Raw genomic sequence first — 288358 nt, forward strand, 5'->3', positions numbered from 1 at the left:
TAAAAGCTAAGCAAGGGCAGAATGCATGGGTTTATGCAACAGGAGGAGCACTTTTAGCCGGAAAACCAGATTGGGTCATATTCTGCACACACTTGAATTAACAGTATGAAGCATGGGCAACTGCAAAATATTGTGATGCTATTGCACCCCAAACTCTATCCTTTTAGTACATACGTGCAACATCCCATTGCATTTGTGACAAAACAGTCCAATGCTGCTTTTGTCATTCTGCTCTCCTTGCTCCCACCCCACCACGGCACTACTGGTGTGAGGCAGCTCTTTTGATTGGCCTAACCCTTCCATCATATTGTTTATTCCTGTCTCTATAGCTATAAAATATAGGGCTTAGAATTCAGTCTGAAGCTGCATTTTTTGGTTACCTTTCAGTCTGTGCAATCTGTTTCTCTGCAAACCCAGCAGAAAGAATTCAGTAGTTTTAAAGCATGTCTAAAACAAGATTTTTTTTTTTAACAAATTAAGAAATACTTTGTGCTTCAAGCCCTTTACTCTTCAATATTTTTATTAGTGATTTGGTTAAAGAACTAGAGGGAATATAGGTAGTCCTTGGTTAAGGACCACTCATTCAGTGACTGTTCGAAATTAATGATGGTGCTAAACGAGTGGAGGTTATGACTGGTCCTCGAAGTTCTGGCCATCCCAGCATCCCCACAGACACATGATTGCATCTGGATGCTTGGCAACCAGCTCACATTTACAACAGTTGCAGTGTCCCGCAGTCATATAATTGTGATTTGTGACCTTCCCTGCTGGCTTCCCACAAGCAAAGCCAGTGGAGAAGCCAGCAGTAAGTTGCAAGTTGCAGTCATGTGATGTCATGCTTAATGACCATGTTGCTTAGTGACAGAGTAGCCAGTCCCAACTCACACAGCATTGTGCAGCTTCCCCCACCTGGCAACAGCCTAACCCTAACCCTGCCACACTCATGCCTCTCCCCCACCACCTGTGCACCCCCTTGCTCGCAACCTGCCTGGGACTTCAACTTTCTGCCAGCTTCCTCATTGACTTTGGTTGTTGGAAGTCAGCAGGAAGTTGCAAGGAGGTGTTTGCTTAATGACCCACAATCCTCACTTAATGATGGCAGTGGGGACTGCAGGGATTGCCTTTGGTAAGTGATGTGGTCACGTGATGTCATGCTTTACGATTGTATCGCTTAGCGATGGAAATTCCGGTCCTAATTGCCGTCGTAACTCAAGGAGTACTTGTATTTATGAAATAAGAATATTACATCAAATTGGACAGGAATACCTAATAACATAAAATAATGAATATTTAAAACCATATTGATTGGTTAGAAAAACGAGCTGAAAATAACAAAATGAACTTAAGACAAATACCAAGTGTTTCATTTAGAAATCTGAAATCAAATGTGTAGGTAGAAGATTGCCTGGTCTGTTAATTGTGTTTGTAGTATAATAGCAGTTGATTACACTCTCAAGTGTACGTCAGCAATGTGATGAGGTTGCAAAAAAGAGAAACACATTTTTAGACTTCATCATTAGCAATTTTCTCATTTTTAAATCATGGGAAATAATAATAATTCTACAATATTCCATATTTATCAGACTCCCCCTTGAATACTGTGTCCAGTTCTGGGCACCCCATTTTAAGCTGGGTTGAAAGCAGTCTATACCAGGGTAAGAGAAAGGCAATAAGAATTATCAGGGGCACTGGGATGTGGGGCAATATTGGCTGCCAACAGGAAGTTTTTCCGTCCTATTCTGTGATCAAGGTGCTTTTTTTTTTTTTTAGTTCCTAGGCCAGTGTTTCTCAGACTTGGCAACTTGAAGATGTGTGAACTTCAACTCCCAGATTTCCCCAGCCAGCCTGGGGAATTCTGGGAATTGAAGTCCACACATCTTCAAGTCGCCAAGGTTGAGAAACACTGGCCTAGACATTCTAGTGAGGAGCTAAGCTAAGAAAGCATGGCTGGAGGGGGCTAGGAGCACTAGGCTGCTTTTTTCAACTTTAACATCCAGCGCAGAAGCTGGTTTGTAAGCTGACTGCCCCACATTGACTATAGTTGCGTTAAACCCTCCCCCCCTCCCCATTGCTGGCTGAAGAGATGAAAGCATCTGTGCAACACTACGAATTCCTCCAGATCTACAAACTGCATTTTTATAATGGATTTACAAACTGCTTACCCATGCTGGATTTACAAATCTTGGGAGCGCAACCAGAAAGAAACAGAACTAAAGAGAGAACCTAAAAGCAGCATGATCTTGTGAGATGAACTTTTATCAGTTTGGACTGCAGTAGAGAAAAACATTAGATTAGGAACATAAAACTTCCAGTCTGAAACAAGGACAGGGAGGTCAAGAATCACAAAGCTGAGAAATGGAAAGAACTTTAGATGCACTGGAATTCCAGCAAAGAAAACTAAATTAAAGATTTAGAGATATCCCTGAAAACCTTGGAAAGAAAGACTAAGAAGGAAGGTTTAAATATTTTATGCAAGATTATTTGAAAATAGATGGAGATTTTCCAGATATTGAGCACATCTTCAGGATAAACTCAAAATATACACAAAGAAGAAAAATGCCTCCAATATCTTAGGTTTTCTACACAAAAGAAAAAGAGATGCTATTCTAAAGCAGGATATGGGATACTTTTGATTATAGAAGGGAGGCAAATCCAAATATTTCAAGATGTATTCCCAAGAATGTTGAAAGAATTTGCATCTCTGACAGCTATTTTAAGAAATAAACAACTAAGTTCCAGATGAAGAAATCCATTTGTATTTAAAGTCTTTCTGGAAACAAAAAGGTAATTATGATGACAGCCTTAGAAGTTTTCCCTCTGTATAGAGAATTAACTGCTCAGGACCCCCTCAAGAAGGAACATCTCGCTACTGAACAGGATACTGTAGACAAATAAGAAAAATAAGGAATAATAGGCATAGCAGCAGCTCTGAACTAAACCCAAAATGAAGACAACACCGATGTCCCTGAATGTGATGGACTAAATTCACCAAATACAAGGGGGGGGGGTAACCCGTCTGTAAACTCAGAAAACTAAATGCTGATAATTCGCTTACAAGAAACACATTAAAAATTGACTATGTCAATCTGTTAAAACAGGAAAAAAATATTACAAGAATATTTAGCTGCAAAAAAGACTAAGAAAAATGACCTTAGTCTTACTAGTTATCGTTTTACAAATGATTTGGAGCAACGTAGTGTTCAGTTCGGTGTTTTCATTTTTCCTGGGCTATTCTTTGATAGAATAGCTCTTGCAGCCATGTGTTGGATAACTTCCAGGGAGTGGAAGTTTCTATGCCTTGTCTCCCTATGAGCTGAGCATGTGCTTTGATCATGACACACAGGCAGGAGAAACCAGTCAATCGGTCCCTGAACTGGGCTGTGCCCTTGCTATTTCTCCCTTTGTCTTTCACTTCCTGAACCAAAGGGAATCTGTATATCCCAACCTCCTGCAAGTTCCTTGTTTTCCTTAGCCCGTATCCTTGCTTTTATTCCCCAGAACCTGACTGACCCTTCTGAATCTTCCACTGCTTCCTGCACATTGTGTGGCATTTCCAGAAGACCTGCACGTTGCAGGGATGAAGTTCTTGGCAGTTCACCCCTCCATTCCACAGCAGCTTGCACAAAGTCAGCTAAGTGAGGGTGGGAGACTCTGGCATCAGATCAAGTATATCAGAGCCAAAAGAATTATTCATGGTGCCCACAACATCGCTGTTGCCTACTCTAGTCCAGAAAAACAAACCGAGGGTATTTGCTACCCCAGGAGTTAAGTTAGATATGATCCGTGACAGTCAATGCTTTACAGGGAAGGCTTAGAGTCTTTAGTTGTTCCTGTCAAGACAGCTCAGTACGAATATTCGAACCCCACAAATTACAAACCTTCAGGTTTATAATATTACACATGAGATTACTAATATTATCTGCTCTGTAAACCGCCCAGAGTTGCTGTTTAACGAGATGGGTGGTGACAAATTTGATAGGTAGGTAGGTAGGTAGGTAGGTAAGTAGGTAGGTAAGTAGATTAGATAGATAGATAGATAGATAGATAGATAGATAGATAGATAGATAGATAGATAGATAGATAGATAGATAGATAAGAGATCAGGCACAAAGAATAGTAGGAGTAAGATAACCAGCACAGAATCTGGGTCCCATTCTTTTTTTTTTTTGAGTTTACAACAAAACTGACCTGATCAGGGAAACATGTTCTCTATGTATTAAAATTAAGGTGTTCACTTTCTTATTTCTTGACTGGATTCTAAATGGAATTTCATGTCAGCAGACTTCCCAAAAGGATACTAGCTAAGGAGATTATATATTTGTTGTTATGAAGGTTCTTGTTTTAATTCAACTTCTGCTTAATTAATTGATTAATTTAATCATTTGAATCTTAGATGCATAAAGGGAATGAAGAAATACTTCATTTTCCTGTTCCAAGTCAAACTCTGTAGTCAGTATACCACAACAGATTGTCAGTCAGTGATCCCTTAAATCAATCTGTGCTCAGCAGCTGAATAATGAAATATGTGGAACTGCTTTATACTGACATAGATTATTGGTCAGTCTAATTTCATCAAACTCCTTTAACTTCATTTAACTCAATACTACTTCATTCTTAAATTAGTTCAGATTTTTTTTAAAGACCTTATTTGGGCCAAACATGCACTCTGTCACCAAAGTATGTTATTCTCTCATTATGTAGATGACATAGTAATTATCTTACACTGTTTTTCTGGGAGAACTACTAAAACAAAAAATGTAGTGGTTGCAGTATGATATGACAATAACAAATTTAACCCAAAATAAAATAACTTCATTACATTTTGAAACTTACTGAATTATCTGAAATAAATTATTTACATTACTCTTAAGATTTAACTGGTAAAAGCTCAGAAGTTGTTCATGCTCATTTTTGAATATTTAAGTACAATCCTCTCCAAACCATGGCTGTTCTTGTCTTATGATTACTGCGTTTTAACAGGAAGTATCAATAAAGCATTAAATTATCATTTGGAATTTTAAGGAGATTGATAGAATTACAGTTATTACTGAGTTTTCTTCCAGTGCTTTAATCATGATGATAGTTTTCAGATCAGAAACTCAGAATTAGTTGTCTTCATTTTCAGTGGCAGTATACCAGAGTAGGAAGCTTAAGCATTGTATGACTTCTAGCTCTATACAACATCTGAAGCACAGAATCTTCAAGTGAGACTGTAGAAACATTTTTAAGAAGCTTTCTTAAAACTATGTCTTCATTGTTTGAAAAAGCCTACTTGTTAAAGATTCCTCACAGGATGGTTAAAGATAAATGTGACCACAAGAGGGCACACATATAAAAAAAATTCACATGACTAACAGGCAAAAGACAATGTGTGATTATGTTCTCTGCTTTTTCATTCAATACAGTACACATTCAGAAGGCTTGTGGATCTATGTATTATAGATGGCATGAGCTCAGGATGCAGAGAAAAGGCTAGATGAAAAATTCTGATCATGTCAAAAATTGATCATTCCAACATTTGCATTTAGATGGTCTTACATGGAGTAGTTCTTACCCCTGCCACGGGTGGTAAATGTATTCACGTGACAGATGAATCCCCACATCCCTCCTTCTGACATTATACAGTACTGTAGTATTATTTGTATACTTTCTAAAGTATCAACAGTTTAATCATATTGTCCTCCATTTTCATGGACACAGCAACTTTTAATTGGATGGGTGTGCATGTATGAGTGTAAATAATATAAAATATAATATATTATAATATTGTAATATAAAATATATAATATTTCTAGGCTTATTTTTATTTAGTGCCAGTAAATTTATCAAGTACAATAAGAGAAACCAAGTTATTTTCTTTCTTAAGCATTATCACCTTCTACCGTATTTTATTCTATTAATTTTTTGGTGGGAGGGGATAATTGGTGGTGGTTCATCACAGTAGAAAGTAGGAATGCTAAAAGAACTCTATATCTACTGAAATATATCTCTATGCATAAAACTATTTTCTACTTATTTATTTTTTATTTATTTTTACAAAATACAGGTAGTCCTCACTTAACAACTGCAACTGGGACTGTCACTTCCATCACTAAGTGATGTGGTCATTAAGTGAAACATCACATGACAGTGCCTGTCTTATGATGTCAGTTCCACTGTGGTCATTAAGTGAATCACCCGTGGTCATTAAGTGTGATGTCACGTGACCGCGACTTGCGACTTCCTGCTGGCTTCCCCATTGACTTTGCTTGTCAGAAGCAGGCTGTAAAGATCTCAAATGGTGGTCACAGGACCGTGGGACACTGTGACCATCAAAATATGCACTGGTTGCAAAGTGCCAGAATTGTGATCACAGGACCGTGGGGCACTGCAACAGCTGCTAGTCTGAGGACCGGTCATCAATCTACTTAAGTTTGAATGGTCACTGAATGAAGCAGTCATTAGCCAAGGACTACCTGTAGTATTTTCCATAGACATTTATCCATATTAGGCTAAAAACCTACTGAAACCATATAAAATTACAAAAAACATAATTAGAGAACAACAGGAAAGAACCGAAATCCTTAGTTGCATGTGAATCTCTGTGAATTAACTGAGATGATTATTCAGATCATTAACTGAGTTGATTAATTTGAATTAACAGTATTTTTTAACATGTACATTACATCAAATTTTAGATTAAAAGAAAAACTTTCATTAGTTTCACACTAACAGTTCTACCTAGTTGTATATAGAAAATTATCTATTTCTTTCTCTGAAATACCATACATACTACAAATCTCTAGATTTAAATTGAATTTGATTTGTATTTACATTCTTGACCATTCTTGATGTTATGAACACAGTGGTGATAATCCAAAGAAATCCAGATAGCTCAAGTATTCTTGACATGTTATTTTCTTCTCCTACGCAGCAGCTACAAGCTACTTTTGGAACTTCGGTGTATTTAGACAGCTTATGCACTTGTGAGGCATGCACACAAATGCAAAAGGCTTATATTTTTAACATGCAGCCATGCCAAATGGGGTTCCTATTTCTTTGCAACCATTACGCAGTGAGGTTTCCATTCCTTTAATTGCATCAGATTCTTCTCTTTCTCCATTCCCATAGAAACAGAAAAACCCAAATGGGCACTTTTGTATCGTAGACCTTATGCCCTAGTGATTTCACTCATCTTCACTTTATTGTAAATATATTTCAAAAATCAGCCTACTTTTCAGTGAATCCATGAAAAACTTTCTAATTCGTTAATTAGAATGAATTTGGTTTGATGTTTAATGCTGACACCCTGAGCTTCAGTAATTACGAGATTCCCAATTCATCCTGGGCAGTGTTCTCATGCAGCTTGAAAATCCATTGTTTCTTAAAGTCTCATGATAAATTGCCTTTACCTTAAGTGTCTGTTTGAACTGATGGATGTGATTCATGGAAGCAGAAAAGTTCCATGTAAGCACCATCATCTTATTATAGGTAATAATACCAGTTTTAAAACATATTTGGTAGCCTTCCATTTGTAGTACTCTTACAGTTGCAGAACTAATGATACTAGCTTGATGTTTTTGCATAGTACACAGTCTTCTTTATACAGACACAGCTAAAAATACACCTGAAGACAATGCAATCATTATGGATTACCAATTTAACGGTGAATTTGCATATCCTTGAATGTTACTCAATCAGCCCTTGACTCTCATCTGAACTTGTGAATTGCCTCCATGAAAGCTTGCTGCTTGAGATAATGAGACATCATAGGATCATCAAACATTCACTGAAGAAAAACAAAAAGCAAATTGCACATATAGCAATTTTAATCCATTCCATTTTAAATACCACAATAAATTTAATTTTCACAATAAATTAAATAGCCATATTTAGTTTACAAAATAGAATTACTTAGTGTGAAACCACTATTTACAAACAATATACAATATGTACATCAAATTTTTGTCAACATACAAGCATAGAAGGGGAAAAAAAAGACTTCCTTTTTGACACATGATTGACATGCTCTAAGTGCCAAGATGATCCATATAATAAAAACAATAGTGCAAACTCACCACAGGAAATTTGAAACAATGTTGATTGCATGAGAAAATTTCTTTTCAACACTAGGAAAAGATTTTTCAAAAGAACTTAGCATCATATAGGGTATAATCCTATAGCAAACTTATATTGGCTTTTCATCCATTTAATGGGCATAATTGCCCCCTTCCCCAATTCATGGAAATTCTATTCAGTGAGAATTATTCATTAAGAAAATTTTATTAGCCCCTTCTTGTTACTGAAATAGAGCACATTGGGTTTCCTAGGGAGCACTGGTAAGCCAGTATAAGCCTGAAGCATAAATGTATTCATTTAAAAGGGCCAATATTCTTTTAGAAATATATTTCCATAATATTTCATTGCAGATTTTCCAAAATGAATTCTAATTGCAGTGAATTAGAATTGCAGTGAATTTTGAAGCAATATTCTGCCTCTCTCTAGACACGTTTAATATTAAATTTTATGGAGCAAGTAGAGTACTGACCCTTTGAACTGAGTAGCTGAGTTAATTTCTTTAAATGACATTTTCTCATTTAATTGTACAGCATAAAATGATGCAATTATGCAGAGAGTAAATTTTATGTTATGCACTGTTCTGTAGAAAAATTGATCCCATCTTATATTTGGTCACACACTGCATATGTACAAGTACACATGAAAAAAGATTACTTTGATAGCTGAGTGTATGAAAAGTGCATATTTTTTATACTCTAATAGAGATATGGTTGCATATCTCCAGGTGCAACACACAGTGTTGTAGGAAGTTTATTTTAGGGCCAGTTAAATGTCCTCCCTGTGATCTGGTAAAATTTCTGATTAAAAGGGTGAAAGAATTTGCGCAATTTGGTAATGACAGAGGAATCTACCTCTGGATGAATGCGTCCCTTGCTTCCCGCCAGGCACTTGTTAAAGACAATGTTAAATCGCAAGCAGTAAAACCCTCTGGTGGCATTGAAATACAGATTATATTGACTTATCCTTGGAGGAAGATTTAAGAACTTTTCTACCAGCTGGAGTTCTGGCAGTGGTTCTGTAATGAGACGATCACCATCAACAATATGAAACTGCTCTATGGGAAAATATTTTAACCATCTCTCCAGATGTTTTGTGTAGATGCTGGTTCTTACTGCCTTGTATTTAGTGTTCACCTCACAGGTATTAGGATCAATGGCCAACTTTTCAAATTTGTAGTAGGTTTTATTCTTCCTTTCCTTTCCCTCCAGCACCTGAGTGTAATCAGAAATAGCTCTTGTTGTGGGTTCCCTGACAATGATCAGTAATTTGATGGATGAGTTCATTTTATAAATCCTTTCAGGTACCTCCTCTGTGATAAAGTATGCAGGGCTTTTCTCAATTGTTATTTGATGAGGGTATGAAAATGGCATTTTTTTTCTATACCACTCAATGCCCTTGGCATAGTTCTCGTCATTGTCAAAGAAGTGTATTTCTTGAGAAGCTTTGACCACTGCCGGATGAAGATTTAGCATTTCGAGTAGTGCTCGGGTTCCTCCTTTCCTCACTCCAATTATTATGGCCTTGGGGATTTGCTGGACCAAACTGTGAAGTCGAATTTGCTCTTTGCTGGCATTACCCTTTCGGAATTCATGTAGCAACCCACGCTTAAACTGGAGAGCTCTGAGTGGGATTTCATCTTGCCCATGGAGTCCAAATCGGCCTTCAATAGGGCAAATGGGTTGCAGTCTGCAATTGAGGAAAAAAAAAAAGGAGAAATAATAGTTTACATTAATAACACTGAAATTTTATACTTGTCCAGTCAGAAGCTCAATAAAATTAATGCCATATGAGTAGGAATGGGCCACATAGCATTAAAGTGAGAGTGGACATAATATGTGCGTGTGTTCTATCTATCTATCAATCCACACTGGACCAGCATGGTAGATCATGGTCCATAACCTTCAACAAAGAGACCTTCATCCTGCTGTGGATAGATTTGGGGTGGTAATAATAATTAATGGTGTTAATAAATTATTAATTTATAAATGAATTTTGAAGTGGTTCGCATAGTCCTATTAACAAGGCAAGATGTTGATGTGCATTTTCATGGCAGGAATTGAATAGACAATATAAAATTTGTCTGCTCACTTATAAACTAGCATAGAAAATACTAGATTATGTACTTCATCTATTCTCAGAAAGTTCCATACTGATCCACTCTCTGTTTTCAGTTACATTTTGTAAGATGAACATGTGTTTGGTGCTCATATGGGTAACAACATTCTGAAATGTTGACTAAGTTATATGTTATGTATATATACCTTTATACCTATACTTTATAGGACGGGGGTGCATAGACTCGGATCTGGAAGCCTGCCTTGGATATCCCTGATTTAATTTGGAACAGTTCAGGGCCTGCATGCTTTCTGGACCTGGGTCTAAGCCTATCAAATTTCCCTAAAATTTCATAGAAATAGAGTTTTCAAGCAGTAACTTTTGTTTAAGTTTTGATTTTTTTCAGGATAAACTTTGATGAAATTTGTAGAAATAGAAGTATTTCAGTGGTGAATTACATATCATACTTCAGAGACACTGGCAAAAGTATTTTGTGAAAAGGGAAGAATGTTGTAAAGATAAATGATTCTCCTTCAGAAATCTGAATGCAGTAGGACTGATTTTGGGGGATGCTGGGATGGACATTTAAAAATTCGCTTGCTAGTTAAACTTCTAGTAAATTATTTGCTTACAAGGAACTGAATAAATTACCAAGTAATTAATAAAATTTTAGAAAGCAATCAGCTACTAACTAGAGTGCAGTAATATCCATTTACACTGAAGCAAATCATTATAAATGAATCAATATTTCACCCTCAAGGCACTATGATTTAGGTGGTTCTGGTGGCCTGATCACTTGGATAAAGAGCACTGCCTCTTTTAGTGGCAGATGAAGGTCAGGACTGGAACTTGGCTGAAGTTCTGAACTGGACCAGAGCCAATTCAAGGCAGTCCTGATTTTTGTCTGGTGATAGCCGATTCAGTCCAAATCATCTCACTTTTTCTCTGATTCAGGTTTAGTCAAATCTAATCCAAACTCCTACTTTGTAAAGGAAACTATACCTGCTAATTGTGTGAAGAATTGAAAATGCAGTGAATGTCATTGCTATGTCTATGTTGACAATGGACAGTCAGTCAGTGGAACAGAAACTTTTGGGAGAATAGATTGCTCTGTGTGTGTGTGTGTGTGTGTGTGGGTGGGTGGGTGTGTATCACATTTTATAAGCATTTTGAGTGGGAAATTATATTGCAAAATTCTGATATAAGGAAGTATGAGTTTGATATAAAAATTCAGGCCAAATAAATTGTTTGGCCACTCCTACATTAGTTTTTACTGTGTATATCCCAAAATGAATGAAATTTTATCATTTTATGGTCTATACAAGTTGAACGTGAAGATTGGTCATATTTGGGGTTTTTATCATTGCAACATAGTAAAATCAGAGGAGAAGATATATGTTTGTAAAAACATGTGTATTATGTATATACCTTGGAGCATGTCCTTAAAAACATAAATCTTCATCTCATACTTCACTATATTTATTTCTGTGTATAAAATGGAGCACTGTGGAGAAATTTTACTATATGCATCTGCATTTTTTACATATATCAGCATCTATTAGTGTGTATTACTATAAGCATATTTGCTATTTTTTAAAGAAATAAATAGTTCTTGACTATGATCTTTATTTTCACTTATTCTTGGAGAACTGCTTCATAATCAGCTGCTGTCCAACAAATATTAGCTAAAGACCAATCTATACATGTGTTTTAAATGATGTGCAAACTATTGAAATGATTAATAAAAAGAAACTGCAATCCAGGTTAAATTGTAGTGCAGGGATATAATAGATTTCACATTAACTCCTTGTGCTTTTTCTTATTGAAAATTGAAGCTGCTATCTACTATCCCGTTCCTTATAGAAAGTATGTATTTTTGCTGCTTGGGATGAGGGCATTTTCAAAGAAAAAAAGTTAATTATCCCTCTATATGTTTCATTCTTGGTAGGGATTTGGTCCAGAAATGCATCCATTCAGAAGAATTGTGTAACATCTTCCACCTGCTATTTTTAAAATGTGGAAAAGTGTATTGTGTAGCTTAATCCTAAAACAAATGCTTAATAACTTGAGAATAAACTTTATTATAAGGTGCAAGTTCTTCACAACTTAATTTCCTGGGGGAAAAGCAGTTCATTTTCTAGAATCTTAATGTCCTTTTGCCTTTTAAAATTATTGTTACTTTCCACACAGACTATATTCCCCTCCCCACCATCATATTTAGGATAAAACTAAAATAGAAAAAAAATGTTTAGAAGAGGCTACATGAGCTTGTTAACCAGGAAACATACACACATACACACATTGCTGAACAATGGAAATAAAAAGTTAATTTTTTACTTATTGCTCAACAATTAGGATCTAATCAAATATAAAAACCTTGACACTGTTAGTATTGTTTCATATTCTGTGCAGTAAGAAGATCATGCCCCAGTCTATAAATATACATATAGGGAGGAACTATGTCACACTTTGTATGATACACATGTTTTAAAATGTGTTCATCACATGCACTATATTCATATACTTTAAACATTAACATGTAAATCTAAAATGTATGTATTTTGTATGAAATGGTCAATATTTACTCAAGGCACTCCTTCTCTTTGTTGCTTTGGGACTAGGGGAGTCCAAACGTGCTGAGAGCTTGCTAATGCTGTGCTAAGTATTTAATGATTTTGTCCTACTCCTGGCTTTGAAGCATCTCCTCCACTTACCCCCAAACCCCCCAACACTTCAGGGACTACCTGGTGGAGCAGGAGCTAAGGAAAATGAAAAAAACATGACTTCCTCCCTCAGTCTGTCAATGGGAATCGTCTACTCCAAAGGTTTCTAGGACTAGAAAAAACCTTCTTTGCATAGGGAGCACATTCTGAATTCAGTACCAGCATTGTCTAATTAATGCATTCTCACAACAGAGAGTTTATATGGAAAGCATTTTATAAGTTTAGCTTAACAATATCATTAACCTGGGACCACAGATCTCATAGTCAGCCATGGGCATCCAAGGAGAAGCAAGGGAAGTAAGTGATGAAATGTGTGTCATGATATCATGGCACAAATACTGCAACTTTCTGTACACAACTACATAAAGGCGGCATTTGCATCATGACATTGCTGTGGCTGGCTGTAGATTCTGGTGTAATAAACCTGGTAGGCATATCTATTTAAATAGAGAAATATTGTTGATTCTCACCACTTGTATGTTTTCCTAATTGTATTTGGTCCCCTAACACACTTTCTGCAGAATTCTCACTTGAAATGTACTGGGACTAGGGGAAGAAATTAGTGCTAAAGAGCTACAGAACTTGGAGTACCTGCTTTATCCTAGTGAATCGGAATCCTACGTGATTTTTAAGGGGACATGAAATGTCAATTTGGGCCAGAAATAAAATGATGAAAACATGTGGATGAGCGATGCAGCTTCATGAAATGCAGCCCAGCATATGGCAAGTATGTCAAGAAAGCAACGGGACGTTCTATGCAATACACCGCAGAGCTGTGATTCAGAGCAGGGATGCTCAAGATTCTGGTGATTGAGGGCTGCCGTAAGCAGGGTGACAATAGCAGTTGGGTGGAGCTGGTTCATGCAATGCCAGGGCCAGATCTATCTATCTTTCTTTCTTTCTTTCTTTCTTTCTTTCTTTCTTTCTTTCTTTCTTTCTTTCTTTCTTTCTTTCTTTCTTTCTTTCTTTCTTTCTTTCTTTCTTTCTTTCTTTCTTTCTTTCTTTCTTTCTTTCTTTCTTTCTTTTCCTGATTTTGGGGAGCAGTTTGAGGGTTTTCTTTTTTCTTTTTCTAAAACCATGTTAAGCCTATTTGGAAATGTTTACTACAGTTTTTAGCCTTGAAATGGCAGAAAACGGTTCCACCCATTTTTGGCAAGCGTGGTAGAGAGGGGCTCTGAGAACCACAGAGAAATTTGGGAGCTCCCTGCCCATCTGATTTAGAGCTATCAGCCTCAGCAGTGAAGGATTATTAAATCCGGGCCTGATAAAGGACGGGGACTTACATAAGAGGGGGACTTAAATAGGAGGGAGAGGGAGATTTGGGTCTTCTTTGGCTTCAGTTCCTGGCTTTATTGTTCAATTCCTTTAACGCTCTAACATAGTTCTTAGCTCTCCTGTAGCTGCTGCCTTCTGTTGATTGATCAGTGCTCCTGCCACAACCGAAGCACTGAGTTATATACGTAGCTCCAGGAGGTGGGAAAGAGAAATAATGCCATTAATGTGCCCCAAGATCTATTTCTATGGGACTGAAAGAAATATTGCGGAGATAGGGTATCTAGATTTCTGGACCATCAGGATAGGATTCACAGATGAGTACAAATCCATCATGCACAATGAGAGAAAAAAAATCAACGCTTTTTCCCATTAGCAATATTATATATGGATCCTCTGGAAGTCACCATTGCAGGAGTTCAAGAGTCAAGTACTATGTCTGGATAATTTTATGGCCATTAATAACATTTGTAGCTAGGCAAGCTTAGATTGGGGAAAAGGTTAATTAAATTTCATGCCTCAGGTCATAGGCCAAATTCCAGCATGAGACAAGAAGGAATTTCTACCCACTATATGTAACTACATAATTGCCTAGGACCATTTCGTATATCTTCACAATGTGGGATTTTGATGGTAGATGATGGTAAGAAGCATGCTAGGCTAGGCACATCTTTCTTTTTTGAGTGAAATTAGGCAATGATTATTACAAATGAATGAACATGAAGAGTCAGAATACCTCTCACTGATGTGCAATTTAAGATTAATCTTTAGTGTTACCTAGTTGAGTATCTAGCTTAGTTTCACTCAGCTGTTGAAAAGCAAAGACCGTGAACAGCAAACAAACAAACAGAAAGGTCATAATTATATTAACAAAGCTGACAACTCACCTGGAAAACAGTGTGTTCTCAATTGTTCAAAACATCTCAATCTCTCCCAATCTCCCTCTCTTTCCTGGTTAGCAGGCTCATATAACCTCTTTTAAAAAATCAGTTTTATCCTAAATAGAGGGGAAAATACAGATGCCACAGAAACCAAAAGGGAATGTAATGTTATTGCCCAGGCAAAACACAGCCGAACATTTCCACATGATTTTTTACATGCACAAATATATGCAACCTAATTCATATATCAAGATAATTCACATAAAAACTGTGTTTTCCATGTGCAGCACATTTGGGGACAAACAGCAACTACTTATGCAAGGCTCTGGCAGGAACCATCATGAAAAGAAGAGGTTTCAACTTTGCATATCGCGGTTCATGCCTTTTCTGGAACAATACAACGACCAGTAATAAGCAAAAATGTGCTTCATGCAATTTTTTAAATTTAAATTTTGAGGCTGCCTGACTCCTCTATGACTCTGGGCAGCAGCTGATCAATAAAAAAGGAAAAATTACATATAAAAAGAAGAAGATGGTTGACCAAAATAACAAACACTAGATCTTAAACTAGACAAAACTGAGCTAGCTGGAAGGGGCTACATGACCACCTTAACCAATATGCCATTTGTCCTAATATTCATAAAGCGTTGGAGATACTGAAATGTCTTCTTTGTTTTGTTTTATAAACCTTGGACATGGTTTGCAAACTGCATGGGCTGTAGGGTGATGGACCTCATGTGCTGGGTCTCACAACATGATTTGGTGGCACAGGTATAATGACTTAGATAAAGTTAAGCAGCTCTTTGTGTACCCAGTGCCCAAATGGGAACCCATCTGGAACTCTTATATATGCTGACTTGCATTCCATGATGAAGAAATGTAAGTTCTAAATGTACTAAGTAAGTATGAATAGTTAATCAGCTTAAGCTTTGTTTTTGTTTTTTCAAGCAATGACTTGAATATTCATACAGCTCATGTGAATTGGGCATTAATGCAACTGGATCTAAGAAAGAACGCACCAACAACGGACCAAATAGATATAATGCTCATGTTTGTTCCTTTACCATGTAAATACAGGCTCAGCCTGGTATGCTGTCCTGAGTGGAGATTTTACAATATCATACATAATTTTAATTACCATTTTAGGATACTAATTGCCTGCAAATGGATTTCAGAAAACAACTTCAGTATATAAATCTTTCATCAAATAGATTTTTTTTTAAAATTACCATTTCTTAGGGCAACTAAGCTGTCATAAAATAGAAAAAAAGGATTTGGTAGTTGGGTCTTAGTTCCATAATATATATGAAATTGAAAATAATTGTCTCCTGTAATTCAAAGCCAACAGTTATGGGCAATAACAGGGATTGTTATAAACAAAAATGGGCCTAGTTTTATATCCACAATTGCCTCGTTACTTGAAAATAATTATTTCCAGCAAAATCTTTTCATTCACTACATCTAACTCAAGAAAAAAAATAAAATAGTAAAAAAAAAACCCCCCACCAAAATCTAATTAACAGAGTTTAAAAAATCCTCTATATCCTTCAGCAATCCTTCTAGTGCAATAGGATTCAAGGCTGACAAGCAAACTCTGCAGGCTTCTGCACAAGTTTAACTACCACTTTACCATATTAAATGCCCACTCATACATTTCAGAAAGGAAAATGTACAAATATTACTGTTTATTGAAAGTTGAGGTTAGCCTGTGATCACACACAAAAACTGAGCTACCATGGTGACATTTTTACTGTATGCCACGTTACTTTCCTTCCGAAAACAACTGCCAATGCACGTGGAATATAAATGGACAGGCACCAACGTATTGGGTTCAGCAAGCTAACGCTCTTTCAGTTTCCCTGTGCCTTCCCTGTCTTAAAACAGAAGGAAACTAACAATGAAAATCAATACTACAGCAGATTGTCTTTTTAGATGTTAGCAGCAAGACAAAGAGCTAGAAACCTATTCAATTATATTCAAAGCTTAAGAGGAAATTGGGGTGGGGGTGGGGAAAGCACCTACGGCCATTTATAATTATTGGTGTCACTGGTACATGCTAATTTAATGACTTACCTATCCAAGCTCCCAACTCTGGCAACTAGATATAGAAGGCTTCCAATAGCAAGGCTGCCTAGCACAAGGAGCTTCTGTCTCAGCAACGCCTGCTGTTTGAATAGCATGGCCCTCCATCAATCTTCAGGACTTCTTCAGTCTGCAGACACCAAAATATATAAACCACTCATGAGCAAGAGGCAATATACAGACCAAAGTTTATTAACAGGCAGTCAAACAGTTTCTGATTTTATGTAGTATCAAACTAAGAATTTACTAAATTCTATGAATTACTGTATGAATCCTGTAATTAATGGATAGTGCTGCTAGATTTTAGCACTACCAAATTCAGAAGGTTCTTGGATAAAGTCCTTGATAGGGGTTTCTGTAAGGTCAGTAGAAACATCAGTTTCACCTATTCTGTTAACACTTTTGAGAAAAAAAAAATCCAAATGCATGATTCTGATATTGGCAAGTAAGGGACACAGAAATATGTAAAAATTTCATTTTACAGCTTTTGTTTCAGTGCACACAAATTAAGTGTTTTGATGGCAAAATTACTTTATGTGGGTCAGGTCATATTATTACAATGTGGGATGTACTTGCGGAATGATTTAAAATCCAGTACGGATCAGCAAAAACTCCTGGATCACGGAGTTTTTACTTGTTGCTGCTTTATCCAAATACCCTTTTCCCCAGCAAGAGTTATTTCTGTTGCCAAAGCCTCATTTACCAGAGCTTGGTTTAACATTCCTCCAAACCATCCATGATGTCCTTTCCATTCTCTTTTGTCTCTTACCTACATACTAATTTACTAGTAAGTCACTTCTAATCGATGTGCCTGTCAATGTAACATCTGATTTGGTCCTTAGCTAGCCAACTATAACATACAAAGAGTCCTGCCAACTTAAAGAACGAGTTAATTTTACCACAGAGATATAACATAGGATAAAACAATGTTCAAAGGTTGGCAGAGACAGCTTGGCAAGATTCGGTATTATTTGAAATAACGTAGACATTACACACAAGCGTATTTGTACTTGGTGGACTAAGAGGTAGCACAAATATGCCTTAATTACTGGAATGAACAGTCATTCTGCACTGTGTAACTTGTGTTTGTACACCTGATTGTCCACATAGACTGAGGATAATGACTTCAGTAAGTGCTACCAATCATCCTAAAGATGGTAGATCATTATTTCAGGTATTTGGGTCACTCAGAATTTTAAATTCCTGCTTCTAATGAACACATGAACTAACTCCAAATAGAATGGTTGATTTAATTTTGTTACGACACTTTTAAACTGCAGAGCCACATTTCCAACCATTATTTTGATTTAAAATATTATAGTTTTCTTTTGTTTTCATGATCAGTTCTGACTCAGGAAAGGATTCCATTGTGATATAACAAAGGCTATCTTCAGAGATTCACAGATTAAAAAAATGTAGCTTAATTTTTTCTCCCAAATTAAGTGGAGATGAAAATCCAAGTGAAAAAGGTTTAGGGGATTTACAAACATATGTACAATATGCTTTAATCATAGCTAGGATCTGAACTTAAGTGTTCAAGTGCTCTAGGTCTGAGGATCAGCCATAACATAATCTTCCATTTTTATTTCAATTACTATACATTTTTCTTAAATTCAGTAGGTAGCTTTTTTAAATTGCAGAGTTTAAATAGTAAAGATATATTACAGCTGTGTTTTAAAAGTACCATATCTGGCACAAAAACCATTAAGAAAAAGAAATACACAAATCTGAAAGGTTATATGCTGATTTATTTTTTTATTAAGAAAGGGACAGGGGATTAAAATGGCAAAAAGAGAGAAATTTTCTTTTGGGGGTGACAAAGTACATTGGAGTATAAGGGGGTGGGAGGAGAAACACAGTCAGACTTCAAGATTCTGTTATTATAGCTTATCTCAATAGAGCTTAGTTCTAGTCTTCCTGTGGAGTCTGTTTCCTGATCTGGTCTACCTCAAGGGGCTGACAGTAATCTTGTAAGGGTCGTTTTAATTCTTCTCCTCTCCCTCTTATACCCCAGTGAGTCAGGGAGGAGCCTGAGTCTCTTCTTAATACTCCTCCCTTCCCAGGACTTCAGGATGCTTTTCTCCTCTTTGTTTATATAATGGTTTCTGAATATTTGCTTCAAAGCCATCTCCCTGACTCTCTAAAGAAAACAAAAGAGTATAACTGGCCCATCTATGGTAACACAATAGATCAAGTCCTTTAATTATCTAGGCATAAACTTTTGCAAATCTGGTAGGTGAGAGTTCCACTTAAAACTATCTGTTCCAAGTAGCTCAGAGAAGCCATTCTCTCTCTTTTTCAATTGCTAGGGTAGGAAGTACATCCTATCTCCCCCAAAACAATATGGGGCCAAAGAAATGGCATAACTACTTTATTGGATCCCTATATTAATGGCAGCCCAGGAACAGGGTGATTTTTAAGATTCATTCTGTAGGTTCCTGTCAGCTTTACAAGGTAGACCAAATCAGGAAACCTACTTCACAGGAAGACCACAACTTTATTGGGATAGGCTATAGTAACAGAATGTTGCAAGCTGTTGTGCTTTTCCTCCCTTCCCTCTTATACCCCAGTGAGTCAGGGAGTGGTCAGCCTAAGTCTCATTTAATACTACAGTGGTACCTTGGGTTACGAACTTAATTCATTCCGTGACTCTGGTCGCACCCCGAATTGGTCGCAACCCAAAGGAAATTTCCCCATAAGGTTCAATGTAATTACCGTTAATCCGTTCTGGCGTGGAGGACAGGGAGGCGGCTATTGCTTGGAGGGAGAGTCCCCCTCCCTACAGCCACGTGTCAGGGGCAGAAAATGGCCGCGGACCACGTGTCAGGGGCGGAAAAATGGCCACGGACCACGTGTCAGGGGGGGAAATGGCCACGGACCACGTGTCAGGGGCGGAAAAATGGCCGCGGACCACGTGTCAGGGGCAGAAAATGGCAGCGGACCACGTGTCAAGGGCGGAAAAATGGCCGCGGACCACATGTCAGGGGCGGAAAAATGGCCGCAGACCACGTGTCAGGGCGGAAAATGGCTGCAGACCACGTGTCAGGGGCGGAAAAATGGCCGTGGACCATGTGTCAGGGGTGGAAAAATGGCCACGGACCACGTGTCAGGGGTGGAAAAATGGCCGTGGACCACGTGTCAGGGGCGGAAAATGGCCGCGGACCATGTCACGGGAGGGAAAATGGCCGCGTATCCTGTTCGTACCCCGAGGCGGAGTTCGCAAACTGAAGCAAAATTTTGTGGCCGGAGCTGGTTGTAACCCGAAAAGTTCGTTAACAGAAGTGTTCGTAACCCGAAGTTCCACTGTATCTCCTTTCCCAGGGCTTAAGGAATGTTTGTCACCTTGTTGTTTCTGTAATGTCTTATGAGTATTCCCTTCAAGGTCATCTTCATGGCTCTCTACAGTTCCTAAATATGTTTCCAATAAGATTGGAACTTGGTGTTGCAAAGGTGGAAGCTCAGGTCTGGGTTGTTACTTCCAGGTACTGGGTGAAATTGATACATGGTCTAAGTGGGGCTAATAATGAGAGATAAATTTCACTCATCATGCAATCAAATATCAGGGATAAACTGCATCTATTGGCTTCACATGGGAAGCCCTGCAATCATTGGACTACAATGAAGCTAGCAAGACCACAAAAGAGAATCTTTGATACAAAGTGTCAAAGTGTCATTAACTGTGGCCCAAGGTGGCTCAAACTATGGAGGTTCTCCATTAGCCCTAATCTAGCCAACTCCTCCCAGTTTTTGATAAACTCTGCTCATCATAGAGCTTTATTCTCTGGCTAGACTAGAGGCCCTCCCTTTGCATGTTATTGAGAATGGATACTCCAAGATCCCTTAACTGGAACATTTCTGCCCCTGAGGCTTTTTGGCAATTGAGGACATGGGTCAAGACACTACTGGAAACACGTAAGAGTCTTTATTAGGACTTACTTTTAGTAATAAGAATGGTGAAACATTCTTATTTTTCTGTTCTTGTGTCCTCTCGGTGTATGCCACTGGGTCTGTTCAGGGCAATCTAATCCTTCCTGGATCAGGAAGGGCCTGGAGAGCATCTGCAGGGTTGGTGGGAGGAATATTCTCAACATCTGGTAGATAAAATTGCTTGGATTTGTTCTGATTGGACTCCAGTTGAGCAAGTCCATTGGAAATGACTGGGGCATGGTCTTGTAAAGTTATCTGGGAGGACTTTGAGCCAGTAGTCCTGAGGCTTCTCAGGCCTCAGTTGGTGTGTCCACTTGTGTTTTAGATCCATGCTTTTTGGTTGGTTAAAACTTCCAGGGAGGGACCATGTGGACAGACCCATATGGGGGTTGCTGCTTCCTTGAGAGAGGGGGTTGTTCTGTCAGCTCTTAAAGAGGCAGCGGCTGACCCCCCTCCTCAAGAAACCTTTGCTAGATCCTGTTGATCTGGACAGCTTCTGTCTAGTCCCCTGCCTTTCCTTTTTAGAGAAGTGGTTGAGAAGATAGTCACCCTGTAGCTCCAGAGGATCCTGAAAGGATCAGATCTCCTAAATTTATTTCAGTCAGATTTTAGTCTGGGTCATAGTACTGAATCAACTTCTCAGCAGCTTTTAGTATCATCAACCATGGTATCCTCTAGATCATTTAGGGAGTTAGGAGTGGGGGGCACTCTTTTTTGGTGGTTCTCTTTCTTCCTCCATGTCCAGTTCCAGTCAGTGTTGTAGAGAAACAGTCTGGCCCCATACCCCTGCTTTGTGGGGTGCCTCAAGGCTCTGCCTCTCCCCCCTCCTCTTTAACATCTACATGAAGCCCTGGGAGAAGTCATCTGTGGACATGGGGTGCAGTATTATCAGTATATATCAGTCTCTGCCCCCAGCCATCCTGGTGAAGTGGTTGTGGTTCTGTTCCAGTGCCTGGAGCCTGCATGGGGAAGAACAGGCTTCAGCTTATCCCTACCGTAACTGAGTGGCTAAGGCTTTAGGGTCCCTTGATCCTGGAATTGGAGTGTTTCCATCCTATAAGTGGGATAGCACTCCCCCACTCAGACTCAGCGTGCAATTTGGGACTCCTCCTTGACTCTCAGAACCTGCTTGAGATGCTTGAGCTGGGGAGCCTTTGCACAACTTCATCTTGTGCACCCCTTCCTGGATTGGGTGGCCCCACTGATGGTCACTCATGCCTTAGTTACCTTCCAATTGGCTTAGTGCAACTTGCTTTACACGGGACTACCCTTAAAGACCACCTGGAAACTGCAATTAGTCCTGAATGTAGTGGTGCCAGTAATTATGGGCACTTCTCGCTATGCCCACATGACACCACTATGCCACAAGCTGCACTGGCTCCCAGTTGGCTTCCAGGTGTAACTCAAGATGCTGGTTATCCCCTTTAGAGCCCTACATGGCACAGGACTGAGTTACTTGTGGGACCACCTTCTCCCTAGGGTATCTGGCTACCCCACATGCTCTGATACGGAGGGCACACTCTGGATCCCTACACTGAAACAATGCTATCTTGTGGGATCCAGAGGTGTTCTTTCTTGGTGGTGGCCCCATCTTAGGGAATGACCTTCCTCCTGAGATAGGGCTGGCCCTGACCCTGCCAACTTTAGAAAGGTTGATAAAAACTAGCTCTTTCCCTGGGCTTTTAGGCCACAATGTGTTGCATCCCTGATTGGATGATGGTGTCATTTTATTTAGGATCACCTTTTATTTTATTATAGCTTATTGGTTTATGTACTGTGATTTTGTATTCTTTCTGTTATGTTTTGGTGAACCTTCTACAAGCTGCCCGAAGTAATTTTGGTTGAATTGGCAGCCATACAAATGTTATAAATGACTGACTGACTGACTGACTGACTGACTGACTGACTGACTGACTGACTGACTGACTGAATAGATAGATAAATACTGGAACTTTTACAGGAACATATGAGCTAACCTAATCCTGCCTTTCTGAAAGTAGAAAAGATAAGTATACATCTCCCTTTTCCTCTCAGATTGCTGGACTAATATTATTTACTCAGTAACTAAATTTTGCCCTCCAGCTATGGAAATCTGATCTCAGCTCATATCTGATACATGGGGATGCCTCCCAAATCCATCGCAACCCCCTCCAATTCTGTTCAATCTGTAACATCAAAAATAAATGTATTCATTTTTGATTACACAAGTACTTCAAAGTGTGTCCTCAATTGTCAACATTTTTGTTTACTCTATTTTATGACAACTAACAACAATTTTATTTGATTTCAGGACTCAGCTAGATGACAGACTTTAAACATTTCCATGGCTCTCACACCTTCTATTTTGATTGTCTTTTTTTTTTCCCACTTAGTCTATGACTGAGTGTCTTGATTTTGCTATTATACTGACTGGCCATTAACCGTAATAAGCAATAAACTAACAATTAGCCATCCTAGGAAATGTCTTTCCACAGCGTTCTTTAAAGTGCTACTGACTGAAAGTGCAGTAGGAACACAGAACAGCGTTGACGTCTCAATAGCATATATTTCTACCCATAATTCTTTATCGTATATTTGTTCTCAAGGAGCACTAACTTAGAAATCTCCTTTTTTTAGGGCACTTGAACATGAAGGCTTCTGCACCAGCTCAAGTCCAGACCTTTGTGCTCCTATGACACTGACTTAGTTCAACCGCTGAGCATATTTGTTTTGGGCTCAGCTGCAAAAATGAACTCATTTTTTTGTAAGGTGAACCTCAGCAGAGATTGCGGGCAATCCATTTCCCCATTAGAGGGAACTCTTGCTCACCCTGCTCCAGAGAATCAGCTGGCTCAGCACCGCCTTAAAGTAGCAGAAATGAAATAGGTAAGAATTCTCTTTGTTTCCCTGGTCTTTTGCAAAAGGATTGGTGGGTTTTCATTTCCTTTTCCCACACTCCTTTTCTGTGGGGTGAGGAAGGAGAATTTCTATTATTCCAGCAAAGTGGATGTGTCCCAGCAGCTGCAAAAGTATGCATTTTCTTAAAACTTATCTCCCCTTCTTTCCCACTTCAGCCACAGCGGCAGCCTTGCCTGATTACAAAATTGATGATGCAATATCATGTTGTCACATCTCTCAGTTTTAATGCAGGAGGAATGATGGCTTGGGAGCCAGGCATCCGCACCCTGTTGAAATTGCAGATCTTTTGCACACTGCCAAATACACATAGTATGTGCTGAAAACAAGGGATGAGAGGATGAGGATGTGGTTCGCATTTATTTAATCTACTTTTTGATGTGAAGTAGAGATGGGGGGGATGTGTTGTTGTTCTGGGAGTAGATCACTTGGGTAAGGCCCAGAATGACTGGCTTATTTCCAGGCCCTCTTTGTCATCAGGAGGGAGACAAGCGGCTGGTGCATTGTGTGTTCTGAGATTGGCAAGTCTGCTTCATGCTGATTTGGGAGGACTGGGAGTAGAAACAATGTGTGTGGATGTACCCTTAGGGCGCCAGTCCTCAAAGCAAACTCCACTAGTGGTGTGACCATTTTTTTCTGGTATTCCCTAACATGTTTATCAGAAGTAAGTTTGAGGCCACTAAAAGTGTGGAAGAACCATTTCCCCCTGTACAGGATTTATAATGCAGAAGAATCCTATCACGGGAACATTGCCACACGAGTGCTAAGGCCCTGATTGGCATTAATTTATATAGTGCTTTTCTATCCCATTTTTCCTTTGGGAAGCTAGCAACAGTATACATTTATTTAATTGTTTGTTTGTTTAATCAATTTATATGATTGTCCAGCTCCCAAACCGCAGCCCTGGGCAGCTTTCAATTGGGCTAAAACACATACAGAAAAAATCCTCACAACAAAAATAAAGCAACAATAAGAAGATAATAACACATCTAAGGTAACAAAATCATTCTCTTAAACAATCACAAGACAGGCTCAGCTAACACCCTGGCCCAATGCTCAAGGGAAAAGCCAGATTTTCCCTGGTTTTGGTTCAACATTGTAGGAGCCCAACTATGGGATTTCTTGGCTTAATTAGAGTGATTTCATTCTCGGTTTAATTAAAACTTAACTCTTGCCTTAATTAGAGCTTAATTTAGTCCATTCACTCTGTGAATGGACTAAAGCACAGAGAATTCTGCTTCCCAATATGGAGGAGTTATTGGCTGAAATATACTCTGATTTAAAAAAACAACAACACAGCAGTGTTCTGTAGGCCACTTGAGTCTTTAAAGAGGGTGGGCAGATGGTGGTTTTCCAGGGACCCTACCCTTACTGGATGGTGCGTGTGTATGTTTTTTAAAGGGCCTATAGTTGTTTCTATACTGTTGAGGAATAGAGGTTGTTTTTGTGTAGGGAGGTCATCTTTAGAATCTGAGAGCGACTATATATCCTAAGGTCAGGTAGAATAGAAGGGCCATCTCTGACTGGGGTGACCTGTACCTGCAGTTCATTGAAACCCAAGTCTTCCTTAGAGTAATGCTGAGCCCTTGAGCCACTGGTTTGTACTATACCTGCTTTCTCTTTAAACCTGTTTGAAGAACATTTACTGTAAATAACTGGAATTTCACCTCCTCCCCAAAAACCCAAAAGGAAGATTCATGGACTTTGAACATACGTGTAGTCTAAGCTAATTACAAAAATCTCTCTGCTGTATTTCATTGGGGGTCCTTATCAACTATTTTAGAGGGGAGCATGATAGATTCAAAGATATTTAAAAACAAGAGTTACATGCAAGAGAAACATAAGAACTCTTTGCCTTTCTCTATCTCTCCTTAATTCTTCCTAGCTGCTACATTAATTAATACCATTGTGTCTTATAGTATTGGGAATGCCCCATTATGGCTATTAGAACTGGGCTGCAAGAAAACTGGATGAGTCCCACAGAGCAGCAAAAATATTCAGAAATCTTAACCTGTTTGCATCCTAGTGGTCATCCATATTTTTGCAGCCCAAGTCTGGTAGCCTGATACCCAGAAAAAAGATGATGTACTTTTTTGGTAAAGCTTTTATATTGGAGTGCCAATAGTCAGGCTGTCCAAAGTAAGTATGGGTACTTGCAGGCTGTCACATAGTCATGCACACAATTATATTTTAATTGCACTTAATATCACGTATATGTGACTCTTCTTTAAATTATTATGTAGCTTTGTCTCCTGTAGTAATAGATGGCTATGGTAGATGAAAGAACATTTGCAACACAGAAGATGGAAGATGTGTCAACATTTACATTCAAACTGGGCCAAGATATGTAATTTTGGCCCAATTTGAATGCAAATATTGACACATCTTCTATCCATCCTTCCTTTCTAAAAATTAACATGACTCATTAAATCAGGCAGTTAGATAGCTTCAGATTAATTAAAATCTGAGAGCCATTTCAATTCCAGTTTTCTTCTATACATTAGGAAAGTAGCATTAAAGAAAAACATGCATGCTGTGTTCTGTAAGTCTTGAATACTACAATGTATGTTAAAATCACTGAGGAGGAAGCTAACAATAAAATCGTTCATGCTGGAAATGTGTTTCAATATTACATTACAATTGCAGCAATAACGGTGCAGATTTCCTACTACTGTTTTGCCAGTACACATATAATACAAAGGAGGGGAAATAGTTCTAACTGTGCACATAACTTTGAAAAGGTTTTTTTTAAAGGATTAATAAACTCACTGCAGCCACTGAAATATAAATTATTCTCTGATAAGAGGAACATTACATGAAATAACTACTAACCCAGAAAAGCTGAATCCACAAACTGGAAGCCCACACAACAGATTCCACAATGATAAGAAAAACTGATCTTAAAACAAGTAGCTTATATTAAAGAAAAATCAGTGAGCACGCAGGAAGGGACTCTCAAAATATATGGTGGATTTCATCTTTGCAGATTCTTTCCTGATTTCACAGTGGACGATCTGTGAAGACTTGTTCAAGCATACTTAAACAGGGTGAGGGACACATATAAGCACCACAGAAGTATCCATGTCAATCCTGAAATGCCTGTCTCAGGTTTCTGTGTTGTACCTTGATGTATGTAGCTTAGAAGTAAAAGAAGATCAGAAAACAAGGAGGAAACTGAATTATAAGAGAGGTTAGAAGAGAATAGCAGATCCTGTAACTGCTCTGTCAAAATTTAGCTTAATGAAGTTGTTCTGTATATTATAACATTCCAAAATAATAATAATAATAACCATTCATTTTAGTTTACAGTAAAAAGCTCATTCCTATTTCCACCTGTGATTCAAAAACAAATAAATTAAACATTAAGGACTTAAAAATGACACAGCATAAATTTTACAGGATTTGCTGAGCCTTTGGTGTTATTATAGGCTTAGAAATCACAGACCCTGTATTGACATTGTTCTGTCAATGATGCTCACCATAGGGCTGCGAAGGGATCCCCTCACAAAATCTCTGAACAAGGGTAGCTTTCCCAATTGCTTGATAGAGACACCTGTCATAACTTCCAGGGAAGAAATGGTGAACTGAAGACAGCTCCATGAAAAGCAGAGATGATGACCACAGCAGAGTGAAGAGTCAGTGAGTAGACTGGCTCTTCGTAATTCCCTCCAGACTAGGAGAGGACTTGAGGTTGCCCACAAGTGCTCCAGACAGTTGTTCCTCGTGAGGAGTCTACAAGACAGTGGTCTCTGGCAGGTTTAGAGCTGGGAGACGAGAGAATGGCCATCTTCCTCAAACCGTGGTCAGCGCCTTTGAACGGACACTAAATTCACATACTTCCTTTTCTAATCAGTTTCAGCTTTTTGTTAATGGCTTTTCAGCTATTAGGAACCTTTGGATTGACAAGTTTTATAGTACCAGGTGAATTTCCTTCAATCCTTAACAAAAGAAGTTTTAACTATAAGTTTAAGGACTTAATTTTTTTTTCCTGGAATAAACAGCAAAAGAGTGATTAAAACTTGGATTTTAGAAAGTTACAAATGGACTAAGGGTCCAGATAAATTTGAAATAAGATTTTGGAATTAATTATGAAGAATCCTTCCCATGGGAAAATGCTTTTGTTCTGAATTCTTAAAAAAAAAAAAAAGATAAGACTTTAAAAATTGGACACTAGAGGGAACTAGAAAGAACTAAAGATTACAATTAAAGGAGAAGAACACTCAAACTCGACTTACTAATTTTATTTATTTATTTATTTATCATATTTATATGCAGAATGAAGCAAAATATTTTAACATTGGACATATTGAAAGATATTTTTGAACAATGGACACAGAAGTTAATTTTAATAGTGTCTGCCTCTATAGATAGACTGTGTCTAAAAGATGCTATGGAAGAGGAACAAGTCTACCTGACATGATTGAGACTGATTTGAAAGTGGATTTAAAATTGACAGGCTGCAAGAATGACATGGAAAAAGATGTTACACTGGACATACAAAAGAAACCAGTTGATGTCTTAATAATTAAAAGGGATACATAAATAACAAACAGAGAGTGACCTGGAAAATTTTCCTATATCAGATTTACAAAAGAAGCTTGTTAAAGCTCTGAAGAATTTTGTTAGAAGGGACAAAGAAAAAATGAAAAGAAATCAAGTTCTAGGACATTATTTAAAGGGACTAAAGATCAAGATTGTTAGAAGTAAAAGGAAGGAATGTAAAGTTGGTTTATTTGATCAAGGTTAAAACAGATATGTTGTTATCTCAGATAACCCTTAATGGACTTTTGCTGACATCAGGACTGAAAGACAAGGCTTTAAGAATTTGTTTATAGATAAGAGATGGGATATGGGAAGAAGAGATCATTTGTTCTATTTTAAGATAAGGTGACAAGTTACTAAAATTGTTTATATTTGTTGTGATGAAGGGGGAAGTCACTTATTTATATATTTCTTTTCTTTTTCTTTACTGTATTCTTTTTCTTTCTTTTCTATTTTTCTTTCAATTTTTTTCTTTCTTTTCTGTACCTTCTATTTTTTATTTTTATTTTTTTAGTTTGTATTAGTTTTATTATTGTAAATTGTAATCTTTAATAAAATTACAATAAAAATGATATAGACGCCTGTCATAAAATTAAGCAGAATGCATTTGTATGAGGCTCTATTGCTTCCCGACAATTTCATCTCTTGTAGTATGTATGAAAGACGTTTACATATCATTGCAGTCAAACCGCTCTGGGAAGTGAACAGAGAATCTCAGTTGGCAATCTCCCCCCAAATCAACAACAAAAAACATTATAAAATCAGATCTATCCTCAGTAAGTGTTAAAACAATTGAAAGCCTGCCTAAAAATAAGTCATCAGAAGCATTCTGAAGGCCGGGAGCACAGAAACCAAGTGTGTTCCAGGGAGTAAGGGTCTCAATAAGGAAGGCCTGCCTGCTGCCTTCTAATTCACAGTGTCCTACTTACCTCATGGGGGGTACCATCTTAAGAAGGCCCTCCCTGGACAATTTGCCAGGATGGGCAGAATCATTTTCAACCCTAAAGTAACTAGGAGCTGCTTTATAGTATTATGCAGTACCTTAAATTGGTCCTGGAAACCCACTGGTAGCCAGTAAAGTATACCTCATTGAGTTCTACATAGTATATAGATGTTATCTATATTACCTATGTTATCTATACATAACATATAGGTGTTCTATCAGTCTAGTAACAACATGTATACATTCAGAATAGTATTTTTTTTATGAAATGTAGCAAAATCTCATATTAGGAGGTGGGCACGTGATTGCTTGATAAAAAGTGAGAATCTTCAAAATGATCTATTTTTTACTTTTAGTTTGCCACCTGGCTGAAACTTATCCTGAAAGTTTAAAAGAAGTTTAAATAGCCAGTATTGAAAGTAAATGAGTTTTCCCTTCCTAAATTTGGTCACCAATAGGAATTCTTGGCCTCTATAATGTGCCATTTTTAAAATTGTCTAATCTCATCCAATTTCCACCAAACTTGACATATTTCTAGAGGTGACCCAGGGCTTACAATATGTGTATGAAGTTTCCTGCTCATATAACATCTTCCTTTGTGTGTGTGTGTGTGTGTCTGTATCTGTGTGGGTATAAAGTTCTACACAGGAGAAAGGAAAAATGGATGAAATTGTTGTTCGTACTATGGAATACCCAGGTTCAGCTAGGAGGTCTGCTGGAAAGGCCTGTTTATGTTTCCTTGAAAATGAGTAGAAGCAGTTACATAACTGGATAATCTATGCCTGGGTCTGATGCCATACCACAGAGACAATCTTTCCAGATAAATAGCAATAAAACATTTACTGAGGAAGGGTTTTACAAAAGGAAATATCTAATTCTAGAATTCATATGCTCGATGATCATTCTTATTATTTAAGAGAGCCTGCTTTAGCATCTACATTTTAATGGGTCTTCCCTCAAGCAAATGTCACCCATGCCTCAGAACAGAAGTGAGTCAGCTGTCTTCTTCTGCTTTGAACTCCTTTCTGTTTCATTAGTCTTCCAGGGAGGTTCTATTCTGGGGTCTCTTGGTTGAGTTCCTGTAGGTCAAACCTCTTTACTAGACTATTTCCAGAACTGTCCCATTCTTCAGAAAATACACCTCGGTCATTTATGTTGCACAGCCTTGTTGGTTTTGAGGCCATAAATCTAAATTGTACTGTCATACAATCATGTCACGCTTGCCACAGAAAGTTTAAGAAAGTTCCCTAGTTCTCAGGGGATGGCATATTTTACACATATGGCCATCAGTTCAATCTTCAACCTTCTCTAGGCAGATAGTAATGCTGAAAACATAACCACTTGAAGGCCCTAGAAAGTCACCCTCAGTCAAAGGAGACAAATGGTCAGATCCAATTTACTATATGGCAACATGATTAAACATTAGAATAAAGCTGTATCAGGATACCATAATCATAAAAGATGTTTCCCCAGAATTACAAACATATTTGTTTAAGCATCTTAAGTGCATGGAAGAAGACATAGAAGAAGAATGTTTATGGTAACTTTTCCAAATGGAGTATTGACTAATTATCTAAATTCAGATGAACCAAACTCCAATGTATTTATTTACTGGAATTTTAATTTTCCTTTAAGTCAGGGTTTTATGAGTGTTTTCAAAGTCTGTATTTCAAAGTTTGGAAGCCATCACACTTTCTCCCTAGAGAACCTGTGGAGTAAAATCTAAAAATTATATTGATTCCAATAGTACTAGGACTGATTTTTAGCAGCAAAGATAATGACTTTCATTTCATATATATGTTTTGAAATAGATAGGCGACTATGGTCTGTGGGTCACATCTGCACCACCTCAGCAACTTATTGTGTTCCTCCCAATACCATCAGAGTGCATTGCCAAAACACAGTAACAAAATAATCAAAGTTTGATGGCACAGTTTCTGGCCATTCTGGAGGATCTAAGAAACATTTAAGGGTGAGGACAAAAGTGATTTAACTTTCAGGGCCTCTTGCTCTCTTTATTATCCTAGAAGGTGTATAGTACCTCCCCACAGGGAGTGATGTTAAAACATCCTTTAACAGCCTCCTGTGGCCCACCCTGGCCTATACAAAAGTTTCTATATCAGATTTTTAGAGGTCCATGAGTCAAACTCTGTGCTATTTTCCTGCTATGTGATGGGACATTTGCTTTGAATCAGTCAGCTACTTGCTGAATAGGGTCCCTGTAGCCAATTGTGTTTTGTGATCAACATAAAATTTGTTTCATTTCTACAACTGTGTGCGTGTCTCTTGAATCCATCTAAAAAAATTGGGCTGGTATGAAGCAATAGCACAACACAATAATAGCAACAAAGGAGAAACAGCTCTTGTATTTCAGAATAAAGTTCCCTTGATAGAAGTGCTTTTTAAGATGATGATGATGATGATGATGATGATGATGATGATGATGATGATGATTTCAAATAAACCTATGACGCTGTTGGGTGCTTATTGACAGGAGCAGTTTAAGGGGAGAACTGCTAGCTTAGATAGTCATTTTTATTAGGCTGCCTTTATTTTGCCATGCTTTCTTTGTCTTTAAGAAAGTCCATTATTGATCTCTGGTACAGCAAATCAAAGCAAGTGTAGAGTAAAGGGCAGCATGAAATGTATTTGTTTGTCATTCATTTATGGCACTTACATACCACCTTTCAACAAATTGCACCAAAATCGTGTTCAATATTTCTTTAAAAACAAAAAAGGCAAGAAAACCCCTCACATTAGTACAAAATCCTGTTTACCAACAGTTTTTAAAGACAAGTGAAATGTCTTCAAAATGCCAGTAGAGGGGACCATGATTAACTGTGAAAGAAAAGCTCTTCACAGTTGAGGAGTGATATCAGAGAAACATAATCCTCTGGCATGAGGTAGGTTTGAAATGACTCCACAAAGATAGTACAAAGTTGCAAGAAATCTATTCCATGCTTGGCAAAGTAAACTATTAGGGCATTTCTCTTTTCAAGCAAGCGGGCTGCAGTCAGCTTTGTCCTTGTTAGTACTTTAAAATACAGAGCTTGGGTTACTTTTTTCTTACAATGCATTTTTGGAATGCAGGCTACAATAGGCAGAATGTATTGTTTTTATTGGAATTTTGTATTAATATTATGTAATTTTGTTCCTTTTCATAATGATTTTAGAACACTCCTGTTCAAAATACCTTATTTTTCCATGTATAAGACGATACTTTTTTCTAAAATCGTTACACTAAAAATTGAAGGTCGTCTTATACAAGGAAGTAAGCCGAGGAGAGAACCGCACGGTTGTGAAACTGCCCATACTTTGTCTCTGCAAACAGACTTCCTCCAATCACGACCCTTATGTAACTGACATCAGCTGATGCTGAACAAACCAATTGGAACACATCCCGTTGGAGGTGGAGAGCATGTAGGCAGTGCGCAGATGCGACAGGGACTGGTAATGTCAGAGCATTCTGAGCCCATAAAGGTGTCGTAAAAAAAAAAAAAGAGAGAATGTCTTACTCCACAAAATTCAAAGTGAATGTAATCAGTTATGCAAAAGAGCATGGAAATAGAGCTGCAGAGAGACAGTTTGGACCTCCTCCCACTGAGTGTATCATGTAAATGTTACCTAATTACTAAATAAAAATGTGTTCTAGTTTATCTTTAAAATATTGATTTCTTAATTTTGGGTTGGAAAAGTGGGGGTCGTCTTATACATGGGGGCATCTTATTCATGGAAAAATACGGTAATGTTTGCCTTATTTGTAAGCAGGCTGAAGACATCAGATAGGGAAGACTATTGTTTTTCAAGGTCTCACTATCTATAAGGATGGCAAGAAGAGACAGAGCACCAGCTGGAATTAAATATATTAGTGTGAGGGAGATAGAAGCACTGCCAGAGGGCCTCAAGATCTAGGAGGCAGGTTGGTTAGCAGTGTAGTCACCATCAGGCACTACAACAGCAACATTGCCTTGGGAAGAGCTAAGCCACAAATGAGTTCTCTGTACCCTGAGAAAAGAAGCAAATGCAAGAACTGTTCCCATTAGGCTGATGGAATGAACATTTTAAATATTTAGTTCCCTGGTTTGGAACTGCATACTCTGGCTTCACTGGATGGTAATTATCATCTTTTCAAATAAGTACCTCTAGGGACATTGATAGTTCTAGGCAGGTGACTAGAGAAGGATGAGATGTGAAATTAAAGCATAAAACAGAATGATCTGTAAAAAAAAGTGTTTTTGCAAATTTGGAAAATTAATCAAAATAAAGAGACCCCAACCAGAGATACGTTGCCTATAGCCTTTCACGTCTCCTGCCTTTGATACCTACACTGTACTCCTAATGGGCAAAGAACTCCGGCTTGGGTTATTAAAATGAATTTCAGCCTGACCAGCCACAGGCTCAGCTGCTATCAGACCACGGATTGCTAAAGAAAGTTCTAACTTCTTAGAAAAGATGTCTGTGTTCTTGCTCAGCAAATGTAGAACTACAAATAAACAACAGACGGGAATGATTATGTGCTGTGTGTTTGTGCTGTAGAAAAATGGACTGTAAATAGGAGTGTTCATAATATATGTGAATGTTTGGGAGCGGGAGATGACTGATTGGAAGGATATGGTCTGAATATGAGTAAGGGCAGTGCAGATATTGCAAATTAAACTTGCTATAACAATTTAAATCTAATTGCAGTTAAAAGTACAACTTTATATAATCTTATTAGGAATATGATTTTTTTTAAAAAATTATCCACTTCCTATTCTTTACCAAGGCTAAATATCCAATTTCAGTATATTAACTACTAGAATACAATTTAATCCAGAAGAATTATTTAAATAGTAGCATTGTACTAACAAGACAGTACTACTAACAACAAACTTAAAAGGGAAAATCAGTATTCTGTTCTGCCCATTTCTTGATTTTAAAGAGATAAGAAATCCCTGTAGGAATAAACTAGTTCAAGTGGAAAGAAATAATCTCATTCCATTTTATCAACTGGTTCCCAGAGTCTTCTGTTTCTTTCATATGTTTCCTTTTTTGCAATGAATAAAAAGAGTGCAAGTTTATACATTATACACAGCTATAGAGTTGATTACTGATATGTATTCATCCTCTTGAGAATCACTGTAGGAAATGCTGTGAATAAATTCCAGATTTTGAAATGGGGTCTTCATCTCTGTTTCTCACTCAGCTTCTGATGTTATGCATACATTATTTAGGATAGCACCCCATTCTTACATTAGTCTGTGCTCTCCTATGGTACCATGTTGGAAAAATAATGTCCATTTTGCATTTGCAATTACCAAACTTGACAGAAACCCAGTTAATCCTGCCTCTTTAAGCTCTCCTTTTTAAGATGTTAAATGATTGATGTAAGAACAGAACAATGTTGTGATGTAGAATTATAATGATTTTTTTTCAATCTAGCAATTTCAGTGGACTATGTAAGAGGAGGTTTATATAACGGGGGAAAAAAAGCCTTTTTTCTGTTAAAGGTAGAATAAAAGGTTCCTCTTCTCTCATGCACAGCATAAAATTGTCATTAGAGCACATTTGATTCATACTCTGTGCTACCATATTCTGAGTAGTCCCTGCTAACAGAAAACATTTTCCTTCAACTGCTCCATGTTGAGTATTCTGGCCCCAGCAGTATGGAAACAGACCTGTTTCAATGGCTTCACTTAACAGGTGTGAATAATTATCTAGGCATTTCTTTTCCAAGAAATATAATATACAGGGTATACCAAAAGTCAGGCCCCATAGACAATATAAATTAGGTTAAATGTTCAGATTGGTTGCCATTTTTTTTAAACACTTCTTCCTCATTGGACACCTGAAGATGTACATCAAACAAATGTGGAGTTACATTTTCTCTGAAAATTAATAAAATGTAAAATTATTAAAACATATAGTGATTGGTCTATAGGCCTGACTTTTGGTATATCCTGTAAACTTGGAAATAGAGGTGAATATGTGTAGCTCAGGGTTGAACTGTGGAGTCCTTGGGATTCTCTGAGCTTGGTTCTTTTCTTGCAAACGTTTCATTACCCAGCTAGGTAACATCTTCAGTGCTAGAATGGGATGGGGTTTGCTCTCTATATACTGTGGCCTGCCTTGCCAGTGCTGGCAAGGGTGTTTTTTGTTTTGTTTTGTTTTGCTCCTCTGGTAGTTCTTTGATTGGCATATGTTTGCTGCTTGATTGTGTGCCTGATGGTAACCTTTGCTTATCTGGGTGACGATTGCTGGTGAAGAGACAAAAGACCAGAAGATCGCCTCACCAGCAATCATCACCAGCAATCATCACCCAGATAAGCAAAGATTACCACCAGGCACACACTCAAGCAGCAAACATATGCCAGTCAAAGAACTACCAGAGGAGCAAAACAAAAAAAAAACCAAAACAAAAAACCACCCTTACCAGCACTGGCAAGGCAGGCCACAGCACATAAATAGAGAGCAAACCCATTTTAGCACTGAAGATGTTACCTAGCCGGGTAATGAAACGTTTGCAAGAAAAGAACCATGCTCAGAGAACCCCAAGGACTCCACAAACTTGGAAATCCTGCTTTTTTTTTTTCTTGTTGAAAAAAAAACTCTTTTGCCCTTCCTATATGCTTCCTTTTTCTTCTCCTACTCCTTGTCCTGCCATGTCACTGACACTGAATTAAGCACTAGCTACCAAAAAGCCTCTGAAGATCTATTCACCGCCCCCCACCCCCATACTAGCATTTGTATCAAGGGAGTTTTATTTCAGTTCACAGTTCACAACTGTACTAATTTTTGTTTTTCACTCCGCTCCAAAAGATAGCTACTGTATGATGCGTTAACTGCTTCTCTTATCTCCTGAAGGTCCTAATATAAGGCTCATTTCTAGGAGCTTGAAAGATGGCTTAGAATGTGAAGGATGGGATAATCTGTGGTTGATCTTGGTCTAAATATATCAAAAGCAGATCTTGGAACTGAATTGAGCATGAAATTGTCTAACACCAGGCCAAGTATTGACTGAACTGTTATTGATACTGATTTCAGGGTCTCTGGCAGAGATTTTTTCCTTTGCTTTAACATTAATATCAAGCCCTTCTAAGGTGGTTAAGAGTTTCCTGACTTCTGTAACAGTCAAGGGGTTGAGCCAATGTATTGCTGGCCAACTTGATAGTTTCTAACTATGGCAGAGCCTTATACTAATTTGTAGACAGCTGTAGCTTTTTTAGCTAGGGTTCTAGGTTTTATGGGAAGGCATGCCATTCACTAATCTAATAGTCTAATAGTTTATGCAGTTGGTAGACAAGTGGTGGGTTGGGGTATTATGCTGAGGCTCTCTTAGTGTTTTTGTCACATGCAGCCTCCTATATTTCCATACATTGGAGTAATTTAGTTCCAAGAAAAAAATAAGTTATAGTAATTCCAAATTTTAATTTTGCAATTTAAAAAAGCCTATAGACTTGCAGGAAACCTCTGCCTTTTATGAATTTCTAATACATATCTATCACACTATTCCCTCGACAGAAGAATTCCTTATACAAAATCCATAATTATGTTATATGGCAAGGGGATAAGGAAACATCCTTGCCTTACTTCTTGCTTAATGCTGAACCATTCCATTTATTCTCATACATTTTTATACCATCATGCAATCCTCTTATCGTATTCAGCAGCCAACCTTCAACTCTGCATTCATGAAAAACATTCTATAATTCAATTCCATCATATTGTATTTTAATTGATTTTATATCTGCTGTAAACCATCCAGAGCCATTTCAAGAGATGGGCAGTGACAAATTTGATAGATAGATAGATAGATAGATAGATAGATAGATAGATAGATAGATAGATAGAACAAAAATATGATCTGTGCACCCTTTTTCAGCCTAAAGCCATACTGAACTTAACAAATTTGCCTATTATCACGTCTTGAATCCTTTCCATCAGAACACTCCCCTGGGGACACTTAACAAACTAAGCTCCCCAGTAGTTTTGTAAAGGTGAACAAGAAAGAATTCTTCCAATCATCAGTGTGCAATCCTCATATATGTTAATCAAATTGCACAGCTACTCTGTAAAAGACTCCCCCCTCCCCATATCTTAACTTTTCAGCAGTTACACCATCTATACCTGCAGCCTTACCATTTTTCAACATTCTCTCAGCATTTATGATTTCTTTTCATCATTTTTTTCTTGGACACTGACATGTCTAGAATTTGTTTCAATTTCATTCTTTGAGATATTACTAACATTTCCCTTAAAAACTTTAAAATACCCTTTCCAACATTCCTTCACTTCAATTGCATCCCAAATCACTTCAGCACTTTTATGTTTAATTTCATTCACTTTTCTGGAAGTTCCTTTTTAGCCCTCTTCATCTACTTTCAAAACTTTGTTTTATTTCCATAAAAAATGCTGTGTATTTTCTCCTTCTTTTTAAATCTTAACTTTTTCTTGCTTTCTTTGATTACCTTCTTTGCAACTATGTTTTTTATCCTTTACATACATTATACAATATCTAACTTTCATCCTTAGCTTTTGCAGCAATCATTCTCTTATATGCATTTTTTTCTCATTTGCAGACTCTTTCATTTCATCATTCTACCAAGCATCCTATTTCATACTTCCCATTAGCATATGGTTGTAATTCATATGCTACATGATGCTAACATAATTCTTTTCACACTGTTCCAAGTAGCTTTCACATACTCTTTATGACAATTTTTCATTTGTGGGCCTCTGCAGCAACTGGAATTTTTGTCAGATTGTCAAAATGTGCATCATGACACAGCAACACAAGTAGAAAAAGGGAGGAGTTTGTTATGATGCTCCAGTATATGTACTGTCCCTCCCAAGATGCAATATTTCCATTCATTATGTTGAGAGACTAATGACTACTAATAATTTATCATACAAAATTCATGCTTTCACTTCCTGCATTCATACTGTCACTCTTGTTTCTTTCACTTCTCCTTTTATGTCATTTTTTTCTGCTTGAGATCAATTCTTGACACTACCAAAAAAATGGTCTGTCTCACCTTCAGAACTTCTCATCATCTTTGTATCCTTCACTAATCCTCTTAGTCCATCATGATCTTCCTTCCTTCCTTCCTTCCTTCCTTCCTTCCTTCCTTCCTTCCTTCCTTCCTTCCTTCCTTCCTTCCTTCCTTCCTTCCTTCCTTCCTTCCTTTTCCTTTTCCTTTTCCTTTTCCTTTTCCTTTTCCTTTTCCTTTTCCTTTTCCTTTTCCTTTTCCTTTTCCTTTTCCTTTGCCAAGCATCCATAAAAATAGATTTTTAGCATTAAACTATGCATTCAAAAAAATTTTTTTTTCCCTAAGAAGATACCAATTGTGATTGTCATTCATTCTTGGGTCTCCAAATGCTCCAATCACTTTTTAAATACTCTTTTCTCTTATTGCCACACACCCCTCCATTCATGTGATCATACAGAATATTTTACCATCACTCCCACCCCCCAACAGTATTTACTGGGAATGTTGCACATTTTTCCCCTTTTTCTTTCTTTTAGTTTCACAGACATATATCTGTTTGTCTTTCTTAATTTGTAAATCATACTCTTTATCACTTATTCCTCTTATGCCCCTCAGCTGCCCATAACAACTTTGGCCAGCTTAGGATTTCAGATAACTACTGATAGAAGGTGTACTAGCCTTAGTCATACCCATGCCTCATGCAGCATTCCCATTAATGCTTAAGGACAGCAACAATCAGTTTTGGCATATTTAGGCCAATGATCTACAAGTGCAACAAAAGCCCAGTTTTAATTTAAGCCTGCTTGCTCTAGCCTATGGAAGCTAGGACCACTATTCTAGATGCTGCCTACTATTACATGCACCCCATCACCTCAGAGTTAGAAATGGTACATTTTTCTTTTTTTAATTTCCTAGCATTTTCTCCATATGTGCAGAGTGTGTTTTTATTGGATGTCGTGACAGGAATTTACCAACCAGCTTGTCACCTGAGCCTGAGAGACTGTCCCCAAGTCTCTCACGTGGGCTGAGAGAGAGTGACTGGCCCAAAGTCACCTAGCCAACTTTCATGCTCAGGTAGGACTAAAACTCACAGTCTCCTGGTTTCTGGCCTGATGCCTTCACCACTAGACCATGTACATGTTCTTTTTAAAATGATTTCTCCTTATGTTGGAGTACAATGCAATATTTTCTGTGTTTGTACCATATCCTGGGACTGATCCTTTTAGTTCTGTGTTTGTTAGATATTTATACAAATGCTACTTTGCATGCATATATGAAAGAAGACTTGTGGTAACAGACAGAATATCATTCTAGTTTTAGGAGATTCTAAATTCCACTATGAGAGAGATGGAGAGAAAGTCAGGAAGGTGACCTTGACAGAGATATACTAGAGTGATCAGGTGTGAAAAATATTTTAAGTCTACAACAGACAGACACATACCTCCCTAATTCACTTAAATGTAAGAAGGGAAGGAGATATAGCACAATTATACTTGTAACATTCTGTTATTATACCCATTCTCAATAAAAGTAGTTTTAGCCATCCCATGGAGTTGATTTCTTGGTCTAGTCTACCTCGGGGAGGGGGGGGGGCTGAGAGATGGTAACCCCAGCCTCTTTTTTTAAGTAAAAGTTCTTAAAAAACTAAAAAGTTTGCTCACTATTTTGTGATATTATAGTTAGCTGTACCAAAGTGAATGCCTTTTTCCTTAGTAGACCAAGTATAGTTTTGGTCTACTAGTAGTATAGCTTGGCAATTTGTTTCACCACAATTTAAAATATAATTTACCAGTTCAAGTTGGAAAGTTCATCTTGGTTTAGCAATGAAGTCCCAGTTGAGAAAAGAATATCTTGGCTTTTCCACTTCTAGGGTCATTTGTGGGAGAGAGGCCAAAAAAGTCAATATGATGGTTGTGATTGTGCAATTGAAGCCCTGCCCTCCCTCTTTTTTACTTGCATTAAGGACACAACATCCAGAAGAAGGGCTTTGATTGTGTGCTCATAGCCACCATATTGACTTTTTTGCTCCTGTTCACAACTTGTGAGAATGCATGGAAGGAAAGGGCCCCATATTTTCCTGTAGCCCTCAAACCTTGAAAAGTCTTTATTTAGGAACCGGGGTTTCCTAAACAACATGAGATGAGGGAAAGCTGCTAGGGAAAGGGATTATCATCCAAAATTTAGTGGAGATAGACATGGACAATCTACTCTCTCAAACAGCATCCCACTAAGTTTTATTCAATTTAAGCCTTTTTTTTCTTTGTATCAGTTCCTAAGTGTTATTCCATATTCTTAGAAATGATCGCTCCAGCACATTTTGACCATGTCTTCAAACTTTTATGTTCAATGAATAGCATTTACTCCTGTGAATAATGTCATGTTACATGGAGCTACAAAAAATTAAATGATATTCATTTTGTGTTGAGAAATCTGATCCTTAGGGAATTGCTAATGATGTACAGAACCTTTCTAGGTTACCAGTCTGAATGATGTCCATTAATATTCAGGTCAAATAATGCACTGTCTCATACCCTTTCCCTGGCTTGAGTTATTAGTTTTCATTTTATACAGAATGTATGAGGGAGGGAGGGAGGGAGGGAGGGAGGGAGGAGAAAAGAAATCAATAATAATAATAATAATAATAATAATAATAATAATAATAATAATAACAACATTTGCTATATATAAAAGTAATTTTGTGTCTTTTAAGCACAGCGTCATAGCGGGGGAATCACTAATATATCTCAGTAGCATTTAAAACTAATTAAACTTCAGTGTTGCTATAAAAATCATGGATGCTTAACTGAAAAAGAATCAGATGTTGAGTGTTTTGATTATTAGGCCCCATCAGGCATATGAATTAATGTATTTAAGTTTGTGCAAAGTGCATTTCTCTCATCACAACCCATTGTCAAAGAGCTGAAAAATGACAAAATAGGAGATTCCCAAGAAAATATTAACATCTCATTATTGAAACTTGGTGCTAGATAGGAGGTTAATTCCATATCTGTGTAAGTTGGGCAAGTGACCAACAAGCTGAATATATATTAAAACAGATCATTATAGTTGTTTTGTTTAGAAACCACAGGACATACTGGCTTAAAATAATGAGTAATGTGAACAATATTTACTGAAATTATCCTTAACTGAAATGAAGCTTGTGCTTCTGAAAGATATGAAGGTTAAAGACCAAATTCTAAGCTCCTAAAGATCTCAAGTATACTAAGGGTTAGAGATATAGCTTCATCCATACACTTGTTTGTTTGTATGTTTCACTTCCTGGTAGCTGACGATGATATGCTTCCAATTAGCTTTGCTGGAGTGACATTTATCGACATTTATTTAACTCTCCTGATGCACTCTTATAGACAAGAGCTTTCCAGTTAAATGCAGTGTATAAATTCATTTCACAACAAAGGAAAAACTGAACCCAAAGCTGAATTCAACTTAATTCAGTTTTCATTATTATGAAATTAATGATATCAATGGCACATCAGTACTTATAGATCTTATTTTTTATTCCATTTAAATACATTTATTTGTCACATGGATGGGTTCAGTTTACTTTCTTTGGTGGAAACAGAATCTATTTTGGTGATGACTCTTAGCTCCTATAATTTTATACATTTTATATTGGATCCTCTGTGTTCTATGGTGTTTTGGAAAAAGTGGAAATAATTTTTTTTTTTTAAAAAAAACGGGCTACCAAAGAGGATATCATACCCCACTCTCACTGCCCATTGTCAGAATAATGCAATATCCAGGTCATCTAAAATAATCAGCTTTAAAACAACTGTAAAAGCTACTTATAAAATCAGTTCTGATTAAAAACAGCAGCAGCAAATGACATGAAAATTAATATATACAATGTGTATATTAAGCAAAACACCAAAAATATGTAATGAAACTGATGAAGTCTTTAATAATGAAAATTGTTATTAGTAATGAACAGCATTTTTTTTCTACATCTTTCTTCCCCCTTAAAGATGATAGTAACCATGATTAGAAGCTGCTCCAAGAGGATGCCTTGTTGCTTCTTAATTTTGAGTGAATATGGTCAAGATTTTAATGTGGAGTTGGGTGGGCTGGGTAGATGTGACCAGAAGGCATATATTACATATACTAACAAACTTTAAGAATTTTCAGCTGTCAGAGCAAGCATCTTGCTTTTTTTTTTCCAATTCTGTATTGGAAACTCCTGGGAGAAAATCTCATAGAAGGAAGGAAGGAAGGAAGGAAGGAAGGAAGGAAGGAAGGAAGGAAGGAAGGAAGGAAGGAAGGAAGGAAGGAAGGAAGGAAGGAAGGAAGGAAGGAAGGAAGATCTTTACAAAGCATTTTATTATTATTTTATTTTTGTAAAACATACATGATACATTGTATTATTTTGATACAGTGGTATTTGTACTGTATTGACTAAAGATTATTAAGACTCTAATGTTTAGGTAACTTAGACCATTGATGATAGAAAAAAAGAGAAATATTATATCAGTATTAACCATGATTTAAAATGTCAATGTTAATAAACATTAGATTATTTAGCTTTTTTGTTCAGAACTGAATATACCATTAAAAAAAAACACTGGAGATTGGATCAAAATATTTGCTGTACAATAAGGGCTTCTGTATTGGTATTAAGATCTCCACTGTATTGTTACTTCTTATTATTTCTGCATGTTGGGAAAAAAAGACTGACAAAGCAAATTTGACAACAATTGAAAAAGAAAAGAAAAAGAAAAAGGCTATTTGGTTTCTAACTTCCCCCTTTTTCTCCTGCTAATTTACAATATTTACAAACATTTGGGGCCCCTTAGGAGCCAAACAGTAAATGTTTATATTTTCCATGCTGTGTGATGTATTGTATATATGGGAACCATTCTTGCTTAAATCTGCTTAAACTTCTGTTGCGAATATATGCTGTTAATTTTGCCATTGCTGCATATTCTCCAAGTTTATGTTCCCAATCAGATATTGTTGGAATTGCATCTTTCTTTGAGTATTGGACAAAATTTATTTTCACTGCCATGAGCATGTATCTCATTAAATTGTGATGTTTCTTATTGATTTTTTCTGGGATTATACCTAATAAGAAAAATTGTGGTTTCAGGTATTTGGCTAAATACTATGGGTGTCATCACCCCTCTGTTGTCCATAAGTACTTAGTAACAAAATAGAATTGCCAGCCAATTACAGGTTTTGGTTGTTTCTCTGCTATTTCACACTAATTAAAGTAAACATGAAGCATTGTAAACTGAAGATATCAAATGGTTAAATTACTTAATTCACCATGCAGAAATACAGTACAAAAGGATTACCAAAAGAACCCCAACAAAAAGAAATTCTGTTTTACTGTTTGGTAGCTACTGTGATCTCAGTTTTAACAGCTATCCAGTTTTTGCTATATTAATTACTATACAATCCCATTATCTCCTGTTAAGGAAGTCCCATTGAGTTTAGTGGATTTATTTTCCTTATAGGTAAGTATATTATTGCACTCTTAACTATGGATAGGGTCATTGGCTGAGTCAGGAGACAAATACGAACCATTTATAATAATACTTCAGAACAATATCATTGTTAATTGAATAGGTCATTTTAATTGAATATTAATAAATACCCATTTAAAGTTTGTATTTTCTAACAATTAATGAACAATGATACAATTAATGAATTAAATAAAGCTTTTGACAAAATAAAGACAAGCATTCCATACTAATAAGCCTTTTCTGTTTTCAAAACATGTATCTAAAATGTTTTGCTCTACACACACAGACACGCTTGCAGTTTTATTCGTGTACCTCTTAGAATTATTGTCCTGTGTGGCTTTAAGAAAAAGGCCACTCATGTGAAATTATTAGGTTTTTTGTTTTTGTTTTGTGCAAAGAATTGGTTATAAAGTTACATAAGAAGAGCATCCTTTGAATAAAAAGAAGATCATGAAACTGAGTGGAGAAAAAGATCACTCCACGGGGAACTTTAACACTTTAGGCCTAAAATATGGACCAGTGAGCTTATTCAGTTCCAGTGTACAGATGATCTATTATTTGAATATGCATTCCTATAGATTTATACTCCTTCGGGCACACACTACCTAAATCAGTGTGAGGTTAAAAGAGAGAGAGAGAGAGAGAGAGAGACCCAGCTGGGCCTCTCTTGCTTATGATTTTTTGAATTATAGACTGCATATTCAGCTGGGCAGTTCAGAACTGTTCACTTGTAATTGCCTTTTACTCTTTAGGGATAAGACTGCCATCTCACTACAAGGAATTGATCACTTTTGCTGCTTTCTGCCAGCCAATGCTACTAACTGAACAATTGTTTTCAATGTATGAGGACAGATCCAGTGATTCACAAGAAGGAAACAGATGCTATCTGACTCTTTAACAATTGCTTTAGACTAGATTTTGATCCCCAATTACCTTAGCCTCCTTTGCCTCTACCTTTGCATGTGCCAAACCAGCCAGCTGAGCTATTTCAGGTAATAAGATAGAGAGATGATAGATCCTTCCCTCCCTCCCTCCTTCCCTTTCACGCTGAGAAATTGAACTGCTTGGTGGCTAATCACAAATAACTTATTTGTAACCAAATAACTTGTTCATAACCAAGCTATTCAGCGTTTGGATACTGAAATTAGAGGAATACCAATAGTTATACTTTGGCACCTGCTGGTTCAATTAAGTTGAATTCATTTCAATTTCTGTATCCTGAAGATGTGGACAGAATTCTTGGAGAAGTGAAGTCAAGGCCAACTACACATGTCTTTTTTTGTATGTGTGCCTTCGAATCAGTGTTGACTCCTGGCGACTGCCGGGACAGGTCCCTGCAGTTTCCTCAGCAAGGTTTTTTGGAAGTGGTTTGCCATTGCCTGCTTCCCAGGGCTGAGAGGAAGTGACGGGCCCAAGGTCAACCAACTGGCTTTGTGCCTAAGGCGGGACTAGCACTCACGGTCTCCCGGCTTCTAGCTTGATGCCTTAACCACTACACCAAACTGGCTCTCTAAGGAGAAATGCAAACTTGTTAAACAGCCATTTTAATATTTCTGTCCAGAACAACATTTGTGCATATGAAGGTAATCTACCAGGAAAGACATTATTAATACAGCCAATAACATAGCCAGATATGGGTTTATCCTTCTTTTTACTGTTTTTCACATCTGTTTGTTGTGGTGTTAATTTTTCTTTTAGACAGAGCAATTTTCTGTATTTTTAAAAAATTTCAAAAATGTAAACAGTGCTGGTACATTTTAGCATGTCCATAAGTTTTGATACAAGCTATTGCCAGGATGTCTATCTCTTATCTAGACAATGAAATCCACCATTCCTTGTAAAACAGTGAACCATTCCTTTGGCTACAATGGATTTTATCTGAGACTTTTTCAAGCAAAGCTATAGACTAGATCTTATCATGTCATCTTTGAGATATGATGTAGATATTTCCATTGTTTAGCTATGACTGATCGGTTGCTAGAAATAAAAAGTGTTCATGGCTTTTTTATTTTGCAATTTCTTATTCTGGCCATAAAATATGTGCAACAAACTTAGATTTGGAGAGAATTCAATATTTGGTTTAGCTGTATATGACATTTAACTAAACAAATTATTTCAAAAATCTGATACCATGTTCCATTCCCACCAAAGATGAAAGTTCCCTTTGATTTACAGCCACACTAGCATCTCACTTAATATTTAGACAATATATGTGATATTTTAATTGGGGTTTGATGCCACCAATGTAACTTTTTCTCTGGCTTCAATTGTATTAATCTATCTTCATTAACATTTGGATATATTATCAATGGAGTAAGAAGTGAGATGTCTGGAATGAGTTCTGAAAATCTCTTTCTCCATTTGTGTGAATTTATTACTGAATTCCTTTATTTTATAAAGATCTGTTGGAAAAGAAAAACAAATTCTTACTCCAAAACTGAATATTTTCCATCTCAACCTATTGTTTTATTGAATCTTCCATTTGAAAAAGAATAACTGGACTGCTTGATAATGTATTTTGAAGCAGAGTATATCCCATTGTTATTTTGCACCAAATAGTTTTTTTTTTAATTCGATTATATGTTGCAATTTTCCATACTTAGTGATCCAATGATAAATGTATTTTACTGAACTGCATTTTGTGGTAACAAACTTGGCAGTTAACGACAAGAATTGAATCAGTTCCTTATATTGCATACAAAAGATGAACAATAAATCAATAGCATGATTCTTTGTTAAAGATTGTTGGGAGATTTCCCCAGATTCTTCAAAAAATATTCAATTAAAAGAACTGAAAAACTGAGCTTTGTCATTAATAATGGTAATACATACCAATATGCTTATAACTCCCAAAAAGGGATACAATGTATGTAGTATAAATTTAATGGAGTTTAGTTCTCCTGTGAAATATTTTCATGATTAGTTCTCGATGTCTTGCTGAAATAGATTTCAAAGGAATTCTGTTCCACAAAACATTTTAGATTTTTCTGTATGTAATGGATTATTTAGACTGATTTCAATATAACTTTACATATGTTTTTGGAACTGACACAGCCTTACTTTTGGGCAAGGGCGTGCTCTTGCTGGTTTTGCTGGATCTGTCAGCAGCTTCTGACACTAAGTTGCAGAGATGAGACTTGGTGGTATGGCCCCAGGTTTTTTTGGAAGGCTAATTTCAGAAAATCTATCCTTTAGTAAGTATAAGTACTATACCTTAGTATATTTGTACTAAAGTATAAACTTTAGTATATTTAGTCATTAAAAAAAATCTCAAAAGCAGTCACCAAAGTGAACATTTCTTACCAGTGATTTTGGCTTCCTATAATACTAGAAGAAATAGTAAAAGATGCTGATTTCAATTCAAAGAAAATTAGTTCCATGCACAATGAAATAAATGGTCAGTTCTAATTACTGTTGATCTCTCTGATGGAGCAGTGATGACTGTATTCCATGTGGCATCCATGTCCAACATGAAAACTCAAATTATGCTGATATGCCACATACTTTACCATCTTCTCCCCACTGCTGTGACTCTGGCAGACCACAAGTAGCTGCTATTTAGGTTAATACCAGCTCTTAAATTGGGCCCAGGAGTATGTGCAGGGTAGGGGAAATGTGCAGCTATCTTCTGAAACCATGTATATCCTAGCTGCAGTGTTCCGCAATGATAGTAATCCCAGGGCATCTTCAAGTACAACTCCACATAGGGTGCATTATAATAACCCAGCATTTATTCAGTTATCATATGCATTTTCTAGATCAACAAATGTACAATAAGATTTCTCATATTCATACATTTTTCAATGACCTTTTCAAAAACAAAATCTGGTGTTTATGCCTTGCCTGCATAATGGACTGTGAGAATAACCTTGAGGAACAGGAAGAAGAGCTGCAATCAAGACAATGGTCAGATAAAAGAAATATGAGTCTGAAGCAGAAATGTAATTTAAGAAAACGTCTCAGGCTTGACCTTCCCTAATTCTCTTGTAGATAAATGCAAGGAAGAGGGAAGTGCTTTCACACTTGCAAGATTGTAACCCTATAATAAAAGTAGTTTTAATATTCATAACTTTGGTTTCCAAGTCTGGTCTACCTCAAAGGGCTGACAGCCTAGCACCAAGCCTTCTGGCACATCTCAAATTTTTCTCATTGTCACCCTTTCAACCAGAATTCTGCCAAACACCTTCTCAGGCACACTTAATCAACTGATCCCCCAGCAGTTTGTGCATTCAGTCTTCCTGCCTTTCCCCTTGTATAATGGAATAGGAACAGCATTCTTCAAATCCTTAGGCACAGATGCTGCAGCTACAAACAAATTAAACAAGTCACAACCAAACCATCACACCCATATTTAATATTTTTCCAGTTACACCATCTACATCTGCAGCCTGACCACTTTGTATCATTCTTACAATAATAATCCTGCTTAATTAGGAATTTTCTGTTGATTTTATGGGAATGGGCTTTTTAGGTTTTAGTAGTTCTGTTACTGTTTTTGCACACCACCCCAAGTGTCACAAGAGAATAAAAAATATTATTCAATAAATAGAGATAGCCTTTTCTTCAATTCATTCTTGGACACTATCATTTATAGAATTCTTTTCAAGTTCCTCTCATCAATACATCACTATCATTCCCATACAAATCTCTAAAATACTCCTTTCATTATGTTTAGTTTTGATTTCATGCACTTGCTCCTTGTTTAGTCTTCTTTTTTCTCTTCCAAAACAAAATCTCTCTGCATTTTCTCTGCTTCTGTTAATCTTACTCCAAGTTCTCTTTGGCTACCCTGTTTGCAATGATTTTTTTTTTTCTTTCTCTACACATTATGCAACACCTTTCTCTCTTATTTTTTGCAGCATTCTCTGATATGCATTTTTCTTCTCATCCCACATTTAAAAAAAATACTAAAGCCAAATTAGACTGTTAATTCCCTATTTAGAGGTTGAGATTATTTTTTGAGCAGTAAAAGCCAGAATTTTAAACAATATTCCTGAAATAAGAAACAACTTTTCACAAACAACCAAACTCAGAGAGCATCAAGGACTCCACAGTTAATTCAAAATATTACGTGGCAACTGAAGAAAACAACATATGCTTTTTCTAAATTATTAGCCTTTGTCTGCTTAATTACAATAAAGTTGTTATCATATACCTCAACTACTTCTCTCTCCAAGGATTCAGTGGTGTGTAACAATGGAGCAAGGTTACTCCAGTGTCCAATTAAGCTTTTCTTAGAGGATTAATATGGCATATCTCGTCAGTCCTGTTACACCCAGAAGTGTTAATCTTCACCTCATCACTGTAATCATAAAACATGATTCTGCAGATCAGAGTTGCTGAGTATTTGAATTAATTGCCCCATTAGAGCAATGCAGTCCAGTAAGAGGCTATTGTATTCCCCGGGTTACATTGTACACACCAACAGAGGAGAGAGTCAGTGCTACAGCTCTTTACAGAAATATACTAATTCTCAGCTCTACTTAATGTTCTTCTGCCTCTTTCTAACAGTCTAACCACCAAGCATCATATCACCTAGCTGACTTTAAAAGTAGGAGCTGTGTGCATGTGCGCAGAATAGATGGTTTTCAAAGAGTTAGTCAGATTAGTCTTTTGCAACAACCATAATGAATAGTCATATAGTATCTTAAACATTACAAAAAATAGAATTTTTCTATCCTCACCCTCAAAAACCTACAAAGATATAAAATATTCTTATTTCAGAATCATATTCCATATATCTTCCTTACTGGGGTTTCTTTTCCCCTTTTAAATTTTATTTAGTAAACAAAGGGACTTGACATATAACAGTTGCAACTTTTTAAACAACTATCCTTTAGAAGCAAATCTATTTTGATTAGGAATACAGCTCAGTAATGATTTCCTTATTTTTGAGACCTGTCTACATAATCTAGACAGCTTTATATATTATTACATTTTCAAGATCTCTTGGGCAGTTCAGCTGAAATAAAATGAGATAGAGTATTATCACATTCATGTTCAGCCTTTACTCTGAAATTCTATTAGCCATTATATAGCTCTAAATCACTTCTTATATACAAAGGCCAATTCTCAAAAGTTCTACTGGGGTTCCTAAAATACAGCCTATGCTCAAAGATGTCTTCCTGGCTACCTACAAGGCTTCTTCCTCCACTCTTCTTCAATTGCTAAAGTGAAGTTTTAAAGAATATATGTTGGTTATGTTGGTTATTTTAGTTTGAATATTTATTTATGGATTACTGCTAATTTTATTGCATTGATCTGTAGTTATTTTGTTTTTATTTTATTTTGGGAGGGGTTGTTATCATGCCTTGGCAAAGGCTTGTAAAATTATTATTATTATTATTATTAGTAGTAGTAGTAGTAGTAGTAGTAGTATTTCTGCAAGCTGTTAAATTGGAAATTCTGGATTACATTGCATTTAGGGAATGAAGTTTCACTGTGCATTTTATTGTTCTGTAATTGTTTATATTTTAGCTGCTGACTAAAATATGCTGACCATCACTGTTCATTTTGTATTATGGATATTTTACTGTGTTACCTGCATTGCCACTGTCATTTTTATTTATTATACCATGGTCATTTTATTGTATTGTTTATAGATATATTGTAAACTACCAAGAGTGTCCTAAATTGCAGTGAGCATAAATTATCAAATTTGCTGCAGGAGAGATCTCTTATTCCTCAAACAGATTCTTAGGGCACACTGGATGGGGGTGGGGTGAACTGTGGGCAACATGCATGTTTATAATCACTACATGTATGCATGCAGTTTAAATGAGCTAGTGATGGCAAAAGGTGAGGATTTACTTACTTCCATGGTCAGGGTTGACCAAATAACCATTCTTCATCTCCACAAGGGTGGAGGACTGACTTGGCTGATCCACCCAAAGATACTATTGCATCTGGTGGGACTCCTAGGAGCCTTACTGTGATTCTGTCAAGGTTCTGAGTTCAGTCCTGGAGTAAAGAGCTCATTAAGGCAATGGATAGATTTGGCTCCAAACCACTCTGAAATCAGCCTTGAGGCATTTAGAAGAACTCCAAAGCAGCAAGGAAGACGGTTAGAGGGTGGGTGGCAGAAGGCTCGTTTAACTTAGATAAGGCATAACATAGAACTAATTTGAATGCCTGTACTCTGCAGGTAAGTATAGAAAAGGATTATTTTCTGCAGAAATCTGCAGATTCTCATTCAGGAGTTTTGAGCTGTGATAGAAGTAGTATCTTTTCCTCAGCCTCTGAACTTGGGTCAGAACCTTCTGCAGACCACTGTGATCCTTTCCATAAGCTCCCTGCCAATAATTTCTCTCAAATTCAAACTGATCTCAATGATGGTTTAGACTGAGAGATGGAGGTATCGAGGCATTCCTCTTATGAAGTTAAACTGGATCAGTTTCAACTGTTTGGAGTGGCACAATTGATCATCTGTCCCCTTAATCAATCTTTCTTTCTTTCTTTCTTTTTTCCTTCTTTTCTCCTTTCCCTTTCTTTCTTTCTTTCTTTCTTTCTTTCTTTCTTTCTTTCTTATTTTATTTTTTTATTTTATTTTATTTTATTTTATTTTATTTTATTTTATTTTATTTATTGTATTTATATAGCTGCCCATCTCACACAAAATGACTCTGCAGCATGGTACAACCTTTATGCAACATGGCTTGTATCGTCTTGCCAGGAAGCTCTGGGAGCTGCCTGGGAAATGTCATTCCTTCCTCTCTGAGGGAAGGGAAGTTGTCTTTTGACCATTTCTTAGAAAGTCCTCCCTTGATCTCTCTGACATGGACAACTGCATGCCAGTTTCTAACCTTCCATGTTGGGCATGGCAATCAAGAGGGTGGTAGCTTCTTAGTTTCAGACAGATTAAATAGATTATTTGGATTCATCTCAAACTGGCTTTAGGACAAACTATGGAGTAAAGACTGCCTTGATCAGCCTCATGGATTATCTTCATTTGAAGAGAGAGAGGTGGAGTAGGACACAGTTCTCCTAAATCCCTCAGCAGCTTTTGATGCCAATTATGATGGGATTCTTCTGGATTGATTGGCAGTCTTGGGAAATGGGAACACTGCTTTGCATTGCTTCCACTCCTATCTATCAAAAGTTTCAGGATATTGTGAGTAGGGGACTACCACTCCAAAAAGAGGGAGCGATCTGTGAGATCTGTCAAGACTCCATTTTGTTCCCAATACTTTTTAACTTGTACATGAAACCATTAGAAGATGTCCTCAGGACATTTGGATCTAAGCATTCTCAATACACTGATGGCACTGAAGTCCACTTCTCTGTGGCACTGTCAACAGGCAATACAAAGTATCCTAGAGGCCATATTACACCAGTTGTGAAAGGCTGCCAGTTTGTTTCCAGATACTATAACAAGGTATTATTTATTATTTTAACACCTTAACTGCTTGGCCCAGGACATCTGAGAGAATGTCTCTTCTTGTAAAATTCCCGCTACCCACTAAGATAATTTGGAAAAGCTTGCCTCCAATGGCAGCTGGTTAGAAACCATCCATTGAGGGTATGAAATTAACCACACTGAACATCATTTGGAAACAAGTTATAAAAAAAATGTGTAAGGTTCTATTATTGTCTCATTTGATTTATAAATCAAATTTAATTATGAAAAGGAAATGGTATATTTATCTCTTCCCTAACCTTAATGAATCATTAGTTTTATTGTAGGGAGATGGCACAAATTCGCTTATCATTTTAGAGGGTCACAGTTCTGAAAAATTTGAGTTTCACACCTCAGTGGTTTCTGGTGCATGGTACTGTTTCGTGAACTTTCAGAGTCCTTTTGCATATGTGCAAAATGGCCAACAAGCTTTTCTGCATAAGTCAAGTATATTTTTTTCAAGGTCGCATTTCCCATGACTTCCTGATCTGTGGTCTATAGGCCAGAATGGGAATTCCAGTGAATAACAAGGGCCACCTGGGGTCAGTTGTTGGACGGCTTTGTTGTCCAGGCTGGATACCTCGGTCCCAAGTCCATTCTTTCTTTATGCCTCAAAAGTTTTTTTTTTTTTAATAACTTCTGGTAGCTCTGAAGCATCACAATTTTCTTTAAAACTAAACTGAAATTTAGTATACATTACAGGAAAGCATTCAGATTTTAAACCTCACTTTGCACTTTATGCCCTTCAGAAATTGATTCTCATGAAGAAGTCACTGACATCAGATGTGCTAGGCATTGTGTCCCTTTTACTACAGTAAAAGGAGGAAATGTGATGCCTGGACATGTGTAGCCTTGTGGAAAAAGGGTCTTATTTCACTTGCTGACAAGCACAGCAGTAGTCTGGCAGTATTTCCCAGGGGACAACCACGCTTTAAAAAAAATCAATATTGACTCTTGACACATTTTCATTTACATCAGCACATGACTTTCAGTGGGGCGCAGATCAATATCCAGCTTTTAACACTGTTCAAGTAGTTTGTTCTATGCAAAAGACTGATTTGGCTTGAGTGGCTTGTTTTTTTCCGTAGAGACACAGGCAGGTTACCCACCATTAACACGTTGTGATTCTTAGGAAGGAAGTTTCTTTGCCATTTGTTCTGTGAATGTTTGGAAGAATTTGAGTTATTGCATTAATCACATGAGGCTTACTTGGCCACTGCTTACAGTCAATTGATTTTATACTTAAGGACAATTCACACCATTACTAAGCACATGGTTAGAGCAGTAAAACAGCTTGAAAATGTGCTGACTTAGTAGCTGCAGTCAGGTGGGGGTGTGCCACTGCTAACCCTTGGACCAGCTGCCTCAGATGCACATGAAGAGAAAGAAGGGATTGCATGCAAAGAACCCTTGACAGCATGTTTGAATGGCTTTCCTGGCTATAGATTTTTTATGCATTTTAACACGTCAAAAATTCAGGATTCAAATGTCATGTGTAGCCAGCCTACTTGCTTGCTGCTTAACTCTGCCCGTCAACCAGCTGGAAAACCTCTGAGAATGACAGGGACTGTGCTTCAGTTCAGTGAAACTGATCCCATGCTTTTCTTCCACTGGTGAAGGGGAGACCAGCTTGAAAACGTTCATGCTCTGCTGACCCTTCCCCTTGGGACCTAATGGTGTCACAATTTTATCCAAATTGTAGATCTGGCTCAAAGCTACAAAGACCACAAAATCATTGTCAGGCCTAAACCTTGAGCAATTAATCTAACAACAGTCCTTGAATATCTTGGGAAAACATCAACAACAACAACAACAACAAGCTTGCCCAATGTCCAGGAATACAATATTTGAAAGGCTTACTTATGCCAAGTTCATGCACAGCCTGGCCACCATTAGCTTTCATATACTGAGCTATGGCCTTATTCATTTTTTTTTCATTCACTGTCCATTTCCTGAAGTCTCCAGCACCTCTCCGTGTTCTTTATCTTGTAAGCAAGCAAAGCTTTCCCAAGACTGCAAATTATTTATGCACAGGTCTTACAAGTCTGCTGTGTAAGCCCCACTTACACAGGTTTTGCTATAAGACTAGTATGTTGAGGGGGCTTCCTACTAGGATGCACTGGCAAACCTAAGGCTGCATTTTGTTCCATGATATGTCCTGCCTACCAAGCCAAAGCTTATCGTCCAGCAAAGGTGAGATTTCCAGAGTGACCTAGTCACATCTTTGTGAGGGCACTAAAATGCTATGGCTCCATATTCATGCTTCTTTACAATGTTTACCTGATGCTGCTTGGGCATAAAGAATTAATCAGTGGCATTTTTTAAAAATTATATTTTGGATTATATCTCACAATTGTGGAGTTTAACTATTTTTGGTTATATCAGGTATGGAGAACAGCCAAGACAATCCTACTGGGAAAGTATTAGAAATCCTGGAACAGTACTATTAACCCAGGTATCAAAGACTGGATTCAAAAAAGGTATAATTTATACATTTTTGAAAAGACAATTTTTCCTACTAATCAAAAAATGACCCAATTGTTTCCTTTTGTTACAGATTTTGTAAGATCTTAGAAGCATAGATAATTTTTATGTCTAAATTGATACATTGTTATTAAATGTTTAAATGAATACAGTATGTCTTATACTTAGATGATTTATATCAATTCAGTATGTTAATTTCAAGGGCCTTTTTCCTATTTGTTTATTTTATTCTTTTTATATTCTTTTTGTTTGTTTAAGCATTATACTGTCATAACTAATTAATTTGCTGGGTGTGTACCTACTATTGTTTTTCATTTATTTCTCTCAATTTCTGTTTCCTCTGGATTTCTTTCTAAAAATTGCAATAAAACTATGGTGGAGGCATGGCAAGCTAAACATGTTTCTGTGGAGAGTGGAAACGACAACTGCAGCAAAGACCAAAAAACCAGTGAGTAGACCGGTTCTTCGGAAGCTCTCCAGACAAGGAGAGAATGGGAGATCTCATATGCACTCTGGATGGCTGCTTCTCACAAGGAGACTGCAGGACAGGAGTTGCTGGTGGGCTTGAGTGCCAGGAGATGACAGGATCAGCCATCTTGCTGGCATCTGTAGCGGAGACTTTTAAAGGACACTAAGTTAGCAAACCTTACTTTCTAATCACGTTTGGAAATTGCTTATTTAAATATCTTAAGGCTATTAGAGATCTTCAGAATGACAAGCCTGAAAAGTCACCTGGTGAGTGTATCTTTGTTCCTGAATAAAAGAAGAATTACTGAAACTATAAGTTTAAGAACTTAAAGAATTTGAAATAAATGGCAAAAAGCTAAATAAGATTTTGAACTAAGAAAGTTATAAACAAATTAAAGGTCCAGACAAATTTGGAATATTGAAACTTTTACTATAAGATTTTGGAATTAACTATATAAAATAAACAGCTTTTTGTGAGAACCAAAATTATTTTGATTACCACAAGTCATAACAGAGATAAGAAAACTTATGATTTAAATTGGACACTAGAGGGGACTAAAGTCCAGGGAAAAAAAGGGAAAAAAAACTTGCCTTTATGATTGGGATTTACAAAATGATGCAATATACTATAACATTTGAAATATTAAGGGAGATCTTTGAAGAATGGGGCCAGAAATTAGTAGCCAGAGTATCAACAATATCAGTAGCGATGTCTGCTTCTGTGGATAGACTATGTCTAAAAGACGTTAATGAAGGAATGACAGATGTGAGACAAATTTTGCTTGATGCAGAAATAGTGGGATCCAAAATATTGGATAAAAAAAATGTGGATTACAAAGCAGACAAGGCTTTCAAACTGGAAATATGAATGTCAGGAAAAAGTGTGGATTACAAGAAGAGCCAAGAGAATGACCCTGATAAGTACTTTTTACTGGATACACAAAAGAAGGTGGTTAAGGCTTTGAAAATCAATGGGGAAATACAAAAGACAAACCAAGATAATGACCTGGATTTGACTTCCCAGTGAATTTACAAAGCTAAAGCCTCGAAGAAGTCTTTGTGATGGGAAAAAGAAAGACGACATCTGAATGAATTAAAGATCAAGATTGTTAGAAGTAAAAGAAAGGAATATAAAGTTGGTTTGGCTGATCAAGGTTAAAATAAGACATTTTTATAAAGTTCTTTATAGACGTTTTGCTGACACCAGAACTGAAAAGTTATTATTTATGGTTTTTCATATAGAAGGGATGGGTTATGGGAAGAAGAGACATTTGTTTGTAACTTTATAGGGGGTGATGAGTTATCAGATTTGTTTTTATTTGTGATGAAGACTGAAAGTCACTTCTTTACAAGTTTCTTTTCTTTTTCTTTATTCTACTTTTTTATTTTTATTTTTATTTCTTTCAACTTTTTATTCTTTCTATCTCTTTTTGTTTTTTCTGAGTTTAATTTGTATTTGATTTACTATTGTACTTGTAATATTTAACAAAGATTAAAATTTAAAAAGGTCATAAATTTGGAAAGGCACTTTTAAAAAGGCCTTTAAGCAAAAGCTTAATTGTTGATATTGTTGCTTCTGCAACAAGCATGGATTTTCAAGGGGTGGCCATATGTCTAGTGGTGGTGTGAAACAGCCCTCAGCAGAAAGTGCCTTAAGTGGCACTATGTAATATTTTGCATTTTCCCTTAATAACTGTCTTTATTACTTTAATAATATGAAGTATAGTATGTGTACATCAGCAGGCAACATAGTAGGGTTCACTATATTGATAAATTAAAAGGTATAAAAAGTATGCTATTATGCAAGTAATAATCGCAGCTTCATTGTCTGAGATGGGCCAGAATGAAAGTCTTTCACCTTGGCCTTTTATCTTTACAGCTGGTTTCATCACACAAAATCCACTTCCAAATTATTCATACTTCATAGAAAAAGTGAAACCAGCTGAGAAAATAGGAACCATTCTACAATGATAACAAAGCTTTCCTGTTATTTATCTGGCTTCCATATGTCTAAGGAAGCATCTGCTTGTGTTTCTTGAGAGAGGCTGGGGACGGAACTCAGACTTTCTACTGGCACTGAGTGTCCTCAACAGTGAGCCAGGGCTGCTGCTCGAAATAAAAAAAGAAATAAAGTAAGAACATTTCCACTGAGTTTATCAAAAACCCTGGGTGCATGTTCAAGTTTGTTAAAACACCCAGGAATGTCAATGCAAAATGAATGCAGCTGTGTAAAACATTAAAAGCTGCTTTGCAAAAATGTTTTATCATAAGCAAAGCACCAGTCACAAAAGCATTCCAGCAGCTGTGTGGTCTGGAAGACAGTCGTATTTATTTGTGTGACTTGGGTGGCTGCTCTGAAGCCTGTCCCTGGCTGTCTGCACTTGGATGTGCAGGACAGCTGCTTCCCTTAAATGGTGGTTCCAGTGGAAGTGTAGACAATCAGAGATAGCCTTGCAAGCTTTCTGGCAGACACAGCTGCTTTAAAGACTACCTGGGCTGTTCACATCATTAGAAATGCAATGGAAGGGTCATCTGTTTTCTACAAAATGCTCATGTGCTGACTCATGACAATCCTGATTATACTTCAAGTACTTGGAGTGATCCTGTTTCACTCAGCAAGCCATCAAAAAATTCAGCTTAAGATTTGACTAAATCTGATATGAAAATATTTCACTCCCCCCCCCCCCATATTTCCTTTTTCCCCATTAGCGGCTAGGGGAAAAGATTTATTATTTCCAATATTAATGTCTCAAACCCACTTCCCTCAGGTATTTTCAGCCTCTGCTCCTTTGATCACCATAGGGATCCCTGAGTTCCAAATGCCTAGGAGAGACCTTTAAATTTGGCATACATCAGTTGGCAATCTATTACTTTACAGGACCTGTGTGAAATCTGCACAATAATTTCTAAATAAGCAGGATTGGAATGAGACATTAGAGATACAGACTGTACATGTAAAGAAGTACATTTTGGCCTCAGTTACCAGCTAGGGTTGTTCTCCAGTATGTGGGACTAAAACTACCAGAATTGTCAGTCTGCATGAATATTGCCACTACTGGCTAGAATTTTTGGGAATTGTAATCCAACATACTTGGATGGCATTAAGTTGGAAAATCTGGATAACCAGGGCAAGAGAAAGACTAATCTGCACCAAGCTGTCAATATGAAGGAATCACTCCAGAAAAATAACTGCTGCTGTTGCCCTGAAATTGCAGAAGTGGGGGAAAAGATTCATATAGCTTTTGCCACTCCAAGGGCAGATCTGTGTTTTCTGCTTGGTCCATCAATAATACGGGCAACTCGCTGCTTCTTGAGTGTAGGAATGGATGACATCATCCTCTTCCCACTTCCAGTCCTTTGCAAATATACCGTGGCCATGTTTCCAGCTTCAGTTCAAAACTTGTTTTCTGAACTCAGCCATCTTACATTCTTCAGAATGGATGGTTTCCAGCACTTGGTTCTGTTCTAGTGGCAGACCCAGCTCTGATTGGCTGCAGTGTGTGGCTGGTCCCTGCCCCGAGTAGCCATTTTGTCTTAGGCTGCAGGGCTATGTTCTCTGCATTTTTTAAAATGATCCTGTGAAGACCCATTAGGTCAATGGGGTATCCACAACTGTAGAAGCTCATGCTCCATTCAACCCTTACATCTCCCTGTGGGCAACCTTTCGGTTTCTGTCCAGGCTGGGTAAAACATGCTCCTCTTGCTCCCACCCCCTGCCCCCAGTACTGCCAAGCTTCTCTTCCTTTTATTTTATTTTATTTTATTTTATTTTATTTTATTTTATTTTATTTTATTTTATTTTATTTTAAACATTTTAAGTTAGGGAACATTACTACTTTGTTTCCATGAAGCTGGACTATCAGTACTTCTTTGTTGCAAAATTTCAATTGAGCTACAGAGGAACCAGAAACCAAAGAACAGCCTGCTTCCCTGTTGCTTTGATTATTCTAGCATCAAAGCAACTGTGCTACAATAAAGGAAAAATAAAAAATAAAAAGAAAGGGTCCAAGTTAGTGGCAAAGCAGGTGATGTGGAAAATGGGGGGTAAAGTCATCCATGTGTGTGAATGCCTGCGAAAGCAAGGAGAGACACAGGGACCAGCAAGGAAGAAATGATCCCTAAAAGAAAATGACTGGCACTCACAGACCAGTCCATACAAGAACCAACAGCCAGTCTTGGATTCCCTGCATGGACTGGAAGGGTCAGAAGCAGAGGCATGATCAGTCAGAACTTGTAGGACTGAACACCAGCCCAGATCCATGGCCAACCCAGTGCAATCTGGACTGGTATTTTGCAGTTGGCTTAAGAAGCAGCTGGGAGCAGCCTGGGAAACAAGCAGATTAAGCTGCAGTACAGAACTGCCCCAAGACAGCCAAATAATAGTAGCTAAAGCTAAAGATTCCCTTGAGTTGGGCTTGACTTCTGGTGACTGTATGGACATGTCTCTGTAGTTTTCTTATCAACAACTGAGAAGTGATTTGCGATTGCCGCCTTCTCTCTAGTCTATATCCCTAAAGTTATGTATAATTGGGTCCTATCCTGCTTAGCATTGGGTATGTGCTGCCATCTGGTGCCTCATAAGCTACTTAAAGTAAATAAAGATTCCTTTGAGTAAAGATCAACTCTTAGTGACTTATGGACATGTCTCTGAAGGTTTCTTTGCCACAGTGTGGAAATGGTTTGTCTTTGCCTTAAGATGCTGTTTCAACTTCCTAGATCAGCCTATAATTCTGATCTTTTCTGGTGGTTTCTTATCCAAATGGTAGGCAGTTCTGATCCTGCTTAGCTTTCCGAAATAGCCAGAATGTTATCTTGTTTTCCTGATCATACTCTACAAACAAACTTCATGTCCAAAACCATGTCTCAGAACAGTTTGTAAACCCTGTCTCAACCTGATAAACATAGTACAGGGGAAAATAGTACATTTCTTAAAACTGATAGCCAGCATTCAAATGCATTTTTAAATCCTTCCCTTTGGTTTAGTGATGTTAACGAGAATAGTGTATTCTATGCAACAGTTCAGGGAAATGTCAGCCCACAGCTTGGAGGAAACAATCTTGCACAGGGAAAATAGAGCTGGAATACATAAATATGAAATTGTGACTACATATGGATACTTGTCGATCTGCCGCATCTCTGGGCTTCAGAGGGAAGCTTTGTCTCTAGAATTTTTTTTTTTTAATCATATTCTTGCCTATTCAACAACAGATTCACTAATCTTGTAAATTCTCTTGACTTGTTTTAGATTTAGAAGAACTTCTCAACTGGAGCTTCAGAGCTGCACAATATTCTTCTTTAGATGAGTATATCTGAAAACAATTCAGTGAACTGCACTCACTTCGGACTATTGGTCCAACTGATCTCCTTTTCTGGAGCTAATACTTATGACTTTACTTCAGCTGAGACAAAAGGAAAGCTCTTTAAAGCTTCACAGTGTGCCTATCTTTGGATTAAACATCTGCAGTCAACCTTCCATGTCTGGGCTTTAGACAGTTTGAAGATAGTATTTGAAGCACCTTCTTATAAGCAGTAATTTCTAATACCTTCATCTGTCATAGAATAAATTAAAGATAACATTACGATCTCCACCATAAAGGCTTATATTTTGATGGGAAAAAATCCTGCATATTACGCCCATTTATTTAGTAGAAAATGATAACCATCTCCTTCACATATCTGAAGGCAGGCCTTTTAAGTATGCAGTATGTGATGAATTGATTGCAACTGCACTAGGCTCATATGCATAGCATTGCAGCGGCATCTCTTATTCTAATATATCATCCCTGTTTACTAGTCCAGTATAATGAATAAAGACCAGAATAGAGGGAATAACTTATGACTGCCTTTTCAACTTTTGAAACATATTCTAAAAACTGCAGCTTTGAGGATTTCTTATCTAAATCGGGCCCAGAAGCCAGCTGGGATGCAGCTCCTACAGTAGAGGCCATTCTTCTATACAGCTTCCACCAGTCAGCAGGTGGTGAACTGCAACCTGTGCCATGTGTAGCTTCCAAGCCACCCTTCAAGGGCAGCCCCATGGAAAGTGAATTGCAGTAGTCTATCTGGAAGAGGAAAAGGTCATGAGTCAGCATGCCAAGAAAAGGTCACCAAAAGCTATTCTGGCTATGATGGGCTCCACCTGCTTCTGTAGTGGGAGCTGCAAGTTCAGCAGATTGTACAGCAGATGGTGCACTTGCTCTTTCAGTGGAAAGTGCCATTTAATTCAGAAATAAAGATGGAGCTTCCTTGGTACCAGAGGGGCTCTGCACAAATAGTAATTCCCTCTCACCAGGATTAAACCTGGGTCTCTTCCATCCCATACTAGAGGTCAAGATTCTGTTGCATTTCCTGCTTGGCCTGGGCGGTGATACATAGCTGGATATCATGAGCAAAATGATGATACCCCACACCAAATTTGAAATCAGCCCATCCTCTCATGAGAATCTGCCTACCCAGCTTCCAGATCTGAGTGGATAGAAGTGATTGGGCTTGCCAAAAAAGAAACAGGTAACCTTGAAGAAGGCCACCATGTAAATGTCCTCCATTTTCAGATCACATGCTAATTGAGCACATGCTAGATCAACAGTGTGGCCCTGAATGCACTGGGGCCTTGTTGGGACAAGGCCAACATTCTTCCTCCTCCTCCTCCTCCTGATTTAATATAGCCATGCACTCCAGTTTATTGTAGTCATGAACTCTCAAGCCATCTTAAACCCAGGGCATGGAGGCTGAACTCTCCCAGTGAAAGAAGCCTGGGAAAATCCACCACCAGGCAGGCAATGAGGCTGAGCAGCCGTGTGTGTGTGTGTGTGTGTGTGTGTGTGTGTGTGTACCCAGCAATACTCCTGGTTTGTCCCTGGCTCCCAACTTCACATACAGACAGCTTAATTAGAGATAAAAATTAAATACACGGGAAGCTAATAATATCTGAAAATATGTTAGACATAAGTTACTTAGAGCTTGATAACTTTACTGTGCTAATGATAAATAATAATAAAAAAAAACATGTAGGGTATATACAAGTATCTTTTTAAATTGGATTCCTTTATAAAGTGATCACAGCAGGCTTCTCATTTGCAATATGAAGCCAGTTAATGTTAAATCAAATGCAAATAGTTTTCCATTTCTCTTGTTTTTAATTTTTTTGTTGAACTTCCTGACATAACACATAATTCTGACTCGAGCAAATATGAATGTTCTTATGCTTGTAAAATTCTGATATGAAGCTGTCTACATGTAGAAACTAAGAAAAAGTACTTTTTAATAACACACTGAATCCTTATTATTTATCCTTTAAATATTATACAGAGAATAATATTTCCTTAAAAAATAAACCTAAACCATTTATTTATGAAAAAGTTAAATAAATGATTATCTCATTTTCATACCAAACTATGCACATGTTTTGATAATCCATGACATAATTATATAATGTCAACAGTGCTAAGGTATGGGTGCCAATGTTTGCATAATTTTTAATTTTTTCCTATGTTCCATTATATACGCAGAGCAATTATCTTTTTTTCTTTTCAAATGACTTACGATCTAATAAACATTCTGTTCCATTCTTACAACCACATGTAAGACTCCAATGGATAAAACTTTAATATCCCTCAAATGTTTCTGTATATTTTTCTGAGCTTCCATTAGTGAAGAAATCTGAAGGATTTATTGAGCTCCAGATGAAATGTAGCTGTCTTTGTTGTTTTTATTTTGTAGAGGATAACTACTGGGAAGCAAAAATATTTGGGTTAAACAGTCATGTGATAAGTTTTATTTCATGGTTACCCAGCAATCTGTATATGGTCTTAAATTGCAGCCATAGGAGCACAGAGGCTTTGGTATTGGATTTGGGCTAGAAAGGCCTGTGTTCAAGCTGCCATCTGATGATGAAGCTGCCTGGATACCTTTGGACTAGTAACTCTGTCAGCCCAACCTACATAAAATTTTGAAATTAAAATAAGAGAAGACCACTATGTGCCCCACTTTGAGCTTTCAATAGAGAGGAGCAAATGCAACCAACAATAATAGCAATGACAATTAGAAATGCTTGGCTGGCTGTAGGTCAGGAACGTTGCATGTTTTGATCTAGTTTTTATAGAAGTCTTCTAATGCAGATTTGATAATATTTCCTTAAATCAGCAAAATAATATATATGTAGAATTTTCCTTTACGTCACATTGTTTAACATAGTCCTATCCTAATTCCCTGAACAAAGAGTAGCCCATAGCTCTTTTAGCCCAACTTACAATCCTGATAATGAAACATAGACTCTGCTAATCATCTTTATTTCAATGGTCAAATAACTTCCATAGGTACATGCAGTTGTTGCAGAAAAATATTCCTAACATGTTTATATGTTAATTATACTTAAAAGTGGACCATTATTCAGTCACCAGCAGACACTATGAAGGGATAAGAGGAAATCCAGGTCACGTCTTCAAACAGGGCAGTGCTCTAAGAGAATGTGCAATCTGATCAGCTATACATTTTGAACCACCATTCCCATTTACTCAGAAATTATCAACTCTGCCTACTGCTTCCTAGAATCCAGTAAAGGTATAGTTTCTACCTGGGTTCATCCTTGCCTCTGCAAGAACTTGACAAAATGCCTGGAAGTGACAACATCCTTGCTAAGCAACTTAGCTGTGTCAACCACCACAAAATGGAACTTGCATCTGCTCTTGGTGGCCCACTGGGTCAAGTCAAGATCAATGAGTTTGTGTTATAGGAACACTTGTAATGCCTAAACGTTTGCAGCAGGGGCAGAGTGAACCCCTGAACCTAATAGTAGTAAATAGCAGTAAAAAGCAAAGAGCAGAGGGAATATCAGGCACGTGAAATTAATGTTGATCACTTATTTATAGGGAAAGTGCTTGATAACATGGACAAGGCCTGAACCAACACAAGGATGATACACAAATATATACACTGGTGGACTATTGATAAACTTTATATTAGATATTAGGCAGAAGCAAATGGAATGCTTAAGTGAGTTTAAAGGGGAACATCATAGGTCCATAGCTGAGCAGTAATGCCAGTCATTAAGAAATGTCTTTTCAGGTTTTGGTAGATTAAAGCACACTTTGCCCCAGGTGGAAAATGCCAGGATAATCTCTAAAGTTATAAAGCCTACAGGATAGGTGATCACTGAAAAGAGAAATGGTAATTTAGGATTTTTTAAAATACTTGTGATAAACAAGGCAGTATAGAGACTTTATCCCACTCCCACCACATAAAATGTGTGGGGATGTTTAGCAGCTAAGAGGATATTTTCTGTCTTGGAGAAAAAGGATGGATGGATAAAAATTGGTGGCAGGAACATTAACATGATGATACCACTCTACTAGAAGAAAATGAAATAAAACAATTTAAAAGTTTTATTTTTAAGTTAAGTGGAAAAGCTGGATTGCAGCTAATAATCAAGAATACTAAAGTAATGACAGCAACTTTAAATGGTGACATCAAGATAAAAATTGAATCAGTCTAGAAACTGATTTTCCTCAGTTCCAAAATCAACTGAACATGAGAGATTGGAGCCAAATTAAACACTGATTATTACTTGGCAGATTATGGTGACTAGCATGAAGAAGATCTGGAAAAGCAAGGTTGTCAGTCTTAATACCAAATACAGGCTAAGAAATGCTAATGTTTTTTTCTATAACTTCCTTTGGTTGTGAAAGTTGGGCAATTAAAAAAGCAGGTAGAAGTAAACTAGACTCCTTTGTATTACGGAGTTGGAGAGAGCTAGTGTGCATAAATTGGACAGCAAAAAATAAAGATTTTGAATTGCATCCAACCAAAAATATAACTGAAAGCTAAGATTACCAAGCTAAGGTTGTCTTATTTTGGTCAATCAAATTCATTAGAAAAATCTATTGAGTTAGGAATGGTTGGAGGTACTAGAAAATGAGGCCAACAAAGAACACACTGGATTGATATCATCAGTACCACTGATACTGGTTTAAAGCTAGAAATATTGGACAGGGTCCTATGACAGCGTATAGTGGACAGGGTCCTTATGACTGTGAGCCCAGCAACCTGCTCCTTAGATCCATGTCCCTCCTGGCTAGTTAAGACTGCCTGGGGGAGTGTCATGTAGTTCTAGTGGTGGTTAATTCATCCTTGAGAGAGGGGGTTGTTCTGGGTTGCCTTAAGGAGGCTTAGGTTCCCCCATCTCAAGAAGCTATTGCTGGATCCCACTGTACTGGACAATTTCTGTCCAGTATCTAACCTCCTGTTCTTAGGGAAGATTGTGGAGAAGGTAACCATGCAGCAGCTTCAGTGGGCCCTGGATGAAGTGGATTATTTGGACTTTTTTCAGTCAGTATTCAGGCCTGGGCATGGGGTGGAAGCGGCATTGGTCATGCTTTTGGATGATCTCTGGTGGGAGAGGGACAGGGATAGTGCATCTGTCCTTGCTCTTCTTGATCTCTCTGAGGCCTTTGATACCATCGACCATGGTATCCTTCTAGATCTGCTCTGTGGGTGGGGGATGGGTGGCACAGTATTGGACTGATTCTCTTCCTTCCTACAGGGCCAGTACCAGTCGATGTTGATTTGGGGTACTGCAGGGTTTAGTACTCTCTCCACCCCTATTTACAGTACATCTACATGAAGCCACTGGGTGAGATCATTCATCCCCATGGGGTGAGGTATCATTAGTATGCTGATGATACCCAATTATACATTTCCACCCCTGGTGAACTAAGCAAAGCTGTTGATGTCTTATCCCAGTGCTTGGAGGCTGTGGGGATGGGGAACAACAGGCTTCAACTGAACCCTGGCAAGACTGAGTGGCTCTGGGTTTTTGGACCTTCTGGATCTAGGACTTAACCATCTTTGGTATTGGATGGGGTAGCAGTACCCGTGACAGACCTTGGTGCACAATCTGAGGATCCTTTTAAACTCATGACTCCTGATTGAGGAGTAGGTGGCAGTCATGGCTAGGGGGGCCTTTGCACAGCTTCATCTTGTGCGCCAGTTGCACCTTTTTCTGGATCGCAAGGCTCTACTCACAGTCCCTCATGCCCTGGTCACCTCCAGAGTGGATTACCATAATGTGCTCTACATGTAGTTGAGTATCCAGAAGCTTCAGCTGGTGCAGAATGTGGCTATGTGGACAATTATGTGTGCCCCTAGGATGGCACACGTTACATCTCTGTGAGTTGCATTGGCTGCCAGTTTGCTTCCAGGTGAAATTCAAGATACTGTTTTTGACCTTTAAAGACCTATATGGAATGGGACCAGGCTGTTTGAGGGACCACCTCTTCCCAATCACATCTACCACTCCCATCAGGTCCAGCAGGAGAGGGAGGTTGCAGGTCCCATCTGCTGTGACTCCTGCCCTCTGGAACACTATAGGTGAGGTTAGCTGCACCCTTGTTAGCCTTTCAGAAGGCCCTGAAAATGTGGCTTTTCCAGCAGCCTTGGGGATTCCATGAGGGCCCTGCGCAATGGCCATATTGTGTTTAGATTTATGTTCTTCTCCTGCAGTCTTGCTTTTATTTATATTTTAAAGTATTTTTAAGAGTTATGATATTGTTTTAATTGTTGGTTGTATGCTGCCCAGAGCCACGTTTGGTGAGATGGGCGGCCAAATAAATAAATATAAATATAAACATATAAATACAAACAAACAAACAAATAAATAGAAGTTGTAAAACATTGGGAAAAGTGGGGAGAGCTAATCTATAAAGTCTTCAAAAGTCAGATGCAAATGAACAGATAAAAAAAACTATGAGCTCTATGTTTTTGTGAGTGTGTCAAGGGATACTACAGCCATGGTCACAAAACCTTTAGCAGAAGGCCAAAAGCTCCTTTCCTAGCCCCACTCTCCAGGGGTTTTTCTATGACCCCACCTTATCTTTGTATTCTTTCTGTGTGGAGGGGGGGAGGCATTTTCAAACTAATAACTGGATTGCAACCAATATCTATTTTTATTATTTGTGGGGCCTAGAAATATTTATAAATAAAGACACAAATGGAAGCTAGGTCTCTGGTTTATAACTTGTCAGCTTTAACTGATACAATAAAAATAAAATCAGATAGGGCAAAGAACTTGGTGGATGCCAAGAGAAACATTCTGAGGCATACTGATTTCCATCAGCAGCTCTTTCAACCCTACCTGTATGCTAAGAGAAGCAGCATCTCCTTTTTCTTCCTCCTGTTGTCTTTGTTTCTGTTTTTAGTGCTTTTTGTTTAGCTTTTGGGGTCTATGCAAATGGTGGATTGATGGTGATAGGATTCTGATAATGACAAGAACAGTTTCAAGTGCAGAAATCTGTTGGATCCCATGGAAGTCTATTTCTTAAACCACTGTCAGTTAAATAGTTTTTGATGATTGGCATTTCGCTCCTACCATTTCATATTACCATTTTACCTCTAAGATGACTTGTGCAGCAGGGGAAAAAAGTATTTTCAGCATCTTTTTTGGAAAGGAAAGTCTAGAAATATTGTAAAAATGGTCCTCATTATATAGAAAATGTACATAGTAAGCTAGGACCTTAATCCATGAAAGAAAAAACAGCATCAGGTTTAGAAACAAAAAAAGGAAGGAAGATAATTAGTGTAATTTCAACAGAATCTGTTTGTCCATCTCTCTCTCTCTAATTCTAATGATATTTTTCCTGATACTGCATATTTAAATAAAATTCTACAGTTTTATCTTGCTTTGAAATGAGTAGTTACCAGCACTGTGTCTTCTTCTAATTTTACATTAGAATTAATTAGCACTACACTTTTGTTTCCATGATGTATGGTGCTAAATAATGTTTTATGATGTAGGACAGGAATTTGAGTGAACATGTAACCTGGCCTAGTTACTTCCCAGCATTTTATTGAGGAAAGACTTATGCATGAATGTCATTTTCAGAATGTAGAAGCATAGTGGTTTGCAATTTTTCATTAAGATATAAATTTCTGAAAGCTAAACAGTGTGCTACAAAGCCACACCAAAACAAACGGAGAGAAGGTACTAGATGCACAGAGAAAGAGAGAGAGAGAAAAATGATCTGACAGATTTTTGCTAAGGTTACTTCTGTGGTTGAAGAATTTGCACAGCTTTGTGTGTGACTTCATTAATCACGACCAGTGTTTTGATTGAGCAAGGATTTTAATCAATCTGATTAATTCATTAATTAAGCAGTCTGGATTTACATCTATCTGCATTTTACCTTGTGTATGTTTGCTGCAATCACCACCTTAAAAAGTTGCAATATTTTTTTTAAGCCAATGGCTGGATGAAATTAGAAGCATGGATTCCTAAAATTTTGAGAGTTTCTCTACACCTTTTAACTAAAATCTGATACCAAGAGAGTCTGAATAGGGAGGTATAATGTAACCCAGGAGTATCTTATGGCAACATTATTATTCGGTTGGCACAGACAGTGCAATACACACTGCTTCCACAATTATGTCTGTGTGGTACAGGTTGAATTTTAGTCATGTAAAAATGTGATTTGAAAGAATTAACCATGCACCTGCTTCTTCCTCATTTAACCCCATATAGGAATGTATAAAAATAGAGAAAGAACTGGTACAGAAAGAGCTTATTATAATTCTGGACAAAAGGTTTCACTTTTATCTGAGAGGAGGATACAGTACCTAAAGCATGATTCATTATTCTCTACATAGGGCAGGAACAAACATAAATGCTTTTATTTGCTTTGACTCATTTTAGCTCTATAAACTACAAGATAATGCTCTTGGCAAATGTCTCCAGCTATTCTGGATAATGTCAAGTCTGTTCTCTAAACATAATGCTCCTTTCTTTATAGAAATAAATCTTACCGCTATACAAATTTTTCTGAACATCCCTGGAAGGAAAAGATCCAGGAGTCCGCTGGTGTGAAACATATATGGCCATAGTGAAGCTGACATGTTGCAAAGTAAACTGCCAGCTTCCAGCATCACTTTTATTTTAATAATAGCCCAGAACTCCCATAAGGGATCCCATAAGCTTGATGAGTGTCTGTAGCCCACTACTTTGCTTGTAACTATGCCCAGAACTGGAGCAGGAGCGATAGGAACATAGTTGCAAGTAACATGCTGTTAAATTTGTGCTTTGGGTCAGGTTATATCCTTCATGGATAAGGCCTCCCAAGAGACATGTTGCATGAGGCCTCATATATATATATATATATATATATATATATTCAAAATCTCAAATGTACCCATCAGTACAAAATGGCTGGAAGCCTTGATATATGGAGTCTGCAGGGAGACTACCATTAGAAATTGCCCTTTTGTTATTTTGTCTTCTTAACCAAGGACTGGATTCTGAATTACTTTTCAATGAATGGAAGGCCTCCAGGAGCAGAAGCTCCTACTGGTGAAAGGAGGACATTTTCACTAGTTGGGTGTTCACTGAAGGAAGGCAGAGGGAAGGCCATCTTTGATTTTGTCTTCTTAACCAAGGACTGGATTCTGAATTACTTTTCAATGAATGGAAGGCCTCCAGGAGCAGAAGCTCCTACTGGTGAAAGGAGGACATTTTCACTAGTTGGGTGTTCACTGAAGGAAGGCAGAGGGAAGGCCATCTTTGATTAATTCTTAGCCCAAATGGCAGATTGCATGATGCTTGGGAGTACCTTTCTAATGCATGTAGGAGGCTGAAAGGGGAAAGGAGGATAATTTTACTTCCTTTCATCTGCTTTAGTATGACATGAGGAGGGCCAATAAATTCTAACATTGGAAACCTACCTGCTTCATTATGATGCACTTCAATAAGGTACATCATATTTTTTTTCTTTCATTTTCTTAGACATGGCTGTTATAGAAGATCAGTGGGACATATACATTGTAGGCATATCATAACCACCCAGAGCCCCTGGGAGTCAGGTGGCATATACATTTAGTAAGTTGTGGTTGTTGTTATATCCGGAAATGCACCATATGTGCAAAAAAATATTGTGTGCCAATGTCACAAAAACATGTTTGTTTATAAATAAAATCCTATAATAATAAAAAGAGATGGGGCAAATAGAGCTGAAAGGAAAACCAAGGAGCAGAAGCAGAAGCAGGAATAGCAGTAGTAATGGTGAGAAATGTAGCTGCCATGGTGGAAAGGGAAGAAAAGAGAAAAGTGGATGAAGCTGAGGTGATGGGAAGAGATAAACAGATAGAGAAAGACAAGGAGGGAAAAAAAGAGAGAAACCTCCTCTTCAGGCATTTCAAGTCAAGGGTTAGAGTTTAGCAATTTGAACTGGCAATTAATTTTCAAAACTGTGTTTGTAGGGGGGCAAAACTTAGCAGTTGCTGGTGGGGCAGAGAAGGGTGGCACTCATTCCCATCCCTCTCTTGGCAATGCCTTTTCTAATGCCTGGCAGGGCTGGGCTGTTGACCTTCCATATATAGTGGGTGACTCTCGCGTCTGGCTCTCCATCTATGGACTCGACATGCCTTTTTCAATCATAGGCAGGCAGAAGCAGCACCTGGTCCTATAAATGGCAGATGCCTCAGTTCTCAGGAGATACCCCCACATCTTAAAGGGTGGAGGGATTATTGGGTGGGGAAGTCACTTTCTTTTTTGGTAAACAGGGTAGCATAAATAGGGATGCTGTTAAAAGGATCCTGCATTTTTTGGATTCATTCATAAATCAAGCAGTGAACAGAATCTACAGCAGAGTCATACATGTGATAGTGGTTATACATGTAAATAAGGCAAGTTGTGGACCTGTGATAAATAAGTCATGGTATGGGGGACACTTTGGATAATGCAAGTTAAGCTACTAGCTAAGAGAGAGGTTGGCATTACAAGGCTTTAACAGGTACATATTTGGTAAGATAAAGAAACAACCTCTTGAAGAAAGAAGAACACATTCAATCTGTGGGAAGGCTTATAATCCAGCTGGGTTTTTTTAACTGGCCAAATGGGAGATGAGGTGATATTTATTTCTTCCCTTCTGCCTTGGCAATCCATTGTATCTTTGGACTGTCCTAAAGAACTGGAAGAACCATCAAGAATATTGGAGTTCAGTAGGGTTAAATTCCTTCCATTTCAACTAACGTTAACCTTCTGAGAAGAATAAAACTTTATATCCATGGCACGATGTTGTATGTTTTAAGTTATGATGCTGATCTCTCAAGCTCTGAATTAAAATAATATACTCGCCCAACTCAGCACATAGAAATCAGAACCAAAAATCTGGAGGGCGATATGAACAAATTGGCATATTTTTGTAAACTGATGCTATCATGAGGGTTTAATGTACAGTAGGTGCAACGAGTAGACAATCAATGTGAAACACATGTATTGTAACATAAACCACATTCCATACCTCTCTCTCAAGGATGAATGTTATGCACACATCAGTTTTTATTGATTCTTTAAAAGGAAATGTGTTAAACAAAGATGGTAACAACTACTGTTGAGTGTAAAATGTTACTCATATACTTAGAAAATTGAATTTTGCACATTTCCTAACAAGTCATTGCCTATTATAATTCTCATCAGAATTTCAAACAGCTACAGTATGTAGTTCAAATAAAAGCAATACTTCTGAAATACAAATGAAGAGCCTGACTTTGTTTTCAGCAGTAGCAAAATATTTCATTAAAAAAAAAACCTCTTCCCTTTGAAGTTCTGTATCAAATCTTTCTTTTTATTTTTAATGTGGTATATTTTCTTATTGGAACCCTTTCAATCCTTAGAGGGGGAGGAGGAGGGGGAAGGAGAGAAGCTTGAAGCCACAAAAGACACATGAATTATTTGGAAATAAAATGTACTCTGGCAAATAGTTTCACAAAGTTTAAAGTTATCTTATTTTTAAATTGCTTTTTACTATTAAGAGGCTCTCAACCATTAATTCTGTAAAACTGCTTAATACTTTTCAAAAACCCAGCTTCTTTAATCCCACACTGTAACATAACACATATATTTATACGCAATGTCACATAACTGAAGTGGTAGATATCTTAACATTCTTGACTACTAGTCCTGTTGCTGTACTTCAGCAACATCTGTAGGGCTCCAGGCTACCCATTCCCACTTTAAAAGCAAAGGATATATAGATAATTACATCTGTAAATAAAATGAAAAGCAAGTAAAGAATAATTGTAAGTATTCTAGTCCAACATCTCTTGACATGCAGTTTATTTATTATAGGTGCAAGTCACCATGTAGAAATCCATTTGCTTCCAAGTTTAGAATTCTGATAATTCTTTGCTATATGCACTTAACCATTTCAGTAGTCATCAGAGCCCCCTGTGTTATGCCGTTTCTTGTGAAATTTTACATCAACTAGAAAAAAGACCTTTTTCCTGTTGTGGCATGTCTTCTTTAGAATACTCTCCCTCTAAAAATAAAGCATGCACTGACTTTTTGTTTTGTTTTTTACAATTTGGGCACACATTAAAAATATTTTGATTCACCTCCACATATGGCCTCTCCTGAAGCTACAGCTGAACTAATGGCTATTGTTATATTACTTTATGCTCTTTACTATAACTGAATTTGATTAAACTTTGTTTTTTAAATGGAACACTACATAGAGATGTCTTGTATGATGAGCAAGATGTAAATATTTTAATGAGTGACCATCATCATCTTTTCATGAACTTTCCCTTGGTTTCAGTGAAGTTGTTCCTGCTTTTGTATTTTCCACAGAATGGATCCAGACCAACAGGAAAATCTTTCCTGAACTCTCAGAGTGCCAACACAGAACTCTCAAAGAAGTCAAATCCCTGTTTCTGCAAACCTAGTAGGATCACAGAGATCTCTATTCACCCACTCTGTCCCTTACACACACCTGAATCAGAAGAGGAAAATTCTTTACATCAACTTCAGAGTTTAGGGGGGTATTAGATCCAGTGGATCCACACCCTTCCAGTGTTCCTATTTGGTTTTCCCCAACACTGGAAATTGAAAAGAACCAGTGTCTGAAGCTCTGCAGGGAGGGTAGGGGTTTTCTGGTGTTATATTTCCCTTTCTCCAAGGTTGGGAAAGTCTGAAATACACCTCTTGGGTTATTTTACTAGCTGCCTTGAGCACTATCTTTGGCCAAAAGGTAGGTGATAAATTCCAGAAATAAAAAAATAAGAGATGGTATTGTTATTTTGAAGTATTAAAGTATTTGTAATAGTCTCAGTTCTAATAGTAACACAATCAAGATATTTTCAGAAATATAGTGAAATATAATGAAATGGAATATTTTAGTATAAACTATAGTAAAATATTCAAATAATCAGGAAAATGCTATAACTCCTTTATTTTTCTCAATTTCTACACTGTTGCTTTGAAACATATTGCCTGTTATAAGTCTGCTACCTTTCTAAGGGGAAACTATTTTCTTTAAGGCAAACAGGTGTACTTGCAAACTGTTTTGTTGCGAGCATACTTGTTAATTAATTGTTTCAAAGGTTAGGCACAGTTTATTCACACATGATTGCCAGTAGTCCCAAAAGGGACTGTTTATTATACTGAACAGGTTCCAGATCACTGTGCATAAAGGGAATCAAAAGTTTTCCCTCTTCAAAGTGGCATATATAATTATTGTGAGACATGTGAGAAAGCTGTAGTGAATACATATGGGAGAGAGAGGAACCAGATTACCTTTCCCATATGACTTCTTACTTATAAAACTTTTTAAAAAAATTCTAGCATGCTCCAAAGCAAATAATCAGTCTTCAGCCTCATTTTTATGTTCACGAGTGTTTCTGGGCTTTAAAAGAGGCCTCATAACTTGCTTGGAAAATCAAATAAAAATTATGGATGGCTGCAGACCAATCTGCTGCTGAGGAAAGTATTCACCTATCTAGAACAAGAACAAAACAGGCTGGGTAAATAGGGGTTTTCTAACAGGTAATATTCTTCCTCAAAGCTGCTTCTGAATGGATGAATCTCCCACATAGCCATCATTTGGTAAGACCAACAGCAACATGTACTCAACATTCCAAACATCCTCACCAGCCCAGAAAAGGTTGGACAACCCTGATCTATCTAGATCATCTCGGTGGGGCAGGGGGGACACGACCCATTTGGCCTATGCAGAACTAATTGTTTCTCCTTCAACTTGTTTCATCAGCCTGCATTCAATTTTCAGGCAGTGAAATGCTAGAAACAGTAGTAATTCAATAAATACTTGCGAAAAAATATTTTGATTCAAAAAGAAATATACTTAATATACTTTCCACCTCAGTGTGGAAGGCCCCTCCTTTCCTCTTCCTTCCCCTCTCCTGCTGGCCTTATTACAGGCAGATACAGGCAACTGTTCCAGGCATAGCATGGCATCTTCTTTTAGTTCTTCAAAGACCCCGTGTAGATGCTGAGAATTACAGTTCCTAGAATTACAACTCTTAGAATCTCTCAGCAAGTTTCGAATCTAGAATTACAACTCCTAGAATCTCCCAGCAAGAATCTCCATATTCCAACACGTATGGAGGAAACTAGATTGGGGAAGGCTATGCTAAGAAGTGCAGTGTCTAGATGGCTATGTGCCCTGTGTGAGAAGACCACTGTTCTGGGATAACTACTGGGGCTGAACAAAAAATTATCCCTATTATAGTGAAATATTAGTTTTTAAAATTTGTTTCTCACCCTAATCCAGTTGCTTTCTCAAAAAAGGGGAAAAAAAGTAACATCATTGTAAATTAAAATCAGGGTTTTTTTTCCTGAACTATAAATATAATTTGCACAATGGTAAATGAAGGAAGTTTACAGCTGTTTAATGAACTATGTAGATTAGAAAAAATATATAATATTAGGAAAAAAAATAAAATAGATTTTTGGAAAACAAAAAATTATATGCACATCAGCTACTGTATATTTGGAATATGACCTCTCTTTCAGGTTGATTCTTTCAGACAAGACAGTCATATGCAATTACTGTGCTTCAAACATTACATCTTACATGTTTACACATGCTACATTCCATGCATAGATCTTATTTCTTTACCCATTACTTTTCCTGTCTTACCACAGGAAATTATTAAGGGGGTGGAGGGGAAGGTAGAAAATATACTCTCTTTTGATTGGTAATGTTAGGAATTGCTCTTGATTCTCTTACTTTTTTCTAAAGAGATGATGTTCCAATTTACATAATAATGAAGTGGTAATCAATGCAGTTTGCTTTTATAACCAAGAGAGGCTCACAGTCTTCTTATGTATGTTTAAAGAAGCATTTATTGATACATAATTTCACTGATTCTTATGTTACTCTTATGTTGCAAATGTGTACATCAGATGTAAGTATTTCAATTTTTTATTGTTTTAATAGTTATGGGATTAAGATCAAAGCAAAAACCACTTGTGTGTCATAGAGCTGTAGGAATCCGAAGAACATTTTTTGTCACAACTCCCTGACTCAGCGGTAACATTCACTAAAATTCACTAAATCTGTGCAGCTAGTGTAAAATTTATTCATGTCATTATAGAAATAATATAACTTATTTACAATAGTAAGTAGTAAAACAAACCCATAATAAAAAACTGATAGCATCAGTGAAAAATCCCAACTATGGGTTCTGTGTTTCACCACAGTGAATGCTAATTATGGGACATGGCTTTCTTCAGTATGTAATATTGAACTTATCATTTCTGTGGAATTAAACAGGATTGAAGGGTTTTCAGGAATAAGTTGGATAACAATAAGCCTGAAACAACGATTATGACTGTAATGTTAATTATCATGACACTAGAGTTGTTTGTTACCTGTGAGATATTTAAAATACAGGTAGTTCTTACTTAGCAACTGCCTTGTTTAGTGACAGTTCGCAGTTACGACAGTGATGAAAAAGTAACTTTCTGATCAATCCTCACATTTATGATCTTTGCAGGTCTGTAAAGCAAAGGAAAGCTGAAGTAAGATTGTAAGCATAGTTTCACTTACCAACTGCTTCACTTAAGGACTGAGTTGCCAGACCTAATTGTGATCAATAAACGAGGACTGACTGTACTTTTTTTTAAGTAATAGGTTAGTATTCCTGGAAGATTAAATATTGGCACAATTTTTAGCAATGCAAAAAAACTTTCTATAAATCTAGTGCCTACTTTTAGAGGGCGAAAATTAATGTAATACACAAGCTATAGATGGTACTCAAGAACTGTTTATGTTACATATCTGATACATTTGTTTGCTTGATTTGGCCGAAATATATTAATTGTATATGAAATTAATATACAATGAAAATAATAACTGAAGAAATCTAAGGCTACATTTAATATTAGAATCTAAGGTTATGGATTTTTTGTATTTGTCTATAACTAAGTGTATGGAATATGGAGTATTACATGAAGAATTCACAATATTCTGAATGCTATTCTGAATTCCTTCTTTCAAGAGTTAAAAAAAGAGTTTTTTAGTTTTGAAAATCACAGATTTCCCTAAGTCCCCAATTTCAGAACCAGCTATATGCTGGTCCGGAATTTTGTCTACCCTTAGAAATAACAGAACTATACTTGTTAATGAAAGGACATACAGTACATTTTCCTACTAGAAAGAAAAAATGGTGGACTTATGAATAATTACAGAATTCTAAATCTGAACTGTGCATTGACCAAATTTTGGTTACCTGCACATTTGTGCAAACTAACACTAATGTATAAATTTCTGCAGTGGTGATCTTGGTAGGAACCTTAATTGATTGGGGTAGCATTAGGAATGAAGCAATAATTGCTTTAATTACCTCCTATTAAACTGGCCTGTAAACTGATACTCTCCTTCTATCTGAACTGATTTGCAGCTGGGCTCTCTTAATACATCAGCTCATTTTAATCGCTTTGCTGCTGTGTTCAGTCTTCCCTCATTTTTTAACTCAGCAGTGTCCCCTCACTTCATTTCAATGATTAATCATAAATCCCAACTATAGAGCAATAACTTTTACTCTTGTTTAAGGCTATTTTTTAGAGAGAATTTTTTGGGGGGTGTCTTCGAGTCAGTTTTTGACTCCTGGCGACTGCCTGGACAAATCCCTGCAGTTTTCTTGGCAAGGTTCTCCAGAAGTGCTTTGCCCTGGCCTCCTTCCTAGGCCTGAGAGAGAGTGACTAGCCCATGGTCACCCTGCTGGCCTCATGCCTAAGATGGGACTCACATTCACAGTCTTGACGTTTCTAGCCTGGTGCCTTAACCATTACACCAAACAAGCTCTCTTCTAAGGGGAAATACCATTCTTTCCCCTTAGGTTAGAAATATTTAATTTTGCAAAAGCTGATACCTCTTCCAGGACAGTGATATGGAATCCCTTCTCCTCTTTCCCCATCCTGCATTGGCAAGGCAATATACTTGTACAAACGGAGTGATTATTTGGGACCTTCAAAGATAGCACTGTTACTATATTTTTGGCTGTACGTTATCATATCTCTGGTTGTTATACTTACCAATAATATACTGAAATAAAATTTCCCCTCTCACCCCTATGGGTGGTACATGTCTTCCTCAATCTCTACCAGAGATACCTGGGAGTTTGAGGGTTCTGCGCAGTATCTTAGCTGTTCCTAGCACTGCACTCTTCTGGACAGAGAGCTCGGATGTTGTTCCTGGGATCTGTTGCAGCCACTCTCCCAGCTTAGGAGTCACGGCCCCGAGTGCTCCTACCACCACTGGGACCACTTTGGTCTTTACTTTCCACATCCTCTCTAGTTCCTCCTTCAGGCTCTGGTACTTCTCCAGCTTCTCATGTTCCTTCTTCCTGATGTTGCTGTCACTTAGCACTGCTACATCTATCACTACCGCTGTCTTCTGGTCTTTGTCTACTACTATTATGTCTGGTTGATTAGCCAGTAGCTGCCTGTCTGTCTGGATCTGGAAGTCCCACAGGATCTTAGCCCTGTTATTCTCCACTACCTTCTGTGGAGTCTCCCATCTGGACTTGGGGGGGGGGGTCTAGCCCATACACTGTGCAGATGTTCCTGTACACAATGCCAGCTACTTGGTTGTGCCGTTCAGTATATGCTGTTCCTGCCTGCATCTTACACCCTGCCACTATGTGTTGGACTGTCTCTGAGGCCTCTCTGCACAATCTGCACCTTGGGTCTTGTCTAGTGTGGTAGACCTCTGCTTCTATGGATCTGGTGCTTAGTGCCTGTTCTTGTGCTGCTATGATCAGTGCCTCAGTGCTGTCTTTTAGTCCGGCCCTTTCCATCCACTGATAGGATTTCCCAGTGTCAGCCACCTTAGCTATCTGTCAATGGTACATCCCACGTAGGGGCTTGTCTTGCCATGGTATTTCCTCCACTTGACCTTCCTCCCATGTCTGCTGCTGCCTGAGGCATTCTCTCAGCAGCTCATCTTTAGGTGCCATCTTACTGATGTACTCCTGGATACTCTGGGTTTCATCCAGGACAGTGGCTTTGTCACTCATCAGACCCCGCCCGCCCTCTTTGCGGCTGGTGTACAGTCTCTGGGTGTTGGACTTCTGGTGGAAACCTCTGTACATTGTGAGGAGCTTGTGGGTCTTCACATTGGCAGCCTTGATGTCATCCTTTGGGCAGCTCACTATACCGGCAGGGTATATGATGACTGGCAGGGCATACATGTTGATGGCATGGATCTTGTTCTTCCCATTGACCTGGCCCTTCAGGACCTGTCTTATCCTTTGGTGGTACTTGGATGTTGCTGTCTTCCTTGCCTCCTCATCGTGGTTCCCATGTGACTGTGGGACACCAAGGTATTTATAGCTGGTCTCTATGTCTGCTATGTGGCCCACTGGTAGTTCCACTCCATCGGTCTTAACTACCTTCCCTCTGTTTACTATCATCCTGCCACACTTCTGCAGTCTGAATGACATCCCAATATCCTCGCTATAGATCCATATCAGGTGGATCAGTGATATATATATCAGTGTTAAAAGCAGCAAATACAGATAGCCCTCACTTAGCGACCACTCATTCAGAAACCATTCAAAGTAATGACAGCGCTGAACAAGGGGGACTTACAAGTGATCCTTGAAGTTGCAGCCACCACAGCATTCCACGGTCATGTGATCATGATTTGGTCACTTGGCTTGCAATTACGATGGTTGCTGCATCCCGTGGTCATGTGATTGCCATTTGCGACCTTCCCTGCCAGCTTCTCACAAGCAAAGTCAATGGGAAAGCTGACAGGAGGTCGCGGGTCAGTCCCACAAGTCACTCCTGTTCCCACCACTTTTCTCCCAAGGATCCCTCAGGTGGCATGGGGAACTTATACTCCATAGCACCCAGCTGTAATCTGTAGCACCTGCCCATGGCACCTGCTCATAGTGCCTGCCCGCCTGTAGCTCTCACCTGCCAGCCTGCTTGCCTAGGACACGGTTTCAGCAGCATAAGCAAGTGCTTCTGGATTCTCACCTTTTCCCCTGTCATGGTCACATGAGATCCTCGCTTAACAACCTGCATGGTCCTCGCTTAATGACAGTAATGGGGACTGCTGGGATTGCCATTGCTAAGAGGTGTGGTCACGTGATGTTGCACTCTATGTCTGCATCACTTAGGGATGGCAATTCCAGTCCAGATTGGCATCATAACCTGAGGGCTACCTGTAATAGAAACAGTCAGCCCAATGTCACTGAAATAAAATTTCAGGAAAATGGATGGTTCTATTTCCTGCAAAAAGGTCAACCAGGCATGTTGTTAAAAATGTCTTACATACTCTGCTCGGTATTCTCCTCTTGATTCTAACTTTGTCCTGGATTAGAAGTCTTTGGATATCCCCTTTGAGGTTCCTGTTTGAATTATGACACATCTCAACATTTCATCCTAGTTTGCTTTGATTTGCACATAATCCATCCTTTATGTTGTAAAATTTTGTAAATTTGAAGGAGATTATTTTGTAGGCTTTTCTGTTAATCATTACACTTGGAACATACATGTGAACCAAATTTGTTTGGTTATATTGTTTACCTTATTTTTTATCAGTAACAGAGCCAGTGAACTCAAACAACTTTCTTTCTCTTAATCCCATAATTAGTTATGAATAAAATGTAATGCTAAATTAAAATTTAATCTATAGAAAACGTTTTCCATCTCATTGCAGAAGCAGTGAAAATAGAATTCTTCAAATACAGAAAATGAGTTCACTTACATACAATGTTCCCAAACATATGTGAGAAGAATAGTTTTTAATACTGTAACTTATGGAATATTTGTTCTGAAGTTCTGCTGCCCTACTATGTTATAGTTACTGTATATTAGGAATGTATGTCTTAAGTAAGCATTAAATAAAACAAACAAACAAACAAACAAACAGAAAAGACAGCCATTTGCTTCAAAGTTGATCTAAAATACTCTCTATTTAAAAATCCGTCACAATTTTTTAAAAAAGTTATTAGTTGTATTTACTTAACAACATCCCACCTTAGGACCTGTATGTGATATTTTAAATTACATAATTAAATGTTTTCAAACTGAGTTGAGTTTTACATCTTTTACAAGTCAGTGGTTCCAGCCCACAGTGTAGGGAAGTATGACTCCTGTCCTCTGAGAATAGGCAATAGTCTTGATTATAAAACCCTACTTTTTAACTTACAAGTTCCAAAATCAATTGGAGGTCAAAGTATATTTGTGTTTAATAAACAGTTCAGTGACTATATAATTCTACTATATGTTATCATGGGACAGACCTCTGTCTAGAACTGCCAGCCTTCTTGCAGGATTTGGTTCCTTAGAAAAGGGAGTTGACCAGCAAGGGCAAATAGATCAATACTATTTGACTGTTTTCTCCTTTAGGGTATAAATACATCCAAATGTTTCATAACAGATTGCCTAACCAACTAAAGCAAACATGCTAGTAGGATAATTAAATTAATGAGCTTATCTCACTAGCAGCAGCCCTTCATTCAGTGGCACTGATACTCAGACACAGTCTAAACTAGGATAAAAAGGAAGCAGTGTGTAATGTTTTATATTTTTAAAATATATATTTCACATATTTTAATCAGAAATTTTTCCTTAAATATGCTAATATAATTGCATGTCTCCTGCTTTTCCAAACTGGAAATTCTCAAGCTTCCTTCTCCCCCAGACAAAAATGAGAAAAAATTAGATATCAGCTTAAAATAAAGGAACTTTTGCTGTGTTATGTCTCTGTTAATGTGCAATAAACTTTATTGCATATATTTATAAGGAGATACATTGATAAATCTTACATTGAACTAAGTGATCCAGATCCAGATTTTTTTGTACTTAGGACTTAAGTTAGTCATGACTGTGTTGTTACATTGATTAATTTATATAAAAGCCAGTTTGGGGTAGCACTTTAAGGCACCAGCCTAAAAACTGGGAAACTCTAAGTTTTAGTTCCGTCTTAGGCATGAAGCCAGCTGGGTGACTTTGGGCCAGTCAGTCTCTCTCAGCCCTAGAAAGGAGGCAATGGCAAACTATTTCCAAAAAAACCTTTCCAAGAAAACTGCAGGGATTTCTCCAAGAAGTTGCCAGGAGTCAACACTGATTTGAAGTTACAAAAATTACATAAGACTAAACTTGCATTTTGCCCACTGAAATTTTGACTAGATGAATTAGAAAGTGATAGTCATTAGAAAAACTGTAGGTTAAGCCTTACTTTATTTTGTAATTGGTAACTTCCCAATCAGTTTTCATGGTTATCTTCTGTATAAATTGTAGGAATGCTGCAGATATAATATCTCCAGATTTATTGAAGTAGTTTATGACATTCTGATTAGCAAACAGTTGAATGAGCTTGATGGCATGGTTATTTGATAGATTCAACTGGCTTGAAAATAATACTCAAAAAATTCTTAGCAAAAATTCCTCATTAAACTGGGGAGTGAATTATGAAATGAGGTTGCACATGGTTAATCTGGGTCCAGTGCCATTCAGTATTTTTAATAATGACTTGGATGATGAGATGGAATAATGATCAGATTTGCAAATGGTACAAATTGAATGGTAAAATTCCAGAAGACAGAAACTGCATTTAAGGTGGTACTGATAGATTAGGGATATGGGCTGAAAATAGCACAATAAAAGCTAACAGAGACAGATATATAGGAAAAAGCAATTACATTCATTCAACAAATTCTTAGCAAAAGTTTCTTATATAACTGGGGAGAGAATTATGAAATGAGGATGAGGGCTTGGCAATAATATATGTGAAAGGTATATTGGAATTGTAGGCAATATAGGCTGACTATGTGTTACATGGTTGGAAAAAAAAAAAGGCAAATAGAATTTTAGGCTACATCAATAGAAATATTGCTGCTAAATTACTGGAAATAATACTTCTCTATTTTCTGTTGATCAGTTTCCATCTCAAATATTATATCCAGTTCTGAGCTTTCAACTTTGAGAAAGATTCAGAGAAACTGGAATGGGTCAAACAAAGGAAAAAGAATCATGATCAGAGAACTGAAAAATATTTCCTATAAGGAGAGATTAAGGAAAGGGAACAGAAGACCAAGGGTATAGGTTATTTATTTAGAAAAGTTTATGTTCATCTTAAATACATAACGTTGGGTGGCTAATGGCCAGTTTACAAATACACACATACACACACACATGCATACACATACCATAAATAAACAAAGATACAGTTAAAAATAATCCAGTGGAAAAGAAAGTTAAGACCATATAACAAACTCCAAAGATAAGCACATATATACTGAGCTTCTCTTGGGGCATCCATCCATGTCCTAACAACTGGGGGAAAATCAGGTCTTAACAGCCTTTTGGAAGGCCAAGAGGGTCAGGACCTCCAAATCTCAGGAGGGAAGCTGTTCCCTAGGGTGGGTACTGCGACAGATAAAGCATGCCTCCTCTGTTCTGCAAGACAACACTATTTAATAGAGGGAATCTGGAGCATCCCACCTCTCAGATCTGGTGGAACAGGCAGAAACCATGCAAAGCTTTAAAGGTGATAATCAGCATATTGAATTGCACCTGGAAGCATACTGGAAACCAGTTCAGCTCACACCAGTGCAGCAGTAATGTTGCACAGGCAAACTTTAGAGCACCAAAACAATGTGCACATTGTATTCTGTATCAGTTGAAGCTTAAAATGTTCTTCAAAGGCAGCCCATGTAGAGCACATTGAGATAATCCAATCAGGGAACAACTAAGGTGTATGAATGACAGCAGTGTTCAACAGTGATAGCACTGTTCAAGTTACAAGAAAGCAATGACCTGTCATCTATCATCCCAGAATAAAGTGCATGGACAACAACATGGGATTCTGGTGGCACATTGGGAAAACTTTCCAAAATTACAAGCATTTCAATTGTGGAACTAATTATCTCATACGATGAGGGCTTCCCTCTGCAGGATGTATTCAACTAAAGATTAGAGAGCTATCAACTGGAAGAATGCTTTAATTTGAATTCCTACATTGACTAGAGCAGTGTTTCTTAAGCTTGGCAACTTTAAGACATGTGGACTTAAATTCTGGGAGTTGAAGTCCACACATCTTAAAGTTGCCAAGGTTGAGAAACACTGGACTAGAGGGTTGGCCTTGATGGCCTAAATGGCTCCTTCTATAATTCTAGACATTTTTGAATGAAAACCCACAGAACATTGTCTTTTTGGAAGTAGTACTATATTCTTAATTTTATTATTATTTTTACAATTGTTCTAATTTGTAAAAATTAGTGCAGCTAAGAAGAAATTGTTTCTATGTTTATGTGAATCACTGAAGAAAAACATGCTGAGTCTCAAAACATCTCAGGATCTGATATATGTATATGATAAATGTATATCAATAGCTTTTAATGCTAGACATCTGCTATGACACTGTACTGGCTTTTTAGTGCACTGCTGTCAAAGCCATTAATAGTGAATATGGAAAGGATACTGTGTATGTCTTTCTCCTGTGGCCTACAGTTATTTATATCTGAAGGGTAAGATCTGTTCTTATGCTGACACATTTAAATACCACCCTTGACATCTCTTCCTTTCCTTCATGCATATGAAAGGAAGAACTTTGTTATAATTATTCATTACGTTTTACTTTCCAGAACTAGGGATTATATCTTTACGAATCTGTTTTTAAAAAATCTTTAACATAAATACATAGATTTCTTAAATTATGCAAAGTGATAAATCTATAACGTTTCATAATTTCTCACCAATGGCTGCCACGAATTCAGACTGGAATTCTTGCATTCTGAAGTTCCTATATACAATAGTTACTTGGCAAGTGAAATAATACAAAGCATGCATTTTTTTCCATGTTAAGTATTTTTTTTTCAAAAATCAAGGCTAAATGCCAAAACAATAGTATAAAACCAATTAAGAAGAAAGAAAACAAAGGTGCTTCTTGAATTATTTATTGTTATGCACTGTTGTAAAGCCTTTAAATAAGTAATTAACAGACTTCACAGTAACTCTCTCTTTCAAGTTATTTATTTAATGCACAGTTCTGCAATGTACAAATATTAATCTGAAAGACTTTCAATAGAACAATCGTCTATACAAGAAATCTTCAGTAGAAGGATAGTATAATTTCTATTTAAACATTCAAGTAGGGTTTTTTTAAATCACTTTATTACAAGAGTTGATCATTTGGAAGTAGTACATATTTTCATCGCTTTTGGTTTGAATTTCATGTATGTCATCACTCTGCATTTTGTTAAAGGCAGAGTTGACATTCACAAGTAACCCCTCCCCTCCCCTTCTCTCCGCTTCCCTCCCATCCTCTCCCTCCTCCTTCCTTCCTTCCTTCCTTCCTTCCTTCCTTCCTTCCTTCCTTCCTTCCTTCCTTCCTTCCTTCCTTCCTTCCGTCCTTCCTTCCTCCCCCCTCCCTCCTTCCTTCCTTCCTTCCTTCCTTCCTTCCTTCCTTCCTTCCTTCCTTCCTTCCTTCCTTCCTTCCTTCCTTCCTTCCTTTTTAATTTTCTTTCATCCAATCCATCTATGAGCTCAATCTGACACAATAGCCAACTTTTCCACACCACTTACATAGGCACACTGCAAATCTATAAATGCTGCAAATGGTAATGGCTTAGGAACCAAGACCATTCACATAAGCCCCACCCTCTGGCAATCATTCCCAGCTGCTTGATTGCTAGTTCCAAGCTTCCTTCTGAATATAGAAGAAAGGACTGATTGTCTTCTTCTGCACAAATAGGAAATTATGGAGAAGAATTGGGTATTGAGTGGGACTTGTGGAAGAGATTGATTTTAGACTAGGGATTCCCAAACCTTTGATCATCATGCCCCATTCCTAATTTTTTAGAACTCCTTACATCTCTCAAACCAAATGTCTAGTAACTCCGTCTGCCATTTTGCACACATGTAAAAATACACACAGCCCCTCAACTTCCTAGCAATCTGCTAGCAATCTTCCCATCAGCCCACACATTCTTGATCTTTCTGCCTCACCCTACTGAATTTTGCAACACTTCATTCCCTCTCTCCCATCAGCCCACCACACCTACCAATCTTCCAGCCCATTAGATTTTGATTTGAAAATTACTGCATTTTTAAGATGATATTTTCTCTAAAAAATTTACATCCTTTTTTTCCTCTTGGACTTTCTTCAGCCTCCCTCTCACCCCAATTAGGGAATCCAAATTTTAAATTACACATCTAGATGTGGAAGCCTGGGGGTTACATTCAGGTAACAGGCTGAAAACATATTTTCCCTATTCTATAAATGCTGCAAATCGTAATTAGTTATTCTCAGTAAATGTCTACCTCTTATAGAGGAATCAGTCATAACAGTGGGCAAAGTTGCACTTGGAGAAATATTAATTGGATTATGCTTTATGGCTTTGGTTAACAGAGCTGGCCCATCATTATGCTAGTGTGTGGCACACAGTTTTCAGTATACTGAACAGTAATTTATTGCCAGTGAATGTGGTCATTTGCAGGATTTTGTTCCCTAGGTTGGCTTTGTACAATGCAACGTGGAAAGGAGTGCCATTTTCAGGGGACAGAAATGATAACCATTATGAATTTAGCATTATGTGTAAAAAGTAGTTAAAATTTATTATACCCAGTCATTTGCTCTGTAGAGAATTATATGATGGATAACTGAATCTTTATAATATTTGTATTAATAAGGTTTATCTGCAACAACAGAAGTGTATAAATAAACATATATTCTCTCGAAAAAGCTAGGGATTGACACGATCAAAATGTGCAGTATTTATCCTAGAAAGAAGACAACACTGAATTTAGGATGATTCCCTGCCAAAAATGGATGATTAGGAACGCTCATCTGCCTCCATTATCATATTCTTAGCAAATTTAAAATGACCTTTCATTTTAAAGGTAAATTATCTGAAGAAAAAACATTTTTTCCCTTCAGCTAAATATAGTAGTATTAACACTTTTGTGTTCAAGTTTGTTTGCATTTGTAACATAAAAATATATCCTTTTAGTAACAAAACTTTATTTATTTATTTATTTATTTACTTACTTACTTACTTACTTACTTACTTACTTACTTAACCAATTTATATAGCCACCCATCTTACCACGGGGAACTCTGGGTGGCATACAACAAAGCTACAAACAGTCAATAAATACATTAAAAATATAAAAATCAAAATAGAATAGAGAATAAAAGAATGTTAAAAATAAGGGAGCCACCTCACTAATTTCCCCGTTACAGGAGCATTGTATCAACATAACATGGTGATTTTAACAGATTTATTAATCCATCAGGTGAACACATTATCCACTGGCAATTTTTATGATCCCAATGAGTTACCATTTCACACATCCTACCAGGGAACACTTTCTCCCTTGAACTTAAATCTTTAAAAATTGGACTGTTTTTGATGAATTTTGGAACTACTAACAGGTACTAAATAAATACAGAATAAATAATTCAGGATGTTAAAAGTTTGTTATTATGCTACATCGAGCTATCATAATTTGTAGGATCTAGTTCAAGAATTCATCAAAGTGATTGTTAACATCTTCTCCTATCTTTAGTATATTAAAATAAAGATTCATATCAGTGCTAAAAGATAATAAAATTACCTGTTATTAAAAACAAAACACATTTTTCAAGAAGTAATATATTACTCAACTCTAAGATAATATGTTTGCTATTCACTCTAATGTGTCAACTTTACACCTCAGTCTCCTAAAAAGCTGACATGGAAAGCAACAGTATAATAACCCCGTTCATCATAATGTGCAAAAGAATGCATTGGTATAAATTGTAATAACCTTTCAAAAACTAACAGCTTTTAAAAGTATTAATTTCTATTCCAGGTAATTGGAAAGGACACCTGGACAATCAGGCAATATTTTTTGTTGGATTGTCCTGTCAGGAACTTAGATTGTCTTTGGAGTCAGGAACAATCGCTTAGCGCTAAATGACAGTGAATCTTGCAAACAGGTCTTCTTAGATGGTATTGCCATAAATTTCCAAACTGAACCTTGCTCAAGGTCAGCCATTAAAGAGGGCAGGTATCAACATAGTTTTTATGGAATCTCAAGTAGTCTTCAAGTATAAACAGACACTGGTTGTGTTCCTGCCATTAAATCTACTCAATGGACTGACACTATAAATTATCATCCAAGTTTCATGATGTTCCTTTTAAATTCACAGAATATAAGAAGATCCCTCTTTTTGAAAAAAAACCGGAAGCAACTAAGGTTTCTACTTGTACTTACTGCAAATAACACAGTACAGTTTTAAAGTGGTGACTGTCCTTAACAACAAGGAAACAAGCAAAATGTCTATGAAATGAAGGGGGTAAAGAGCCATAACAAAGACAGCATCAAACAATTATATTAGGTGGATTTTTTTTTTTTTTTGCTTTATAACCTCTTTTGATATTCTGTCTGTATAAATATCAAGGACATAAGCATTTGAAGCAATGTTACTGCATTTTATAGAGGTGATACCTAGCAGTAGTTGTAGGCAGGCTGGCATTGACAATATGAATTCATGGAGCTTAGAAAGAAAAGCAGGCACACTGGTGAGAAGAAAGAGATGTACTGAGAATTCTGTTCCTATTAAAAGAAAGAACATGAATAAAGAACTAGAAATTCAAGGAGCTGCTTCTGAGTCTTTTGACATTTCCCATCTCCCAACAGTTTATCTCTGAATGAAAATAAATCAAATCAAATGTCTTTCAAACCCTGCTCAGGTTACCACGGCTTAGTGGATGCTGAATCCACATTCCCCATTAGTTTTCTTTCAACATTGCATGCCTTTTTCCAGGCTGTAGCAAACTACAAGCTTTCTCTTTATTTGGCTGCCTGTTCTCTATAAACCCACATCACCACCCGGACAACTTCCTTGAGATACCATCTTACAATCCACCCGGGCCTTTTGGTGAGACGGAGTACTTGTCTCTCTTCAGGACAGTTGGGTCACAGCGCTCTCCTTCTATGACTCCTGCTCAATTTTCCATTTGATGACCCGATATTTGGTATGATCATAGAGCCAATGTTCTCCTCTTTTTCTGATCGGTTCTCAGAGATAACACACAGTATCAAAGGCGGCTTCAGATCTATCTGGGATGCAAAATGTGCTTCTCACCATTCAGTCAGAAGTGCCACTGGGTGCTCCAAGTTCCACCTTCTTTCCCTTGCAGAAGATCTCGACAGTCCAACAGGAAGAGGCCAAGGCTCGGTGCACTGGAAAGTACCCTGTCATGCTGTCAACTGATTAATGGAGGACACTCATTTCACTTCCCTTATATCCAAAACATGAAACCAAGCATGTTAATGCTTGCTGCAGAGATTACCCCATACACAAACTTATATACATAAACATGGATTTGCAACATGTAGCAAGGGGAGAGGGCATCATAATTCTTGGCTGCATTCTTAATTTCCTTCCCAAATAGAAAAGGAATACCAAAAGTAGCAGGCAAGTAAATGAATACTCATCTGGTAAATGGCTTCAGGCTGCATTGTAGACATGTTAGATATATCACCACATTATCAGATTGATTCACTCCATCTGCCCCTCTGATCTGACCTGCTGACAATGGTAGGTCTGATATCTGTGGTTGGGTTGTATGTGAAACAGCTCCCACTTTCCTTTTTCTCTGCCTGAAGTTTCCTGGGGATGTGCAGTTTTGTTCAGTCTGATCCTATCCATTTTTACTGGCAGATATGTATTTCCAAAAAAATATGCATAGGATTATGCACATGGTTGTTTGCCACTGTTCTGTAGAAGAATTATTCAGAATTCCCACAACCCTTTGAAAGTAAATTCTGGGGTACAAAAAACAATGTCTAGTTTTTTTAAAAAATCTTTATTTGGCAGCAGACTCTATTTTAATTCATAAGGGAATACTGTACTTTATACTGGAATAGTTCTAGTTCTAGTTCATGAATAAATAATACGGCATTCAGATATTAAATGTACTTTACCAACAAAATTGTTGATTATATGCTGATTTAATTGCACAGGAATAAATAAAATCCTTGCCCCCCTGTTCACCATTTTCCTGAAGGAACAGCAATAAAACAATTGCAAAAGAAGGTAGTGCCTTACATCCTCCCTTAGCAAGCTCTCTTATCTGCTGAAATTCAAAAGTAGGTCATCCAGCTTGTTTCCAAAATACCATACTGATTTCTGAACAGTTTTACAGTGAGGCTCCCTCAGTCTCTCTGTACAGATATTTTGAAAAGGGGGGTAGGTGGGTGGGAAATAAAAGGAGAATGAAGGAGAATGATCTGTTGTTGGACATTATTTTTAGCTTTTAAATAAATCTGTCATGCTACTGAAGCTCAGCCTAATGACAATAATTATATAGACTCTGAAGAAATGCGATTAGGTGAGCTCGGAAATCCATAGCAACTATTGTTGCTCACTTTCTTGTATGACAGGGTTGTCATTTTGGTAATCACTGGAGCATATGCTTAACGACTGCTTGAACTTGGACCATTTTCTTAAAAAAAAGTCTGCAAAGTTGGAAACCAACTAGGACTCACAATCCAACAGAGCTGTGCTAGATCAAAGGGCCTATATTAACCTTGTTATAAAAGACAAGCTGTACAATTCAGCTGTTGACAGTTAGAAAAGGAAGGGTAAAGAAGAAAGAATGGAGCCATAGAAGAAACAATCAATTGTGAAATTCTGTTTTATCCTCAGAGTGAATATGATACTTATGGATTTATTAGGAATAAAAAGATACTGAAGATGATCAATAGTAAAAGAATGCAAGAAATGTAGAAAGAAAGGTCTACTATGTGAAAGTATAGTATTTCCACTTTTTAGCCTTATTATTATTACTATTACATATTGTACTATTCTACAGATAATCTCATGAGCCATGATTCAGAGTCTGACTCTGAATCTGATTCTGACAATGTTGCTCCAGCTGATTAGCCACAGGCTGGAGCAGTCAGATGACAAGGCACGACCCCCAAGCCCCAGATCCAGATGCACGCAGAGGCAGGCAGAGCAGCGTCAATCAAGGAGACTCCTCGCAAGGCAAAGGGTGAGGCCTGAATAATTGTAGCCAGCTGTCAGCAGAGAGATTTCTGTAGCTTGCTTTGCCTTCACTCTCTGTTGGAAAACAACTGTTTGAAAACCTAGCTCGTGTCTTGTGTGTATCCTGAATTCCCAACTTCTACCCAGTTTGGCTTCATGACTTTTGGCATTGTAATTAGACTACTCTTTTGCTTCTCAGACTACAAACGGTACTTTACTTTGATAAGTCTTTGTTTTGCAACTTGTCTGCTGTTATCTGCTTCTGCTCCTTGGGAACTATGTCTGCTACCTTGAAACCGAACTGGTAGTCCTCATTGAATGACCAGTTGTTCAGTGACCATTTGAAGTTACAGTGAAGCTGAACAAGGGGGACTTATGCATGGTCCTTGTAGCTGTGGCTGTGCAGTGTCCCCACAGTCACATGATTACAATTTGGATGCAATTACAATGTCACAGCATCCCATGGTCACGTGATCACAGTTTGTGACCTTCACTGCTGGCTTCCCACATGCAAAGTCAATGGGGAGGCTGGCAGGAGTTTGCAAATAGTGATCATGTGACTGCCAGATGCTGCAACTGTGAGGGATTCACTTAATAACAGCAACTGGAACTGCTGGAACTGCCATCATAAGTCATCATGGTCACATGATGGTGTGCTTTATGACCACATTGCTTAGCAACGGAGTTCCTGGTCCAATTACCATTGGTAAGGGAGGATTACCTGTATTAACATTTCCTTGTCTCTCCAATCAGCAGTCAGTGAATAAACTGGGGCTAAGATGAGGAAATGCTAACATACTGATGACTGGCTGGTGTGGGTCTTCCGGGCTGTGTGGCCGTGTTCTGGAAGTTTTGTTTCCTAACGTTTCGCCAGCACCTGTGACCGGCATCTTCAGAGTGCAGGGGCACAGACAGGAGCAGTTCTCTCTGTGGCCAGGATGAGGTGACCCTTTTGTGGGTATTTATAGAGATCTGAGGGGAGGGGGGATTGGGCATGTGTGTGTGGGGGGTTGGGGGGTGTGTGTGGGGGTGTGGGGGTTGGGTTAACAAGTGGCTGCTTGTTTGTTGTCAGAATACGTGTGTATCTTCCTGGGGATTAGGCAAGGTTTTTTCTTCTAATCCCCAGAAAGATACACATGTATTCTGACACCAAAACAAGCCGCCACTCATTAACCCAAACCCCACACCCCACACACACCCTAACCCCCCACCACACATGCCCAATCCCCCCCAGATCTCTATAAATACCCACAAAAGGGTCACCTCATCCTGGGCCCCTCACAATTGCCATATCTCGATTATGCCAAAACAGCCCCCCTTTTATTATTCTTTAGATGCTGTTTAAAAGCTGCATTATTCCATTAAGCTTTTAATGCTGTTCTTGTTTCATTTTTAATCTGGATTTTGTACAACGCTTTAGGCACCCACTGAGTGGAGGGGCAATATATAAAGATGTCATATAAATAATGTAGCTACATTTCCTTTTTCTCCATTCCAACCCAGAGAAATATCAGAAAATTAGCTGAAGGGGCTCAGAACTCTGTCTGCCTATCCACTGGATTGGCCTCTAAAAGTTGAGCAGAATGAAAACCACTTTGGCATGGTTGGAGAAATCAGCAAAAGAAAGGCTGAGCTCAAAAGCGGCTGAATCAGAGCAGGGTTGCAGAAGAAAACATCCCAGAAAAAAATTCCCCAACACATCCCTCTGGGAGAGACAGGTGGGCAGCAGCTCCAGACTCTGCCAACACCTCCATTCCAGGTTCTTTTACTTCTGGCCACGTGACCCAGAGCAGGACGCATGCAGCTCGTCCTGGGCTTCCCAATACCTAGAAACACCCAGAGACACAACACGAGAGGAAAGGAGACCCCCATACACACACATACACACAAAACCTGTGACTTTATTACACTGGAAAAAATACAGAAGCCTCCTATGGCTCCTGCTGGTAAAGGGGTTGGAAAGAATTCCAGAAGCCACGTTCTGCATGCTTTCCCTAACTGCAGCAGGAACAATGGGATTATATAATTTGCTTATGCTCATCTGCCCATGAAAAAGCATGAAAGAGGGAAATGAGCATGCTGAACTGATTTTCCAGGTTGAGTGCCCTGCAAGCAAGAAGGAAAAGTGTTGTTGCTGCTAATCCTTCTCAGTGGAGGCCTTCAGAATGCTTGATAGATAAATCAGAGGAAGAGGAAAGAATTCTTGAGTGGGCATCTCAAAAAGCATCGGAGAAAAATAACAAGTGAAAAAAAAAAGACCTTTAATGGCTGCAAAACTAAAAATGCTACACATCAGGGCAAATCAGCTCATGATTTGGATCTGTTGCATAAGTACATGTCCAATTTGAAAAGTAGGAAATCTGATGAATTATTGACACGGAGGAGTGTGTTACAAAAGTGCTGTGTTAAACAGTGTATGAAAACGTGGAGGAGCAGCTGAAACAGAATAAATGGACTAATTACTGAGGGTGTATAGTAGAGAGATGAGGTAGCTTAAGTTCCTCTCTCATGAAATACTTCCAAGATTAAGAATGTACATATCATGTTTCATGTGCGCAGGAATAAAAGCAGAGAGTGACTATATTTAGAGTGACAAGAATGCACTTTCCATGAATGGCAACTTAAAATATTGATTCTTCTGATTAAACTACACTGAGTGATTAAAAACACATGTTGATGATTTTTAAAATAGGCCTTCAACGTGTTTAGGCTGGGGTGTCCAATGTTTGGGGCCAGTAGGCACATTTGAAATGTTTAAATGTCATGGGCACTCTCAGATGGTGGCTGAAATGAGGAGAGCTTGCCATTAACTAGTGAGTTGGTTAACCATGTAGGCCCCCTTTATCAGAAAGAAAACCAGTAAAAAGATTCTCCATGATGCTCTCTAGCTGTTCAGGCATCTCCCTATCATTCCTTTAGCTTCTTTTTCTGGCCACGTAAGAACACTTTTCAACAAAGCAGTGGGCTGCAGTTCCCTACTTTTTATTTACTAAGGAAGGTTTGGAGGTGTATGGGGAAACCTAGGGTTTCCTTGGAAATCACAATGATTCTACAACCTGACTTTCCCTTTTCAAAAAATAGGCAGAATGCAGGAAATAGACAGAGTGGCAGCAGGTAGAAACTGTTGCACCATTGCGCAGAGAACAGGGAGGGAAGGAGTGGTTTGTGGCGAGAGCCTCTGTTTACTTTCCCCTACCCTCTTTCTGGGCGTTTTCTGCACCCAGTGCAGCTGTAGACCTTACAGCATCCTTCTCCAACCTGATATTCAACATCTTTGTCATGATGGCTGGGTACAATGGTTGTTGTAAAAATTTTCTCTTCTCAAATTCCAGAAAGAACCAACTTATAGAAAGTTATTTTGTACTTGAACTTGAGATAATCCCTGTTGGTAGAGCACATCTCTGGAGTCCAGGGGCTTGATTATCCTGGCCACTGTTTTAAGCAACTGCATTTGACCTGGCTTTGCCTTCTTTGATCTGACAAAGCCTGATGTCTCATTTGACCAGTTTCAACCTGAATTGACCCATAAAAGAGAAGCCCAGGTGCTGAAATCCATATGGAACAGGCTAGGAAGGCAGAATTGGTAGGAATCTGCTCTCTCAAGTGAATAAAAACAGCAACCTGAATCAAAGCCATTACTGATATTTCAGCTTCAGAGCTGATCAATTTAAAAGTCAAATAGAAAAGATTTTCAGTTTGAGAAAATCTCATTATTCCATGTTTTTAAACACGAGTCTTCCGTAAGTTATATAGAAGGTAAACATATTGATAATATTGTTAAAGCAAAAGCTGCATCAAGATTTCTGGAAGTTTGAGGTTTCTTATTATAATTCTGAATTTTAGAAAACTAAAACACAGATTGATTAATTTATCATTGTTGCAACAATTAATCTAAATGACCCTTTAACATACATTTCTTAACAGTACTATCCTGCTTGTTGTTCTTCCTTTCTTAATTTCCACGAAAACAGCCCATTGATGTATTTTTGCTGGGTTTTTCACATAAATATTTTATAGGCAATACTTTTTACTTATTTTGGAGAAAAAATAATCTGCAGAATGTCACAGCTAGAGTACAATAGGCAATAATGAGATATTCATGTAATTGCTTAGTTCTCTATATTCTACTCAGGCTAATTGGGGCCAATTAAGTTTTAAAGCTAAATCTTGCTCCCTTTTTCCTCTCTTCCAACAGTTCAAACTTTTAGGGATTTTCACAAAAACCTCCAAAGTATTAGCAAATGCTTCCTTTCCACCCCGTGATGCTTCTGCTGCAGTGGAAGAAATGCTGTTCTTTTGGAAAAAACAGCAAGGGCAACAAAAACAAATGACCAAAGAGGAGATCACAAAAGGGTAATGAAAATGATTTACTGGCCTAATATATTTAAAATTGGGGTGCCCACAGGATACGTAAAAAAAGTCAAGATGGCGATCAAAACTCTGCCTGTTTTTTGTACATGTGGTGTATGTGCAGTACACATAAAAAGCAAGTGGAGCTTTGATTGTGCCCCGCAGACACCTCTGTTTAAAATCATACATCTTGGATTCAGTGCAACTGCTTTAATCCATTCAAAGGTTGAAAATAGGATTCTTTAATCTCTCACAGAATCCCTGAATGGAGCAAGCCATTTCTTCTGGAAAAAAGTCACAAGTTTTTAAATATGCTGGATTAATATATCATTTTCAATATAATGTCACAGACTGCTGTCTTTATGGTTTTTATGCTTCCTAACAGCAAGGAAGCTCTTTAACAGAAGTGACTGTTTTTGTTTTGTTTTTGAATATAATGTAGGACTATTCCCTGCTGGAATTTATATGTAACTTAACTACTTTATCTGGGGAAAGTAATTAGCACACCAGGAGTTTGAATAAGATGTTGGATCATGCAATTAATGTATTCTATGTCTTGCCTTTCAGTTTTGAATATATATGAGAAAGAAAGGGATTCTACCAAAGACCTGGCTGTAAGAGGACTGCATCAGTACAGAAGAGACAAGACATTTTGGCATGGAGGAGGTGAGATTAGCATGACTCATAAAACCATTAAAAACTCATATCAAAGATCCATCATATTCCACTAACTTTTTCATCAAGCGCCTGATACTGAATGCTGCTAATGAACAAAGAGGTTCCACTTGGCCACCATAGTTAATAGCTGTTGATCACCAAACTGGAGAATCAGAGTTGGTAGAGATGATTTTAGCCACTGAGTAAACTTCTGCTTAGTACAGGAATCCAAATTAACATTATCTCCAATGGATGACTGTCTATCCTTTGCTTGAACTTATCCAATGTAAAGAAAACTACTACTTCCTTGGGTAATGGGTTTCACTGCTAAACTGCTCTTACTATTATAATGCAGGTTCCCCTCCCCCCAACATTTAATTAAATCTGGTTTCCTATAGCTTAAATCCATTATTCCTTGTTTTCAATTCTGGAACAGTGGAGAACAGATCTTCTCCTTCTTCTGCATGAAGAGTCCTACCATATTCCCTGATAGGACTCTTCCCTCAATGCTCTCAGAAGCTGTTTGCAAGTCTGACTAATCCCTTTCAGAATTATCCAAGAAGCCACATCTTGGTCCTTTCTTAAGTTACTTCCTACATGTTAAAGAAAATATTGAAGGACAGCAGGGCTACAGTCATTGGTTGTATTCCCAATGTCTCTTATAGCTCCACTATAACCTTTGCATATTAAATGGAAAGAATATGAGAAGCTGTTTTATATCATCTAAAACCACTGGGTCTGTTTAGTTCAGTACTAACAGTGACCTGAGTATCACCTCCCAAAGCATTTTTTTCATCCTTCAGTTGCCAAGGATTGAACCTGAGAACTTCTGCATGGGAAGGGTGCAATCTTCCACTAAGCAATGAGCTGAAAGCCTATATACACTTGGAACAAACAGGAACATGACCTTCCATTTTGGCTTTTATGAATACTGTGAGTATATATCTACTGTACTTTGCAGAATTTCATCAACAAACTGCCCAAACTTATGAGTAATAATTTTACTTTGCTGATTGACACTTAACATTAACTATTTTGCTTTTGCATCAAGATTCATTATGGATCTAGTACCAAAATGACCTAAACATGATTAATGCCATCCTAGTTACTACTACTTTTTGTGGCTGACTGCTTCTAGAATCATAAACAGTCAATGAAAATGGTTATTTTAGCTAACTTTGCTTATGTTTAATTTTAATTTAATTACCTTGTATGGCTTCTGATCATTACCAGTTACTGAACGTTATTCATGAAATGGCATCTAAACTATATTTAAAGCTTTGACCTTCAACTGCATTAGAAAATGATCTGACAACCTGTCGGTAGCTGGTGATTTTTATACAATCTTACAAAACTGTAATATTAAAAACAACAATGTTGCTGTGCCTGCTATCTGTTTATTTTCTTTTTATTCAGAAATACTCAGTAGGCCATCGAGACCTGATACAACCTCCCCTGTCCAATGCATCATTTATTTGTAAGAAGGCTTTTTGTTGTATTTGGGATTAAAGATTTTTAATATTGGCTGGTTTGGGACTGCATTTCAAGTCATTTTTAGTTCGGAAGAGCTCCCCTTGATGGACATTCTTACTTTTCCTACTGCTTCATAACAATATTTCATTCAGGCACTTTAGAAAAAAAGTAATATCCACTGGCTAGTAAGGATGAGACAGAAAGTAAGTAAGTAAGTAAGTAGGTAAGTCCCTATGAACATTTCAAGGTAAATTGATGTCACTCAACTAGTCTTGATTTGATCTTTCCATGATAGGAAATAGTTATTGTGATTGTGAAAATACTGTTTTGTGGAAGCTAAAACCTATAATTTTATATCTGACACTAAGCATATATGGATACTGTCCTGTACAAGTTCCAGAAGTCAATCAAGCTTGCCTTAATAGAGTCCCAAAGTTACCAAGAGCAGGGAAAGAGTGGTCAGAGTGAGGTGTGAGGGTCAAAGCATCACAGAAGTTTAGTCAGCTGGTTGGGGGTCCAGTCAAAGTCATGGGATTCAAAAGTCAAGATTCGAGGCACACAGCATCTGGGTTAGTGAATGGTTGCTTCTAATGGAGAGGCTTGGATTTGCTGCCCATTACAGGAGGGCATGGTTCCTTTCTTGTGAGGAGTCTTGCAGAGTGCCTTTGCTCTACCTTCTTTCCCATGTGGCCAGCATAGTTCCCCTGGGGGAAAACAGCAGCTCAGACTCTTCATATTCACAGACTGATGGCAGCTGGTCCTGTTGATCACCAGATGGCCCCACCTCAACTGTCTGCAGGCCCTTGGGCAGTGGTTCATCCGGTAACTCTGGAGCAGGCTGCTCATTGTTGGTTCCTTGTCTGAGTCTGAGCTCGCTATGACAGATACTCCACTTTGGAAGACAGTTTACACATAACTGGAAACCGTGGTTTTTCACTATAAGAATAAGCATTGACCATGGGGTTGCTCTGTCTTTTCTCCATTTCACATACCATAGGAAATTAGAAAATTGACTTCAGATTCAAAATAAATTACACTTCTTCATTACATCTACAGTAGATACTGAAAGTTAAAGCAAGATCAAATAGTAGTTTGTTTACTATTTTAAATCAGCAATTTATCCCTTGGTTTAGACACCACATAGGAAATGGGATAAATTCAAAATTGGGCTTAGGATATTCCAATGTCCACAGTCCTCTGGAATGTGAACAACTTGAAAATGGCAAGAGGCAGTGAGTGACTCCAAGATACACTGCCCATTGCTCAAATCAAAAGAAAAAATATGTCCTGTTACATTTGAAATGGAGCAAGATGCCATTTTACTTAACAATGCTATATTTAACTGAGAACAAAAAAATCTGAATGTTCTTTTTGGTGGTATTTTATTTATGTATAATGGACTATTGGTGCATGTTTTTAATGATAAAAATGCACATGTGAACTGTGTCTTTCTCTGAGGAACACAAGCCCGGTTAGCAGCAGAAGGAAAAGAGATAATAGTTTGGACTTTCTTTCTCCAAAAGTTTAAAAGTTTTTATGATAGTAAAGAAAAATAAAATTCAAATTAATTAAAACATTAATCTATATTATTTAATCTAGAATACCATCCCAATGATATTCCATTGTTATAACACACACTCATAGACAAGTAGATGACAGTATTTTTGTGATAACTGGTCATCCCGGATCATCTGCTCCTTGTCTACTCTGCTTATGTCAGAATAGATAGAAAGAACTGTATTTAGAGATTCTTGGTTCAAATTTTAATTTTGTGCTCCACCATCAGCATGATAACATGCAGTCAGTAGCAACAGCACATGTAAATGATAGAGAAGGGAATTGCTGCTACTCATTTAATTATGCAGCTTTTGCTGTAGTGGTCTCTGGCAGTAGACACCAGCTGTAGCATCACATTTTCAGAGTATTCAGGTTGGCAAGAAGCCCTTTTTACAAAATACACACACATACATATGTCTGTATTTTGTGACTTGCATACCCAAACATAAAAACGAAGAATTTTATACTGTGCTTTCTTCATGGGTTACCTTTTCTTGTGTAAAATAACATATAAAAGATAGAGATCAAGAGGAAACTGTTAACCTCTGGTTGTCAGTATCTGTTTTCTCCAGTGTTAGGGTTTACAGCTTTTGAATTTGCCAAAACAATTGTTTCCCTTTTATGTCCCTGTCCTGCCTCCACTAACGTTTCTTGCATTCTAGTGATCAATCTACTATAACTCTCCACCATAAACTCTCTTATTTGACAATAAAGTCCAACAAAATAAACAGGACTTGCTTCTAAGGAAGCATCTTCAAATTCATTCGATCAGTTTTGATGACTGGCCAGTACTCAGCCTTACATGTGAACATACAGTATCTAATTCATAACTCACATAGCTGTATGAGACAGGACAAGATATCCAAGGATATTTACTCTTGTATTTGTACATATGTTCACAAATAAAAAGGATGAGAGTTTATAGAACATACAGGCAAGGGTAGTAAAATCCCCCCTTTTTCTAGCATCATTATAGTAACTAAACTAAGATGTGAAAAAACCAAGATCAAACATAAGGAGGCCACAAAGAAAAAAGGATTTAGTTTTTCCTCACCTACATCCTACCCTATTTTATTTGTAAATGAGTAAGATGTGATATTAACTAATATGGCTGTCTGTCATGTCTACCACCAATCATTTGAATTTGGGTCCTTATTTATAGATATTAGGAGGCCTGCAAAAATGTGCATTTAAACCAGCCTTTCCCAGCCTGGGTTCCTCCAGATATAATGGAATTACAACTTCTAGAATTCTCAGCTATTGACCATACTGGCTGGAACTGAACACATCTAGGGAATATCAGCTGCAGGCAGATTGATTGAGGCTCCATCAAAAATTTTGAAATGGCAACAGTTTTGCAATATTTGTTGAAACCCAGCAAAAGAAGAAATGTTTAATTTCATTTCCATATAGTTGTTTTTAACACACTGCTGACTTCCGAATTTCATTGGGTTTCTGACAGCTGATTAAAATTCTGAATTAGTTTCTCCTTGGAATGTCATTTATATGTGGAATAGATACAGAAAAACCAACTATGAACTGCTGTGAATCAGTAAGATTTTCATATATATGTAATTGTGAAAGTTGCTGTGGGAATTTACTGTCATTTTAATGATATATGAAAAATATATAATACGAAGCAATTCAAACAGTTTATCCCTCAGAATCTCAAACTAATCATTCTGGCTTTGTGACAGAACAAAGAACATCTTCTGCCATATTGCCTCTTTGAAGCAACATTATTTGGAGGTTATGTTGCAAATGCACCAATGTGACTAATATCCAAATAAAATCATATCATTGGCAGTGTGCTATCATAAACAATTAAAAACCTCATAAGCAAAATGAATAATCTAACCAACTAGCTCGCTTTGAAAATAAAGTTTTATTTATATTTTTTTCCCCATTCTTCTCTAAGGTAAGTAAGAGTTAATGCTTTCTTGTTGAAGTCCACATTAACTTCATCAAAAAATGTTGGTTTCTGCATTCCAAAATGGCCACTTCCAGAACCAAAAACTGCATATGTCTACAATGGGCAGAATTATGGATCCAATGCTTATTTACATATTTGCTTAAACAGAAACAGAAATGAAAGAAGCATTTTGCATCTAGACATTCTCCTGCCCCAATTTGTGCAAAGTTCCTTCCATTAGCTTTATAGTTGAGGGACCCCCCAAAATGGTGTTTTTGAGGGTGGTAGGATTGTCTGAAAAAGTATATGATCAGGACTCATAGATCAGAATGGTTCACACTGAATCACAAACCACAAGTTATCTATCTGTGCTCTGTGGAGTTCAGGTCATCATATTTTGTTTCTTATTCATCACTGAGAGCTTCATGAATGAAAAGGGATATTCTACAGAATTCCACTACACTATGCAGGCCTGTGTTTTGTTTTGTTTTGTTTTAAAACAATTTAGGTATCAAAACATCTAATTCTAAAATATAATGATAATCAGCTTGGATGTTCCCCCAGAGACGAATCAATATTATTGTACATAACTATTACTGCTCAAAAGCAGATTTAGCAGTAACTCACTTTGCAGAAATGAGAAGGATCTAAAGTTGCATGTAAAACGTTTGGTATAGACAAAAGACACAAGCAGGCCTGAAGCCAGTAATTAAAGTAAGAATATCAAGGAGGAAATAAGGATATTTAGCATTCATAATAATTCAGCATAAACCCATATAGATTTAAATGAAAACAGTCTAATACACCAAAATTGAGTTATATGTTTAATTAATTTAATTCATAAATTACAGAAATAATGTGTTATGTCTGGGATCCCTGACAATGCCTCCAGTGAGCAAGTGTGCAACAATGACGTGAAAACAAGACCAGGTCCCAACAGAGCATGACTCTACATGCTCTCCTGGATTATAGATAGTCACGTAATCAGGTTCAATCTAATAAAGGTTTTTCTAGCAGTCCAGAGAATAGGAAAAAAAACTGAGCAAAGGATAGGGGATAAAAGAAGAAACCATAGGATGATTTAGCTCTGTTAATTTGTGGCTTCCACTGCATTCTAAAGTAGCCAACCAGCAGAACTCTTTAGGGTCATCAAGGATTTCTAATCTACTCCAGATAAACCAATACTGGAACCTCAAAAAAGCCTACTGTGACAAATTTGTGAGTCATTTTGAGAATAAAATCACTTGTCTTTATGCCAGCTTGAATGCTGATGTTAAGGCAGATAATTCTGAAGCATTTGTGTAGTTGGGGATGGTCCTAAAATCACTGGAGTCATTGGAGCTCAAGTGACCTAAAAATGATTAGGAATACTTATTAACAGCCTTACTTGATATATCAACTATCCCTTTTCCTGGACAGGGATGGTCTAACTACTGTTGTCCATGAGCTAGTAACAATGTTTAACTTTAATGTGTTTTTTGTGGGACTGTCTTTGTACGCAGTCCTGAAGCTGTAGCTGTGCGGTGTTCAGACTACTGAATGGGATTCTTGGCCATGTACTCATTATACCTCTGTGGAAGCAATTCCACTGGCTGCCAAGGGTCAAGGTTTTACTTATACTATGTAAGAAACCCAACAACTCGGAACTAGGATTCCTAATGGATTGTCTTCATTATTACAGATCTGGTCAACCATTGAGATAGTTAGAAGAACTCTTCCTATATGTGCCTAGAACCACAGAATGTTGTTTTGTAGTTGTTCATGGATGGGACTGTTCTGTATGGCTTCCAGACTCTGCAACGGTTCCTCCATTCATGACTTCCCTATGATTTTTAAAAGGCATGAAAAAGATCTATGGGGTCTTCTCTGCATCAGTGTTAGGTGAATGGTTTTGATTTCTGTTTTTGTTTTCTTCTCCACTCTCTTTTTTTACTGTATAACTTTCATATCCTTTTTAATTTATTGTTTTTATTGTGTATTTTATATTTGGTAAACTGCTTTAAGATGCTTTTGCATATGAAGTGTATAAAATAATATTAATAATAATAATAATATACTGAAATGCTTTTGTGTAGAAATCATCATCATCATAATAATGATAATAATGATAATGATGATGATGACAGTATGGAAAGTGATGATCCTGGTTGTGAAATCAACAACCTCCAGGTTTATTCCTGGAATCAGAATTACCACATTTTTTGCTAATAACTTACATAAAGGCCATGATGATAATTTTTAAATACATTTTTGTTCATATAACTAAGGCTTAACTGAAAGAAAAAAAATAATTTGTGGAAGGAACAATGTGTAATAGCTATCTACTTATGGCTTAATATGTACAAGAGGAAATCTTTTCAATTTCCACAATAGACAACAATCAAAGGCTGTTGATTTTTATAGGAGTTTTGATCCAGAAATCCTTGCCTGTAGGAACATGCTTACACATGCTGCTCTGCAGGAACAATTCTCTCCCTCTGATATGTCATCAGCATAGTCCACCTTGGAAATGCTGACCATCTATTAGGAAAATGGAACCAATGTGTGGAATCCCTTCCCTCTCCAGGCTGGTAATTGGCATTGACATCACCAGCAAGAGCACATCTTTGCCCAGCATAGGCACTTATGAATGTTAACAAGGATTTTGCCTAGACAGGCATGATACAATAAGAGTAACAAGGCCAAAAGAAAGGGAAGGAAATGACTTCCAAATTCTTTTTCTTACATGTAGAACCAGAATGTATAATATTTTTAAATAACCAATTATTCTAATTTTAAAATCCACAGTTTAAATCTGAAATACATGTCTAGTAAACATTATGACTACCTGTGAAAACTGATATTTATGCACGATGAAACCGGTTCTCATGTGATAGTCTACAGTTGGCTGTGGCTCATTAACATTCTGTCATATATACACCCAAGCACCCAAATAAATATATAGCTCTTTGTAGCTGATAACAGAACATTGAGGGTAGAGTAGAGCTTATTTTCCTATAGAAAAAAGTGTGTGGGGGTGGGGGGGTATGCCAAGCTAGCAAGGAAGAGATAGAGACTTAAAGCAAAAAGGACTCTTGCAGGAAGAAGAGAGGAGAGATGGAAATGTAACAGCTAGCAAACCAAGATGGAGGTAGGTAGTGCTGGTGTTGAAGGTTTGTAATTGGTTTGGACAAAATTCTGAGAAGTAAAACTGGGTGTGATCCAGAGAAGAACATTGAAGAAGAGGAGGGGCTTCTGTGGGACAGGGAGAGTCCATGAAATAATTCCAGTTATTTCTCTAAGTAAGAAGTAGATAGAGAATATGGGAGTAACACTGTTTAGCCCACATTCTAGGCTATACACATAACAAGGTAGACACTAGGAAGAAGTAGACTTTACAAGGTAGACTTTACTTAGCTTGTAGAGAAGTACTTAGTTTAGAAACATATGATAGCTATATATCAGTCCTGCCTATGCTTTAAGGCTTTAGGGCCATTTTCCTGCAGCTTATCAGTAAAGAAACAGGAAAGCAAGAAAAAAGAATGCTGCCTACAATCAAAACTAAAGGCTTGTGTTGCTTTGCTTGCTGAATAAAACAAAACAAAAATGATGTCTGACGTGCAGTGTCTTAGATCATAATCCAGAAGGCCAAACAAACAGCCAACCATGCAATGTCCTGATTATGAAATGCTGTAAAGCTCTAGAACTTTGCATGTTTATGTGCCTCAAAATAATTTTTTAAATTTCACAGGAGCTATATATTTGTATTGTCGAAGGCTTTCACGGCCGGCATATGATGGCTGGTGTGGGTCTTCCGGGCTGTGTGGCTGTGTTCTGGAAGTTTTGTTTCCTAACGTTCCGCCAGCACCTGTGACCGGCATCTTCAGAGTGCAGGAGCACAGACAGGAGCAGTTCTCTCTGTGCCCAGGGTGATGTGGCCCTTTTGTGGGTATTTATAGAGATCTGAGGGGGAGGGGGTGTTAGGGGGTGTTGGGGGGTGGGGGGGTTAATGAGTGGCTGCTTGTTTTGGTGTCAGAATCTGTGTGTATCTTCCTGGCAGGGTTTTTTCTTCTATTGAATTGTTAACGAGGGGCTGCTGGGGGTGATTAGCAAGTTCATTGTGTGAACTGTTCACATGTCCTGGTGGTAACCCAGGTCAGTAACCCAACCCCCCCCACCCCAATCCCCCCTCCCCCCCCTCAGATCTCTATAAATACCCACAAAAGGGCCACATCACCCTGGGCACAGAGAGAACTGCTCCTATCTGTGCTCCTGCACTCTGAAGATGCCGGTCACAGGTGCTGGCGGAACGTTAGAAAACAAAACTTCCAGAACACGGCCACACAGCCAGGAAGACCCACACCAGCCAGCTATATATTTCTTTCAACAAGTTGTGTATTACATACAGTATGATATACAACATGGCACAGGACCAGGTTTTGCAGGACAACCTCTGCCTAAGGGCATCTGCCTGTCCTGCTCACTATAATAGGGTGGGCACACTTTGGGTCCCCTTCTGGAAACTGTGCCATCTGATGGGACCCAGATGATCTGAGTTGCATGATTGCCCTTTGAGATGATACCCTACCACCCCCCTTTAAAAAGTGCTTATTTCCCCAAGTATTCAGGTCAGGATGAGTAAGTTCCCATTGGAAGAGGGTAGCAATGTGAACCAGGTTGTGTATTAGTGATTCTTACTGTTATTATTTTTTTGTGTGTGTGGTTTTATTTTGGTTGTTTTCTTTTGTAAGTCACCCAGACTTGCATTGTTTGGGTTGGGTGGCTATATAAATTCTTTAAAAACAAACAAACAAACTTTCATAAAAGGAGGAACAGTTTACACTGAAGATATAAGTCTGGATAATCACAAATTCTACCACCCTTAAAAGCACCATTTTGGGTTTTGTCCCTCAATTATAGAGCTAAAGGAAACAATACTGCCCAAAGGAGAATGCACCTAATAATTTTGTTCAGAAAGAATGCCTTCCACTCATGAAAACATCCCTTTTGTAATTTGAACTCTTCATATATATTCTTAAGATAATGATTTTGCAGTCTTTTCTAACAACTCAGATTAGCCCCAAATCTCTGGAGCCAGCTGAGATGCATGTGAGGAGAAGATGATGGATTGGTTTTGCAGATGGAGTGAGTGGTTTCTACCAGCTTAATGACACAATGAGATCTGACCCATGGTTTCTCATAAGTAAATTCCACTTGACAAAAGACCTTTCTACTGTTTGCAGGACTCTGTTTGAGTGCAGCTGGGAAATTACGATGAACAAATTATTGCCCAAATAACAGTTTATTTGCCTTGGGAAGAGGGGAATGACTAATGGCTTTCTTGAACTTGCCTTTTTTTCCACTCTCCACTGCAAAAAATTGTGATTCATCTGGACAGAAAACTGAAGCCTTACACACAGCTGTAGGATTGAGGCAAAGCAGTGTAATCCTACACAATAGCCTTCTCTAATCTGGATATCTCCCAGAAACTGAAGTCCACCCCCCCCCTCTCTGTCTGTCTGTCTCTCTCTCTGTGTAGGTGTGTTTTACTGAAATGAATAGGATGTACAAACAGAATATTAAGAGCAAAACAAAGCTCAAAATATTTGCTGTGTACAGTGCATGGTCTGATGTTGCAGTTGCAAAAATAAACAAAGGTTCCTCCTAACCCTTGCATTGTATGATTCTCCGAACTATATTAAATGCCAGACACCAGTTCTGGAAAAAAACTACATAGCAAATAAACAATGACAACAATTTAACAACTATGTTCCCTAGATTCTCTCTAAAAGTTCATTAGATTTAACACTAATTCATATGGATTAGTCAGAGTGGATGTGTTAATCAACAACCAATAACTATTCTGTAAATTGACAGAATCCATACAGTATCTGTACTTTTCACCATATGGGCTCCCTGTATTTCATTCCCCTCCAGCTTCTTTTAATAGTCTTGCCCCCAACCCAGCCAAACAGGGTGTATATATGCACATGTGCCTGTGTTTCTTTCTCTCTAGGTATCAGACAAAGCCCTTAAGATTATCAAAGGCTCATTCTTGGTTTTCCCTCCCTTTCAAAACAATTCAAAGGAGGACAATTCCGGGAGAAATCATTAGTTTTGAAACAATCTGTGTTTAGATATTTCCCACGGTGAATATCTATTTCAAGCTTATTTCACTTATGATGGACAGCTTTATTCTGACATTGAGTTTTATGTGAGCACAATTTACAGAGGCACCATACAGGTTGGAGACGGTGTGTGAAAAGCACTGTGTGGGTTGGGGAGGGTGCATGGGGATGCATGAAGAGCCAGTGCGGTGTAAGCACACAGGGGCTGGGGGAGGGTGTGCAGGGTAGTGGAGACTTACCCCAGCGATTTGCAACTTTCACTGCTGGCTTTCCCATTGACTTTCCGGGGAAGACAGTACAGAAGATTGCAAACTGCGGTCACATGAATGTGGGGTGCTTGGCAACCAGTTGTAAGTGCAAACAGGTTGCCAAGCATCCAGATTGCGATCACATGACTGCAGGGATACTGGGATGGAACTCCAAGGACTGGTCATAACCACCATTCATTCAGTGCCATTTAACTTGGAACAGTCACTGACCAAATGGTTGTAGGTCAAGGACTACCTGTACTTTTAAAGGATATGAAGAGAAAATACATTTGTGTACTTTTGATAATATGCACAGACATACCATTTTTACTTACCTCATCTGTAACAGAGGCAGAAGAGGGAAAAGCAGATTTATTTCTGAACATAACATATTTGCATTTATGTATTTATTAGTTAGATTTATATCTCATCTTCCCTTCAGGAGCTTAAAGTAGCTTACATGAGATCTCCTTTCATTTTATTCCTCCAGCAACACTCTTGTGAGGTAGATTGTACAGAGAGTTAGTGATTGGTCCCAAGACACCCAGTAACTTTCCATACTAAAGGTGGATTTGAATCTGTTCCCCATGCTCCTAGTCCAACATCTTTACCATGACACTACATGAGTTTGTCCTCTGCTGACAACTGTTATGGCTTAGTTGCATCTAATGCCCTGGTAGCCCTATATTTTCACTGATGTACTTGTGGAATGATGGTGCAGATATAGTATATACCACTAAGCCTGGCCATTTTCTTAACCTGTACCTTATCCAGTCTGGCTTGATGTCATGTATCAGACACTCGTATTACTGATACATACATTTTTTGTTTCCCCTTTTTAAACATCAGCTATTTTAAGATGCTCTCATTATAAATATTTGGGAATTACTTTCTTCTTCTACAAATTTTTGTTCTATCCCTGAAGAACATTTTTAAATCTTACAGGATGCTGGGATTATATCAAGGTGTTATCCTGGAGGTTTAAAATCTAGTTTCATGTCTTATGTAAACACACATACACACACTTGCTTAGAGCACAAAAACATAGCTTACAACTTTGATCAGGAATATTTGCATATACATGTTGCATATACCACTATGCATTATCGGGTATACTTGGAGTTAAATGACTGTGTGGCACTTCTGGCTGCATCATTTGACCTTTCTGGGAGAACAACTTATAGGGGTAGTTGCATTATAATTGTTTTATTTATTTATTCATCATATTTATATAGCTACCCATCTCACAAAATGTGACTCTGGGTGGCATACAATAAAAAATTAGAAAACAGTAATGTAAAAAACAATTGACAATTAAAAATTAATATTACAGTGAAAAAGGCAAAGGGAGAGTAATAACAGTGGAGCCACATCAACAGATCAGGAGGGATGATGTTCCATAAGGTGGGGATCATGGCAGAAAAGGGCCATCTTCAGGGTACCACCAGATGTAGCCCTTTAGCAGATGGGACCCCAACATACAGTACCTCTTCTGCTGGATCAGATGGGATGTGTGATGGAATGTATCTATGAAGGTGAGTGTGTGTGTGTGTGTGAGATGCAGTGGATTGCAGAAGAGACCAAAGTTCTCAGAAAGGAGGGGGTGCATTCCAAGAAGGGCAGAGAGACAAGTGACGACACAGTCTAGAGCAGGAGTGTGGGAAGTGTAAGAGGTTTAGAATAGCCGCACCCTAGAATCTCCCAGGGTATATCCACTAGCTGCAGTAGTGTACTGATTTAGTCTGGCAAGATTTTGTCTATACAGTGTAAGCAACAAAAGAACTGAACTTAGCTGGACTGTTTCCCTGCTGTTCTTGGGCTGGGCTTGACAGGATGGGCAGATGTAATCAGTAAGAGGCCTATGCCTGGCCCCATGCCATGAAGGCCATTAAAGGTCAAAACCAGCACCTTGAATTGGACCCAGAAGCAAACTGGCAACAAATGCAGCTCGTGGAGCAGAGGTGTAATGTGTGCTGTTCTAGGGACATACATAACTGCCTGCGTTGCTGCATTCTGCACCAGCTGAAGCCTCCAGATACTTTTCAAGAGCAGCCCCATGTAGAGTGAATTACAATAGTCCATCTGGGAGGTGACCAGGACATGAGTGACCGTGAGCAGAGCCTCCCAATCTAGGAATGGGTGCAAATGGCACACAACATGAAGCTGTGCAAAGGCCCTCCTAGCCATGACTGCCACCTGCTTCTTGATCAGGAGTCAGGAGTCTAAAAGGACCCCCAGATTGTGTACCAGGCCTGTCTGGGGTACTGCCACCCCATCCAATACCAAATATGGTAAAGTCCCAGATCCAGAAGGCCCAAAAACCCAGAGCCACTCAGTCTTGCCAGGGTTCAGTTGAAGCCTGTTGTTCCCCATCCAGATCACCACAGCCTCCAGGCACTGGGATAAGACATCAACAGCTTTGCTTAGTTCACCAGGGGTGGAGATGTATAATTGGTGGCGGATGAGTTCACCCAGAACCTTCATGTAGATGTTGAATAGGAGAGGAGAAAGCATCGAACTCTGTGGCACCCCATGTAGGGGCCAAGGGCGGAAACTCTTCCCCCCAGTCACCACCAACTAGCACCGACCCCAGAGAAAGGAGGCAAACCAGCACAATACAGTGCCACCCAATCCCCAGGGCCAGTCCAGAAGGATACCATGGTCAAATTGTATAAAAAGGTTGCTGAGATGTCAAGCAGAGCAAGGATGGTTGTAGAACTCCCATCCCGCTCCCAGCAGAGATCATCTAAAAGCACTATTAATGCCTTTCCTGAATCCTGACTGAAAGGGATCTAGATAATCCACTTCATCCAAGGCCCTCTGAAGCTGCTGCATGGCAACCTTCTCAATCGCCTTCCCCCAAAATGGGAGATTAGATACTAAATGAAAGTGGTCCTATATGGTGGAGTCCAGTGATGACTTCTTGAGGAGGGAGCGAACCAAGGCCTTCTTAAGAGATGAAGGAGCAACCCCTTCCTGAAGGAAGAATTCACCACCACTAGAACCCACTCACATGATACCCCCCAGGCCTCTTTAACAAGCTAGGAAGGGCATGGGTCTGAAGAGCAGGTGGCTGAGCTCACAGTCATAAGGACATGTTTACTTCCTCAGGATAGCAGGGCAAGGCTCCTCACTGGGCATCTCCCTCAGACCTGCAACAAGGCCAATGTCCAGCTGAGAGCGAATTTGAGCAACTTTTTCTGACAGATGCTGAGCAAATTCTTCTGCACAATCCTGCAAGGGGATATCTGGGCCCCCTCTACCCAAGAAGGCATGCGTCAGCCGAAACAGGGTTGCAGGACAGCTATCTGCAGACCCGATAAGGGTGGAGAAGTATTGTCACTTAGCTGCCCTTATTGCCACAAAGTAGGCCTTGGTAGCAGCTCTAACCTGTGTTCGGTTGAGTTTGTCCCCAGCTGAACACCAGTGACGCTCTAGATGTCTCTTCTTCTGTTTCATCTCCTTCAGCTCCTCTGTAAACCATGGGGAATGACAGGATTCACAAGAGGGGAGAGGTCACATAGGTGTCAACAGATCCAAAGCCTCGACCACCCTCTTATTCCAAGCGGCAACTAAAACTTCAGATGGACCATGCAGCAGGCCAGCAGGAACAACTCCCAGCTCCTTCTGAAACCCATCCAGGTCTATCAGTCACCGATTAGACCAATCTAATAGGTCCTGCCTCCCTGCAGTGGAGAATCCATGGTAATCAGGACATGGTCTGACTATGACAAGGGAGACACCGAAAGCTCCCCCAATTCCAGATCACATTGCCACTGCTCTGACAGAAAAAGCAGATCAGGTGTGTCACCACTGTCTTGTGTTGGGCTCCGGATGACCTGGGATAGGCCCATGGCTGTCATGGTAGCCATGAACTCCTGAGCCACCTCAGACCCCACTCCCACAGAAGGCAGATTGAACTACCCCAAGACTATAAGCCCAGGGAACTCCACTGCCAACCTGGAAATGGAGTCAAGGAGCTCCGACAGAGAGATTGCTATGCAGCAAGGAGGCTGATACAGAAGCAACAATCCCAACTGATCCTTAGAGCCCAACTTAATGAACAGGGTCTCACATTGGGCAACCTGTGGAGCAGTGCCCTGAAAGCCTTAGATTCCTGGATGACAATTGCCACCCTCCATCCCCAATTGTTCTATATAATATAGTTCCTCTACCTGCCCATGGCATCACTGAGCACAGTCCTCAGCTTTTAAATAGCATATGCCATTTTAATATCTTATAATGACTCTGGGTTCTGCTACACTGGGGATGGTAAATGAAATTAAAATGGTGGCTGCTATATAAACTGCCTAGATTTCCTATATCTTGATGCAAGATTTATTTTTACAACTTTAATTCTTCCCCACTGGCTTAAGGATTCTCATCTAGCTGTCAGTATCCTCTTTCATTTGGGCAATACATTTTAAGATGTTCTTATCAACTAAATTGGGTATTTTCTCTAGGTAATTCATAACTTCTGGACAATAATTAAAACTGCTCTCCCCCTTAGGAACCTTCTTACCAATTAGCATAAGATTTTACTTACTGCAATTAACTGTGTATCCAGAATATTTACCATGTAACTGTACAACTTCTACAAATGTGGGTAAAGATTGTTGATTCCAGACATCTTAGGAAAATAAAGTCCTACCAGCTTTATGCTAGGATGCTTATATTACTACAGTTTTGCAGGCCAGTTAAAATCTTGCTCAATACACAAAATTATTGCCTGATATCTTTGGTAAATGTTGATGCTAAGATTTAAACAGCCACATTGGCAGGAAGACTTCAGAAGTATTACCCATGATAATTCATCCTGCACAGTCTAGTTTCATGAAGGGGAGCCAAACTTTACACAGTATAAGACTTCTGGTTGTTATAATTGCTTTATATGCTGACTCACATGAACCTGCAGTGTTAGTTCCATTGGATGCAGAAAAAGCTTTAGATATGGTTCAAATCAAGTTTTTCATTCGCTTGTTGCCGAAATTTAGATTTCCTAAAGAATTTATTTCTTGAATTACAATTTATTATCTTAATCTTTCTGTTTGCACAGTTACTAATGGGATTATTCATCAGTTCTTCAAATGTAATATAAAACTCATCAAAGATTGATTGATTGATTGATTGATTGATTGATTTCAGCAATTTAGATGGCTGCCCAACTCACAGTGACTCCAGGTGGCTTACAGGAATAAAAATCCCAAATACACAACCCACTACACCCCCCACCCCCTTTAGCACCTTCAATTTTCAATTCAATGTTGGAATTCTTGGAATGCCTAATAAGAGAAACTTGTTAAATAAAAGTAATATGTTTAGCTGAATTTGAATACAAATCGTTTATATACAGATATATTTTTTTAATGTAGTGACTTGTAGTCTGTGCATATAACTATGTTAAATTGTATCAAATAATAAACAATATACATGTTTAACACGGACAGTTGAATTAACAGCCTATTTTGCTAAGTGCAGCAATATTTGCGCTACTGAAATAATCCCCACTATGTCTTGGCTTAATTAGGTTAAACTAAGTTCTTCTTGTGCTAAACAAACTCCCTGATCTCATGTAGTTCCTTTATCATGCTGGCCTCCAATACTACAATTGCTTGAGAGGTGTGTCTACCTCATTTTGGTAAAGCTGAAAAGGGCACCTGAACTTTGGTGGTTTTCAAAGCCACATGTGGTAAATAATAGATCCAGCTTGGAGGTCTCCAGGCACTTTCACAGTAGTGCTGAAGAAAGGTCAGGAAAAGAAAAAAGCTCATTGGAGCATATTTGGGCACATTAAACTCATCCAGTGCAGCCAATCCTGACAAATGACACCCATTTGTGCTGAAATGATTTGTTAGAGGAAGAAAAAAGGTAGACAATTTGCAAACCACAGTTAGATATTGGAAATAAAAGTGCTGTCTTGCTTTATAGTGATTAGACCTCCAATAGAGAACTGCATGGAGTATTTAATAATACATATCAGAAAAGATTTGCAATGCATGAAGTAAGGAGGACTCGGGCATTATTATTAGCTCCCATATAAAAGAGTTTTTATATGTTAAGAAGTTTATCTCTTAACTAAACTCTTTAGCTCTTGACTAAAATCACTCCAAGGAAAACAAACAAACAAGTATGGGAATTTGGTTGAGGAGCATTCTGGGAAATACTTTCTGTATATAAATGTTCAGAGAGATTAAGTAAAGATTTAGATAAACACAATTCTGTTGACAACTTAAACCTGATTAGTAGGACAGTTTTAACAGCTTCGCAAGAAGGAATATGAAGCAGCTCTATTGACTTTTGTACATCATCTTCTGCACCCTATAACGTTGTGGCCATTTTTACGTGGTTATAATTATTTTGACCTCTTACATCTTCTGAAATATATCACACATCTTGAAATAGAGTTGAAATTATGATGTTACTTTAAAAAAAAATGGTGTGGTCCAGAAATGTATAGGCCAGCTAAGAAGTTTGAAGGTATTTTAATAATTCAAAACTTTTTTGTTTTTTCATTAACTTGCATTTTTATTATTCAGATTCTCTCTGCCCTTATCCAGTGTCTCTGTCTAACATAAATGGAATTATACTTTTTATGCAACATATATATACAATATATATAATAAATCCCCTCTTACCCCTATGGGTGTCTTCCTCGATCTCAGGTCCTCTACCAGAGGCCTGGGAGTTTGAGGGTTCTGCGCAGCACCTTAGCTGTTCCTTGCACTGCACTTTTCTAGACAGAGAGCTCTGATGTTGTTCCTGGGATCTGTTGGAGCCACTCTCCCAGCTTAGGAGTCACGGCCCCGAGTGCTCCTACCACCACTGGGACCACTTTGGTCTTTACTTTCCACATCCTCTCTAGTTCCTCCTTCAGGCCCTGGTACTTCTCCAGCTTCTTATACTCCTTCTTCCTGATGTTGCTGTCACTTAGCACTGCTACATCTATCACCACTGCTGTCTTCTGGTCCTTGTCTACTACTACAATGTCTGATTGATTGGCCAGTACCTGCCTGTCTGTCTGGATCTGGAAGTCCCACAGGATCTTAGCCCTATTATTCTCCACAACCTTCTGTGGAATCTCCCATCTGGACTTGGGATGGTCTAGCCCATACACTGTGCAGATGTTCTTGTACGCAATGCCAGCTACTTGGTTGTGCCGTTCAGTATATGCTGTTCCTGCCTGCATCTTACACCCTGCCACTATGTGTTGGACTGTCTCTGAGGCCTCTCTGCACAATCTGCACCTTGGGTCCTATCTAGTGTGGTAGACCCCTGCTTCTATGGATCTGGTGCTTAGTGCCTGTTCTTGTGCTGCTATGATCAGTGCCTCAGTGCTGTCTTTTAGTCCAGTCCTTTCCAGCCACTGGTTGGACTTCCCAGTGTCAGCCACCTCAGCTATCTGTCAATGGTATATCCATGCAGGGGCTTGTCTTGCCATGGCACTCCTTCCACTTGAACTTCCTCCCATGTCTGCTGCTGTCTCAGGCATTCTTTCCGCAGCTCATTTTTGGGTGCCATCTTACTGATACACTCCTGGATATGCTGGGTTTCATCCAGAACAGTGGCTTTGACACTGACCAGACACCGCTCACCCCCTTTCTGGTTGGTGTACAGTCTCTGGGTGTTGGACTTCTGGTGGAAACCTCTGTACATTGTGAGGAACTTCCGGGTCTTCACATCCGCAGCCTCCATGTCCTCCTTTAGCAAGCTCACTATACTGGCAGGGTATCTGATGACTGGCAGGGTGTATGTGTTGATGGCATATATATATTTGATTATAAATAGCAATAGCAAGCAACATTTGATAAAACTGAATAAGGACAACTATAGATTTCCTTATGTGATTTTACATGATTTTATTTTATCATCTGAAATACAGGATTTCAGACTTCTTATAAGGAAAGCCATGATGCAATAGTATAATTATAGAGCATTTGCTATTGAATATCCTCCACATCTACCAAATTATTTGGTATTGTTCAATTTTGTGGACAATAGGGATTCATCCAAACATTTTATTGGATCATTATTTTCATTCAAACATTTATTTATTTATACATATCCTAATCTGACTGACTCTGGATAGCATAAAAAAACAAACCAAGATAGAATATCTCAACATATAAAATAATCCAATGGTCATCACAACTAAATAAATTCCCAGAGGCCAACACCTATAATCAGGTGTATAGAAGAAAACTCCTGCTGTTGTCTATAGGCCATCATGCTAGGTCTGATTACTATGTATTTCGTAATTATTACTGGTAGCCATGTCATGACCCATCTCCTGCTGGACTGCATCAGTTAAGATCATCAGGAAGGGAGAAGCATGATAGCTGCATGATACAGCACAAGATTCCCATACTGAAGGTAATAGGAGAGGTTCCTAGTATCTTTATTTTAAACTGTATGGCAGGAAAGCTGCTACCAGTTGGATCAAAGAATTCTAAGATAGATGGATAAATAATCTGACCAGATATAAAATAATTTCCAAGGCATTAGGTGGACTTAAATAAACCCTAATTGAATATATTGAGCATGAAACTGAGCAAACTCAGGGAGGCAGTGAAGGACAGGAAGGCCTGGCACAATATGGTTCATGGGGACATGACTGAACAACAATTGAATATATATTTCTAGCTTGTTAGAGAGAAGATAGGAAAAAGCAACACTTACTTCTGATCTATAGCTTAGTTCTGTGATAAAACCAAAAAAATTGTTGCATCTTGTATCCTTGCCAATTAAAATTACTCTTCTTCTGTGGCTTTCCAAATAATTTGTCACTCTATTAGACTTTGGCCACTTAACTTATTTTGATCTTTCTTACTCAGGCTACTTATTTTATAGATGGGTTTCCAAAACTGCTTTTCTACCTGTGGGATCTGATCTTGGACTTTCTCTCCCACCCATTTTCTCTCCTTATTTGCCTAATTGTAGCTTCTTTTGCACGATCCAGAAGGGCTTGTGTTTCTGCTTGACATGAATGACTGCCACATGATTTTTCAATAATAAAAAACATGCCAATGTTGTCATTTGTCAAAGAAACAATGCTTATTCTCCGAGACACTACTTTCAGCATTCACTGCTGTATAAAGCCTTAATAAAAAACATAACAGATTAGGGCAAAACCCATCTGAAGTTTAAGTTTTGGAGTGAATAATGCAGAAGGAGGAAGAAGAACAGAGATATAGAAGAATTAATACACAATGTAACTGTATTTTCAAAACAATTTCCTGGGTTTTCTCTCTTCTAGTGAGATTGCATTTTCTAAAGCACTTTTGAAGAGTACACCACTAATGACGAAACTGTTCAGCCCTTCAGCATGTGTGTGTGTATTTAAATAACACACACACATAGACACACTCTTTTAAAGTTGATGAACCCACTGAGCAAATTCAGTGGGGATTTTAATTAACTATTAAGTACTGCACTACTCACAATGAAGTAGTTACTCTACTCTGTAGGACAACATTCAATAAAAGGTATTGGAAGGTGGGAGGGGAAAAATAAGTTTCTTTTCAAAAGGAACATAAAAGCCATTATAGCAAGGCAATAATTGGAGAGGCATCACAGTATCATAACAGAGACTGCTGTTAAAAATAATCTAGTCTAGCCTGTGCTGATAGAGAGATGAAACCTCAATAAATGCTGCAAGTATTGACTACTGGATTAATAATTCTTGTAGCTGAAACAGTTCAGAACTAGCAGTTCAGGCTAGTAAGCACAAAGACTTTGTCAACGAATAATATTGAGTGTCTCATGATGTAGCAATGGCCAGTCAAGAAGTCCAGTAGTCATTCCAAAGGTTAGCAGGCGAGAGAGAGTTGAAGGTTGAACAGTCCTCAGCTGTATACCAAGAAGGGCAGGCAAAGAAGTCTCAAGGTCAAAAGATGAACAACCACACAGTAAACAGACTGATGAAAAGACGCTGGTTAAACAGTATTCTACTGAAAACTGAATGCTATAATGTCCCTGGCTCTGGCTTCCAGGGCCCTACAGTTTCAACTGATATTTAACCAAGTTGAATCACCCAGAGTTGGCTCTTTATTTTGAGGAAGTTTACACAGCAAACAAGCACTTAAATAATTATGACGCTGTGGAAAGCTCTTTCAGCATTTAAAGATATATATTATATATATATCATATATAAAAAAATAAAGAAGAAATGAGGACAGTTTAATTTTTTTAACTGCTATACGAGAATCATAAGGACTCACATCCAAGGAACCTGTAAATCTGGGAAGCATCCCTTGCTACTGAGTCAGCTCTGGATCAACCATTGAAAAAATAAGCATGTGCTCAGGGCATTGAAGAAAGGGGGCACCACAGAGTTTCCCCCCCTTTCCTTCCCTCAGCTTGTTCACTGCCACACTCGACTATAGTTTTTAGCACTTACTGAGTCTTAATGTCTTGTCAGTTAAGCAATGGAAGGGCCAAGGGACATGATTGTTGGGCTGTGCTTAGGGCATCGGTTGGCCCTAATCTGGCCCTGTACTGAGCCTTAGCAATTAGTAATTAAATGAAACAAACCAGCCCAGTTTGGAGTCCCTAGGCTCATATTGCATGGCCACCTGTGATTTTAAAGTGAAACATGTTCAGATTCAAAACAGAATAACTTATGACATGGACCTGAATGCTAAAGCAATTGTATCTCCCTGCAATGCCTCTATCAACTTTTAATCATAGTGTTGGTCACAGCATCTGCCTACCATTTTGCTTGAGAAAATTGTTTTCAAGGCTGCAAGTGGGAAATATATTTTATGTTTTACACTGCAATAGTAGCAGAACAATCAGAACCAGGCAAGGATATGTTCTAGCCAATAGTATTTCAATCAAATTCTGAGGGCAGAAGGCTGTGTATTAAAATGCTTTGCCTTCGACCACTGACTCTATAATGGACAGATATTGTCCATTATATGCCATCTGAAATATTGGCAAACTTTTCTGCTTAAAGATGGCAGAGATACTCAGCCAAGAGGTAAAACATTAGAGTATCTTTTGAGTTGAAATCTCCTAGTAACTTAATTAATTTTTCTTGACAACATTATAGCAGTGGCTTGCCACTGCCTTCTTCAGTGCTATTTTTTTCAGCTTCAAAATCTAGTCATCAGCCTTTATCTCCTGTTGGTCTCTCATCCAAGAACTAAGCAGATGGTTGAATTTTTTGAGATCATCCAATACCAGTTAGATCAAAAACTGATTTGGTAACTTTCTCTCCTCCTTGACTTTTTCATTCTGAATATTTTATTAAAACTTCACAACTCTTGTGACTCTTTAGCTGAAATGAAATGTTGAAGTGAAATTGTTGTTGCAGTTCTTGACTTTCTAGAAGGAGTTTGCTTTCCTTTCAGAAGCTATGCAACCATATTTGTAAAGTGAGGCAATTAACAAAAAATAAAAGCACACCCCTGAAAGAGGCATGATAATAATATTAAAGAAGTCTTGATTATCCAACTAATCAAAAATAAAGAAAGTTAAAATTAAAGAAAGTTAACATTTCTTGTCCAATGTCAAAGCAAGCAAGCAAGTATCTCAAGTATCCAACTTTAAAGGGTAAAGGGTATATGTGAATGGGCCATTCCCAGAATAAATATCACAGAAAGTGACCATGATTGATTGATTGCGTGCCCTCAAGTTCTTTTCAACTCCTAGCAACCACATCGATAGATTTTCTCCATGATGAACTATCCCTAACCTGTTCTTTCAGGTCTTCCACTGGTGCACTCATCATTACTGTAACTGAGTCCATCTCCCTTGTTGCTGATCATCCTCTTCTTCTCTTTCCTGCCTTTCCCAGCATTAGAGCCTTTTCCAGAGAGCTGGGTCTTCACATAATATGTCCAAAGTAGGATAATTTGAGCCTGATCATTTGTGCCCTGAGGGACAACTCTGGGTTGATTTGTTCACTGATTCATCAGTTTGTTTTCTTGGCTGTCCATGGTATTCTCAGAAGTCTTTTCCAACACCAAAGTTCAAAGGCATCAATACTTTTCATACCTTGCTTCTTCAAAGTCCAAATTTACCATGGCTAAAATAAAATCTATATTTTTCTGCAATTCCATCATAAATTAACTCCCTGTTTTACCTAGACTTCATAACACTAACTTTTAATTTTAACTTATTGAAAAACAGAAGCACTTGGTGAAGGAACAAGGTTGTCCAAAAAGCCTCATCAGTGTACAGGTTGTACACACATAACCAGTATTGAAAGAATAAAATTTATGCCTTTAATCTACAGTTAGAAATGGACAGTACCAGTCACCACATGTTTGTATATCAACACTAGACAAGCTGTCTTGGAGGAGAAGATTCATATTTACCTATGTTTAGCAGGGTTCAAGCTGATATTAATTTATATCCAAGCGACTTTGATAAACAGCATACTCAACAGTCTGATTATGATATATTTAGTTAGGATATGGCCATTGAAGTTTATTGTAAGGTAGAAACTTTACAGCGTAGTTATGCCTTTGCTTGGTCAACTGCATAAATGTCTCAGAGGAAAGACTTTAGGTGAAAGAAAATCATAAAAGACTTGGAATAAAATATTAACTAATAACACTAATATTCAAGAATTATTAAATGAACAGGGGTAATGATACAGTAAAAACACAATTCACCTCAACAGTGTCAAATGAGAAGCAGAGATTTTAAACAGGATTATTGGGACTGGGAAATCCTCCTCTTTCTCTCTTCTATCTCCCACTTGGAAAATCAACGGTAGATGAAAGGATAAGATGAAAGTATGTGAAAATGTCTATGTGCACATTCAGTCCTTGACTGGACATCAGAAGTGTGAAAATGTTGCTTATGCTTATGAGGAACTCAATGGCTGCGCCTGTGTTCCAACATTCCACTTAATTTCCAGTTAACTTTAAAAAAAAACTACTAAAAATAGGAAATAATCATAGCAAATTTTGAGTTATGTATAAAAATTACAGAGTGGTGGAATGTAAGGAAATTATAACAGGGTAAGCTACTGCAAGATATGGAGGGAATTGGAAAGGTCAAAGTGACACAACACTGACATGTCATATTTGACACTCTGGCCTTCCCATCTGATATTTTGAGTCCATATTAAGGAGCCTATTAAATTGCAAGTAGCAAATCCAATGCCACATAATTTATTCTCCCAAACTCCAGAAGGAAATGATTCTCTACTTTCTTTTTATCTCGATACAAACAGAATATTTTTATAGACCGATAATAGGATCTTGATAGTGCAACTGGAATGAGCTGTTCATGGTACAAGTCATTATGGAAAATACAGTAGCTGCTATTTGATGAAATTGTGAAGGTTTTTCATCAGACTCATATAGCCAAAAGAATTGATAAGAGGACTATCCCTTTTCTAAAGCGGTAATATTTCTTCTACAGTTCTGTACCTTTTAGAACTGAAAACTCTGTTTCTCTAAATGGGTGGAAGGAATAAAGTAGGAAGCTCTCTAAAATGCAGCATGGGGTCAACTGTGGGGCAGAGATTCCTACCACCTAACAACAAATCTGCTCCTGAACATCTGAAGAATAAATAACTGGCTCCTTATCCAACATGGAAAGAAGTCTGGACAATAATATAGATCAGGAGTAATCTAATAGGAAGTAACCTCTCTGCCATTATGAGTATTGCATTTCATTTTAGTTGGAAGGGCAGACAACAGTATATGGAATAAAAAAAATCAAAATAGCTGTTCTTAGTTAATATGGCTCTCTGTTGGGTGTGAGTTTTTCTGAGTGTGTGTGCATGTACGCGTGTATATACATATATGTATACAGTATGTTTGTATATATCTATATCTATATCATCTATATCATCTATCTGATTTATGCTTTTCCAGATTATTAATGCAGTCTTGATACACCTACAAACTGACTTTCAACAGCCCAGCCCAGTACCATGTAGGAAACAAGTTATAGGTAAACAGTTGTCCATCATCACACATTTGTATCTATGTCAGAGTCTATCCTCAAAACACAGGCACACTTTGCACCAATGGGTACAACATCTATAATTTGTCTAATCCATCACTGTGTGATTTGTCTACATTTTTCATTTTGCCACAATATGAATGGAAAGATGAAGGAGAACCTAGCCTTTTATTTGGTTTTAAAATAAATGCTCTAAATTTTTCAGGATCATTTACCAGGAGTATAGCCTACCATTGGTTCCTATCTTAGCTGTTCTTATTTCTTTTACCAAAAGATAATTTTGCTATCTCAGAATTGTGTTTTAAAACAAACCCTAATCCACATGGAACAATCACAGAATCAAATTTAGAAAGGGGCTATTGATGCCATCAAGTTTCATCTCATGCTCAGTACAGGAATCCAGATTAGAGCATTCCCAACAGATAGCTGTCCACATGAACACATCCAACAAATAGGAGTCTACCGCCTCTCTGTATAATTGATTCAACTCTTGAATTGCTCACTGTTAGAAAAAAAAAATCCTCTACCATTCAAATAATATTTGCTTTTGTTTTCCATTATTTCATGTCTTGGACTGTCAGCCCCTCTAGGTAGACCAGACCAGAAAATCAACTCCGGGAAGACTAGAACTATACTTTATTGAGACAAGCTATACTAACAGAATCTTGCAAGCCTGATTGTACTTTACCTCCTCTCCTTCTTATAACCCACTGGATCAAGGAGAAGCCTGCCTGAATTGCTTCTGAATACTATCTTGCTTCCTTGGATTTAAATCAAGTATTAGCCTTCTTTGGTTATACAATGGTTCTTGCATATTTCTGTCAGGGTCATTTCCCTTACTCTCTACATGTACTCTGGAACAAACAGAGCAGACCTTTTTATCTATATGACATCCTTCCTGGTATTTGAAGAATGTTCTCATATACCCCTGCAGTAGTCTTTTCTCAAGGCTGAATATATCCAATCCTTCAAAATCTCTCCAGAGGACATAGCTTCTGGTTCTTTTGCCACCATTTTTGCTCTTCTGTGACCCTATTCTAATTTCTCAGAATCATTCTTAAAGGGAAGCACCCAGAGCTGAACACAGCACTACAACTGGGGTTTGATCAATGCAGGATAGAGTGGAACGATTTCCATAATTTGGAAATTATGCTTCTGTTGACATAGCCTAAAGTTCCCTGTGACTTACAGAACATTTTCTGGACCCTCATCATACTGTTGGCTCATACTCAAATTGCAATCAATCTTGGGATCCTTTGCTAATCTTATTTTATCCTGAGTTTTCACTTTCCTGACATCTGCTCTACAGTTCTGGTTTACACTTATGTATTCCTCCTTCTCCTTTTTACTCTCAAATATATATTCCCTTGCCATGCTAAGTATAAATTCTGTTACGTTATATGTAAAATGTGCAGTTGACTGATATGTCCACTTAATTTTATGATTTGTACCTTTCCATATATATGTATCCTTTTTTTCAGATTATGTAGCTTTATTATGTACTGGTTTTTGACCACAATAAAGATTTTCATTTATAATCCTCCTTTGTGACTGGGCCCTCTTTTATGTTCCTGTTTGGGACTTTTTTATGTTGTCAGACCCTCACTAAACTGTTTTTTTAGCCCCATTGGCTTCTTCTGCTGTCCTCCATTTTTTCTTCCCATTGGAATTGTTTGCAACTTTTTCTGTTTTTGAGCTGGTCTATGACTGTAATATAGTCACACAATTATGACAAGACTGCATGCTTTTATTATCTTTAGGAATTCCCACTCATCTTCAGCTCCTTTTCCCTTTAGCTGCTCAAACAGCTATTCATCATTCCTCTGAATTTATTAAAATCTGCTTTCTTGAAGACAAAAGTAAGTGTTTTGACTATGCTCAGTTCCAACATTATATGGTCACTTTGCCTTAATATTCCTGTTAGTTCCATTTTGCTCTTCTTTGTCATGGTCTCACATGTTCTCCAAATCTCTACTGATTTAACCAAAAAAGATGTGATTCCATTCAAATACTTCACATATAAATATGTAATTCATATGTTTCTGTAATAAACTATATTTTTGATTACTCTAAGCCACTGTTTTTTAAACTTGGCAACTTTTAGACGTGTGGACTTCAGCTGCCAGAAGTCCCCAGCCAGCATGCTGGCTTTTTCACAGCTGGATGCCCCAATATCTGCCATGATATACCGTATGCATAAAGCATATCTATTCAGATCAATGCCATAATTGAGTGTTATCAAGTGGTTAAAGCTATCTGCAGACCTCCTATTTCTTGCCACATATGCTATATCCATTGTTTTGAAGTACTGCTTTTGGGGAGCTGACCCCACAGAGGCATAAGCATGGACAAACAATGATCAAGATATGAAAGTTGCTCTGGTTTTAAAGGGCATCATACAAAATCTTGTAATAAATAATTTTTAAAAGTAAGATGCTACAAAAAGCATAGGGGTTACATGTATGAGGACACATTAATATACAAGTGCTACAGTCACTGTACATAGGAAAATATGCATTACACTTTGAGGAAAATAATACCTGTAGTTCAAACAGTATGTGACAGGAAATAATTTCCCTATCTCTTCCAGTCTGTGAATGAGGGCAAAAATGTCTGAACTGGCATACATATATATTATCTGTTGATGTGGGATGTAAAATCATGCTGGCTTCAATTAAATTTAATTGAAACTAGCTAGATATCAATTCATGAGAGCCAGTTTGGTGTAGTGGTTAAAGGCATCAGGCTAGAAACCAGGAGACCGTGAGTTCTAGTCCCACCTTAGGCACAAAACCAGCTGGGTGACCTTGGGCCAGTCCCTCTCTTTCAGCCCTAGGAAGGAGGAGGCAAGGGCAAACCACTTCCAAAATCTTGCCAAGAAAACTTCAGGGACTTGTCCAGGAAATCACCAGGAGTCAAAAACTGACTTGAAGGACATCCCCCACCACCCCGCAAAATCAATTTATAAAAGTTGCTTACGTATTTTATATTTTCCTCCACTGACATTTGGTAAAATTCTTTAGAGCAATATCTATGTATTGTATGTGTTAGGCTTCAAAAATGCATCAGGCTCCAAAAATTCACAGTATGAATGACTGAGTTTTCTTAACAAGATTTACTGAAGTGAAAGGGATAGGATTGCAAGAATTTCGGTAACTGACCTATTTCCCATTAGGACTAATCTATCTCCTAAAACACTGGGGTAAATTTCTTTCTAATGACTTTTCTGTGAACTTGTAAGAATGCAGAGAATGAATGAACTTGCAGGTGTCTATTTACAAAGCCATCTCCTGAACCCTTATCAGCCTGAGAACTAACCCTTCCAGTCTGTGCATGAGTGTGTGTGTGTGTGTGTGTGTGTGTGTGTATGAGTGCATGTTTAAGATATAATCTACTCAGACAATATTGAATGCTGTTTCTCTTATAAAAACCATAAGCAGAACTGGACAAACTTCAGAATATCAGACAGTTCCTGAAATAAATTTAATTTGCATGTCAATACTACAGAGATGATATTCCAAAATAATGCTATAGAGGAAGCAAGGAAAGAGATAGGAAAAATTATTGAACTCCAATATTGGCTTCCCAAACAAAATTAATTGTATCAAATTAAGAAAACTGCAGTTAATCCCTGGAGTGTTGAAACACTCCATCATTTTAATGTTCTGAAATAGAGGTTTCCCTCCCCAACATAAAAGATCTGAATTAAAAAAAAATAAATGAAACTAGGCAAGCATTGTATTTCCTTACCGAACTTGTCAGTTCTCAACAGCTGAATACACCACTCAGCATTTGGGAACAGAATGGCTTTGTTAAATTTCTAAGCCTTCCTAATTATGCACATTTGAGAGTGCAGAATTCTTTCATTTCAGACAGCCTATATTATCTGATGTAGCTCTTTCAAAACTACTCAGAAACATCATCTGCCAGGATCAAAAGTAATTGAACTGATATCTACTGGGTGCAGCTTTACTGTGTAATTTTTCATTTTCTTGAGAAGGCTTTTAACAGAGAGACAGAACATGACTACAGTCCCATAGAGGTATTTTGACATTAGACTTAATAAAGCATGAAGAACTCATTAATAAATAATGTTCTGCTAGGTTAACAAATAAAACTGAATGCCTGTGTTGAGTCCAGGAGAAAATTGTAACAAGCATGTGGCCAAATGACTGGTTAAAAAGACTGCAACAACTCTTTTGCTGCCATACTTGGCACAACCCAATGTAACACTGCATAATTTAAGGGGAAAAAATCATACCCAAAGTTCATGTGTACTTGAATCAGTGTATAAAGCAAGTATCCATCTTACTGACAAAGAGGTAGTTATATCACGTAAGTGTTCTTTACAGCGAATACCTTGACTACTGCCATTTCCTAGACAAAAGGCAAAGGTTTCCATTGCCTTCTTCTACGATGCTTTTTTCAACTTCCCATTCTAGCCTACAATCCTGATACTTGTTGATGATCTCCCATTCAAATTCTGATCAGATACAATCTTGCTTAGCTTCCAAGTGCAGCCAAGACTGGCCAGATACTGCCTCCTGGTGAGATACTGAGCATGACTTGTCCCTCTTTAGCAAAAATCTTGCTTAAAAATGCAAATGTGTATCCTATTAAAAGAAATGTGGTGTAGATACCTCAGCACTGGGGTATATATTCCCTATGCATTTAGAAGAGTATTCCAGCTGTTCCAGAGTTCCTTGTGAAAGGGGAATTCTGCATGTAAATGCACAAATGAAGTATGCTGGCCCAATGACTTAATTTCGTCCTTACAGTTGACAACTCAGGACATATGAGATGGCAATTCCTATAAGGCTTCATACTCGGTTTGCCTTTAATATACTTTATAGTAACACATTCAAGCACTAGGATAAAACAGGATCACATCTGTGACTGCCATGGAGAAATCCAACGTTCTTTCCTGTTTTCAAGAACTTAGTAAACTTTTGCAGAACCTATGGAAAGCTACTTGACATGGAAGTGCAGATGGATTCTTAGGTTTCCATGGGAAGGGGTAAAATTGGCAAGATGGCAGGTGGATGGGTTCTGTGAACTGGCCTGTATTCTAGCACAGTGCATACTTGGCTGATGACTGACGGACATAAACAAATAAATAAAGAAGTAACATTTTATATTGATCACTTGGGTGCATATAGGAGAGACAGCAAAACTATTTCTTTTATTTATTAATAAAAGCAGAGAGGTAACAGCAGCTATGAAAAAGAAAAGCAATGATGTCCTTAAACAAAATATGGAGTATAACTCAAGTTCTGACAACATGAAAAATAATTCATATGCCCTTTTAAGAGACAGCAATGGGTGTTTTGTCAGGAGGACAGTTTTAGTGCAGTATTGCTAAGCTACACATAATCTGCTCATCAAGAATTACCTTGTAGCTCCGGCATTATGCATAGCCATGCATATTAATTTGCAGAGAAATTCACAAACTATTTCAGCCAAAATGACAATTTCCACTTGAACTAGTATAATCCATCAACAGATGTAAATGAAAATAGAATGAGATAGCCATCATTTTAATATTTTCTCCTTGAGTTATTAATTTAAAAGCATTTGCAATTAAACACCTTCAAGAAACAGTGAGATAATTTTACTGTATTGGAACTGATAACATATATTTTGAAGTGCTACATAATAGCAGTTGAAGTATGAGATAATTTCCTTTGGCTCTGGATCCATTTAAGAAGTTATCTTTGTAGATAAATGTGTCAATTATTTAGAGACAGAAATCCACATTTTTTTAAACTTAGATTTTGTTACCTCACTAAATTGCCTACATGAATTAAAAACAGAAAAAACAACCCTTGCCTCATAGGAAGGAATGTTGCATGGAAAAATACCAAGCTTCTGTGATAAATAAACAACCCATATGCAGCTGGACAGTGAAATGCAAAAAACTGTTCATGTAATGCATTCAGGTCTCTGAACCATCGAAAGGTTACCCAACCCAGCTAAAGAGCCATGTGATCCCAGTTGCATGCCATTTATGTTAACGCTTCAGTCAGGGTAAGATTTAAAAAATTAAACAGGTCAAGGATTCAACTGAATCCTTGAACTTGTTCATGAAGCTACAAAGCTTATTTAAACCATGTTCTAGTCTCCTGATTTTTTTCTTCTCAAGTCTGCTTTGATGATATTAGACCTAGGCTTGCAGATCTGGGGTGCAAACATCTGGACAACCACTAGATGGCTGCAAAATTGATGACTCTAACCGCTGCCATCTAGTGGCCATGCAGACGTTTGCGGCCCAAATCTGGTAATGTTTACATGTAAAATCCTATCATAGGATAGGATAGGTGATAGAGACCCCTGCTTCTGTTCCCAAGGTTACTGCTCCCTAAACTTTATTCTGAACTCCCCACATTTCATTCTCCTGCACTAAAGCTTCTTACTTTATAATATATAAACCTTCTGATCCTTCTTGGCAATTTTGCCCAATTCCCTTCCCCACCCTATTCATTCCCATCCTACCTATCACAACCAATGCCATTATAACGACTTTACATGTGCACTTAGCTGCCACAAATAGCAAAACTCTGGATAACAAGAACTTAAGAAATGTATTTTATGCATACACAAAAGCCCATCTGCCACTTCACATATGTGTAAAGTAATTAAAAAAACAAGCCAGGGACCAGAGGGACCTTTACTGCAAATACCAATGCCTGGTCTCATTTCAGCAATGACAGGTATGCAAAACGACAAGTCATGGAACTATAGAGTTCCATGAGGACCACCTGTACAGGTGGATGAAACATGGAAATGGGCATTATGTAGGGCTCACTAAACAAATCACTTGGTAATACTACAAAACGCTGCATTATAACTGAGTTAAGGAGATACATGTTTAAAACATATGTTATCTGAAACAGACGTTTACTAGATTACATTATATATAAATCTGCATGATGATGGCAGGGAAATTATATAATCTGCATTTTCAAGCTGAATGAGCATTTGCCCAGCAGAAATCTCTTGATGGTAAAGAATCTGAAGTTACAGTCTGCTATTTATAATACCTGCGTGCATCTCTTTGTATGGATGTTTGTATGCACATACATATACACATGCTTTCTTTACAAAAATAATATAACACTGGAACTTACATATGCCAGACTAGAAATTTCAGACCTATATATAGGACTTTGTAGAGGTATATGTGTGCATAAAAAACAATATGCATCAGTGTGTAATATAACGTCAGGATGCAGAATCACACAGAAATGGATTTAATGCCAAACTAAAGTTTATTGAGAACAAATTTCTCTTCTGTTATGGCTACAGGGAAGAGATCGGAAGATTTGGTATGCATTTTAATTATTGTTTTGCTATGTCAACCAATCCCTAAACTATGCTTAATAATCCATAGTTGGAAGTTTACTAGACCTAGTTAAGATTATTTTTTTCTGACTTCTAAACTTTTCTTTACAAACTAGTCCCATAATAAGGCATCCTTTAAATATGATATAGCCCCTAAGCTATCATTTTGGTTAACTTACAACATGGTAAGAAGACCCATACATGCATGAAGAGAATCCTGCATGATTTTTTTTTTTTTTTTGGTAAAAGATGAGAAAGTAGGCAAAGAGTAATACGTGAGTGCCGTTATCAAGAGAAGACAAAGGGGAAGATGCTTTCAAGTTCAGCTCAAATCTTCCCAACTACATGGACATAATCATGTAGCTTTCCTGGCAGAGTTACCAACATAATTTGATACTGCTTTCTCAGGGATATGAATTTTGACTTCCTGCACTGCCTTATAGCCTTGGGAATCCCTGGTGATCTCCTATCCAAATACTAACCAGGGAGTAACCAAGCTAACCCTTGTTAGCTTCTGAGCCCAATCAATGTCTTGCCCCATCTGTATCATGTCTTGATACTTACTTCTACAGATCTGCAATGAAACCAATAGCAAACATATATTCTCTGGAGAAAAAAGAGAGCTTGCATTACAACAATTTACAGGATTTGGATAGCAGATAAGAGCCATTTCAACAAATCCTCAAAATTGTAGTGTGTAAAATAGTATACCTCTACAGATATAGAGGTATTTGTCCAATAAGATAAAGTTTATTTGGCAGCATTGGGCACAGAAATGAAATTAACTGTACAGATGAAGGGAGAAGTGATTGGGGCTAGGGGTATTTTTGTTCATCCAAAGCCTTTTATGATGTATGCAGGACAGAGAAAACTCTGTCACTGATCTCAAAGTGGCCATCTTTGAACAAAGAAATTAGAAATCCTGGTTTCATCCTAAAACAGTTTAAATTGGAATTGATTAGGAGATCTAATACTATGGATCAAATAGAGACCAACACCAAACACTGACACATTCTTACCTGTTTTGTGAACAATGATGCTACTGTATATTCTTTTCCTATTGCTCATATTTATTTAAAAAAATGTTTTTTCTTCTACTTGCAATAGCTAATTGATGCCACTGGGATATATGTATTTTCCCCATGATTTCTTCCTTTTGCTTATTGTTGGTATCTGGAGAAAGGCTACAATGAGCTATAAACCCAGTAAAAGGAAGATAGATGAATTACCAGGTGGAATGATGGCAAAGCTGAGGGTTTTGTGTGGTGTCATTTGCAACAAAAGTGGAGTTTACTAACTCGAGTTCTGTCTTTATTGATCACTCCAACTTTATAGACATGGAATAAAACCTTTTACAAGAAATGATTCTCCAATTATTTCACACCCGACGTTTTCAAAGTGCACTTCTAGCAGATCTCCCCAAAATAAAGAGAGCATTTGAAAAGAAAAGTTGCACATTTTCAATTCAGCAGGCTTTCCAACTTTGCATCTTTGTTTAGCTTTTAATCTATATTCCACATTGTCCATTCTCTATCTTATAAGAATTATTAGCATCTTAAAAGCAGAGATGAAGTTTTTATGGTTCACAAAGTATAAACAGAAGTAGTGGTTAAATATATGGTAAGTTAAGTGCATATGTTAGTCTGCAGGTTCAAACCCCACTATCAGATCTTTCATACACAATGCTTTTTCAGCAGAGGTAGTTCAATGACTGATAATAAATGTGTGCGAGTAATCCTATGGGTGCCAATTCAGTAATGGAACTTACTCTCAACTCTCAATACAATTGACTCCCACTCAGGACCAAGCCTTTCCAATATACTTGAAATGTTCACCCAATGAAATTAAAAACTAAATTGAGGATGTGCTTTCTTCACCTCTATTTTAAAAAGAAGTAAAACAAATATTTGCTAAGAGAGCTGAATTTTCCTTTCATCCAGTTCATCTGTTGGCAAATGCTTTGGACAACATTTAACACAAGAGGCATTATTACTGCTCTCAAAATTGTGCAAATCCTTCTAAAGAATTTCTATGCAAAGCTCCAGAGTGCATATGAAGCACTTATCTTCCAATCAATATAGCAGCCACATCTTTTTCCAGCTGCTTTTGTGAGCTGCTCCCAGCTGCCTCTGCAGATGTGTGTATGGGTAGCCACTGTGCTTCACACACACAAAAGAGGGGGAATAATCAGGGAAACACCTCTCTAAGCTTGCTTTTGTTTCTCAAAGTCTGCTTTCAGAGAAATGGTCAAAGCAACTTTAGAGAAAGAGAGCGCAGTTCCTGTAGTGCTGAATCAGATGACTCTGACTCTAAAATGGAGGTAATGAATAGACTGAAGATGTTCCAACATAATCTCAGGGTGGAAGAGCTAAACTCTGAAATAAATTGGTGGTCATCTGTCAGCCCTATACGGTAGATCAGAGTAAGAAACAGACACCATGCAGACCTAATGCTACTTTGATTAGAACAGCTTGCAAGTCTGATGTGTTTCCTTTCTTCCCTCTTTTATCTACATGAGAATTGGGGGTGGGGGAGCTATCTGAGGCAGTTTTGCAAACCACTGGCCTGGGTTCAGGTTTCATTTATCTGATCATTGCCTTGGTAGCAGATCTTCCCTCTGTCCTTCAAGGCCATCCTCTTTATTCACTATATCATCAACATATGTCCACTGTTCTTGGTTACCTAACATGTGTTAGCATATCGTCAGTTTTCAGAACATTTTTGATCTTTTGTAGGTTTTTTTACAATTTAAATAATATAAAACAGTATGCAGAATGCATAAATAACTCCTGCACTATTTGCTTGCCTTGTAACTTGAGAAAAAATTCCAAGATATGTAAACCTCTTTGTGCAAAGACGTTTAAATGAATATGTATAGACTGAAGAATGGCTCTGCTACCACACCACTGCTTCCCTGTGCACCCAGCTTAGGAGATTGTTTTTCGTTATGAAACCTCTATAATTTCATTTACTGCCTTTCCCTCTATTTACTACTTTATCTCTGCTGATCCAATTTCCCTTTGTAAGAATTAAGCAATATTTTAAATAGGAGCAGATCCGGTAAAGAAGGTATGGTCACACTTGCTTTCTGTTTCCATTTGATCAACTACTATTAAAGCCCAAGAACATTTGTAACAGTTAAACAAGATGTGGAGACAACCACAAGGCTTAACTCTTATGGGCAAAATGATAATTTTTAAAACAACTATTTGCAATATATTGATTTATAGGGTTATCACTCTTCAATCCTTGTCTTCCTTCAGTTAGATCAGGTTGGTGTACATAGAAGTTAATAAAATTTGATTTAGGATTTGGTTGTTGTTGTTGTTTTCCCCATCCATTCAGCATTATTGTCACTATTCAATACAGGCTTCAATGCAGAAAAAAACTTGAAGTGCAAATGCAATTTTAAAAAATGGATAAATAAGCTTTTGTAGGTAACTGAATCTTGAACTTAAATAATTTTATATGCAGTGGAGACACTAAGCATCATGATAACATCTTGTTTGTGCTTGGAATACTCATTTTCAATTGAAAAATACAGGCACCATAAAGGAAGATACGAAAATCTACAAGGAAAGAGTGACTGGAAACAGGACATTGAGAGAGCAGGAGGGAGGGAGGGAGGGAGGGAGGGAGGGAGGAAGGAAGGAAGGAAGGAAGGAAGGAAGGAAGGAAGGAAGGAAGGAAGGAAGGAAGGAAGGAAGGAGGAGCCTGTAAAACAACATAAGATAAATGTACTGCAAGGACAGCAGGCTGCTTCAATGCCTTTTCCTCTCTCTGAGATCAAGTATTCTTCTCATTAAATCAGATTCTAATCCATCCTGATGAATGGCCTTGATACTGCTTTTTTCCCTACTAGTTTATATGGCTGGAACCTTATGGTGTTTTAAATCTCTTTTCTGATTATTGTATGCTGCTCAGAGTCTGCAGGAACACAGCAGCACAGAAATATGAGTAGGGTAGGGTAGGGTAGGGTAGGGTAGGGTGGAATAGAATAGAATAGAATAGAATAGAATAGAATAGAATAGAATGCAACACATTTTGATAGTACATAAATGTAAATAACAAGTAATTAATCTCTCAGGGTAAAATTATTTATGATGCAAAAAACCAAAGACTGGGTTGAATCTCTTTTACCTGGGCATTATGTCAAGAGAGTAGCAAAGGATGGATGGGTGAGAAGTTAAAGTATGTTTCTGAAATGGAGCTTCTTCCTCCAGAAGTGGAAATAACCATAGCAATCTACCATGTACTGTAATCATCAATCAATTTCTTTCCTTTGTATGACTAAGAACAATTTTATAGGGTGAAATATTTATCAGGGAGGTAAGATGGAATAGGAAAAAGGTTAAACCCCTTCTACTTAATGCCCAATCCCAAACAGGTAGTCCCCAGGTTAAGAATGCCTGGGTTATGGATGACCCATAGTTAAGAACAGAGACTACTGTAGCAAAATGTGAGTTAAATGCACAATGATTTGATTTAATTACACAATGGTTCAAGTTAGTTGCACAATACTATTTATGCAGTATTATACAATAATACTGTTCTGGTTTACATACAAATTCGACTTAAGGACAGACTTTGGGAATGGAACTCATTCTTAAACTGTGAACTTCCTGTATATTATTCCACATGCATAGTCAAAAAAACAACTGTGGGATCCAATCACTGACCTTTCATATTGCATCCATTTTGTCTTTCAGCAATTTAATTTCCAACCAATATACTTCAATTCGTAATCTATTATCAAACACTCACATTCAATATGAGCATTAGCTATTTTTTTCCCTAAGTGGAGCAGCATCCCCTATAACACATGCTCAATCAGTTTCAGGATTTGAAAAAAGCAGATCAAATAAAAATAAATTACTGGATATGTTTCCAGCAGGAAACATACCTCCACAATATTCCAGAATAAGGAAAGCAAATACTGCTGGGTTTTCCTTCCTACAGCTCAGAAAATATTATAGTGTACATGAAAGTACTGGCAAGTGATATGCAGAAATACAAAATGTTGAAACTGTAGGCTTTCCAAAGAATCACTAACCTTTTTATCCTTTTGCTCATCCAAAAGATCTGGTACATCTACTTTTGACCACGAATATTCAAAGCAAAATTTACGTCTTCCAGTCTTCAGAGTTTAAAAGCCTTTAGCATTTATGTAAGGGACCAGTGATGCGTTAAAAGGTGTCCAGAAACAGAAAGGATACATAAACACTTCTTCTTAATTATGTTCTGACTTCTTAAGGCTGTAGAAAAGAAGAGGAAAAAGGTAATTCTGAGTAATACAATTACATGCATCCATAACAACAATGAAAATTTATTGACCGTATATTTGAGCTACAGATATTGTATGTACTCTGTGTTAGCATTCAGCTGCTGTGACTTTATTCTTGGTTTAATTTTGTCTCTTAAGTCTGACAATATGATTTGGAACCAAATATCTTCAGGACATCCTTGGAATCAACTTGCCCAACTCATTTCTACCAGGAGACCCTGCTAGTAGATTCCACAAGAAACCTACTATGGAGGCTTGTAGGTGCTATTTTTCTGTAGCAGCGCCTATATTCTGGAATGGACTCTTGCTTGGTCGGTCCCTATTTATGTATTTAGCCTTCTGGAAACTATTGAAAACAGAGTTGTTCCAGATGGCCATGATGCATGACTCCTAGGATGGAGGATTAGAATTATGCTTTTATGATTTACAATGATGTAACATTAATTTTTACCATGTACATTTTATCTTTATTATTTTTTTTTTTTTTACTGTAAACCACCATGAGTCTTGGGGTTGCAGTGGGAAATAAATCCAATCACCAAATAAATAAATAAATAAAGAATAAATAAAACATTCCACATAAAATCTCTTTCTACAATAACATTGAAAAACCATCAGGAATAGGATTGCAGCCATACAGACTGCTTTAGTTGAATCAATTCATATGTGGACCAGACCTCGGTTTCTGCCCCTCATAATAAATTGGTACTGTACTGCAATCTGTTATTAGTCTCATTCCAAGAGGTTGAGGTCTGCACTGAAGACTGTGCACAGAGTTCCAAAGAACAATTTAGCAGGCACACGCACAGCACTGAACAGATGTCAAGATTTTTTTCATACAACCTATCAGCTTTGAAGACCCACAGCTGATTCATTCCACTACTTGATTTCATTCAGATTTGATGTAGATTTCAAAAGCTAGTAATGAAAATTGTTGGGCAACTTGGATATTCACAGATACTTAGACCTCTTCAAGGGACAATTAAAGGAAGTTCAGCCGTCACTAGTTTTCAATGAAAAATCCATATTAGTTTAATTTTATCTTTCTTTCATAGAATCGATGCAGATTTTCCTTCAGCGAGGTTTGTTCTCTATTATGCCTAGTTTTCATCTGATTATCATTTCCTTCAATTTCTCCATAATATACATTAACTTGACCACACTATAGTTTCTTTTTAAAAATTGGGATCATACTGGTTATTTTCCAATTTTCTAGCACTGAGCCTTATTTGAGCGACAAGCTTCTTTCTAGGGGAACAGCAATTTGACATTTCAGTTTTTTAAACACTCTTAAATGGATATCAGCAGGACTCTCTAATTTGTTGCACAGACTCTCAAGATGTCCTAGAATAATATTTCCCAAACTTGGCAACTTCCAAATGTGTGGATGTGAACTCCCGGAATTCCCAGCTAGCATGGCTGATGCCAAGATCTCTGGGAGTTGGAGTACACACATCTGGAAGTTGCTTTGATTGGGAATCAGTGTTCTAAAATATCTTCTCTTATTACCTTTAGTTGTTCTGACTTCTCCCCTGAGAAAGGCTTTTACCTAATGCAGGCTTAGGTACCTTATAGTTTTTGTAGTAAAAGGGAGATGCAAAGAATTTATTTTTTTTTCTTTGCTGTCCCTATAGCCTTCCTCAGCAACCCTTTCACTCCTTTCTCATTTAAATGCCGCAATCACTTCCTGGATGTTTTTGTTGTTGTTGCTGTTGTTTTAACTGTATTTCAGAGTTGTTCAACGAGATGGGCGGTGACAAATTTGACAAATAAATAAATAAATAAATAAATAAATAAATAAATAAATAAATTTAAAGTTCTTCTAAAGTTCTTATTGTTTCCTTTTTTTGTTTTTGCCATATGGCTGCTGCTGCTGCTGCTGCTGCTGCTGCTGCTGCTGCTGTTGTTGTTGTTGTTGTTGTTGTTATTATTATTATTATTATTATTATTATTATTATTCCTTATTATCACCTTAGACCTTTTCTGCTAGAGTTTAGACTCCTTCAGTGGTCACTGTACCCTGCTGTTCAACACGGTAATAAATCCTACTGGGACTACAACAAATGTAAAAGAAGCTATTTTAATAATGATATAAACACCGAAATATTGAAATCAAGCATGCTAACCAAACTAACACTAATGCATTGATTGAAGTTATAAATGCAAAGCATACAAAGAAACTCCATAGTTTAAAACATAGCTGTTCATTACTTTTATTGTATTTTATAAATTGTGAATATGGAATATGGTATCTAATTCATAAACCATTTTGCAAATGTTACATTGCTGTGCTGGTTAAGGAGCAAAGGAATAAGTACTTTTCAGTTCCAGGATTTCTCAACCAGCGTGTCTATTGCTGAGAATCCTGGGAGTTGAAGTTCACCCATCTGGAGGACACACAGATCTGGGAAGGCTGATTTGCAGCAGCATCCACGGGGGGGGGGGGGGGGGGGAGTCAAAAGAAGCAAGGTGGTGGTTGTGGTGTTGTGGTTGAAGTCCCACCCCTTTTGTACATGTGTAGAAATCAGAAGTACGTACAAAAGGGTGGAGCTTTTACAACAATCTCTGTGGTCCTGAATTGTTGCAACAAAACTGCCTTACAGTTGCCTACAGTATAAAATTAGAACGACGATGTCCAAAGGCAGAGAGAGCCTGCTTCAGCATTCCTATTACAATTTTTCTATTAGAAACTATAGAATCTATTACCAGCAGATAGCATTCAGGGTAAGTCTGCTAAAGTGACTGGTTCTTATTTTTAACTCCCTCTGAAAAATTGCACAATCTCTTCAATTTGTTTCAGATTTCAGGCATATCTTTCAACTCAGCAACCTCATTCTGGTATACATGTATTTGAAATGCCAAACTAGCGACCAGGGAGGGAAGTAATTAAAGGATAAGCAGCCTTCCTCTTTTAAATGCTTCATTTCAGTACTTTCAGAGCTTTGCTACAGAAATTTGTATAAAATCTACTTTTTCCTTTAGTTTAAAAATGGGGATGGTGATTAGGTGAAAATGAGTTGCTGCTGAAATACAAGCTCATTTTTTTTAAAAAAAGAAGTATGCTTTGCCTTGTGCATTTATTATCCTCTCTCTGAAAAGGCTGTCGTTACATTTCAAATATTATCTGTGCTTTACGAAAGAGGCTTTTCTTAAATGTTTCCTTCCAGTGAAATCTTGAATTTAGTATTTAGAGGCAAACTAAGCTAAATGAAAAGTAGATGGATTTTTTAAAAACTAAAAACTTTTCAAGAATATTTTTAGCTCACACTACATAAATAAATACCTCTACATTTAAGCTGAGATGCAGAGTAATTCAGTCAAAACTGTCCACCTTGATTGGAAAATCTCTACCCAAGAAACACATCCAAGTTTTGAGGAATATAAGACTCTGATCTTATGGAATGGGGTTGATGAATGTGTGCAGGGAAGCGTGGGTTTCATTATGAATGAAAAGGCTGAAATTTATGTCAAAAAGTATGAGCTGGTATCATCTAGGTTGTTGCAGGTGCGTATGAAAGTAAGAATCCATAGTTTGATGATTTCTGTTTGTTATACTCCAGTGAATGTTAATACGGTTTGGGGAAAATGATGCAACATTTTGAATTAATGAGATCCAAGGGGAAAACTGTTCCACTAGGTGACATGAAGAGCTGGGCGGGTATAGGGTGAGAGAGAGGGATCTGATACAAGAGCAAATGAGAATGGTGACTGGTGGATATCAGCTAAAAAAAGCTCTCTTTGTTTTGAAAGCATACACACAGAAAATGAAGAATAAAAAGCATGATTGATTTGATTGTTTATGGTAGAACAATACAAGAATTAGTGAAGGATATAGCAGTAATGAGTAGTTCTGAATGTGGGATAAACCAATTTTTTTATTGTACATCTTTAGAAAAATGGACCTGGCAAAAAATAGAAATAAAAGTGAGGAAACAGAAGGGAAGTTTTAGAGATTTATAATTGAATGATAGTGATATGATGAGGAGTAGAATTGAAAGAAATGCTGTAAATGTTAGCCTCCTCTCCCCCACTCAAAAAAAAGAATGAAAAGAAAATAATTTTATTTCTATCGTGCCCAGTTCCAAAGACTTTAGGCAGATAAATCCTGTGACAATGTTGACACATGATAAGGCTGAAAGTGTAGACAACATAACTGGAGAAATATTATAATATGGATGTGGTTTGGCTGTGGAATGGCTGTGCAATTTGTTCGACATGTGTGTGAAGACAGTATCTGTGCCAGATGATTGGAAGAATGCTGCCATTCCCTATAGAATGGAAAAGATAGCAAGAATGCAAAAACTACAGGGGATTAAGTTCATTAAGTATGCCGGAGTATGTGTTTGGCAGAATTCTGGTTAGACAAAGAACAAAATTTGGGAAGTACAGTATGATTTGATACTTGTAGTGTGAAGCCAAACATTTGCTAACCACTGAATCATTGAGAAACTTATAAATATGAGAAGGTTTATTGGCTGGGCATTCCTCCTCCCTCCCTGCAAGCCTTTCCCTGCCCTACAGAGAAACTTATTTGAGCTCATTAACAGAACGGACCTGAGGCAGGCAAGGCCTATCAGGGTCCTCCACTGAGCTGGACTTGCAGCTACAGCCCCAAGGAAATTCCTGGGCTTTTCAGGAAATGAATTAACCCTTCTAGCATGGAACCTCCTTAGATCTTAGCAGCCGAGCCTTCCTGATCCCCTGGGCAGCCTCTGCTGGTTTGAACTTGAAGAGCCAGGCAGCTACACTTGATCAGCTGGTGACAGAAGTGGGATACAAATGCATACTCTGTGAAGTGGTGAATTTCCACCTCCAGGAGGCCGGGACTTCAGGAGCTTGCTAACCTGATCCAACAGAAAAGCACAGCTGAGCAGCTATTGATTGGGACTCCCACGTGCTTTCCCTACTACAAGAACTAGGAGACTGCAACAAAAAGTACATCAGTCCTACTTCTTCTCTTCCACCCCACTTTTTTTCTTAAAGACTGACTTCTCAGCCTCCTTTTTATTTTTCTTCTTTATCTTTTCTCTCTCTCCCCCCCAATCTTTCATGTGGCTTTTCATTCTTCCTCCCCCCTCTTCCTTTTCCTGCTGAACTCCCAGCTCCCAAAGCTATAGAGCTGATGTAGGGAGTAAGGAAAATGATCTTGACAGAGATATGCAGGAACGGTTGCCTAGGCCAAGGGGACTGAAGCTTTTTTAAGGTCCAGAACAAAATAACATTCAGAAATGACTCAGGCAGACACCTCCCTAATTCACTTAACTATAAGAATGAAGAGGAGGTACAGGACAATTAGATTTGCAGGATTCTGTTATAGCTGATCTCAATAAAAATAATTTTAGCTTTCCTTTGGAGTTGATTTCCTAGTCTGGTCTACCTTGTGAAACTGACAGCTCCATTAATACTTTCACCTTCATTTCCAATTCCCATTGACTATTTCCATTCCATTCCTCCATAAAATCCGACCCTTTTGTCTGAAGCATGTGAGGTCCCGTTTTCACTCCGGGTTGTGTAGCTTCACATTTGATGGTATCTCTGGAATCTTAATTGACTACATATTAAAGTAAACATCTCACTAATTTGAGAACACAGTACTAATTATGTTATAATTAATTAGGTATAAAGAAAAAATGGCTAATGACTAAAACCATCAATGAAGACTAGCAGTAAAGTTATAGGACCCTGTACCACTTTTTTGAAGCAGGATGTACCTGACAAAAGCATTTACCCTTTAGTGCATTATATAGGGTTTGTGTATTTGATAAGGTAGAAATAGAAACCATAAACAACATTCCAACATTTTTTAGCTTATTTCATCCACAAAGATTTCTGTAAGTGGGAGGAAGCACATTAAAACAAGTTGCTATGATGGTAAAAAAAATCCTGAGTAATACATTATTTGCAAACTCCTGGATTAATACATCAACAGAAAGAAGATCTGTGTTTCTATATAATAAGTATTTAGCTTTGGGGAGACAACATTTATTATCAATTCTAATGTGCTAAATTATAATTATGAAATCAGTAACTTAATTGGCGTCTACTGTGATGAAAACAAGCTGAACCAATGTTATGATTGGAATGCAGGTATCTAGCTCTTTCGAAATTCAGCCTTACTCTCAAATATTAAATCAACAGACAGCTAGCTGCTAAGATACAGAAGTTCTAATGTGCAATTATATTCATAGCTACACGAAGAACCAATTGTTCATCCTGATAACAACAGAGAATACAGGGGGGTGAAGAGAGAGATGACAGAGATTTTATGTCACATAAACTATATGCTAGACAATACAAGTCTAGGTACAGTATACAGAATAAATACATTGGTTGAGGTCCATACATAAAATTAAAGCAAGTAAAATATCCCTCAAATAGATATGACTAGCTGAAGATGGATATTGCTTATTGGCAAATAAATAGGAAGAAATACTCTAATTCTTGTCAGCTTTATGGCATCAGATCTAGATCCTAACGTAAGATGACCTGCTGCTTTGGGTGCTAACAGAAAAGTTGGACTTGGATTTCATATGGGAGGATGATTAGCTCTTTCATAAGGATTTAGAAGAAGAAACTGAAAGTTGCTGAAACTCAGTAATTAGTGCATTGTAAGGAGTGTGTAGCTTGGTTTGTGTGTGTTAAACGTGAAGTAATTACTTCAGGGTAAGCACAAATATACTAGGTTATGTTATTGGATGAAAAATTATTCAACCTGAAAGAAGCTTCATCAATCAAAAACAAAACTGTATATATTTGGCAAATACATATGGGCACTTATGTGGTTTTTAATGTGTTTTTAATGCACTTTTAATATATGTATTGGACCTATTGTATGCTGCCCAGAGTCTTCTTGGAGTTGGGTTGGCCTGAATAAACCCAACAAACAAACAAACAAACATACACAGACACCCGTGCTAGAAGATAGATCTAGTCTGTCTTCAATGAATATGGCATTCTGTTATCAGAGGCAATCCAGCCTGGACTATTTAAAAAATGAAAAAAGATATAAAAATAATTTAAATGGAGAAAGAAATGTTGCTGTCTTTCTAATATGTTTTAGTTGTCTACCTAGTTTAAGTGCTGAGCCCAACAAGCTGCCATCGGGATGGAGGAGAGAGAAGTAATTTCTACGTGGAGGATCGCCCCTGTCCCTCTGGCTGTAACAACATCTAGGTTTTTATTTTAGGTGGAGCCAAAAAGACTCTTCACTGGGAGTTCCTAAGGATCAGTGACCTTACAGTGGCATCACCAAGACCGGCTCCTGCCATCCACTTTCTCAAATTGATTAATATCCAGGCTATGAAATTATCTATGCTGTCATAGATAGCCTGTCAAATCTGTCCTGATTAGCTGACCTGCCAAAACCCCCAACTTGCTTCAGTTTCCTACTCTGAAATAATTCTATCCTATGATTAAATTTGTCACAGTACAATTGTATTTCAATTATATGGCCCACCTTGGATAAGAACACTGAAAAAAAAAATTTATCATGAAAAGGAAAACAAACATTTGAAGGCTATGAAATGCCACTGGAGCTAGGCGGTGCCATAACACATTGGCCAGATGAATTCTAAAGAACAAAATGGTTAGCTATCACTGTTTCTGCAAAGTTTGATGTATTAACATCAGCTCTCCAACAAGGAGGAGGAGTCACCGTATACTTTTGTGTGTGTGCCTTCAGGTCAGTTTTGACTCCTGGTGGCTGCCTGGACTGGTCCCTGCAGTTTTCTTGGCAAGATTTCAGAAGTGGTTTGCCATTGCCTCATTCCAAGGGCTGAGAGAGACTGACTGGCCCAAGGTCACCCAGCTGGCTTCATGGCTAAAGCAGGATTAGAACTCACAGGCTCCCAGTTTCTAGCCTGGTGCTTTAACCACTATACCAGACTGGCTCTCCATCTTATACTAGTCCTAAAGAAAGATCAACATTTTGATTTTTTTTCCTAATTCTTTTCCAAGGATGTGCTAAGCATTCCAAGCTTCAAATAGCTGCTTTCTATCTTTTGTGAATGTTTCATGTTTTATCCCATGCATGAAACAAAGCAGTTTGTGCTTGTTCCAAACTTTATTTCAGCATTGAGTGTTTTGACATTCCACAGCTTGTAGTATCTTTTTAAAAATCCATCCAAACCATAGAGCCAATGAAAAATAAACCATGGGACCATATTTGCTGCCATGGACTGCAATTTAAGTGGAATAGTGGGGTCAGATGCAAAAATGTGCACTCTGCAATGCATATACATTGCAGATATTGGTATGCTATTCAGTTTTCAGGTTGGAAATGCAAAAATGGTCCTGTTCTGGAAGCTGAACAGGCAAATTGGCCAATGGGGGAAAAAGGCCTGTGCAATGCGTTCTTTGCTGGGTTCAGCTCTGTGGCTATTTCTGCACTGCAAAACAATGTATTTCACTGTCAATCCTACTGTTTGCTTTGATAATTTGTAAAGGCTTTAAAAAAATAAACCCATGTAAAATTTATGTACAAGTTGGATGGTATATGCTGTCCAGTACTGACAAGCACTGCATCTCCTTTTTTTAGCCAGAGGACAAATTCAGAGGGAGCAAGGAACTTTTTACATTCCCATTTTTCCCTATAGCAGAACTCTCAAATCATTTCAGCTTTTCTGCCAGAACAGAGAACTTTCAGAATGTTTCAATTTTTATTCTGTCAGAATACAGAACATTCACGGAGTTTTGACACTGCTCTGTCCAGAGAACTCTTGGGACATTCAACAAAATATTCCAAACAGAACTGCTTTGTTCCAAATTTTGAACAAAACACTTTTTCTATTGGATGCTCATCCCTAGTGAGATGCTTATACATATAGGAAAAAGAGATAGCAGAAAAGACATCAGGTGATCTAAATGTGGGGTTGTACAGTTATAGTAATATGACATAATATGGATAGTGGGGCTTTCTACGGGCTGAAATTGTACTATTTTGTTTCACATTCACATGAGAATCATGCACAGTAAAAACACAAGTTGTTTTTCAAATATTCATAGTGAGTTCCAACTTGACCCAAGCATAATGGAAAAAGCATTTCTACCCATGAATGAAGGAAGAGGAAGGAGATCAAATAAAAGATCACAGAATCTTCTGGGATATATATGTTAAATATTAGTTGCCATAGTTGCCGTAATTAATGCAGATACACAAGTTGATCTGGTGGATCCACAGCAAAATGAACAGTTGTAGAAATGAAATCTTAGAGTTTTTCTTTTTTCCCCTCCACAAAATCCAATTCACTTTTTTAAAAGGATGACATCATTGGAGTTTTTGACCATTTTTTAAACTTTTAAAGAAAAATGCCTCACAACCTCACAGGGACACTCTGCAGAAGCTGTTTTGTCTTTATAGCACTTTCTGGAATGATTGTGTGATGGCAACATTGCCTTTTCTGACATCTGTTATGAATTTTTCACTCCCTTCTGAACATTTTTAATTTGACAGAGCTGCTCCAATTTTATTTCACATTATTTCATCATCTTGCCTCAGTAATATCAATTATCTTGTTTGTTTAGACAGGAACTAAAGCAGATTGCTCATTCATTTTCTAAACATCACTTTCCCAGAATTCTTTGTGTCTCTTATTTATGTCCCCAATTAGTTGATTATTTTTTATAAAATATATCCAGGTCTTCTATACTTAAGAATTCATTACAAAACGTATTGCTTTGAGGTCAGAGAATTAGCAATTTGGAAATAGCAATTGCTAATAATACTTAACACAATTATTTTCTTATACTGTTCTCTTACTAACATTTGTGATATAGGTCTAGATCAAACCTATAAACCTAAAGCAAGGTACATACCCATTTAAGCTATTTGTTTGTGACATTTCTGAATTATTTGGTAACTGGACTATTGAAAGATACTATTTGTTCAAAACAACAACAACAACAACGACAAATAGAAAGGTGGGAGGAATTACACTGTATGTTAAAAGTATCCACTCCTGCTCAAAAATCCAAGTGAGTGAACATCGTAGTACTAGAGACAGCATCTAGATCAAAATAAGTAGAGGGACAAATAACAGCAATACTATTGTTGGGACTACTATCTCCTGCCCAGTCAAGAAGCAAATGTAGATGATGCCTTCCAAAGCAAGTGGAGAATCTTTTAAAAACATATGAAGCAATAGCGATGGGTGACTTGAATTATACCAACATCTGTTGGGAAAAAAACTCTGCCTCAGAATAGATTGAGGTTAGTAGAGGAAGCTAAAAATAACAGTAAGTGTTCCATTAAATATGTTAAAAATAAAAGGAAACAAAACAGTTGATATATCACTGTCCAGTGAAGATAGCAAGATACTAATGTGTAATAAGGCAAAGCTACTTAACTCTTATTTTGGTTCAATCATTATCAACCAAAAATATTTGTTCTGCCAGAAAACTGTGAAAAGGCAAGCTTGAAATCTGAGACCAGTAGAAACTTCAGCAGGAAATATATCGTTATTCTGAATGAGTTTAAATGAATTGCCCTTTGAGTACTGAAGGAATTAGCTGATAGTTTGGCCAAACCTTTAGGTATTATCTTTGAGAAATGATAATAGAAGAGAAATGGCTCAAACTGTCAAAAATTGGGGGTGGGAGGTGGGAAGTGGGGAGGATCCAAGATATCAGTGATACTACATAACTGACATTAATACCTGGGAAGATTGAAGAACAGATCTTAAAGATATCATCATCATCATCATCACTATCCCTATTGACATGAATGAAGAGGTGTCATCAACAAAGAATGCTTACTTTGTTGTGGACACAAAACTGGATGTAACCCTTGGACATAAAAATAAAATTCAGAACAAAGAGAAATGGGCTGAGAATGATAGAATAAAATATAATAGAAACAAATGAGAAAAGCTTTTTTTTTTTTTAAGTTCTAATAATTGGTGGCAAACTGAATGAGTCAGCAGCATGGTGTGGCTGTAAAAAAGGCAAACACAATTTTGCACCAATAAGAATATAATTTCAAATCATTCCATTTGGTCCTGCTTTAGGTTATCTTGAGTGCCCACTCCTGGGCTTGTTTTAAGAAGAAAGGAGAGAAATTGAAACAGATGTGGAGAAGGGCAAAAGGATGATGAGTTGACTAGGACAAATTCCTAGGAAAAAAAACTTGGAAGTCAATAGGACTGTTCAGATATCTGAAGATACATGACACACGAGACCCTGTTTCCTATCATTCCAGAGTGTATCAATGGAATAATGAATTTAAGTTGCAGAAGGCAGACTGAAATTAAATGTTAGGTAAAACTTCCTAACAGTAAGAGCAGACAGCATCTTACTGAAGATGCATGAATCTGAGTTCCTGCACTGAGCAGGGGTTAGACTTGGTGACTGAAACGGCTCCTTTCAATGCTAAGATTCCATATTGTATCTTGTCTCAGATAACTATATTAGCTGTATAGAGAGCAAAACTTCATAGTTTTACAACAATGATCACCGTTTCTTGGATTGCGAAATATGTTTGCTTTCTGTTCTAAACTGGATTAAATCATGACTACATTGTTGTTGTTTTAAGTGGAATATCAATCAGGTCCCCACAACTAAAAATTAGACTCCCTTGATCTAATAAAGTAGAAAAGAGAGGAAAAGATTTGCCATAAAGAAGCTGAATAGTGAGTAGCAAGTTAAATAAGATAAAACTGGTCAATTTAGAGATTACATTTTCAGATGATAATGAGGTTGGCACTACCTTGTTCTTTTACTCAGGAAGGGCTTGAAGCACAGTAATGGAAGCAAGAAAGGAGACAGAGAAATGGATTGAACTGTGAGGAATTTAACAAAAAATAATCAAATAATATTTTTACATTGAAATGATCAGGCAACATAGTACTAAGAAGACAACCAAATACTGTCTGAGCTTTTACTAATTAAAATAAATGCTTATTGCTGTAGGTTATAGGTAATTTAATTTCCATTTATACATTCCAAGTTAAATATACTGTAAAAAGTGAACAGGATTGAAAGTCATATTATACTATCTCTTTTCTGCTGTGCTGAATGTAACACAGAACGGTCTGTAGTCTGGATCCCACTGTTGGCTCATCTAAATGTTATGCAAGTTTCAAAGAGTGAAGATGTTAGAGAGCGCAAGTGAGTAATTTGTAAATGAATATTTATGTGACAGGAAAATAATAATTAAAAAAAACCTAGAGTAGTGTGTATGTGGGGGGGGGGGGAGGCATGTCTTCTCTCTTCCATCCTATAACTGTGATTAGAAAGTTAAAGGAAAGAAATGGAAAAAGTAGCACAAAGTTAATCTTCTGTAAGAAGTATTTTCCTGGCACCAAAAGACATTTCCAATACTATAGTCTAATCCTATACCTCACTGAATTATTCCGTCAGGCGTTGCAAATGGTTTTGTTTTTATTTCCCTGCATTGCATCAACAGTATCAGCCAATCAGATTAATGGCCTAAGAGGCAAATGCAAGAGAGAGAGAGAGAGAGAGAGAGGCCAGAGAGTAATATTTGAGTTTGCAGATGCCATTTAAAATTTAAATTAATTGAAAAGCAAACGAGCAAACAATCCAAGACTGCTGTGTGCAGGTTTTCAAGTTTGGCCCAATAGAGATAAGGTTGGGAAAACATCTTTTCCCCTATGGATTTCAGAAGATATATTTCTTATTAAATCAGTGCTATTCCTATTAAATTCAGAGCTGTCCATTTACATGCGTTTTGCCTTCTGAGATCTAATTATTAGACATTTGGAAGTCATATTAGTTCCCAAGGACGCAATGGATTACAGAAGTCAAAACTAGAGATACATACAGCACTGTTGGAAGCTCAGAACGTGTTGAGTGTTCTAAGCTTGGAACAACATTCTTATTTCACAGCTTGGGCAAAATGGGTTTTTCACTGTTTTGAGTGTCCCAGTGTCCAATAGGATTAACATAAAAAAAAAAAAAAAAAAGCAAAAGCAAAAACCACACAAAGCCGTAGGACCAAATCTCTTTGTGATAATTTAATCAGTTTGGGTAACCCAATTTGTACTTGTGACTAAATCCTGGCTCTACAGTATTCTAAATCTCTGACAATCAAAACTATTCTGAAAGCAATGTCAGAAGTTATACTATTTTGATTTATATAGGACCAATAACACTTGCTTTTTTTATTTTCCAGATATCATACTGGCCAGCCATATTATGTGTTGTAATATTGTACGCTATATTTTACTCTCCCTGAATGTCTCCTCTTAAACATCCAATAGTTGACAATTTTAAAAAAGGCAATATATATTCTTTTAAAGCAGTTAAATCGAAATTAATACATTAAATAATTATTTTGTTAAGTAGAAATGGTACAAGCATGTTATTATTATTAATTAGTAAAGGGCAATAGATGTCATATTCACTATTGTTATGGGTTCCAGATCTAAACTTTACAATTTCATAGTTCTCATTTAACTTTGGAATTTAACTGTGATGATGACTTTCATTTCATCTTCATGAAGAAGGAAAGAAGACTGATATTTTAATTACAGCTGAAATTTTCTCATCTATTGAATTGCAATATGCTGTGCAACAGCAATATTATCTACACATTTAATAAATACAGAAAATAAAGAAAGTCGGCAACATCACTGAAAATAAACATTAAGGATTTTGTTGGTCACATAGAGCTACAATAACAAGTCAAAATGTAAAGACAGAAATACTTTCACTTGCAAAATGCAATGTGGCTAGGGTTATCAATGTATTAGTAAATACTATATTAAAAAGGAAGAAATGCATATTTCTACATCCATTTGAAAATCTCAAATTTTGAAAATCAGTTTCAAGAAGACCTCTTAATGCTTATGACAATAGATACAAATATATAAATATATATAATTTGGGGGAGTTGTTAATATTAGATGAATCACACCCTACTGACCATTTACTATATAATAATTTAATTCTTATAGTATCAGTATGCTTTCAATACATTCATCCTTGAAATTTTCTAACATAATCCACATTGTAAAGATTCATTTTACTTAACATGCAGACAAACAGGCTTCAAAGAAGCATTAAATACTACGTGATTTTGCTTTTAAAATTATTTTTCTTATCAAGCATTATATCTGCTGCATACAGCACAGTAAGCTTTAAAAGACAAATTATTTAATCTATTGTTCTTTTTGTAGGCTCAGAACAATTAGCAGCTCATTGTAAGGGTTCTGCAATCTTTTCTCGACATAATTACAAAGATCATTATTGAGTGAGTGAAGTTTTAGTCTAATGGCCTTCAACAAATTATACTTTTCACCTCAAGAACCGTGAAAAATAGGATGAGAGAGTTCTTTTAAAGAGAATATCTTTGAGCTGAGAAAACAGTAATGCAAATATATAATCACATATGTATATCCATGGTACAATGGTGGGATATATGCTTTCATCGTTACCTAGAGACTCCTTAGAAATGTGAATTCGGATTCTAAAAATGTGTATTACCATACACCATATGGTATACCTTCATTAAAGACATATGCTTATGCATAATCTTTACTTTGTTGTACAAGTTGAAAATGAATGCTTGTTATTTTGGAATTCTTTTTCTCATGGTTTTAGGCTTCACAGTTTCAAATAATCGTTTTCACAACAACTTGTCTGTTGACCAGTCCTGAATATATCAAATAGCTCCCCAGTGCATTGTAGAAGATGGCAGAGATGGGAGAATATCCCAAACTGAATGCTTCATTTATATGGGGAGTGTTACTAAGGTTTCTTGATCCCTAGTGTTATCTCCCAAAAACTGCAGATTACAGGGGTCAGATTACAGATTACATGGGGAAAATACCCCTCAGGGAAATGTAAATGCTTTGAATGTCTGACATTGCTATGAACTTTTTTTTTTTTTAGAGGAATTCTAAGTCCCTTGGAACCGAATTTGAAAATCACTCCTTATTCAGTTTCTCAGGCATTTTAACGGTTGTGAGATTCACAGTTTCACTTGAAATATGTAACCAGTAATGTCTATAGAAAATTTAATGAATGACTGTGTGTGTGTGTGTATCCTAATATAATATTTTAAGACTTAATTGTATAAATTTGTTGGTTTATATTAAAATGGTATTTTAAGTGCAACTCTCTTATCTGAGAATAAAAAATGCATTCTGCGTTAAACAAATATAGTGCTGAACCCATTTTAATGAAAAACATTTTTTCTTAGAATCATAAAGATAGAAGAGGCTCAGTGCTCAATGTGGGAATTCAAATTAGTGTCCCCAGTGAATTAAAGTACCCCCAGTTAACACATCCAGTAAAAAGGAGCCAATCATTGCTCCAACTAATTATTCTGCTCTTACTGCTAGGAATTTTTTCCTAGCCTTCAATCAAAATCTGCCTTCCTGTAAGGTAAATCCCTCACTTTGAAATGATAAGAAATAGGTCTTAGCTTTCTCCTCTCTCTCACTCTCTGGCTTTTTTCAAAACTAAACTTTCCCAGTTCTTAAAATCTCTCTTCAAAGAACTTTGTGTTTTGTTTCCTAATCATCTTTGATACCCTAGTCAAAACTGTTCCAGTCTACCTTTTTCCTAAAGGGGTCAGACTAATATAAAATAAAATAAGCGCTATTGTTTTCTGAGATTTCAGAACTCTACTATTGATTCAGCCTAAAATTTCATATTCAGCCTTGTTTTACAGCCAGATCACAGTGCTGACTCATAATCAGTTGGCAATCAGTTACTGATCCAAGATAATTTCATAAGTACTCTTGCCAAGCCAGGTATACCCCATTACTTGCCTATTTGATTTCTATTTCCTAAATTCACAACTCTTCATTTCTCAGCATTAATTTTTTCAGCCCATTTGTCTTAACCATCAAGCATATTTGATAAGCATTCTTCCATGTTTTCATCCAAGTTGTTAATAATTGAGAAACAAAAGGGTCAAGCCTTAACATGTGGCATTCCTGTCAATAATTTAGCCAGTTAAATGAAAAATGAGTACTTTTTGAGTATGATTTTTCAGCCAGCTATGTAGCCACTTAAATGTTATGCCATCTAGTCCACATTTATGTAGTTTCCTGATTAGAATAATCCAGTCATGAAATTGATCCCAGCATGTCTCCATTATACCTACTGTATTATAATTGCCTTCCTTAACTTGTTTATTTTCTATCTCTGAGCACTGGTGGACAAACCAGAAAAGTGAAGTAGCACTGTGACGTTTTTAAGTGCATATGTGATCCTTGATTGGTTGGTGTTAGGTACTGATTCCACTGGAGCCCTGTTGACATGTCCAGTGTCTGGAGGGCTCATCTTACCTCTCTTGCTCCTATGAACACTATTCCTATGATACATGCAAAAGGAAAACCTTCTATCTGTGTAGGCTTTCATCCTGCAGATGTCATTTGAATGAGCTCAGATGCAGACAGGTCACAAGGTGAACGTTCTGGTTCCTCTATGCCTGAAGAATGCTAAAATGTTTCATTACATGGTGTTTTTGCATTTTATTTGAGTATATGTTTTTACTCATATTGTGTATTTTAATGTGTTTTATTATAAACTGCACAGAGAGTTTTGCTTATTGGGAAGTTCAAAACATTTAAATAAATAATCATTTTCATCCATAAAACTGAAATAGGAACACTTTAAATTGAATTACAATCAAAGAAATTCTAAACTGAATGACTGCAGTAAGCAAAGAAGATGGGGTTGGAACTGGTGGCCTGAACAGCTCATTTTAACGTTGTAATCTGCAGTTCTGACAACATGTTAAAATTATACTCAAAGACCAAATGAGTTAAGGAAGGGAGGGAGGGAGGAGGGAGGAGGGGAGAATATATTTGGAGATGAGAGGTAATAAAAATATTACACTGGAAGTACTAAAAGAAAATCATTCTTTCTTCTTGTTTTTTCTACTTAGCTATCCAGGCCCATTTCAAAGATAAGCTTCATGAATAACAATAGCTTCACCTAGCAAAATATAGAAAACTGTTGATTACCTATTTTATCCTTTTTATACAACAGTTACAACATAAACTAAGAAAAAAGATTATTCAATGTGTTCTTAAGATAAACAAAACATGCTATCATTGTATTGTACTCACTTCATTCTCTAAAAAACCCAGAACTTGTCCATTAATTTAGCATATGCTTGGTCGGATTACAGGAAGACTTCATATTAAACTATCTTGGCTATATGAGATGAAATTCTTACTAATCCCACACAATCAGAGAGATTCAAATGATAAAGATGTTACTGGAAAATATGGTTTTCTTTGTTTCTTGAACTCAAGTGCCAAAGACAAGCAATGAATATATTTAATGTATGTAATTAATAAGCTTTACTATCAGACACTAAATATGTATATCAAACACCCCACGGACCATTGTTACAATTTAATTATATGATTGCTGATATCTTACACAATGCTAGTACCTACGGGCTAGATAGAGCAGAGAACAATAGATGAAAATGTGCAGCACATTTCCTCATCTTAAAGGGTGAATTAATACAAACACCCAGCATGGATTTCTGACTGCCTGGGTCTCAATATATTTAATGTACATGGACACTGTCAGAACACTTTCCATGTACAAAGGTGTATGCTTCTATACACAGACAAGTGTTCAAATTGAAGGAGAAATGGCAAAGAACAAATCTACGGTCATATCAGATTAAGGCCACCAGTACAATACAGGATTCTGTGTAATTTTTGGTGCACATGCAGTGAATTTGATATATTCAGCCAACTTCAAAGAGTGCAATATTTGCAAAACTAGCTCTGCCAATGCAAAACGTATTGGGGTTGTCCCTAAAAATATGCAAGAAAGGGTTCCCTGCAAGAATAGATACTCTGTTAAGGAAAGGATCCTCTGAACAGGGTTGAAATGTGTTTTCATGTCAATTTGTATGAATTAATCTAGAAAGGCTAATTAAGCTAATTAAGCTACTTTAAATACACATACAATAGGCAATTATAGTATGCAATACCAGTATTCTATATTTTTACAATCTCATAATTCTCTACCAGCTAATAATCAGGAATTTAGAAGTTACAATTCAAAATATATGTCCATTAATGAATTGAGGGCAGGGAAAAGTTAATATGAATTGCATTAAAAAAAAAAAAAGAACCTGAAAGAAAATTACAAGTTTTTCTACTTAGAAAAATATAAAGGCCAGGTTAGGGAAGAGCAAATTAAACAGACTGAGATAGAATTTGTCATGATTTTATTCTCTGTCTTCCATTTCAGAGCTTTTCATTTCATGGATCCCACCATGTATGACCTCTGTTGGATGGCAGGACCCTTTCAGATGGTCCACTCCAGAACCCTAATGAATACATCTGATTTCCAGTGGACATTTGGGCAGTTTCCTAGGTCTATGGCAGGCAGTTCTGTTATCACTGTTTGATATATAACTGACAGCAAAAGGTGCACTGGGCACTGGACAGCATTAACCCCAAGCGGCTACTTCCCAGAGACAGATCCCGGTTGGCAGCTTGGTTTACCAAGATCCTCTGGGAATTGATGCATTAGAAACACCTGAGCACTGGTGGAGGAAGATGGGTAATGCCCATGTTCAGACTTATACATGCTTACTTCTCCTCCCTTACTGCATTAGAAGGCTGTCAACCAGGGGCTTTCTTTAGGTTGACTCACTCCCTTTGGGAGAGGGACAACATGAAGAACTTCCATGTGGCTGCTATGACCAATTTGCATAGCACTTCATTGATAAAGTTGCTCAGATTCACTGAGGCCTTGACTCTGCGTGGGTAGAGCATCTTATGGCCCTTGGAGCCCCATCTTTCAGTGTTACTTGGGATTCTTTTTGCTCCATGACCTCCAAGGAAGTGGATAAGATGTGGACTATGTTATTGGCTAAGAGCTGCCTTTTGGAACCCTGCCTGTCCTGGCTGTTGCAAGAAATGAGCAGGAAGATAACTACCTGGATCTGGGAAACTGTCAGTGCCTCCTTACCAGAGGGGTGTTCCCAGCAGACTTGAAGGAACACATAGCACCGTTTTCCAATGTTCCCTCTAATTTCTGACATGCTGTATGCAGGGGAAAAAAAAATGTTTTGTGCAGCTTTTCCCAAACTTGTGCACCACAATACAAATATACAAGTAAATTGTAAATGTAATATTGACATTAAAATGTTTACATATTTCTTAGTAAAAGTATAGAAACTAGAAAGTACAATAGGTCACATATACGCTTTAAGATTGTGCTGTCAAGTTATTTTTTACTCCTTGTGACTGTCCGCAGCATGTTTCAGAAGTGGTTTGACATTGTCTTCTTCCTAGAGCTGAAAGAGAATGAATGGCCTGAAGTCACCCAGCTGGATTCAAGCCGAAATTGGGACTAGAATTCCCTGTGACCCAGTTTCTAACCCAGTACATTACACCAAACTGGCTCTAAACATGCATGCTTACAGATGATAATATGAACTTGCCAGTCACGGATAAATGATCATTGCAATCAATATTTTGTAAGCATTTAAAATTGTTTCTTGGGGGCAGGATTTGATATTGTAATGAAAGAGAAAATTAGAGAAAGAGAAAGAAAAGCATTATAAAAAAAGCATTTAAAAGCCCCTTCTCTTTCATCCCCCCATTCTTTCCTTCTTTAACTAGATGTATTCTGAACTTATTTAAACTTTAACTATTATTACTTTTATTTATTTATTTATTTTAATAACAGTCATGGACCTTGTGCAGCCAGAAACTCAACAGTTATTAATTAAACCTTTTTTGGAGGGAGGTGCTCTTTTGTGTGCAGGAGGCCCTGGGGTTGTACCCGGTAATTCTCTAGCTAGGACCAATCCAGAGCAGGACAGTTGCAATGGCAAGCAAGGAAATGACCATCTGCCTGCTGTCCCAGTGACCTTCACAAGTTCAGCTGTGTGCTTGTGCAGGACTCCTCACAGTTGTGACTCGTGAACCCCCACAAGTTGTGACTCACTTTATGGTGCCTACATTCATTATTATTTTGGGGTAACTTAATTTTCTGTGCAGTCAAATTTTTAAAGTGTCTGCAAATTTATGGAGTAGTATGCATGCACAGACATGCACACCTTAGAGGGAACATAGGCCCCTTCTGAAAAGACCATCTCTGGATCCAGGGGTTGATCAGCTTTGCAGCACTCTAGATGAAATGGATTATCTGGACCTTTTCAGTCAGGGTTCAGATCCAGGTATGGGACAAGGAGGGTGTGGTTCACTGTCTTGGATGAAGTGTGATAGGGGAAGTACACTCCTCCTCATCCTTTTGGACCTTCTGATGGCTTTTCATACCATCAACCGTGGTATATTGCCAAATTAGTCCTAAACTACTTCTCAATAACTATTCTATTTCTAACTTTGGCAATTTTTTTTTAGATGACATATCTTTATGGGATTTTTTTAATAGGTGAAAGCAGCTCAGTCATACTATGATATTTGATTTTTAATGTAATGTATATGTAAAAGATCTAACTGCAAATTTTATTTTAAAAGTATGCAAATAGAGAATGCATATAACAATTAATGCAAATTTGATTATAGAAATTGCTCTGGTGATACTATATTTTATCTAGTCTGGTGCTCATAAAAGCAACAGTCTTTCTGAGATAAGGAATGCTTGAAATCACAAGAACCTGCTCTAGGATTGCTAATGGATGGGCTGAGGACAGTTCTCTGTAGTCATCTGCATCTCCTAACTGGCTGGGAGAAACCTTCAAAAGCAGTCTTGCTGAAGTGATGTTCCAAATTGACCAACAATAAGTAGCCTTCATTGATTAACCCACCACCCGGCCATCTTGCTTTTTATTATCTGAGTCAGAAATTTCTTAAAAAAGGATTTTTAATATGGTGGCTGTCAGTTGACACGAGATCATATTTGCAAGGTTTGTTTTTACTTTTTCTGATAACTTTATTGTTACAGATGTGTTTGATTCTGGCAAGCAAGTGGGGGATGTATATGTATTTATGTCTCTGGGAGGGTAGAACTGCTAGTCCAAATAAATGTTGACTTACCAGCATTGTGTTAAAAATATCAGTACAAATAACCATTTTGTTGTTCTTCACAAGGAGGAAGAGATTCAGGAGATATGCAGGTGATATTCAAACCTTTCTCCAAATTATATATATGTAATTACTATGGTAGCCACTATGTAAATAGCTTATTATTGGGTATTTTAAAATGTCCTATTCCATTTTTCACATGAATACATTGGCATAAAGAAAGAGCCATGTAAATGTTTAGTATTCTACAGGGCCATTTTTTTCCCCCAATTGTCTTTATTATATCCCTTCACAGGTGGATAACTTTTCTTATTTTGGAAGGCTGTCCTGGTAGATAGAGGAATTACTTCCTGTAATTACGTTTGCTTCCTGCTGATGTCACTCAAATGTCATATTTCTCCTGTGGCAAAAGTATTTTGAGAAGAACCTTTACACATCCAACTGTATTTGCCTTGTTTTGTTTATTTCAAACCAGGAGCCTGATAATGCAGAGCCAGTCTCTATGGAAGCTCTGTGGAAGTTGTAGGCATGAGGACTTTTTTCTTGCAGAGATTCATATTGAATCTCCAAATGTCTGCAGCAAAATGACATCACTATGGGGTGAAACTTGTCTAGAGCATTCACATGATGCTATATAGTTATTAGTCAATACTAATAACTTACAATAACTTACAAACTATATAAGGTTGTAAATAAGTCTATTACTTGATAAGGAAATGGTATTCAAGTCTAGATTTCTGCTAACACTTGATGTCATGTTTTTTAAAAATAATACATTTAAAGAATAAAATAAATCACTACACAAAAGAAAAAAGAAGAAAATAAAAAAGACATAGTGGACAGGAAATAAAATATCAGTAAAGAAACAGAATTTACAATTGTCATAAAATTTTGTTGCTGTGGGGAAAATAGGAAGCAGGAGTATTAGATATGTTCACTGCCTTGAGTTGTATATAAAAAAGGTGGGATAATAATAATAATAATAATACATTGTTTTGTTATTTCATTTATTAAATAATTAATGAATATCTGAAACTAAACTCATTCTATGTATTTTGATGGTAGAAACTATAGCAGAAGAACTCTCCTTCTGATGTCAATGTAATATCTTGTAGTTATCACAGATGTATCTGACAACCTCTTTCATATGCTTTGATTCCTTCTTCATTTGAACTACAGCAGAAATTTAAGTCTTTTGGATATCCCAGTATGGAAATTCATCTACAGTATAATCTATTTCTGTTTGACTATCATTCTTTTAATTTGCCAGGTAAACATGTACTGATATGTGGAAATTCTGGGTAAGTCTTCCAAATCTTCTGTCTCCATTAAATTTTGTTAGAATTATATTCACTCTTTAGAATAGAGGCAAATGTTTGTAATGAGAAGCCCATGGAGTCCAATGGCCAAATGGGGAAATTGGTATCTTAGAATATCTCCCTTCAATATTTTTCAACTGACATTGTTAAATAAAAACATGGTAAAGTAATTTAGTTTTAGGAATTTAATATAAGAAATATCTATATTCATTAAGAGTATGCATTCTGGGGTTTTGTAATTTCATTTTGGAAACTACAAAACATGCAGTACATGCAGACATGCAATTTTCTATGAGGTATAAAGTTTTAAAGTTGTGCTAATGAAAAGAAAGCTAAGACAAAACCACGGAATATACAATTAAGAACTGATTATGTCATGAAAATCATTCCAGAGATTTCCCATAACAAAATTAATAAAAATGCTCATACTCAGTGCATTAGACATGTTACTATATATAGCGAAATAATATTTATGCATTTATAAAAAGATCCTTATAAAATATCGAATATCAAGTTTTAAATTATATCTATTAAGAGGATTGTGGTTCAACATCATGCCAAATCTTCATCATTCTTCAGGCTGCTGTGGGAGTGAATGTTCTTTCAAGGTAAAACTAGGCACTTTTAGGTAGTTTTTCCCTTCAGGGTGGGATGATAGCAAAAAGGTTTTAAGCCTTGTCTCACTGTGGTCCCAAGCAGAATTTCTCTTCCATGCAGTCATTGCAAAGTTTCCCTTCTTTTGTAATCACAAAAGGAGGAACAGGGAAAGAGTCATCACAATTGAGTTTACAGCCAAAACCAATCTAGGCCTCTTCATCTTAATTGCTCATGACAGTAAAGTTTTTCACTCAAGGATAAATGTGGCAAGCTTCCTTATTAGTTTGGCCATAAGTCAAATTGCTAAAAATGTTTGTATTCATGTTCATATCCTTACTTTTCTCCAGGGGTTGGCATTTCTCACAATAGCTGCTTTGTTTAACACAATCACATCTAGCACAATTCTGCTAGAATACCATTGAAAGTGAAATGCCCAGGGTCATGTTGGCCCTCTGTTTGAAAGGGTATGCAGTTCAAATGACTGAGAGAAGGGAAAATAGATCTGGAAATGTTTGAGTGAGTAATAAGACTAATGCCTTATAAGAGCCTATTGTGTACACAGAGAAAGAACAAATTCTACCACTTATCCCTGTATTAAATACATGGTTCAAAGTTTATGTAGAAAAACAACTTTTATATGTTATGAGGAATTTTGCTGAAGTAAATGATGAAAAACTGAAGCAATCAGAGTGAAAACAAAGTCAAATTTAAAAATGGATATGATAGTGGAACACTTTATAACAGCTCACAAATACTTGTTGATGATATAGTGAGTGAAAAATTCCATATAATAGAATTCTCTGTGCACAGAATAACTGATTTTTTTTTTTGCACACGGAATCTACACTAGTCGAGACCAGATACCGCAGTGTTAGGAGTATAGGGACAGCTTTCCTCTCATGTAAACCATATAGCTATTTTTCACATTAACAATAAATTGCAGCCGTTCATTTGCATTAGCAGAATTTCACTTGAAAGTTCTCATTCTCATTGATACGCTGAGACCCCAGGCTTTGGAAATCAAACCAGCTTCTACTTGCACAGGACTGCCTCTTGAAATGCATAACCTTTTCTTCCACTTCTTGACCATGATAAAAGATGATGGAATGCTGGGAATTAGCTTTTAATATTATAGACAACTGCTTTATTCAGGTTGGAGCATTAAAGACACATGGTATTCTCACCAATTGATGTGGTCATATCAACAAATGGAGGACTATTTAAATAATGAACTATACCATTCCTCTGCAGGGAATTCATCATCCTACAGTTAAATGTTTCATCTTAAATTAAGACAGGCTGCTATAAAATGCAACATTTGCATCAATAAAGAAACAACTACGCTAAGCTTTTAGGCAGTGTGTTATATTGCCTTAAAGTCTCCTTGGAGCATTAGATGCTTCTTTATGTGAGTCATTTACAGGATAGGTAAAAGAGTAAATTCCAACTACCTAATACTGATAATACTTTCTTCTAGAATTACTATTACAAACCTGTTTGCTTTTCAGAAGAATTAGATGAGATCTGTTTCATATGCATGCTGTATTTGTTGTTTTGGAAACAAGTTACAATATAGCTGAGTAAACTGCAGTCAAGACAGTTCTATTGGCATCAGCATTCTCTTGGCTGAAATAAACCTGTGGGTAACTTCTATTGCCTTTAGCTGACCTTTTAGACAAGATGTGTTTCTAATCTGCTCTTAGGTGTCATAAAACCATTTTCAGATTAATGACAAAAAACGTTTAATTCTTTCTTCCATGTTCATCATATCCTTCATCTTTCATAGAACTATCTCAGGGTAATGCTATTTGTATTCTACAAACATACAGAGAGAGATCCCACCTTTCTGGATTTACTGTATCAAATAGTACAAAACAACCAAAAATAAAGCATTAATGAAAAGGAAACCCACCAGAAGTAATGTGAGAGCAACTAAACTTTACTACAGTGACTGCTAGTGATGTACAAATGCCTGCTGAGATTTAGCCAGATGCTGAAATATCAATCAATCAATCAATCAATCAATCAATCAATCAATCAATCACCCACACATTTTCTGAAGGAGGACAAAAATATAGTCTCTTTCAAGCTGAATTTGACCACTTCATGTCGTTTTGGTGCAATATGAAGTAGTTTGTCACTGCCTTCTTCTAAGGTGTTTTCCAACTTCCCAAACTAGGGTATATCCTAGGTATTTCCTGGTGGAATCCCATCCAAGTTCTTACTAAGCCTGACTCTGCTTAGCTTCTCAAGGGCTACCAAGAAAAAGACCCAATGGACTTGATTTATTTTAGAGTACCAATATTAACTATTCTTGCACCATAAGTCAGCAGGACAGGGAAACCTATTTATTCAGGTATTCAAATCTCAAATGATTTAGGACTTTATATGTCAATGTCAGCACCTTGACATTGGCACTGTTGTGAATTATATAAGAAGTAGAATGCGAGATCTTAGAAATACCAATGATTTATTAATTGTGAGATCTACACTTCCGTCAGCCAAAATTACAAAGCAAACAAGCAAACCGGAGGAAAGCCAGAACATACCAGCTACATAAGAATACTTTTATTAGCAAACTATTATTACTTTCTGTAATGTAAATGTTCAGCCATATCTATGGTGGACTTGTGAAAAAGCCACGAAATATTGGGATGTAATATGTATTTTGATTCAAAAGATTTGAAAATGGATTTGCAATTGAAACCAGAGACCTTCCTTTTAGGTATGATAAAGACAAATGGATAAACAAATGGAAAGACAATATGGAAACTTATTTCTTTATATGATAACTGCAGTGAGACTTTTATGGAAGGATCTACAAATACCTGCAGCCAAAGAATGGATATTGAAATTAATGGAACTGGTGGAGATGGTGAAATTGACTACTTTGCTTAAAGAAAGGACACTGTCTAGCTTTGTTTCTAATTGGAAACCACTCTTGGACTTTTTGCTTGATACTCAAAAAATGCAATTTTGATTTTGGGATTTGATGACTGATTTATTTTATACCTACAGAAATATCTTGTACTAATCATATGTATTGTTGAAATAGACTGAGTCTATGACCTCTTTGAATGTTAGACTAAAAACTATTTTTTACTATGTAAATGTAAATAGTAAGATACTACTTAGATATTAGAGTAGGAGGTGAATGTATTTTACATTTATACCTGTACCAAAGAAAGTTGGAAGTTACTTTTTTTTTTCTATGCTTTTTCTTTTCTGATGTTTCTTTTCTTTTGGACTTTTTTGTATTTTAATCTTTCTGAAATTTAATAAAATTTATATAAAAAAGTAAATGTTCAGCCATGTAGATTTAAAAACAAGGGATAAAACATCTGGATAGAAATACAGATATGGAACGTAAAGACTGATGTGACTTTGAGGTAACTCTTCCTGAATTCTAAAGCCCAATGCCTTGAAATAGATACAAAGATCTGCATAGTTGATATTGTAACTGAGTTTATTATATTTCATTATCATCATACTTTGCATATTTTTGAGTATGCAAGTATCATCCTAATATGCTTAAAAATGGAAGTTAAATTAGAAATAATTTTTACTAGTGCTGTTTTCATGGCTGTTTCTGGCAAGCGTTTTCCATAGTTGCTATTCCCTGCCCTATCTATGGTATAGCCCTTTCTTGATTTTCTTTTGGGAAAGGGAAGGAATTGTAGTTTTCAGAGTGGTCAATCCTGGGTATTCCAAGAAGGTGGAATGATAAGACATGTATTCTGTGTGATGATATCAGTCCATATACATGAAATAAAGCCAACTGAAAACTCCCAGAAATAAAACACTCTGCCTGAAGGAAATTCCTAATTATTGAGCTGATTCCAAAACAGACCAAAAGAAATTTATCACTGATTTCTAGGACAACTAACCAATTAAGAAAGCTTGTTTGATTATTTTGATGAAAAATATGGGCCCCATTAAAATGCTTATTAAGGAGAACATAATTCTGAGGGGCAAACACAACATTTTAAAAAAAATTGTCATGATAAAGCATTTCTTGGAAGAAGATTTTCCCTTTTCTCATAAGAAAGAAATATATATTTAAGGATGACACCTATTATAAGTTATTTATCAATTGTAAAACAAATAGAACTATTTTCTATGAAAAGTGGGTTAGATATCTTATAAATACATGAAATTGTTGTATTTAAAATCATTTCAAAGGCTTTTATGGATCTGCAAATACCCAAAAATCCAGTCTGAATTGTGTCAATTTAAGTAATTATTTTCTGCATGCACAAGCATACAATCAATTGTCAAATAAGTTCAAAAGCACTCAATTCAATAAATCAAATCAATTCAGTAATTTGATTCAAAAGGATAATTTGATCACATTATCATTGAATCAAATATTTGCCCAGCCCTGCCCTTCTAAATTTCATTGTAGAAAAACAGTAGAACTATGATACTGTATTATACACAGTGGGAAAATGAATTTGTTATTTGTATTTTGATCTTTTAAAAAACTTTATGTGAAGTGCTAACTATGAAGAAATCCAAATATAAAAGCTATTTGAATACATTAAATGACATTAAATTATTATAGAAGTTTTAGGTTAGGGGTCCCAAAAGATATGATCTATGACTCTAAGATTTCCCCTCCTGAGGAGGTAGAACAGAAACAGTCAGTCCAGTATTGTATATTTTGGGGCAAAGTGGATGCTTTGTGGAATGAAAACACAGGACACAAATGCAAAATAATCAAGGCTTCACTGCAGTGTTTATTAGACAGTATGTACTGGAGGGGGATCCCACCAAAGGTTAGCGGGAGACACTCCCCTAAAGGCAAAATGGATGCCCTAATATTTTACAGCTCTACAAGAAAGGGAAGGGGAAAAGAACGCATACGCATACATATTCATAGGCATACCTAAATGAGCAATACTTCTCAAGTTACTTTCTGCCCCTGTTCTTGTCTGCTATCTGCAAGGACGGAACAACTGCTATCTATAAGGAAAGCAGTAGTGTCAGAGAGGAAGAAACAAATCGGTTCAAGGTGCCAACTGCCAGGAAGAAGGCAGCCTCCCTTAGGTTGCTATGGGGATGTTTGTGATAAGGAGTTTAGAATCAGCTTAGTTCACACCAGCTTCAAGGGTACTGCCATTCCTTTATGTTTCAAGTTTATTAAGGCAATCCCATTCATCTGAGGCCTCTAAAAACTTGCTTCTTTCACCCAAAGATATATTTTCCTCACAGCTTTAACCCTTAGAGACTTTTAAGATATCCATGTTATGTCACAAAAGCCCTCGACCCTCAAAAAATTCAGGCTCAGTTAGGGTTTTAGTTCCACCCACGTTTTGATGCAGGCTTTAATATGCCATGCAAAGCGTTATATGACCCATCGGCCAACAAAACTGTGTATTATAGGCCAAAGTGTTTAAAAACCTAAAATAATGGTTAACTTTTTAAATATGCTTTGTCACTATGAATAGCACATGCGATAAATTAATTCAGTCCAAGATGCAGTGGAACACAATAAAAAAAATTAATAGAGAGAGCCAGTTTGGGGTAGAGGTTAAGGCACCAGGCTAGAAATCAGGAGATTGTGAGTTCTAGTTCCGCTTTAGGCGCAAAGCCAGCTGGGTGATCTTGGGCCAGTCACTCGCTCTGAGCCCTAAGAAGGAGGCAAGGGCAAATCACTTCCAAAATCTTGCCAAGAAAACTGCAGGGAGTAGTCCAGGCAATCACCAGGAGTCAACGCTGACTCAAAGGCACCAAAAAAAAAAAAAATTGTGTTTAAAAAACTATGAAGTCGGTGGTAATGGCAATAAAAGTAACTTCACACATAAACTATGTCTTGCTTTTGTATCCTGCATGAGACACTGATGCAATATATTTATTCGTGTATTTTTTTTTCATTAGATGTGTTATCATACCTTTCCTCCAGTAGCTCAAGGTGGCTCTTATAGCATTCCCAAAACAATAGAGAGTAATTGTCACCCAATGAATTTTCATGGGTGAAGGTGAAGTTGAATATGGGTCACCCTTGTCATAGTTCAGTATTTTAATCACTACAGTACACTGGCCCTGAAACAAAATAGACTTGGATCCAGAGCAAGAAAATCATTCATTAATTCTTTCAAATCAGTGCAATAAGTAGGTCATTACTAAATTAAGCTTCATTGATTGTACTAAGATAACATAATTAACAATTTGAGTTCAGTTTATTCTATATTGTCGCTTCTTTTTCTGACAAATGAAAAGGTAAGCAATCCAAATGTGAGGGTTTTTTTTTCCTGTAACAATATAATCAAACAGTAATTAATAGGCAAAAATATTTGACATCCAATCATAGGTATATGCCATGTTATTGAAATAATACCTCATGTTTCCAGCATGAGTCACTTGTACATTTCCTGCATGTGAAAGCCTTTCTGAAAACATACAGAATGTCCTCTTAGAAAGCATGACTAGTCAAAATTCCTGTATACAGGTTTTCAAATCTGCAAGGACTCCTCAAATGTAACTTAGAATAAAAGAATACAGTTCCATGTAATCATATTTGTACAATAGCCCACTGATTTTCTGAGAGGTTGAATTATTTATTTTGTTTATAATATTTGTAACCAGCCTCTTATTGATTAAACAATCCATAGAGGGACTTGCTGAATGTAAGGGGGGACCACAACTATTTGGGCTCAGTATTATGGGCTATGTTGTTAGATTATCACCAAGAGCTAAGAAATGCTCTCACACCCCTATGACAGTATAAATAGGACTGCTGTGGATTTTAACAGATACAAAACACTGTTATCATGGTATACAACAGAGGATAGTTAAAAGAAGTCACCATACTGTTATCTGAGTTTGCAAGATTGGGGGCAACTAAAACACAGGAAGAACTATATGATATTTAAAATGTATATCTTGCAGCTACATGTCCTTTTATATTCTACAGTAGTAGTAGTAATAGTAGTAGTATAGTAGTAGTAGTAATTTATATTGTGCTTAAAAACAGAACAGAAACAAAGGTATGTCAAATTAGAATATACAAAATTACAAAGTAGACACATTAAAAACTACGCAGCTCAACTCTAAGGATATAGTGAAATACCAAACAAGAAACTACTTTACAAAAATAAATAAATAAATAAATAAACTAGACCCTATAAAACTACTAGCAGTATATAAACTATGTGATACTGTTGTCCCCAAAATGGGTTTTGCCTGGTGCCGAAGCCAATTAAGACATCCAGACACGAGGTGCAGTATTCTAAAAAAACTTTTATTGAAGTGCTCCTTCAAAAGGGTCCCAGCAGTGAAAGGAGCCGAGACCCCGAACGCCGATTACATCACTCTTTTATACCACTTCAAAGCAAGAGAACACGGAAATGAGCAACAATTGGCTCAAACTCTACTTTTTCCCTTATATGGGATTTTAGCCCACCTTTCTAAGACCTCCTACCTCCATGACATGATCTGTGCCCTTCTCCTTCCAGCCAATCATTTATTTACGCATTCTACTGTCTGATACAGAAGGGGGGGGGGGTTCTACCAGGCAGGACTCACATGTACACACTTCTGCCTCACTTTGGACAATCCTGTATGTTTCAAGATGGTTCAGCCTTGGTTCATAGCCATCAATACTTAAAATGCATATCTTGCAGCTACATTTCTAATTATTATTTATTCTTATCCTTATTTATTCTTATTATTGCACTTATAAACTAAGCATGAAACAGAAATAAAGGAATTAAATTAGAATATACAAAATTAAAAAGTAGACACATTAAAACGTACGTGGCTATAACTCTAATTCAACAGTGGAATTCCAAACAGGAAACCACTTTACAAGAAAAAGAATTAAACTAAATCCTATAAAACTATATAACTAATCAATAAAATAAGCAATGTGCAACAAAGAAGCCAAGAAACACTATCACTGGGACCAGTCCAGAAGCCACAAGTCCTCAATCAGAAGAGTGCCCCTATTCCTCAGAGTCAAACAAGAACATTTTAAGCCCAGATTTAAAAACCAAAATGTTGTTGGTCATCTGAACAGTAAGGGGGAGGTGATTCCAAAGCTGTGGGACTAGTCCCAAAGTTGATTTTGAATTTGCTGTCTGAATAGCTGGAATAGCTAAAAAAAGCCAAAGAAGCATGTTGTGGTCATGTGCCTGCTCAACAATGAAGAATACTAAGAAGGAATATGACACTGCAGTGCTCCAAAGGCTAACATTAAGATTTTATAGTAGCATCTGGGTCTAATTAGTAGGCAGTGCAGGGTTTTGCAACATATAGAAACATGAGAAAAAAGGAGAAGTTTCAATGTAACCTGGACTACCAACTCACATCAACAAAGCAAGGTTAGAAGAGGGGAAGCCTGCCAGTAAGTTGTTATGGTAATCTAGACATGGAACAACCAGAGCATGAACAAGAAGCTTTGTTATATCAGGTGGCAAGAACTGGTGAATCAGTTCAATGTTATGCAGATGACAATGGCAGGCCCTTGTGGTAGCTGCAATGCATGAATGCAGGGACAGTCTGTTATCTACCTGTAAGCCCAAATTCCTATCAACCAAGATGCAGGCAATCTCATGACCCTCAAAACAGATATGGAAAAGAGAAAGATGAGGGGAAGGGCAAACAGGGTGAAACACTAAACCTGTTTTATCCGGACTGAGTTTGAAGTGGTAGGCAGTCATCGGTGATGACATTTGCTATAGAGAGCCACTTGTGGAATCCTGTTATGGAATCACTGGTACAGATGTGATATTGAAAATCAAGACTAGTGATAAAGTCACCCAAATGGAAAAGTATAAAGCATAAAGAGAAGAGTTCCCAGGAACTGAACAACCTGAATAATGAAGGGGAACCTACATGATATCGAATTGTTAAAGGAAGCAGAAAAAGAATGAGAATATAGAAAAGGTGGAGAACTGGGAGAAAGCTGTACCAGTGGCAACTAGATCTCACAACCAGGACAAAAGTATCTGATGGTCAAGAGTATGAAACATGGCTGATAAATATAGGCATACCAGCTGAGAGGACAAGTGCTGTGCCTTGGCCATCAGACCCAAATCTCACTCAATGTTCAAGACAGTGGTGTGATCAGATCAGAATCCTAATTAAGAGAGATCGGTCAGGTCATGGCAAGCAAGTGTACAACGCAATGTATTGAATACTGTAAGCATATGGTGGTCCAATCTGGACTAAGATCTAATTTTCTCCCAGACCTTTGTTGCGGTGGAGGAGTGGAGACCTTGTGCCCACCCGTATGAGCAAGTATATGCAAAAGTTTCAAGAATAAAAATGGGTGGGAGGAAGTGATCCTAAGCGGGATCAAGCCAATAGGCAAATATGGTAGCGTAAGTAAAAAATAAGGAGAACTGTACGATATGCAATCTATTTATTATATAGATATTTATATTTTTGCTGTTTTTAAGGTTTGATTTTAATTGTGAGTCACCCAGAGTCACCCTCTGGGGGAGATGGGCGGCATACACATTTAATCAATCAATCACGTGCCTTGGGCATTCCAATCACCACAAAGCCATTTTATAGCCTAACCATGCACACCAAAGACTAAGCAGCCTTTTCTTTTGAAGGGAATGCGACCAATGACATCACATCGGTCAGGCCTTCTCCTCCATTTACTCTGCAAACATAGCACATTGCAGACTCACAGCTCTCTCCAGACAGTGCCTGAGCTCTTGAGTGGAATGCTTAGCTCTATGCCGTTAGCTGAAAGCACGTCCAAAGCACAGCATCTGCCATGGAAGACACTTCCCCACGGGATCTTTCAAAGCTGCTATCTTAAGATTCTCTTCTGGAAGGATTAAAGGCACTATAAGAAGCATTCTGGGATAATCCCTGAAAGGCAGAACATGCGAAAAGGGAGAGGGGGAAAATGTCAGACAAGTTTTGGCCAACTATAATGTGGGTAGCACAGCCTTGTTTGAGAAGAAAAATGGTATATAAATTATCTGCTATAAAATAATCCATTTTTTTAGTTCAGTGGATTCTCTTTCCTTTATGCTAAGAAATAGTGAAGAATGATGGCCACCCTTTTGTTTTAAATCCACGGTCGTGTCAGCAGAAAAAAAACAAGTTTCAACAGATCTCTTCTCCATAAATTATATAGAGAAAAAGAAAGAAAAAAAGCTAGCAAGAAGGAAGAAAGTGCTATTCATGGTATGATGTTTTTGAGGTTTTAGCCTCGCAACCCAAACTATACATTATATACATTTTTATAGCAGATGCTAGAGATATAATCAAGTGGAGAGAATTACCCTTGGCTTCTCTTTCCTGTGGTATATGATAAGGGTGCAGAAATATGCAGCCTTCAATAGTTGACTCCTCTCTTATTAATCCTGATCATTGGCTGTGGAGTTTGGTTCAAAACTTTGAGAGTGATACACATTTCTTATCTTTGGTCTACCTGGAAATTAATTTGCTTAATATCCATTTAATTACATTAAACATTTGTAAATATCTATGAGCAGGAAGGTAAGGTAGCTTATGTTAATAATGAATTTGGTAAAAATGAACCTCAGCTTCCCACTTCCTTACTATGAACAAAAGAAATTAAATTCATAATGTATTTAAATAAAACGATGATGCAACCTCACTTACAGTTCATGGGACCACAAAAAGATAGAATACTGTCGGAAAAGATGGGAAAAAAGGAAATCAGATGGTCAACTCTTTGAGAAAAGCAGCGCATCAGAAAACAAATGAGGGTGTCTTAGCTTGTCCATATCATTTTTCCAACTAGTAAGGGCAGATTTATAAACAAACCACTGAGATAATTTCCCCATCACTTTTATTGACTAGGAATGCCTCCAGGGCATTCTGGGGGGAGGTGGGCAGCATATAAATTTAATCAATCAATCAATCAATTGAATATAGGCTACTCTTCCAGGAACAGAATATTGCAAATAACTCCAACACGTTTCACTTTTCTTCTGGTCACGTAGATCCAGCCATTTTGTGAGTGGTCTAGTGACTTTCCAGAAATTAATCTTCTGAACTGAAAGCAGTTCAAGAGGTTCGAAAAAGAAAACTGGTCTGTTTCAAAGCTGGACCATGCCTGAACATTCTGTTCCTTGGACTGTAAGCTTTGTGCATCCCCAGTTCATACTGTCTCTTCGTTCACCATTTTTAAAATTTCCTCATTCACATATGAACTTCTGGAAGACCCCAAATGGGGATATGCCAACATTATAACATGATTCTTTCATGTGGTACCACTTTTTTTATTAAAAAAAATTTAGTTAGTTTATACATGTACAATTAACAAAGCAATCTTGAATCTTAAAGAAAAAGAATTTTTTAAAAAATCAACATACAAACTAAGAAGGAAAAGAAAAAAAAGAAAAAATCTTATATTCTATACTTATCAATAGTCACTGATTTACTAATGAATTCACTGCTATAATATGAACAATACAACATGTGTGGTTCTCTTTTTATAACTTTTAATTATGTATTTATGGTTTTAATTTGATGTAAACTGCCCAGAGTCCCCCATTGTGGGGAGATGGGCGGGGACAAGTCTACTAAATAAATAAATAAATATTATTGTAAGATGTCATAAAATCTCTGCTCCACTAACACATATTGCTGTATCCTTTGATTAGCAGAAAATACTGACTTTTCCAAAACATTTCTGATAACCATTCCTTGAGATCTGGAATAATATCTCTTTTCCAATTTCTTAATATAATTATTTTAGCCACCCCCCATGCTTGATTCAACCAAGCATCATTAATTCCTGATACACAGTCAAATTCCAAAGCTTTGGTATATAATTCAACATTACATTAACATCTTTAACTTTTAAAGATTTCCCCATAAATCTACTTACTGTATATACATTAATACACTATCCCAAAAAGATACTAAATGATCACATGACCATATCTTATGGGTTAATGAGCCCTCAAATTTTTTACACCTCCAGCATAAAAAAAAAAAAAATGATGTCCATCTTCTCAAATACATTCTTTGGGGAGTCCAATATGTAGCACCACTTCAATCCTTAACATCTCTCTGGGTTTCAGCTTATTTTTTATCCATTTTCAAACATTTATCAAACATGGGAAATTTGCAGGCTAATTTAAGTGTTGACCTTCTCTTTTCCATTACACCAATTAATTGACCTTAAGGGGAATGTAGTACAGCCTCTATTTTGATCTGTTTGATACAGTATAATCAGGAAAAGTCATTAAAAATATCTAATGGTTTTGAATGCATATTTTGTGAAAAAGATGCTTGAGGAGAAAATGTGTCACAGTAGAAAATTAATTACTTGGAACCATGGGTGTATTTCATGTCATATTACATTAAAAGGTCATCAGTTTATATTTATCTGAATTTTTCCACAAGCTGTGATTTTTGACACCAGTTGTGTTCAGACTTTTACATAGACTAATGTTCCATTTAAAGTTCAGTTTACTAGATTATACTCTTTCTGGGAAATATATGCTCTTGTTCGTTACATAAACTGTTTGAAGAAGTTCTGCTCTCATTTCCAATCCTGTCTGGAGCTTCACCAACAGCTTCTAATTTAAGACGTCTATCTCAAAGTTGACTGCACTTCTGTTCAACAGTTTCTGTAGCCAATAAAGCATTTCATTTGTCCTCAAGGTCACTGCCAGTTGCCAATGCTTCAAAAGTGCACCAGCAATCTCACATGCAACACTATCAGGATAAATGAAAGTGGGTATGCATGTATATGATATTTCCTATCAACAATTACAGAAGTTGTTTTATTTAAACAAGGTCATCAATGAAGATGGAATTCAAAATCAGTGTTTTTTTTAGTTTGCCTTTATTACTTTTTCCCTGGAGTCAGTTTTTTCCCCCAAAATATTATTCTACTGGATTGTCTTTATTACAAAAGGAAGCTATATAAATTGCCCCTGAACAGCATAGGCAACTGGGTGCTCCATCCATAGGAATATAAAGTTGCAGCAAGCAAAACATGCTGTTAGCTACCCACTGAGCTACTAAGTCCAAAGGCAGCTTATAGTATGCAGAGCCAAGGAGTCACAGTTAGCAGAACCAGACAGATCTACTACTGTCCTAATCAGCTATCCTAAAACCTCCCTAAAAGGAAGGAGGGAGGGAGGGAGGGGAGAGGAGCAAGCAAGCAAGCAACCACAGGAGCACAGGAGATGACAAATAGAAAGGGAAATGCAGAAGACTCCTCTATTCAGGTCTGTAAAACTCCCCAGGACCCTTCAGAGAGGCCTGGCTTTGAAACAGCTCACTTCCCCAGACTGAGAGCCAAACTGTTCCCTCAAAAGCAGATGCCAGCTGGGAAGACAAGGAATGTACTACAGTAAGGAGAAGGACTACCTCAACTTCCCCATCTGTGGCCAGCATTCCAAACTTGCCTGCTAGGGAAGGAAAGACCAGAAATTTAATTATCAGGTAGGTTTTGCCAGTTGTTAACCAATCTTCAATTTCAGCTCCTTGCAGTATGATGTAAAACTGCTTGGCAATGTGGGTGCAGAACAGTCAGATGTTTCAACTAAAAACCATGCAATTCATCTTTACCAGTTCTTGATCTTCTTTGCCCTTTTCTCCATTTCTGCTGTTATTACAAGTTATTTCATTTCAGCTTCTTTTTTATTCTTATCTACCTCCTTTATCCAAGCTGCATTCTTGTTGTTGTTATTATTATTATTATGGTTGGTTGCATAGTCAGCCAGATGCTTAGACTGGGATGATGATGATGATGATGATGATGATGATGATGATGATGATGATGCCCAACAGCATCTAGTTGAAAACAAGCTCTTTCCACCTGAGCAGAAAGGAAACTGTCCAAATAGCAGGGGGACAAAAGATCAGCCCCTAATTGACAAGATGATTTTGGAAAACTGTAAGAGAAGGAAGACCAACGTGAATGCAGCTTGGATTGATTACAAGAAGGCATTTGACTCCCTGCCACATGTTTGGAAAATCAAGTGCCTAGAAATAATAGGAAGCAGTAGAAACATCAGAAGCTTTGTGCAAAGATCAGTGGCACAACAGAAGAAACAGTTGCTGGTCAATGGTGATAGACTGGGAGAGGTTTATATCAAGAGAGGAATCTTTCAAGGAAACTCACTATCACCACTACTGTTTGCCGTTGCATTGATTCTTCTGTCAACAGTACTGAACAAGTCAGGTCATGGCTATCAAACATCAAAACCAACTGCCAGACTATCCCACCTCCTTTACATGGAGGACCTGAAGCTGTATGGAAAAACACCATCTGAAATAGAATCGTTGCTCAACATGATCTGAATATACAACCAAGAAATTGCAATGGAATTTGGACTAGACAAAATGTGCTACCCTTACCATCAACAGGGGAAAAACAGTGAAAACTAAAGGAATCAAGATGTCCTATGCAAATAACATCAAGAGTCTGGATGAAGAAGATCACTACAAATGGGTACACTGGGCATCCTTCAAGCTGACAACATCAAGCTTATTGAAGTAAAGAAGAAGGTTACTAGTGAATACATCAAGAGAGTGAATAAGATCTTCAAGAAGTCCAAACTCAGTGGAGGAAATACCATCAAGGCAATTAATACTTGGGCAATTCCAGTCATTAGATACACAGCTAGAATAGTGGACAGGACTGAAGCAGAACTAGAAGCCCTAGATAGGAAGACAGAAAAATAATGAAAATGAATCATGCCCTTCATCCACACAGTGACATCGACAGACTGTACTTACCAAGGAGCATAAGTAGGCTTGGAATGTTACAAGTACACCAGACAGTTGAAGAAGAAAAAAGGGCATTAGAAGAATATCTGAAAGACAGTGAAGAAGAGGCACTGAAGCTAGTACACCATGAAGGCTTACTGAATACTGAAGAGACCAAACTGGCCTACAAGAAAGACCAAATGAAGAATAGAAAAGAGACATGGCAAGGCAAAGTATTACATGGCCAGTAATACTAGCAGGCAAAATAAATAACAAGAAGACCTGGCAATGGCTAAGAGCAGGAAAGTTGAAGAAAGAGACAGAGGGGATAATTCTGGCTGCACAAGACCAAGCCTTAAGAACAAATGCATACAAAGCCAGAATTGAGAAGACAGCAACAGATAGCTCATGTCGCCTCTGCAAAGAAGCTGAAGAAACAGTGGACCACCTAGTTAGGTGCTTCAAGAAGATCACACAGACTGACTACAAACAATGGCATGACAAAGTAGCAACAATGGTGCATTGGAATATCTGCAATAAATACTATTTGCCTGCAAGCAAGAACTGGTGGGACCACAAAACAGACAAAGTAATAGAAAATGAAGAAGCTAAAGTGCTCTGGGACTTTACAATTCAAATAGACATGCACCTGCCGCATAACACCCCAGACTTAACAATTGTTGATAAGAAAGACAAAAGAGTCTGGATAGTGGACATTGCAATACCTGGAGAAAGCAGAATAGAAGAGAAAGAACTGGAGAAAATCACAAAATACAAAGACCTGCAAATAGAAATAGAACAGCTGTGACAAAAGAAAGCAAAGATAGTACCAATAGTAATAGGCACCTTGGATGCAATCCCAAAACATCTGGAGCACCACTTGAACACCATCAGCATTAACAAAATCACCATCAGTTAATTGCAAAAGGCAGCTTTACTTGGAACAGCTTACATCCTGCGACGATACCTTTAACTCCATCAAACAACATCTGCCTAACCCAGGTCCTTGGGAAGGACTCAATAGGTGGATAAAAATGCCAAATCCACTCTAAACATCTGGCTGACTGTGCGACCAACAACAACAACAGTAATAGCAGTTTGATTGGGGTACCAATTATCCACAGAGGAGATGGCTTTCTTCACAAGACAGGACTGGGTAGACTGCTATCTACCTGATACGCTTTAATTTGGATTCCTGAGCTCTATGACAAAGAGTTGGAAAGGGCAATGCAAAATTGAAATAATATTAGAAATGTCCTCTACTTCCATAAAGCTAAGGTTATAATAACATGTGACAAATTAATATAGTGCAGGAAATCCCAGTATTTTATACCTAGTCACTTGTTACAACTTGAGGGCATGGAGGGTAGAAGGAGCTACTTGACAGACAAAAGGAGGGAACGACCATCATTCATTGGCAGTTAGATGTGGGAACAAATATGAAAGAGGCTGGTGTATGAAATTTGAGAACCCAGTGCAATACCAGGTTTGGAGGGCTCCTCCCCTGCCCATACCTACTGCTCTAGATTAACAGGGTAAATGGATTCCTACATAGAAGCTCACTGGGTGACTTTGAGTCAATCCCTCTCTACTGGCCAATTGGATTACTATTGTGGGGAAAAATGAGAGCGGAGAGAAAGAAGAACCGTGCAGACTGCCCTGCGCTCTGGAAGGAAAAGGCAGGATAGAAATCTAACACTTTCTCTCTTTTTCTGTAATTAAAATCAAATATCCACAATTAAAGATGTATCTAGAAGAAATATATTTGATACAAAATGTAAATCCATATGTATTTTTATTTTTAAAAATTCAAATTCTATTTTAGAGAAAGACATAGATTCATGTCAGAGAGAGAAACTGCCTTTATTTCTGAAATGCTATTCTTACTTTCCTGAAAATCAGTGTATCACTGTTCAAAGTGTGAGCAATATTACTTGTATATCGAGAGGGAGTTTTGCCCTTCCAGAGATGCAATGCCTTTCTCAGAACTAACTGGAGATTCATCAAATTATTTCCTCTTTTTACTTATCGTCTCTGAAGTTTGAGCTTTGAAAATTTTACTTAAAACTCCTTTCTGTTTTGCTTCACATTGTGCTATTCTTCTTTTTCCTTTTCTGAGCACCAAATGTATTTCTGATCCATATTCTTCTATATGTCTACAAAACTGCTGTAACAATTCCTTCTACTTCATGTACACAAAGAAAAAATGAAAAAAAAACTATTATGATTTATGATCATCACCATGAGAGTCCTCTTACTTCTTGAAGCAATATCTGATATCCATTTAGTCCTACTCTCTATTTCTGTCCTTTACCCATTTTTCTATCTTTCAGACAACCTATCTTCTTAACCCACATATACTAAGCTTACTCAAGAGTCTTAATCTAAAGTCTGCATATAAAGGGTTAACTCAGTCCCTTTTACTTGCATGCTTGCTCATACTCTCAAATAATTCCTGTTCTCCCTGCCTCTCTCTACCTCCCCAGACATGGCAGGCGGCAAATGAAATGGGAAGAAGGAAATGCCTGGCCTGCTGCTGCTTGGCTCATGAGAAGGAGCCCCCTACCCCATCTTGCCCTGGGCAATGGAACTGGCACACTTCTCGGATCATTCTTGCACTTCTGTCTGAATGACAGGGAAATATGGAGGTATCTGGCCACTGTGGGGCAGTGGGGTAACACAGCCAGAAATCGGTTGGGCATTGGCCTGGCACTGGCTAGGCTGGGGCCATCCACTGTGCCCTGGGCAATTTCAAACCATAAACTTAGACTCTGAACTGCAAATGGAAGGGGACTTTCTGGGTTTCTAATTCATCTGGGGTTTTTGCTGGTAGAGTGGATTTTTTTTTTTTTTTTTTGCTTATTCCTCTTCCTCCAGTAGCTTGTAACTTTGCTTTCCGTGTTGCACCATATTTTTCCATGAAAAAGAAAAGCCTAAAAAAGTATAGGGGTTTCCCCCCATTCTACTCAATGGGAAGCATGTATCTTGCCTTGGACTAGTCCCCAACTTAAAACCAACAACTTCAGATTTATATCATTTCCACACTAGCAATTTATAGCATCTTCAAGGGTCATACAACCCTTTTTGTGTCAAAATAACAGTCATACAGAGAGACTTTACTTTTCAGTGATGGCTGGGTGATGTCTTGAAGATGCTGTAAGTCACTAGCACAAAAATTGTCTTAGTCAGAATCAAAGCACACACTATTTTCTCAGCTGCAAATCAGGTCCCAGCCCCCCAAAATTGGTCAATACACAGCTGTCATTTCATCATTTGTTTCATTGTTTTCCTTCATACTAAGTGGAACCAACCCCTAAAACTCGATCAGCTAAACATCTAAGGTAGCTTCCCATAGTTCATATAACTACAACTGCTGCAGTACTATGCCAGTATTAATGCCAGTATTAATGCCATTCACATGGATTTCAAGTACTTCAACTTCTGGAGTTCACCTTCAACTCCTGGACAACCATGCAGCTTCTTTTCAAAATGCTAGATATTTCCAAAGTTTTGAAGTGAGATACTGATCACAAAAGAGAACTTTTTATTGCCTGTCTTTATTTTTTTAACCTTCTTACTTTTCACTACCCCCTAAATTCCACTGACCTTTGAAAAGTGTACTGTATATCTATAGCAACTTACATTTCCAATATTTTGGAAATGTCAACAAAAAGTTTGTAGATTTCCATGTATATATACAAAATTAGAAATTGCAATAATTTGATCATTTATTGATTGCATCTATTTATTAAAATGGAAATACAATTTATCTCAGCATGGTACAGAAGACTGTGATCACATCATCCATTCAGTTGCTTGGTACGCTATCCAGATGCTAGTTGTTGATAGGCAACAGCCCATGAGATATTGAACCATCCTTTGCAATTCACAGATGGGTATCATGGTATGTGGGAATGATCTTGGGAGACAGGGGGAAGAGCCACAGCCAGCAGAACAGTTGGATAAGAGGCAGCTTAGCCTGCAGAAGGAATGTGGGCATGGCAAACATCTCAGAAGGGACCCTCCCTAGTTTCTTGGGCTGTAAAGGCGACGGGGGAGAAATGTACTTTTAGACTTGCAAGATTCTGTTAATATAACCTTACAACAAAATAGAATTGGTTTATCTGAGTGTGCTTCATCTCTGGATTATGTCGCAAGGCTGACAATGGGGCAGCACCTAATTGACCATGGCTGATTTCAAAAAGCTAAGTAGAACTGGACCTCATTAACACTTGGAAATCCTAGGAGTCTTGATTAGACTGGGAAGATGAAGAAAAAATTGCCAGAAGCTAGCATTGGCAAACCACTTCCATACCATTGCCAATAAAATAACATGAATATGGCCATACAGTGACAAGAAGTCCGTTCAATTCAATGGAGATGTTACCATTTTTTAACTTTCTGTAGAGTAATGACTTGACCTATTGTGACATACCTGTCATTATCCACTTCCATTAATATTGAATAAGGATAGTAAAAGGAAATTGCCATTGCATACTAGGACAATATGAGGTACATTTCCTTTGTATCCTATTCTGTCTTGAAATTGATCTGCTGCAATTGTTATTCCCCTTAATCTTTGCTTCCTCTACTTGGACACCTACAAATTGATTTTAGTGAAGAAACAAATCCTAAAGCATCCTGTATAGTTTGGCAACAATTTGGGATATAATTCATTGAATACATTGCATTTTTCACTGCAAAAGGTGTGCAGAAGTCAACTTTCAATGTTATTTTAGGAGATTTCCTGGCAATGGACAGTTTCACCATATTTTAGCAGTTTTACTTACAACTTAATCTTTCATCATGTTATATGTTTTTTTCCCAACCAATAAACATGTTGAACTTAACAAAAAATAGTTCAGGGAGCTAAATGTAAGTGCCTACATAGTACAGACTTTTTCTACTGGAAAAATAAAAGCCTGGGGAAAAAAAGTAGTACTCAAAACAAAATAACTGATTTTGCAATCTTCATCCATTTTTGTTCTGCTCAGTGTTGGGATTAAAAAAGAGTCCTGTTGCAGTTTTAAAAGTTGCATGATATAATCAAGAAACATCAAATGCACTGTTTCTTAATCCCACCCTTGACTTTGTTTTATTACCTCAAGATAAATGTATCTGGTTTGGGATAATAAAATACATTCAGAATAATCAACATCAGGGGATGGAGGGTTGGTTCTGCTCTATGAATAGTAATAATTTTTGTTATCATACATAATGAAATGTTGAGAAGACTAATGTTCTAGAGAAAGCATATTTTCACTGAGTATAGATTTTATTATAGGAACACCCAGGAGGCCAGCATAAACAGTTGCATAGAATATACAGTTTTTAACCAAAGGTCAAATGAAGTTGTAATGAATATTTCAAGTGGTCAGTTTAAAGACAGCATCACTCAGAGGAAGGATTACCAAAGGGCTGACAATTGAAAACTGAGTTTCTAGAGTGCAACCAATCTGCACGACGTATCATTAAATTGATTGGGAGTTAGTTTTAAAACCATCCTTTCTTTAAAGAATGCTTTTCTCACTGTATACATTCCCTCTTCTCATTGCTCTAATGGGGGGGGGGGGGAAGCGAGCTAACTCTAATCCAAAGAGAGCTGCACACTGGCCTCATATAAAGCTTTACCAGATATATCTCAATCCCACTGAGAGATTGATGGAAATGCATAAATCAGCTGCATGGTAAAAGCACCATGGAATCATACTGAATAAGATGCATATATAATTGCATCACTTCCAGTGATCCAAACCTGTAACTGGGCTGGCTTGGAAAGCTATCAAAATGTAAAACAAGAGAAATTTCCCTATCAAGAATTATTGCCCAATACATGTTTTATTTTGTCAGATTATAGCTTACAGATAATAGCTCAATTCAACCCCCTTAAAATGGGCAGGCAGTCATGGAAAAGAGATATACAAGCAATTTCTCGACTGAATGGACCAATCGCATGGAAGGGCATTTGTGAAATGGAATCGTGTAGATGATGATGTCATTACTTCATCTGCATTATTCATGTAATGATATCATATCCAAATGATGTAAATTGCTGCAGAAATGCGGTCTATGGCACGTAAAATCCATTGTATCAAGGTTGAATAAATTAAGATTTTACTGTATTATTGTTATGACATATTGTCAAAAAAGTAAGATTTTTAAAGTTATTCAAAATGACTGGATTCAGCCATCACACTAAGCCCCGGGTTCAATGAATAAACCACAAAGGTTGGGTTGATATATTGCACTAATCCATGTTCCTAGAAATGAATAAATAACTAATGGAACAAAGGAAGCTACATTACCAAAAGTCTAATCACTAAACCATTAGATTCACTTGCCTTGACACAGACACCAGCAAATACGCAGGGATCCAAGGAAAAGTTTTTCCAATACTACCTGAAGATTCTGGGGAGTGAATCTGGAATGCTGTGCATCAAAAGCATATTCTGTAGAAAAAAGTCAAAATCTTTCCTCTTTATTTAGATCATATAGAACTATAGTAAGTAAAAAAAAGAAAAACCTTCCTGGAAGAAGGCAATGACAAATTACTTCCACATCATGTCCCCACCCCAAAAATGTATCCATGTAAGTAATCAAGAATTAAATTCAACTCAAAGAGAACTTTGCTTTTAAATATTCTCTAATTATTCAATCCTTTTTTACTAAAAACATAATTGACTGCACAAGAAAATTATGCTTCTTATTAAAAGAAAAAAAAACTACCTAAATTGCATTTATTTTCATAATTTTAAGAGAAAAGCTTATTCTCTGCCTTAATGTTCTATTGTTATTCTGAAGTCACATTAACTCTACACAATCAAGTATTGTCACGAAAAGCACCTCTAAACTTATTTAGCTTTTAACCTGTTTATGTATTAAAGGGATGAATGGGGTCATCAAAGTAACCTGAAACAGAATGAGCGAACAATAGCTGAACTGATTGGGTTTTATTTTACTGTGGGACAAGTCATCATGTAAACAACACTGCATTGCTATTTCTGGAATTTACAGCACCCCAGAAAATTATAAGGCCTGGACTGGGTTTATACATGGCATTAGGTGACTTGTTTGGTTTTGGCTAAGCATTTTGGATGTTACATCCAAGCACACAGAGTAAGCACAGAATATAAGGCAAAATGGCATTACATTTTCTATATACAATGACACCAGCTAAGATAAACATGCACATTTTGTGTTTTACACAGAAAAGAAAAACTGATTCAGTGCTAAAACATCCAACTGACTGGGCATATTATTTCTCATACACAAAATGTATGAAGTTCCAGCTAAAATGAGGGTCATCTTTTGTGGAACCTTTCCTGAGAGGCTTCATTTTTGCCTTGCAGAGATACCTCTCTTGCCGAGATTGAAGACGGAGATAGGAGAGTTTTGAGAAATGAAACATCGGTGGGAGGCTTCATTTTCTTCATAGAAGAGGGGCATTCTGAAAGGCAGTAACAATGTCAACTAGGATCAGAACACCTACATTTCCTTTTGAAAAAAATAAGACATGAAGGTATGTAGGGCTACTGTGCCTGCGCTACCAAAATCTGGAAGACCACTAGATAGCCACAAAACGGTACAATGTTCTTTGATGCTATCTAGTGGTTGTCTGAATTTCTGCAGCTAAAACATGGTAACCACAGACAGCAACGGCAATTGCATGTTATTTATGAACTGCAATATGTGTTTTGACCCTCAGATATAAACGTTTTCAGTTGAAAACAGAACTACTGGGTTGGATCAAAAGTAGCAGAATAGGGCAGCAAAGAGGACATGATACACAATCTATGTTTATTCACATGTGTGTCACAATGAGCTCGGTGGAACTGACTCCCTAAAACCTGTATAAAGTACTGCAACCTTAAAGACTATTATTATGTATTCTAAACAGAAGTTAAATAAGACTTATGTGGACCACGTATCGCAGCATGAAACAATTTTAATTGGCCCTGCCTTTAACAGCAGCTGAATCTACAAAAATTAAACCCAGCAAAGGTTTTCATTTAATTTTATGTGCATTGCTGATGATAAGGGGGCTGATCCTCAAAGGAGTGCTGTGATTTGTGAGAATAAAGAAAGGCATCTTAGGTCTTGTACAAGATCTTCTAATTGAAAGAGGAAAAGAACTGTGATGAGAGAGCAAGAAATAGATCTCACAGATTTTGTTGAATAGTAGAATTATCAGAACAGGCTTTTGATGCTAAGGCCCAGAGCCTCTCTCAGGAAGGACCCCTAAACATTTATTAATTCAGAGTGGAAACCACAAGGCAGTGTAAACAAACTACTGTAAATAGCAGGAATAATAAAAACCACAAGTTGTAATGAAGAACAATAAAGCAGATATTAAAAATCAAGTACAAATTCAAAGCAAGAAAGAGCAGTATGTTATCACAATTATGATAACCATAAACTTGTTTTCTTCACTCTGTTAATCACACTGTTACCCTGTATAGTTTTGTTCTTTTTTGTCTGATGAAGTTGAGGTATTCAAAATTAATCCCAAGTCTTTTTGAACACCTCTTCTCCAGAAATGAATATAGGTAGTCCTCGTTCAGTGACCACAACTGGGACTGGCAACTCAGTTGTTAAGCAAAGCAGCTATTAAGTGAAACTGCAACCGTGCTTATGATCTTACTTCAGCTTTCTTTTGCTTTACAGACCTGTGAAGGTTGTAAATGCGAGGATTGTTACTTTTTCATCACCATCGTAACTGTGAACAGTCACTAAGTAAGGCAGTTGCTAAATACTGCGTACCTAATTACCGTATTTATCGGGGTATAACACACCCAGGCATATAACACACACCTTAATTTTAAGAGGGAAGTTTGAGTAAAAGAACTTAAATTTAAAATAAATGACTTGGAAGCAAAATAAAAGGAGCTCTGAACTTTTTGTTTATTAATATTTATACCATTTATAAGGTAAATATGTAATATGAAAGAAAAAGCACCTCTTTGAAAGAAGAAAACCGGCGCTCCCCATCGCTGGCACCTGACCTCCACAGAGCAGGAGGTGAGCGCTGTTTTTTGCTTGCTCGCCCACCGCTCACTTCCTGCTCTGCGGAGCTGCCCTGGTTACAGCTCTGGCTCAAATGAAGTCTCCACTCTCCCAGACCTGCCGCTTGAGTATCGGCATATAACACGCAGCTAGAATTTCAGCCCCACATTTTAGGGAAAAAAGTGTGTGATAAATACAGTATTTTTCTCTCAATTTTTACTGTTAGGCTTATGGCTGCATATCAGAGAGAGGACAGAAGAGTTACTGATGGGTATTTATTTATTTACAACAATTTGGACAATAATTTGTATGCTGCCTAAAGCCAGTTGTAGGTGACTTATAATTCCAACATCAAAACCACACATTAAAATACTAAAAAAGAATGGAAGGAAGGAAGGAAGGAAGGAAGGAAGGAAGGAAGGAAGGAAGGAAGGAAGGAAGGAAGGAAGGAAGGAAGGAAGGAAGGAAGGAATCACACATAGGCTTACCATTCTGTGTTATCCTTCCTGCATAGTAGGAATAGTGTTTTTTGTTATGGATTGTTTCACATGTTACCATCAGAAAGGAGGATCCCCCAGAAGTGTAAAATCATTTACCTGCAGCACTGCCCTTGTGTCCAGGCTACATTAAACTAGACTCCAGGAATGAGTTGACAATTATGTTCATCAGAAAAATAATTGCCTCTGAAAAAGTAACACATTCTCTTCAAATTGTATGAAATTCCTTTTCAAAACCTTGATTTCCTTGCTTCTGAGAAAGGACATTTTACTTAAGAATCAAAAAGAAATAGCTATATTCGTTATGTTTTCTTGCAATGAGTTACATTGCCAAAATTTCATCTACAAGGGGCGTTCATATACATATGACTTAAATGAGCATTAATGGTTACAGTGGATAGATAGATAGATAGATAGATAGATAGATAGATAGATAGATAGATAGATAGATAGATAGATAGATAGACAGATTGTTATTGTTCCTAGCATTTGCCCTGTTTGCTTGCAGAGTCTCCTTGTTTTGCCTTGCACTCACTGCAGTTCACATAATGCAGCTATCAACAGATGATATGACCAGGGGTTTGTTTTTCAGCCAGCTTGTCACAGAGCTGATGTTGTTCAGGACTGAGAGGGAATAACTGGCCCAAAGTCACCCAGCTGTGCATAAGGGAGGACCAGCCCCGGGGATTGCCTCTCCTAGTCCAGCACCTTTAACCATTATACCACACTAGCTCTCTGAATGCATGGCTAAGTAACTCATTTTTTATCACTGAGTTTTCTGGTAGTTGTATGCAAAATTGTGTGCTCTGTTCCTGAAGATTTCACTGTTCCCTGGAATGTCTTGTTTTCCTCTGGAACACTGGAACATCCAAGAGCAGATCATGCAGTTTTGCATATCCCTAAGAGAAATGACTGCTATTTCATTTTTTACCAAATCATAACACAAGTGACAGATATTTGAGGATTCCAGGACTCCTTCTTTTCAGACAATGAGCAGATTGTGAATTTGGAGTACATATGCAGAAGACAACAGAAACCTTTCTATGAGTTGAATGATCTCACCTTCAAAGAATGTCACAGACATTTATGTTCTCAGCCTCAAACCCCGGGTCCCAAACATGGCATCCTTGATGTCTATCAAGCCCCCTGCATTAATTATTTGTTTAGATTGTTTTAATTTAAAAAAAAAAGAATTAATTGAGGTATACAATTTTGAGTTATACAAAATGAAGGTGGGACATAAATCAAATGAATGAATGAATGTTGTGAAGCAAATCACCAGTCTTCAGCACAACCTCTATTTCCTGCAATATCTGGGACACAAAGCCCAGAAACATTTTTAGAAAATAAAATGTTGCCCCAATGCTGCTATTTCTTACTTGGTCCAGTTATTTTTTTTTCTCTGTAACAAGTTCTTACAAAGATCTGTATTTATTTTTAATATTCATCTCTGTGTTCACAGCCATTCAAAGGATCATTATTTTGTTTCCTTGGTGTAATATAAACATGGAAAATTTTTGTTTCCCTAATTGTCTAGAGATGTTCCATAGTTTAATGCATTATACAGAATTCAAAGAGATGTAGTTAAAAATCCTTTCCAGTTATATTAACAGCTTTCATAATGTATTAGTGGAAGGTATTAATATTTCTGACAGAGTCAATTTCAGAATAATACACATTATTCTGGAACTACCAGTGCATACCTTATGTCATGTAGCTATTCAAACTTCAGCTAGCAAACTTTACACCCGAATGGATATATTATATTAACAAAACATTAAATATTATTGAATATAAGATAACAGTTTGCTCATTAATATTACTCATGCAATTTGTATAAGTTCCATAATACTTCTTTGCCTGAGCATCCCAAGCCTGGAATATTTAATCAGGTTTCACCCTCAATAGGTTTTTCACTTACATCATCACTTAGCAAACAAGATAAGATGATTAAACAAAAAGTGTCCTTTTTCTTAAGAACACCATATGGAAACCTTCTTATAGAAACTTAGATACTGGCTGCTCTGTGATGGGGTAAACTTGAGAAACTTATATACAGGCCAAGAAGCCACAGTACCTACAGAACATGATGAAACGGACTAGCTCCATGGTGGCTAAGGAATGTGATAAGGTTATATCTTTAAAAACTGGAGGAAGAAACATCAATAACCTGCGATCTGTTGATGACACTACCCTGATAGCTGAAAATGCAAAGGATCTGCAAGCTCTAGTTAGAAAGGAGCAAAATGAAAAAAAATGGGACTAAAATTAAATATAAAGAAGACCAAACTAATCACAACAAGTAGAACAACCAGTCTTAAAATTGGCAATGAAGATATCAAAGTGGTGGATAGCTTCTGCCTTTTAGGATCAACCATCAACAGTAAAGGACCAAGCAGTCAAGAAATACACCATAGACTAGCACTTGGCAGAGCAGTCATGAAGGCGTTGGAAAAGGTACTCAAATGCTGTGATGTCTCTATACCTATAAAGATCAGAATCATGTAAGCCATGGTATTCCTTGCGATACTCTATGGAAGCAAAAGTTGAACTTTGAAGAAGCAGGATAGGAAATGTATTGATGCTTTTGAACTTAAGTGCCTAATTAAGACACCCATATGAGGGCACATCTGTCTTGTAAGTGAAAATATATAAAAAGGAAGAAGGATTATCCCAAATTCCATCAATTATAGCCTTATGCAAAATATTTGAAATTAAAGAATTCTGAGCTCAGGAATTTGTTTTAAGTACAGTCCTGAACTGAGTTTGTTATCTTATCATAAAATAATAGCAAACTAACAAAGTATTATTCCTTCACAATCATTTTATCATTGTATGATTCCATTTCTCACTGTAAAAAATACAAATAAGTGTCTTCAGATAGTCTTTAGTGCTGTGAGGACTATGTCAGAAAGTTAAACAATATACAGGTAGTCCTTGTTTAGTGATGGCCTCATTTAGTGACCATTTGCAGTTATGACAGTGATGAAAAAGTAACTTTCTGACCAATCCTCGTATTTACGACCTTTGCAGGCTTGTAAAGCAAAATAAAGCCGAAGTAAGATCATAAGCACAGTCATGGTTTCAGTTAGTGACCGCTTTGCTTAACAACCAAGTTGCCAGTCCCAACTGTGGTCACTATACAAGGACTATCTGTATCTACACATAACTAAATGTATAAATTACCTGAATTCATGCAATTAATGTGATATCTAGTTTTGTCTTTATGATGGATGCTTTCTAAGTAATCTGTAAAGGAGATAAATTCACCACCAGCAATCCAAGTCTTGTATCTATTTATACTCCCAAGTAAGTTATCCATACCTTCAGTATCAGGAGAATAATGCAGACTGCTTTTAGCACCCTTTGCATTATACCTGTTGCACATCTGTTTCACTGCTTTATCTTGCCACTCACACGGCTTCTCACTGTCTTGCCACAACTCTTTATTTTCAATCTTCTTTTCTTTTGCAATTCTGCACTGCAGTTGCAAAATTCCATCTGATGATCACAGCTTTGACTTGTTTATCTTCTTTCTCCAGTCCTCTATGTCATTTGTACTTGACCTTGTTTTAACCTGCAGATCTCTTTTTCTATATTGCATATTGTATTGGCAATTCAACTATGTACAGAGATGAAGCATAGAATATACCCCACAAAGTAAACCCCCTTGCCATCTGTTTCGTCTGATCATTAGGAAAAATATTTTCTGAGCCAGTTGGTAGCTAGAACTTTAGTATCCCTAGTTGTTGTGGGACAAATGCCCACTTAAATAAGGAACCAAAATGTTTGGAGAGAGATGAAACAAAATATATTGTATTGGCATGTACAACTCCAGTGATCACTGGGTTTCTCACCAATGGAATGCAGAAGAGCCCCAAAGCCCACCAGGTTACAGGTTATATACTTTCTGAAATGATATAGGACTTACAACAGTGTAAATTATGACACAATCTTTTTTGCAGGAATGTAGGATCTGATAACAACGTGGGGTGACTTTTTTATGGGCTGACCCTGTGCCTCTACATTCTGCTCTTCTAAAGCCTGCCCTTTCTACTGATACTAGCACCTTCTAACATAAACAATGTTCTTCATTGTCCCCTACACTGACTCCTTCACACCGCAAAAAACAAGAACCTAGTTTTTGTTATCTGTCTCCTTCCCTTCCAGGGTCATCAGGCAGTTTCAGCTTGCTTGCTCTGCCTACTATGGAATTCAGTATTATATATGTAAGGAGAATATTATTTGTCCTCCAAACTACATGTTGATTTTTCAGATTCTCCTATGCACCATTTGTTTTTAGTAAGAATAGTGCCACCACTCTGAATCAGTTTAATATGAAGCCAGATTGCAAAGTAATTATAATACCATCTTTTCACTCCCTTCATGTTTTCTCATAAATTGGCTATCTTTGTTTTTCCCTGCTGTTATCAACTGTATCAGTAGCTTCTCTTCCAACCAGAAGAAGCTTTGACAGTGAAAAGCATTCATCTTCAATGGATACATCAAAGAAATTTAAACTTGCACTGAAATGAAGACAGAGGAAAGTAGCTTCAACTCCTTTTTTTTTCTCTATCCTTTCAATGAAATATGCTGTAAGTGGTCACATTTAGCACTCCTGAAGTACATGAAAACTGAGTATCTCATAATTTTATTGATTTATATAAATTATCTCTTTCTGGCTCATCTAAATATAGAAAAAGCTTTCTCTGTTTAAGAAGCCATGCTTTCAAACTTCTTCATTGAAAAAGAAGTGAGTGAACAGAAATGAAATAGCTATATGAAAATGGCTGAATTTTTTTTTTAAACCCTTGTAGTAAAAAGTGAAGTTTAGTTAGAAAAGGATAAAAATTCAACATTAAAGGTTGCTTCGGGTGATAAGATGAAGATTAGATTCAGGGAACTCCAAGTTCTGAAGTTAGGAAGAGAACAGGTGACTGAGAAAACCCATACTGTATATAAAGCCTTGAAGTAGAATTTGTCACATAAGCATTTAAATGTTCCTTAACTTTTTCCCCCTAAATTTTTCTGTGGAAAATACTTTTTTCTTCTTCCATGAAACATATGTGATTATTCAATTCCAATATAAGCCTGAAATATATCCCTGTCAATACATCTGCTGGGTATTAATATAAAAACTACCTGAAAAATCTTGTTTAACTGATTAACAAATTGTAAATCTTTTGGAAAACCCAGACACTACCAACAATACAAGAATGGTTGTTAAAACTGATGGAAATGGCAGAAAATGATAAACTGACTTATTAAAAGAAAATTCAAATAATTATTACCTTAAAGAATGGAAACCATTGATGGACTATTTGCAAAATGCAGGCGGGGCAAAGCTTACATGGGGATTTGAAGATTAGATTATAAATGTAATGGGATATGTTTTGACAAAGAATTATTCCTACTTAATGCATTAAAAACTAGCACTTATGACACTCTTATTATTCCTAAGACCAGAGGTAGATTGGAAGTTGTCTATTTTTCATGTCTTTTTTCTTTTTTTCTTACTTTATCTCACCTTTTCTTTTCCTTTTCTTTATAATTTGTATTTTCAATTTTCTTTTTCATTTCTAACTTTTAACTTTGTAATCTTAAAATTTCAATAAAATACTATTAAAAAAATTGTAAATCTTTTTATAGTAATATATTTACATATCCTCTCAAAAAATTGAATGCTTTGTACCTCATTCAATACTGTAACAGCATGTATTCAGATATAAGAATATGACCTACATTACATTAATCAACTTGATTAACTAAAATCAAGTTATTATTTTTAAATCAAGATAAGAATAGTTCAAATAGTTTTTTAAAAGTACACTCTCACTGTGATTAAGATCACCATATGTCTACTAAATTAAATTCCAATAAGTAGGATTGAAGCATTTTCTATGTGTATGATCGAAATTTACTTGAAATAGTACTACAATCTACTAAAAGATCCAAAATTTGATTAAAATTACCAGACATAATTATATGATCCACCTTTAGAATGAAAAGATGAGCAAACCATGTAAAATGTCTGGATTGTCATTAGTAAGACCATAGAAATTTACATAACTTATCTGAATGTGGAAAAGTATAATCAATAATATTGAAAAATCTTTCAATATCAGATATTCGTGCTCCATAACCAAATTAGATTATTCATCAAAAATTTCCTCCCTTAGCCAAATTCAATTTTCCACAAATATATATTTGACCAATCCAAAAAAAGAAAGAAAGAAATTCTTCTCATCAAGCAGATATAAGTTTCTTACAAGAGGCCACTCAGGTTTTGATTACCCCTCTCAGGTTGGCATATCTGACCTTCAATATTCCATGAAAAATTAAAGGTGACATTGGTATCTCTCTCTCTCTCTCTCCCTCCCCCCCCCCCCCCGCCCAAAGATATTTTAAGACTTAAAGGATCTATGAGCCAGGGAAAAGGAAAAAAAAAAAAAAAGGAATGTCAGAGCTTTGTAATCTCTGTATACAATATCTGTTGAATTGGAACTTGGCTTCAAGTTGAAGATTATTAAGTATGTTTTTTATGATCTTGAGATTAATTCACCAAAGGATTCTTTTTTGTGTACTCATTTGATCCTTCCGTAGATTATTAAGAAGGGATATGTATCTATCTTTTAATACTGGAGATGTAATATATTTGAGCAGACTTTGACACATATGATTTTGGGGGGAGGTTATTGTTCTATTTTGATCTATCATTCACATTTTGCTTGTAGAATTTGGGGAAGAGAAATAAGGTTTAAAGATGTTAATATTATATTGAACTACATACTTCAAATTTATTGATTATGAAGAACTTATTGAGCTTGGAGTTTAGCTAAAAACATAATGTTGCATGGTTGGAAAGAAATTACCACTCAGAATTACAAATCCTGGATTGATGAAATGTCTTTCCTCTCAGCCTTTGAATTAGTCCTTTATCAGTTAAATGGAAAGACTGATCAATAAGATTCTGTATGGGCAAGGTTTAATTTACTGTTTAAAAATGGAGTTGTTTTACATACTAATTGTAAAATCTTTGTTTTTGTTGTCATTTTGTTATTACTCTTGCTTGGATGGTTTTCTCTTTCTCATTATTTTTTTTTGCCTTTATATTTTATTGTAGCTTTGCTTTTGCTTTTCTTTCCTTTTTGTACATTACAGCAATATAAATAAATGAATGAAAAATTAAGAAGAGAACAGCTGTATACAGTGCACCAAATTTGTTGAAGGAAGTGATATAGACTTATAATACATAAATAAAGCATCGCCTTTTATCTACCATCAAATTCATTACTTCAATTTGACGAAAGAAACTAAAAGGCAAATAGAAAATAGTAAAAAAAAAAAATCAAATTATGTATCAATGCAGTGTTTAAAAATTTTAAGTGTTTCATGATCAAGTAATGTTCAGTTGTATGCAAAAGGTTATTGTCCACAACTTTTTTCTTTCTCTAGTACAGCCTTTCAGATTAAGAACTGTCTAATAGTATAACTAGTATTATATTGTTTAATTAGTTAACCAAGAATGCACCCTTGATTCAATGAGAATGAAAGTGACATTTGGGTAGAACTTTTTCTCTCCTGCAGAACTCTGCAAATCCTCTGAATGTGTCCCTAATATTAGGAATTTAATATTGCTAATGAGAAATTCTGCTTGTCTTTAAATTATTCATTAAATGTCTTTCCTGAATCTCAGTCATCAATGCATTTTCCTAGGAAGAACATTCTACTAATTTTAGCAGAAAGTAGGGTGGTTGAGATGAAGCAGAATTAACTTATACCTCTAGTGCAAAAAAAAAAAAAGGGGGGGGGAATGAAATAAAGTGATATAATAGAGGTGGGGAATTAAGTATCTTTTTTAAATTTTGGTTGAATTTCTACCATATTTCTTTTAAAATTAAACAGAATCACTGCATTGATAAAATAGACATTTTACAGGTACTTATATGTAAATGGTATATTTCTCACCCAAGGAAATCCACCCATATTTTTATCAGTCAAAGTGAACTTTGATGAAAATAAGGAACTAAATTATGTCAGATAAATGCATTATGCAAAGTTACTTTCCCCCCCCCCCCAATAATAATGATCCTTGACATATTTTTGTGCCTACATTGTAACTGCTGTACATTATTCTAGATGTCTGGGATGCTCAGATGAACTTATAATTATCTGACTAACATTGATTATAACTGGATGGTGATACTAATGAAGATATCATAGTGCCTTAAAACTGAATACTAAAATACTCAAATATTAGATTACACATTTTATAAAAAATATATAAATATAAGTTATTGTGTTTTTATCTTTTTTGCAAAAAAATTAATTAAATGCCATAGTTAATTGTAGGACTTTTAACTAATTAAAACACTTTGTACCAGTTACCATAATATATAGAATTTCTATTATAACACAATTACAGGTAGTCCTTGCTTACCAACTGCCTTGTTTATCAACTGTTCAAAGTTACAAAGGTTGAAATAAAAAAACAGCTTTGTGATCCTCGCATATACAGCCATTGCAGTGTCCCGCGGTCATGTGATCACCATTTAGGCCCTTTGCAACCAGCACACATTTATGGCCGCAGTCATGTGATCACCATTTGTGAGCTTCACAACTGGCTTCCAACAAGCAGAATTAATGGAGTACACAGAAATGAAATTGCAAGTCACAGTCACGTGATGTCTCACTTAACATTCGTGGTGATTCACTTAAGCGGAAGTGACATCATAAGTCTGATGCAATCATGTGATTTTTTTTCATTTAGTGATCATGGCACTTAGTGATGGAGTTGCCAGTCTCAACTGTAGTCAGTAAGCGAAGACTACCTATCCAGCAAGTTACAGCTAGTATTATAAAAATATATTATTCAAGCATTGATAAAGATGAATGTCTCCTTCAGCACTTCATTTTTCTAACACTACTCTAGAGCAGGTTTGGAGAGAAAATTAATTTGTATTTGTAAACAAGTGAATAGGTATTTACTTTTATGATTTCAAACCAATGCACGACCAAAATGTAGTCAGCTTTCAAATTTAGTTCTCTGGTTTTTATTTGCAAAAACTGTATGTATGGGGCAAATTTGCAAATAAAAATGCATAAGTTTAGAGAAATATGCACCAAAACGCCTACACAATGTAAATTAAAAAAAATAATGATAAACCAAACTTGTCATATTCACTAAGGTGTGTGAAAAACCAAAGCTAATGTATTAACAAAAATGAGAAATTAGGAGGAACTAGAACTGAAAGATTAACCCATCTCTACATTATGGAGAAACATGAACCCATGGAATCATTTTGAATCAGATTCAATTAGTCAGTCAAATATCTTATCTCTTCTGAAAATTGCTCAATAATGGGTTGTTTCTTATATTAAATCAGGGAGTAAACTGGCAAGTGAAAGAGATCTACACAACTTACTTATAGTCAATTATTTTACTATGATGAGTGTCAAATAAACTAACACTCATTCCAGAATATCCAATAATAAGTTTATCCCTCCTTCACCGGAGTTAACTGAACTATGTGTGTGTCTATGTTGTACATTAAACATTCTTTTTCATGTAACTTTCAGAAGCAATCATATCTGCAGCAGAAACCATCAGAACATTTTTCATCCTAAGATTTAAAAAAATCACTGAATAAATATTTTAGGATTAACATTTTATTCCAAACTCCAGATCAAGGACAGTCAACTTCTGGTCTTCCCAGGGATTACACAATGTGTTCCATCCTCAGATGGATATATTTTATATGCAAAAATTGATGCAATACACCAGCAATGGCTTCAGCTGAATGGAACCCATGAAGTTATCAATTAGTAAATGAGTCTATTGGAAAAACATTCCTAGGGCATCCGTACTTTATTTGTACTTTATAATGGCAATTTATACCTCCTGTAACAGACCCAAGCAGTTTTCACTTATGGCCTTGTGTCTATGCAATCAGATTTACCTGAGTTTTGCCAACTTGAAATCAGGGCCTATTTCGACATTCTGTTAAAATGTTTTTGTTTAGGCACCATTTCACCTTTAAAGATGGTTACTGTATTTGAATAGCATTTTATCTTCCCTGCAGATGGAGAAAAATATTGATTCAATTATTATCTTTATTATATTGCTGTTAATGTTTAAAACTTCTTGCTTGTTATTCTCAGCTTTGAGATTTTTTGTGAATGTAAAAATGGATTATAAATTTTCAAATCATGATGGATTTTTTTTTTCAATCAGTAGAAGTCAGTCTTGTAATTCTCTACATGGTCTTCTTATTTGTTTCCATTTTTTTTCCTAGCAGCCCAGGATGATGGGAAGCAGAAGAGATTAGACAACACTATTCTAAATTATCTCATTCTCTTTTGGTTAATAGAAGCTTCCTCTTGTGAGAGGAGTTTTCCATCAGTGGGAAGTGTGAAATGAAATTGCATAAGTCTATGATGTCAGTACCTCTCAATTTAACAGACCATTTGAGGAAAGGTGTTCATTACCTTAGATTATCTGTTAAATCCAAATGTACGTCATTTACCTTGAACTTGTGACATTTTATATCATTGGCATAATGACTTAAAGACATAAATTGATGTAAATAAACTATATACTAGTTTATAAATAATGATATAAATGTGATTTATAAATTTATAAATCAATTTATGATATAAATTTGATTTACAAATAAATAAATATAAATTTCCCAAATTAAATAAATAAATAAATAAACTGTGTAATTTGCATATTTTCATCCATTGTGGGATTTTTGTAATACATTAGTACACAGATTGGTTAAATTAATAGAAATAACATAAATTTAAGTGAATTGCCTGGACTACTTTGGATACAACAGATAGTCCATTATTTCAAGGAGATGTCCAAATGCAAATTTTATCTACTGCATTTGAAAGTCAGTAATTAGGGATCCTTTAAATTTTTTACTTTATTTTTTTCTCCAGTTTTTCCCTGACACTGAATTCAAATGATTCAGATTGCCACCATTTATCATTATGTTTTAATTAATCGAACTCAGAATTTCCAATCCTTTTTTAATTTTTAAAACACAAATAATATTAGCAAGGCTTCTACTGTTGCTAAGTGTAATACAAGAATAGAATTAATGTTTTCGTGAGGTGGTGGGCTCCTCTTAACTCCATGGACAGAAACAAGAGCAACCCCTTGCCAAGGAAGCTGTAATATAGATGTCTGCAGTGAATGAGGTTTGGCTACATGATCTAAATATCCCATTGTAGTATAATGAATTTATGATTTTTATAATAATATTGAGAAAGTCTCTGCTCCTTCACCAACAGATGGTCTGGAAAAATGCCTACATTGCATCTTAAGCAAATCTCTTTATTTCATGGACTGCCAAGATGTGGCATATCCAAAACAGCTGAGTTGAACTTATTAAGGGAAAAGTCAGTTTTTGCCATGGATGGATGCATCTATCAATTTGTTTTGCTCAATTTCCCATTTTGTCCACTGTAAGTTTACTTTGGCTTACTTCCATTCCATATCATTTTATGGACTAAACCAAAGAGAGAAAGAGAGAGAGAGAGAACAAGAACAAGAATAAAACAACCCTGTGCAAGTTTGCATCTTGTTCCCATACAAATTGTTCCTATTAGACACCTTTTTTACACATCTTTCCTATAGTGTAAACTTTCTGAAAATAACTTTTTCCTGATATAATTGGTTTTACTTAAGTACGTAAATGTCTTTTATTAATTTATTTCTCACATGTATACACTTCTACAATCCAAAAGAATATGTACTTTTTATTAATATATGTATACATGCATAAATGCATAGTTATAACATTACAACATTCTGTGAGGTTTGCTAACAGCACACTAATGGTCTTAATTTGCCTGCAGTACAGGATGGCCAATTTTGGACTAGTAGCTGTGAAGAAAGTCACATTCAAAGAATGGCCACAGTACTTTTGGGGGTCTTTTTTTAAAAGAAAAACTTTTGAAAATATGAAAAAGTTGCATTCTGAAAAGTAAACAGGTCAATACAAAAATATTTCAGTACTTTCATATAAAGATCAAATATAACTCTTAAATTCATACCAACTTGAATTATTTTCATTGTCATTATCTTTGAATCAATTGCTTTCCAGTGGCTTGCCAACAATTGTCATTGATTGCCTCTTGAGTGGTTTTCCACTGATTGCCACCAGTTTTCAGAGGTGAATAACAAGGCAGCTCCAGAAGCTGTACCGAAGCTTTAGAAGATGCATGCAGCTTGCTCACCCATAAGATGTAAAGTCAGATAGTTAAAAAATGGTCCGTTTGTATTAAAATGTAGATCTAATGAATTGTTTTTCCATTGCTACCCTTTGCAGCTTCTGGAGACAAGTGTCTTCTCATTGTGGAGAAGTCTGGACCTTAATAAAACAGCCCTCCCCAAGTAATGCTTTCTCAATACTGGGAATTGGGATTACAATTCAAAGAAATCCCATCCATTTTTGTTGCCCTTGCTACTTAGAAATTCTGGGAATTGTAATCCCAACCCACCCAGGGGCTCCATGGTGGGGAAAGTCTGCACTAATTAGGTCAGGACATTATGTACTATATTACTAGACAGCATGGAAAGTCTCTGGCTGGTTTGCATAGCAAAATGGAGGTTTACAACCATAGATTTCAGGAAGTGACAAGGATAATTATCTAGGCCAACATCTTATATAACAATATTTCAATCGAAACTAAATCAGGTCCTGGTACTATAATTGAACTAGAATATATTCATTAAAAAGACATGCACTCTTGATAGAAAAGACATCAATAAGCTGCAGTCATAAGACAGCTGCTTCAATATTTAACTACCTTTACAAATAAGTCAGTCTTTGGCCTTTCACAAATAAACCCAATATATTTTGTGGTCTTGGTCTTTAATTAAAAAACAAACAAGCAAACAGCAAAATAAAAATTAATATTTGTACAGATAATTTTTTTAATGAAGTTCTTTGGTTGCCTACAGGCAATCATATGTACTTTAACAGCTATCGATAGACATGATTAAGACCAAGATCAACTAGTACAAGTAGTCCTCGACTTACAACCATTTGTTTAATGACAGTTCAAAAGTCACTGAAAAAAGTGACTTATGACTGGTCCTTGCACTTATGACCATTGCAGTATCCCCACAGTCACATGATCAGAATTTGGGCTCTGGGCAACCGGCATGTATTTACGACGGTTGCAGCTTCCCAGGGTCACGTGATCACAATTTGCAACCTTCCCAGCGGGTTTCCGACAAGCAAAGTCAATGGGGAACTGTGTGATTTGCTTAACAGCCGTGGCAAAAAAAGTTGCAAAATTGGGTGCAATCACATGATGCCTTGCTTAATGACCACACCACTTAACAATAAATTTTTCAGTCCCTATTGTGTTCATAAGTCAAGGACTACCTGTATATCCTTGCTAGTCTTCCAGTTAATGTAAACTTATTCATGATGAACAGTGTCATGATGATTATATTTAGCTATTGTAAAAAGCTATAGGCAGTGCCAACTCAGGTGTATATGGCACTCCTAGGCCACACTGACTGATAGTGCCACCTCCCACCAATGTGAAGTTTTTCATTTTTAGAATGATTTGGAAGAAGAAGCAGTGTTGGTGCCCCATAAGCTTTGGCACCCTAGGCCAGTGCTTACTTGGCCTTAGCCTAAAACCAGCCCTGGTTGTAGGATTCATTAACAACTGATAGTTTTATCCAAAGAGATGCCATATGGATCACACCTATATAATGTCACTTCTGCATCAAAGATTGGCAACCTGATGCACTTCAAATATTATGGACTACAGCCACTCTTCAGTTAGTGACTACCTCAGTTGGTGACTATCTGCAAATACAACTGTAATAAATGGTAATAAAAAATTCATTTTTCAACCAATGGATGCATTTATGACCAAATTTCATGTGCCTGACAACAAAAGCCTTTAGTGTGAAACCAATTAAGCTCTGGTCAGTTTCAGGCAGCAGCCTGAGAGGGTTCTAATCCACTAATTAAGGTCACAGAGCTGAGCTTGTTAACTTGTGGTTAGCATTTTTTAGGGAAGTGCTGTGCTATAGAGAAAAGCTGCTCAGGAGGAAATAGCATATTTAAGTAATCTCTCTGTCCTGCAAGGGGGAAAAAAATGGGGAAAAAATGGGTCAGCAGCCAGGGATCTTTGCAGCTTCTCTCTCTCTCTCTCTCTCTCTCCCCCCCCCCCTCCCTCCCTCTCTCTCTCTTTCTCTCTGTCACATGTTCACTTAGTGGGCATTTTGCTTAATGACCAAGTCATTGGAACAGAACACAGTCACTGAACGAGAAAAGGGTGTATAGCTTCCATGAACTCTAGATAAATGAGGCCCTGATCTCCAGAAGGCTATAGGAAATGTAATCCCAACATATAGTGAGGCTTAGAGTGGAATCCAAACTACTTGTTTCCAGTTTGGTTACTGATTTTTAACAGGAATAATTAGAAGAGGCTAAGGGAATTACATGTGGTCATGGAATACATTGCTCATTTCTGTTCCACCTGATAAGGGAAAAACTGATCAAACTGGTACTGCTCCAATAATACAATGTATGATCCATACAGGAATTACTTGTTTAAATTTCTGTGCAAATTATACTTAATATGAACTTTACAATAGAAGCCTTCTTGTGGAGTCAAGTTCATTTACAATAAGAACTTAATTCTTATAATACATATAATACAATTATATGTGCTAGGCTTCTGCACAGAATTAGACCTGTTAAGGTCTTAGAATACATCTGCATGACAATGCAATTTATTTATCTGTGAAAATAAAGCATTGCCTAACAGCAGCGGAATTCAATCTTTGTTTTGTTTTTTTTAATTTCAGTCCATCCTGCATCTGATGAAAACTTAGGCATAAATATAAGGTATACATGCCAAGCAAAGTGTGGGTTTTCTTCAATGGTATTGTTCCTCCGGCAGATACTTTTAATCCAGATGAACTTTCTATATGTCTAGCCTGCCTATGTATTCTCCTATATCTGCTCTGGAAGATTGAGAAGATTGTCCCAGATAAAACAGATATGGATGGGTGAGAGGGAGGAAAGAGTGTAATAAGAGGTTCTGTTGCGCAAATGGAAATCTACTGATTTAATGCTGGACACAGCTATTTCATAGATAATATTTTTGTCTTCATTATACCAAATGAAATTTATCTCAAAAATGAATTTCCACTGTGTAGAATAAGCAATTTGTTACTTATATTTTTATTAAGTCTGGCTTGTTTAAATCTAATCCATAAGTTATTATTACAACGTTTTGGATTTCAAACTGTACTTCTCCTAAAACTCATCATGAATTTAACAGCAAATTAAAAAATAAGTGTTTATTTATTTTCATTTATTATGATAGATAGATAGAGATTCAATAGATAGATGGAGATACGATAGATAGATGGAGATGAGAGAGAGAGAGAGAGAGATTCCCCAATACAAACTGTTTTGAAACATAGCAAAACTTATTTTAGGTAACAAAGGTTTACTTTCCATTTTTGTCCATATCTGTGCAAGTTACTAGTATTCATTCTTTTGCTTCTTTAGAAAAAAAACATACAAGCAGAATCTTTTAGCTAGAAATTAACATAGTGCTAATCTATAAGTGTCTTCTCAAAAGAAAATCAGTGGATTTATTCCCATGTAACTGTGCATAATACTGCATAGTCTTAAGGCTATTATTATTTATACCTTTTACAGTTTTACTAAATTATAATTCCAAATTATCTGTCTTCCTAAGGTCTCTACTGTTATGCAGTATAACCTCTGCATTTATGACAGTCCTTTGAGACTGCAATAAATGCACACAATTATTCAAGATTATTCTAGCCATTAAGTTACAATATTTTATCGCTGTAATTTTGAATGGATATATTTCTTCTCTACAAAGTAAATTAACTGAGCATCTTCTTTTCTATTCAGTAACAGAGAAAAATGTTTTCTCTAGTTCCCACCAAATAAAAAACAAGATAAGGAAAATAAGATAAACCAGATAAAGAAACAGTCTTTCATTCATTCAAAACACCTGAGTAGCAATTGCGTATTCTAGAAATCACTGAGATTCTCCCCTTCTCCCCCGAATTCCTGAAAGATTAAGTCAAATACCTAATTTGTTCCCTGGCCGCCAAACAGATTGATTCTGGCAAATTATCCTCCTTGTATTCATCTAAAAATCTTGAACTTTATAAAATTATCTGGCCAATCAGCATACAGAATGTTTACTGTTAAAGTATCTGTTTATCCTGGGGAATTCCCATGGGGACATAAAGCCTTTGGTAAGCTATATCAACAATCCTGCAAGTAGGAAACCTTTCCTGTGACATCTTCCCTCCACAGGAGTGCTTTGAAATGTTTGTCATGAAAGGATATGTATGACAAGTGTTACACCAGTATGAATCCTCTACATGGATTTGCTGGAACTGCCTTTGGGTTGGGGTACCTGACTCAATTCACACGGATTCTGTATTCTTTTTTGCGTATTAAGTGAACTCTTTCAAACAACTTGCTGAGTTAAACAAGAGCTAAACAAAACAGCAAAATATCAAAGTACTCTAAATAAAACAGCAACTTGTGAATCTTGGGAAGCCTTCTGCATATACATCCTGGTCTAATTCTTTCCAGATTTTTTCCCCTTCTTCCTGGCATGTATTTAAAAATTTTCATCAGTTTGAGACTTGCTCCCTAGAAAACAGCAATGTAGCAATACAATAAGTATTGAAGCATAAATATTTGGCTCACTAAAAATAACATGTACAGATTATATAGTGGAAGACTATTTTTCTTCAAAATCAAAACATCAGTAATGCAGGGTAAAGAATCAATGATAGTCCATTTGCATTAACATAAGTATCCTACCATAGCAACACTTTGCTGAAGAAACATCAGCAGCTTAACATCTTTATGTGATGTTTCTTCTCATTGATATCGTCTTATACAGATTTGCAAATGTGTTGTAGTTTGCAAATGTGTTGTAGTTTGCATAGTCAGAATACTATGTTCCTGACATCAATATTTAATACCTTAACAAAAGCATGATATATGTTCATGTTTGTTCTGATATTACTAATTCCGATAACTCAGGATCCAAAGATCTCCTGAGAAGATATGCATTTCCATATGGACAGTGAAGCCCCCTGTTTTTTCTTCAGAAAAAGTATTTTGGGTTTTATTTTAGGTAACACTCAAATATCCCCTGAGTTTTGCTGGTGCTTCATCATGTGATGTGGTATGACTGGAGGCACCAGTCACACGTTTTCTGGCATTTATGAATATTCCACACAGCTCTATTGGAATCTGAACCAACATCCTTAACTCAATGCTATGCTTTCAAATGATGCATTGCACTAAGATTTCATTCTAATATCCATACACTATTTTATTTTAGGAAACTAGGCATATAGTGCTCTAAACATGCTTACCCGAAAATATATCTTTCATTGATCTTAAGAGACCTTACTTAGAAGCCTTACATGTTAAAATCATTGGAATACCCAAGACCAATATTTTCAAGACCATCATAAGAGTGTTGAAATATTTTAAGGAACCTATTTATTGTTTTGGAACCAAGGTAACAATGACAGCAAAAGTCATATCATTGACAAATCTATGAAGTGTTAATATTTAGGTTGAAGCTTTTTCATTCAACAAGATTATTGCTTTTAAAAAATGATAGGCTCACCCACAGAAATAACTCTCTTTAAAAAGAGGTTTTTGGCATTGACCATAAGAGAAAAATATGATCCATAAGAGTAGACATAGATATTTCAGGCATTTGGGAAACAACTGGCCAAGTCTTTACGATTTAATCATTGTATAATTTAATTAATGTTTTCTTCATTATAAGACTGCTACACAGTGAAACTTTGTCCATATATATTCTTGCCCGAAACAGTTACATGTTCACTTTTCAAAAAGAATAAAAAGTTCACACTGGATAAAGTGCTTTAAAGCCATGGACACAGGATATGCTACCTTAGATGGCTTCTTGAAACAGAAACATAAGAAAATATAAAGAAAAAACATTTGCTGCCATCCCTTTTCACCATAAAGTTAAGCATAGTTAAAATATTTATCAAAGTTTTCTACAAAAGAATGGAACACTAGGCAGTGCTTGAACCCTTTGCTATGAACTTCTGTAGAAATCTAATAAATAAATAAAGCAAAGGTGTTTCCAACTGCCTTGCAGATTAAATTATCAATCGTTTTGCTTTCTTTTCTCTTGTAAAATGTTTAGGCAGTGAATCAGGCCTCTAGCTATGAACAATTATATTTAACCAAAGATGCAAATTCAGTGTTGTTGTTGTTTTTTCAATCATATGATAAACACACACACACACACACACTAATCTACAGGATAAATACAAAGCACGCTGTTTTAAACCAACAACTACTTACAATAGTGGGATTATTCTAAGAAAGTGGTTTCTGCACTGTTCCTTTGCAGATCTAAGGCTGCCTCTGTTTTACCCTTGTTTTAATCCTTATTTTTAAAAATGCAGAATTGTTTTCATTAAATCAGTTTCCAGAACCTACATTACTGTTTTATGGTTAGAAAGTTATTGAACATGACCCCAGTCTACTGTTAGTCTACCTCCTGAAATTAGGTAGGTATATACCTTTACACAGTTCAGGTCCACAGAAACCCAGCTTTGCATGTGAAAATCGAAAGGGCATTAGTGTCAAAAGCACTTGCTTCTAAAATTAAGGGGAAATACTGAAACTGGTTAGCAAATCCAATTTTAACAGAGTCTCCAGCAATTAGCAGCTTTTTATGTTTCACATAAACCATGTCCAGTCCTGTGGGCTCTTCAGCTTTCCTACCCACCTATTTATGATTGTTCTGTCAGCCGGAACTATCACAAATGCGAATGAAGTTGCAGAAGGGGAGAAAAACTGGTTTACAGGCACCAATTTGATAGAAAACATTCTGTAAATATTAAAGGTTTCCTTAAGGGCTCCACATTTCATAGTGACCGCCTGCTGTTAAACACGGGGTGAAAGTGGATGGGTGGAAGAAGGTGATGAGTTTTCACACCCTGTGCTGTTCTGGTCCAGGTGCTGAAATGCCCCCAAGAGAGTCAGCACTGAAAGCAGAAGACGATCCAGGGAGGAATACTTGGAAGGCGCAATGTGGGAATACCTTTCTCAAAGCGGGTGCTTGGAAGCCTGTACCTGGAAACCTTCCTCAGGTAGCAAAAGGGTGACCCTCTCCTTGTCACAGCTGCTTCTCCTCCATCGGAGCCAGGGAACACCAAGCCCCGCACTAATTAACTGCCAAACCCGGCCAATCGACAACCCAGCATACCCCAACCGTACTAATTTCCCCCCACGGTGCCATCAGCAATTCACCAGAAGAGCCTCATTTATCACTCGCTGCCCGGACCCGCACACAATGGGGCTTACTCCCAGGTAAGTGTGCCTAAGGTTGCCGTCTTCCGCCAGCTTCGAACAATGCACTGCGGAGCGCCTTCAAAAACTGCACCAGAGAGAAACAGACGCCTCTTTGCAAGCATCACAGACACAGACGCAAACGCGCGCGCACAGCTATACGTACCCACACGCGCACACACACACACACACACAAACACACACCCCAACCCCAAAAGTGTATCCGTACTCCCAACCTTCAAGCGAAGCCAGGAAGAAGCTCAAACTGCACGGGTTGGGCCACGGGGCGACCCAGACCTACTGCCCCTCTTCCTCCGGACCCTCACGCGAGGCAGTTCCAGCTCAAAGTCCAGAGGGTGGGCAGGGCGAGGGGCTCTGTAGCCTCTGGCTGCCCTCGCTCGGCTGCCCGGCTGCCCGGCTGCCCGGCGGGTCGCTTTGGCCGCCTCTGAGATTAGGACGCCACCGCTTGGCGTTGCCCGAGGCTCGCTCGCCAATCGGGGCTCTCGCTGCTTTCCCCGCAGAAGCCGAAGCGGAGCCGGGCGCGAGAGAGACTCCCAGCCGGAGCCGAGGAGCGCGCGGGAGAACTAGTGGAGTTCAGGAGGCGGCGCCTGCTGCACATCCCAGAGCGGCCGAGGCCAGGTGCGGCGGCGGCGGCGGCGGCGGCAGCGCCAGCGCCAGCGCTCGCTCCCGCGGCTCAGGCACAGCGCGACTGGCGGCGGTAGCGGCAGCAAAGCGAGCCCCTTCGCTTCCAGTCTGCTCTGCTCGAGAGGAGCTGGGGCAGCGGCAGGAGGAGGAGGAAGAGGAGGAGGAGGTGGGGCTGAAGCACATTCTTTTCCTCACTTCCACAGGCAGCAGACAAACTCTCCCGAGTTCCAGGCAGGCGATTCGCCCTTCCCCCGCCTTCGGGAAGCGGCCGCCAAGCTCACCCGTTATGTGCGCCTGTGCGGGTCCCTCGCACGTAACGGAGCCTTGTCTCTTCTCCCGTGGCGCTGTTTGCACGCAGCAGCTTGTCGCCCATTCTCCACAGCTCCTGGTACCGTCACAGCGTTCGCTGCCGGCGCCCGGGTGTTTGCTCAGGCAGGCGGCCGCTTGCGCGTGGCGTCGCCTCTTTTTTCTTTTTCCCTTGATTTTCGTGACAGAGCCTCGTTCGGTTGGGCTCGCTCTGCTTTTCTCCTCCGCTCCCTCCCGACAGTCAATCCCTCCTTCAGCGAAGGCTCAAGAATCCCCCCTCGGCCACCCTTGCTGCTGCCGCCGCCGCCTCCCGGTTTTGCGACCTGAGCGAGAGGTTCCTGTCCTGCTGGGGGAGGAGTGGGGAGAAAAGAGCAAATTGCAACACAGGCAAGCCTTGCCGCCGATCGGATGGCAGAGCCGGATGAGGGAGGGGTCCGATTTCCTCACCCCGCCCGAGGAACTCGGCGAGGCTGGGATGTCCTGACTCAGCACCTCGGGTCCCCGCAAGCCAGACAGTAAACCCCTCTTTGTCAGGCCCATGGCATACCGCGGGATCGATGCCAGGGGCATCTGGAAGAGCCGCTTTAAAAACGCGGCAGCGGCAGCCACCCAGCAAAGCAAACAAAAGAAATGACACCAGCCCTCTGGACCACAACTCTTTAGAAGGAAAGAGGGAGAGCAAGAGAGGGGACAACGGGTAGGGAAGAATCTGCCACATGAAGGGACTGCTTTGCATTGCTCCACGGTGCCGCTGGTATGGTCTGACACTGCTTTTATAAAAGATCAGTTACCCAGACTGCTCCCACCCTGTGGAGAATTTCCAAACTCCAATACATAGGTCACAGATACAGCAAACCTGCTGTGCTGCCTTATTCTTTCTTTCACCTTCTAGCCCAAGGAACAGAATGTATCTCTTATATTAGTGCTCACCCGCTCTCCCTCTCTCCCCCTCCCTCCCTCTCTTGTAAAGATGTATCTCTTTCATTATAAATATCTTGTACATGGCACACAATGTTTTGCTTCTGACATTTGTAGCAACTCCTACAGGTGTATATTTCATTGCACAGGACAGTTTGTGCTCCGGTATGCATCTCATAATGATGTGGAACCAACCCCTAGCTCTCTGCAGATCAGATGGACAGACATTTAATGTTAAACCATTTATACATGTAACTAGTGTAGACGCAGCTCAATATACTTTTTGAATGTCGTAACGCTGTATTTATATTGCTGCAATAAATTTGGGGATATAGTTGGTGTAGATCCAATGTGTTTTAATATTTACATTAATAGTTGATATAAGAGCAACATTTAATAATTGATATAAGAGTGATGACTTAGTTTTTAATATGTTTGAAAACAAAGTAGATTACAAATATAGGGATTTGTGGTTCTTTAACTAAGTGGTTTTCTCTCTACCTCTCCTAGTCTAGCAACTGGCCTTGTAGATCATTCTCTCCCAGGCTTCATTCTTGATTCCTCTTCTCCTCTTTCCACAGCTGCTAATTTCCTGCTTTTGTGGTTTCTTCTGTTTTTCTGACCACTAAATCTCTCTCTTAAGATCTGAGCAGCTCAGCCAATGACAGCTAAATATCTTGCTCCTTCTGTATTAGCAACTCAATTAATCCTTGGCGATGACTTCACCTTTGTTACCACCAAATCCTCTACAGCACAGATTCTAGAATAGAAACTTAAGAAGCATATGACTATTCCATTTAACTTCAACAATATCCTCTCCCCTCCTCCTCTTCTGTCCTCAGCGAACACAACTGTGATGATGCAAAAGATTGTGAAGTTGGGTGTTCTTATTTATTTGGATGAGAAAATGCATGGCAAGATGGTAGGTACCAGCAAAAGTCTTTTGCTCAAAAAGGGACTAATGGTGTATTTCCTGAAAGTCAGATTTGAGATTGTCCTTATAGTTCACTAATGAATTGTTGGCCCTTTGTATAATAGATATTTGCATTTACTTTACTAAAGAAAGGCGTAGCATGAATATTTAGTATGCCACTGTGAACACATAGTTTATTAAGGAAAATTTAATGTTACCGAAAAGGAAAGTGAGTAAGGTCAGTGCTATTCTTTCCCTTTGACCATAGCAAGGCAGTAACCTAATAAATCATTTTAAAACTTTATTGATCTGGGAAATAACAAAACTGTAAACTTGTCAGTTTGACAAGTAATCTACCGTAGTAATATATCACAATAGAAATGGATACTAGACATAAAAGGCTACAACAATAAAATATTCAGTGATAAAGAATTTCTTAGCCACTTACATGTGTGGTGTGTATACTTTTATTGGCACGTATGACTCTACAAGGCTTCCCTGAAATAAAAATAAAGATTTCAAATAAGGGAACAAAGTGAAACATAGTCCAGAAGAAACAGAGTTCCCAGTTTGTGGAGTAGTATGATCCTATTTAGGGCAACAAATGACATATTTGGACAGTTTTATCTTTCTCTATCTTTGCAATGTTTAGTGTTGCTATTAATGGATTTTAGGGGTTTTTAAAATAGCACTAGTTGTACTGATGGTGGGTGTAGGCACTATCAACCATCTCTACTAAAGCACAAAAACTGGGGGAAAGTAGAAAGATACTAGGGTTTCTTTTCATTCAAATCTTTATTTTGTGCTGTAGCATTTAACTCATAGCAAAAAAAACCAAAAAAAAAAATCCTTTCTGTTCAGAGTAGCACTGAACCTTTCAACACAAAGGACATGACATTCAGGATTATTGAGAATGCATGTTAACATTTGCACAAGTAACTGAACCAGCCCTATAAAGTAGACAGCATGAGATGACCAAGTCAGGTGACATATACTTTTCCTCATGAATTCAGTTGTGAACAGAACTGTGCTGTTGGAAAGCAGAAATGGGTATGCCATGTAATTTGTCCTAATGGTATAGAATTATATGAGATTATTTTATGGCCAATGCTGAGGTAAAATTGAATTATGAGTCCAGTCAAAAACTCTGCAGATTGGGGGATATCATCATCTTGTTTTGAACCTAAGGCAAAAAAATAAATGCCTGGAACAAACTATATAAGAACCAAGTTATTTGGAATTCCTGTACTTTCCTACAGCTTTGAGATACAAGTAATCCTCACTTAACAACCACAATTTGAACCAGAATTTAGGTCGCTAAGCGACACAGTTATTAAGCAAATCATCACGTGACCGAACCCAATTTTATGACCTTTTTTGCAGTGGTCGATAAGCAAATCACTACAGTCATTAAGTGAATCATGTGGTCATTAAGCAAATCATGGTCGTTAAGAGAATCATGCAGTTCCCCATTGGTTTTGCTTGCTGGAAGCCAGCTGGGAATGTTGCAAATGGAGATCACGTGACCCCAGGACACTGCAACCTTCGTAAGCATGAGCTGGTTGCTACGTGCCCAGATTGTGATCATGTGACTGTGGGTGTGCTGCAATGGTTGTAACTGCAGGCACTATAGTAAGTCACTTTTTAGTATTGTTGTAACTTCAAACAGTCATTAAATGAACAGTTATTAAGTGAGGACTACCTGTATGAGAAAACTGCATCTCATTTCTTTGGCTATATGTTATGAAGACCAAACCATGTTCTCAAGAAATTTTCCAATATACATGTGCTCAGATCTGAATATATTTCATGTAGAGAAAGACATAATTAAAGACAATACAATTGTCTTTACAATTGCAACAGACAACAATACTGCAGACATATTTCTAAAAATTACTCTTCACTTCAGTAACATACCCAATACTCACAAATGATTTATAGGAACTGTTGAAAAATCCACCCCCTACTACCTGTAGTCTTTGTGTATGTGTGTGTTTCAGTGAACGAGTATAAATAATTTGATGCAGTAAAGTGAACAGAATTTCTGATTTGATATATGCCTAAAGATGAGAACTCTGAATTCCAGGAGATGGTGTTTCCCTTTCTCTGTGGTGGCCCACGCTCTTTACAATGTACTTCCCTCCCCTCAGAAATCCAGTTTGTGCCAATTCTGGCATCTCGTTATAAAGCTGTTATGGCACAATATTCCACAGGTATTTGCAAGTTGATGTCACTGTTGGGTTGACCCTGGTAGCTATTTGTAACTTTTTTTTGTTTATTCTAATCTCTGTTGTTATTTTGCTTATAGTTTTTAACTGTACTTATTGTGTTAATTGTTGTTATGGTAAACATCATGAGTTGTAAGATTCATTGATGTACAAGTGCAATATATAAATAAATACCTAATGACATTGCTTTAAAAAATTCCCAGGATGGATAGCACAGGATTTGTACACCCTCTGTTAAATCAGTGTACTTGACATAAGTGTACCTGAGTCAATTTCTGCAAATGAAAATGACAAGCTAATCACAGGAGCTGTTTAAGAGGCTTCATACAGGAAAAGGGGTTGGGGAACCTGTAATAATTAGATTTCCATCCAGTTGTGCAGATTTGTACATTTTCTCTGTATTGGAAACCTGTTGACAGCCAAAACCAGCAGCTAATTGGATACAACAACCAGTTTTCTGTGTGTGAAAATGGGAGTTACAACAGTTTTGGGAATGTTTGAAATATTGTACTGAATAATTCAGTGAATACTTTTTTGGGTTTTTTTTTTTTTTGATTTGCAGAAGCGATTGGCTAGAGCTGCATGATCAGAATGTAGGAATGTTGCGCTTTGAAGAATAGAGCAGTCAGAGCGCCACTGACAAATACTCCATCTGTGATTAGAAATGGAATAAAGAATTTCTCCCCCTGTTAACAATCTGTTAGCTTTGGTTAACTATCTGGAATGGTAAAGAGTAGTGGACTGATCTAAAGGGACATAGTAACTTTAAAACACTTCACACCAAACAATGTCATGTGGCAGGTGATACATTTAAGCATCCCAGGAGCCCAGGGGGTTCACTTGGATTCACCGTGCATTTGACAGCAGGGAAAAACTGTCAGCAGCCAGCAGTTGTTTGTCCACATGGCTAAGAGATGTTATGCATGTGATGTACTATTATAACCTTCTCCCATCTTTTACAGCTGATCTGGAAAGGCTGTAATCATAACTATAGGCCTTTCCCCCAAGGCTGTTTTTCTGCTCAGAACTGACAACCTCTTCACACATGTTTCTCTCCTTTCTTTGGGAGGAAATATCCAAAGACCAATACCTACCTATTTGAAAAAGGTACCTGGCAGCTATTTTTCTGAAGAACACATCCAAGCTATTTTTCATCCTTTAAATGAAAAGAGAGAGTGAGAGAGAGAGAGAGAGAGAGAGAGAGAAAGAGAGGTACCTCCCTCCCTCCCTCTCCCTCTCTCTCTCTCTCTTTTCATTTAAAGGATGAAAAATAGCTTGGATGTGTTCTTCAGAAAAATGGCTGCCAGGTACCTTTTTCAGATAGGTATATTCCTAGTTTTAAGATGGTAGAGCTAGAAATCATTAACACTGAATCAGTTCTTACACATCAGTTCTTAAAAAGAAATTTACTGATTACGTTAATAATGATAAACAGTAGGTACATGAGGTAACAGTAGGTACTTATGCAAAAATTAACAGAAAACACTTGACAAATTATGTTTTTTTTTAAATTCTAAAACTCTAGAATCTTTACTTTGATATCTAATGGTATTATTTGGTTTTCTTTCCTCCTAGATAGGAAGCATGAATTAAGACAATTGTTGACACATTCAACATAATTAGTGAAAGATATGAATGAATACCCCTTCCCTACAACATATCCCAATATTTGGAGGAAAAATGCATTAATTTTATTTCATTCTTTGAAACCTATATATATATTGTGCACTGGATATTGTAGTTTCAACCCCTTTTGCACTGAAACATGGCTATAATATCCAAATCAACCCTGCAGTTTTGTTATAAAGAACACGGAAATCTAATATGTAAAGATTGTTTAGCACAACTATTTTCAGCAGCATTGAAAATTGGGTGATTGCTCCTCCAAGGGTTAACCAAATTTGCCTGTTGAGGAAGTTGCATCAGTGACATCAGCATGAAGCCAAATTGCATCAGCATGTATTATCATGCCATCCTTTCCTAAAGGATTCTCTATTTCATTAGAATCTCCCATGTGCCTTATCCAAAAGTTTTTTAAACTGCATGTTACATTCATGATGTTCTTGAGTGGCTAGGATGCTCATGTAAGTAATCAAAGAAGCAAAAGTAAAAATGCATTGAAATAACAATAGCTTAATTTTTCAGGAAATAATCTCATCTCTCAAATGATGTTTATTATCCAGTGCAAAGGAAGAAAATACTTAACATAGTCTTGCACTAATATTGAAGTTCTACATACATTTGTTTGAAAATAAACTCCATTGAATGCAGAGTGAGGCAATCTTTTATATTAATAAACAAATGTAAAAAGTGATAACTGTATCCCAAATGCTATCTATAATGCATGCATGATGCTTAGGAGATCATCATCCAAGAATCTTGTTTTCACCAATAGAAGAGAATATGTGTAGCTGAACTGTGAAGTCCTTGGTGCTCTCTGAGCTTGGTTGTTTGATTGCAGACGTTTCATTACCTGACTAGGTACAGTAACATCATCAGTGCTAGTGAGTGTGGGGTTGAATAAATTCTTAAGATATCTAAGTTCCACCAGAAATGCCTTCTTCTGTGTACTTAACATCTGAAACTTCTCTCCAGGTTCTGTAAATCATTACATACACTAAAAGCAACATGCACAAACATATACACTGTACGGTGGCTAAAGTGCTAGATGAGAATCTAGGAGATTGAGTCTACTCCTCCCTTAAGCATGGAAAGCCAACTGGGTGACTTTGGGCCAATCAGTCTGTGTCGGCCCAACCCCCTCACAAGGGGGTTGTTATGGGGAAAATAGGAGGAGGGGGTATATGTACACCATCTTGAATTGTACAGAATAAAGACAAGTTATAAATCTAATACATTCATTAATACAATACTGTAAAATAAACAGAATTAACAGAGAAGTATCAGAAAAATAACCTGTCTCACAAAACGCCGTCTCCCTGGGCCAGATGGAACAACCAGGTCTTAATTCCTCTCCTGAATCACTCGAGATCTCTGTGGGGAGGGAGTTCAAAGCATGGGGTCAGGGACTGAAAATGCCTACTTCTGGGTCCCAGTAGGTAGCATAGAATAGTAAATTTTTTAAACATACAGTTTCTTTACTAAAAACGTACATGCTTTTTTATACCCATTTCTCAAAGGAATATTATTTTAGTACAATTCGTTATGTATTTTTTAAAAATACCACTAATATTTGATTTTTAAAAAGCAGAATGACCATTTTTTTTAAAAAAAATATCCATGTTGTATGCAATTTCCCAAAATATGTGCTGTTTCCCAGGTGCGTTTTCACAAATAAATGTCTGTATATTTTTGTCCAGATAATGACAGGCACTAGCAGAGTCTATTCACTACTGCTATCCCTGGCACAGCAAAGTCTATTTTGGCAGATGGTGTAATTTGCTCCTATAGTGGCTTTTTTTTTTTTTTTTACGTTCTTATGTGATGTCATCTTATATTTCTTTTCCATAGAAGCACCTTTTTCCATGCATCTGGATGACTATAGTTAGGCTTGGGAGGGAGGGAGACAAGAGAGCTGCCATTGACAATTTGCAATTTAGAAAGGAAAACATGTTTCCCAATATAATTACTTTTTGCATAAGTTTATTGTATCCATTTTTACAACTATATTTTTGTGCTATAATGCATTTGGGACATGGTTTTTAACTGGTCTACTAAACATTTATACACACTATAAAACATGCACTTTTGTACAAACTTTCCACTGACATATTCATTTTGTACATTTTTATGTGCAGAGAATTGCACTGCAAAACTTGGAGAAAACTGAATATAGAAAGTTAACTACATTGCAATTTGTTATTTGTGAATATAAACATTTCTTACAGAAATGTGAGCTGAATGCTTTGGCACTATTATTTCACATATCTTAACCTTTCTCTCTCTGGTGTATGTTGTATGTGTTGGGATTAAATTCTAAAGCGTGTTCATTGGAAGCCACCAAGTTGGAGAAAGCTGTCCTAAATCCATTGTGAATTGGGGTGCCAATAGTTTTAGGAGATTGGTAGACCATGAAAAACAGCAGCAACAACAACAGATTTTCTAGGCACAACCAGCAAAGAAGAGGCAGAAAAGAAGGCAGGAGTTGGAAGGAGCTGAATATTTAAATTGGAGAGATATATGAGTGGCCACTAATTAATAATGGTAGTATATGAGAATGAAGTATTCATATACAGTACTAGAAAAATAATTCTGATATAATAGTGTAGAGGGAAAAGAGGGAAAAGCCTATGGATGCCAAATGTAATGCAAGAAAATTTGGGATGAAATTGTTTCACATGATGAAAAAAAAATAGCATCAAAAAAAGTAATCAGGCATGGTTATGATTCATCATTTAGATCTCATAATGCATGGGCAAACTATTTTTGAATGCAGGAAGAAATACTTAAAATTATTGTTATGGTACCAAGGAGGGGAAAATATATATATAAAGACTACTTCCGGGGCTCTGTTCTAAGTTGGAGAATTGATTTTGAGATTATCTGGATGTATAATGCATTGCTGCATAAGATCTTTGAAAGGGAATAAATTGGGGACAATCTTGATGCACCATGAATTAGAGAGAAATAATGGAAAGTTAATTGATTTGCAGAAATTTAATTAGGGGTTAGATTAACTGAAGAATAATTAATTAATTTGTGTTGATCTGCTGGAAAACCAACTTTTGCTTTCTGAAATGGGAATGTTGTATTGCAGTGGTAAATGTGAGTCAGCTTAGAGTATGGTGTTTTATATGCAAACATCCCCAATTCTCTTGAATAGTACACCGTTTGCAAAGATAGTCAGATATCCCTAATAAGTATAAGAATCACAACAATGTTCTCCTGCTATTTATTTCCAGCCTCAGATTTTTTTAAAAATAGGGACATGTATCTGCATTTGTTATTTGTGATTGTATGAACTTTTGGGGGTTTTCCACCTCCAAAATTATTATGTATGGGTTTATTTTATATGCTGATTAATCCCTTGATACATATCTCATTGGACTTAGCTTGTAGTACAGCTCCTTTTCGAAAGATATTCTTTACCCACACTATTTTCTGTTATTTTACTGTACTACAGTTGTATTCTGGCTAGTCATAGCTTGGTTGGGGTGATCTTGTGTCACGTAGATAGTATCAGGTACATTTAGGAATATGTAGCAGCTGTGCAGCTTAGAACAAGAGTGGACTATCTTTTAAACCCCAAGAACCATAGAGCAGTTCTGGTTGTCAGTTGGACATATGCAGAAAACCACACAGAGATTCACTACAGGATTAGTAGTAAAGAAGAGGGTTTATGGTTCCAACTGTCTTGTTGCAGATAGGTAATCTCTGGCTCCTAAAGTCATTAGGAAAGCAAAGATCTTGAGGAGGGTCGGTGGGAGAGGACTTTGATCTTCTCATTCCCAGTGCCCCCCCCCATATTGCTGCTTCTGTGCTGCCACGATCAATGGGGAAGTAGTGACCTATCCCCTTCTGCTCAGTTGCAAGCTAAGACAATGGGCTAGAGATGGGTCTCAAAGAGTGGCCAATGACCCATGGAGTATAAGTTGCCCATCTGACTCTCATGGAATGGAGTGCATTCTGAGATTCTGTGTTGTGACCCACTAAAGCTTTCAGATACTCCCAGGCTTTACCTTTTGACCTCTGATTCATCAGTTTTCTACACTCCTCACCTCTATCAGCCTTTGCTAGGTAAAAGATTCTGGAGGCAGGGTGTATAGATTTGCAGTGTTCTTACTTATTAGAGAAATAAGTCCATCGCACAGAGTATGATATTACTGAAAAACACATGAGAATATTTTACAGCCACTTTGCACAAGTGCAAGACCGTTGTAAGAGGCAAAGGAAATGAGATTCAAGACCCCATTATCCATTCCTTATTCATCATTGTCACGCAAAATTCATGCTGGATGACACAAGAGAGCTGAGTGGTTTCTTTTAAAGTGTTATGTAAAATATTACAACTTGTATTTACTAACAAGCAAGCAAGCATAAAATCACCCCAAATGCTATTGAATGAGAGGAAGCATGGTATTTGCTGGATCTGTGATCCATTAACCTCTTTAGTTCATTGCTGGCAAGCAACAATAGCAGACAATCAAATTGCTATATTTTAAAGACAAGGCATTTTCTTTTCATACTTGTATCCACTCTCCCATATTATGGTTTAACAATGAAAGCATTGCTGATGGAATACATTGTATCAATAAAAAAAATTAAAAGAGCAGGGTAGATAAAATATGCTTGGAGCAGACAATTCCATTCTACATTGAGAGATTCAGGGGAGGGCGAAAGAAGGCACATAAATAATTCTATGGTGTATGTATATTTAGAATGTCTGTAAAGGTATCCCATATGGTTACCGTCACTTTAACCATATCATCAGGAGCACTATTTAGGTAAAGGTTGCAACTGTATGGTTAACAAGATTGCAGAACCTTCATACAAAGAATATGCCACAAGTCACTTCCTTATTATTGCCTTTTCAAGGTAATAGGCCACACAGTTTATGCATGATCTGACTTTACAGTAATTAAGACTTCTGTTTACACATTTTAAATTTAAGAAAAATACACCTTAACCAACTGACAAATGGAGAATATTTGTTATAGAGCATATATCTTATCTGGCTTTCAGAACTTCAGATGGCCACCAGATAGCAACAAAGAGTCAGTGTTTTCTAGTTCTTTGTGGCCCTCTAGTACTTGCTCATACTCTTGCAACCTGCATATAATGTTCTGATTCAAGGCTCTGCTGCTTTAAAGAAGAGATTCTAAAAATTCTAATGTTCTAAGAAATGTTTTCTTTCCTCTCCAATAGAGGCTACATTTGCACAACACACTGAAACACAAACTTATTTTAGCCTAGTAGGTTGTGCAAACCCCACCTATGTAGTTATTTTACCTTTCAATATGTTGTGCTAATCCCAAAAATTGGGTGAACCATGAGTAAGTGTGTCATATAACAACTAGAATGTCTGTATCAGCTTAGCCTAAAGGGTAAACCTTGGGAGTTTCTCAAGCCAAGGTGAGTATATCCTCCAATACTCTAGAAGTTGGATTAGATCTATCATCTATTTCAAAGTGTCAAAATGGTGGCATGCCTGAACAATCAAAGCCCCACCCCTTTTTTATAACGTGAATCACATGCATTATATGCATTGCAAGCATGTAAAAAGGCTACAGTTTTATCCAGTTGCAGTTGAGTTGTTAACCTTCCTGTGGACACCCCTGTGTTACCATCTTATTAAAATGCTGGATTAGAAAAAGTAGAAATTGGAATTAAAATTGCTGGGAATAACATCACTAACCTTAGATATGCTGAAGAGAGGTATACTTAAGGAATCTCAAGTTCATGATGAAAGAAGATAGTCTAGAAGTTTCAATGTTGATCCAATGGAATTAGGTGGAGTAGAAGTTGATGTGGTAATAAACTTTCTCTTCCCAGCATCAAAGATTCATAGGGATGGTGCCTATAGCCATAAAATCAAGAGACATCCGCTACTTGGAGAAAGACTATGTTCTGTATAAAATATTATAGTGAAGAGACATCCTACTGACAACAAAGGTACGCATAGTCAAGGTCATGGTTTTCCCAGTTGTAACTTATGGCCATGAAACTGGACCATTGGAAAGGATGAACAAAGAAGAATAGATGCCTTGGAATTGTGCTAGATAAAATAATTGAGAATATTTTGGATTGCAAGAAGAACAAATAATTCAATATTATATGAAGTAATACTAGTCTGCTCACTGAAAACATTAGTAATGAAGCTAGAGCATAAATATTTTGGAAGCATAATACAAAGGCAAGAGTAATGGGGAAGACCCTGATGCTTGGCAAAATTAAAGGCAATCAAAGATTGACAGAAAATAAAGTGGCTAGATATTTTCACTGATGACATAAACATAAGCTTACAAGAACCCAAAGAAGCTGTTACTGACAGACAATCCTGGCAAACTGATGTCCATTGAGTCATGAAGAGCCAGAAGTGATTCAGTGATGAAAACCACAAAATGTATGATTAAAATTCCCCCTTCCTAAAGAGTGAGTTATTTTTATTGGCTTGGCTGGGTTTGGCTTACAAGGACCATTCACTCCTACACTGAGCTTATAATGGCCTCTAGGGTCTCTACCCTGCCAACGATCACTCCAATCAGAAATATTTCCTTCTTGCAGAGAGTATCATGTGATCTTAAAGGATGCAGTAATAAGTCCCTTGCTTAAGAAGAAAGGCATCTTTGGATCCAAGAAAATTTTAAGAATTGTCAACCAATATCTATTACTCCATATTTAGCTATGGAGGAAAAGAAAGTGCCACTAGGAACTCATAGGTGAAAAGGATTATCTTGATCCTCTCCAGTCTTGCCAGAATCTGTCTTACCTTCCTTGTTTTTAACATCTATATGAAGCCACTTCTAATTTTCAAGTTTGGAAGTATGTCATCCTGAGCTGCACTGGTTGCCTTCCAGGTATGATTCAAGGTGTGGTCATTACCTATTAAGCCCTACATTGCATAAGGCCAGGTTATTTGCAGGACTTCCTATCTCCCATTGCTTCTGCCCAGCTGGTATGTGCACTGGGTTCCTTTGATTAAAAAATGCCATCTGCCAGAATGGAACCCGGGAATATGCCTGCCTTCTGGAATGAGATTCCCCCCTGAAATCCATGAAGCTCCCACCCTATTGGTGGTTTCATAAGACCTTGAAGACTTGGTTGTTCTCCCTGGCCCTGAGTTAAGATGGATATGTTTTACTGTTTATTATATTGTGAGCCACCCAGTGTCTGTTTGGAGTCAGGCAGCATATAAATTGAATTCAATACATTAAATAAAATATTATGATGATGATCTGTTGTAAATCTCTTTTTCTGAGAGTTGTGGGTTGGCTGTCTCCAGAGCCTCTGTGTGCATCCAGGCTGTAAAGGTTTAAATGTAGAAGAATAAACTGTAGCTAACCTCAAACAAGGTAGAGTTGCTACTGATTCCAGTATAGTGGAAATATACCAATTCTGGTCAGGGAACAGATTTGCAGTTTTGGAGGTCCTCCTGAATTCAGCACTGATATTTCATAACCATATAATCTCTGTGACATGAAGGCCATTAACTTTGGCTGATAAATCAGTATAGCCTTATGTGACTCGGTTTCAGTGACTCATGTAGCAAACCTGGATTGCTGCAGAGTCATTTTCCTGGAGTGGTTCTTGAAGAGTGTTTGAAACCTGCAGCTGGATAAAATGTAGCATCAGGAAAATGCAGAGATTTTTCATTATCCTCCCTATTGAAGGATAATGAAACTGATTGCAGGTTGGTTCCAAATCTAATTAAAAGTAGTCTGTGTGTGTGTGAGAGAGAGAGAGAGAGAATGAGAGAGAGAGAGATTAGGCCTAAGCTCTCTAAACTACTTGCGGGACCATCTACTCCCTAGTCTGCCGCACACTCTTAGGTCCTCAGTACCCTTTGAGTGTCCCATCATGGATACATTTGATATTAACAGTCCATTCAGCCTTCTCTGTGGTAGGATATGTATTATGGAACAAATTGCTACTGGAATAAAAGCAAACCTCTCCCCTCTTTATTACAGTTTAGGAGGAGGTTAAAAATATACAGCCCTTTTCATGCTACTATTTGAGTTACATAATACATGTCATGCTTTTAATGTTGCTTTTATGGATGTTTTCACTGAATCTTCATAAGGCAGCCAGAGTTGTTAAGGGAATGGGTGATATATAAATATTCCAAATAAATAAAAATATATAAATCACCTTATGAACCTAAGAAAAGCCATAATTTATACAATAAATAAAAAACTACTTAGCCAGTATTTTTTTTCTGTAGCTGCTAACCAGATGGCTGAGATATGTTTACAGGTGGAATATGAATGCAATATTGACCCCTACTCAAGTTACCTAGCAATTTAGTATTTAGAGCACACTGCCCTTGAGGGCCCTGAATTACTCAATCACCTTTTAAGAGTTAATAAATGTTGCCCATATGTTTCATACAAATTAAGCCATACTCCTTCATATTGCTAGGTTTTCAGGTTCAGTAACCCAACATTACTATTATTATATATCATACATAGCCTTGGGAAGAAGGATATTAGTCAAATGTAAGGTTATAATATACAGTTCAATCAGATCTCATATATAAATGATGTCACAAGTGTGATTCAATCATTTTGAATCCTTGATTTATAATTGTTTGATTATATGTAAACTTTACTAGTTTCAATAATAATAGGCAGAGATTATAATTATTTTGATATTTTTTGTAAATTACCCAGTTTCATATACACATGTTCTAATGACCTGCTAGTGGAACTTACATATTTTATCTTCTGAACTTTCTATTATTGACTTTTAGAGCTTCTCTGAAGCATAGCATCAAAAAAAGTTTTGACTCCTTTTTTATATGGGCAAAAATCAATTCAAATCCTAGGCATTCAATAAAAAGCAAAATGGGTAGCCTTCTTTTTTTTTTTAAACAGCCTTTTAATCTTATGTCTCCCTACTCTTCTTTAAAAATATCCAATGCTTTACAAGCTATAGTATCCAAAAGTTCTGAAAGTGTTGTATGAGAATAAAAGGGAAACAAAGTTTCTTCAATAAATGATGCAGTTCTGTACTAGTTAATTTATTGATCACAAACCTGAAATCAACTAGTATTTTTCAAGTATGGTTGTATGAAAACATTTCATCTGAACCTCAGTGGCATTTGAACTTTTCTTCAGGAAAAGTCACTTTGGGAGCAGGTGATTCTGAGGATAAGGCCAGTTCTACCCGATAACTTAGAACATCTTCTCATCCAACCATCATTGTACTGGTGTAACAGTAATGAGGCAGGCTTTATAATACCTCAACAAGGCTAGGTGATGCTAGAAGATGCTGTAAGTGACTGACTGAGAAATAATCTTGAACTCATCAGTCTATATGTCCTTACTGACAAATATGTATGAATGTGTATGTTCATAACTAATGGCAGGTGCAGAAACGATTTTTTTCAGAGCATAGCACACGATAGGTTTATGTAAGATGCCTTAGCCAAACTTACAATAGCTCAGTTAGAGGTAGGAAAATAATTCAAACCAACATTAACATTGAAATGCATAGGATTTTATTTTAACATAAGTGCATATATTACAAAAAAGGGATGTAGTTTGCTTAGTATACTTGGACCAGTATATTACTTTAAAAAACTTTACCTTAAAGACAAAGAAAGGCAAAGACAGAGAATATTTGCTGAATGAGTGAAAGGGAAGGGCAAGAATTTGGAGAGATATACATCAGGATAGAGCTCACGTACTGGTGAAATATAGTGGCCAACCTAAAGTGCATAAACATTGTATTATTAATTGGAAGCTTGTAATAAACTTGTCGATTTCTAAGATGTCATAAAACTTTGCTACACTGGGCAGACCACATTAGAAAATGTTTATAATTAGCTTGCTTCATAATAAAGGGAGAGCAGGGGGGACGCGGTGGCTCAGCGGCTTAATGACGCTGAAAGTTGCCGGCCAGAAATGGTCGACACTTCAGCGGTTCGAGCCCAGCTCCGTGCAGAGCAGAGCGAGCTCCTGCTTCCTCCCCAGCTCCTGCCAACCCAGCAGCTCGAAAACTTACGTGAGTAGATAAATGGGGACTCTTACCCTGGTGGGAAGAAAAATGCTGGCGGCGCCTTGCAAAGGAGACGGAAGCAGTTGCCGGTAACGCGGAAGCCGCGCACGCCCAAAAAAGGCGCGAAGCAATGGAAACCCCGCCTGCTGCGCTCGCCAGCTGGGCTCTGCTCTAGGAAGGAGGCAAGGGCAAACCACTTCCGAAACACCTTGCCTTGAAAACTGCAGGGACTCGTCCAGGCAGTTGCCACAGAATCGGTAACGATTGAGTGCAAATTTTAAAAAATGGGGGGGGGGGAATACAGATGCTATTCCTGTTTGGTCATGGATACTTAGAAAAAACTGCCAATGAATAAACCTCAGATTTCCCAGCTTTTTGGTTACAAATGTAACAGGCTGGTTAATTACCTAACCATTGTTAATAGCAGGTTGCATTCTGAAAGAGCAGGAGGCCAAACAGAAGATCAGGCATTATTAGGATTCCCAGAACTAAAAACAGAATGTAAGCATTTCCTTTGGAACCTATGTTCACCAATAATTCTAACACCAAAAAGTGTAGCTAGATGGTGGCATTTGTTTTAAGACCTTCTAGCAGCTTTCAAAATGCAGCAATATGACTCAATGAGTCATGCCAATGAGTTAAAAGTAAAACACTAGCCCCACTGAAGCACCAAAAGACAAAGCAAGGAACATATAGACTGAATGTGACATGTAGGGATTTATTTATTTATACATACATATATACATACATACATACATACATACATCATCACATTCAATTATATTTTGTTTTATAGGGCGTATAACTTTAACTCTGAATATAGAACATAGCACATATTTCCATCAATGAACACACAAAAAGTTAGTGTAAGAGAAGTAAAGAGAGAACTCTTGCCTTGAAAATGTCAGCTAAACATAAAAGCCAGATAGGATCATGCAAAGAAAAGATCACAATGCATGATCCTGAATAACAAACAAATCCTGGGTTGATATTCAAACCAAGCTAAAACCCACAGTCACACTAGGTGATCAAATGAAAATAAAAATCAAGATTGGACATTAAATGATTAAACTTAAGGGAAATTAAAGACTTCAGAACACAGTCTACAAAGAAGTTAGTTGTCTGAAACTGAATTTAGGATGGAGCAGAACAAAAGATCAATAGTTTGCCTCTGGGATAACCAGACAAAATTTTCTGGTTACTTAAGTTAAAGTTAGCTAATATCAACTTTGCAAAGTGATACTATAAACAGAACTGTGTAAACCAAGGAGTATTTTGAGGTGTCCTCAGAGAGCACTCCAAATCAGTTTTTGGCTTCACACAGAAGTCAAAAACATTTCAGGCAGGATTGAATATATTTCATAGGATCCCTTGTGGATCAGCTGGCTTGGCAGTGCCTTAATAATCAATAAGATATTTGTACATATCCACAATTCTGGAGAACAACTCCCTTTATTGTAATAAATAAAGTTGCAATAAACTGTGCTAGCTTCAAAGCCTCTGACTCTGCTGATGTTTCAATAAGAAAACAGGTTCTCTAGCCAAGGTCCAAATGCCAATAAAAATGACTACTGTTTGTCCAGATTGCTAACAGTTCTTAACTCCTTTGTAACACCAGAAGGCTATGCACAGTAGCCATATATAGTGTTGTTGTGCAGCATTTAGGATTTGATTCCAAAAAACATGTTTGAAATGTGTGTGTGTGTGTGTGTGTGTGTGTGTGTGCATCACACAAAAGCAGTACCTTTCTGGAACTAAACCTGAATTACCATCCGGCCTTAATTTACAGCATCATCTAACCACCACTATAGCAGTATAAAGCCTATCTGCATTAGTAATATGCATTGGTTGGAGCATATTCTAAATGGCCCATGTGGGCAGCCTTCTGAAAAGAACAACAACAACAAAAAAACCAAACCAGTGTCACCGTTTCCCAAGCTATCAGCCAATACTTATCCCCCAGTTACTTTTCTGAAACATCACAGAGAATTATTGTTTAGTGAATATAACATCACAGGTTTACAAAGTCTACTTCATTCTGTAAATAGATATTTTTAATATTTGTATATATCCCAAAAACACATAAGTGCAAAACTGAACAAGGACAAAACACATTTTGCTCATTGCAAAATGAAGCATTCTGGGTTGGAATTAGACCTAGTTTACATTGGAGTAGACCCTTCAAAGCAATGGAACAAATTAGGTAGACCCATTTCAGTCTGCCTTCAAGCTTCAATTTGGGATTAACCTCATATTCATCCTGATGGTTGTCCTTTTTAAGAGAAACAGGTTCTTGTTCTTTTTCTTTTCTTTCATCCCTCTCCTGATTATAAATTGCTTATTGGAGCTGAGTGAAAAGTACCATCATACTACCATTGAGGATGACAGTCAGCAATGAGGGTTGAGTGTGAAATGTAAAGAAACTCTCTGAATCTCTACCTGCTCAGCAAGATATTGTTAGTGAGGCAATCAATTATGTGAATGCAAGGCTCAGTCTGACTGGACAGTGTTACTCACTGAGATCTCATCTCCTCCTCCCATCTCTAGGAGGACATTAATAATCTGCCTCCTGTCTGTTTGGTATAACCACTGTGCCTTGATCCTTTGGAACATTCTGATGTGCCATAAAAAAATGGGACTGGAGTTTCATGGATGTTCAAGATCCAATCCAGATGGATTCAGGTCCTACATTGTCAATATATGGGTTTTGGCCAAAATCCCAAACAGCATAGCCAATGGATTTATAAATCAGAAGATTTATAAAATGTATAAAGAGCTGTAGTCTGATCTTTCCAGAGAGCATCCCCATTGGGACAGACTGCTGCAGGATGTACTTAAACCACAAACAGATCAAAGTAAATAGACACAATATCTCCTACATCTTCTTCATTGTTATTGTTTCTAGGTGGCTTTCATTGCCTTTTCTCATTGTTATTCTAAGTCAGAGAGATCCAGATTCTGCCTTAGAATTTTTATTCATATCATTTTTTTTCTGAGTAAAAGAAGTTGCCTGCTTCTGAAAATGAGTCCTTGAAATGGAGAAACCCACTTCTGTTCAATTAATCATAAAATAATAAATCTACATGGATTCTCCCCCTCCCCCTTTTAACAATTCTAGTGCTAAAAATATTTGAGTTAAGGTAATGAAGTAGCTGGGAAAAAGCTTTTTTAAAGAAATTGTAGATCATCTCCTCCTCCAATACAATATGGAATACAGTCCTAAAATGAAATATGCTGTGTGTTTTTAGACAGTGTGTTCTGATGGCAAGTTAGTTATATGTCCAAAAGTATTGTAATACAGTATTTCATAGAATGAATATGTGGCGTCCCGGGGCACCCATTATTAATATGCTAATCATTTAGCTGTGTTATTAAACAATAATAAATTGATTTGTTCAGTAGGGAATATATTCTTATGTTGTTATAGTGATAGATCAAGAGGATGGCAGCCTGAAGAAGATAATTTCTGCAGACAACACACTTAATCAGCCCAACAAAGAAGTTTAGCTTGATATTTCTAGGTAAGACATTCCTGACACCAAATGTGGCCATTTTAAGGGGGAAAAGAAACCTACAATGAGTGAATTTGTGCAAGAGAAAAGCCATTTCCACAACCAAGTAAACTTTTCCCCCCTCTACAGCCCATTGAAGTTTCTTTAATACCTCTCCAGAGAGAAAGGCCACCTGTTGACTAGTATGTACATGGTCATAGAAATCAAAGAATGATAATCTTTGATTCCTCCTCATGTTTACTGACATGATTATGGAATTTCAAAACAAACTGTTGTCTTCCTGGATCCTATTAACCTGTCACTGTCACAAAGACCAGATCACAAAGGAAGTGGCCAGATCACAAAGGAAGAACAGTGGTGGATGAAAAGCAGTGGACCCATCCTCCCAGGCTTCTATGGACGACCAAAAATACACAAGCCTGACATACCGCTCCAACCAATTGTATCTTTACCAGGGACTCCAACATACAACATGGTGAAAGAACTGACAAAAAAGCTTGGACACCTCACAAAGAACAGTGAATATTCTATCAACTCCTCACTACAGTGCCTCCAGAAAATCAAAGACGTACACATACATGAAGATGAAATTATGGTCTTGTTTGATGTCACAGCACTCTTTACGTCCATAAACCCAGAACTAGTGAAATAATCCATATCAGCAGTACTACACAACACACCCAACCTAACCAAATACACCCAGATTGAAATACCCAGAATCATGGACCTCATCAATCTTTGCCTCACCACCTATTTTCAGTTTGATGGACAAATATACCAACAAATCAGAGGCACACCCATGGGATCACCACTATCAGGACTCATAGCAGAGATTGTAATGCAATTCCTAGAAGCTATAGCACTTCCTCACAAAGAACCTAAAGTATGGATCCAGTATGTAGATGACACATTTGTTATAATAAAAAAGGAACAACTAGAGAAGACACATGAAACCATCAACAACATCTTCAAAGAAATAAAATTTCACCAGAGAGGAAGAAAACAACAACATGCTACCCTTCCTGGATATCCTCATCAGCAGAGGAAGCAACAGTAAATTAGAAACCCACACCAATCAAGTACTCTATTACCAAAATAACAACCCTTACACAACAAGAGGAGTTGTGTAAGAACATTATTCAAGTGAGCACAAACACATTGCAGCAACCCAGAACAGCAGAAAAAAGGAAAAAGACTACCTATACAACATCTTCCAACAAAATGGATATCCACGCAACTTTATCAAAAAGTCTCTGACCACTCATCCTACTACAACACAACCTACACAAGCTATGAAAAGGATCACACTGCCATACAGTACATCAGAAACATCTCAGAAACCACCAACAGACTATTACAACCACATGGCATCTCTGCAGCGCACAAACCAACAAAATCACTCCAAAATATCCTAAGTAAACCAAAAGACCCAGTAGCACAAGAAGAAAAACAGGAGTCATCTACAACATACAGTGTAAGGACTGTAACAAACACTATGTAGGACAGACAGGCAGAAGACTAGCAGAATGCATCCACGAGCACCAACTAGCAGTCAGAAGACATGATGAAAACTCCTTAATCTCACAACACATGGACAGACTCAACCATAGTTTTAACTGGGAAACTGTCAGCATTTTAGACCAAGCTAAATCCAAAAATGCAAGAGAATTCTTGGAAGCTTGGTATTCAGACAAGGCAGCAATTAACAGACACACAGAGATAAACAGCATCTATATACTATTCAAAAGAGACAAAAGACCAGAAGATCACCTCACCAGCAATCATCACCCAGATAAGCAAAGGTTACCACCAGGCACACAATCAAGCAGTAAAGATATGCTAATCAAGGAACTACTGGAGGAGCAAAACAAAACCCACACCCCCATCAACACTGGCAGAGCATGCCACAATATATAAATAGAGAGCAAACCCCATCCCATTTTAGCACTGAAGATGTTACCTAGCTGGGTAATGCAATGTTTCAAGAAAAGAACCAAGCTCAGAGAATCCCAAGGACTCCACAGTTCAACCCTGAGCTACACATATTCACCTCTATTGGTCCTATTAACCTTTTTAGTTAATCACTTAATAGGAAACTTAGAAACAGAGCATAATGCTAAATCCTGATTCAGTTCTTATCTACGAAAACTTCAAACATACAACTCTTATTCTCTTTTGGTTCATTAATTGCTCAGTCTCTAAACATATGTTAGTTCCAGTGTTCATATATAGTTTCCCTCCATAGTACTCCAGGCCAGCAATCCTTCTTTATTTACTTATTAGGTTTATATCTTGGCTTTCGTATAAGATAACATATATAGTGAGCTTCAGTGGCTGAGGACAGATTATAACTGGGTCTCCTTGGTCCTAGTCAAATACCTAACTACTGTTAGGAAAAAGAAATGTCCTGAATTTCAAACATTTTTTCTAGCCATCTTGCACTTTCTTTAATATAGTCCTGTTTGATTTTCCTATTGTTTTCCTACCTTCATAAGGTAGGTTTTCTGATGGCAAAATTGTGATTTTTTTTGGTAAAGAAATCAGTATGCCTGTGAAAATGTATGTGGGAATATAAAATAATGTAAAAACAAAGCCTATTCTGCTCTATTTTATTTTTAAAACACGTCCAGGATGGTATATCTTTGATGTTCCATGTTTTTACAAGGCTGATCTATCTGAATATTTTTTCATACACTCTGTGGGTTTAATTTCAGTTGGATCTTCAATAAACTGATGTCAAAAATACATACATTACTGACACAGAGTTGAATATATAGAATTCATAAACTTGATATATTCAGGTATATTTATACAGATCTATACGTATGTCCCCAAATACACACACAGAGAAAACAATAGAATTGTGGAATTGTTCACAGTATCCACTCTATATATATAAAATCACATTTTAATTCTTTTTGATCTCCATTTCCAGTTTCAGATACATTAATAGAGATAGGTGGGAGGAGGGAATGATGATGACTGACATATTAATGACATTATAATCCCCACACCAAGCAAAATTGGTAGATGAATAAGGTAGCTTTTGTTCTGGCGTCAGATTGTAAAACACCTTCAAAATATATATTTTTTAAAAAAAATCTTTAAATTCATATAATTTCCCAAAGGCCCTAGTTCCCACTTCCATCTATACAGAAAAATAGAGGCCTTCAAGAAAGGAAATATAGAGAATATTTCTTCCCAATTAATTTACAGTGTCTGAATTCACTCAATGGATGATGACAAATAGTTTTATATATCCCCGCCAAACTTGTTATTAATATTTGAATGCTTTTATGTGTCAAGAATAGGTTTAATTATAAAGTCACATGGTATTTAATTTAACATGTTGCTTTGAGCACTTCGTACACTATAGGTATGCAATAGATGTGTATTGTAGGCTTTCATTAGGCTATACAAAGAGGCCTATTTCCTTACATACCTGGGAAATATATTATTATACCACATGCTAAAATTGAGCCTAAAAGTTAATAAGCATAACAAAAAAGATTTCTGAAAAGAAAATGTGCATAATAGTATTCCACATTATTTGAGTGAATTCATAATTTAGAAATGTAATATTGGAACTCTATTTTTCAATTCAGCAGTTACTTGTAATTCTCTTCTTTTACTATTAGGAATATTTTGGAATACCAATGGCTGGAAAGCAAACAGTAGCAGAATCATATAAGACTCCAAAACCAATCCAGGTAGTATGAGATTAAGTAAACTGACCCGATGAGCAGCAACTGCAGATTATAGATGGATGATGAAGTCTCCCTTAAAGTATGGGCAGGAATGATTAGCCTCAGGGACTATAGGTCCATTATCATGAATAATTAAAAACACCCTGTAGTCAAACTGTATATCCTTTTTTGCAATGCAGATTTATTTCTGGGCAACTTCAGCAAATCTTCCCAGATTCAGTGAAGCCAATGCAAAACAAAATCCAAATAGAAGAAATGTTTTAGAGTGGAAAGAGAGAAGAATCTATTCCACAACAGCTGAGGACCATAGGTTCCTCAGTCTTGATGTAGACCACACTCCTTCTATGAACAGCCTCTTCTATTCTTTTCCTTTCTCTTTTGAAGAAGGAAGAGGGAAACTGCCCAGGAAACATTCATATGGGAAACTGTTGACAATGTGATGTGATTCCTCATGAATAACAAATCTAAGGATACCTTAGTGTCTGATGGAATTTTCTATGCATAGATAGGAAAATCTGAGATGAGGGATGGTAGGCCTCATTCTGCTCAAAGTGGCTGATGTGGTTTTAGTGTCACAAGATATATATGAAAAATAAGTTAGCCCTTTTGTCTTCAGAGTTAATAGAAATACTAAATTAAATAAATAAATAAATAAAATTAAAGCACCTACGGAACAATGTCTAAAGGGCATTGGCTATTCCTAAATTGTGAATATGCCATACTGTCACGTGTATCTAAAAATATAAATTAAGAAAACAGAAGTATAGGGCACTCCTTCCTGTACCTTCTGTTCAGGAAAGGCCAAAGGAAGCCAAGAGACCCTCACCAACCCTCTAACCCCCTAATACATTAGGTTTCATCTTTTAGGAATAAATGTATGAATGATTTGGCAGTTTAACAGATGCAAGCAGAAAGCCTGAGTGACCGTAGAGAAAGTAACTAGCATGTTTTGCCATCACATTATGAAAAAGTTGGGTTGAATTATCTTACATCATGACATTTCAACAGATAATTATCTATTAAAAATGAAATCTGTGCCAGAATGTGGAAAATGCTAGTTGGAGTCCTTTTTCTCATCCAGGTCATTTTATGCTTCATTTAGAAAGAGATTCATGGAAAATCATAATTATTTAAAGAAGGAAGCAGTGGAAATGTTCATTTGTCACCTCTATAAATCTTTACTTAAACTTTATTGAGAACTCTGCTATTCTTGCCTGCTTTAGTAGCGTAATAGTAGTATATCATAATGTCATGGTTTGTCAAGGCCTTAAAATCCTTTGTAACGTAAAATCACAGGTAGAGACATTTTCACATCCTGCTACAACAAATAAATAAGATTCAGGACATGCCAAATATAGTGTTTACATGTGTTAATGTTTGGGAAATAACCTCATCTGTTAGGTTAGGAGAGTTAATGAGAATAAAACAAGTTAAATTTATAAATGAATAAGACTGCTGAAAGAGAGGAACAATTTCAGGAGAAGGTAAAACACAGACAAATGAATTTCCCCAACCTCAGATACAGTAAGTGCCTTTCAAAAGAAAAAAAAAAGTCTGCTGATGAAGCTCCTCAGAGGACTAAAGTTTAGGAAAATGCTTACTATACAACCAGAAAATGTAGCTTAACACCAGCTTGTTTTTCTTTTCCTCTTTCAGACTTGGAGGCCAGCCATATACCTCCCTACAAAAACACACTTTTCACATAAGCTTGTCAGTGGTGGTTAGTTAAGCAACAACAGGGACTTCACACTATTAGAAATACAGATATTTTGCAGTTTGCTAAGTATTTTGATTATTAGCTGAGTGAGAATAGTTTCTTCCTGAGTGACTACAACCTTTAAATACTTCTGTGTCCAAAACAAGAAGATGCCTGTTAAAAAAAATCATCAGAATAATTTCTGAAAGTATGCTCTAGTAAATGACTCTGCAAAGCAAATAGAGGAATAACTCAGATGGAAAATGAACTACTATAATAGGACCTTGAATTTTTGAATAACAGATACATTATTTATTTGTTTTATTAAAATGCTTACCCAATCAAGAATTCTAAGCTATTACAAACATCAGTTTAGATGGTCTGCAATTAAAACAAATGAACACAGACATGAAAATTGTTTTCTCCTTGTACTGCAAAGCTGTTGCATAATTTCTTTTGCTTGTACATGTATAATTTTTCCTACTTTTTCATAGACACTGAGTATTGTCACATATCCTGGTCTATATCTGCAATGAGTTCATGGGATTGTTAATAAAAGCAGTAGTACATTATGGCAGCAATGGGATCAAGAAGGTGGGGAAAAGCAAAAAAAAGTCAAGAATTGAATATGCAGTTTATTATGAAACTGAAATTACTACAATGAGACCCGAAATATTTTATTCAGTTGTAAGGAAGCGGAGAAAAGGACCAAGGCAGACAGAGTAATGAGCAAGTATTTTCAAAAAAACAGAGGAAGAAGAAAGGTTAATTCTTAACAATTAAAAATGAGAGGATTAGGAGTCAGAAAGACCTGCCATGAACCTAACTAGAAAGGAGATTGACAGCAAGAGGAACATCTAAGAAAAGTACATGAAATGTTGATCCATGTGACCAGGGGTATGTGAAGGAAGGGATTCAAAAAAGTCAATATGGTGGCCACAACTATACCATTGAAGCCCCACCCTTTTTACATCTGATGTGAGGCATGTAAAAATGGGCAAGGCTTTAATTACATGATTATAGTTGTCATCTTGGCTTTTTTGAGCCCTGTGGGCTTTCCTGCAGGTGACAATGAACAGAAAAGACACAAATCTACTGATGTGCAAATATTATATGTACTTCCTTGGGCTGTGAAAAGAGGCAAAGGAAAATATGTGCCCTTGTGGGTTCTCTAGAACCCTATAAGTTGCAGAATTTATACAGAAAGATTCTAGTCACATCCTCTAAGCTTGGAACAAAGCAGAGACCAAGTCTTTTCCACTGCTGAGTTGATGTACTCTCTGCCCATCCTTGAGTCAGCAGAAAACTACACTGCATGAAATTTACTGTTCCTATCACCAATCCCTATCTTGCCTCAATGCCTAAATTCCCAGTCACTGCAGCTCCTTGACTTCCCTTCAAGAAAATGGGTGAGAAAGCCTAACCAATTTTACAGGCTTTGAGGCCACTGTTGGTTTGAAAAAGAGTGAAAATGTTGCTTTAACACAGCTAAGGATGACTTAAGTCTGTCTCACTCTGGTGAGGGGTGGGGTGTGTCTGTGTGTGTGTCTGTGTGTGTATGTGATGACAAAGGCATTGACATGAGGATGTGGTAGAAAAAGGGTGTTGTCTGGTCATGCTTATAATGTACAAGTAGGGAAAGCTCTGTGTCAAAATATGTAAAACTGCTGAGCAAACAAGCTCTCACCTATATGCAAGTGATGAACTAGCTAATGAGAAACTAATTTCTAACTGCAAAGAATTCACTACAGATGGCTGCCAGGCCTCTGAAACAGCTTCTTTCTACTGTGTCACTGGTCACTCTAGTATGTTGATTGTAGCTGATCTTTGGATTAAAAGGTGTTTGGATTAAAAGATGCAGATATATCAATTGTTAGAGGACAGGCAATTGTAATTCTTACAATTCTTGCCTTCTTAGAGGACAAGCAATTGTAATTTTGAATTCTGTCTGCAATGATTGCAGTCCTTCCAATGACAAATACAATCGGATTCAGCCTTACTCAGAGTAGATTGTTATGATTTTTAAGATATGTTTCCATAATCAGTGTAAAAAACTTAGTATACAGATCTATGATAGTATACGGTATAAATCTCACAGTAAACAGTAACCCCATTTTATTTGTTTTGGATTAGCCCAGCTGAATTCAAAGGTGCTTTCTTCTCAACATTGTTAGGTAGCCTAATATTGCACTGTTGCACTTAGAGGACAGGCAAAGGCTTAATAAATCAAGACAGGAAATATTGCCTATTGCAAAAAAGTGGTCTTTGAAATCATATCATCCATAATGGATAGGTGGGAAACTCCCTGCTAATCAAGCACTGTACAGAGGGGCCTTTTTATCAATGGAAAAACAGGATTTTCACTGAAGTAAAAAAAAAAAATAAATCTTCATTTAAATTCCTTTCATGACTTCTGCAACAACAAATCAATGAAGAGGTGGATAGAGAAGTCAAGATTTTTTTTAATATCAAGATTTTTATATTCATTCTACATATACATATTCTATTTACCAAAATGGGTTTTAATTGAAGAAGATAAGAAAATAAAAATTAGAAGATGAAATTATTATTCATTGCAAAAAAAAAAAACCACAGAAGGTAAAACTACAATTCCTAAAATTATTATCCATTCAAAAAACAAAAACAAGAACACAGAATATTGAAATATTCTAAAAGTAAAACAGCATATATCTATGAAGGAAGCAGAACAAAGAGATTTGTGGCATCTTAAAGTGGAACAGATTTATTACTGCATAATCGCAATAACAGAACATCATTGGCCACTTCATCAGGTGCAGAGAAACGAGTATTATATATACACAAAGCTATTGGGGCAGGGGGAACATAGAGACGGGAAAGGGAGGAATGGTGAAAGGAAAAATGGCTGAGGAGGGATGAGAAGAGCCAGAGTCAAATACATCTGGTATATACTAGTCTGAGGAATTATTCCTTAGATAGCTGTATCCAGTTTTCTCACAGAAGCTGAGAAAATACAGACACGCTGTCTCTCTTGCTCACGCACACATACATACACAACCTGATTACACATTCTTATATTTTTCTCTTACCCTCCTCTCAGAATTTGCCACATTGAGACTCATTTCCATAATAGAATCAAGCATATGAATTCTTTCCTGACTCTTAACTTCTTAAAAAGAGCCTTTGTCTTTGTAGATTACATCTTTCCATATATGTAGGTTAGTTTTCTTAATTACAAGAAAATATCCTGATTCTGTTTTCACTGTGTAGGTGGTATAATATGTAAACAGTGAAGAAAAAGCTGGCATTTTAGGCTAACAGACTTTCAAGGCAATTGGAAAGCAATAAAGCATCTTATGCCCTTTTTTGTGTGTTTTCTTTTAATGAAAAGTGAGGTGGCAAGCTGTTTTGTCTCCCACTTTAATTACTTATTTGCCAGCTATTTAATACATTACCTTCCTCACATATGCAGATGATTTAGGCCCCTCTACAAACCAGGGCCTTCACTGCAGTTCAGAATCGCCTACCAATAGGAACAGGCATCGCATAGAGAGCATGATTGCCTCCCCTAAAAATTCCCAGTCACGTAACATTGCATTAGAATGATACAGCAGTAAATATCAAATGAGACATGGCTTCTACAGTGTAAATGGATGATGCCCTTGCAGATTACATACCAGCTATCCTTTTCTGAATAGGAGGATCTAGCTAGGCTGAGATGTTAGGCCATACTGTATAGATCAATAGAAGAGAATATATGTAGCTCTGGGTTGAACGGTGGAGTCCTTGGTGCTCTCTGAGCTTGATTGTTGTAGACGTTTCATTGCCCGACTAGATAACATCATCAGTGTACATGTAGATCAGTATAGATCAGTATAGATGACTCTACTGCACAACAATGACTATTTAGGAGGCCTTACCAAAACATGTATTTCTTCAGCATAGAAATCTAATCAAAAAATTGCATGTGAGTATGTCTCGTTAACAAAGGAATATACGAACCCAAAGATTAAATTTTAGAGACCAGTTTTACTATATATTAACCATCTCATAAGGAAATAGGGTACCACTATACAGGCTAATGATTTAGTTCACTATCATTTTATAATCAGAGATCAATGCTTTTTGAATTCTTTTGCTTCAGATTAAGAATGAGGGAAAAGTCCACATCCTAATACGAAGCTATCTAATTTCACATTTTTGAATTAGTGCATAAGCAGAAACTCAATTATCTTTGAAATGTGCAACGCTCTCCAGTTTTATAAAATGCAACTTAGGAGAGATTACTCTGCACAATAAGCAGACTTGTAAATAAACATGTATATTAGAAGAAATGTGCATAAAAAGGGAGTTTTTTAAAAATATCTCAAACTAAATGAAAATAGGATAAACCAAACATTGATGAAAAATAAGAAACGGAGATAAACAGATTCAACTACCCTAGGCAAGAAAATGCTGCTAGGTCCATAGAATATTAGTGATTTTTCATTCTAAGTGTGAGTGGTATAAATGCAATGGGAAGTTTTAAATGAGAAGATATCAACCCATCTTCACAACTGAATGGGCACACAAACTGAACAAAGTAGTTTTGAAAAACCATCTGATGATCTTGCTAAACTCATATGTGCGTCAGGACTTTCCTCCTTCCTGAATCCCCATTAGGAAACAATCCAAGGATCAAATCTCAAGCCCCTGATCAGTGATATTTATTAGAAAGAAAGGGTAAGATTACAGCACAAGACTTCCAGCAAGTGGTTTTCTTTCAAATAAAGCTTCTTTCTATGCTATATAATAGCACCAAAATCTTTGTATGTTTCCTAGTGTTTTGGAGAGGGTTCAAAAAGGGGATAGAGGCTTGGAGGGCAAACTGCATCTGCTCATAGTTTTGATACCTGCTAATTCCCTCATCAGTCTGGGAAATAGCTCTCACAATGTTCTCAGCCAGCTCTCGTTATCTCTGAGAAATCCTGGAGAACTGATGAAGTATCAGATGAGTTCAGGAGAGCATATATTGTATCTATCCTCAAAAAGAGGAAGAAGGAAGGTCCAGCAAAAGGAAGGTCCACTGGGAAGATGCTAGAGCAGATCTATAAGCATTAAAGTAAGCGTGGGTTAATCAAAATAAATCTTGTTAATTTCATTTTGGATTAAGTGTTATAGGTTTATATGGTTATAATTGACCATATAAACTGTCCAATTCCATTTCACAGCACAGTAGATGTTACTGAAAACCTCAGATGCACTGAATATGGGAATTAAACAGGGCCCAATAGAGATAGTAATATAGAAGAAATACAATATGATAGGCATTGATGAAGCTTCATGGGATGATATTATGATTAGCACACAGCACTTATTCTCTACTATCCCAGGACTAGAACTAGTGGATTAAAACCATGAGGAAAAAGATTCAGGCTAGACATCAGAAGGAACTTCCTGACTACAAGCTGTGAAACAAGCTGGCATATGAAATGGTGTGTTCTTCTTTGCTAGAGCTCTTTAAACAGAGGCTGGAGGGTCATTTGTCAGAGAGGCTTTGGTGGGGATGAGGTGGAATTCAAAATGGCTAAAATGAGACTGATCAGTTGTTAGGTGGGAAGAGAAGCACCAGAAGTAGCTCTTAATTGATTTACTTACATAGCCACTCCTGAAGTTGGAGATACACATGTTGAAGCTTGCCTGTGTGGATCAGGGCATTCACTGTTACATTATAATGGTGGAGGGAAATTTGAGAAAGAAGCAAAAGTTCTCAAAGATATAATGGAAGTTTCTCTTTATTATCCATCTGATAGCCTCAAGCTTTAGAATCTGTTCAACTGCAATGAATCATTAAGATTTCACTGAGAGTAGGGGGTGAGGAAAGAGTAGACACCTTTTCCATACTTTGTTGTCTGTGAGATTTTAACTAAATAACATCTGTTAGCTTAGATTGTGGATGATTTAATTTTTAAACACGTGCTCCCAACCTTTAATTTTCTGCAAAGCAATGGCATACATTATTAATTCCTCTATTTTTCCTCAAGGCGAGTTAGACTTAAGGTCCTTCATAAATATTTAACAATGCTGCTGCAAAACAAACAAAAAACTTTCACATAACTTTTAATTGCAAGTCCTGTGCCTGACAACAACAAGAAAAACACAAAGAAAAAAAAATAAATAAATAAAAAAGAATGTTGCCTTCTTTTGCAGCAATTTGAAAGAATGAGAAAATTGTCTTCAATTAATTGAGCAGATTGGATAAAACATTGCTGCAGATCCCCAGAAGTGTGTCCATTTTGATGCTGAAGCAACCAGCCAAGTCTTCTGCTCTGCTAGGATGCCATAAAGTAGCCATCTCTAATCTGGACTTCTCCAGGTGAGCTGTGACTACAACTCACATAATTCCCAAGTAGCTTGGCTTTGCTGACTGGGGTTTTTGAGAAATGCAGTCCAACCATATCCGGAGGACTCTAGGCTGTCATATGCTATAGGTGCAGAATCAAGAATCACGTGGAATAGAGGAAGAGAGACAAGAAAATATTTCCAGGTTAGAGACTGGCTCCAGTATGAACATCTCCTAGCTTTGATCAAGGGAAATGATGGTCTTGGGTAATAGGTGAAGTGCTGTGGAGATGGCTAGTGGGAAATTGGGGTGGAGGCAATTACTTGAACAAAGCAGGGAACCAAAGAATGAATATAACAATCCAGGGTACTTGGATATTCTTGTCAAAATGGATGTAGAAAAAGGACTTGGACTCCTTCTGGCCCCCAGAGCTTTTTTTTTTTTTTTTTTTAATCCCAGAAGTTCACAGAGAAGACAGAATTCAGAAATGTCCTTTATTTAAGTGTGGGAGTACTGAGCTTTATGAAGAGGACTGGAAACCTATTGCTGTCCATGAAGAGTTTATGCAAATACCAACACTCCCCCCACAAAAAAAAGGAGGAAGGGGGGGAGGAGAGAGAGAGAGAGAGAGAGAGAGAGAAAGAAAGAAAGAAAGAAAGAAAGAAAGAAAGAAAGAAAGAAAGAAAGAAAGAAAGAAAGAAAGAAAGAAAGAAAGATCCTGATGTAACTGACATAGTACAGTAGTTAATTTCTCTGTCTTTTGTTTTCTTTTCTATATACATAATTTCATTTATTGTTTTAACTTCCATTTCCCCCCTTGACTCTTTTTAAGTCTTTGATCAGTTGGTCAGCCTGTCCTTCATCTTTGGTCAGCCTCTTGCTTTGTTCCTCTTCTTCTGTGCTTGCTCCCCACTCTCCTCTCTTCATTTTATTTTGTTCTTTTTGCTTTATTAGTTTTAGTCTACCACATCTTCCTGGTTCTTCTTCCTTCTTGCAAAACTGTCAACAACCTCTCATTTATATTCACTCCCAGTTTATTCCCCCCTCTCCCAGGTGACTACTTACCTGTGCAATTTTCCTCTGAGGCAGGGGCAGGCCACCTCTTTTGACCAGTGGGTAGGTTTGGTATCTTGAGAGCATGTGGTATATACATTCACAGAAGGGTTTCATGGTGGGCATTACCAGCCTCAAATCACCCTTTTACAAGAAGGAGAATGGGGGAAGGTTTTTCTTATCCACCCTTACTACCATCTCCAACTCCTCCTACTACCCTGAATATCTATGGTCCTCCTAAGTCTGAAGACATCATAGAAGACATTTCTAAGGTTATCTGAGGAACTGCCTTGCCCCGGTCATCTCAGCCCACCCCACTCGGTCCAGCAGAAGGGGCAGGTTGCAAACCCCACTCGTCAAGGAATTTCGATTGGTGGGGTCTAGGCAGAGAGCCTTTTCTGCTGTAGCGCCCGCCCTATGGAACATCTTGCCGCCTGAGGTGCGGTGTGCCCCCTCCCTCATGGCCTTCAGGAAAGAGATCAAATCCTGGCTCTGCCAGAAGGCCTGGGGGCCAGAGGGGGTCCCGCACCTGTGGAGATGGCTGCTGGGGTGAGGGCTTGTCCCCCCCCCCCCAGCATCTTACAGGTTTTTTAGGGCCAAATTATAGGAGGTTTTTAAGGCCATTTTTATATATGTTTTTTAACTATTTATAGATTATGTCCATGTCTGGAGAGTCCTGTGTTTTTTCTTTTTTATTATTGTGAGCCACCCAGAGTCACCCATTGGGGGAGATGGGCGGCATACAAATTTGAAAATAAATAAATAAAATAAATAAATAAGTCAGACCCAGAATCAGCCTGATAAATAAAGGTGTTGCTAGATTCCATTATGTTGGTTCACAGCATGCCAGCTTTCCTTTCATATAGGTTTTTTTTAAAAATTAAAGAATCTTGAAAAGAATTCAAGTTAGGATAGAAGGGAACCTAGGGCATTGGGCGCATTGGTGTCCTACAGCATCAGACTGCTTTCCCATGCTGAATATTCCATAAATATGCAGATACTTTCTTCCTGACCTGGGCAATATCATTTGGAATATTGCCTAAACAATGAAAATGAGTAGAATTAGGTTTTCCTGCTTATTATCTATTTTTGCAAATAGCTTCAGATACCGAAGAGACACACTGAATGCATAGAAGGGGTGGGATGGAGAACATGTTCCCAGTAGCAGCAGGCTTTGACTACTTGTGCTTTTAGCTAAAGGTCTGTAAAAAAAACCTGCTCTCTTGCAATTTAGAAGCAGGTAGAGAGTGAGGAGTTCCGCTTAAAAATGATCCTTACTCAGGGAACCTTTCATATGTTTAGGTTGTTTTGCAGAAGCACTGTAAGATGATGATGACTAGAAATGTTATTCAAACCCCTATTGTGACTAAGAGACTTTGGCTATTCCCACTCTAATTTTCTTTATTATTATAATACATTTTCAGAAAATTTGACACATATATGCAGTGACCAAATATGTCTAACATTTGGTTTAGGTCTTTCAATTCCATACTGTATTTTAATTATTTGTTAATGTGTATGTCCGTACCTCATAGTCATTTTTTAAATAAAACACGCCCTTTCAATTCACATCTATGTTTCATTATATCTTTGCAAATTTTGATACATTTTCCCAAGATACCACCACACTGAACTTTTCCCTTCCTTTTGTATCTGTAATCAATAGATAAATCCACTGCGATATTTCAGTTGATGGAATAGCTTTCCTCAGTGAAACTAACAAGGCGCCTTATCTATCTGCAGCTATCACGCATTATCAAAATCTGCTTCAAAGGCTCCCTCATCAGTAGAATGTCACATATGTCATGACACCATTGCACGAATGGCACACATTATGAACATAATTGTGCCATTTCTGCCATGACATCATGATACACTCAACATCATTAGCCCCTTTTGTATTTTCCCATGTCCTCCATCTCTTTGTTCATCCACTGTCAGGATATCCCTTTCCCCAATGTGTTTCAATGAAAAGGCACTTACAGTGGGGCAAAAAAGTATTTAGTCAGCCACCAATTGTGCAAATTCTCCCACTTAAAAAGATGAGTGAGGCCTGTAATTTTCATCATAGGTATATCTCAACTATGAGAGACAAAATGGGGAAAAAAATCCAGAACATCATATTGTCTGATTTTTAAAGAATTTATTTGCAAATCATGGTGGAAAATAAGTATTCGGTCAATATCAAAAGTTCATCTCAATACTTTGTTACATATCCTTTGTTGGCAATGACAGAGGTCAAACATTTTCTGTAAGTCTTCACAAGGTTTTCACACACTGTTGCTGGTATTTTGGCCCATTCCTCCATGCAGATCTCCTTTAGAGCAGTGATGTTTTGGGGTTGTCGCTGGGCAACACGGACTTTCAACTCCCTCCATGGGGTTGAGATCTGGAGACTGGCTAGGCCACTCCAGGACCTTGAAATGCTTCTTACGAAGCCACTCCTTCATTGCCTGGGCGGTGTGTTTGGGATCATTGTCATGGTGAAAGACCCAGCCACGTTTCATCTTCAATGACCTTGCTGATGGAAGGAGGTGTTCACTCAAAATCTCACGATACATGGCCCCAGTCATTCTTCCCTTTACACAGATCAGTCGTCCTGGTCCCTTTGCAGAAAAACAGCCCCAAAGCATGATGTTTCCACCCCCATGCTTCACAGTAGGTATGGTGTTCTTTGGATGCAACTCAGCATTCTCTCTCCTCCAAACACAACGAGTTGAGTTTAGACCAAACGTTCTACTTTGGTTTCATCTGACCATATGACATTCTCCCAATCCTCTTCTGGATCATCCAAATGCTCTCTAGCAAACTTCAGACGGGCCGGGACATGTACTGGCTTAAGCAGGGGGACACGTCTGGCACTGCAGGATTTGAGTCCCTGGCAGCGTAGTGTGTTACTGATGGTAGCCTTTGTTACTTTGGTCCCAGCTCTCTGCAGGTCATTCACTAGGTCTCCCTGTGTGGTTCTGGGATTTTTGCTCACCATTCCTGTGATCATTTTGACCCCATGGGGTGAGATCTTGCGTGGAGCCCCAGATTGAGGGATCAGTGGTCTTGTATGTCTTCCATTTTCTAATTATTGCTCCCACAGTTGATTTCTTCACACCAAGCTGCTTGCCTATTGCAGATTCAGTCTTCCCAGCCTGGTGCAGGTCTACAATTTTGTTTCTGGTGTCCTTCAACAGCTCTTTGGTCTTGGCCATAGTAGAGTTTGGAGTGTGACTGTTTGAGGTTGTGGACAGGTGTCTTTTATACTGATAACAAGGTCAAACAGGTGCCATTACTACAGGTAACGAGTGGAGGACAGAGGAGCCTCTTCAAGAAGTAGTTACAGCTCTGTGAGAGCCAGACATCTTGCTTGTTTGTAGGTGACCAAATACTTATTTTCCACCATGATTTGCAAATAAATTCTTTAAAAATCAGACAATGTGATTTTCTGGATTTTTTTCCCCATTTTGTCTCTCATAGTTGAGGTATACCTATGATGAAAATTACAGGCCTCTCTCATCTTTTTAAGTGGGAGAACTTGCACAATTGGTGGCTGACTAAGTACTTTTTTGCCCCACTGTATGTTAGGGATTTTTTGAGACTTCTAGCATCACCCCATAATCCTTGTGGCAATATATAAACTGGTCTTCATTATTGTTAAATTAGACAGTGATAGTTGAATGATGCTACAAATCACTGGTAAGGAAACAGGCTGAATGACTACATTTGTAATACAGCAGAGAGGTTAGAGATGAGGTTGACATATTTATTTATTTAGGCTGGTGAAGATACAAAAAAGGTCTGCTGCTCAATATTGGGGGAACCCCCCCCCCCAAGATTTTGTCAACAGGTAAAGCCAATTCAGTCTAAATAGAAGGAAAAGAAGTTGAAGTAGTAATAGATTTTATCTTCCTAGGATCAAACATTCACAGGGATAAAATAACATTTTGTGAGAAACGTTATGACAGATCTGCACACAATACTAAAGTACAGAGACATCACAGTGACAACAAAGATATGTACTGTCAAGGTCATGATCTTCCACACATAGCTATGAAAATAGGATCATCAGAGAAACTGAATGAAGAAAAATTGATGCCTTTGAATTATGGTGCTAGAGAATATTGCTCCGTATGCTTTGGATCACAAGAAGTACAACTCAGTCAATACTGGATGTAGTAAAACTGGGTTGCTCACTAATAATACTAATAATGAAGCTAAAGCTGGATACATATAATGAAGGCAAGAGTCATTGGAGAAGATCCTGATGCTTGGCATAACTGAGGCAACAGATGACAGAGTAGCTGGATTCTGTAATTGATGACGCAAACACTAGCTTACAAGACCTCAAAGAAGTTATTGATAGGCAAGCCTGGTGAAATAATGTCCATCCACCTACTCATGAGGAATCAAAAGAAACTGAGTGACTAAGCAACAATAACTGACCCTGAATATCCTTGTATTCAGAAGTGGAATAGAAATAGTGATCATGATATTTAGTGGATATCCTAATTCTTATTTTGGCAAAGGTGTCACATAAACTGGCTAATAGAGCAAACCAATTAGTCTTAGAATATTCATGAATAGACAGGCCCAGGTATAAGAAACATACAAGTAAAAAAGACTGAACTGTAGATCATATAAAAGCAGTAAACTAAAGAATCTGACTTGCTATCAGATTGAACTCTGACAGGTACTTTGACCATAATCAAGTGTATGAGCACTGATATTTACTGATAGATTTAACTGCAAAGGAAGCCATGTCTACTTCAGGCTGAGTAGGAGTAGGGAAAAAAAAAAATCATGCTGAAAAGCTGAGAAGTATGTACAAATTTAAAATGAAAGATTGTGTTCAAATAGGCTATAGAAAAGAAAGCAACAAGCGCTTGCTTAATGTGATCTTATTTTGCTGGAGTGCTCTACAAGAGTGTGATTGCTATGGATTATATTCAGCAGTAATTCTGCTGAAGAGGTAGTGGTATACGTGTAAAAATGTGATAAATAAATAAAAGTAGGCAACAGACCTAGCTATCTGAAGAGGGCTTTTTATATTCATTTATTTATTTAACAAACTTATATGGCTGCCCAACTTACAGACAGTGACTCTGGGCAGCTTACAGAATTAAAATCCACAATATGAAAAGCCCATCAACCCCCACCCCACCCCTGCGGTGGCTACTTTGCTAAACTGGAAAGCTGTTCCTGAAAGGTCTTGTTCCCCAAGAGACCATGAACCATTGAACATTTGAGCATATTTACTTGAAATCTCATAGGATTTAAAAATCAAGAAAATTTAGCCATTTTAATTTTTTATTTAGTGTGTGTGTTTGTGTGTGTGTGTGTAGTCTACAAAAGCTAATTGGAGGTAGGGTATATACCTCACAAGTGGGAAGCACTAAGTTTTGATTCAGGTATTGAGGATTGCAAACAAAGGCTATTTAAAATATATAATATTCAGTGGGTGCTAAATATTTAAAGATACGAGATTCTAATGCCTTTCAGAAGATTGTTTCATTTTTCCCTTTTCTTTTAACCACAATATTTTTTTAGTTTCTGTGATAAATATTGCTTTTGAAGGCTAGATTATTTTCGATAACCCCTCATCTGAGGACTTGCCTTTCCCTTCAGTCCACTAAAATCCAGGTCCAAGAAATACCTTCCAGAAGTTGCATACACTTAAAATACATTTTTTATGTCCAAAGATGGGTAGATATGGGGTTTATTGTAATATGATCAGTGATAATAAAATAAATGCAGAAATATAGTTAATGTATATTGGATCACAATGGCTTTTTCTGTGTACATGCACCTCTTCTTCAAACTAATTGTCCTACTGATTGTAGAACCCAACATTTTATTTACTGCCACTTGGGATATCAATTATTTTCGTTGTGACTCGTAACTGATATGTCGTAGTGAGCTTATTTACTAATTACAGGACAAAGGATTGGATTGCTATGATATACTTTAAAAAGAACGTTAAAAAAGGTAATATAATCTGAAGATTCTGAATCAACTGATAAGTCCCAAGGATTCTAAATTCAAATAACTTTATGTCCTATGTGTAACTGGTATAGCTTAGAGTCGAAGGCAGGCCTGGGAGATGCAAAAGCTCCTGTCTAACTATTTCCATGTGCTTTTGTATCAGTGAATAAAGGGAATGTAACAGGGATAGTAGCTTGGTGCCAAGTAACAGCTCAATTGTTGAGTTACAAGAAAATAATGGGATTTTATAATGGGAAAAAACTGACCTTTACACAGACTTGGGCCACGAGGCAGTCCAGCTATAATGTCAGCAACATGAGAGGTACATAGAAACAAGAAACTCTTTTGACAAGAAGACTCCTGAATGAACTGCCTTTAAAAAAAGAAAGGATAAGCTTGAACCATAACACAGAAATAACACAGAAAGTCACATGCTCTTCTACAGAGCTGAGTAAAACACAATTGTAAAACTCAAAGAGTACGACAGTTAGAGGAGGGAGCATGGGATGGCAGCAGATACAGGAATGAAAATAAAATTATGCATAGAAAAGATAGAAAGATCTAGACATGCACTGACTGGAGTTTTGGAAAGCAGAAAGGAAATTCTGTCCTGCAAGAAAGGATTTTGTGCCAAAAGGAAGAAGGGACAGGAAAAAAACTCTCCCACATAGAATAAATTAGAACATTTCTAAATATTCATGAGCAATATTATGTCCTTAGAGTAATGTCACTTATTTATGGGAACCAGACTAAAGACTTTCCCTTTCCCTTTCTTTTCTTTTTAATTAATTAATTACCTTTGACTAGCATTGTGGGAGCAGCACTGAAAAAAATAAGTGGGGCCAGGACAAAGACTGGGTGCGGCCAGATCACCTAAATTTGAACTAAATTGTAACTTAATTCAATTGAATAAAATTTAATGTCCCATTAAAATGTATAATTCAAGAGCAATGTGAGGGACTGTGGGAGTTCTGAAAACTTTTAGGTCCCATGTGAACTTGGGGACTTCAAATTATATATCCTTGCTGCACATAAATTATAATCACCTCTATTCTTCTCCAAATGGCATCTAGAAGCTTTGATACATTCACCTTAGCATTTCAGCATGCATAATGATTGTTTCTGTTTTAATTAAGTTATGGGATTATGTTTGGTTTAATTTATAATATATATTTATATTGGGGTTTAATTGCAGTAAGCATAATAAATGAATAAAATAAAAGAAGGAAGGAAGGAAGGAAGGAAGGAAGGAAGGAAGGAAGGAAGGAAGGAAGGAAGGAAGGAAGGAAGGATCTCCAAGTTCAATGGAATTTAATTAAATTTATCTAAATTCTTGCACAATTACAGGGGATTACTTGTAGAAGAATAAGGACAATCAGCAGACTGTTTTGGATATTTCTGCACAATGGCAAGATTCTTCTCAAATATCATGCTATGTCAACGGCTCTTTGCTCTTCATTTAATATGGCACAGGATTCAGCTAGGTAGAGATATGTGTATGGAACAACATAGTGGGAGAGACAGAGGGGGTGAAATATATATGCTTAAAATGAAATTTATTCCAGTCCAGTAGTTTCCAAATGCTCTTTCCTTAGGTACATAGTGTTTGATTGATTGCTTATGTGCCATGAAGTTGTGCAACCCATACACATACTTGGAGAAGTTCAGATACATAATATCAACAACAATTCTAAATGATATGGTAGTGTGGTAGAATGAACTTTGCCACTTTGATCTGCAAATGGGGAGAAACAATGTTTAATGCTCCTCTATATTAATAACTGCCTCTAAATAGAAAATGATTAGGACAACTAAAGCAATGTGTTAATTTTCTACCTTCAGGGAGATTTTCCCAACAAGAGTACCCCCACACATTTAGCCGGAAATTGCATGCTATATTCTGCCATATTTATTTATGTATTTATTTAGAAAATTTATATAGCCTCCCATCTTAAATATATAACTCTGGGCATTTGGGGGGTGTTTTGGGGTCCCTTAACATCCTGACCCTAATGCTTGTGGGAAAAGCCAGGTTTTAACAGCCTTCTGGAAAGCCAAGAGGGTCGGGGCCATCCAAATCTCAGGGGGCAGCTGTTCCAAGGGCATGAGCTGTGTCAGAGAATGCACACCTCCTTGATTCTGCACAATGGCACTGTCCAATAGAGGGGACCCGGAGAATGCCCACCCTGTTGGATCTGGTGGAATGGGCAGAAACCCTCCAAGATAGATAGTAACCTGGCCCTATAACATGTATAGCTTTAAAAGTGATAACCAGCACTTTGAATTGCATCAGAAGCATAGTGGAATAAAGCTAGTGCATATTCAGGTTCTTCTACTTCATTCTACTCATGCAGAGACTTACAATCACATAAGAAGTAAGGCTTGAAATGTATTATGGCAATGCACCCAATTTTTATTGGGACTATATCACAGAGAGTGCCCAGCTCCCCTCACTAGGGCTTGGCAGTAAATGATAGCCTAACATGATTTCTCAGCTTGACCAGATAGAAATCTCACTTGGCTTGGCTAGGTTAGCATCTTTATTTAGATCAGAATGAAGTCATATACAACAATTGATTCCCACAGCCAATGAAAGTGTGAAGATGATATTAATAGCTTCAGGGGTGTTAAACTTGAAGGTCATTCATCTACCCTTCCAAATTAAGGAATATCTGGCACGGTAGCTTTCAAGCTAAGTGGCTATTGCATGTTTACATATCTTTGGTCTGGGAACTGTTGGATCTCACTTTATCCATTTCTACTCTTGCACTAGAAGGGAAACTTAATCTTTCTTTAAACAGCCATATCCTTATGCTACAGTCAACCCTGAATATTAGAAATTCTGATTCTTGATAATAGGAATTGGTGGAACTAATTGCAGTAAGGACTATTTTAATCAGGTTGGTGCCAAGGAGAATATAATTGAACTTAGCCTGTCCACATGCTGAGTCTCCTTCAGATACTCCACACATTGTTTGTGGTTTATGCTTCCATCTGAAAAGCATCCTAAATGGGCTTGTAGTTTCCCTGGAGTACCAGCATTGTAAGATGAGTGTCCTCTTGTTCCATGTCTTCAGGAGGTGGCAGCATTGGTAGGCTCTTGTCTGATCTGAGAAGCTATGCAGAATTGGGCTTGGTTAATATTTGAATGAGAGAATATAAAGGATAAGAAAGTTTTAAAAAGTCCAGAAGAAGGCCATGATTAACTACTTACATAGTGTCATGGAAAAAAACTGCATGGATGTATCTAAGAACTCACCAAGGTCTATTCAAAAGAGATTTTGTCAGTGGAAGTACAAGGGTCCTTCAAATTACTTCTTCTAGCTTATCCTGGTGAATCAGCTACAATTCTTGCTAGATATTTATATTTATTTATATTCCAGATTTAGTCATGGTGTTCCATGCCTCCATAAACTCCCATTTAGATGGTACGGCTTTATCCAAAAGTCTTATGGAAATTGCAGAGCTATCGTGAACTATCTCATAAGAACAGTACTGTCTTAAACTAGGCATTATGTCAATAGTTCATCATCTTCAGACCCTCGTATTGTTTTCAGGCTCACTTGGAAACCAGAGTACCTGAAGGATCTCCTATTTATCAGCCATTACTTCATCAAGTGTGCTGCAGGTTCACATATAGTAGGTGGCCATGCAAGGGAGGGCCTTTTAATCAGCTGCCTCTTGTCTATGGAATGCCTTCCCAGAAAGCCTTGCCTTATAACTATCTGAGTATCTTTTCAGCAAAAGGCAGATACTTCTCTGATATTCTTACAGGTTCTAAAAATATTTTAACTCTGTGGAATGTTGTGTTATGTGTCTGTTTTTACTCTGGAAAATTTAGTTCTGTTATTCCGAATGGGGATATTGTTTAGCTTTTGTCTCTATGTTATGATATTAAGGGTATTAATAATGTTATGCCATTGCATTTTGTGGGAGTTTTTGTGGTTTTAAATTGTTTTTTGTATATTCCTTCAAAGACTGATAGCTCTTGGGCATCTGCCACATGGAGTAAATAAACGGATTATATTTGGAAAATAGCACAGCAGGAAGGAGCTGAGCCAAATTTTTCCTCCCTGCTGTTAATAATTTTTATTTGCAGAATTCTTCTTTTTAAAACGAAGATCCACGCACCTTTGGACAGAAAGCGTTTAGTCAGTTCTATCATCTTTTTCTGTCTTGTATACATACTTTACCCAAACTACTACTACTATTATTATTAATATTATTATTTATTTTATTCTGCCTTTTTTATACTGTATATAACTCAAGGTGGCGAACATATCTAATACTTCTGCCTCCTGTTCTTCCAACAATAACCCTGTGAGGTGGGTTGGGCTGAGAGAGAGTGACTGGCCCAAAATACTTCATCCACGTGAGCCTCTCATGTCAGAATTAATTATGCACAGAAATCCAACTAGAGTTTGGTAAAGCCCTGAACAATTTCTCTTATGAAATATGGTAGCCACAGTCCAGTCACAGGACTATCTCATAGGAACAAAATTAAACTATTGAAGGGCAGACTACCATACTATATTGCATCTGGCTATGCCCTTGTTTGGATTTTACTTTATTTTTCCCTAAGGTAATAAATGCAAGCACCCAATTCAGTTCAGAATCACTATGAACAAAATGGAGGAAATATACTGTACTATCCCTCCCCCCAGTCATTACTTTCCCAAACCATTCTTCTTCCCAATGCAGACATTTTGATAGCAATAAAGAGAAAAATCTCCACTAGAACAAAGACTTTTTAAAAATCAGTACTGGGGGTGGAGGAAAAGGCAGAATAATTTTAGGAATAATGCTTTGCTTCTTTGAAGGGGAAGAAAAAACAGCCAATTTATTTGGGGTTCTTATAGATTCTACTTGGTTTTAGTGACATTTCTGTGGAAGATAAGAATGGGGGGAAAGCTTGCTTTTCCTATTCATCCTTGCGCAGAAATCCTCGGAGACGGTCACAAGGCAGTCTTTTGGGAATGTTTGTGGTTTTTGCAGAGCACCCAGTCAGAGTGAAAGGCAATTAATTGAGCTTAACAAAATGGAAACATCCATATTTGCATAGGAAGCAAAACTTTAAATATTTATCGGCTGTGGCCTTTGCACGACAAGAAGAGTTCTCCGACCCACAAAGGGACTTGGTTAATCAAGGCCTATATGAAACTGAGCAACATCACTTTTGAATGCTTGGACTCACAAAGCAGTGATTTGGCAAATGCCTTGCCATTCTTACGAAATCAACATTAACAGCAAGAGTCAGACATTGTTGGAGACAAAGAAGCAAGATGACCCAGCACATTTTTAAAAGCTCTCCTGAAATGTATGGAATCATGTTTTTCTCACCCCTACATTGCAAATGCTCTTTTAAGAAGCACCCTAGGGGGCTTTATTAGGAATGACACACAATTTAAGCTTTTACTACTAGGGATAGATAGCTGCCTCTAATTGCTGCTTGTAAGAGATTGCTCGATCACTCAGAGTACTCCTACAGCAGCCCTGCTTTTAGAGATAACATTTTAAATAGCAATTACATTCCACCACTTCTATTGTTTTAAAAAATAGTCTGGATGTAATAATGGTTCTAGTTTTTTTATTAATAATGCACTGTTTGCCCTTTTAGAATGATTATATTCAAAGTGATGGGCCATGGAAGTCACTGTTGGTGAATGCACATTTCAGAAATAAGTTAGATCATATTAGTTTGTCTCAGAGCCGTCGTTCTGAGAGTGAATAGAAGAAAACCTCAGCTGGACTATACCAAGAGGGAAAACTCTTTCTCATGGAAAGTAACTCAAAGCTGCTGGAAACCAGCAAAAAGACCATAAAACAGTCTCTCCCTACCTTCCAGATACACCTGTTTGGCATTATGCAGTTTATCAAGAACTATAAACACCATTTATGATATCATTACAGGAGGGGATATCAATACGTTTTCATCTTTCCTTTCTTTAATTAGAAATTTCTGTCATTTCCCATGTTTTGTGGAGCCACAACTTGGTTCTAAGGAATTCTGCATCACAAGATTTCTGAAATAAGCATTTCATTACATGGAATGGCTGGAGCGTACCACTAGGTCGCAGTTTTAAGGCAATCAAAAAGTGCATCCAACTAAATTAAGTAAACCTTACTTCTGAATAAACAATGGTTGTGCTCACAAACAACATGAAGTCAGACTTTTTAAACCAAAGTATGTTGAACAAGATATAGTGGCTTGATTCAGACACAATGCAAATCCATATAGGTGGGTTTGCACATTGTGGAAACATACCACATTATGGCTTAGCAATACGTGTGATTCAGGCCAGAGAGTAGGTTTGTGCTACCAGAATCTTCTCTGCACTTATAGGTTTCAAAAATTATTTCTTCCAGCAGCCCTGAAGGCATTCAACAATCTGACTAGCATCTAGTGAAAAGAATCCAATTATGAAGTCCTTGGTGCTCTCTGAGCTTGGTTGTTTGCTTGCAGACATTTCATTACCTGATTAAGTAACATCATCAGAAAGCTCAGAGAGTACCAAGGACTCCACAGTTCAACCCTGAGCTACATATTTTCTCTTCTATTAGAATCCAATTAGTTTTGCATAACTCTTTTTATATTCCATTTAAAACCTAACAAATAGAAGACCATCAACTGATAACATCAACTTTCCTTAGTTTCCTGTCCTGGATGGATGCTTCTCCTGAATTTATCAATTGATGAGATAAATTCAGGGGGATTCAGGGGAATCATTTGAATTGATTCTTATAAGGTTATACAGTTTAGTAGGACACTCCTAGATGAATGGGGAACTAGATGTTACTGAACTACAGTGTGATTCTCTCTCTCCAATGGCCGCATTGGCTGGAATGAATGCCACAGATCATTCAAAAACATCTTGAAGACCACAGGCTCTTCATCTGTGTACTAAATATAATTATATTGTAGGTAAGGTATTTGTATATTTTTAACCTGACTTAAGAAGGTTGGGATATACACTGCATAAAGTTGTTCATGTCTGGAGTGGCACATCATCCCTAATGTGGCTGGGAATTCTGTAAGTTGCAGTCCCGTCATATCTGAATGGTGGCAGCCAGGTTTCTCAGGCTTGATGCCATGCATGGCAATAAATGTTGATTCTCTAGACATTTAATCACATATTCAGGATCTTGCTTAAAACAGAAACTCTCACACATGACATGACTAGATAAATTGCTTGCTTGCAGATAAGATAGAAGTCATATAGTTTTTCTGTACGACTTCTATCTTATCTGCAATAAAGCAATTTATCTAGCTATGTCATGGCTAGATAAATTGCTTTATTGCAGATAAGATAGAAGTCTTGGGGATAAATTTGAAAAACAGACAAATAAAATATACCCACTGCAGAATATAGAAATCAAGCCATATATAGACAGGTAGTCCTTGCTTAATGACCACCATGGGACCAGCGAGGGACCCACTAAGCGACACAGTTGTTGAACAAAACATGTGACCATGATGGGCTTATGACCTCATTTCCTCCACAATCATTGAGCAAATCACCCATGGTCATTAAGTGAGACATCACGTGATCACAACTTGTGATTTTACTGCCAGCTTCTCCATTGACTCTGCTTGTTGGAAGCCAGCTGTGAAGTGTACACATGGCGATCACATGACCACGGGATGCTGCAATAGTCTTAAATGCCTGCTGGTTGCAAAATGCCCAAATTTCAATCATATGACTGCAGCGACACTGCAACAGTCATAAAAGCCTCCCAGAGTCCCCCATTAGGGGGAGATGGGCGGAGATAAATCAAATAAATAAATAAATAAATAAATAAATAAATAAATAAAATGCGAGGACTGGCTGCAAAGTTACTTTTTCAACACCACCATAACTTCAAATGGTTACTAAACAGGGTAGTTGTTAAGTGACATATATATGTATACACATAGAACTACACATACACATACAGGTAGTCACTGGGTTAAGAATATCCAGTTTACAAACAACCCATAGTTAAGAATAGAGCCTATTGTAACAAAATTCAAGTTAAATACACAATGATTCAAGTCAGGTACACAGTGGTTCATGTTAATTACATAATACTACTTATAGAATATTATACAATAATACTGTTCCAGCTTACATACAAATTTGACTTAAGGACAGACCTTGGGAATGGAACTCATTCTTAAACTGGGGATTATATATATATTCCAACCATAAGGGCTGATGCTGGCAATGTAGGATCAAACAGGACTCTGGCTAGACAGAACAGTTTTATAAGTATTGATCAGATGTCCCCAGTCTCAAAAATTTAAAACCTGGAATAGATATATGTCTGTTTTAAATTTTCAAGATTGTTTTAAATTCTTGAGACTGGGGACATCTGATCAATATTTATAAAACTGTTCTATCTAGTCAGAGTCCTATTTGATCCTACGTTCCCAGCATCAGCCCCTTTGGTTGGAAGGCTGATCTAGGTATTTCCTTAGTTATACTATTGTCTAGTTTCATTTAAGGCTGAGAGTTAGAAGTGGAACTTTTAAACTCTTCCACAGATTTAGGCAGGACAACTATATAAATGACCTTGGCCTCTGACTAAATTTCAGTTTACCTTACCTGACACTAAATTCTAGACCATTTCTCTACTCATATTTGTTGTATATATTAGTTCCTACAATCTTTCTCTGGTTTTAATCAACCATGATCTGGGTCACTACCCAAGATTCATAATATGTGTAAGAGCAAATTCTCACACAGTCACAAGCAAGTACAGGTAGTCCTCATTTAGTGATTGCCTCCTTTAGCAACCATTTACAGTTATGATGGTGATTAAAAAGTAACTTTATGACCATTCCTCACATTTACAACCTTTGCAGGTCTGTGAAGCAAAGAAAAGCTGAAGTAAGATCATAAACACAGTGGCAGGTTCACTCAGTGACCACTTCCTTTAACAACTGAGTTGCTGGTCCCAATTGTGGTTGCTAAACAAGTATTACCTATAGTCTGATACCAGAACAGTCTGTTATCAAAAAAAGAGATTGGTGGAAACCCTTGCTTCCAGCTAAAGGAGAGTGGCTTCTAGCTTATTATAGCACATGTACAGGAGAAAGAGGCACAAGAATTTGAATATGTCAATATAAATATGGCTTGCATTTGATACTCAGCAGTGACTGGAGTTTTCTGGTAATGGCTTCTTTAGCTTTTCTGTAATAAATCTACTTATCAGCATTTCTTGAGTCCTTGAGTGCCTGTTTATCTGTTTCCAATCTAGCTTTCTGGGGAAAGCTTGACAATATATAACTTTTTGTCTTCTTGCTGAAATTAAGAGATTCTAAACACATATAAGAAAGTAGACTTTAGTTCAAGGTGTCTGGCAATTAAATTCTGTGGCTTTTTTCAATATGTGATTCCAAGTCACAAGGGAATTTCATAACTCAATTTTTAACACTCCCTGTGACAAAAATAGATTCAAATATAGCTGCTGTGGGATAAACTTGAGGGCCATTTGCAAGAGGTCTAATTCAGCCTAAAGAGTAATGCTTTTCTTCTAAGATGAAAGGATCTATTCTCTAGTCAGTAAGTATGCATTTCCTGACAACATTAATCAGATTTATGCATGTGAACTGACAAAATATTTGACCTCTAAACGCTCTAATTTAAGGTACTTGTGTAAGGTTATTTTATGGAGATATGTTCTATGGAAACAAATATTTTCAGCACAAAAGATTAAGCCAGCAAATGAATTATGAATGACAGAAAACAAATTTGAATTTAGCTCATGGGCATGTGTGTGTGTGTGTGTGTGTGTGTGTACATACACACACACACATTCACATGAAAACATAGCTTTGTCTTAGGTTAACAGTCATGGCTTTCCCTCAAATTATCCTAGGAGTTACAGTTTCATACATATTCTTTTTTTTAAATAGTAATTTTATTAAAATTACAAAGATCAAAACTAAAAAAAGAAAAGAAAAAAACAGAAAGTGCAGAAAAGAAAAAAATAGCAAAAAAGAAAAAATAAGAATATAGTAAAGAAAAAGAAAAGAAATATACTGTATAAAGAAATATCCAAGTCACAAGTATGAACAATTTTAGTAATTTATCACCTTCTCTTAAAATAAATTATCTCTTCTTCCCATTCCTATTGGTCATCTATAAACAAATCCTTAAAGCCTTGTTGTTTCATTCCTGATCATTAAGGGCTACCAAAGTTAACAACATATCTATTTTAACCTTGATCAAATAAACCAACTTTATATTCCTTCCTACTTTGATGCATATTCTATAGAAATAATTAACCCACTCAAAAGAATCAGCATTTATTCCAGTGTTTGAAGGACACACTTCTTGTAAAAGCAGCTGAAATTCATATGAGGAAATCACCAAATCTAGTCCCTGCCAACATCCTGGCAAGAACTTTGAGTGTTAACTTTCATTCATTTCATTTCATTTCATTTCATTTCATTTCATTTCATTTCTGAAATACCCAGAAGCCAAAATTAACCAGCAGCCCAAGGGCTGGGGAATATTTATACCTTTAGTGCTTGTGTAAGAGACCAGTGTGGGAATGGCCCAGAGCTACATAAAATAACCAACCCATGTGCTCCAAAGTTTCCAGTGCAAGGAAAATTTAGTACTCAGCACTAACTGATGCATGAGAGATATTCTCCTACCATAGCCCAAGAACAAATTACTATTGTTCTAGAATGTATTATATTAAATGTTGTATGAAGGAATTTTATGACCATTTTCTCTGGGTACTGAATATCCGTAATTAGATATGTCTGCCAAGGAAACACTACAGTTAGTCCATCATCCTTATCTGCTGAAATACAGCTCTTGCTTATGGGGACTTATTATGACAGCACTGGATTAAAAACTATCCAGGTTCTGCATTTGATCCTTAAGAGAATACAGAATCCCATCTAAAATAGGTCAGTTGCTAAATCCAGCTTTCCTGAACTATCTATCCATAGCATATTCAGCCAGTCAGAACAGATCTATAGAATTGGTGGGTTAGAAAGAAATAATCTTGTTCTCTGACAAAAAACTTTTCTGTTATGCCCATAGTTAGCTCAGTGGGAAAAGAGCATAATAGTATAACATTCTGAATATTAAAGGGATTATAAAGTAAATGGCACTAAAAAGCCTCAAGGATAAATGATATAGGTATAATTTACTACATTAGGACCATGATACAAACCTCCCTGACATAATGTGACCTTAAGTACAAAGAGAATTGTAAATATGAATGCAGTTGTGTTGTTATTATAGAAATGTAGTAAACTGCAAAATAAAGTGGAAAAATTATGGGATGAATGATGCTTTGAATTAAATTTTAGATAACTGCTAAGCACAGCATCATTCAAAATGCCACAGCCATCCATGAAAAAGAGCATTGGAAATGAATCCTTTTTATAGCATACGGTGTGTACATATATAGGGCACAGGACAATATGAAGAAGAAAAATATTGGGGTTTTATCTTCATCCCTAATCTCTATGTACTAGAGATAATTCTTTAAGATTAATAAGAGCACATTAAAGTTGCCTTTGTCCTGAAATAACATAGATGAACCGTCCCCTTTTTTAAGGGCTAAGGCTAAGGCTATGATTCAGTGTAGCATGGCACTGTCAAAGTAAATGTTCTAAGGAAGGAGTCTGAAGGGTCTGGATGGCTTCAATTATATAACAAAACCATCTTGTACATGTCTAATATATAGGGAAATATGTATTAAATAGCATTCCTTGGCTCCAGAAGGCAAATAATTTACTAGACAATCAACAAATTAATGGTTAAGGCACATACTCACTTGATTGATTAATAATGAGACATTGCTGCTTTTACATGACTAAATCTTACATAGGCCCAGTAACGTCTAGAGATGAATTATATAAATAATGCCAATAGTATGTGGCATTCCTGGCAGATTACTTACTCCAACAATCTGAAAGCAGCTCTCATCACTCCAGTAACTCCCTAGTAACACTCCATGGTTAAAGCTATTATTTTCTATTTTAAAATGACTATGTCTGACCCTTTATGACAAGATTACAGCCTTTTATAAATGTAAAGCTCAGGAATAAATCAGACTCAATCCCATTTGTTTGGTAGACAGTGGACGTTATAACTGGGAAGGTTATTTTCTTCATCCATTCTCTTTCAGAATCAATTCACATTTTTGTACATGAATCACTCACACATTTCATACTTGGATAAACAGAGGGTGTGAGATTGCAATACAGACTGCTAGATCTGCTTCCTAGGGTGATTTGTGGAATTCAGGAATATGAACATTGGGAAGATTTATGTGCTAGCGTGTCAACCAGCCTGGAATTCTGCAGTAAGCATGTCTCCTGATGACTCCTTAATTCTCATGTTTCTGCTTAAATGAAATGATACTAATCTGTAGCCCTGATATTATCAAGAATATGGCACCAGGGAAACTCTTGGCTCTGGCAAGAAGAAGCCCTTCTTAAATTCATATATGGTTGTAATGTGTAAATATGTTTACATATGTAAACATTCATTTAAAATATCATTTCAGATTTGTTCCGAGGCAGAATGCTGAATTATAAGGCACTGGATTTTTTTTTTTAAAGACTGTCATGTTCATCCTGTGAATTTACAGAGATGTTCTGTGGCCAATGTTGGGCAAAGAATGTTGAACTTCATCTTTGTCTATTAAAAGCTGATTTGTAGTACAACCTTTAAGTACAGCATTATTTCTATTAGATCTAGATAGATATGTGAAGATCAGATAATGATTTGTTTTGCTAGGGTAATGGAATTCACCTTTCTTTCTCTGAAATCCTGAACATTATAGATTCACATATTTCTGTTTATAAATGCATAAGGATAAGGAAATCGTAGGTGTAAAACTATATAGCTTTTTAAAATAATAATAATAAAAAAATCCATTTTTCTGAAACACCAAGCTGCCAACAAGGTAAATTGCATGTCAGAAGAGTAATTTATTAAAAGAAAATGAAAGATTTAGGATTCTTCTTTTCCCAACTCTTCAATAGAGGTACTAAATCAAATCCCAAATCTTCAGTAGCAGATATTAGACATCAAATTTGCAGCTCACACATTTATCTCCCCATTCTCCTCATGCAGCAGGGCTTAGAGCAGGTTTCAAAGAGACAGCTGTAGTTAAGATGCAAGGGCAAAATCTTGATAGTTTTCCCAAATCCCTTTCATAAGTTAACACCCAATTGATTGTCAACATCAGTGTGAATGATGTTTAAAGAACTCCAGGGTGGGAAAATATTTCTGCTTAGAGATAAGGAAATAGGTCCTCCCCCTTTTCACTGTCTGAGGTTTAAAAAAATAAAAATACTTTTCCTGGATAAAATAAAAGCATGGCATTTAAAATGAGACCTTTCAAGACTCTATAAACACAAACTGCAAAAATGTTCTTGTCAGCAAGTCCTAGGCTTATTTTCTGAGTGTGATTTATAGTTCATACACTTCCTTCACATTGGGACCACAAAAGAAAATAACTCAGGAAATGTAACTTACAGCCAAAGTTGTGGAGGAGAATTTCTTACAAATTTAGAAACTAACCAAAGGAAGAGATGGTCCTAGAGGCATATAACTAGTGCTGTTTGCTGTTTTAAATGTGAACCAATCAGGAGCCATTATGGTGTCCTATTACAGTAAACTTAAGTGAAGAACAATCAAATATCTGCCAGGGTTCATGTATATCTAATGTAGACATTGAGTTGTCTAGGACATAGTACAATGTTTACAACTAACTACTTCAGTTGTTTTTCTAATACTTTTCCAATACAATATTTAATACCTAAACAGGAGTATATCCATAACTGAGAATGCTACCAGGACCAATGTAATAAGATTAATGAAGGTTCTCATACATTTCTGATTTAGTTGAACTCCTTCTATTTGCAATCCAGGAAACATAGTCACAATGAGATGAAGGGTTAAAATGAAACCAACTAGTGTTTTTGCTTCTCTTCCATGTGCTGGTGGAATTGAATTAGCAGATGTTAATCTGTAATGTACACAAACCCAGGAATATATAGTGATGCTGTCAGATCAAGCCTTGTGGCAGAGGTCCAGGAAGAGGTTGCCTCTCAAAAACAGTAACATTCAATTGTCAAATTTTGAAGGAATACACATCACCATTTAAAGAAATTGTTTGTACTAGTCATTGAGTCTAGAGTCTAAAATTACCAAAAATTGGTTTATGTTGCTTTTTTAGTTTTTTAGATGCATTATGCTTGATGTATTATGATTTTATGGTTTTAATATTCCAGGAGCCATCTTAAAAGATTGGATGAATGGGTAGCTATGTACTATTATCATAGGAGTTACATCTCTATGTAAAAATAGGCATACAATTCTCCCATGTATATTGGGCATACAAGTTTCAGGTTTTTTTGTGTTAGTGTAGGTAGTGATGCACAATAGAAGCAAGAAACTCAAATTGTGTCCTGCTGCAGAAAGATGGCATGGGTTGCAAACTTATTCATGTCCAAGTAGAAATAAAACCACTGAGTTCAATGGGGTTTACTCCCAGTAAGATTGCAGCCATAAAACACACAGCATAAGCCAAAGTGTGAAGAAAACTGAAGCTAAATAAATCATCTAGTCAATAAAGACAAAGGAACCTATGGAAAGAATAATTCAGAGGTTATATGGAAGGGAAGGGAAGGGAAGGGAAGGGAAGGGAAGGGAAGGGAAGGGAAGGGAAGGGAAGGGAAGGGAAGGGAAGGGAAGGGAAGGGAAGGGAAGGGCCATCTTAAATGTACACAAATCCAGTTTTTGTTTCTTTTTTTAATATTTCATTTCCATAGGGACTGACAAGGAAAATAGTTTGACTTGTCATACTAGATTGTACTGTTTCTTATAGTACATTGTGCTGTAGAGATAAAGATGAGCCTGGGCTTGAGTCCCTATAATGGAACTCAACTTCCTTGTGCTCTTTGGAAAGTTGAATTTTATTTGATTTGGAAAATGGTACTTTAAGGGAAAGGGGGTTGTTAGTTAAGGTCAGCTTCCCATTATCACTTGGGAAAGACTCTTCAAGACTAGAATTCATGCCATTCACAATTCTTTTAATTAATGATTCAAGACATGTATTATCTGTTAATGATAGATACTCTACTTTTGATAGTGTTGATCATACCTTTGGGTGCAAAAAGAATAAGAAATGACCTCAAGAGTATCCTGCCTCAGGCCCCTGGCCTTCATAATTCAAATTATCTGACATGGCTGCATATTCCATTCTTGATTTAGAAGGGGCACTGCCTGTATTGCACTATTCCCAGTACAGCAAGGAATAACCTCCAGAAAATGGCAGGATTCTTATCAAAATATATCTTCCAGATAGCATGATTTTGTATCATCAGAAAATTGCCCCAGTTATATTTGTTTCAGTGGGAGCAACCTTCAGTCTGACATTGCTGATCAAGAGCTATCTGTCAAAATGTGTTTGCAAAAGTAAATCTTCTTGTACAAAAGCTCCCAGTTCTGAACATAAAACTGGGTGATATCTGGAGGAGTTGACTTCATCAAGAGAAAAGAAAATTGTTAAGCTGCAGCACTCCCATGTGATTAATTATATCTCTAAATTTGCCTGAGACAAGCACTCTGAAAGTTGCATAAATAAGACCCATCACTCACCATGAATAAACTTGAAAACTTACATATAAAAATAAATTGGCTTCTTTTCAAAGAACATCTAGAGAAACAGGTGCAAGTTTCCTTCTAACAGCTAATATCAGATGAGAAACAGCAATGTAAAATAGGATATAAGTTGCTTTTTGAAAGCCCAAGAAGAGAGTAAAGGAAAATCAGGAGCTTCACAAGAACGTGATTGAACATATGTTATACCTGTTTCTCAATTGGGATGGTGATACTCATCTACTTCCACTCTGCAAAGTACTGCAGAAAACAGCCTGAAGTAGTCTAGTTCCATCAAAATTCAGAGCAGTTTTTCCAGCATGCAAATCTTTCATTTTATAATGACTTTGAAATATGCTGGAAACTATCTGTAGCTTTAGGTTAAGGAAGGCTCTTTGGTTAGTTGGAGAGTTTTTAGAATATTTTGTGATGATTCTTGCCAAGCTGTGGCCAACACAGCAAAAACGTTGTTTAGAGTAGCTTTAAAAAAAAGGTGTCATTTCCATTTGAATATAACTGCTATGCATCTTAGAGTAACTGTTTGCTTGTTCTCCTACATTTCTGTTATTTCCAGAGCCTTAATAAATCTCCAGATGCAAATAATCATACATATGTTTGTATCTGCCTTAGAGTATCCTTGTGAAATTCTAATCTATTGAATTCATATTTCTTCCTTTGCTTTTCTCTTTGTCTCTCTTACTACCCCATGTTGAGTTTTAGATGCAAGTTCCTTAGATGAACATATGGGTGTATGAATGCCAGAATTTTTGCTGGATCAGACCAAACATCTCTCACGTCTAATATTCTTGCTTTCAGCCATAATCAGCCAGATGCATTGAACAGCTCACCAATAGTGCATGATACTGATGACAATAATTCCCTATTATTTATCCCTATTGTTACACAACAGATCTTCTGAAAAATCCCTACATCATGATATTCATAATTTCCTATATCATGCTTCTCCATTATGAAGTTTGTAGATGTATTGGGACTGCCAGTCCTCAAACTGTCAACTATGCTATTTGGAAATTTTGCGTTAGCTAGGTAGTCTCAATACCTCCGGAGGTGGGGGTAGGGTAGAAGGTTAGGAAAGACTGCTTTATATCTAGGCACAGTATATGTGGGCATTAATACCTACACCTGTTGATAGATACCTATACCTGTTGATACTCATGCCTTTTTTTATCTGTTTGGTTATATATTCCTCATCCCTTTCTTTCACAGAATTTAGTTATAACCTTGTTGACTTTCATATAATACATCATTGCTTAGCTGCTTCAGTGGAAAATGAGATGAGTTTTGATTCAAATAAAGATCCTTTAAGTCATTGGCAAGAACTGAGCTCAATTTCAACCTGATATGGATATCAATATGATTAGAGGTTTTAAAATCAGTTCAGTTAAATGAAAACACTTTTATGACTCCTACACAGCTACCATAGTCTAGGAGACTTCTGATAATCTGCTATATAAATGCCAAATGTGCTAGGTAAAAATGCCTAAAGGCACTAGAATTAAGGATTATTTTTTTATAATGGCAGTCAAATGCCAAGTTTCATTACAGCACAAAAATTTAGTATTTCTTTCAGGCTCCTCTATAAGAATTCACCATAAATCAGAAGAACAGCCATATTGATTTAGCTATCACTCAAACTACACATGTATTTTCCAATAAAAGTGGTGTAGTTTGACAGCTTATTTCTTAGAAAAGGAATATGGACAAAGCAAACCATAAAGTCTGTATATAGAGGAAGGTGGGGGGAAAACAATAATGAGTTCACAGAAGTTTTCTGTTCCATGGCAGATTTAAAATGGAAGTTATTTTTAAATTTGAGGTTAGCAGAATAATTGCTGTGATATACATTTTTAATTCATTTTTAAAAGTTGGGAAGACCTGTGTAGCCTGCATTGTACATGCATAATGAGTTGCTCCCACCTTTCCTCAGTCTTTGGTTCAACTCCTGATTATGTTCTGAGCAATCGAGACTTGAACAAAGATATAGGATTTAGTTTCTGGATGGTTAATGCACTTTATTGATTCTGAGAGGTACACTTTTTAAAATAAATTGTCTGTGGTGATATCTAAACATGTTCCCTTCACTATTTCCCCCCTCCCCAATTTTCAACATGTCCAGATAAAAACCTGAAGATCAGTTCAGAGAAATTTCTTTTTGTGGAGTAGAAATTTTGCATCTTTTGGAACCAGTTGCCAAGAACTTCAAAAAATTAGGTAAGGATTCCAAGGAACCCAGGTCTTTCATTCAAGTTTATCTTAGCCTGAGGCAAAAAGATTACAGATTAAGAATAAAAAGTCTGTAATACTTTAAACATTGCTGAACTACAACCCATAGTAGCCTTATATAAAATTAGGTCATTGAGAATCAAAGTAAGATGAAGGATCATTGATATATTGTAGCTTTAATAAGGTAGAAGGAACTGTTTGGATAAAAATAAAGTAAATTGCAGATTGGGAGAGTTGAGGTTTTTACCACTAGTATGGGGTACATACAGAAAAAAAGTCATAGCTTTGATGCCAACATCTAACTCTAGGCAAAGCTGGTACAATCTGGCAGGTATACATAGTAGGACATTGCATTCTCTGAGAGATATCCAGCAGAGGTATTACTGGAATGTATATTGATAATCATAACTTTTTTTCTCATTGGTTATGTTCATGGCTAATGCTAATCTATGATTCATTGAAAAAGATATACATAACAATAAATCATACATCATAATGCTGGCAGGGGATTGGTGGTAGAGAGCTGTACGTGATGCTAAAATAAAACCAAGCCATATTATGGCTTAGTGTTTTGTGTGAACCAAGCTGTACACACACACACATCTATGTTTGGGGGAATCATTAAAAAAAAAAAGTGGTATTTTACTTAAGCCCAGAATTAAATACAGTACTCAGGGTGGGATATGACCAAAGCAATATATGCTAGAACCAGTGTTTGAACATTATAAGTCCACTGAGGCAGCCCAAGCTTGCATTTGCCTTTTCAGGATCACAGTACTGATTCATAATTCCAAGATCCTTTTCATAAACACTGTTAGTAAGTCAAATACACATAATCTTACACCTATGTATCTAGTTTTTCCTCTATCTCTACTGAATTTCATTCTATTACTCTCAGCCAATTTCTTTAACTTATAAAGGTCAGTCTAGGTTTTGCTTCAGTCTTCTAGACAAATCCCAATATACGTAGTTCACAACATCTGAAAATTAGATAAGTTTCCCTTCATCTCATCACCTAAATCATTAATAAAAATGTGGAAGACTACTATCCTGGCCTGGTAAAGCAGAGTTGCCAACCTGGACAATTTTTAGCTATGTGGTGTTCAAATTTCTCAGCAAGCATGATTATTCTTATGCTATATACCTGGAAGTTGCCCATGTTTGAAAACACTGTGACAGTGAATCTCAAGGAAGTCAGCTAAGAATATTCACATTGAGTATTGGCAGGGGAAACACTTTCAGGACCTTGGACAGCTCAATACAGGAAGCTGTAAACCTAGTACCTTTTTAATACAAGAATGTATTGCTACATATTTCTTCCTTTCCCTCTTCCCCCTTAGGGACAATAGTGATGCTAAGTGAAGATATTATTACCAAGACAATTATACTAGTATTGCCATCTACTAATAGCAGGGCTCTTATACTATTATTGCCACCTACTGAAAGAAACCTGTAAATTCAACTAATCACAATAAATATAAAATCTCAGAAATCCACAAAAATATACACAAAAGCTGCAAAGCAACCTTTTCAATTGCTCATTCATTAAGCATTGACCTTAAGAAGCAACTCACTCAAATCAATGAGTACTTGCAATAGTAGGCCTCTGTTATGTAGTCTCAAGGGATATAATCAACTGTTTCCTCCATTCGACAAATAACACACAGTCCTCTCTTACAGATCTGAAATGTGCATCTTTAATGTATATTGACCCAATGAGACTTGGAAAAGACTGAAGTGCTTCACTGGCTCAGACAGTCAATCCACCCAAAATCAGTCAAATCAAGATAAAAGGAATAAATTCTTCTCCCAGAATGTTCCCAAATCCAACTTTTTCTGTAATTCATCTCTAATCTTAAAATTAGGTAAAGGCAAAGGAATACCCAGTCAGTCTGACAGAAACCCTCCTTAGTAGCATGATTTACTTTTTCTTTTCCCAAAATACTGATGTGGGCTGGGATCCAACAAAAGTAAATTGAAAAATGCAATATCCACAACTGAACCATCAGAATAAATTGAACAGCATTGACACCAATGGTCTGACACTCAAGGGCATCACTTTTAGATTCTATAGAGCAAAGACTGGTCATCTTAACCTCCTTTTCAAAATTTATCATTGAAGGTATCCACATCCATACAAAAAAAAAAAAAAAGAACTCCCCCATCACCTTCCTATAAGAAACATGCACACTTAATTTTGCAGCACTTGTAACCAAGATAAAATTGGTCCTACATGAGAATCACACATAGCATCACATTTTCCAGAGGCATGAAATCTATCTATCTATCTATCTATCTATCTATCTATCTATCTATCTATCTATCTATCTATCTATCTATCACTCTATCTCTCTATCTCTCTATCTCTCTATCTCTCTATCTCTCTATTTCTCTGTCTGTCTGTCTGTCTGTCTGTCTATCTATCTCCCTGACTACACCTCAGCCTACCTCATAAACAGCAATCCAGAAAAGATCATTCTGTTGTAACTCCTGCTTAATACTGCAAGGGATGATAACGAAAGCTCTACAAATCAATCTCAAAAGCCTTTATTTAGATAACATTTAGTCTACACAACAATGATTTTGAATCCAATGCATATGCCTGAAAGTGGCATCTCATCACAGGCCTATATATAGGCCATCTATATGCAAATGATGCCTTAAGAAGTCTGAAGAGCCAGATGATTCTTTAGGGGTGATCCTGCTAACTGCTGACTCTGAACTTGAAGTGCTCCAGGCTCTTTATAAAAGCCTGAGATTCCTGCACGACTGGGAACCAGCAGTTTAGTTTGAATCTGAGTGTTCAGGTAATGTGAAGACATCAAAGACAGCTTCTATTGAATTAAGGTAATTTGAAATTCATCACACTAAAAATTCTCATAAAAGCCCAGCTGAGTTCCTGATCAGAAAGATATGACAACTCTTCAAGATAGGCCTGGTCAGAAGGCAGATACCACGTGAACTACTGGAAATCTACTGTTAAAGGGTTTAATAACAGGATCTTGAAAGCCTGACAGAATTTCTCTCTCCTTCCTCTTATATCCAAGAAAATCAGTCTTGAGTTTCCTTCCCACTCCCTCCTTTCTTCAGTCTAACAGCTTTTAAATTCCTTTTTCAAGGCCATCTCTGTACTCCTCTACACATTATAGGGATAGGCCTTCATGCAACATCTCACTTGATATCACCTTCTAATCTACTAAGGAGAATAGTATCAAGAAATGAAATTAGATTGATCTGACATAACTTATTCTTAACAAATCCATACTGACTTCTGATGATTACCTGTTAATAAACATCTGCTCTAAATTTTTCTCAGGTTTCAATAACAGACAGACTGGACTGCCGTTTCCTGGAACTTCCCTTCCTCCTTTTTGAAAGGAGACAACAATTGCTCTCCAGTCATCTGATACTTTATCCATTTTCAAAGATTTCTCAGAGATAATGAACAGAATTTCATCTATGCCATCAAGAAGTTCCTTCAATTCCCTAGATGTAATCCATCTATTTTTAGAGATTTAATCTCATTCAAGAGTAGATAATCCCTTACTATGTTGTTGTTAAACTCAAACTGGAATTTTGCCTTTTTAGATTTCTCTTTATAGTTGCCTAGTAGAAAGTAAATCCTCTTCTCAAAGAATATTGAGCCAAAATAGGATTTGGACTGAGTAGTTCTGTCATTTCTTTGTTGTTGGTTTCCCTTTTAATCTTCACAGAACAACTAGTATATTGTTACTTTTTACTTCCTTTTCTTTTGAACATATCTGCAGAAACCCTTTTTGTTGTAAGTTGCTTCTTTTCCCAAACTCAGCTTATTCTGTGTCTTAGCTTTCTTGATGCTATCTCTACAAATCTAGCTCTTCTTTAATGACCTGCCTCTTTCCCATCTTGTGTATATCTTGGTTTTGATGTTCACATTTTCATTAAGTTCCATTTGGCTTCTTCTGCCTTCCACTTTTTCTTCCACTGCAATTGTTTGCAACTATACAATTGCAAACTATATACTCTATACTATGCACTATCTACTATAACTTGCTTTTTAGGAATTCCCTTCATGATTTCCTTTTCCTATTGGCTTCTCCTGCCATGAGATCCTACTTATCATTATTTTAAATGGATTCAAATTTACTTCTTGGAGAACAAGATATGTCTTTGACTACACGTGGCTTTAGTCTCAATATCAAGAATTTCAGAATTACATGCTCACTTTTTCAAAAAGTTCCCATTATTTCTATTTTCCTTAAGTTAGTTTCAAGTCAAGATAGTCCCTGCCTTGTATCTTCATCCACCCACAGATGGGAGAAGTTGCCAGCAAGACACATCAGGAATTTCCTGGAATGTCCGTGCTTGGCTGTGTTTGTTTGCCAAAAGGGAAATTAAAATCCCTTAATCTTTTATGTCATGCTTATCTGAAAAACCTGTGCTTTTCAAGAGCATCATCCACATCTCCTCCTTGGGTAGATAGTCAGTAGTAAATACCAAAACCAATATTGTTTTTATTTCCCCTTCTACTTTTTAAAATCCAAATCCTCTAAACAGCAGCAGCTAGTTTATCCTCCTGGATTTCTGGGCAGAACTTACAGTATAACTCTTCCAACCTTTCTGTTGCTTCTGTTCCTTTTCCTGAAGGTGTTTTCTTCAATTGTGTATTTCAATAATGAGAATTGTTCCATTAGGTCTTAGTTTTACCTATTAAACCATATTTGCCTTCCTGCTAAAAAAAAGTTCAGGTTCTCATCTTATTTTCCATACTTTCAGTATTACTATATATATTAACAATGATGGCCATTGCTTTTTCTTTGAGTTGTTTAATTGATTAAGTACCATTGAGTCAGTACCAACTCTTAGTAACCACATGGATAGGTTCTCTTCAGTATTATCTCTCTTCAGCTTGGTCGTATAGGTTTCTGGATGGTGTATTCATTGTTACTGTAATCATATCCAGCCTCCTTGACACTGACCCTCCTCTTCATCCTGAAAGGTTTAATACAGCCCATATGGTTACTCTCTCAATTATTCCAGCAATGAAATTAGATTCCTTACATTACACTTATCTGACATTTTTATTAAAAATCTTGTTTTGTTATCTGGTATTGTTGGAGGAAGGAAAGGAGGCAATTTTTGACTATTTCTCATTCTTCCTGCAGAATCTTGAAGCTATAAAAAGAGGGCTGGAGGACCTTCCAGCCTATTGTGGGAGGTGACCTCTGGGAGCAGAGAAGAAATTAAGAAAATTGCCTCTTATGTTGGATCCCAGGCTCTTTCAAAAATACTTTGGAATCAGGTGTGTTTGATCCAAATCCCTAGGGGTGAAGGAAGATATAAACATCAATATTTTTTTTACAGACTTAAGAAAAACCAAATCACTTAAAGCAAAACAACTTTGCAGGAATTATTTTTTAAATTTCTTTCTAGGGGGCAATCATAAGTTAAATAAAATTAATGTGTGAATCACAGCTTTTTCATCCTTTAGGACTTTTACACCCTATGTACATTCTGCAATAAAAAGTTGAATAAAGCTCATATTGTTTTTCTGCCTGATAAAGTATGAAAAATTAAGAAAGGTGAGGATGAACAATGTCATTTTTTCCTAGAATGAAATAACACGTTTTCACTCCAGATTTTTCAAAAACAATATGGATTTCATTTTTTCTTCTTGAAGTGCTCTGCAGACCTTGATCTTGCATAGTTCTGAATAATGGTTCAGTTCTATACTTTGGACTGAGGCACTTTAAGAATCTTCCATTCCTCTTTCATAGAGTGATATTTTAGTGTTCATCATTGTCTTGTTGATGCACTTGACATTCTAGCAGAAAGATGTTTACATGATTTGATTGACAAGAATTGGAACTTTTTGCTTTTTGGTTAAAGTTGCAAAGAAAATGGAATCCAAAAAAGCCTTAGAAGAAAACAAGATTGTTACATTATTCTTAGCTACCCACCATTATAAACTACTCAAACTTTTAAAATACATATTTACCTATGATTTTTTTTAAAGCTTTTACCTCAACTTTCTGGCCCCTAAAAGGGATCTCAAGTTCAACAAACTCTTGATGTTTGAGGCCTAAACTAGCAACAAACACCTATATAGGCAAGCAGATTGTGAGGTCAGGAACATGGTTTCTAAAATCTACTCTCTGCACCAAGGAAGTAACATAGTTTGACATGACATGTCAAAGACAAACGAAACAAGGATATATCCAGAAATGATGTGAGGGGTCAAGAGCAATGAGGATCCAAATGTCAGGCGTTCTGAATCATGGCAAAGGTAGAGACTGGACAATGAAGCTGAAGGCATCAAAGGCTTTTTGTTGGTTTTGTACCCATCCTGAGGACCTAGAAGATAATCGTATGTATAGTAAGTTGTAGACATGCTAATACTTAATTGATAATGATGCAAGACTGCAGGAGAGTCTTCTACCTCAGGGTCTGCACACTTAAGCACGCTCTCTAGGACCAGAGGGAGGCTCTGCTTGTTAAGCCTCAGCTTTTATATTTTCCACTAGCACTAGCCTCTCCTTCCAAAAGTTTAAAGCCTGCAATTGCTTCCTAGGAGAAAAGTATACCAAACCACTTCTGGGAGAGCAGTGATGCAAAATCTCCAAACTGAAATGAAATCAAAATATCACATTAGCACAAATGAGGTACCCTAAAGTGAAGAAGGAGGTTTGTGGTATGTTTCTGTTGCTAGAAGGGTAATTTCTAAAGCAAATTAGTCATGATTAAAAGCTGCCCTGGAACATTGTGTGAGTGGCTTGTCTTGATATGCCATGTTGTTTTACTTTTGTGAGCTATCCTGCTAATAATAACAGCTTGGCTGTAGCCTCCATTTGTTAATGAAAATGCTACATGAATAACTGGTTATTATGCTAAATATGAAGTTTTTACTAATAAAGAAGAGGTCAAATCAACCTCCCTGAACACAATTCCATAGTCAGAAATGACGACCGCGGCAAAGACCAAAGAACCAGTGAGTAGACCAGTCCTTCAGAACCTCTCCAGACAAGGAAAGAATGGGAGGTTGACTACATATGCTCTGGATGGCTGCTCCATGTGAGGAGACCACAGGATAGCAGACTCCCACAAGTCTGAGTGCCAGGAGACGAAGGGTTCAATCATCAAGCCCTCAACTGTGGTGGAGCCTTTTAAAGGACACTAATTCACAAACATCGCTTTCGGAAATTGCTTATCTAACCACCTTAAAGCTATTAGAGATTTTCGGAATGACAATTTTGAAAAGCCACCTGGTGAGTCATACTTCATTTCTGAAAAAAAGAAAAATTAAATATACATTTAAGAACTGAAAGAATTTGAAATAAATGACAAAAAGCTAAATAAGATTTTGAACAAAGGAAGTGTTAAATGAATTAAGGGTCCAGACAAATTTGGAATATTGAAACTTTTACTATAAGATTTTGGAACTAACTACAGTGGTACCTCGGGTTATGAATTTAATTTGTTCCGTGACTCTGGTCGCAGCCCGAATTGGTCACACCCCAAAGCAAATTTTCCCATAAGGTTCAATGTAATTACCGTTAATCTGTTCCGGCATCCACGGACCACGCGTCAGGGGCAGAAAAATGGCCGTGGACCACGCGTCAGGGGCGGAAAAACGGCCACGGACCACACGTCAGGGGCGGGAAAACGGCCGTGGACCACGTGTCACAGCGGAAAATGGCCGCGGATCCGGTTCGTAACCCGAGGTAAATTTTTGCAGCTGGAGCTGGTCGCAACCCGAAAAGTTCATTAGCAGAGGCGTTCATAACCCGAGGTACCACTGTATATAAAATAAACAGCTTCTTGTGGGAAGCAGAATTATTTTGTCTACTGTAAATCATAACAGAGATTAGAGACCTTATGATTTTAACTGGACACTAGAGGGGACTAAAGATTCCAAACAAAAAGAAAGAAAGAAAGAAACAAAAACCTGTCTTGGGTTTTGATTAGGACTGGGATTTATAAAATGACACAAAACACTATAACATATGAAATATTAAAGGAGATCTTCAAAGAATGGGGCCAGAAATTAGTAGCCAACAATATCAGTGACAATATCGGCTTCTAAGGATAGACTATGTTGAAAGGATGTTAATGAAGGAATGACAGATGTGAAATAAATCTTGCTTGATGCAGAAATAGTGGAATCAGAAATATTGGATATAAATAAGTGTGGATTACAAAACAGAGAAGGTATTTAAAGTGGAAATACAAGTGACAGGCCAAGAGAATGACCCAGATAAGGACTCTTTACTGGGTATACAAAAGAAGCTGGCTGAAGTTTTAAAAATTAAAAGGGAAATGCAAATGATAACCCAAGAGAATGACCTGGATAATGTCTTTTTATTTGATTTACAAAAGAGATTTGTTGAAGCCTCAAAGAAGCCTGTGCAATGGGACAAAGAAGAATTGAAGAGAGATCATATCATACGACAATATTTGAATGAACTAAAGATGAAGATTTTCAGAGGTAAAGGGAAGAAATAAAGTTGGTTTATTTGATCTTTCTAATAAGACACATTGTTATGAAATTCTGGCAACCCTTTTCAGACTTTTTGCTGAAACCAGGATTGAAAAGTTGATGTTTTGCATTAGAAGACAGGTATAGTGCAGGTGTATCCAGGGACAGTGGACATTTTTGGACAGTTTTGGTGGAATATGGAATTCTTCCAGTTTTCATGAATGGGATCAACATGTAATATTTTACTTTTTCCACTTGGTTTATTACGCATCCAGTTACTTCCTCATTCATTACGTTGTTTTGTGAAACTCATCAAAGAAGTCCCTTATCTCCTCATCTTTACTAGAGCGATTGGCTTGCCTTATTCAACAAACAAAAGACCCTTCAAAAATAACAGTAGTTGAACTTGAGCATGAATTGCTATTATACATGGATGAAACATTATCTCATTGATAATTATGTATTCTTTATGTCAGAATTTATTCATACTGAACCACAGTTTGGTAACTTGCCAAGGTAGTTGATTAATCAGAAGACCATATACTGTACTTCTTAGGTTTTAATGTTTCTATGGAAATTTATAATAATTTGGGCTTTAATTGTTAATGCTGTTGTTGTTTTAATCTTTTCAATATTTTGGAGTACTTATCCTGAGAAAGCTTTCTTCATTTGTGGCTCTAAATATATCATTTTAAAAAAGATTTCTGATGAAGATCCATATAAACTAATTCTCTAATTTTTGAATTCAACTATTATTCTCCAGATTTGATGTTTTGTCTTTTGTGTGATGGAGCAGCGGGATACTTCTCTTGAATATAAATTGAGAAGAACATGCAGAGTTTGTTCTGGTTCATAAAGATGTGGATTTTTTAAATCAGCTGGTAGAGACTGTGTTCCTGGCTCTTGGATATTCTTACAGCTCTGCAGCTCAGGCACACGCTATTGTACCAAAGTCTTTGATTAGTTGCTTGCACACAAGGAGTTTCTGCAAGCTATTTGAGCATATTCTAAAAACAAAGATAGTTAGTAGTAAATATAGGAATATACAGATCATTTTGATCAAGAAATAAATGAAAATATAAACTTTACTGCTGCACATAGTTATTTTCAAGGCTTGTCTCTATAAACAGACCTCGCTCAGCTCTTTTGATTTGTGTTCAGAATACTGTTGTGCATATTGCTCTAGACCTTTATTATTTCATCCTTACCTTTTTCATCAGTCATTACGTTGGTTTGACATTTATGAAAGCTAGTAATATGAATTGCTACAGAGGAGTATCTTACATTTCCTGCTTTCTCTATCTTTCCTCCATCCATCCATCCACCCACCCACCCATCCACCACCCCACTCCACTTCTTGTGTGAACAGAACTTCTGCTGTGCTTCATTGCCGAGGCAAAATAGGGGTTGGAAGTGCAATCAACATTTCTTTAAACCAGCATACTTTAAGTCAGCTCCCATGCTAGATAACAGCACTTCTCATGCAAACATACCCTAAGGTGAATATTAGTTATCTGCAAGGGGTCTGGAATAAAGAGATGGATTATCCTATATTACCAAGTCAAGGAGTCTTTAAAAAAAAAGATTAAATATTTGAACATAAGGTTAATTCAGCAAAATATTCTTTTTCCTGTTTATTGAATCCTTAGAGAATAGAAGAATTAGACTTGTTAACAATTGTGTTGGAATTGTAAAATGGGTGAAGGGACACTTATAGTCTTGTTCTGTTCATATTCCACTTTGGTTTGACATCAGTGTCATTGTTGAATATGGTATCGGAAAGATTATTGCAGTTTAAGGACATGAGTTATACACCAAAAATAAAGAACTATGGATTGCTCAAGCATGGGAGATAGCAGAAAAGAATACACTTCAGTGTCATCTGGTGGTGGTTATAGACTTCACCTCTGGGACTTCAACATAGCTTCATGGAGCTAAACTGTGTCAGTCCCACTAGATAGACAAGACCAGGAAATCAACTCCAGAGGAAGACTAAAATGACTTTTACTGAGATTGGCTATAGTAACAGAATCTTGCAAGTGTGATTATACTGTACCTCCTCCCCTTTCTTATAGTCCTGTGAATCAGGGAAGTATCTGTCTGAGCTGCTTTTGAACTCTGTCTGTTGTGGACTTAAGATGTTTTTTCCCTGTCACTTTGATAACCTGGCTCATATTTCTCCATCAAGGTAATCTTCCTCATTCCCTACAAACTGGGTCTCTGTCCATGTATTATTCATGCATTTATGTGTGTATTTATAAAATTTGGATGGCACTAAAATCTGCAAGACTCCTGGTGATCAGGAGCATGATCACCAAGCAATCACAAAGCTGCAAACTAAATAAGTAGCCACCTAGAGTCACAAGGCTAAGTTAGCAAAAAAATTTGGCCAAATATATAAATAAATAAACCAGGATTGAAAAAGAACTTTAAAATAAATTAAATTAATATTAAAGATGAAGCATCAACAACAGCCTAAACAATAAATAATATCACCCTACTCTCCAAATGCTATCTGGAAGAACTCCATTTTCTGTAACTTCTGAAAGTGAGTCATATAGGGGGCTAATTTAACTTCAATTCCACAAGATAGCTACCATGATTGAAAAACAGTGTCTCTAGGCCTCACCCAGCTCATGAAAGATGGGAACCATGAACAGCTTTTCCTAGGAAGAACAAATTGAATCAGTCAATTCCTGTTGCTGAAGGCAGTCCTGCAAGTACTAAGGCACCAAGCCTTATAGGGCTTTATAAGTTAAAATCAGTATTCTAAATAACAGAGAAACCTAGTGGGAGCCATTGCAGATCCGTAGCACACATATAATGTAATGTGTTTATGGTGTTGCATTTTGCACAGTTGCAGTTTCCTAGTGGTCTTCAAAGACAAACCTATGTAGTGCAGATTGGAGTAGTCCAGTTGAGTAGACATAAGAGCATGAGTTATCATTGCAAGTTCCTTCCACTCCAGGTAGGGCTGCAACAGGTACACCAGACAAATGTGGTCAAAAGGCTTCTGGGCCACAGCCTTCCCCTGCCCATCCAACAGAAGCTGTGAGTCAAGAACAAGTCCCACGTTGCTGATCTACTCCTTCAGGAGTAGTGCCTCCTCAAGAGACAATACTGGGACCTATTGAGAAACTTGATGAACAAACAGCAATTCTGTCTTGCCTGGGTTTAGTTTTAGCCTGTGTCATCTCACCCAGTCTCCAAAAACCTCCAGATACCAGGGCAAGATTTTAGCACCAGCTCTGGCCTGGGTTGGTGGTATATAGTTTGAATATCATCAATATAATGATGATATTATACCTTCCCACCCCCACCCCAAAATGGATGACCTTTTCCTTTGGCTTCATGTAAATGTTAAATGTTAAGAGGAGAGAAGGCCAAGCTCTACGGCATCCAACAAAGGAGCAGCCGCTGAGCCAAACTCTTCTTCTCCAGAACCATGATTGGATCTCCCCACTAAAGGAGTAGAACCACTAAAAAACAGTGTCTCCAATCCCAAATCGTCACAGGTGGTCCAGAAGGACAGCACGGTTAGTGATGCTGAAGGCCATCTAAGGCCTTCTAATAGGACCAAGAGGGGTGCACTATCCCCATCCAGCTCCAGAACATATCAACAACAATAGCAACCAATGTCATTCCACTCCTATACACAGATCTAAACCTGGTTGAAAGGAGTATAATACTTCTTCTATAGCATTCTGCAGCTGAATTCCCCCTACCAGGAAGAAGCTGGAAGCAGGGTGATAGTTGTCAAAAATATATGGAATCAGGAAAAAAATCTCCTAAATGGGGGAACATCCTGACCTCCTTCAAGATTATCAAAATCACTACCTTCTGGGATGAGGTGTTCACTATTCCCCCTGATCCAGTTTCTCCTACATAGGAGAGAAAGGCATGGGTCTAACCTGCAGGTGACAGAGGTAATTCTGGACAACATCATATCCATTTCTTCAGAGTTTACAGTCTACAGGGCAAAAGAAATCCCAACACATATGGTAAATCAATATCCCAGTAACTGCATCAAATTCTACCTGTGAGGAGTCAAGCCTAGAGATACTAACTTTATCAGCAAAATCTTGTGCAAAGCAGCCACAGTGGCCAGGTAGGCCAGGCATACTCTTCCCCAAAAGAGAGTTCACCACCCTTTCAGAGCACTAGCCCAGCAGCCCATCAGTGCAAAAAGGGAACAGAGTTTTTGTATCAATAGAAATATTCTATGCACTTTTCACACACAATCATTTGTATTAATGGAAGTATCCTGTGCAATTTCTATCTTTCCTTTTCTCATCCACATACAGTTGTATATATTTGTGGCAGCCAGCACGAACAACTAACTGCTATTATTATTTCTAGTTAAACTAATAAACAGTGGTTGTTTGAAATCACATGGATCTGCTGTTTGCAAACCTTCATAGAAGCAATTTGACTTAGAATGGAAATATTAGTGGATCCAGATGGCACACAGCTCATGTAGATTGCATTTCAAGCAACCATACTACAGCTGACAATTTTTGTATAACAAGCCTAACAGCAATAAAAATGTTCAATTCACAAAGTGCAACTAAGCTAACACAAGGAGATCAACAATACCTAAATCCTACAGACAGATAAATGCCCTGATGATTTAGAATAAAAAGCTACAGATTTGTGTGTGTGTGTGCGTGTGTAAGAGCCCAATTTATGAATTTTGTATCTCTAAGGTAAGGATTTCCATAAAAGCCCCTTTTCGTTATGTGGGCAAGAATGGGGCTGAGCAGTCATAGATTATTACAGATAAATGGAAATGGATTAAGAGGGACCTCTTCCCATGAAGCCCCACATATCAATTTAGAGCTGTTTGGAATACAGCAACTTAGAAATACCAGTAATAAATAATGAATAAAATATTTAAAAATCAGAACTCATTGTCATGCTTAAAAAAAGAAATAATGCAGAGTTTAAAACTTTACAGAACCCTACAAAATCTATCAGGGGAAAATGTTCTGAAATGTGGGATCTCTCATTTGATTTCCTTTGAGTTATCTTCTGAACTTAACCATGGCAATTTTTTGTCAACATGTCTTCTTAAGATGTCTGACTCAAACAATGGCAAAGGCACACTTCCTGTACTGAGTTCATAGAACTGTAGTTCCATAACAACTACCCATATGATAGTAACATATTTAATGTTCTTTGCATCACTGAAGTTGAACAGATAATCCAAATAATTCATTCATTGTATTATGAGTAGATCAGGGAATCGCACAGAAGCAGGGCTTTCCAATTCAGCTGAAGCTTTTGGTTACTAACAACTCTGCTTGTCTTTCTGTGAATCTCTTAGGCTGCCTCTAATCTTTTTGTTTCTGCCATAAGACAAGAGGATCAAACTCAGTGGGGACAAAAACAGTGTGGAAGTCTTTGGAACTTATTGCTTATTATACCATATAACTACTTGATAAATACAAATAAAACAAATTCTTAAACCTTTTCTAGCCAGAGGGCTACACCCAAATGTCTGACTGAGGTGACAGAGAAGATACTAAAAGAAAAAAAAAAAAAAGAACGGAAGGGACTGGAATGAAAATTAAATGTGTAAGTTGCATTACAATGAATATAGTTCTAATATCTATTCAGTATTCCCCCCTCTGTCACATTAAAGCTCACAATTTGGTAAAACATTTCCGAGGACTACATCCAGAAGGATGTGAAAGACATGGGCATTCCTGGGCTTCAGGCTGTGCAGTTCTGTTTTAAAATAGAGGTGTATTATTTAATCAGGTATTAACTCTGCAAATGTACTTTATCCTATATTTGTTAGTGGTAAATGAGCTGTGTATATAGATGTAGTTATATTCGTACATTCAGCCAGTACACAGAGCTTAGAGTAATTCTTCACACCTTCATGCTGAGTGTGAAAAGGTCTGTAAAGTAGAAGGGTGGGTGCACATGAGAATGTCAGAGATGAGAATAGGTGGCATCACATTCCATAAGCCACTGGAGAAAACATCTCCCAAGGTTGCCTGGCCTCCAGTAGCCTTCCAGTGGTGGACTAATCAAAACTGTTTCCTACTCCTGGAGAGTCAAATATACTGTAAGAGTCCAATTCGCACTATAGAGGGGTTGTCTGTCAGTGAAGAAGGCATAGGAGCTCCTAATCCATCTTCTACTTTGTATTCCAGGTTCCTACTAAAAGAGACATTAGCTGTGTGTAGTGTTTATTGATTTATAATCTCATGGTACTTACTGCCAGTCCTGCAGAGTAATTTGCAAACAGTTTAAGAGAAAGTTCAAGCCTCACCAGCTGGTATGTTCATGGAGAGAAAGAAACACCAACTCAACACATCTATAAATCAGCCCAGTTTATAGCCCTCCTCTCTAATCTGAACAGCCATAAACTAGGCTACTTGGCAACTCTAAAGCCTGGTAACAACTTCCAGAGTCAGAGGCTCTGGCCCAGGTTGGTCCTATCAAACAGGCCATATGCTTCTCCTGTAAACTGGTTCAACACAAGGCTTCTTCTCTCAGTTCCTGTCCTTGCTTGTTGGTGGTGATTTCTTTTTTAAGCTTACATCAATGTTGTCCTTCCACCTCTAGTCCCAACTTCCTTTTCCTTTCCTCACACTGTGACTAGGATTCCTCCTTAGCCTTGAACCAACCCCTCCCTGCATTTGCAATGTTTTTATTAGAGGCCAACTGGGCATTCAAAAGAAAGAGTGTCTGGGTTGTGGCAACTCTGTCTGGTACCCCATGCTACCCAAAATAAGTCCTAACTCCTTAATAGACCTGCCTCCTCTCCTTCTACCATTTCACCTTTGTCTCTGCACTACTGGAATAGGGGCACCGATACTACTGGAGGAAGACGAAGAATACAGATGGCTTCTCTAAACTCAGATAAATGTAGTGTAGGCTAGGGTTGGGAAAGAAAAAAACAAATTGCACCCATTAAAAGTTAAATAAGGGTGATCCCAGATATTAGAACCCTAGGTGGTTGCCCTCCCATTTCCTTGCTAATCCCAGACCACAAATTAACACACAAAATTTGTACTTATAATGTGTCCCCTCTCTCCCCACTGAAGCCTGGTCCAACCAGTATCAACATTAACAAATAAATATTTAAGAGATAAGATTACAAAAAAGCAATAAAATCAATAAGCATTCTTTTTTTAATAGTAATTTTATTAGATTATAATTACAATAAAAATTAGTACAAACTAAACAAAATAGAAGAATAATCACCCTTTTTCTATTTATTAAAACAACGTTTTAAGTTCTTAAACTTGTAGTTAAAACTCCTTTTGCTGAGGACTGAAGGAAAGTCACCTGGTGCTGGAAAACCTGTCGATCGAAAGGTTCCTAATAGCTGAAAAGCCATTACAAGCAATTTCTGAAAGTGATTAGAAAAGGAAGTATGCAAAGTTAGTGTCCTTTCAAAGGTGCTGACCATGGTTTGAGCAAGGTGGCTATTCCCTTGTGTCCCAAAGCTCTAAACCCGCCAGAGACTGCTGTCTTGCAGTCTCCTCATGAGGAGCAGCTGCCTGAAGCACTTGTGGGTGATCTTAAGTCCTCTCCTTGTCCAGAGGAGACTCCTCTCTTTGTCCAGAGAGCAATTATCGAAGAGCCAGTCTACTTAGTAGCTCTTCATTCTGCCGCGGTCATCAGCTCCACATTTTTTCCATCTTTAGTCCGTCATTTCTTCCCTGGAAGTCCCAGCAAAATCAATAGGCATTCTGATATGCTTACAATCACAATAAAAAATAAAACACAGCTATGAAATCATCAGCCCGATACCTCTGTAATCTAACTTTCCTAATAAAATTTACAACAGATCAGCTGTACCATCTAACTTCTCTAACCACCATTATCTGATTACCATCTAACCTTAATAGCCATAATTTCCTTGTCCTTGTACTACTAGAATAGGGGCACCAATGCTATTGGAGCAAAATAACGAATAACTACCTCTTCCTACAGAAGCCCAAGCAGATTGCACCCATCATTCTGGTTGGATTCTTACCCCACCTCATTCCCCCTCTCACCAGCTCTCACCTAGAAGATTGATAAAAAGTGGAATGGCCCAATCGTGTTGCTGGGTTACTCCAGCTAACTCATTCAAGTCACATTCCCATCCAAAAGAGAGTGGGCACATGCCCTTGTCACTTCCTGAAGGATTAACTCAAAGGGCAATTTGAAATCTGCCCTTTCAGATGAACCCCACAGAATTCCACCACCACAAAAGACCCTTGACTTCTGCCCTAGGGTAAATAACCCACACTCTCTTCTAGGGCCGAAAGATGTCAATTTCCATGAGGCCTCACCTTGATTTCATCTGGAAAGTGCAGATTTGTGTTGCTGCTAATTAAAATACCACCAAAATGAAACTATAAATCTAACTACATGATTCAGCCTGATCAGTGGTTTCCATAGAAGTCTCAAATTTAGGAAAACTATCTTGCCATTTCAGGAGAGAAGGAATTTATATCAAGTAGGGGAAAATAGAGCAGATACTTAATCTCTTCTAAAGCCTACTACTTTTCTTTTCAAAATCAGCCAAAGTGTTTCTCTTCCTTCCGCATGATTCCCGGAGTTGGATTTTCAGATCTGGGTGGAAGAAATCTGGATGCCTACAGCACTGGAAAGAAGATATGCAGAACACACTAACCGTTTACTACTAGTGGTCTTTCAGATTGTTGCAGCCCATAGCAAGAACTTGCTTCTTAATATATTCCTAATATAGGTTCTTAACTTTATAACTCTTTGGGATTTTATGTTTTTACTTACTTTTGAGAGGACCTTCTTTTTCTTGGGCAAACGAGAGCTTACCCTCACAGTTTAGCTGATAGACACTGATGATATGAATAGAGTATAGAGCTTAAAGTCAAGATGCCATGAGTTGTGCTTGGCTTCTGGTGACTTCACAGAGATAGAGAGGCAGTGAGGTACAGTAGTGAAAGGCTTAGATTAGTTCACTGTGCCTCAGCCCAACCCACCTCACAGGGTTGCTGTTGTGAGGGAAAATAGGAGGAAGGAGTATTATGTATACTGCCTTAAACTCCAGGACAAAAAAAGGCAAGATATACATTCAATTCATAGATCATTGTTTTGGCAACAGTACAGAAGTAGTTTGCCATGGTCTTCTTTTAGAACAGTTTTTTCTGCTCCTCAGTGTACCCCATGGTCCTTGCATTTCCTGGTGGTCTCCCATCCAAGCAATAACTAGGTCAAATCCTCTTTAGCTTTTCAAGAGCAGCCAGGTTTGGCTAGCTGTTGCCCCCTACTGAGGCAAAAGTAGAGGACCTCCTGTAATCACTCCCACTCCCTTAACTGGTTTCTGAGCCCCGGAAATTGCAAATATGAGCATAGGAGATGAAGTGCCCTAGATAAGTTTAATGCAAGTGTCCTAATTTTACAAGCCAGCCAGCCTTCGCCTCCCCCAACCCCCCCACATCCACAAAACCACCCACACCCAGCCTGGGCTTCCTTCCCGCTCTTCAGAACAGTACAGCACAGAAAGGAAAACAAATCACCTGGCAGGGAAATCTTATAGCTACCAGGTGTATCCAAGGCATATGACCACAGCTGTTCTCCATGATAAACAGAAGGGCGAGCAAGAGAGACAGAGGCATTAAGAAGCAGCAAGAAACAATGCTATGTCATTATTTTAATTACATGGGGGTTGCCGATTTGCTGGGTAATTGCAAAGCTGCAATATTGCTGGAAAGCCCAAGATGCGGATGGAAAAGCATTCTAGTCATAATCGTTCTGTAGAAGATGAGATTGCCAAGAAGACGGCTGTTGAGATACTCCAAGCAGAGCAGGCAAATACGCAAATGGGATACTTTTGTTCTGCAATTCCAGAAGTCAAAGTCTTTCCTCTCCAGGGTACAAGAACGATAAAACATGGTTTGCATCTGAAATCTGTAAAGGCAAACAGAGACAACATAAATAAACCACAAAAGGATTTTTTAAAAAAAAACTAGAAGCAGTTTTAATTTTCCAGAAGGATTGCCCTGTTAGTCTGGTGCAGAAAAACAAGTCTTGGGGCACCTTAAAAACAAAAGATGTTTTAAAAAATATCACACACTTTCATGAATACAGTTTGGTCCATCAGATATGCTGTTCTTCACAAGGAATTCAGTGTTGTTCCCAGACTGTACACAACTGCATTTGGGCTCAACTCCTCAGGAAAGTTACGAGGACACATCTTTTCAATATTGCCTTTTTGTTGTATTATTTAATGCATTATATTAATGCATTATTATTAATTGTCACATTTCTACTGTAGTGTGGCTTGCTCCCTTGAGCACCATTGCTTGCAGAAAACAAATGCAATACATTAATAAATACCATGTCAACTGTCCCACAGGGACTATCAGGGTGTGTGCATGCAAGTTGATTATGTGTGTGTAGGTCTGTGTCTGTGAATCAAAGTGGGTAGCTATCTCCTGCCTTTATTTGGAGGTGGGTGTGTTTCTGCTCTCTGCTTGTGTTTCATGTCTGCACTGGGAAGCACTGTGTAAGCTCTGCTCTGAGCCATGTGACTAGGAAGGCGGCAGGAGGCAGGCTTAGGCGGGAAGAGTCAGCAACCTTCTAAAGCCATCCAGGCCTTTTGCCTCACTCCAAGATGGTCCTCACACCGGAGCCTCCATCTCAAGGGCAGCCTGACACTGATGCCAGCTGAAGCCCAATCAAACTGTTTTCCAAAGGAAAACAGAGCAAACCCTCCACTATGGAAACATCCCACTTCACATGGAGGAGGGCCTGAGGAGTCAACCACCTGCAGGGCTCTGATTGGTCTACTGCAGGGTTGCATCCTTCCACCTGACCACAGGGCTCCAGCACCTCCACAGTCCTTTCTCCTTTTGCTGCCAGAATGAATAGACTTTACCCAGCAACCACTCCGCACCCCTCCCCCACTGGAGAAAGGTGCTCCACAAGGTTGATATTCTTACTGGTTACCTCCACCATTCTCCATCACAGTGGTCCCTGTCCTTACCTCTGCACTTACTGGAGAGTGTTGTGGAGATAAGGGCAGGGATTGTCATGGTGGGAGGTGGTGAGGGACCTACACTTATGGAGGGTGACAGAGCAGACAGCAAAGGAAGGAAGACTCCCCTCCCTTCTCCTCCTCCCTCCAAGAGAGCAGCAGTTTATGTAGGGCAGCAGTTTCCCACTTTCTTCCCATCTTGTATTTTTTTTTGGAAAGTTTTTCCTCTGCAGGTACTGGCCAGATGTGGTCCATTTTTTAACAAAAACATTCTTTTAATGATTTCTCCACCCACCTAAAATGTGGTCCGGTTCTGTTCAGTTTTCAGAGAGTTATTCTGCTGGTGGATAGACAGATAGACAGAGACAGAGAGAAGACAAAGCCCTGAGCCTCTTTCTATTCCACAGGGCTGGAAAGAACAGAAATGGAATATGAAATATATTCACAGAATGAGAGCTGTCCTAAATTTAAGCCATTAGTATGAAAATATATGCTGACAAACGCCTATTTTAGGCAAGAAAGTATACAAGTATTTATCTCCGTATTGTTGCATTCCATGCTTTTTCCAACATCACAGAGCTTAAAGCTTTGGTGGTGTAACTATCCACACCGCCTTCATTTCACTCCCACTTTTCATCTGTGACAGAGCAACTATTCTCTCTTTCCCTTCACAACCCCCCACCTTCCTTTGGGGTGGATGAATGAAGCGTTCAGTATGATTTTTATAGCACGCACATCTTTCAAACACGTTTGTTCAGTCCAGCTTCCAAACATGGCTTCCCCTGATATATGTGTGTGATTTTTCTAACTATACTGTGCATGTGTACCATTTATTCTAAGTTCTTTGTTTTTGTATACATAAGTTGATTAGCGAACTGCACTGAGAGATTTGGAGAAGTGTAAAGCCCAGTGATAATTTAATTACTGTTGAAAATCTGTTTGGTCATTTTCTTTTCATTTAATTTATATTAATTCAGATTAACATGCAAATAATTTTTTTAAATACACACACAAGCTTTGTTTCCAGTTCCCACCAGAAGCTCAGGATGACATACATATGACTCCTTCTTATTTTTCCCCACAACATCAACCCTCTGAAGTAGGGCTGGCTGGTATAGATTGATTGGCCAGAGTTTTCATCACGGCTAAGGGTGGACTTGAACCTGGGTCTTCAAGCTCCTAGATCAGCATCTAAACCACTACAAAACCAACCCACAGTCCAATCTTATACAAATCTACTCAGAAATAAATTCCACTAAATTCAATGAAATTGGTTCCAAGGTAAAAGTAAAGAGGACTGAAGTGTAAGATACATGTTTGTGCTAGTTTTGAAACTCTTCTTATAGATAGCTTCCTTAATCATTCTGCTCTTTTCTCATCTATGTCCCTGCAGGATAAAATAAAACTTCAACTAAACTAGTTCTAAGAACAAAAAGTAGCTTTAATTTCCAATGTTTTCAAAGGTCTATAATTAACATTGTAATCTGTACTTGTAAATCTGTAATCTGTACCTATAAAAATCACACACATGCACACATGATAGATTTTTTACAAATAAAGATGTGTGGGTGTGGTGTATGGTGTGAGAAGGAGAAAGAATTACTCTGAAATGGCTGAGCAGTACTAGTGCTCAGCCTGGTCCTTGACATTATTTTCCCCTTGAGGAATACAGATGGTTGAAAGGCTCTGAGATTCTCAATTTGGGAAGTGAAAGCTGGTATTGCTGCAATTTTTCTTTCATCTTTCCTTTTCCTCCCCACCAGCTTCTTTTTGTATAATTTATCATACTGTAGCTCCTGAGTTCCTTTATGGCTTCCTATCTTCCCAAGTACCTCTCCTACACAGCTTAGATCAATTAAAGAATCTTTCCTTCTACATTTTCAGAATCCCTACAGATCCACTTAGAATGGTCGATGAGTCCATTTTACTTTCATACTCAAAAAGCCTTTGGTCTCTACTGAAAAATAATTTTCATTCTGGTTGCACACTATCATAGGAAAACGTTCTAGCAATTTCCTCCTGAAGCACAATTTAGAACAGCTTTCCCTACCCAAATGTGTTAGGACCATAGTTCCTGGAATTCCCAGCTTGGTCAACAGAGGGTAGCAAACCAGAGAAGCAAACCAGAGAACCAGAGGGTAGCAAACCAAAAAAACAAAACAATTAATGTTCAAGCACTCTTCTGGATATTTCAGTGGGTACATGGATTTGTGTATGTGGAGGGGGGATCATACCACTGGCCCCAAGCTCCACACATTCTTGTGCATGTGTGTGCACATGCACACACATTTGCAGAAAGTACTATCTAGAGTTCTCCTTTTTGCAAGATTATGCAGATGTATGTTCGTTTCTGTGTGTATGTGTGTGTGTTATCTTCCTCTCTCTCTCCCTCTCTCTCTCTTGATTTCTAACTACCTATCCTCATCTATATTGACAGACAACATAAACATGTATCCACCCATCCACCCGCCCATCTACCCACTCGCAGAAATGAAGTTTGGAAGTATTGTGATCCCAATCAGCCTCCTGTTGCTTTCATCTTACAGTAAGTGGGCTGATTTTAAATTCTGACAAACCGCCCAGTCTCCAGGCTTTTCCTACTGCAGATGTGGGGTTGAGTCACTAAGTTTTCACTTATCCAGCAGGCAACAGATTATCCTTCAGACAATAGAAAGTTGATTTCATGCGTCCTCAGAAAAGTCTATTACCAAAATAGTGCTTTTTCCCTAATGATTGACTAAAGTCATTTAGGCATATAAGTGGGCAATGACAATTTGAGTCCACACATAAAGAAGATTGCTGTAACTTCAAGTCTGTAATGCCTTATTTATTGATTTAAAACTCCTGTTTTTATCTTGGTGTTTTATCCTTGTCAGTTTGATTACTGTACAGAGTACTGAACTCTGTTGTAAGCTATCTTGGAAACATTTTTAGGTAAATTAATTAAAGGCACAGTTTCCAGGAAGAGTTAGCAATACTAGTTGAATTCTTTTATCTACAACCTCATGTATCCACCTGGAGAGTGAGGAAATACATAAACAAAATTATACTTTTGACATTAGCCAGGCAACATTAGATAATTCCAAAGCTGCCTGTGTGTGAGTTAGGCAGGGATTTGGGGTGATAAGAAGGCATCTCTTGCCCACTTAAATTTTTGAGAATAGGAATGCTGACAGCAAAAATGGCAATTAAGTCAAAATCATTATTTCATTATTGATTCACATTGAGTAACAAAACTGTTTCTTGTCTACAGCTCTAGCCTATATGAATTTGTTTCAGATTCTCATTCTTTTTCTCTTTCCAAAAATGCCATATTTTGTACAAGTTATTTATACTAGAATGAAGGGCTTATTTTTTTATTATAAGTCAACAAAATAATTCATTGCACATTTTGGGGGGAAAGTCCTTATGTTTGTGTGCTTTTCACTTTTCATTTAGATGGTAAAAATCACCACTTCAGGGAAATTTATTTCACTGCATATACCCTTGGAAATAGCAGCTGTGCCTGTAGATATAGCCAGTCTGATGTGAAGAATGCCATCATATTAACATAAGTGATAGGGAAGTAAACCTTCTAGTTATGTACAGTATTACCAAGAATAATGAAAAGCATTTACTTCCTGGTCTCCTTCAATCAGAGCTTTGTGATATAAACCAGATCTGTACTTCCCAGCCAGGTTTAAGGCCTTGATGGCTGCCCTTTTACTATTCACTGAGCTGGCATTCAATAGCAGAACCTTCAACCCAGGAGAATAGTCACCAGGCTATTTAGGTTGTCTCAGCTGGCAGGTGGCCTATATCCCATTGCACTTCCATCTCTGACTATCCCCCATCTCATCTTGCTGAAGTTTTCAGAGTTGTTCCCTCCTTCTCTCTATTTTCTGCTCTTTTTAAAATATGCTGTATGTCACCCTCTTGCAGGTGATAGGCAACAGGCTAACAGGGAATAAAAGCGTAGAAATAGACTGGAAGCTATAGAAGGCACTCTTCCTCTCTGTCCACAAATATTGCTTCCATTGTAAATAGACTGAAACTTTATGAATATCATTACTTCTTGCTAGCGTGTATACTCCACAGACTCGGCTACTGGTATTTTGGTTGTTTTCCTTCCTTCCTCCCACAAGAAGGCTAATGTTGGTTGGCTCGATAATAATACCAAGTGTATGGGTATGTAGTTGGCTTTCATGGTTTATGAAACAAATGGTCCTTGTATGACCAGATTAATTTTTAAAATGTCACAATATTTGGTGAGATATTAAAAACAACTCCCTGTTAAAAAATATCTCTCAATTTTATACAGCAATCATGTTTTCCATGCATACATCAGAATTCCTTAAAACACAGAGAGGCCATGATGGCTGAGGCTGCTTGTAGTTGTCATTCCATAACAACTGGAGGGCTCTAGGGCCCCCATTTTTCTTGAACTGCGTACAGGGCAGAAAACCTTAGACTAATATACTTTCCTTGGCATAGGAATTCTCATTTTGTGTGAATCAGCTGTACTCTAACAATAAAAACACTGCCTTCTCAGGATCCACGTACAATTATAGTTGATAACTCTAGTTCTCTAAGGAGGGTGCCTGCATGACGCACAACTTGGTGACATGTCCCCATTTTTTAATGTTAAAACCTTTTCAATGAAGATCTAAAACTATGACACATGTGTTACCCTCCGGAACTGCTCTTCCAGCGTGTGTAGGAACACTGCAGCTGCATGCATTTAAAAAGTTGACATTCAAGATCCCCAAAGAACTTCTGCTTTTCTTTTATTACAATATAGAATGTTGCTTGCCAAGTCATGATGGACTGAAGGACTGAACGCTGATTGGCTTGGTCTTCTTTTGTAGGGGAGTGGTATCAGCAGCTAATCAGAGTGAGATCAGCTCTTGGGTTATTGCTTCTTCATAGAAAGGTTGATAGTAAAGAAAACTGTACATTCAGTAATGTTTACAGGGGTGGTCCTCATGCTTGGAAGATTAATGAAAGATCCCTGGTAGGCTGTTTATTAAAGACCCCTCAGTTCTATAGCATTTTAATTGTAAACCTACTCTTTGACATCCTAACTAATGGTTCTTTCTAAATTAATAAAAGCAACATATTAAGCTTAAATCCCAGATAAGGTAAAGATTGCTTTTTTAATATCCCATCCATATCCTTTATCTATCTACAGGGGCTTACAGGCCAGTAGTTTTAATAACATGCATGAATGAAGATGCTCTTTTTAAACTCAAATAGTGGCAAAGAGTTTTTCCTTTATATTAGCAGGCAATCAATTCCAATAGCTTTTTAATGCTTTCTTAAAGAATCAATTTTGAGGCAGAAGCTCTTCGGGGGACCCTCTTAAACTTCTTCACAGCCGGTCTCCTAATTTTCTATTACAATGCAATCTAAAGCAGCTACAAAAATAATGCAGATAATGTTTGCTGGGTAATGATTTCCAATTTCCCCATTCCATGTACCCTGTTATTAGGAGGATCATCTTGGCCCTGTAAATTAATTTTCAATTCACTTCGGGGGAACATTAGAATGATTTATTTGGCGCTGGTGTCAAAGAAAGTGTTGGGAGGATTTTTCAGCAAGGTAAAAACCAAAACCAAAATCAAATCAATTTGTTCTGATTTTCATGATGTTGAAAACAGAGAAGGTAAAAGGGGCACTGGGCTACATTAAATGTGAACTGGTGTGGTACAAGAATATCTGAGATGTCTGAGCAAGCTATTTCGGAACTGAAAAATGCACCATATTTTTTCTTCTGGAGACACTGACTTTATTATACATTTGCAAATTTGTTTGCTCTGAGTAAATCTAATTTGTGCCAATTGTCAGGCTATATTACTTTTCAAGCAAAAACTAGTCATGGTTGGGTGTGTTTCTTTGCTCTTCAGAATCCAATAAGGATTCTGTTTTACCCTGGTCTGAAACCCTATGATTGAGAAAGAGGATAACAATTGCTTAAATAATAAATATTTACAAGCATGGCTTCATGTTGGCAACTACTGAAACTTTTATGGCCAGAAAGAAGAATTAAATTATAGTATGTACCCCATCTTTGGGGTACATACTATAATTATTGTTTAATCAACAAACATTTAATCATAAAATAACATGAACACATTCACTTTCTGCGGCACTTCTGAAAAGCTGCCATAACTTCCTGCTCCCATCTCCATCACTGTAGGACATTAAAAGTTAAACTCTACTTTTGAGTCCTCTCGATTTTTTGAGGCAAAAATATTGAAGGTCAGCACTGATTAATACAATTGGGAGAAAGACAAAGTGCAGTAAATAACCGAATGTTAGGATTAATAAACATACTACATTTCCCTGTTTTCGTAATTTTAAGAGCAGTTTGATCTCCTGGGAAATATTCTAGTTAGCTTTATAATAATGAATAATCAAAGTTGTGGAACCTCAGCCTCTTCCCTTGGAAAATTTAGCAGTTCAAGACTAATCATCTTCAAAAACATTTTTTTACATTTCTGTAAGTAGATTGGTAGATAAAAATAATGAAGACCAAGTAAACCTTCTGGATTTCATTATATGGCTTTTGTCAATGGAAAAGGGAAGAAGATGTTTTTCTCTCCCTCCAGCAGCTGCCCACATGTCCTTATCTCAAAAAATTTGGGAGATTTTCTGCAGAAAATTGGGGTTCCTGGGGCTGCAAGGGACAAAAGAGGAGAAGTCACTTTGCGTCAATAAAAGTCCATTCATATAATTTTGGAATTGGCCTCTCAAATAGCATTACTGTTATCTTCCAATTTCTGTTTCATAGAAGTTATGACAAAATTATTATACAAGTTAATAACAGACAATAGCAACATTTTAAAAAAAAAAGTGCCTCTTTGGTATAGGTACCAAATATGTAGGCCAGTTGAATTGTCTCGAAGGGTCATATTAATCATAGTTTGTAGAACAATTAAACAACCTAAAGAAAAATTAGGTAAGTCCATTCAGAAGGATTTTCATTGAGCTAGTAATACTGATGGAAGCTTCCTTTCTCCAAATAATTCCTTCTAACAATATTAAAATACAATTGTTCCTGCATCTTTTTATCCCTCTCATTTTTCTGTTCTTGTTCATATCAGCAAAACAGGACTTAAGGGGAAAAAAAAAACAATTAGCATGGGGAAACAGTCTTAAATATTAAAGCACCATTATATTAAGTAGAGTACATGCCAAATAGAAAAACCGAAGAACATGCAGTAGCAAACTTAAATTTTCCTGGATAATATTAAAAGTTAATTTTTCCCCCTTCTTCCATAAACCATTAACAAGGCTGTTGAAAAAGAAGAACCTATCAGGATTTCAAATAAGAGAAATGAAAAATGCATTTATGAATACTTATCTCCTAGATCCTCTCTGAATCTTAAGCAGAACATGATATATACTGACTTCAGAAACACAATTACCATGTTTAAACATCAGCTCTAAAGGAAAACAGCTCGAATATTTTATTAGCCTTGCTGCTAGTTTTATAAAAGTGTTCTTGAAGAAAAGAAAAAAAAATAGATGCTTTTCCTTTTGCAGAAAGGAAATTGTATATGAATTCTTTACTGCTTTGAAATGTTTAGCTTTTCACACACAAATAGCATTGCAGATTACATTATGTTCAAATGCACCTGTGAAAAGATAGGAGTAGATTAAAAAAATTAAGATTGCAGAAAGCTGCAAGAACATTATTTCAAAATTCTTTGGAAATATTATATTGTATTTCAAGAATAAGTAGATCTTTACTTTCCTGATTATATGAGGACAAATGACTGATTTACCATTTCTGTATTAATCAGAGTTCAACATACAAATACTGTAGCACAGCTAGCCAACTGATGAAGCCTCTTGACTTATCAGATTCACAAGAAACCTTCAGATGATGCACATTTTATGTGTTATACCATCCTCTCTATATTGCTTGATAGTAACTGCCTATGGGATCAGATAGGTGTCTTTCCCAGCCTTCTCTTCAAACTCTTCTTCATGCAAAGCATTTGCTCTACCCAAGCCATTTGCCACTGGCGACTGCCTGGACTATAGTCCCTGTTAGATTTTCACAAGGCTATTAAAACAATTTCAGTGGACCTTTGAGGGCTGAGGGAGTCATCTCAGTCTCTCCTCTTGTGGGTGATGTTATGGTTGTTCCTCAGCACATGGGCTGTTTCTGATTACACTGTTATTTTATTAGTTCTGTTTATACTGTTCTGTTCTAGTTTTAATCTTATTATGCTTTTGGGAGATCTCTAAGCTGCTCAAATTGGAGGAATGTATAAACCTTGTGAACTAAATGAATAAAATAAATAAGACCCTGTGGCTGTATGAGATAAAGCAGGATCCCTGGGAAGTAGGAGTATATAGCCCTTTCAGTCTGAAATGAAACAGTGCCAATGTAGCACCTGTCAGGGAGTCCTTAAACCAAATGTTTCTTTCTCTAGGAATCACCTGGATGTTGCGGAGTGCTGTGTGATCCTGAAAGAATAGCATTGCTTTAAGGAACTGTAGACAGGTGCTGTGTTTGCACCCCTTGGACTCTGAAGCATCTTTTTGCCTTCAAACCCACGGTGCTGCACAGAGCAATCCACTCAGAATCAGGTGGTTTTGTGAGGGAGTCAACACTTCAGCAGAAAGGCAGAACTGGAGCTTTGCAAGCTTTGAACATGATGGAAAAGGTGCTCCGGATCACCTGCAAGTGTGAGCACAGCACTTCTCTGCAATTCATTATACTAGTGCCTCTTTTGTCAGGCTTCTGGAGGAGCCTGCATAAAAGGTGTGGCTGCTTTAAAAGGGACATTAATTTTAATGAATCAGCTACTTAACTAGCTTGAAAGCTCGAAAAGAGAGAACCTGCTTTAATGGATAGCAGGGAGGTGCTCAGTTCATGCTAAATCTGAAGCACTTCTTCAAAGTCATTGGCACGCATAGACCTAGCAGCTATTATTCCTGGACTGGGAGGCCTTGCTCACAGTCTCTCATGCCTTAGTCACCTCCTGTTTGGATTACTGCAATGCGCTCTATATGGGGCTGCCCTTGAAGACCATCTGGAAACTGCAACTGGTCCAGAATGCAGTGGCACACAAAATTTTGGGTGCCCCCCTGTTCACCTTAGTAACACCACTGCTGTGTGAGCTGCACTGGCTTCCAATTGCTTTCTGGGTACAATTCAAGGTGCTGGATATCAACTTTAAATCCCTACATGGCACAGGGCCAGGTTACTTAATGGGAGCGCTTCTCCTTGAGGGTATCTGCTCATCCTACTAGGTTAGATAGGGTGGGTGCAGTCCAGGTGCCCTCCCTTAAATGTTGCCATCAGATGGGACCTCGGAGGCCTTCCTTCTCAGTGGTTAGCCCAGCCTTTGGAACGGCCTCCCACCTGAGATCAGAAGGATCCCTACCCTTTTAGCCTTCCAGAGGCTGTGAAGACCTGGCTCTTCCCCCAAGCATTGGGCTAGGATGGTGGTTGAGCTGTGAGGATGTTTGGTCTGGGGCCAAGGGGGAAAGGTACCTTTGCTTTTAACTACTGTATGTTTTATGGATTATTGTGAGCCACCTGGAATCATTGTTTGAGATAGGTGGCCATTTAAGTCCCTTTAAAAAAGAAATGTGTGTGTGTGTGTGTGTGTGTGTGTGTGTGTGTATATATATAAACTTTTAAGAAAGAAGATAAAAAAGTAATAGAAACTAATATAGAGTAAGAAAAGAGAAAACGAAAAAGAAGATCAAAGAAAGAGTTAAAAATGCAAAAGCAAAGAAAGAAAGAAAGAAAGAAAGAAAGAAAGAAAGAAAGAAAGAAAGAAAGAAAGAAAGAAAGAAAGAGAAAGAAAGAAAGAAAGAAAATACAAAGAAGTAATTTCCGATTTTCTTTACAGCAGTTATAAACAAAATTATAAATTTACCTCTTGCTCTATGGTTACAGCATAATTCCATTTTTTTATAATCTATCCTATACAATCATCAAATCCATAAATCATAACTTCGTTTTTTTCTGTTTCACACAAAAAGTCTATAAGGAGTTTCCAGTCGGCAATAAACATAGATATTGCCTTTTCTCTAATCAAAGAAGTCAGTTTGGCCATTTCTGCAAGTTTCATCATCTTCACCAACCATTCCTCCATTGTGGATAGAACTAAATCTTTCCATCTTTGTGCATATAATAATCTCACTGCAGTTGTCATGTATAAAAACAAAGTTCCGTGACTTTTTTCTGTTTGTCTGTCAGTCCCAAAAGAAAAGCCTCTGGTTTCAATTGTGTATTAATCTTTAAAAATCCTCTGAATTAATATATGTGACTCTAAAACTTTCTGGCTTTTTTTATAAGTCCACCGTCTCCTTCAGTTTCTCCTTGAATTTTTCTAGAAATTCTCTTGCCTTCTGGAGAGAATTCAGCTGAAACCTCTGCTGCTTAAACATAAAAATCACACCTTCCAGTTTGTCCCATCAAAATGGGATCTTTTTCTGCTTTAATGTTTCAGTCAGAAAAAAATACTCTTTTCCCTTACACAGGATTCTGATAGGAATTTCTTTAAGAACAATTATGCTTATATTATCAATCTTCAGTCTTGTATTAAAATGCTGCTGCAAAACTTGATCCTTTGTCTTCTTCCTGACAAAGTATACCAAAACAATCCTTGGAATATTTCTTGTTCTCACAAATCTTGAATTTATTCTACAAACTTCATCAATTACTGCCTCTATATGCTCCTCTTCCCAATCCAAAAAAATTGCCAAGACTTTAATAATCTTTTCTCTAACATCTTCATCAGAAGCCTCTCGGATTGCTCTGAGTCTCAAGCAAAATTCCTTCTGTCTCAATTCTATTAGAGCCAGATTGTCTAGTTCCCTTTCCAACTCTGCCTATGACTTTTGTCTTGCTCCCTAAAATTTCCACTATGTCATTAATTTGTTATACCTCTCCAGACATTTGTTTTACAGAACTTTCCATCTTCTTAACTTCTTCTTTCAACTCCTCTTTCATCTTTACAAGTCTTTCATCCATTCGTTTTTCAAAAGCTGTCAATTTAATATCAAGTGCTTCTAACTTATTACTCATTTGCTCAAATAATTTCTGCAGCAAATCTGATGTAATTCCTTTCTCTGCAGGTTGCTCTAATGATCCCTTCCTCCCCTCCATTCTTGCCACTTTTTGAGTAGCTGCCATTATAAAAAAGTGTCAAGAGAAAAGAAAAAAGTAAGCTTCCCCCCTTGTTTTCCTTGTCTTTTGTCTTCCTGTGCCTTTAAAACTTTTGTCTCTAATGGTGCTCTGTAGTTGCAGTCAAGATCACAATCCACGTCTCCATAGTTATGGTCAACAGCATAGTCTGGCTCATTTTATGCTTATCTTTTGTTTTGTAAAATCCACCAATTGTCTGTGCTCTTTAACAAGAAATAAGAAACATTCCCATGAAGGTCTGGTTCTTTTGTCTAATTTAATTTAGTTCAATTTGTTCAAAAGCACTTTCACTAGAAAGTAATCTTTCAAAGTAACTGTCCCTTTCAACCATCTTAAACTTTCTTACTTCAATTCCTTGTTGAGCCTTTTGCCAAAAGTTCTTAAGTCTTTAAAGACATTTTTTTCCCTTTATTGCTCTGTAATCCAGAAAAAAATAACTCACCGAGTAGAATCTTTTCCTGCCACTAAGAAAATCCCTCTTTAGCTGTAACTTAATTAAATCCAAAGTGATTAAGAAATGAGGTTTGCCTGAACTTTGTGTCCATATAGGCTATACCGTGGTTGTGAGCTTAGATGGAATCCTTCAACTCCCAGCCGCTCGACTTATGAACTGACTGCAAAAATTTCCTTTTCTGCAGTTAGCTTACAAGGAGTAGCCATCCAGAGTGCAAGTGGGTAATCTCATGATCTCTTCTTTATCTGGAGAGACTTTGCCATCCAGCATTGAGCCCCTGGCTGCCGTCCTCCCTGTGATGTTGTCCCCTCTCCTTCAGAGACATCTAGTTCACCATGATCCTCACCAGAAGCCCCCATATAAGTCCTGTAAATAAATAAATAAAATTATGTCTGCAAAAACCACAATTTTGTTTCCATTTCCAAAGATGGAGAGAGGGGAGGAGAGAAGAGTGTAGTCAAATAACTTGCCAGTCTATTTTCTTATCATTGGAGAAGCTTCAACAAAAGCTGAAGTTTTTAGTCATAGTGCTTTCAAGTTCTTTGCCCCTAAGAAATGGGGGTGTACAAAAAGGGACATGGAATTTCCACTGTAATGAATTAATGCATTCCAGATTTCTATAAGAATGTTGGAGGATTTTAGAAACCATCTCGAAATCAAAATACTTGCTATATGTGAATGTTAGCTGTTTTATATGCTCTAGAAACCATTCTCAAATAAAGATATTTGCTGAAATATTGATTTTCCCCAAAGATACCATTTAATGTGATCCAGAATGATAAAAATCTTAGTATTTCACTAAGATTTCACTTCTTGCCAAACTGTCACATCTCCAGTGTCTACAG

At 37.3% G+C, this 288358-nt stretch overlaps 1 protein-coding gene and 1 long non-coding RNA gene across 4 annotated transcripts; one reads left to right on the forward strand and one right to left on the reverse strand.

Annotated features, from left to right (window-relative positions):
- Positions 1–7779: 7779 nt before the first annotated feature.
- Positions 7780–201050, reverse strand: HS3ST5 (heparan sulfate-glucosamine 3-sulfotransferase 5). 2 transcript variants are annotated; one of them, XM_007423473.4, is made up of 4 exons: positions 199976–201050; positions 133081–133282; positions 17063–17201; positions 7780–9744 (listed from the first exon to the last, which is right to left on the reverse strand). In XM_007423473.4, exons 3-4 carry the CDS (start codon positions 17167–17169, stop codon positions 8814–8816), a joined length of 1038 nt encoding a protein of 345 aa, XP_007423535.1. In that variant the 5' UTR covers positions 17170–17201; positions 133081–133282; positions 199976–201050; the 3' UTR covers positions 7780–8813. The 2 variants fall into 2 exon arrangements, with proteins under 2 accessions (XP_007423535.1, XP_087995828.1); XM_088139702.1 differs by having other exon boundaries at positions 200666–200801.
- Positions 169286–186052, forward strand: LOC148217067 (uncharacterized). 2 transcript variants are annotated; one of them, XR_015795945.1, is made up of 4 exons: positions 169286–169350; positions 169444–169567; positions 178186–178355; positions 179501–186052. It is a non-coding gene; the product is annotated as an uncharacterized LOC148217067 (long non-coding RNA). The 2 variants fall into 2 exon arrangements; XR_015795942.1 differs by having other exon boundaries at positions 169302–169567.
- Positions 201051–288358: the final 87308 nt, after the last annotated feature.

Source organism: Python bivittatus, unplaced genomic scaffold, assembly GCF_059951505.1.
Source record: "Python bivittatus isolate LINGU-HERP-01145 unplaced genomic scaffold, Pbiv_v1 ctg000020_np1212, whole genome shotgun sequence".
Classification (NCBI taxonomy): Eukaryota; Metazoa; Chordata; class Lepidosauria; order Squamata; family Pythonidae; genus Python; species Python bivittatus.

What these genes read in the sequence shown, in the direction of transcription:
- HS3ST5 (XM_007423473.4), bottom strand. Translation starts at nt 17,169, where the DNA reads ATGCTATTCAAACAGCAGGCGTTGCTGAGACAGAAGCTCCTTGTGCTA. An exon ending in AGAGTTGGGAGCTTGGATAG is followed by an intron (nt 9,745 to 17,062) that starts GTAAGTCATTAA and finishes CCTCAATTGCAG; the next exon opens with ACTGCAACCCATTTGCCCTA.